This window comes from Patella vulgata, chromosome 4 (genome assembly GCF_932274485.2).
Source record: "Patella vulgata chromosome 4, xgPatVulg1.2, whole genome shotgun sequence".
NCBI classification, from domain to species: domain Eukaryota; kingdom Metazoa; phylum Mollusca; class Gastropoda; family Patellidae; genus Patella; species Patella vulgata.
The window spans coordinates 63,346,862-63,616,172 of record NC_065882.2 but is presented as its reverse complement, the minus strand read 5'-3'; the positions used below and the strand labels follow the sequence as shown (position 1 = coordinate 63,616,172).

At 35.6% G+C, this 269,311-nt stretch overlaps 2 protein-coding genes and 2 long non-coding RNA genes across 5 annotated transcripts; 2 read left to right on the top strand and 2 right to left on the bottom strand.

Moving 5' to 3' along the window:
- The first annotated feature begins 32,612 nt into the window (after positions 1-32,612).
- Positions 32,613-168,034, top strand: LOC126817578 (uncharacterized). Its single transcript, XR_007679055.2, has 5 exons — positions 32,613-32,967; positions 112,188-113,505; positions 164,930-165,060; positions 166,767-166,986; positions 168,013-168,034. It is a non-coding gene; the product is annotated as an uncharacterized LOC126817578 (long non-coding RNA).
- A 3,067-nt stretch (positions 168,035-171,101) lies between these two features.
- LOC126817577 (transmembrane protein 45B) lies at positions 171,102-195,044 on the bottom strand. Its single transcript, XM_050544640.1, has 4 exons — positions 194,835-195,044; positions 176,328-176,448; positions 175,659-176,093; positions 171,102-175,419 (listed from the first exon to the last, which is right to left on the bottom strand). The coding sequence occupies exons 1-4, from the start codon at positions 194,925-194,927 to the stop codon at positions 175,139-175,141; spliced, it is 930 nt and encodes a 309-aa protein (XP_050400597.1). The 5' UTR covers positions 194,928-195,044; the 3' UTR covers positions 171,102-175,138.
- A 4,452-nt stretch (positions 195,045-199,496) lies between these two features.
- LOC126818499 (transmembrane protein 45B) lies at positions 199,497-214,964 on the bottom strand. Of its 2 annotated transcripts, none has more exons than XM_050545961.1 (5): positions 214,853-214,964; positions 201,515-201,637; positions 201,115-201,235; positions 200,081-200,515; positions 199,497-199,872 (listed from the first exon to the last, which is right to left on the bottom strand). In XM_050545961.1, the coding sequence occupies exons 2-5, from the start codon at positions 201,605-201,607 to the stop codon at positions 199,595-199,597; spliced, it is 927 nt and encodes a 308-aa protein (XP_050401918.1). In that variant the 5' UTR covers positions 201,608-201,637; positions 214,853-214,964; the 3' UTR covers positions 199,497-199,594. The 2 variants fall into 2 exon arrangements, with proteins under 2 accessions (XP_050401918.1, XP_050401919.1); XM_050545962.2 differs by lacking the exon at positions 214,853-214,964 and adding an exon at positions 214,435-214,599.
- A 16,287-nt stretch (positions 214,965-231,251) lies between these two features.
- On the top strand, positions 231,252-260,539 carry LOC130012543 (uncharacterized). The gene is made up of 8 exons (XR_008787998.1): positions 231,252-231,556; positions 238,957-239,270; positions 253,383-253,513; positions 256,004-256,223; positions 257,965-258,249; positions 259,026-259,049; positions 259,697-259,753; positions 259,968-260,539. It is a non-coding gene; the product is annotated as an uncharacterized LOC130012543 (long non-coding RNA).
- Positions 260,540-269,311: the final 8,772 nt, after the last annotated feature.

The following is a 269,311-nucleotide window of genomic DNA, read 5'->3' as shown; positions in this document are numbered from 1 at the left end:
AAACTAGTTGTCGGAAAACAATTGAATAGTTTCGAAAACGCCCCAACGGCGGACTGATTACCACTCGGCATCATATTCTACGCAAAACTTTACTCTAGAAAAGTTGGGTCTGATTTTGTGCCCATTTGATCGACCCCCCCCCCCCCCCGCACTGAGTCCCGGTCTAACACTGTACGTCAGTCAGATCAAGGGAGGTAACTAAGAAAATCTGTTTTAAATTTGAGCCCCAGAAGAAAGTGTGCCGCCTCGAAAAATTAAAATTTAATATCGAAAATGTATGTGTCAGATCTTGTTTTGCGTACAACTGCATTTATTTTTTCAAAGTTAGCATTGTCTCATATTAGATAGTACACCCTTCACTACCACTTGCGCCTGTAACCTGTAAAATCGCTTTCAAATATAACATTAAGCTGGGACTAAGCATAGCCTCAAGCCCGTTAAAGCTCGATGCCGACATTTGCAATTTTGCTTAAATACCAAATTTCTCACTGCTTAAAACACGCTAAATCTGTACTCGGATTAATTACTTAACTTTAATGAATAAAACAAAATCAAAAATACCAACTCTAGATAATCTGCCGGCTTTAATCGGATTTAAACTAGGCCTATCAGGTTTATGTGCTACAAATAAAAGATGGCGTCGTCTTGTTATGCGCTCGAGCAGCATAGATCCATGGAATTTCTATTTATCATAACTTTGTTAATACTGAACGGAGTTGAACCATTTTTAAACTGATTTTCCTGGCAATGGACAACGTATATTCGTGTACACATAGGCGTGCGCGTAAAATATCCCTTGACAGTTGGAATTCGATATAAGAGTAGGACGTATTGCCGCTGTCCGGGCAAAATGTCCCTCATAGTACACTGTATGTCCGTCTTCATTAGCCTAGTCGAAGCAGACCGGTAGGACGTTAGGTCCCATTTCATTTCGTTTCCTATCAGAGATTAAACTTTCACAATATGGTAGTTTGCAAGGGTTTTATATAGCGCTAAATAACGCACCGAACCTTTCAGTTCATATAAGTGAGATAATCAAATTCCATTCAAAGGACTGGGCACGACAATGATTCAGAAGCCGAAATTTGCAGGTAGAAATTCCACATCACCAGTTTTAAGTACAACTAAGTGAACTTCTTGTGTGTTTTACTAAGAGTAAACGCACATGAACCTTAGGCCTACACAGCACCTGTTGTTATTTGAAGCGATTGTTCAAACCTGGAATTTTAGAACCTGAAGCCACAGCGGTTTGGAAAGTAGCGCTCTGCGTATGATATCGCTGACAAAACAGTGCACTTGGCATCTATAAAGCAAAGAACAGAATCATGACCGAAAGACTAGGCGTCACACACTCGAATGTCAAGACAATTGTTGGAGAACTGATCTTTAATGCCATTGGGGAATGTGCATCATTCTTTTCTAATAATTATACTTGGCTAATTGTCGACGTCGAACATCTTGAAATACAATAGTAATTACGTAAATAATTGCATCATCCTTTGAGCTCCAATTCTGCAATATTGTTATGTTGAATCTCCCTCAAAACAGTTCAATTCGGTTCACTATTTACACAAATAAAAATTATGACGAATTAAAAATGTTAACACAAAAACATTTTGACCCTTATATAATAATTGTACTTAAAATACAACCGTGTTCACGTGACAAGGAGTAGGGTCGCCTGTCCAACCTCGTGGGTTTTCTCTGGGTCCTCTGGTTTCCTCCCACTGCTAAAGACCCCAACGCGCAAGCGAATTATTGAAATAAAATTAAACCATATTTTAGTCCCACAATGACCTAATTTGTGTCGAGTGGACGTTTAACCCCATCTCTCTCCCTCTCTCTCTCTCCAACCGTGTTTGCTATAGATACCAATATTGAACACTCCAACTTCGATAACGCCTATGTTAAATAGTCCAAAGCTCAAAGCAATATTTTTTTTTATTAAAAAGCAATATTTTATCCATAAATGAATGGGATTGGAGAACATTCATGGCCAATTGAACCCCTCACCTAGAATTTTTGTTTTTGTAACAACTAAATAACACTATGTTGGAGTTGTATCATTTATGTAAGTAAATATGGCAATGCATAGTTTATTTCCACAAATATTAGACGCAATGAACCAGAATTGTGATTTTTCTCTTATAAAATCGGCCAAACAGTTTGTTCGACCCCAACCTCTCCAATTGGCAAGAATAGGCAGGCCTCTGCATGCGTCTCGCTAGGAATAATTTGTTACTTACTGTTCATTTAAGGGAGGAAACCGTAGCCATCGTAAATGCATGTATTGTTTCAGAAGCGTATATTTTTGTACTCTTGCCGTCATATTTTTTTTATTATTTTCCGTTATGTTTATTGAATCAGGCACATTTTTGTTATTTATTGATTAGATAATCGACGAAAATTTCTTAAAAGTGTTTGACTCGCAATGTTTATACGCTGCTGTGCTAGAGCCTGTAAATACGGTTCATACCTCCTTCTTTCACCGGTATAAAGAATCTAAGAATAATCACTAGCTCACTAGAATCTAGTTCAATCTAACATCAAATTACGGCACTGATTCCATACATATTTATGACATTCTTGTATCACAAGGCGTCTAATCTGATTTTATATGTGGACTAATTCAACTTGATGAATGTATCTCTTTCCAATTTACTACCAGAATAATCACAGAGTTCCAATACAATTAAGTTACATACGTCTATAGAGATTGGAGCGACCGTTGTTAGATTTTATAATCAGGATTATAGTTTAAGAATTGAACGAAATGTTGTTTTACACATCAACATTAATAATTACAACATTAATAATTATTTGTATGATTTATTTGCTTTAGCTCCAAACGCAAGTCAGGTGGGAAAATTAGCCAGATGCCATCATCATTTACAACCTAGCCGTGCATCGTGGGTTCAACTGTAATTCTGTCAAGTCAGTATCATCAATACTTGGTAGATGCATGTGTATTTTGAGAGTGGCCCAACTTGGAGCTGGTGATTAGTCAGGAAGCTAATTGTAAAGTTTCTTGTCCGTGGTATCCTACTCATTTGCAGCGCACTGGCGGTCCTACTAATCTCTGACAAGAACCGATTACATCCGACAAGAGTCTTTTAACATTGTCGCACAAAGTATTGGAATAGTGAAATGAGATGGGGTTTAACGTCCCATCCGAACAACCAGACACTGTCTTTTAAAGTGCTTAAACGGATGAAATATTTGTGTAACTAGTTTCTTAAATAATCATCAGAGGAAAAGACGGTGTGGGGCGTTAACGCCCACTCGACACAATCCGGGTTATTTCGAAACTAACATTTATAGTTCAATTTTATTTCAATAACTCGCTTGCGTGTAGGAGTCTTTAAGCAGTGGGGAAAACCGGAGGACCGAGAGAAAAACCATGAGATTGGACAGGCAACCTTACACCTTGTCACGCACAAGCGGGGAATCGAAATCACGCTACTTGTCTCAATGACAAACCTTATGATTAAACGCGCATGCGTTAACCGCCCACACACTAATTATCATAGAATATTATTTGATATTAATTACGGTTGACCAGCAGTTAAGTTTAAGTTATATTTATAGCACGGCTTTTATGAGTTAACAGGTTTAACCAGAGGCCGAGGGGTTAAACCTGTTAACGAATGAAGCGCGCTATAAATGACTTGTAACATTGACAACTGCTCAACATGCTTATTGTTATTGCACAGAAAACCCACCCCACTTCTCTATATGATTTCTACTAAAACTAGTGTAAACCAGCAAAAGTTGCAATAATATTGAACATGTCTAGTTATTGCACGGTTAAGCTCCACCCAATCTACTAGAGGGAAAACAATCTGCTTATTCAACGAAAAGAACGAAGGAAGATTTCCCATCCATGTTACAAAATTATGATAATGTATTAATTAATTTACTTAATTGTATGGTAACCGGTTTTCTAACAAATAGCCAACTGCCTGTTTACCATTATGCTGATTTTAATTAATATGATTTCAATTAAATCTAACTGTAGCGTAAAATTATGTATGTCACATTTTACATAAAATTTAAGCTTATCCGGTTATCGAACCATAAAATCAATATTTGGAAACATGACGATATAGTTGGTTGTATTTTTTGTTGGTTTTATTCGGACCGATTGAACAACCGAAGACCATTTGTGTACTTGTTGGCGTACACGTATATAAAAGAACGCTTGACAGTTGGGATTCGATGAAAAGCTACCAGCATGATGCTGTCCGCGCAAAATTTCTTCCATAGCATAACGCATGAACTTGCAAGTTTGACGCTTACGCGTATAGAAATAGACCAGCAAGGGAAGGAGTACAGTGGATACCGACAGGACGAACTATTGGAAAATAAATCTCCTGTTGGGATATTGAAGATAAAAATGTAAAACACTACTACTAGCAGACACCGAGGTTTACGTCTTCACCACATGGAGCAACAACAATAATTTAGCCGATTTTAAAGTATTATTTTTAATACACATTTTTGTGTCTTAACCTTGTTATGGATACAGCATTTGCAATATAATTATTCTAACATGTTGAATTTTAAAGTAAACATAAATGCTGTGTTTGAAAAATAATACACACTTTTGTGTCTTAATCGTTTTATGGATACACCATTTGCAATATATTTATTTTAATATGTTGAATTTTAAAGTAAACATAATATGCTGTGTTTAAAAAATAATACACATTTTTGCGTCTTAATCTTTTTATAGATACACCATTTGCAACAACAATAATTTAGCCGATTTTAAAGTATTATTTTTAATACACATTTTTGTGTCTTAACTTTGTTATGGATACAGCATTTGCAATATAATTATTTTAACATGTTGAATTTTAAAGTAAACATAAATGCTGTGTTTGAAAAATAATACACATTTTTGTGTCTTAATCTTTTTATGGATACAGCATTTGCAATATAATTATTTTAATATGTTGAATTTTAAAGTAAACATAATATGCTGTGTTTGAAAAATAAGTCATCAGTTTTATTGATTTTTTTAGAATACCATACCATCGACGTTGCGGCTTTACAATCATTTGGGGAGACAGAGCCACCATTACAGGTATGTTGAGTTTATGTATATCAGCTGTCGATGAGGATGTGGTAGTCTATATCAAGAATTAGCGTTAGGTATTTAATACATCACAAACCTTCCACATGCTATAGTCTAGCTGTTTGATCTATACACCGGCCATAATGTGCTTAATATGAAGTCAACACAAGGCGGGGAAGTTACCTCTTAAAGTCACATCATAATTCTAGCAATGGCGACTGAGAATGGCGGGCGTGACCTTTGATAAATGAGGAATAAATGTTTTAGAAAGAATTACTATCGGCTTGTTTATATTTACTGGCTTTTAAAGATGTTTTCCGTTAGTTGGTGATATAAACCAACTTTACTAGGTTCATACTTAACCTAACTCTACACATACCTGTCTCTAAATTTATGTCCTCTACAGGTATATAGATAGATAGAATAATTGGAGAGAAACTAATAGCCCGTTCAGACGCTTAAGTTGAACTGGTTTAAAAACCCCGGGGATCGTTAAACCAGTTTAACTTAAGCGTCTGAACGCACATGTGGGGCAAATAAACCAGTTTAAAAACCCCAGCTCGCGACCTGTCTTCGAGAAGGCTTTTTATTTTAAACCGGTTCATCTTAGCCGTCTGAACGGGTTGGCTTAAAAAATATCGGAGTCAGACTGTGCCAATGTTATCTAAATCGTGCGAGAACCGAATAAAGAATATGAAGCTACCCATGCGCAATTAACTCTAATCTCCGACTGAAGAGGTCAGAATAGTTAAACTAGTTTGGCTTATAGTACGTGTGAACGCAACACGATGCTGTCTTAAAAACCCCAGCGATTATGAACTGGTTTAAAAATAAGCGTCTGAACGGGCTAATAGTTTGTATGGTTAAGACGTGTTTCGGTTCTGGGTTTAAAATTGTTAATGTTTGATTTTGTTTCAACTAATAAAAACACAAGGTTGGTTGTTCACTTAAAATGAATGATAATATTTATGTTATTTTGAGGTATTTGATTGAAGGTTGGTACTACGTTTGTGCCACATTGGCTTTTAACGCCCCCCCCCCCCCCATACCTCAAACCAGATAGCTCCTATCAGCACCTGTGACCAAAAAGTCCGTGGACGAAACGCCGATCTACCGGCAGTGATACAAATCCTGCTTCGTGGAATTCCGTAAAATTTTCTTTCCGAATTTGTTTAGTATTTCTGCTGTAGATTTGTTTCAGATCACCATTTAGTGAATTATGGTCCTTACGGAATTATTATATTAGGTTAAACTTTGAGGTATTTGATTTAAGGTCGGTACACTACCGTATATAGCCGAGACACAGATAGAGTTCACGTTTCGTTGAATCCTATCTATTATTGATGGAATTAATTTTCAACAAGACTTTCAACTATTTACATACACGTTTCGCCCTATTGAGAACTAGGTTGGTTTAAAGAAAAGATCACATTTCTGGATTCCAGAACTAGTGAAAATATTTGAGAGCAAGAAACGTTAACGGAAACAAGAAAACTTCCATTTCCTGTATTTTGAAAGTAATCACCGATATCATTTAAATTAAAATATTTAAAGTGGCAGTTCTGTGTAGATATCTGACCAACATTTATTTACCAACGCTATTAATAAATCTAATATCAAAATATATTTTACAGTATATATTTTTGTTCGTGTACATCAATGTTTTTTTTTTAAATATTCTTAAACATGTCTATATAGGTTACAGGCGTGATACGCGGTGTAGATCTAGAAAGAATTTAACAACAGGGGGCCGTTGGCAACGTTCCCTTTAACATGAAGTTGGAAAGAAGAAAACTGAGAAATTGTTTTGAAGATAAATAAGAATAAAGCCTAAAACTAATAGTAACAGCTAGGAAGAAGAGGAAGAATTGTGCACATACCCGAAATAACGACTGTAAGTGATAGCTGATGTAGGGCTATTGTGGAGACAATGCTAAGATGGTAGTTTCTTTCTGGCTAGAACAAACCTCAATCCTCAATGCCCGCGGGCGTTAGCTCATTCGTTCACTCACTCATTTGATCATTTTATGTTTCAAACGACTTTGTGATAGTGAGAGTAAATCGGCGAAGTTTATCCACTGGTGCCCAATTGCCTAGATTTCAGCAAATATAAATGATCCTTCATCGACGTAAAGGTATTCGGAGAAAACAAACATACCCATGAATATTCCCCTCCCCCCTTCCGCATGACTTTTTGTGATGACTTGCTTCGAGAGAGATGGTTTGGTACTACATGTTAGTGTAGTGTGGTGGGGTGACAACTAAGTTGGGAGGTCTGTTACTGTGATTTGTATGATGGATATGCTACTTCCAGTTTGTATACTTCGAGATTTCTATGGTAAGTCTTATGAAACGTTGGAGTAAAACATTACCACACGTCGCTCTATCGTTATAGACAGCTTCAGACCAACACAAACATTTAATTTAGAACTACCCCCACCCTCCGTCAAACAAACCTCGTGAATTAAGTCTGCAATAATTATTGGGTTTTGTTCAAGATTTGGGGGAATAACAGGGTCCCCCGTGAACTTCCGTACCGGATATACTCCACATCTCCCTTTTCCGAATACGATACGACAGGGATCCGGGCACTAAGACAGGCAACTCGACAAGTAAGTGTGTGTGTGTGGGGGGGGGGGGACTGGAACTACTCGAACTATTTTGATAGATACCAGGTCTCTAGTGTCATTTTGGCGTATATCTGGGTAACTGGAGGTCACTTTGCTAAAACACAGAAACTTAACATAACAACAAAATATGACATACCAAATACGTCATGTAGTACGTTTAAGTTTTACTGATTTAATAATAGTCAGATGTACACGATTTTGACAGGAAATTTTAAGCAGACAAACAAATGGAAAAACAAAAAAACGTGACCACCAGACGTCGATTTATATAAAAAAAAGGGAATTTTTATTACATAAACTAATGTTTTTTATTTTTTTTTATTTTGCAATACCCGAACCATGTTGAGGCTCATCAAAATTAACGGTACGTGACAAGTTATTAAGCCTTGCTTAAAATTGCCGGACCGAACGGATAATAAGCTTCCCCCGGACATATTAGTGATGAATTACATTGTCATTGGTCGGCAATGGGTCCGCAATCAATCTGATTAAAACAAAGATCCTATTTCGTTTTTTATAGTTCAAAATTTCGTTTTATTTGTATTTGTATGTACTACACTAGGATCTGAAGAGTTGTTATATAACTTGCGTTCTCGATGGATTAGCCAATGAAACCATCTGTTACGGCGACTTCTTGGCGTGTGATGCATGGAACTGTGGGTAAACCACTAGAAACGTCAACGCTGATTGATTAATCAATGTCTGACGTCATAGCCTCAAAAGCCACTTGTACGGCGTGAGCTTCCATTACAACTGGTCAGATCTTCATGTAGTGTAGGTCATGGAAAGTATAAACAAACGAAACGAAATATAGATCTGTATTTTAATCAGATTGGTCCGCAATTGGCAAAAATATTGGAAATCGTCGATATTTTTAACACCTAACGAAACGAAGACGAAAGTAAACGTTTATCTTTCTGTTTCGGTTTTATTGATCGATTACCAGTCAGCCCATATAATCGATCGATAATAGCCTACATGATCACTGGCAGCAGAGTGCGACACTGGCGTGCTCACAATCATTGTAACATTCTATAGGCCCGGACTGGGCCCCGATTACCTGCCAGGTCTCGAGACACTGACGGTGATGAAAGCCACAGACGGAACGCGGACGGGCGGGGGCCCCACGGCGTGAAGGCCCAGGCAGGTAGTTCATAGTTTTAAATTCAACAAGTTTTCCAAAAAAAGTGGACGGACAGAATTCGGTTTTAAACCTACCACGCCACTAGGTACACACATTCAAAAAAGTCACCGGTTGTCTTCTACCAAACGATTAAGTAATTTTGTTATTAATTTATACCAACCATTTTTTTTTTAAAACATTACTCGGCATACCTCCGGGTCCCTCTAGGCTTCGTATCCCAGCTGCCCCCGCCCCCTCCAGCCCCCCTAACTGTCCCTGCGTTATGAGTACGACAGCAGAGATAAGAAGCGCGAGTATGTTTGGTTCAAGGGCCCCTAAAGAAGTTAATCCGTATTTCAAAGCAATTCTGACGCCAATATCTGCGTGGAAGGCTATTGGAATTGTTTATGCAAGGTCATTTAATTTAAGGTGAGAAATATTAAACACCAGCAGCCCCGTAGGCAGCTGGAGGCAGTGCCCACGCGAAAAAATTATTCCCCCCCCCCCCCCGAGAATAAATTGCCGACCATAGTTCTAAAAATACCTACTGTTTGCAATAGACAGCAGCCAAGGATCACCATGTGGAGTATTGATTTGGGGACGTAGCACCTTGCATCCAGTCTCATATTAGCCTATTGGTTATGTTCTATCTGCCATATATTTGTACTGACTTGCCCAATGGCCCACTGTCGTGGGGTCCCTGTCTTATCACTATCTTCATTGTTCAGAGTTTGCTAGAGAACGATTGTCTGCCTGGAATAACGCAAGGGCAAGGGCAACAGAGGCAAATACCTTGGCCAGGGCTCCGAAGGGGCCCGGCGATTTGGTGACAAAAAAAAATATTTTCTTTATATTTGTTAGAATAAAAGAATGAAGACCCATTTCTCAAAAATTGTGAAACATAGTGGCCTTTTTTTTGATGAGTTTTGAAATTATTAGTTGATGTCAGAAATGTTTCCATAACTCGAAACCCGAAATCTAATTTCTGGTTGACAGGTAGCAGTCTTGTTAATTGTACAATATTTTTTCGGGCCCCCGTTTCTCACTCAACCAGTTCGCTTGACAAGAATCGCGAACCGATATCATCGGGCCCGGACTGGCCCCCCCTCTCTGTGATAGCTTTTTTCTGCTTAGAACTTCCCGCCCGGGATATACTCCACAGACCACCATTTCAGGAGAGAATCCCCTCCCCTCGCTTTAGTGTGTCATCTTGTCACTGGGGCCCCGCCCCCCTAAAAAGTTCACTGTCCCTCCGCAGTCAGCAGACTGGCTACGGGCCTGTTAAACACTGAAGACAGGAATGGCAGAGAAATACAAAGTGGAATAAAATGTGATTTAGTGGATGGTCAATCACACAAGTCACATCGTTAAAACATTTTAAAAAGTGTAATATTTTCTGTTCCCGATTGATGAGGTTAGAAGTCCATAAATCTTGGATTTTGTTATAGCAGGAGTTTTTTCATTACCGAGCACGACTAAACTATGGACCTTTAGCGTCTTTAAAAGAAAGTCCATGTATTATTAGGACGTCAAAAGATATTACATTTATTACCCGAACATGGTCGTAAAGATTTCTGTCGACGAGATAACTCGTTTTCGCTCACTTATGTTTTGGAAAAAGCAGTTGTAATGAAATGAGGTAAAGAAAGGGTCGCATAATACTTCTTTTTTTTTTTCATTTCATTTTGAGATAAAACATGCGTATGTTTTAGTGCGCTCACTTTTTGTACTATACTTCTTTCTGTATTAAATGTTAGGTTGGTGAAAGTATAAGTATCAGTAGATTTCCAGCCTACCGGAATTCTTCTTCGTTTGCCAAATGTCGTATGATTTTAATTACAGCATAAATCCAAACTTTGAAATGATTTTTAACCAGTTTGTTTTAAAAAGGATAACCACATTTTAGCATTATGGGGTTTGAACGTATAATTTTAATGCCATGGACGCCCAACTTATTATATGCAGTTTCAAAGAGCCAAATGAAAAACAAATAATTTTCTATAATTTGGCAGAGTCTACGGTATGGCTGTCGTGGAAGCAAACGTTAACCCATGCAATCAAGCAAGGCATCGAGTTCAGTTATTGTTTCGCCTTTGATCCAGCCCAAGATTTATTTTTAAAATGTTGAACACAAATATCTCAACTATTTTAAACTTTACAATTTAACCTTATTTTTGTATACATTGGTCTGGTGCTTAACATTTCAGTAATCATATTCATATCCAGATAATTAATATTCTGTTGTTATTGGGGATAAATTATTAATAAAAACACGAATAGAAGCAAACCTACAAATCGGCGGAATGGAACCAACGGCACTCAACGGTATCAACAATATTAGTTATGCATGATAGGTCAAGATAATTAAATTTTCAATTCACGAAACTGCACTAGAATGGGATAGATCAATCTGTGTAATATACGCAAATATGTTGTTTGGTGTTCACTACTAATATCCCTTTAATCGATGATACTCATTCATCAGTGAACTAAAATACAATTTCAGAATCATGATTTATTATTCAGAAAAACCCCCCAAATAAAATAACAGTAAAAACGGTTACGGGAAGTTAGGATGTAAAACGACTGATAAATTGGTAATAAACATCTCTTTGATCTGTCAAATGGGGGATGACAAATGAAATCAATATAAATCGGAGCTGGGCAATCAAATAGGGCATGACACCAAATCTGTATTAATCAGATCTATAAATCTGTTTACGTAAAATCATATGGATGGCATTTGCCAGTAAAATACTGGCTGCTATGTATAAGTCTAAAAAGGGCCTTGAAAACCAAAATGAAGAGAGTCTCAGTGGCTCGGCGAGTAAGATGTGCATACGAAATTTGCGAGTTCACATATCATTATATATTATCGAATTATTTTTTTTAACCTTTATTGTTTTGTATAACTTTTTTTTTCATGTACTATACTATTGTGTTTGAATAGATGCCGTCTTTATATATTCTGACACATTTCGCAAAGGTTGTTCAGTTCGCGAATTTGAATTAATTTACCTTGTGGTTTTTAGCAGTGTTTAGTGATCTTATATCCATGTTTCAAAAAATAGTTTATGTTAAATGCTATTTAGAAGACTTACTATTCTATTGTGACTACCACCGGTAGTAAGTTTATTAATGGAACTCAAACTTGGTTGATGACTGTAAAATTATAGTTTTGAATGGAGTTGACTCAATGTATTGATCGGGTGGGTCATGATCTATTTAAACAATATCCTTTCCAAAAATTAAAGAGGAGTTGACTGTGAAACACACAGCCACACATTGGCTTTATCTAAGAACGAAACATTTGAATGAAGACATACTGTTATCTCACAAAACAAACCCCACACATTTAATGGAATAAAATCAACCCAAGTCCGAGAATGGATGGCATTGATAACCCTATTCTGACTGACCAGAAGTACTTGAGAAACCTTATCTGTTTTTTTTTTAAAATTAGAGAGATATTCATAATAGATTAAACAAACACTGGGTATAACCCACCAAAATATCCATATCCATTGCGACACCAATATCCACAATGATTCCCATAATTTACTTATAATCAGCAAGCATCCGTCAGTTCATTATATACTATTCAAAAAAAGTAGGGGATATTTGATTTTGGGGGCATAATACTAAAATATGCAAATGACTACGAAAAAAGTCACTATAGAACCTAACAGAAGAAACATTTCCAGTTACATGTGACGCCCAAACGCACCAATAGCTAGCGCATGGAATGCAGGTGATGCTTCGGATCATCATGGGGGTCCAACCCAAGATTTGCACGACTCTGACTTTGAATGTTACAGTCATTGTGGCATTGAATTCCAGAGTGGAAACATCAGTTTAATTGTTTTAGTGACCAGAAAACAAATTTTGATATGCGTCGGCTTACCCAAAATGAAAGGTTACGTGCCCTTGGCATGCTACAGATCGGCACAACACAGGCGGTTGTGGCGCGGACGATGAATGTTTCTCAGTCTGTCATAAGCAGGCTATGGTCCAGATACCGTGATACACAATCTGTACAGGACAGACCACGCTCAGGTCGACCAAGGGCGACAACTCAAGCCCAGGATCGATTTATCCGTACCTTGGCCTTGAGAAATCGTGTCATCACAGCAAATCAGATCAGCGCTCGTCTTCAAACAGACACTGGTGTGAGAGTGAGTGGCCAGACGATTCGGAATCGACTGCATAGGGGTCACCTTCGCGCCCGACGTCCTCGCGTGATCCCTTGTTTGAGAGATCATCACATTCAGGCAAGACGTCGTTGGTGTAGGGATCGTCAACACTGGGATAATCGACGCTGGAGCAATGTGATGTTTTCAGATGAGTCAAGGTTCACTGTTGATTTTTTGGACAGACGTAGGAGGGTGTGGCGTCGTCGAAACGAGCGCTTCCAAGACGTTAACGTCATCAGACATCGATTTGGGGGTGGTTCTGTTATGGTGTGGGGAGGCATCACTGTTGCTGGAAGAACGGCTTTACATGTTGTTGCAGGGCGTGTTACAGGCCAGTACTACCGGGACAACATCTTGGCAGTCCATGTTGTGCCGTTCGCACGACGTCATGGCCGCCGTTTCATCTTCCAGGATGACAACGCAAGATGTCACAGGGCCAGGATCGTTACAGGTTACCTCCAACAACAGAACATCACCACATTACCTTGGCCAGCACTGAGTCTGGGACATGCTTGGACAGAGGTTACGTCAACGTCAACAACGTCCTGCCAATGTCCAAGAACTTGCTGCTGCGTTGCAACAGGAATGGGACAATCTGGACCAAAATGACCTTAGACGTCTCATTAGGAGTATGCCACGTCGGATCAATGCTTGTATGGCAAACAGAGGAGGATTTACCCGTTACTGACTTGGTTATCATTTTACCCTTATAATGGTCAGTCTGTGAACTTCATTTCATTTTGTCATTTGTTTCTTCGTCAGTTTCATTAGGTGACTTTAATAACACTTAAAAATCAAATATCCCCTACTTTTTTTGAATAGTATATTAAGAGAACATAATTATGAAACGAGTCCAGCTGTAAACTATATATTTCTAACAAAACAAAGATACCAGCAGTTGTACGACAACAAACGTATCTTAAACCATCTAAACAATCTACGCAAACCAAACAACGTAATTAACAAACTTCAACAGAACTAGCATCTACTCACACCTAGAATCTTGTACTCCTGCCCACAAAAATACATCGACTATTTTCATGTGTAGACGCAGCTGCTAGGCGAAATATTTAAACCGCCATATAAGCAAATAAATTAACTTAATCAAGCTACACAACAAAATAAAACAAATCCCCCATTTTACTTGCTATATTACCTCATTGACTCGTACTTACACAATTTGGCAACATTCATTTTGTTTTGTTTAATCTCTGACTCATTTTTAATTTCTACATCAAACAGCAGAATACAGCACAAGATAATCATTTCTAGATGTTTGTTATTTCTATTTTTTGATTAAAAGTGGATTGCCAATAGTCGATGGTGAAGAAACATTTGCTTACAATCTTGCATCATCTGAGAATAATTATCACAATTGTAAAATAATGAATTTCAACACACTGTTTCAATACCATACACTCAACAAAATCAATGTTCCCAGGTATGCTATCAGTTAAGTACAATTTTAACTGTGCAATGAAAATTTACAATGAATTGCCTATTGTGGAGCCAGGCATCTGTCCGATATCTGTATTATGTTATATCACAAACGCTTCCACATTGATGACACTAATGGTTTTTATTCCACAGTCTACATACGATTTCAGTACTCATAGGTTTGTCAGAGAAAAGAATACGGATCTCGCGGCGAATCCCCTTTTTTCAATCATACCGACAGTTATAATTTAATTTTCTTCTGACATTATTTGTCCTTGCTCATAAAATAATGACATAACGTCTGCAAATTTAATTTGAAGGGGATATAAAAACAATGGATATTAGCACATAATTAATTTGACACCGATGATATAAGGGCAAGTGGTTATAGCAACCGAGTGAAAAACTGTATAGATCCAGTTCGGCATTACTCCACAAGAATAAGTTGAATAGAATATTAAATAAACTGTACAATTACATGGAAGACATAGTAACAGAGAGAATAAAGATGTCAATTAATGTATGTACATGTAAGTCTATAACATGATTGACACCCCCTATCCCGCCCCCCTCTCTCTCTCGTGTCTCTCTGGGTTTCATAATGTCCAGACAGCTATGCTACACCTCACACTGTACATGTTCTTCCTTAAAACATGTAACGCTAGTGCGTTTTCAAGTTGTTTATACCCACCGCGAAGCTGCATGCCTACCAACAATTTTAATCTTCGGGGGCCATTATTTACCTATTTAATCTACTGGAATGCAAATCAAACGCTTTTAAGCATCAGCCCAAATCAATCACCTGATTATTATTCCAAGTTGATTAAAATTCTCCAAATACTTAAAGAGACAATAGATATATATTTTATGCTTGGTACTTTTATTACCCGCATTTAATAACGTTTACTATTAGTCGATGCTCGTTATACTTGACAATTACCGGTTAAATTTTATCTCATTAAGCCAGGCTAGCAAATTCTGTAAGAGTAAAATGAACATAAAAATAACTTTATATTATCTGAAATTAATTCATATTCCATGTAGTGATTGATCGCCTTCAGATCAAATTCTGCCTCCAGTCAACTAAAATAAAATGGCACCATGAATTGATATTATATAATCAACTCGCCTTTATAAAATCAATTAATCGACGAAGTTAAGAACAATCTGATTAGCGAATAGCGTTTTAATAATTGCAGAAAAGCGCGAACTGGTTGGGATTGATTGCGGATCAATATATGAGAAATAATGAATCAATAACTGCTAGATATATAATTGTTGGTGAAGCGAATTGAGAGATTTAAACAGAATGTAATTTTGACGGTGATGAATTACAAGTTGCTCCCCTTTCTATCAATTTCGACATCAATCAAATGAGTTGTCGGTACCAGATTGATTGAATCTTACCAACTACACCAACTGTTTGTGTTTACCCGATATAATTACTTGCCCCCACCCCCTTTAACCTCTTTCCTTACTGAAATACTGAGATAAGACAACAGATCTATCTGATATATGTAATACTAAAAACTTGAAACAAACTAATATGATGGTCTATCATATTCTTCGCCTGAAATCTTAAGATAAGTCACTTCTATCCTAATATTGATAGAGGCGTGAGAACCAATCGAGATGATTTAGTGCTACAGGATGTCTTGTGATCAGTAATCTGCTTTTGTTTGTCGTTACTATTTCTACCCACCACTCTCTTCGGGTTTCTGGTAAATACCAGGGTAAACGTTATCTGAAAAGAATATGATTGCATCGAGAAAATAACGCGTTGTCGATGCATAGTGATATAAGAAATATTGCCTTCTCTGGTCCAATACTAGTGATACGTCTTCTCGTCTATTTGTCTAACAAGATTGTTATACTTACGTATATCAAAATACTCTGAATTTCCAAAACCTTGTGCTCTTTAAATGAGAGAGCAGTATTAACATGTGCACATTCATACCACGCTACACAATATAGAGATGCCATAATAGGCGGTAAACATAAACGTTTTAAAATTAATTTTTGACCAGAGTGGATGCTGGTTTCATGTCAGAGGTAACGAATTGCATCTTGATTAGACCCATATTAAAATATAGTGTTAGTCTAACAAATGAACATCCAGGCTAACGAAGACAATAATATTACTATTAGTTATAGAAAAACTTAGTATCAGAAGTGTATCTAAGGACATTATCAGTATATATATATATATATATATATGACAATACAGAATAGGGAAGTGGTGTCAGGTGACCGACACCCTCCACAACATTAAAATCTTATATAAAGACTCAGCAAATTAAATCAGTGAAAATGAAATGATATGGGGATTCACGTCCTGCTTTTCTGCACTGACTGGACTAATGACGAGTCGCAACAGTCATATTTTAAACATCTGTGGAAGGCAATCATATACTGTGACCGTGGATAATTAACTTTCTGCAAATTAATTAATCAGATAGAAGTATACCTCTTAATAACATACAATTAAAGCGACCTTATATCTGTCTTTGTTAACAGTGGAAGGAATCTCGCTGCGGTAGGAATAATCTAGCGCCAAGGGAATGATGCCTCAAACATGCGACCTACAACCTATTAGTACTTACAAAGATGAAGATATTGGCAATAGATAACGAAGAAAGCATTAACCACAAGCGACCGTAAATTCCCTCGGAAACCCCGTTATTTACATAAACACATAAATATATTGATAAGAGGCACATCGCATTCTTCTTCAATATGGGAGATGTTAGAACATGATGTCAAATTACCAAACTAGTGAAATATAAAGCTAGTGAAACAATGTGGATATCTATGTTTCATCTCAGTATCCTGGATAACAAAAAAAACCAATGTTACCATATCTCAGACATATAAACAAACGACAAGCAATTGGCTAACCCTTGGCGAAAAACTACTATTTAATAAACTTGACATTTGGTGGTATCGAAACATACTAAACGAACGCTTCTTGGGTTACTGTTTGGTATTTTCATAACATAGACAACGTTAATAAGTGGGGTTACAGAGACGATCCTTGTTTCATACCAACAGCGAATGTCAGATATGCTGACAGCCCTCAGAAATTTCGCTTTAAGCCTACGCGATGGTAAACAACGATCAACACTGACTTCCGGAGTTATAAGGTCTTCAGGGACAATCGTTCTACAAAGATCGGGTTGATAGATTACATCTCTTTAGGTATTTGGTGTATGTTCGTTTTGTTTTATATGCGAGTCATCCGAACATCGTCTTTACAGAGAAAGGACATGCAATGGTATGAATAAGCATTAAATATATTCCTTCAGATAATGAATATTTCGTACCTGGTCACAGGAATAAACCACAAGTAAGGGACTTCAGTTGATAGTAAAACAATCATTTAGTTGATAATTAACTTTTTGTTATTACTGTCGATTTGATTGATTGTAAGAATGCATTCGAACTGCTATGGGCTGACCTTTTCGTATCTGTTCACAGGAAGAAACCACAAGTAAGGGACTTCAGTTGGTAGGAAAACAACAATCATTTAGTTGATAAGTAACGAATTGTTATTACTGTCGATTTGATTGTTGATTGTACGAATGCATTCGAACTGCTATGGGCTGACCTTTTTGCAAGTAATTCTGCGATGAAAATATTAACTTGTTAGTCTGAGATAAGATCAAAAGCTACCTCAAACTATCTACACACATACACACAACTGCTCTGCTCAGTATATCTTATTGTAACGAACTGTGTTTAAACTGACAAGATAATGTAAGGGACAAGTAACATACTTGTATATAAATATAGAACCCACGTGGAATGAGTGTATGGGAGTTTTATATTTCACTATCTGAATTGATCTGATGTAGATCTACAACTTTTAACAAGTAGCCTGTCAATACGAACATCTCCAGTCTGTTAACTATCTTAGGCTTCGTCCCTCCTGGACTTACAAACACGCCGGTGTTCTAATCCTACAGATAATATGCCTCCCAGTGGAATATAAAAGGCTAGAAACAAATGCTACTCTTATAAAAGGTTAGTATGTCTTGTACAAGTATATTGTCTTCGAGGTCGTATGTGGGTTTCTGTGTGACTGAAGGGCCACAAAGATAGTTGGGCGCTCATTAAGGTTTATTATGCCAGTACGATACGGATATCATCAATTGTTAAATTTCTCTAATTAATGAAAGATACATAAAATTTATGTTTTATAATACACACATCAACGAAGTTTGTGGGCATTTTCCCCTATCCTTGTTGTAGAGATTTATCGTCAAACATTGTTGGGATTTTTGGCTTTGTTAAACCGTTGACGATAATAAAATGCACACGTGGTTATGTTTATGACATACAATGATTTACTTTATCTTGTACTTATGTATTGGAATGTTATGACTTAACCATAAGATCGTCAAAATGGGCGTATTGGAATATAATGACTTAACCAATAACCATAAGATCGCCGAAATGGGCACATGAAATACATAGAAAGGAAGATGGACTAAAGTTCACTAAAGTCACTTCGTTGCCAGCTGGCTGCAGTGTAGGATCGAAAATGATAACAATGAACATATATTAAATGATCAATTATAAAACATGAATACACCATGGCTCAGCCACACACTTATGTTCACTTCAATGACAGACGATCGACTGTGGGATCCTTGACGATCAAACATGGAATTGCAGGTCGTTTTGTAGAGGCGTATCCAGGAATATAAGCAGCAGGGGGTCCAAGGTGGAGACAACGTCAAGTTTGGCGTTAGGTTGAGGGGAACTATCCGCGAATTTGGTAAAATCCGAAGTTTTGAGACAATATTTCTGCTCATTTAGGCGCATACATGTATAAGATTTGGAGTGAGCCAAAACACTTATTTCCATGAATGTAGGAGAGAAGAAATATTCTCTTAGCCAGCGGGGGTGGGGTCCGGACCTACTGAAACGCGCCGGTTTTGTTCACTCGCACTTGATGTTATGACGTCACTCACTATGAAGTCGATCGTGATATTCTCTATTAGACTATAGGTCAGGTGTTATAATTGGTTTGCCTTTTCAGCCTCCATATGCAGCTATTGTATCATAATTTACAGCCGATAAAATTGCATATCATTAATCATTTGCTTTAGAATATTTGAAATATAGGCTGGTGCCATGTAAATCGTAAATCACTTCGTTAGTGACGTCATTTTGTGTTACTGACGTTATGCTTACGATTATATGACAGGCCACAAATCACTAATGATTTCGCCCTTGACTTTAATGTTAATTCTCGTCTCTTAGACCGGCTCTAACTTTTTTTTTCTAATTTTCGTTGGGTTGAACGCTTTCTACCACAGATAGAGCAACACGTGGCAACCTCTTGCTCAAAAGCACGCATGAACTTCATCATGAAAAATTGGAAGTAGACTAGTGAACACCCAATTTTCCGCCCTACGATTCAACCTAACCATCCTCTTAACTTTCGTATCCTTCCGCCTCAAATTCATGAATATTAACCAAAATCTGGCAGAAAATGTATATTCAATCCCCCTTCTTACATTCTACACCGAAACGTCAACAAAAGTCGGCATGCAAAAAGGGGAAAGGGTGAGTGAGAAAGACTTAAAATAACTTTCGTCCTTGTTTCGTGGGTGAAGTAACCAGCTTAGGAATAATTGCATAAGAATAATTGATGGGTGGCGTCCATATGCAAGCAACTATGTCGGATGCTACTACTGCAAACTGTTCAGAAGCCTATGTCCGCTATTCTATGAAAGGTTGGGGATCACGTGGCTAAGTAGGTAAGACGCTGGCTCGCTAGCCCGGAGGTCGGGTGTTCGATCCCTGCATTGGCCAAGAAAGTTCATCCAGATTTTCCGACATGGTTCCCCCTTGTCAGTGATGCAGGACGGAGGACATGACAAGGGCAGCTGTCTAGTCCTTCGGATGAGACGAAAAACCGAGGTCCCGTGTATATATTGGAATGCGATAGTGCCGCTGCCCGGGCAAAATTTCCCTCATAGCACACTGTATGGCGTATGCCCGTATTCATTAGCCCAGTATAGGAGCAGAACAGTAGGACGTTAAACCCCATTTCATTTGTTTCTATGAAAGGTTAACGATTTACCAAGTTACCAAATACACAAGTCCACTCACCCATTTCTATTATGAAGCCGTCGGATAAAAACTACTCTTCGAAAATATCGTCTTCTAAGGCAAGCAAAATAAGGCCATTGTACGATCCATGAATAATGCAAAGACACTATGGACGTCACTGTAATGGTTCACGTAAGGGAGACAATAACTTAATGATATTGAATTAATTATTCAATTGTCTGAAGCTCGACTATAATATATCTTAACCTATCAGTTACGTTTCTTTGATTCTGTAATGGTATAAATATGGGCATAATTAAATAAATCTGAATACATATTAAACTTGCGTTTTGGTAGTATGTCTCTTTGATGCTTCTCAAATATTTTATATGTTTGTAATAGTTCATCCTTTGTACCTACAGGTATATATAAACAGGTGATCTCACGTGACCACATGCTCCACTCACCTGTTTTATATTAGAGAATAAAACCATTCTTCATGTCTGTTTTGCTGATTTCCTTGCCTATATAAAACACATGTTTGAACAACAGACGCCAGTTGCAGCAAATACACACATTTCTTATCAATCAGCACTTTCTCTGCGGGTTTATAGTTTAATTAAATTACCCATAGTGTATAAAGATGCAAAGTCAAATATCTTCTTTGAATATAACAAAATGTGTTTGTGGGATTGACTAATAAAAGTATAAATCAAATAGCTGCTACTGAAACAGACTTTCTGTACAAATAAATGTTTTCTTTTCCGTTTCGAAAGATTAAAGGAAAGTTAGTTTATTTACTAATTATTGCTTTCGTTTTAAATTCAACTGTCAAAAAAGCCACAGTGGCTCAGTGTGTGTGATGCTAGGTCACTAATCACGAGGTCTCGGGTTCGTTTCCGGTGTTGGTTGAGAAAGTTTGTCAGGGTTTTCCGGTGCTCTGTTTGATTGTTAATTGTGCAGGAGAGTGCCTAGTCAAAATAAAAATAGGTTGTAGTGCCACTGTCCGGGCAAAACTTCCCTCATAGCACACTGTATGGCATAATCCCGTCTTCATTAGCCCAGTCGGTTCAGAAAAGCAGGACGTTAAACTCCATTTCCTTTCAAGTCGTCAGTTTATATACATGTTTACAAGTCAGTTAAAATGTTTAGTAATCAGACAGTAGTCATTAAGTAGGTGTTATGTCACTAAATTGTTAAACCCGTGACAGTTAAGTGTGCTGGGTATTAGAAATGGTCACGCGTGCACACTATAAGTGGAAACATTTAGCAAGTTACACACTTGCCAATACAGACATAAACATAGTTTAGAATAATGATGACTGGTACAATTTAATGGAAAATCTTTTGATTAGTAAACATCTTCCGTTCAGAAGTGCTAGATTGTCATTGGGAGACAATCTTCAGGGTATGAAGGACGGGGAGTTTTTGTAAACAAACAATCAATGGACGTAAAAAAAACTATTTCAGGACTAATGACATATTATATTGCAATACTTCGCTGGCATCCAGGTTTAATTAAAACAGTGGGAGTACCCTGGTAACCGGTCGACTACTTGTCACGCACACACACTCGACCACACGCCCGACACCGCGTAAAAAGCAAGAAAGACACACCAACTGGTAAATGAAAAGTATTTCATATTGTCGACTCGTCGAGGATCTTGACCAGGTTGGTATAGTCTGACTGTTAGCAGAGTCTGTCTGGAATCTGAGCCCCATCCATTCATCCTGTGCAGAATACCAGGCGGAATAAAGGGCCCACACAAACTTGTAGCACAACACTGGATTTGCAAAATATGTTGATCTGAGAAGGGTCGACGGTTAATTTGGATATTATGATTGGAAATTAATATTTATTGAGAAAAGTAAAACATAAGTTGATTTAGATATTGTAGTCCAGGTATCAAAATATAGACACGAAAGCCGGTATAGACTATACGATCATACACTATGAGACGCAATCTTCGGAAAAGGTATATCGGTAAAATTATGGACATTTAAAATTCCATTACCCTTCCCTAATGACTACCAGACATCGGAACAATAATTCTGATCGTATCCAAAACCAAAAGGCATCTACATCTAACCTAAGTTTGTGTTTTAAACATCTAGATTACAAACTAAAGTGCAATTTTAAATTCGTGATATTAAACGACAGTTTGATTTGCATTAAAAATCCCATTAGCATTTAAGATTATTGCTATAATCCACTTACCCACCGACAAGTTTACTTATTACTTAAAATATCTTCACCTTTTCTTATGCTTTAAACACAATTTTAAAAATACATTATTGAAAAGCATGGATCTTCTTTAACACCGTTTCAGAAGAGAACGTTATTCTTTTTTTTTTATTACAATCTGTTTCCCGTGTAAGGGGTTGGTCGGTTCATCAGATGTTTCGCATTGCAAGAATAACGAGTTCTGATGTATTCCACATTTTTCTCCCGTTTTCTTGGAAATGATAGGAAAATATAAACCCCTACTTAATCATCTCTCTCATTAACCAATATTTTAAGAGTAGAACGTTCTTGAAACAGCTGACAGGTGTCGCTACAGATTCAATATCTTGGCTTATGTATTATGAGTTGTGTTTAGTGAATAAACAACATAATAGACGAAATGATGATGATTTTCATATTTTTAATCACTTAAATATTTTTTGTATTATTCAACATGTGAGAATGTTGTTAAACGTTAGGTGAAATGTTAATTTCCAATTTTTTTTTGTCTCCCACGCAATATCTTCTATACATTCTATTTATTTTAAAGCACGCGAACAACTCAAATTTCACGCAAACCATTTATTGTTTATTTTGGCTTTTCTCAGTAGTCCCATTTCTTCTGAATCTTGACTTAAATCCTGTAAATATCCGTGAACCGGAAATTAGCATGCAGAATTTCAGTAAGCATACTGGAATCTGATCCCAGTTGAAGTTAGTAATGTCGTTTTACCTTCATTATATTATTTCATAACTATATTGTAAATGATATCGTGCAGCAGAATGGACATGGCTGTTGATTTAACTATTTCAATTCTGTGGCAGTTCATTTCTTAAATAGGTTAAAAGATGACATGTTAAGATGCATAGGGATATATTTTTATCAAACGCCGAATTAATAACTAAATACATTCATTTTGATCTTGACGGGCCGTAACTAAGTGAAAATCATCTATGGCATGTGTGTAACTGATGCATCGCGTGCGTTAACATAACGGTTTCCTACATAATATATATATATATTTAGAGAGAAAGAGAGTGAGAGAGAGAGGGGGAGAGAGAAAGAGAAATGAGGTTTAACATCCACTCGACAGAAACTAGGTCATTTCGGGACTAACACATGCTTCAATTATACTTCAATAATTCGCCTGCGTGTGGGTCTTTAGCAGTGGGAGGAAATCGGAGGACCCGGAGAAAACCCACAAGGTTGGATGGGTGACCCTAGCCCTTATCACGTACAACCAGGGAATGGAAACCACGCTTGGTAACTCAATGACAGATCTAACCATTCGCCCCCCCCCCTACATAATATAACTGAGTATTATATATGATAAGTTTTCTTCTCGGAAAATATAGAGGAACAAAAAATACTGCATTTTCATTCAAGTATACATCTAGTCTGTTTTTATAAATATTAGTTGATTTCTAAACATATAAACAATATTCTTTGGCAGGAGATTTTATCTATTTGCAATCAACAATCTGATTTCCACATCTGATTATATAGTTGGTTGGTCATTATTTAGACACAAGGTTTACGGTAGGTTTTGAAAAGTTGGCGTTGTTTTCATTTCTATTATATATGGAAGTGATCTACCTATGTCTATTTCATATCTACCGAATAGCAGAATAAGAGAAATTCTATGATATAAATCGGATTAACTTTGTTTTTATTAATTCTGTAATGGGCAAATCATGTTATCTTGTAGACAGTTGTTCGTCTCTGACAAACAGAATAAAGTATTCATACGTTATACTCTCTATGAATTGGTCACGCTTCAGTCAGTAACAATAAGTTTGTTTTATTAAAGTCTAAAGATTGATTTTTTAGTTAAATGCATTCTCTCTCCTGTTCATTTGCTAAGTTTGTCAATATTTGTTCTATAGCAGACATGGAATCCGAATAATATCCCAACTTTAAAAATCTCCTCCAATTAATTACTTCGTCAACGTCACATTTATTATAAATTATATGCAATTCGAGGGTAGATCCTCGAAAGAGCTACAATTTGGCACAGACACACAATTATTGTGGAAAGCACCCGTATTATAACGTTGTAAATTATTTGAAAGCAATGACTCTTTATTAATTTAAACACATTCACACATCACGGCTTAATCACCGGCCCGCGACTAATTATATAGCCCAAAAGACATTCACAAACGGTTCTTGAGCAATGTGAGAGCTATTGACCGTCAATCCATCGCGTATCAATGTATCTTTTCCCAAATGCATAATTTTATCAAATAAATATTACCATATTACCATACTAAGCAGTAGAGAATTCCCCTGCATGTACCATCGCCGACGAAACGTCGCTATAATAACTTGGATTAGAGAGAATTTCATGGTTGGACAGTGAATTACAAAACGAGATTCATTGCCACCATGCGCCGGGTTGACCCCCCCCCCCCAAAAAACATTCATGATTGTCATATTGAATTGGGTTATAATTTGTTACCAGCGATATATTGAAGGGGAGGTAACCTATATTATCTTTGATTTGGAGAAGAGCCACTACTTACTTCATTGGTTCGTAAGCTATATGAAATTAAATGAAATGTGGTTTAACGTCCTACTGTTCTGCTACTACTTGGCTAACGAAGACAGGCATGTGCAATGCAGTGTACAATAAGGGACATTTTCACTGGACAGCGGCGCTACGACCTACTCTTACTTGTACGTGGGACCTCGGTTTTTTTGTCCCATCCGAACGACTATACGTTGTCCCTTGCCAGACAAGGGGAGCCCCTCCAGAAAATCAGGATCAACTTTCTCGGTCAACGCATTGGTCGAACACATACCTCCAGTTTAGCGAGCCAAGGTTTTACTCACTGAGCCACCAAGGTATAGGAAAAATGAAATGAATAAAATGGGAGATATCGTCCTACTGTTCTACTACGACTGGGTTAATAAAGACAGGCATACGCCATACAGGGCGAGGAAAATTTTGCCGGACAGCGGCACTACGGCCTACCCTTATATTGAATTCCATTTGCCTTGGGTTATTTTGTGTACACGCCAATGTACAGGGGACGAAGGTTTGCCGTCCTATCCGAACGACTATGTCTTTTCTTGCTATGTCTTTGCACCACTGAAAAGGGGGAACCACGCCGGAAAATCCAGATGAACTTTCTTGGGATCGAACACGGGATTTCCACTTCATGATTAAACTAGAAAACAGTTCTGCTTTCCGAGTATGTGTCTTGACAGTCATTTCTCTTTTTCTATGTGTTGGTCATCTTAGCTAAAAAAAAAATCTTCTGTTTGTGAAAATTAGCTGATGGTCAAAATTTACAACAAAGATATTAATCCGAAAATACACAAACTTTAAACATATGTTTGAATTTGGACTAATAGTTATAATGGATTTGTCTCCCTTGACACATACTTGTAATTATTGTAAATTGTTAAACGCATGGTTAAACGAAGTGATTTCATCTAGTTTCTGCTATTAGTCAATGTCGAATCTTCCACACGATCAACACCATAAACCATAAAAAAAAACTTACCTGTACTATGAAGTTAAATTCCTTGGCAGAACAATTTTGGAGGTTTGCCACCAGTAGAAGAATTATTGCTCGTTAATAGGACGGAACAAGACAAGCCATCATAGTCATGTTAATAATATATAGATCAAGATTAGACGATTTGTAGTATATTATTCTATATGTGTTTTACAAATCTAAGTCGTACATCACATATCAACAACTAAATGCTGAAACTTTGGGTAGTCGACAATAATCGATACACCATTTCCTTTGTAATTATTCAAAACAAAGACTTGATTGTAACCTTTTACAGTCGAAGGACACAAGTCTTCTCAATTAAGATTTAGCAGTGGTCGGATTTTCTCCATTAAGACTTTGGTATGTATATTCGTTGTGCAATGAGATTTATCTTGCGAAGGCCCAGAAATATGTAGATGCCCTTTCCCATTAATAGTTTCGTATGGATAAGATTAGCGAGGAAAATAATCTTTTTCCATATACGTCTATATTTTACTTAAAGGAAGATGTTTGCTTTGATAAATTCAATCTGAACATTCACAGAATATCAATGTTTCAGTACTGGTATATTCGCTTGTTTTTTTGTCTTTTTCAAAAGAGAGAAGACATCAGTAACTGACTGCAAACTGGATCGTAAAGCTTTGTTTATTTGTTTGCTGTTATTTTGGTTCTATTGCCATCATAGTCCGAATTCTCATCGTTTTATATTCTCTGGTAGAATATCTACCTTAAAGACAAGATAATTGAGTTATGAGAATATTCTTCTTTATGCTTTTAGTAGTTGTAAAACATATCTATCATTTCTGTCATTGGTCAAATCATCAAGGTACCATTGGGTGTTTTGCAAACATTTCTGACATTCTTCATATTTCAAGACATGGAAAAACAATGGTGTTGAAATCTCGACAAGACAGTTTGCGATCCATCTTTCTGTGTATTTGTGTTTGGTTAATAACTGGGTATATCTGTTGAAAGTTGAATGTAAATACATGTATGCCAACAGTAAGTACATTTGAAGGTGTTGAACTATATTATGTTTTATTGTGTAGATTCTACAGATGCAATTGGAAAGATGTTCAAATATGCGCGTGTAATTTAAGGGGTTACAAACATCTGTGTTAAGTAATTTGAAACTACATTCAAATTTGAGCTCATGATTGAATCAAATAGTTTAGAGAATCGAACGCCCATATCAATCACAGATTAGGCAAGAGATATTGGCAAGTCTATGATCAAGCAAGAGGCACTGAGTAGGCATATATATTATGAAGCAAGAGAAACGGACTAGATCTAGATACTATACTAACTAGATACTATCACACAACAGATCCTGACTGGATGCTATCAAGCAAGGAATTGGCGACCATTTCAGAAAAAAAATCACTTGTACATTCTAGGTATGCACCAAAGTGGACCCTACAAGCTTGTTGTCCTGAATGAAACAACGAGCCACACACTCCAGTCATATTTATTCCCAAATATCGCTAATCTGGATTTCCTTAGAGTTAGGTTGACTAACATATGAACTATCAAGATATCAGTAATAATGCTGACTTGTAGTCATAAATTAAACATTGCTCCGGGAAATCATAAAATGCTGTACAAATTGTAGGTATGAGAAATTCACACAGCTAACAATTTCTTTTATTATTAATCAGAGGTACTTAATTCAATCAAGGCGTGTTCACATTAGATTGCTTTTCCATCACATAATAATTATTTTATATGCATGAACTCTTATCAACACAGTACACAATTAATATATTTCGTTTTAACGTTGTGGCATTGTGCGTTCGAAGCATACCAAAGTCCGTTTTTTGTAATTAAACTATCTATGTATTTTGGATTAGTGGTTTATAAATAGCTTGGCTCGTAAAGAAATACGTGGGGCTATTTTTAATGGTTAAAGAATTATGATGTGTTAAAGAGTTAATGTGTTGTGAATTTTAGCTATGCTATTTGGCTTCTATCACATCATATCTGCCAAAATATCTGACAGCAAAACAAATATTTCATGTTAATTGCTTCAAGATATTCATTGATGGAGCATTAGCATGAACTCTTTTACAATATGAAATACTATTAAATAACATAGCTGCAACAATGTCAATAGTCTTGATCCTGTATTATGTTTAATCTATTTTTAAATTTTCTTTCTTTTGAATTATACAATGATTAAAATTCATCAAATCTGTAAATAAAATGCTATAAATACATATTAATTCAAAATAAATATTTGAAATCATTATCACATCATCCCATCTACATATTATTAGGTGTGAACGTAACGCACACATTCAGGTATAAATTTTCACCCTTGAGATATTACTGAAGATCTTATTGGAAATTATCACAATACTTGCAATAGGGAATGTAATATTAGAAATTCAAATCTGGAGTATCAATGCACTTCTATTTCTCTTAAATTATTGAATTTTTGAAAATATTCTTCCTTCGGATTAATTTGTGCTGGCCTTTTTTAACTAAACCGAATAACCCCACTATCTAAAACCGAGAAACGTTACCTTAAGAATAGTGTATCTTAGGTTTATATTGAATGTTGTAATATTTTGTTTATTTATTTTACTGCTAATTTTAGGTACTGGGTTTAAGGGTGGATGGTTTTGTACTTAAACAACCAATGTTACATCACATCGGTTAGGTATTATAAACTCTTACTTTTCCTGAGAATCAAAGTCTACTAATATCTAAAGTAGCCTCGTCTCTCACTTCGTTCCGTTTTGTTTTATTTTTTCAGCTGACTACTGGTTATTTTCTGCATAGCTTACATTTGGATTAACGATATCGGTGCTTCTTGTACACATGTGTTTATTGTATGTCTGGGCGGGTGGTCAAATTGATCAACAAAAATATCCGAGTATTCGAAATATATCCGTAACATTCCTGATTACATTTTATGCAATAAACATGTATAACGAAATGAAATGAAATGAAATGAAATGGGGTTTAACGTCCTACTACAGTGTGCTATGAGGGAAATTTTGCCCGGGCAGCGCCACTATCGCCTACTCTTACATCGAATTCCAACTGCCAAGGGATCTTTTACGTGCATTCCAATGTATACACGGGACCTCGGTTTTTCGTATCATCCGAAGGACTAGACAGCTGTCCTTGCCAGGCCCCCCGTCCTGCATCACTGACAAGGGGGAACCACGCCGGAAAATCTGGATGAACTTTCTCGGCCAATGCAGGGATCGAACACCCGACCTCCAGGATAGCGAGCCAGAGTCTTACCCACTTAGCCACATGTATAACACCACCATCATCCTTTGTGTACTTGAATATTAATTAGTAGAAAAAAACTGATTTAATATAATAAAATAGAGAACTTCAAAGGAAATATATTTTTGATAGGTGAGAGTCGGTGTGCACATTTAACGAAGCAATCAATACTCCTTTAATATTCCATTATATTTAATGGAGAAATATGCCAGAGTTAAAAAGTCTGAAAGGGTCTACTTCACCACAGGCACTACACAATTTATTTAACCAGCCCAGTACCAAGTTAGGCTAACATAGTTTCTATTGTTTTCTCACCCCCATCTTTATAATAATAATACATGTTTTCATTAGCCCAGTTGGAGAACAGTAGTACGTTAAACCCCATATCATTATAATAACAATCCAAATTCTGAAATCGTCTCCATACAAGCACACGTGTTCAATTAATCAATTATTTTATAATATGTTTTACTATGAAGATATAACCTCTTGTGTACGGCTACCTTTAAGAATCAGTAACGAGCTCACTCAAACATGAAAACGACGCAAATAATAGACGGAGATATAATTTTGTCCTCTTAATTTCTAAGTCTAAAGATGAGATGAATGAAATATAATGAAGTTTAACGTCCTACTTTTCTTCTCCGGTTGGGCTAATGAAGACGGGTAAAGTTATATACGCCCGTCCTATTTGACAAGCATATGTTTTAAATTATGATATGCCAGTCGATTACAAAATATGTTAGTGTATAAGAAATTTGAGAAGCTTATGGATGAAATGAACTCTAAACATTTTAATAAACAGGCAAATAAATATATCTAAATTTCCAAGATTGCCATTTTCGATTTATTACAGTATATCGAATATCATTATGGTTAATCTGTTTATCTCGAGGGAAGACTGATGTTAATAGCTTATAAACATGGTAAAATACTTGCTTATTTCCGGTTGCAGAGCTGAGAATGGTTAAAACAGTTGATGAAGTTGGAAGGATTGAAGGGGATTCCCCCACCACGTGGTCGAGCAACTCTTAACTTTAACAGATCTTAATGAGATGTTCCTCTTTGACCCCCATAATTAGATTTGCTCTACAAGTTGAACCTAGATACGATTGCACTTAACATTTTTTTTCATTTGAATGCATTTTGAAAACATCTGTCTCCACAGCTACACAGAAATGAGTTTTAAAACCGGTATTTCAGAACTATATCGGATATAGATTGACAAGTGAATGAAACGACATTAAAGGTGTATGGCTTTATTCTGTGGTACCTTAAAATAGACAAGAACGGTCTAAAAGCACATATCAATGTAATATGAGTGTATATATCGTGAATTATATTCATTTTTATTTCTTTAAAAAAAAATAGGTTATTTCTTATCAATTATGTTGATGAAATACGTGAACTGCAGTCGAAATTGAACGGCAGTCGTTTATGTATGCCTAGTCTATTCTACACGTTGTTTTAAATATGTTGATTGTGAATCGGCCATTACTAATTACTTCTACGTTGTCTGATAGGGTATTTTTTCTTTGTTTATTACATATGGCACCCGAAACATTACATAACACGACTCGTGTATTGCTTTTAAAATGTTTCTTAATATTAGATACTAGGATCCCATATATTCTCGGCATGATAACAACATCAATATTGATTTAAATGGGCCAATGCTGAATTTTAATTTGTGTTTTTAATTCGAACATTATAGACAATATTGAGTTATGTGTTTAGCTCCTTTAATGATATTACATAAACGGGCATGGAATATAGTAGTAACATATAAAGCACTACGAGACCGATAGTACTCTTAGTTCTATAAACTAATAATATTTTTGAAACATGGCGAGTACGTCTTCCCACGACCCATATCAAAACACACGTCATTGATCAATTCTCCAACTTATTTAGTAGGTACACTTCTGTGTCTCTTGAACACTGTCAATTTTCAGTATCTTTATATGAAATTAACCAAGTAAAAAATACATTATATTGGTGTGGCTATTCGCACAGAAATACAATTACACCTATGTTGCGATAAATCATATTTTTTTTTTTAAATCCGTACTAAATAGATATGTGCAACGACAATAATATTTAAACGACTTGAGCGATATACCGAAATAGAAATGTTCCATTGAAAAGAATTTTTTCATGAAGTAATTTAAAATAGAATCATATTGGGTTGTGTTTTTGTTATTTTACAGCCCATTACACAACTGAATTCATTTTTTAAAAAGCATGCTGAACAGAAAAATAATTGGTATTTGAAACATTATGATCTGTATTAAAATATATTGACCTTTTGTAATGATAGCCAAGGAAGACAAACTAATAATTAACAAACAATTTAGATCCAATTAATATCTTGTGGATGACTAGAGGACATATTAACATGGAAATAGTACGCCTGAGCAATGGCACACGAATCTAGTAAGAATGCCGGGCCTACCTATTTAATGAAACATTATCTTTTAGTAATGGCACGCGATGACAGATAAGAATCCTTGTTATTTTCTAAATTAATCATATTTTGGAATCGAGTTTCCTTCCCGTCTCATTGAGAATCAAAGTGTAATCATGCATTAAGTGATAGCTGGTATGAGATTTGACCCAAATACATATAATTATGATATGACAGCGCGTGGATTGCACGCTACATGCGTTTCAATGGTTAATGTGGAATATGTTTTTTCATATGAGAATTGGTTTTAATGTGTATCTTCGTGCTGATAATAGCTTTTGATAATTAATGAAATACGTATTAGAATGTTTATTGAAGACGTGTTGTACGGCATCAACTGTACCTATTCGTGTATGAATATTATTTTTTAGGTAACGATGATGCACTTTTGTGATAGATATTCAGAGATCTTTTAACAGCGATGGCATTGATATTTAGCGAAGGGGAACTGGTTTGGTAGACAGTGTATTACATTAAGCTACCTTTGGCCGATTGAGCCAAAGTTAAGACAATTTGTCCACGCTTAAGTGAGTTTCATGTAGCTTGCCTTTTGCACAATGTCATATTTTGGATAACAATGATATGAATTAGATAGCAACATAATAACTGTACCTAGTCAATATATACACTGTTAGCATCAGTGTCTTGCATACAAAAACCGTGGTTACGAAAGCAAGTGGAACGCATTTACAGTTTGAGTGCAATAAACATGTCGACAATATGTCAGTGCTTTCAAAGAAATTCTAAGAATAGTCTATCTGATATAATGGTTAAAGGACCGAAGCTATAGAGGACAACAGTTTCAGAACCAAATTTTGTCGGTGTTCGCAATTATTCATAAACAATATTTATATAATAATCAGAGTGTTTGTACTGGAATTTAATTTCTAACAATAAACCCTTTGAGGTTGGTGAATAGTTATATCAAAAAGACTTTGGACAATATTGTGCAGGTGGTCATTAAAATCGGACCTACCATAGATCCGCAACCAATAAGGTAGGTGGATTAATACATATATTGGGTCAATATATTTTTTGGTGTAATTAACGATTTTAACGTAGTATAAACCATATTTAACTTGGGTTTACCACAATCGAATAATGAATGGCACCATAAAGCATAATGACAGAAAAAAGTCAATATAATAATAAAGGCCCTTTTGCAATTAACTTTAATTTAATACCATGTGCCTTCGGCATTGGTTAATACGATTCTTTTGAAGATTGTGATAACAATCTGATTTACTTCTTTCGTCCACTCTAGAAATAAACCTGAACGTTATAATTTATTAATATCGTTGATACAAGCACCAGAAATCAAAGACTCCGTTTCATAATAAATCGTTGACTTCAATACTTAATTAACTTTTACTTTATGACAGGGTTCCATGTAACAATGTATTGACTTTATTAATGCTTGTAAGCGAGTGTTTGGCCCTTGCAAAAATGTATGATGTGTATAGCTAGGTTCTGTTATTCAAAGCTGTAATTTTAGCATCGTGCCAAAAGGATCTTGATGGGTAAAATATATAGCTTGATGAAATGAATAGTATAAGTTACAATTTAATAAGAAACAATGCTATACAGATAATAATCAACCATTCAATGTAATGAAGGGGGGTGTGGTGGATGTCCGAATGATTAGCACGTGCGCGCTGTGTCATGAGGTCTGCCATTGAGACAACTAGTGTGGTTTCGATTCCCTGGTTGTACGTGGCAAGCCTCGTGGGTTTTCTCCAGGTCCTCCGGTTTCCTCCGTTAAACCCCATTTCTGTCTCTTCCCGTCTCTCTCTCTCTCTCTCTCTCTCTCTGATGAATCATATCGTATATTTGGTCGTTGTAAATGCACATTAAAAAAAAGTAAATCGGTGAGCAACTACAACAAGATAGGATAAATCAGTAAAACCATGATGACATGTAGTACACATATAAATCTTATGTCTGGTTAGTGTACGCTCGTGCACTAACCTGGTTGTCCCAGGTTCGATCCTAGTTTTGGCTGAGAAAATTCATAGAGATTTTCAAGCCTGGGTTTCCCTTGTCAGCTGGGCATCGGAGAATGCCTGGTAAGGAAACGGGTGCAGTCCATCGGACGTTAAACCCCATTCCGTTTTATTTGTCTTGAATAAATGCACTGATATAGTTTTCTGTATTTTTATTTTATATGCACAATTGTTTTATTATGTCGATAATATTGGACAGCGTATGGGTATGTACAATTGTGTGTTTTTATATAATTACATTGTATACGAGAACGTAGCCTACATGGTATACAAACAATTGTTTTCTGCAACTCTTGTAACTATACATCATAACGTTGGACGTCTAAATATACGCCCAGCATCTTTGTTTCAGTTCAACACACTTCATGAAATGTATTTCTACAAATAAAACAAAGTGTCTAAAAATATGTATAAAGTCGTCAATTTAAATCCATGTTTTGCATTATATTACCAAAACAATGCTTACAATAAGTATCAACAGCTCATTAACGATTGCTACATAAGACAGAATTTATAGTCGATTAATGGCGTTTGTTGTTTTATTTTGGTTCTACTAATAGATCGATTGCCGATCAAAAAATCTTTCGATTAATCTGCAAACAAACTTGGTAAAATAGCCATAACAATTATCAATAATTGCCATCTTGTATAGCAGTGGTTAATGAGCTGTTGATGCTCGTATCCACTGCAGCAATAATATGCCTTGGGACACAAAATATTATGACGCGTGAAGTAATGGTTACGATTTCTAAATTTAAGTTGTACACTAAACGCATGACAAACTCGAGGAACATCAAAATGTTTGAGGAATACCTCGACTTTTTGAAAATAAGCAACTAGTTTGCTGTGCGTGTTATATATCTATTCAACGTTCTCTTGTCGTTTAGGTACATTTATTATTGTCTTGTAGAACATTATGTTTCTGTGGGGTTTCTTTTTTCTCTCTAGGTCGAGCTATTCTTGTAATATGTTATTTACTACTGTATGTCTACATTTATTACTTAACAATAATATGTTATTATCTACGTTGTGTCTGGCTTTGTAAAAAAATAACTATGTTATAGTAACAACTACTACCTGGTATAATGCCCAGAATCAAATGTAGCTAAGGAGAAAGAGAGAAAAATGGCGTTAACCTCCACCCCATAAAGAAATAGGTCATATGGTGCAGTATGATTTCAATAATTCGCTTACGCGTAGGGGTCTTTAGCACTGGGAGAAAACCTCAGGATCCAGAGAAAACTACTAGGTTAGATAAGCAACCCACTCCGTGACACCAACAAGTGTGGGATCGAAACCACGCCACTTGAATCAATGGCAGACCATGTGACCTATACCCCTCTCTCCTCCCTTTAGAAGTGAAGACACTATTGGGTTATTTTATATTATGTATATATACGGAATATAACGTATTTCAGGCTAGTAAATAGTTTTGATGCCACTTTCATGGGCCTAAGGTGATTATTTGGCGAAACAGACCTTATGACCTATAGCTCCCCCCCCCCATATGAAGTAAAGATACCACTGGGTTATATTACTGAGCGCCATGGAAAACGCATCACTTAGTTTTTCGTATAACAAAATGATCCTGTAAACATATCTTATTTATTTTGCTTCTTATTGTAAACAATATTCAAATGGGAACACATCAATAACAACACATTTGTACACTTATGGTTGTTTAATCTGTAATCAACGGTACAAAGTCGGAGGGGTCAAAACCAAAAGTACGACACAGATGTCAGTAGCGCGTGTGTCCTCCACGGGCTCTTACACACGCTGTGCAGCGACGTCGCATGGAATTAACCAATGTTTGAAAGAAGGCCTGGGGCAAATTGTTCCATTCTAAAGCAGCAATGGTGTGCATCTGTGGTCTCCGATACAGACGGCGTCCAATTTCATCCCAGACATGTTCTATCGGTGCCATGTCCGAGGACATGGCTGGCCAGTCCAAGACATTGATGTTGTTAGCAGCCAGGTAGTCCATACTAAAACGGGCGGTATGCGGACGTGCATTATCCTGTTGGAAGTGCTGAAGTTGTGGGTGCGCTCGAAACATCGGAACAACAATTGGTTGCAAGACATAATCACGGTAGGCTACAGCATTAACGCGACCCCTGCAAATGTGTAGGGCGGTCCGGTGATGAAAAGTGAAGCCTCCCCACACCATTACACTTCCCCCACTCAATCGATTCGTTTCGAAGACGCAGCAGTCTACAAGACGTTGCCCAAGACGTCTCCACACACGTTGATGGCCATCAGCGTGATAAAGATGAAAGCGACTCTCATCACTGAAGAGCACACTTTGCCAGTTTACTCTTCTCCATGTCTGGTGTCCTTGAGCCCATATCAAACGCCGCTGACGGTGATGATCCCTGAGGATAGCTCCAACATAAGGTCGTCGTGCACGGAGTCCTACTTCTCTTAGAAGACGTCTTACGGTGTTGGCACTTACTGGTCCTTGTCTTCCGACGACTGCTGAAACTGTTCGAGTCGCTGGGCGGAATCTGTCACGCAGATGAGTGACCCAGATTTAGCGGTCTTGGGCCTGGGTTGTAACGCGTTGTGGACCAGGACGTTGACGGTCACGTGTTGATCCAGTAACTCGAACACGTTCCACCAACCTTACAATAGTGGACTGATGACAAATGAAGTGTCTGGCAATAGCACGTGTAGACATGCCAGCCCGGGACATTTCCATGGCTTCATTCCGTTGATTTTCAGTAAGTCTCGGCATCTCTAGCTCGATTCCTTCACACGTCCAACAACAAATTACGACAGATTGACGTTTCACAGTTCATGTACTGCACATTAAGTTGAAAACATGCTTTTAAAGGGCTCACACACAATGCTGCACGTGAATATTGGGTTTTTCATGTGCATCTCGTGCAATATTTTTTTGTGCACACGGGCCGATATTTTTTGCGTTTGGGAGCATTGTGTGAAACAATAGTTCATAGTATTGCATAATATTATACATACAAAACCACCTAGTAATAAAATATTTGGGAAAAAAAGTGATGCGTTTTCCATGGCGCTCGGTACATATCAAGTATATTTATTAGTATACAACATATGCCAGGCTAGTAAACAGTTCTGGTGCTTCTTTCATGGGCCTAAGATGATTATTTGGCGAAACATTGTTCTACAAAGTTGTCAATTTCAGAAAAATCTATTGCACATTCTCCTAAAATGTTTTGCTTCAGTAGTCTCCATTTCAGTATTGCTTTAATGCCCCTGAAAGTGATTCGCACGATATTGTAAAAGTTGAATTTCTAACATTTAATATCAGTTCAAAAATGGTTCCGTTCCTTTCAATATTTACAAAAGATATGATGAAGCGATATACCATCGCTCTGTGTAAATGGTACACTTTCCTTTTTCTATTTTCTCTCTTCTCGATACTTTTTCATGGCTGACAAAACTTATCGACATTTCTTCGAATTTGAACCTTCCCACAATTTGCAATCTACGGTAGGCTAATCGCCAATTAACAAGTTTGTAAAAGTCACGATATTGTATACCCGTTGACCGCCATCTTAACATTTAAGTGAAATTTAATAGATGGATCTGTTTGAATCCAAGCCGGGAGATTCCTTTCAGTACTTACCAAGATATGTTGAATTGAAATTTCATCGATCTATGCCCTTTCGCTCTATGTAATAAGGGGTCACGGTGGCTAAGTGGGTAAGACGCTGGCATGCTAGCCTGGAGGTCGGGTGTTGGATCCCTGCATGTGCCGAGAAAGTTCCATCCAGATTTTCCGATGTGGTTCCCCTTCCCAGGACGGAAGGCTTGATAACGACAGCTGTCTAGTTGTTCGGATGGTACACATTGGCGTGCACGTAAAAGATCCCTTGACATTTGGAATTCGATATAAGAGTAGGCCGTAGTGCCGCTGTCCGGGCAAAATTTCTTTCATAGCACACTGTATGGCGTATGCCCGTCTTCATTAGCCTAGCTCGGAGCAGAACAGTAGGACGTTAAACCCCATTACATTTCATTTCATTTCAATGTAATAAGTCCGATATTTTTATGGTAGCCCAGGACATTATCTAGCGTCCGTATTTTGATTTTTTGTTTAATTAAACGTTAATTGATCTATCTGAGTACATACTAGCGTGGATTAAACCGTGATATGAAATTTTCTTAAAAATGCAAATCACGCAACGTTTCTTTAAGAAATAAATTTCGCCAGAAAGGATGGATTTTATGAATCAAGTATATTATAGTGATGACAATGCCTTTAATGTAATTTAATGTTTGGAAATATCGTTGCCACTCGCTGATTTGATTTATTCTACAAGTCCACGTGGTTTTACTGACACGGGATTCCTTATTAGCATCGCCTTCGGAATTAAATGATGTATTGCAGGTTTGAACATTTATTCAGACACTAATTCCTTCATCATGTACAGAATGGATTTCGGGATCATTTAATACAAAAAATATAGTAAAGACATCTATCATGCTTCTTACGTGATAAAGGGTCTCTATGAAGTTCTACAAGTGCTCTTCTAGATGTCATTTTAACTGGATATAGAGAATAATTTACAGGACTTCTCTTATGTATCAGCAACAACATATGGCTTCTTGTCTCTACTCGCATTACACCATCTGTTCCCACAAGGGTTAAAGTCTACGACAGCTTTATAAATATTGTATTACAGAATCTCCCTTTTTTATCTTTTAATAACCTCCCACGTGAACAACTGGGGAATACTCATATCATCATCTGAATATCATTAAAAAGACATTTCAACGGGATATTCGAGTCCCAATTAATCTTAAAGGGCGTATGACTCTATTCTTTGAAACCATAAATGGATCTAAAAGCACATATTATATTCAATTTTTAAAACAATTATTGTAATTTCTATAATTATGCTCGGGGAAATACGCGAACAGTCCAAATTGAACGACAATCATTAACGCCCAATTGGTCCATTTTACACGTTTATTATTATTACTTTGTCGTTTCTGAATCAGCCATTACTAATGTTTTTCTTTGTTCATAACATTTGCGCAAGAAACATCAGAGTACACGACTCGTGTACTGATTTTAAAATGTCCATTGTGTCTTAAATATTGGATATTAGGATCCCACATTTTCACAGCAACATATAATCATCAATTTGGATTGAAATAGACCAATATTGAATTCTAATTTGTGTATATAATTTCGAATATTATGGAAAATATTGAAGTTAAAGATCTAGCTACTTTAATACATGTAAATACACACAAGCTGATCCAGGGATTGGAACCTTGGAGTCTGGTTTATAACAAATTTGAGCACCTCCTTACTAACAAGAAGCAAATGACATATTCAATGAGATTGTATGGAGGATTGGGAGAAATTGTCGAAGTATGGAGAATCTAATGAGAAGCTTCCATAAACAGATTTTCGTGATTGTTTGTAAATATTCACATTTTAGAATTTACCCGACATTCAACAGTTACTCATTAGGTTGTAGTTTTCAATTTTCTTCTAAACTTATGGAGCCACGTTGGCTCAATGAGAAAGACGTTGGTTCGCTAACCTGGGGGTCCCCTGTTCCATCCCTGTGTTGACCAATAAAGTTAATGGGCATGTTTCCATCTTGGTCGTGCATGTAAAAGAATCCTTGACAGTTGGAATTCGATATATAGGCCGTGGTCTGAAATTTCTAGCTAGCTTGCTTCTGTTTCTCCGTTCCGACCATTTTCGGGTGGAAAAAAACTACATCATCTAATTCTTCTAGTATTACTTTGTAGTGTCACCCAACTTTTCTTGTATCAATTCTTTGACGTTTGATAGAAAACGTAAATTAAATATGGGCTTACTTGTCAATGTGCAATGGTATTTGAATTTCGCGGTGACTCGGTTTAAACAGATCACGTGACATAATTGGCCAATCAAACATACACGACGAAAAATTCAACAGGTCATGTGGTGAAAGGTCACCTGCTCTTTGTTTACGTTTTGATATTAACGGTACATGGCGGAAAGATAGCTAAAGTAAAACTGCATAGCTCGAGTACATTTTGTTATAACACTGAGCTAAAACCGTTCACTGCGACAAGATGGTAAAAATTGAAGGTATGTGCTAACCAGTGGATCAAATTAGATGGAAATGTGCCGGAGACAAATGCCGATTTGCTGGACAAAGCTGAATCAGAAATCCAGTCAGGAATGTGCAGACAAAACTCTCACTGGACTGGGGTATGGCAGAGGCTACTAGGCCTACTTATCACATTCCACGTTACCAAACTGTGTATGAAACATTATCACGATTCCTAAATTGTTGAAGAAAGTGATGTTTAGAAACACGCAGCCAAAAAAAAAAAAAAAAAAAAAAGAGAAAGATAATAAAATAATAGGTCTGGTTAATTTGTTTAAGGGGATCGGATCATATCTTAACATTTTCCCCATTTTCTTGCAAATGCAAGCTGATGAAGATATTCTCCCAAATGCATGACAACCCAGACCAAGGACTACTCCGCCCAAGACCACTCAGACCAATAGAGAAGTCCACTCAGTCAAAGACAGAAGACCACTATGGTTAAGACTGTGTCATCATTATTGAGGTGAAATACAATGTGCAGTACTCATACCAAACAAGTTGTTATGGAGAGAGAGAAATGGGGTTTAACGTCCACTCGACACGAACTAGGTCATTTTGGGACTAACATATGGTTTAATTTTTTTATTTCAATAATTCGCTTGCGCGTAGGGATCTTTAACAGTGGGAGGAAAGGGGAGGACCCAGAGAAAACCCACGAGGTTGGACAGGCGACCCTACTCCTTGTCACGTACAACCTGGGATTCGAAACCACGCCTTTTGACTCAATGACAGACTTTATGATACAGTGCGCACGTGCTAACAATTCGGCCATCCAACCCCAATGTTATGGAGAAAATTAGAACCGAAATAGATGAGTTGGTACAAGTGCACTTACTTTTTTTGAAAAAAATATGTATGAAGAATTATTTCTGCCTTTGCATCACCAGTCAAAAAGGGGGCATATTCTGGCGCATTCCTCCCAGGTTGCCTGACTGTAGCTGTGGAAATTTAAACCCCTCTTGTTAAACTCTATTGAACAAATGACAGGGTTAGGGTGACTAGAGATCAAGCACCAAACAAAATTTTCAATGTGAATGTAAATCAAGCTGCATTACACTTTTACAGATAGATCAGTAATAGATGTACTTGTTACAAGTGAAAACTTTCTTGTATGGTTTTGTGTATATTGTTCGAATATAAAAGTGACAGCCAAACATATGCTGACAGTGACATTGATTTTAATAGTGATGATGATATTGATGAAATTATGTGAGTAGGCCTACACCTGTATACATGTATTTTTGTAAGCGGTTTTTTAATATTACATATTTTAAATATGTTTTACTTGAATGTACTGTACATGTCAATAAATTTTCATATTATATTTTGTCACTTTATGCTTACTATATGTTTTTATTTTACTTTTTTATTCTAATTCATTTCCGACGGTTTCCCCTTGTCAGTGGTGCAGGCGGAGGGCTGACAAGGCACAAGGACAGCAGTCTAGTCGAGGTCCTGTGTATACATTGGTGTGCACGTAAAAAGATCCCTTGGCAGTTGTAATTTGATATAAACGTAGGCCATAGTGCTGTGCCCAGGCAAAATTTGCTTTATAGCACACTGTATGGCGTATATGCCCATCTTCATTAGACCATTTCATTTCTAATTCATTTTACTAGAACCATTTTACTTAGGTAATTACTGTTTGTTTTTCTCTTATATGTACTTTTATTTACTGGTTGGTATATATCTTTCAATTTTGTACAGTGTATATGGGCACAAGACCTGATCTCTGTGTAAATACATGTATTCTGTGAATATAAGAACCTGAACAGCACATTAGAAACCGTTCTCCAGTATTACTACACTTTAAAAAATGATGATGTTATTATTATTATTATATACATTTTTCATTAATACTAGTGGTGTATGGTATTGTTGTGTACGAGGAAATTTATATAATTGCATTTGTTTATTTTTTTAAATTTCTTTCTTTAAATAAATGTAATCTTAAACTCTCTTATAGGGGGTTGGGTAGCCGAATGGGTAGCATATCATAAGGTCTGTCATTGAGTCCACTGGCGTGGTTTAGATTCCACGGTTGTACTTGACAAGAAGGGTGGCCTGTCCAACCTCATGGGTTTTCTCTGGGTCCTCCGGTTTCCTCCCACTGCTAAAGACCACAACACGCAAGCGAATTATTGGAATAAAATTGAACCAAAATTACCTAGTTTGTGTCGAGTGGAAGTTAAACCCCATTTCTCTCTCTCTATACTCTTATAATAAGTCTATTGTTTTCTCGTTTTAAAAAAATAGTAAAATTGATGAAGGTGAATTATTATTAATTGTATCGATCAGATCACATGGTATTATTATTTTTGTTTTTTCTTAGCATTATATATAATTATAAGACGGAACCAGTATTTCAAGCATGCCAAAATCGTTTTCATCTGTATTAAGTATATATTTCTTTTGGATATTGTTTCACTGAAATAGTTTTGAAGAAATACTTGTTTCCAGAAAATAAAAGATTCATTCAATCATTGGTGCTATTTCCTAATTATTGGCCATATTTATGCCACAGATCAGGGGTAAGTCGTCTTTACCGTGTCAATGCAACATTTAACAGGTGATATTATCCAGTAATCCCGGCATATTTGCAGAGAAATTCTCTCAGACAAATGTAAACAATCCAACGTGTTCCGTCTCATAAAAGGTATTCACTGGTCTATTTATGGCTATTGACCCTTGACCTATGACGATCTTTGCTTTTATGGTTTCTGATTGGCTTAGAATTTGATTTTTTCACCCGATTATGGCTACACTTGACAAATATAGTTCGAGACGTAATTCAAGTGCAAGACGTATTGTGCAATGCATCGGAACAGAAAAGTATGCGACAGTGACGGCCTACTGGTTAAATTATGTAACAAAGCGTCAGATTTTCACCCGGAATTTGCTGGGACGAGATGAAACGATTTTCGGGGCTAAATCACAGCCTAATAAGAGTAGACCGTCGCGCCGCTATCCGGGCAAAATTACCCGCATCGAACACGATATGGCGTATTCAATAGGCAAGTTGGAGCAAAATAGTAGGACCTTAAACCCAATTACATTTCATATTACTTCTCTCCTTATACTATAATTTGACATTTTAATTTCTCAACATAGTACGTCTTAAAGTCAAGTTAATTCACTGCACACGACCCCTACTGTAATTTTACTGGAAAGTTGCTCTTTATGTATCTATATAATGGGTGCCTCAGTCCGCCATAACGGTTTCTACAATTCTATGTTGGCAATATACGTTTAAACGTAGAAGCAGCAAGCTCTTTTAGAAGTTAAAACCGTCTAAACATCGTATTGTGATAAGATATTCTTAATTAAAGCATAATTGTACTAGTACTTATAAAAAAGAACAACCGTTTGCTTAACAAAATACGCCCACTTTTTGCAGGAGATGGGCAGAGAACAAGCTAAAGAAAAAGTCATAATCCAGGAAGTTATGCACAAGTATCGAAAGGAACCCAAATTCGAACTCAACCTTCATTATGGTGTAATGTTTTTTTATAAATCGGATAAAAATGATGACATCTAGAGAAGGATTTGACCGACTGTGTTAAGTGGACTGTACCCAAAAAATATTTTACAAAGAAACTCTCGGGCTATAAATACTTTCAAGTCTTGATGTGTGTGGAGAAATAATCGAAATGTGGACGAAAAGAAAATTCTGAAAGATATCTTTGACATGGATAACCGATCTAAATTTGCCGATAAGTACGCCGTCTATTGCAATGCTGAATGCATCAACGTCATATGAATCAAATGTATCAACCTGGGATGACGTCATACCAGGTTTATAAGAACCGAATATATCAACCTATGATGACGTCATGACAGGTTGATATGAGATATAACATCTATGTATATCAAAGAAAAAATTATCGCCAGTTGCATATATACTTTTACACTATATGCGTACAGGAGGATGTTATTTTGTCGGACAGTTTCTGTCGAATTTTCACGAAATTTGAAGTCAATCGTCATTATGGTGTAACGGTGATATATTTGAAAGGTTTTTAAAATCGGATAAAAATAATGACCTCTAGAAGGCCCACAAGCTAAAAAAAAGAGCGATTTTTCGTACAGTCAGGGCCTATAATCCAGGAAGTTACGGTCCAGTATACGGGAATATCAAAAGAAACCGAGACCTTTGTGTTATAAACATACGTTTTAAGTTTCATCAAAATCGGATAAAAAATTGTGACCTCTAGAGTGTCCACAAGCTAAAAATGTGATTGATTGTTCGTACACTAAGGGGCCATAATCCAGGAAGCTACGATCCGATATGCGAGAATATTGAAAGGAACCGAGATCTATATTTTAAGTTTCGTTAAAACCGGATAAAAATTGTGACCTGTAGAGTGTCCACAAACAAAATGTGAACGGACGGACGGATCAACCCTCGGACAGACGGACATCAGCGACGACAATATGATTCCACGTGGAAATGTGGGCATATAAAGACCCCAATGGGACAATGCCTATATGAACACTAGGCAATTTTAAAATTATATATCTTGTAGTCTAGTCATCAATTGTCTTATAAAGCCCTTGTAATGTTCTTGTAATTAATCGAAGTAGTTACTTTAACGTGTAGTAATTTGGATGACTTGAAATAATTTGAGATATTTAGCTATCGTCTCATTCTCTTGTAACGATATATTGAAAGACCGTTGTAGACCACAAGAAAACTGTTAAATCCTTCCAAGGTATACGGTTACCAATTAACAACTTAATAGATCTATTTTGATAAAACACCTGATACTCTTCAAAACTCTTAATTTTATGTCTACGAAAAGTAACAGTTTACCACAAAAGTAATTTGCAGTTTATCCCGTTGTGTCTGGAAATACGATCTATAGTATATTGCTAGTCATTTAATGTCATGCAACGGAAGAGGTGGCCTATACACCTTGGGGCTCCAAATTTGAACAATATCCGTTACATGTATTTCATTTCTTAAATCAAGCTCTCTTTCTTTGCCATTAAGCTCCATTGTATAAAATATTAACAGAGATAGAAAATCGAAAAATCTCACGGGAACAGGCCCGTAGCTAGCGGGTGAGGGGGGCACGTGGCTTTATGGGTGCCTCGCTAATCATGTCGTTATATATGAGGCGCCCCGAAATGGTGAGGCGCCTCATAATGAATCATGCGATTAACACAACAACTTGATTAATGGGGCGCCCCAAAACGCTGTGATATGTGATCTGTAGGGTGCCTTATCCCGGAAATTCAGTCAAGCCGCACTCTAACCCGATTCGGAACTTTTCGTTTGTCCCACACAAATTTTATAATGTTCATATCAAAATATCATAATACACCATTATCGCAAATTCAGCCTCAAAATTTAAACTTTCCGTCATTTTCATATTTCCTCCCCTCATGTGCAAACTCTATTTTCCAAAATTCTCTTGGGGGAGAGCACATTAGACCCTTCTACACGGTGCCGTTCGCCGTGGCCTATCACGTGTAGGTACACTGGCGCCCATAGAAGCCCCATCGGCGCCCTTGCCCTCCCAACACTTTTGGACTAGCTACGAGCCTGCGTAAATAGAATAGTCCCATGCTCTCTACTTACCCGTTATATGAATAGCCATATTGTATAACATATTAGCAGAGATGAAAAATCGAAATATTTCTGACAAAATTCACGTAAAGGGAAAAGTCCCATGCTCTCTCCTTCCCTTCTGTATGAATAGCCATATTTCTAATTGGGAGTCTTAAGATACTTATTTCAACGGTCTTCAACCCCCTCAAATCGATAATTATAAAAACGAAAATACTTTCCATCGAAAAAAGGGTCACGAAATACAATCGTTGAATTATGATCGAAAATTATATGCAAAAGCACCTGGTCAGACAACTGTGCTATTTTGCTTGTACACTTTCTACTGAGTTTAATAAAGCAGAACAACATGGCAGGGGTTTAATTATACATTAACCCTTGTGGGTGCACGTTGAGAGAATCACATAGCGGGTATCATATGGACCCCAGTTATAATTCAAACTTTTAACGTACAGATATATTCGAATTAAAAGGCATCAGTGAGGTTTTTATTTCCACTCATATTTGACATCTGAAAAACAACTAAATTATTATCCAAAGACATTTTAGTGACATATGGAAAAGATATAACAATTCTCAAAAAATTGCTATTATGTGTACTATGTGATAAAGTGGTTAAATGGTAATTCACGCTTGATGAAAAAAACCCCATTGAATATTTGGGATTCATCATTTCATTTTTGGTATATGTAACATGCGGATGATAAAAAAGCGTATAGTCTCACATACGCAATATGGTATCAGGCAGCAAACGCATTAGCAAAATCCCTACTGTGAGTTATCATAACACTAACACAGTTATATGGGACAACAATCACTGGTTTATCTTATACACAAAGAGAGAGAGAGAGAGAGAGAAATGGGGTTTAACGTCCACTCGACACAAACTAGGTCATTTCGGGACTAACATATGGTTTAATTTTATTTCAATAATTCGCTTGCGCGTAGGGGTCTTATACACAAGCACGACGTTTTGGTTTGTAAATTATCAATTAGGGGTCCGACTGGACCCCACGTTCATGTCAAGCGTTCGTATTGATTTGCATGTAACATAACTCTGCATGTGGGAAGCAGATGAATACTGACATGTTCGCTACGTATAAAAATGTATACGATACAAAGTCATTATATTTTAGAGAGCAGTGTCCAGTCGAAAGGTGAGGACGAAGAGTTTGTTTTTAATTACTATCCGTGGCGTTTTAATGAACTTTTTATACGATATGAATAACAGTCCAAAACAGCCATTTTCATAGACAAATGTCGGGATAACGAGTTTCAAGAATACGCGTAGTCTTAAGTCAGGATGCAAGATTTAATGCACAGCATTTCTGTTCTCAAACAAAAGGTTAGAACAAACGAGAGAACACTACTAGCGTAACGCTGTTCCGGTGATAATGAAGAAACTTCTATAACAAGATGGCGTTGTTGAAACATAAAATCTGTAATTCAAAGCAGGAAGCGATTTTACTTCAACGATAAGTGATTTATTTAGATTTCTTGAAATATTAGCCAAACATCTCAACAAACGTGAATATATCTTTTTTAATTAAATACTAGATTGGTCGGAGTTAACGACCTGCCTCTATTCTATGTTTGATTGTATATTGGAAACTGTTATTACGTATGTGGGGTTTTCTTCAGAAGCAGGGATATAAATCTAATTTCTTATCAAAGATTTATTTATTTCTCCCATATGATGCTTTGTTTCAGTGTTCAAAGGCGATCGGGGCCATTGACAGATGCGAAGGGGTGGGGGGAGGTGGTAAAGCTACTTGACCTAAAATGTTCTTTGTCACCCTAATTTTTAGAATGAACCAATCATTAACTAAAATGAGCTTTCCACGCACCTCCACTTAAGCATTATAGCATTCAAAACGTAAACCGCGAGCGATTAAATTTTACAATTATATTAACATGTTATATGGTCTCATTCTCTGATGTGTGTGCCCGAAAAAACCTTTCATTATTCATTCCTTCATTCATCATACATTTAATTCGCTTCTCTAATAAATGAAAATGGTTTATTTAATGCCAGCTGTCCCAAGATACCACATGGTACAAAAGACAAAACACTTAGCTGCTTTAAAACATTGTATATACCAATAGAGATCAAACGGTATTAGTGTAGGCCATGGTATGTACATATACATGTATGTAGTTATTTAACAAAAACTTGTATAATCCCTATCTGACATATATTGAGACATATGATCGTATAGATTTTCTACTAGACACACTGTTACAGTATAAATATGGTGAGTTTATTCGCTATTGATTCTAGTGACATCTGGTGTCAAAATAAGTTGCAGCAGTTAATAGAAAACTAGTTACTTTATATGGAAAACCAAACAGCTCTTTATTCAGTGTTCTTAATTCTTTGTTCTTGATTCATAGTCCTTAATTCTTTTTTTTTCATTTCTTAACGTATTTCGACATTTGTAGACTAAAATTAACATTTGTTTCTTAAAATCAATATTTGTTTTACAAACCAGACATTTGTCATATCAGATTTGTAAATTGTATTTTGATTTAATTTAATTGCAGTTTAATGTAAAGATAGCATTTATTTTAGGAAATCAAAAATTTAGCCTACATTTACATTTCGTCATAGACATACGACGAACACAAATCTCCAACAACAAATTTTTCAAATACAAATCTCCAATTACAAATCTTGCAAAACATTTCTCCAAAACCATTTCTCGAAATTCATTGAACCGGAACATTATGACGACATAGGCGAAAATTGCAAGATTTGTATTTGGGGATTTGTATTTGGAAATTTGTTGTTCGAGATTTGTTTTTCATTGTATGTCTATGATGAAATGTAAATGTAGGCTATTTTTTGATTTTCTAAAATAAATTTTATATTCATATTAAAAATACAATTAAATTAAACAAAAATACAATTTACAAATCTGATATGAAAAATGTGTGATTTGTGAAACAACTATTGATTTAAGATAAAAAAATTTAATTTTAGTGTACAAATGTCGAAATACGATAACAAATGGCGACATAAAAATTTAGGACTATGAATAAGAACTAAGAATTAAGAACTAAGAATTAAGAATACTGAATAAAGAGCTGTTTGGTCTTCCATAACTTTATAATGTATTGGATGTCTTAACCTAACAAAGGATTATCAGATAACCCCTGTTAAAAGATGTCATTGCTGATTAGGTAACGTTGATATTTTATATATTGGCTCCATTTCTCGAACAAATATAGTTATTAGTCTCTCTCGAATACCGGACTGCGAATGAAATCACCAAAATAAATAACCTTATACACAAGGTGACAACCTTTTTAACCATGTCGACATTTTTCATCTTACGGTTCCTTACATTAGGGCATGGCGAGCTGCTGTAGCTTAGTGAGAAATCACTGGCACGCTAACCAGTAGATCCCACTCCTCTATATTATCCAGCGCTGAGTACACTTGTCAATGGTATAGAACGGAAAGCCTGGCATAGAACAGTGCGTCTATTCGTTCCGGTGGGACGAAAACCGAGGTCCCGTGTACACATTGGCGGGCACGTAAAATAACCCTTTCAAGTTAGAATTCGATATAAGATAAGGCGTTACCGCCGCTGTCCGGCCAACATTTCCATAACAGCAGACAATACATGACAAATGGTTCAGAATAATAGGACGTTAATCCCGATTTCACTGCATCTGTATTCGGGGCTATTATAAGAAAAATCTGAATGGATAAACATACAGATTGAAATAACAGATAATGCTTGGCGAACTAATATCTAGATCAAAATGATAATTATCAACAATGTTTATTTCATCAATTAAAATACACAGATAATGTGATAGCATCAGATTGCTTAAACCTGTGATTCGTTACACTCTTACCGTTAAAATTATCCACATATTTATTAAATTATTTAAATTACATTATTGCGAATACAAGTTAAATTACTTAACTAGATAACAGCTACAGAAAAAAAAAATCAGTTATCTGAAACATTCAATTACGGTAAGGCAGAAAATCGACATGGACTTTGAGAGTTTTGAAGACCGATATGTACTGTTGATGTTATTTGTTGTAAGGTAAATTGAATAAAAAAAAAGGCAAACATTTCAATTAATCATTACAAAAACGATGGAAAAATTAACGAATACAAAAATGGTGGTGTATAATTGAATTATGAGAATGAATTAATCTGATAGCAAACGCTACTGAAACCTAAAAAGCGTAAATATCACTTTTCTTGCCGGCGCTAATATTTGTATTTAATACCAACGACAAATAATCTTTATATGATATTGTATCAGTGATTATTCTATTGTCTTTGTATTTTACGTAAACGAAACAATCATCTATTTTTTTGTAATCTCCTTGTTTACCAATATGCAAAGGTAAAATCCAGGATTTCAAATTTGTTGTCATTAGCGGATTTACCCAGTCGATTTCAGCATTCAGTGATTTTAAGTGCCGAAATATCAAATTTGGTCAACATCCAAGTTTTCCTTTCAGATAGGCTGCTGTGTGGGCGTATTTTCACGCTTTGCGTGGCTATCTTATACATTGTTGAAAACCCGAACTAATAAAATTCACCATAAATTATGTCTATTAGGAGCATGGTTGACTTAACTGAAATACCTGCTAAAACGAAGCAATTGGACTGCAACTGAATCTATTTACGATTTCAGGTGGTGGTCTTTGAGACTGAAACATTAGTAAATTATTGAGAAATTGAGTTAGAATGGTACAGATTACAAATGAATAACACATTCAACAATTTAGAAGACGGGGTTAATAGTTAATATTAGTGCGTATGTTACAGACAATAAATGATGCTCTAGTCTCCTGTTGAGAGGAAGATAATGTATATTTAATAAAAAAAGAACATAGCAAAGGTGATATAAAAAATCTACGAAAACGAGAAGTAGAGGTTAGAAGATAATAAATGCGTTGTAATACATGTACCTAGCAATAAATGATAGCCTTGGCTCATACCGAGATGGTTTTGGCGTTAAGGTATTATTTAAAATCGTTTCAACTGTCACGGAAGGCAATAAAAAAACTATGTTTATGGCGTTGGGACATCTTTAAATATCCATTTCATTTAAAGGGATATAGGCGTGTATTACTGCTGTGTTTAATGGGTCAATTCATGGCAACACAAAGACTGACGTTGAATAATATCCAAATATGAGCAAGTCCCTAGCGTAGAACTCGATTTAACTCAGCAGTTAATGATCTATATCTGTAACCACAGGGTACCGAGTTGATCCTTACTCTAGCTGGGTGGCACAGCCCTCTACTTTCAAATACTTGTGTCACTTTGGGACAGCCGAATAATGTAATGTAAGTTATAAATTCCAAGAACCAGACGAAATTTGTTGCAAATTACATTAGTTCAACGCAGGTAAAATGGGCGACTTTGATTACCCATATACTGTAAATTCCAACTATTCTCAGAACTTATTTAACACCAAGCTCTCTTGTTTTAAATCTTTGGCCAATAAACTTTGTAAGAGTAATATTTGGAAATGGCAAGGAGAACATACGTTGTTAATGTTATTGTACCACACAGCCCTAAATCAAAAGTGTAATACCCTAACCCAGTATTTCTGTTAATGCCCCCTTTAATTTGTAATAGTATACGGTAACATGGTCACACACTCTGTAATTTCCCTTCATTAAAACACATCAAACGACAGTGTTCTTTATTTATTTCAGCATAACAACGAACATATTTATAATATTATCGCCAGAATACGCAAGTTAAAATTTATTTTAAGGGATATAAAATGCATTTTTGTCGCAATAATCATATTGGAATCTGATATTGAATCTGCTATTTCCTCGCGTAGAACAAATTTTAAAGGTTGTTATTACATTACATGTAAAGCTTGCCACATAACTGTTTTATAATCTGTCATTTTCAAGAATTTATTTATAATATTAGGCGATGTTTTCGATTTTATTTAGGTACTCATATATTTCAAACGTAAAACAAAACTACACAACAAACATTCTTAGATCTCCGAAAATAAATATTCTTTAAGTGGCATTTAGCGATCAGGGAACAAATTAACAGAACACAGTTTTTATGGGATACAATCACTAGTTTGTTCTAAAAGCACGACGTTTCGACAAGTATCCTCTTATCGTTATCAAGCTCGATAACGATAAGAGGATACTTGTCGAAACGTCGTGCTGATAACGATAAGAGGATACTTGTCGAAACGTCGTGCTTTTAGAACAAACTAGTGATTGTATCCCATAAAAACTGTGTTCTGTTAATCCGAAAATAAAATATCCAAATAACACTTTTCATAATTAGATTTGGGACATACATCACTACAGAAGAACTTTCATTCTATTTTTTGCATTACGCCAAATTATTTTTCATAAAATATTACCCCTTTGGGTTTTGGAATTGATTCTAAATAAATCGAATTTTTGCCCGTCAAAAATTATTCTCTAGTGCATGTGCGTTGTTTTATAAAATATGGCTTGCTGTTCATTAGATTTGTTCAAAGATTTTATTGTTTGTGGCAATAAAGTCATACTATAAATTTTACAAACCAATAGCTGCTTTAGTTTTTAAAATAACCCACTAAAACAGTATTGGTTGATACTATAAGTTTGCACAGTGTTATAGTGGATTTAATCAATTCCGTAACAAAGTAAATGCGGGATAAACTGCACATTGTTTTTTAAATTTCCATTATTTCATGGGTTCTTAAAATGTGTAGCCCTAATTAAATCAAAACTAAAAGCAATATGAACTGGTTTTTTTCTTGATAACATGAATATCTGACATGATTTAAACCCCTTTCTTTACAAAATTCCAAATTTTATTGGATTCTGAAATATACTTCAGTATATATTTTTTAAAAGCCCAGTACAAACACCAACAGGTTAAAATCCGTAATCAAAAGTTCAGCTGGTTAATTTCATTATTTTGAATGATATATTGTTAAAATTAGATCTGTACTACCATTACTCTCTATGATGAAGCATACTAGGTGACAGTATCTAGGCGACCACTATTTTGGAGGGGATTTAGGATAGGTAATGCAACCCCGTTTTACTTCTGTATGTGAATTAGACTACTGGCCACTTCCGATCGAACTGATATAATCAATGTAAAACATACCTGTGAATCCCGAATTGATCTCGAGTGCAGAAATTCCACAGATATCATTTAGCTAAAGTTGATGCCTAAGCAATTTTCATGTTCAGAAACTGCAGCTAAAATATTTTGAAACGATGTAAAACATAATGAACCGTTTAGTTTCGAACCTACACATATCATTTTTTTTCTAGCAAATTTTGATGGACTTATTTATACAATACTGATAGTGTGACACAATACAGTACGATGACTGTTGGACGATATCAATATCGAACCGTTAAGTACATTAATTCAATTGAGTCTGTCTATAATAATCTAAGAGCTGTTTGTTGAGGTTTCTTTAGAACTATTCCAGTTCTTTCAGTCAATAAGTCAACCTTATTATGACTCCCGTAAGACAAATATAGACGTTTTGTTTAAGTCGTTATTCCAAACCCCATTAAGTCTTTGACAAGCCAAAACACGCAATAGACTTTCTTCTAATGAGTTAATTCCCAAGTTGCTTATATCATTGCTCAGATACACCACATTTTTGGATTACTGTTTTTTCTTATGGATATGAAAAGTGTCGATTGTAACGGAACTGAAATATCTTTAACAATCTATTTCTAAACGACTTGATTAACAGAGTGATGCGAATAAAACAAGTCATTCATATGTATTGTTTCCCCGTTTATAATGTTGTGCACGAGTGTTTGTTAGCTGAGTTTAACGTCCACTCAACACAAACTAAGCTATTTCGACACTAATATGGTATATTTTAATAATTTGCTTGCGCGTTTGGGATTTAACAGTGGGAAGAAAATGTGGGATCCGGAGAAAACCCTCCGGTTTAGGCAAGCGATCCCACCCCTTGTCACATACACAATTCTAAATGGCAGACCTTGGTATCTAAAGTGCACGCGTTAGACCATTCGACCACCCAATCCCACTCTTTTATAGATATCTAGATAATATATAATATGACAAAAGCGATCAAGGGCAACAATACGTGGATTTGTTACAATTTGAAAAAGCGGTTTTCGGGCAATAATATGGATAACAAGATGTGAAATGGTAACTTTAGATGCTGTTCGTGCAAAATTCCCCAACCCTCAATATGGCCAAACTATAGCGCTGATGAGAGGTTAAACGTCCGTTTTGCTTACAAAGGGAAAAGGTTGTCTTACTGATTATTTTCATTCTGTATTACTTTGTTACATGTTAAATACACAAGTTTAGTAATTTCATTTCCAATCCGTCTTCGTGTTTAACATTACAACAATAATTGATTCCTTTAGTTTCTTCAGTTCCTTTTAACACATCCAGAATTGGTCTTAAAAGGTTTGTCTCTTAAAACAGTATTTGGTAAAGTGAGAGAGCGTGTTTGGATACAGTTTAAAAGTGTGATTTTTTTTTAAAACAGATAACAAAACTATGTGTGTTGGTTAAAGACGTTAGCAAGCTTTGATGGAAAATCGAAAGATGTACAAATGAGCCCTGAAATTAGATTTGACACGTACATGTACCCATTTTAATTTCTACATCTTAATGTCCACTGATGCTTGTTGAACAAAATTGTTAATGCTTTAAAAACATATTGTTCTATCACGCTTCATTTGGGCACGTAATAATTACAACTTACATAGTTAAAAGAATGAGATGAGTGACCTTTGGCGTCTCGTAAACATAGTATTAAAGTTATTTTGAAACGCTTATTTTTCTTCTAATATCACGTGTGCAATTCTGGCTTAATCATTTCAGCAGCCTTAGCCCCTGAAATGTAACTCTATGATTTAGTAGCTACGCGAACCCAACAAATAACTGGAAAGTGGTATTTTATTCCAGGTAGAAATAGGTCTGATAATATTAGTGTGGGAAATAAGATTATTCCAGAAAAGTTTGCAAACACTGTTATACAATGGGTTTCCATTGTCTAGAGACGAAAGTGTAACAATCCGTTTCCTTTACATGAATAGGTATCCCATTACTTGAAGTTCCACATCCACTTAGATAACGCCAACAACTGTTTTTAAATGGTCGTAATATGATGGTTTGCTCATGGTCGCCGAGTGTTCCTGTGTGATGTGTTCGCATTTTTAGACAGAGAACAGACATCACGTATATTGCGTACGCCCCCCACCCCCCTCCCTGTCATGTCTTATTGTTTTGTTGCATTAATAATGTAGTCAATCCCTGATGAAAAAGATGATCACTTTCGATGTCAAGCTCAGAAATTCTAGACCAATTTATTTTTCAACTATTTGCTTTTAGTTCTTTTGATGATTGTTAAGACAATATAGTTAAATGGAGTATAATTTGTCGTGTAGACGTTTTGTTTGATAAGTTTTTTAATAAGTTAATTGTAAAGATTATGTCATGCGTTGGATATATTTATTATGAGTTAAATACCAAAGTCCTACAAATTTGGTCAAGTGCAAGAGTTAATTGTAAAGATTATGTCATGCGTTGGATATATTTATTATGAGTTAAATACCAAAGTCCTACAAATTTGGTCAAGTGCAAGAGTTAAATGCAAATTTCAAAATTCATGTTCATTATTTTCACCTTTGAATTGCCCGCTTTAATGCAACACAGTTAAATGTTATGAAGATTCAACTGTGAATCTATACTGCACAGTCCACAAATTACTGAAGTGGATGTATTCTTCTAATCGCATACAAGTCGGATAAAGTTCAACACTGTGTTACAACTATGGACATGTATTTTATGAATCACAATAATAGATTGTAATCAAACACTTACACAATTATTTGCATTTGCTTGTTTGACATTTACAAAACCATCTACTTCATTAGATCAGTTATGGTGGTGCTCGGTTGTAACAAACTAAATGTGTTCTCAGCTTGACATATGTTTTAGACAATTTGTTGTCTAATGGCTACACGTTTTAAATCCAATCTTTTGTCTAATCCATTTGGCTAATGTATACATTTGGCTTCGACCTGTTCAAGGTTATATTTTTTTTAAAGACAAATGAATTTAAATTGGGTTTAACTTCCTACAGCAGCCACATGATGACAGGCATGCGTCGTACAATTTCAATTGTCAATGGTTCTTCCAACGTGCACATGAAACCTCGGTTTTTCGTTCCATCCGAATGACTATACACCGTTCTTGCTACATACTCCGTTATGTACCACTGTCAAGGGGAAATAACGCTGGAAAATTCTCGTCCAACACCGGGTTTGCGAGCCAGCGCCTTTCTCACTGAGCCATTCGCGGATCCCAGTTGTCAGACAAGGGTAATGCTGCAAGAATGACGCATGTGAAATAGTTTGCCTTTAAAATAATTTATATCAGAGACAATGCCCCACCAAGAAAAAATTAAATACCATTTGAAAATGAAAGGAAATCCGGCAATATGTGTGATGTAAAATAATAATTTGTTGTGCACTTAAAATCTTGTAATGGAATGTTTTTACAAAAGGTTTTGCTGAAGTTTAAATCTTCGTTTTATGTTTTTAAAAGTTGATAACGCCCAATAATACCACGGTACATAAATACCAGTTAAAAGCAAAACATACTTTCAAAATCATGTCTGGAATTAAAGGTTGTTTTTTGATGATCTGTAAGCTGTTAGTATTTTCATCAAAGGAGGCACCTCGTGATTTTCAAGAAATTAATTTGTGATGTTTTCTACTTAACTCTGTGTGTTCTACTAATTGTTTTGAGGGGGTTTATCTACAGCAATCTCAACCGTTAATGTTTAGCTTAAAACGATTTGTATATATATATTTTTCTTAAAATTTCTATAAATATTATGTTATTTAAAAAACGGTATAATAAGATATGTTTATATAGGGTCATCTATAATTTAATTGTTTATAGTCAAAAGCTTGTTTTGTAAAAATTACGGTTGTTCATATCCATACGTTCGACATTAAATTTTTACAAGATGGACTTCGCGCCCGAAACAACATTAAATACAAAATAACTTCCAAGAATTATTACAAATTCATCCCTTTTGTCAACCTGGAAAGAAGATCATATTACATTCGAATCTGTAACTGTTACACATGGAACCTCGGTTTTGTCCCATCCGAGCGAGTAGACGTTTTACCTTTTGCTTGCTGCACCACTAACCAGTAGAAGCTAGGCTGGCAAATGGCGAGGAACTTTAACGGTCAAGTCTGGGATCCCGTAACCTATGTGAACCAGCGCCATACTTACCTAGCCACCGTGGCTTCCCATAATCAATCAATCGTCCTAATCAATACTGTAGTAGGGTTTATTATTGATTCATTGATGTCTTATCAAAATATAAGAAAACGTCGTGACATTTGCAAACAGACTGCCCCTCACCCCACTCTTTCTGACATATCTTTTACTGACCTTATTCATTAACGTTTAGTTTAAATTGAAATGCCACCTTGGTTCAAATTTTATTTCTTGATTTAAAACCAATCTTCCTGATAATTTGATTAAACTATTAAAAACAATAACCCCTAGCGTGCATTACTGAACAGGTCAACTGTTTATACTCTCTCAATATCCATTATTTACTTCTTAATGTAAAATCAATTTAATACTCCCCTGTACAATCTGTTAGATGTGTTTCTTTAGATACAGTTGACCTGAAGCGACGAGTTTCAATGATTGGTAAAACGATGACCCTTTTGAAGAAAACAGATTTAGCCATACCCTTGAGATGAGAATCAAACAACTATGCCAGATTATTTTAGATCTTGGTTTTAACATGAAATGCAGACTTACGGTCTTTACTCTTAGTTCTGCCCTCTCTTTCACAAACACCACGTTACTTTCATGATGGTTCGAAAATCTTTACTGCAAACTGAAGCATTTCAAACAGTAAGTCATTAATAACCGTCGTCATCTGTCCACAACTTACCCATTGACGACTCATCATGTATAATTTTGTGACATCGCCATAGGTTCTTTCAATCAGTGCTTCAAAGTTTCCGTTCTGATTTTCTCTCACATAGCCACGTTTCTGATTTGGAGAGATGAGGCTGAAATATCGCTGAATCTATAATCGTATTATTATATAACGAAAAGGGACGCCGTCTGTTATATATGACACACCTCGTCCGCAGTTTTAATGTACATTGGTATAATTGTCGACGTCATTTTAGCTGTGAAATATAAGTTTTGATTTAAAATTACAAGAATTTATTTTATCTATAAATGATTTGTTAACTGTGCGAACACACTAAATGCAAAGATTTTATTATAATTTCCATTCCAAGTAAGAGGTAACAACAAGTGTTCTGGGTTTGATAATAATCGTTTTTTTTCTGTTCATGAGTTATTATGTGTTAAATTCCTACTTGCAATTGTAGACCAGTATGTTCTAAATAATGCAATTACATGGATTAAAATTTAAACCGAATAGAAGACCGTCATATATTTTGCTTCTCCCAGGCTTTTGAAGTCGAGCATATGCTATGCACTGTTCTATGAGGTACATTTTGTACGACTTACTCTTCTATCGAATTCCAAGTACCGAACATCCGTTTACGTGAACACCAACATGTACAGGACCCGATCGAACGACTAGATGTTATTCCCTGCCATGACCTCCGTCTGTCACCACTTTCTCAGCCCACTTCGGAATCGAACCGGGATCTCCATGTTAGCGTCATTGTTGTAGTTTTATCCGCCCCGCACTTTACCATCTAAATTATTCACAAATTACCATATTCACACCGGGAACAATTTTTCTTATTTTACGACAAAAGTTTGAATATGTTGTCCCTTTAATTTGGATGTATTTTAGAATAATATTCAGACACCGACCACATACTGTATAATGTATAACATTTATGAAATCATATAGTGAAATTATATAATAAGAACAATTACATGAAAACATCTCTACACGGGGAAAAACTTTTCTTATAACACGATGACAGTTTAAATATGTTGTCCCTTTAATTTGGGTGTATTTCAGAATAATATTCAAACACCGACCACATACTGTATAATTTATAACATTTATGAAATCATATAGTGAAATTATATAATAAGAACAATTACATTATTCGACTATGAAAACATCTCTACATGTAAACGAAGCACTGTTTATCCTGCCTTAAACATGAAACGATTCGGTATAACCTGCTTTTTGATATGTTGAAAGATAATTCTGGCTCATCCGGTGATGAAATGTCAGTATACAGATGAGGATTATGATAAATTTTAAATCTCGACGAAAGTTTAATTTTACAACTAGTGTTAGTTTGTTGTTGCTATAAACAAAATAATACATACCACCCACCACTGTAATTCTTTTAAGAAATGTTATTTATTGATGTTGGGATTAGAAATAGCAAAAAAAGATGTTTCCTAGCAAAAGTATAACGAAAGTATTTAGAAGAAAAACTGGTGCAGAAGGTTTTGCAGAGAAGGTTTTGCAGCGTATTCAGTTTGAATAACATGTATTATGCATGAACAAAAGAGCACGCCATGGTACACGACACCCATTACCAGAAAGTTTCACAAATTTTTTCGTTGCATGGACGTCGAGAAGTCATTAAATCGTTTATTCTGGCAATAGAATAAGCACAATTTAAAAACATTTCAGCTTTGACAGCAATAGGAGGTATATTACCTTTTATGCTTAATGTAACGAATGCCTTTCAGGTGGTAATTTTGTACGGATATCGGAAGGTGATTTGTCAATGAAACATTTTCCCATTGTGTCTTAACAAGAAAACATTATACCTCTTTTACGTATGTTATTAACAGGCATCAATGTGAAACGTAGCTAAATAAGGGAACCAATAGATCAGTTTTGTAATACATACTTTGTTAAAGCTGGAAACGAGACAGGTCACTTTATTCTTAGCAGTGGTTAAGTAACTGGAAGTCTGGTACTGTAAATCATAATAAAGAATCCCTAAAATATCAGAATAAAGGTTATATAATGACTTTCATCACAATTACTTTAAAAAACATACATTTTGTCCAATTTTGCCTAGACAATATCTAGATTTTTGGGGCATAATCCACGCTAAAATGTACTTGATTATTCAACATTAAGAAAACAAAACCAAAATTTCAACAGCAAAAGATTTTGATTTCACCGAAGATCATAGGTGTCACCGGCTTATTTTGGCCATGCCTCGTTATATGGTCTGCTGTGGATGCCGAATGTTGACATTTAATCATATACTGAATGGAATTGAACCATTTTTTGAGAGAGGGGTTCACTAGTCCGCCGCTATAAAAATATTATAAATATGGGTATAAAAAAATAGCAGGTGTGGTGGCTGACTGGTATCATGTCGTGATGTCCTTCATAAGGCGACAACCCGATATCACGAGATTTTAAACGGACACCACGACAACACATTTTTACCCGACACCACGACATTAAAAATGTCCTGTTAAAATATGATGTCGGGTTGTCGGCCATCTTCCTCTCACTATGCAGTTTGATTAAGTATACACTGATCCTGGTGTTGGTCAAGTAAGTTCCCCGGGATTTTGCAGCGTGGTTTCTCCCTTTCGGTAGTGCAGGTTGAAGGGCCTGGCAAAGAAGAGCGCCTAGTTGTGTAGATGGGACAAAAACACAAGTCCCCGTGTACACATTGGCGTGCACACAAAAGAACCCCGCATAGGTGGAATTCGACGGAGAAATGCCACTGTCTCTAGAACATTTCCTTTATAGCACTTTGCATAGCGTATGGCCATCTTCAATAATCCAATTGATCATTAATCGTAAAAATAACAATAATAGATATCGGCGGACTAGTGCACCCGCGGACTATAGTGAGCATTCCCCTTTTTTGACGTTCACAATATTGTAGTTTTCAAAGCATCGACAATCCGTCAGATGACGACCAAAGACTTTAAAGCTGATATTGAATTTTAATGGTTTTCTATTGACCAACACAGCCGTCTTTTTATATCTTGAATTAGATAATATTTATTTTGTCATCTTCCTATAACAGCACAGTCTTTATTCTTTTATACTCGGGTGTGCTTATTTGATAAAACTTAGATTCATTGTCCGTGTATGTGAATCAAAATCTAACTCCTTACCAGTGCGAAAGTAACCGCCATTCCACTGACAAAACAGTATATTAAGAGTTTCAAAAGCGTATGTATGTCCTACCTGAAATGTAATGAAATGGGGTTTAACGTCCTACTGTTCTGCACCGACTGGGCTAATGAAGACGGTTATGTGCTGGCTGGCGCCCAGCACTCGCCACATCTATATATAGTAACACATAACTACATGAAGTATACCTTTATAAAAGATACAGGCATAATATAATGAGAAATTAAAGAAATCTGTTCAGAAATTATTTTCAAACTCTTATTAATAACCGCTATTTACACATCATCACGAGCGCATGGTTATTATAGAATATATTTAGTTATAGGGGGAATAGCCTGGAGTATTTTACGATTCTTGGTGCCCTAATGAAGTTAATAAGACAGGCAGAGATTATGAAGAATGCTAATAAAGATGGTGAAATCGCGTCAGATAGAGTTTATGTGGAATTTTGATAGAATAATGATCATTTGTTCACCTGGTGGTAAAGATCAAACAGTCATCAAACAGTCATGACTTGAGGTAATATTTCACAGGAAATATTGACACTTTCAAGTAAGATTGTTTTATAATGTTGTTCGTAAAGCCATTTCACTTGATGTTTGCTACAACAAAAACCACTAGAGGCCAAGTCAATGGGGCTACTAAGTTTATTGTACTTAAAATAAGTTTGTGGACCCCTCTGAATTAATGGGAATGGTAGAGAACGATGTGTCTGGAAATGGTGTTGGTAGCAGGGCTGGGGCCATTACATTGCCAATGTAATTAATTACATTACCATTACTTTTTAAATGTAATCATTACAATTACTTTCTCATTTTTAGCAATGTAATTAATTACCATTATCCATTACATTGAAAGTAATTAATTACCATTACCCATTACTTTATGACTATATAAATAAAAAAACATTTTCATAGAAATAAAAAAGACAACATTATTTTTCTGCCATGAGGTACCTACAAAATCAAACTCAAACTAATCCTTGATTCACTTAATAGATATTTGTTTATGAATTATTATTTCTAGCAATTATAACATCAAGGCAAATTTTATAGTGACGGGCAGTGGTGACAAAAACTGACATTTTCACTGTATGACTTGAAAAATGAATCAAAACTATAGTTAATTAACTGTATTTTCTTTTAAGTAATTTTTAAAAAAATTTAATCAGTCCAAATAGTTTTTCTGTAATATATTGTATAATAAATGGTAAATTATTCAGCATGACTCTAAAACAATATATATATATTAGTTTTAAGTAACCATAAAATGATGAGATACTTGAAGGTCATTGTTTGGTTTGTCACCTTGAGATTAAGATTAAAGTGCAGTAAGACTATTTATTGTCTTTTGATCTAACTGACTGATTGATTGATTGATTGATTGACTGAGTGATTGGCTGCAAATTAGTACTAATCTTTGATTATAATATACATCTTATCAGAAATCCACTTCTTAGGTTACATGTCTAAAAAAGGTTCCTACATAAAAAGTAATAAAGAAAATGTTTAATGCCTTCTTATTTTTCTTATAATTTTTTAAAACCGATTTAAATCTTTTTTTAGAATTATAATGAATTGGATTTGTGTCAGGTACACTTAATTACTTCTTTGGTGCTATAAAATGTCAGGCTTGTCATATTGGAAATATTTATATATGTCATAAAATGTAATTGAAAAGTAATTGAAATGTAATTGACCATCACATGATTTTTGGAATGTAATTAATTACATTTCCATTACTCATTACTTTTGAAATCTTCCATTACTCATTACATGGCCATTACTTAAAAAATGTAATGATTACATTCCATTACCATTACCCATTACCATTACCCCAGCCCTGGTTGATAGACCTATTTAAAGTACAATTTAAACATTAAGTGTCGTATTTTTTTTATGGTAATTCAGTTGTAACGGAATCTTTGGTATACAAGTTATAGCAGAAACTATTAAGAATGGCCATACCTTGTGCAACAGAAACCATTCGTTAATACCCATTGCAGAATGCAGTTGTGTCGTAAGAAAGAAAACATATGCACGTACAGTGCGCAATGAGTAATGCGTATAGACCAAAATTAACCGAAAAACAGGTAATCACTCAAATGATTTTAGGTGGATACGCATTTCGCACACAATAGTCCTGGGCCCTTATTCACGAAAACTTAAACTAAGATACAATCGAAATTTTAAGAAATAATGCAATTCGATTGGCTGACCAGTAAAATCAATTTGCATATATCCAATTTGCATATTGGTCAGCCAATCGAATTGCAGTATTTCTTAAAATTTCGATTGTATCTTAGTTTAAGTTTTCGTGAATAAAAAGGGCCCCAAAATTACAGCATTAAAACTGGGCATCTTTCATGTACGCTAAGCCTATTGCAACCAGTTTGGACTGCACATAACTGGGGAAAGTGGGGGGGGGGGGGTTGTTAACGCATGCCATTTGAGTCAAGTGGTGTGGTTTCGATTCTCCGCGTGGACGTGACAAAGAATAGGGTTGCTTGTCCAACCTCTCGGGTTTTTTCTGGGCCCCAACTGTTAAAGACCTCTACGCGCAAGCGAATTGCTGAAATAAAATTCAACCATGTTTGTCCCGAAATGACCTGGTTTGTGTCAGTGGACCCCAGCCCCCCCCCACTCTCTCTCTCTGCATATAATTGGGCCAGTAATAGTTGAATCACAAAACCTGCAGTTTATGAGGGGTTTACTTGATTAATTTCTGTCATATATACATGGGCGCCAAAAAAAATGGCGACAGCCATGGAGGCCATTGGCAACTGGCCGCGATTTCAAGGCAAGGACACTATCCATCTATGGAATTAAATAGATTAAAAGGGTTCGCGGCAGTCATAGAAAGATGGTCAAACGACTAAATGGTACAGTAGACGAATTGCTTGAATCCGGTTAACCAAGTCAAGAGAAAGTGACCAAGCCATTTCCAACATTTGTGGAAGAACGTATTCCAGAAGGGGTAGAGGTCTCCGATAAACACACGGAAATATTTCAATTATCTCTGATTCGAATATCTCAAATAAGGCCATGTCAACAATATCGTCAAAGATGGTTAATGCGTCCAGTCAAGCTGCTACCATTGATGCACGGGTAGTCCACCTTTATCTTCCAAAATTGGACCTTGTTCAATTCAGCGGAAATTTAAGTCAATGGAACACCTTTTGGGATGCATTTGACGCGTCAATCAACGGAAATGGAGATTTGGTCGCTGTAGAGAAATAGGGATAAACGTTGTTACGTTTGCCTCAGAAAGGATCGTATGAGTTTCAATTGCGACCCAAATAAAAGATGTCCACATCATCATATTAGTATTTGTGAAGCCAGAGGTCCACCTGTGCCAATCAACAATAAGCATTCTTTGCTCCAAATATATTCCAAACCTTCGCCATCATATTATCAGCCATCACGCTAAATACCTAGTGTCGCAACAGACACCACAACATCGATATCCATTATCTCAGAGATTCCAGAATAATCAGCCAGCTCAACCATCACAAAGATTCCATTCAAATATAAATTATGAAGGTTCAACATGGTTTCAGGGAAATCAAGGAAATTGTCATGGTCAGGTGGAAACAACACAGAATTCATTGTCTATGTTTGTTAATTCGTCAACAAAAATATTGTTACCTACAGCAAGAGCTATTGTATTAAATCCCACAATTTACAGTGCCAGATTAGAAGTTAGGGTGATATTTGACCGTAATAGTCAGCGCACATTTATAACCAGGGCCATTTAAGAGTGTATTTGCTTGCCAGTTGTTGAACAGGGAACATTTATGGTCAAGACATTTGGATCAGCATTTACGCCCCCCTCCCCCACTTTAGATGTTGTACGCCTACACCTTAGCACCGACAACTGTGATATCCGGATATTAGCAATAGTTGTTTTTATCATTTAAATAAAATAAAACCAAGTACAAACAATCCAAGTACAAACCATTGGACAAAATTCGAAGTCCTTACAAAACGGTATAAGCAAAATAGTGTAATCGGCAAATGGACTGTTAACCGTGTACAAAATACACGACAAACAATGGTAACAGATGTCCGGAAGAATAAGCTTACCCTGACTGGCCCAGAATATAGTTCCAGCAAAGAGATTGGTGGTCAGCATTTCGTCCAAATTCTATGATCCTATGGGTTTCCTGTCACCTTTTATAGTCCAGTTTAAACTGCATTTTCAAGTTTTATGTAAACGTGGAGTTACATGTAGATGGAAAGATGCATTTGGAAGAATACCTTTCTAAATAAAGAAGATAACTAGAATCAGCAAGAAATACGAAGCCAATTTTAGTCAGCAGATGTTATTTCCAGAATATTCAAGAACCGACTATTTCATGTCATCTCCACGGATATTAGGATACATCTTCTAAAGCATACGTTTTACCTTAAAAAGTCACTACTACGTGTATACGCCAATCTATACCCGCTTCCTGTCATCGAAAACCAGAATTATTCCAGTCAACTCACAGACCAGTCCAAGATTGGAACATATCTCAGTCTTAATGTTAACCAGATTGTTCAACACCATTCAGAAGGCTTTCTTTCGAGTGTGAACTACAAATAAATGGTATACACTGTTGGACAGATTCAAAGGTTGCCTATTAAAGGATTCGCCAAGAAGAGAGAGAGAGAGAATAAGATATGTACATAAAAAACTAAGTCAAATTAGTTTTCATGGAAACACAAAAAATATTAAATCCCAGAAATTCTAAATTAATAAAAGGCACAACTGCTGTAATGCGTTGATGTGTGTACTAAGTTTCAAAAAGATATCTTGATGAACGGTTTATGAGATATTCTCCGGAAAACAAAATCATACGCCCAAAACTAAGTCAACTTTGATTCCATGGAAACACAAAAGATAAAAATCCCAGAAATTCCTAAATAACATATGGCAGAACTAATAGGTTGATGAGTGTACAGAGATATCTAGAACGGTTCATAAGACAGCTCCGGAAACGAAATCGGGACGGACCCCATTTCAATATCCCTCCCTAACTTCGTTCGGCGCGGGATAACTAGTCAATCATTCGAATTTTGAGACGTGGAAACTACAACTAGATGGGGAGGTATATTTGAAAGAATGATATAATCGGTGAAGAGATGCATAGAGAAAACTATCAGTGGGGCAAAATTCAGTTACGATGGGTTAGTTACAGTGGTTATCGAGATAGAAGCAGTACTGAATCCCAGACCAATTGTAACTGTATCAACTGAAGATGTCGAGGAACCATTAACACCCAGACACCTAAATCATGGTCGTAGAATATAGAATGTTCCATATTATCTGAATGGCAAACCAGAAACTCAATCAAGAAGATATGCAAAGAAGAGTTTGTTACGCGAATGAAACACGATTCAATAGATAATTTAGCAAGGTTAATGTTAGGAATCTGGTAATGTGTGTAAATTCTATTTTGTAGAGTTTCGTGTGTTTGTTTTGTGATCATTTCGCGGATCTTTCATTCTCATAGTGTTTGCATTTTAATACCCCAAGGACATTCATTCACGGATTATTTTCAAAGATATAAATTCAAGGGACTTTATATTTCAAGTGTTTGAACTTTTAGTGATGGTATTCCATGGATTTAAATTCTAAGATATCAGATTTGGAGGTGTTATTCAAGATGCTCAATATTCCAAATATAATTTTTTTAGAGGACTTATAACAAAGGCGATGACCTGTCTCATTCAGTTCATTTCTGAATTCAAGTCATCGGGGAGGGGGAGGGAAGTCGGTGGTCTGAGTATGTCCATTCTAAATTAAGAATAATAATTGGTGGTCTTGTTCCACATTATATTATCTGCAGTTGCTTTTGTACTCAAAATTATTCATTGTTTTTTTATTCTTAACGATATGGTACTTTTGAAGATTACAAGCTCTTAATTAGAAATACATATTCACGGTAATAACTTTCATAAATTATGTTTTATACGCTCACGGGGATAACTCAATCACAGAAAACATTATAAGTTGGTTATATAAAGTACTAAAAAAAACATTTGCCGTTGTTAGTCTTCTCTGGTTTTGTTAATTTGAAATCAAATACAACAGAAATATGCTCGAGGCAAAACACAACCAAAAACATCAAAGCGATGAACAGCATAAATGACAAGATGATCATCATTGAAATTTATTTGTTTTGGTGGCAGTTGCTTTGAGAACAGTCTGTAATAAATCTGCCAGTCCTCAGGCAACATTAATTTAATTCCTACTCTACAACACATAATACATGAAAACATTGGTTAAAGTAGCTAAGTCCATAACTCAATATCATCCAAAATCTTCGACATTGAAAACACGATTTTTTTTCCAATTTAAATCAGCATTGGTGTTGTCATCTTACCTGGAAAAGATGGGCTTCTGATATCCAATATATCAATATTTAAGACAAAATAAAAATTTTACCATTGGTACACGAAACGTGTACCATAATGCGTTTCGGTGCCATTTGTAACAAGGTGCTCATATTCTTTTTTGGAGAGCATGCGCAATAAATAATATCGGTGTTGACTGGAATAACCAGACGCTTGAAACTGACTTGCGGTTGAGACTTCTGGCGTATTTGCCGAACATAACTGATGCCAATTCACAGTAAAACGGACACGATTGAATGTAAAACAGTTTATATAAATTCATATTACATTATTATATGTGTTGCGACCCATTTGTGCCAATTTCTAGGGCCAAAAAAAATGTTGGCGATTTAGCTACTTTAAGTTGTGTTCATATTCCGCTGTAAATCGCATCTCACTTGCTGTGATTGTTTTTGGTCTTATTTTTTTGGTTTATTCGCATAATTAAAGGTGAAAGTATGTAAACTGAAATACACTGATGACTTATATACAATTGATTCTTCGGTTTCTAAATGCTCTTGATTAAGAATGGACTATATGGAACGGTTTACTAATACTCATTCAGGAGTACCGGTTGATATCGGAATTACTTTGTGTTACCAAGAATTCTATAAATCATGTATTGACAATCATTTTATTTAGTACAAACTGCATACTATATATACGTTAAAACGAATTGTGGAATGTTGAACTAAATCGCATGGATATAGATATTTCACAAAAAATCTACTAAAAATCCGATTTTCTGGAAATCTGTGATGTTCCAATATCAATATCAACCATAATTAATTTTTAAAACCGAAAGTTGATGCTAAACGTTAATAGCCGGTCATGCTAACGGCTTAACAAATAGTATACATTAACAACTTAAGTACCATTTCCAATCTGCATTCAACGCTTGAATGAACGTTGCTTTTAGTCTTGATGTGTAGATGGAAATTTCTTCCGGTGTGAATACAGGGTATTCTATATTGCAGCCAGTCAATATAAACACATGGTCAACTAGGGAACCCCTGCTCGCCAGAACATCATTCCAGCAATTAGATAATTTGCTATCATCAGTATTAAGTGCTTCTTTGTGTTATAGATCAAGTCTCTGGTGATCTTTAATTCGACAATGAGCACGCGAGAAGTTTGGCTTTGAATTTCTTATAGAAACAGAAATTAGAAAACTGTGTTCTGTCTTGTGGAGTTTCTGTGGTTAATTTACTAGAAGACATTTTATGGAATTTGTTGACTTGATCCCGATTATCTGACTGTTGTCACGTCCACATATTATAGGTATAACTACATAGAATTGCTAAAACGTATGTTCTTTTTAAAACATATCGATTAATTAATTGGGTTCTACTAATCATTGACCAAATTTCAACTATCCATATTTTTCATGAAATCTTTTAAATTTCTGATCTGATGAGTAGAATATGCATATCTATAAAATATATTTCCCTGTCGGTCACTTTTTGTAATACGCTGGACGCTATTGGCAAAAACCGCACTTTTCGGTGTTTAGTGTGACTGGACTATTTTAATGTCATACACGTGCACTAGTTATCTATCAAGTTTTCCAAATCTGTGTTGCTTTGTTATTTAGAAACCGCAACATTTTCGTTATTAAAAATTGTACGTCAGTAAAAATATGTTGTACACGAGAAACGATATGCTCACTCTGTCGAGAACACATGCTGGCATCTCGTACTGCACCTTTCTATATAAACTGACAGTCGCCCTAAATCAAAGAGGCCTCTCCTCGACACATTAATTAGAATTAATATATCGACCAGTAAATTTATGAAAAAAAGGTGTCAACCCAGAAATTATTGCAAGATAAGGGTTTTGATGGTTTCTGGTGGTGTTGAGTGTACTTACTGACATCCTAAAAGAGAGAGTTTTGAGGGTGAATGCCATATTTGTTTAATAGATCAGTCAATTTATGAAAAGGAAGATCACCTCCAAAACAAGAAACGGTTTTTTGTTGGTTTCTGGTACAGTTGTTTGTACTAAATGCCATCTTAAAAGTTTACCAAAATGGAAGTACATGAAATTTGTAAAAATAAACGGAGTAAGACAAGCAATTAGATGCGTAAGGAATCCTTTACCAAATTGCTCTACATAGAATAAAGCGCGGTCATCTAATTGATTTCTAAGAGACACATGAAGTTGCTTTTCATTAACTGAGCAACCTTTGCTAAAAATAAGCGCCAATATAAATTTGCTGGATAATACAGCGTTATAGTTTACATCTGTAGAACCTATAGGAATGGGTTAAAAGGGGATGCATTGCTGTACAAGCATCTGAGTTGTATTCCACGGCAATGATTAAGTAGGGTACAGATCTTCTGATAAACAGAGCTCAAAATTTATGTACGGTATAGTTAGTCTCAAGAAATTTCTAGCACCTAGTGTATATTCCCAAATCCTGTTTCTTCAAGCGTTCAGCGTCTGTAATATCACAACAGGATCAATGGCATTGGTAAAAAATGTGTTGTTCCAAAATCTTATTAAAGGAGATCATGTAATAATAACAGTACGTGCAAAAAAGACCGTTTATGACATTCTATTACGCCATGTCTTTCTTTGGTCGCCATCTTGAAGTTGGGAATGATCATGGTGCAGTAGAAGAAGCATCTTTCTCTTGTTCCCAAAGAAATTGTGTTCATCATTTATATCATGAAAACATTTTCGGGGCATTTTTCAATAGTTTTTAGAAGACAACCACAGAAAGGCAAGTCATAAGAGTACATCATAACCATTCTATGTTGCGTCATTGTAATGTCAGGCGTAATTTTCTTGTTCTAAATGCCCTTCAATGTCATGTTCCGATATCCTCAATATACATTTTTAGGGAATAAAGGCGAAAGTATGTCATTATATGGCTACATGACGTTACAGTACTTTAATGGGCGCATGTGACATTTTGATATCATATTCCTATATGTTCGTAATACATATAAGTTCTTAAACAAACTGTTTAGGATTTTCTTGTACATAGATTAGGCATTTTGGACTTGACCAACTTTTACCGCTTTCCGGTGATCAAAATTAGACAAACTTTTGGGATGTTGTAAGGTACACCTAAAGAAACGCAAAATTGCATAATTACGTTTTCCTGCATTTTTTCAGGCGTAAAATCATAAATTGACTGGTCTAGTGCACTTAAAAGAAATATACACCCGATCATCATCCTCTACCAGGGGGGTTGGATGGCCGAATGGTTAGCACGCGCGCGCTGTATCATACGGTCTGTCATTGAGTCAACTGGCGGGGTTTCGATTCCCCGGTTGTACGTTTCCTCTCACTGCTAAAGACCCCTACGCGCATGCGAATTATTGAAATAAAATTGAACCATTTGTTAGTCCCGAAATGACCTAGTTTGTGTCGAATGGGCGTTGAACCCCATTTCTCTCTCTATCATCCTGTACCATCTGTAGAGTGGCTGTGACTGTAAGGTGCCCTTAGCTCAAATACGTGACGGGATGTTGTACAGGATGTTGTTGGACATGACGTCTTTATTTCGGAAATACACACAATATAGTCACTTGTCAATTTTTCAGTTGTGTTTATATACATGTAGCTCATGGCCCTATTCTCGCCACAATTAATTAAGACTATCAAGCATGACATTAAATCTTAATGTGGGGTTATGGATTACGCATTCAATGTTAACAACTATTAGCGGTTTATTAGTAAATTTGCAGCACAGTTGGCAAACGTAATAAAGATTGCTGCAGTTTGATTTGCTTAAATTTGTTTTGATGTGTTTTTTTGGGATGTGCATTCGCGGCCAAGGTAATTGGTTGTAATGGGCAAACAATGTATTCCTCACATGCGATATTTCGTCTTTTATAAATCATGCACGATTCTACGCTTCTAAAATGAATATAATTCGATTACAATTACCGTAATTTCCGACACAATGACCACCAAATCATAACCAACTTTGAAAAGCAGGAAATTAAATTATCTTTATTTCTAATTCCGCGAAAATTTGTAATCGTAAAAGTGAATCACATTTATTGTATTATTTTTTTAGCAGTTGAATGACAGTATTAAAGCTAGACTTAAATTGAAAGAGGTTCCCTGCATACATCATGTAGCTAAAATGGCTGAATGGTCTATTTTTCCAAAACTTCCATTACTAACACATGACAAAACACCATATAAGAATTACTTCTACAACTTTCAAAATTGTTTTTCGGGGGAAGATCTAGTTATTTGTGAGTTTTAGCTACATGAATGCCGGGTCAAAAGAAAGACCCGATCCTATAAGAAATAGTCAATGCTCAAAAAAAGACTTTATACGTCCGTAGATAACGTAACAAAGATCATATCGATATTGCGTTGAACAGTCGACCTAAATGAATGAGTCCCTTTAACTTTAATGTGGATTATGTCATATATTTTAAAGTAGGATTTTGCACTCCGGAGTATATTTTTGACCGATGTCGGAATTTGTTTGATGGAATATAACGACACTAATGAAAGGACAGATGGTCGAACACTAAATAAGGTCAATTACGATGTGTGTATTGTTTTTATTGAATAATCATGTTATTCCGTAACAATAAGCGAAAAAAGGTTACACGCTTTTTTTTCGTGTGACATATTTTGTAACACGCAGTCTACAATATCAACACGCATTTTGCGTGTTTGCGTCCGTCAAATTCGACCCCTGGCACTACTATAATGATAAACATTATGCAATGTATTACAAATGCACTATAGTCAAATACTGATCGATCGGCACTTTTTATTTATACGCTGGAGAGAGGGGGATGAACTCTTTATATGCATTCTTAAACCATATGTCTTGGTAGAACTTTTGAATAGGTTAATTAGTGAATCGGCATGTGACTACTCATGTTTAATATATAGATATATCATTGCTTTACATCACTGGTTATTAATTGATAATACCGTTATCGACATCTTGGAGGTCATAGATAAGGCATCATCAGATTCTAATCCATAAACATCAAAAATACATCTCAGTAGCTTCATATGATTTGTATCACATTTCATGTCATGAACTTTTAATTTCTTGTTTCAAATCTACTGGATATTGATATCAAACTGAAATATAATCAGTAAACTTTGGTATCCTCATTTTATTAATTAACGATACTGGGAGGCGACTACATCAAAACCGCAACCACTAGAGATGTCTTTAATTGAACCAGACATATTTCGTTTCTCGTATTAATAAACACTTACGGTATTTGGCATTATACATCAATTGGGAGATTGGTGAGTCGGTTCTACACTCCAAATCTAGTGGGCAACTGGGCTAGTCAGGCAAATTTCAATATTATAGATCTGATAAATAAAATGTTCACACTGTTTTAATCTTTCCCTCCTTTCCACTGTCAGTAGGACAACAGACCCAAGCACTGTTTTCATTGACGCACTCTTTCATGAAGAGATAGAAACCAAAACTTCATAAACCAAAACAGAACGTACAAAGTATGCTGATATAGTCTGTACATAGAGAGGTATATGACAGAATCTGTCCATTACAGTTGATGGTGTAACTATAAAAAGACGTATTTATGTTTCATCAATAGTTCCTGCCTCACTCTTTCATCTCCAACCTCTGTGTTTATTTAGTGGAGATCTAGAACGACTGCCCTTGGGTTTTCTCCTATAATCAGATCACAATAAAGACCCCGTGTTCGATCCATTGCCTTTTATATAATTATGATTTTCCAGTGACATAGCATGAAAAATGTTAGCAATTCAGAGTTTGCATGTAATATTTACCTTAGAATGAAATGTATTGACTTTGGGATTAATTTCTAACAACAATTTTTAGTTGTTGCCCGTTTACAATTTTTCTTGTAGAGTCTGTTAGTTGGTATTCTTATAATTTTCTTTTTGGCATGTTTTGGCTACTCTTTCTGAAACATCTGTCTGTTTGACCGGTCGATCACCCGATACACGACCCTGTTAACTGGAGGGCAAGCAGACAAATACAACCAGTGTCCATTATTGAACCAAAAAAGGTATATATTGAAAGCTTTAAACAATTTAAATTTTGCTACGTACTGCACTTATGAACAGGAGTTTTCTAATTTTATGCGTGTTTAGCAACCATACTGCTTACTTACGACCACCTGCTGTTTATTAAATTGGTGCTAAAGATGCGTTCTAAATGTTATATCTTTCCTGTTACATCTTGTGGGATGTCATATTTCCCGGAACTCCTGCGGTAAAGAAAACAAAATACGAAATTCATTTCCTTATTTCTTACGCATTGTATAAAATATTCCGGTCTTTCAGTCAATGCCTGGACATAGATGTCGATACTATGCAGGTTAATTCGTGATTTCTGTAAATACAAGGTTGGAAAGATTGCTGAAACGTGATACTAATTCCACTTTATGTAAGCTATTTATTCTAATATATTTATGTTTGTCATTAAATACAATTCAATGCTGTTCGTGATGTGTTGATATGTAATGCACTTATTTCTACTTTTCTCTACCTTAAAAGCCACGTTAGTCTTTGAAAATCATATTCCAATGCTTCCGTATACCGTAATATTATACCCTGCCTGCCTTTTACCAAATTGTACTCGTAGTCTAGCTGAATTACTATATTAATCACGGTCTGTATGCCTCATCACATATTTGAGTTGTGGATGCGATTTTGTTGCAATCAGTCTACTGATGGTGTTAATAGACTACATCCATTCTATTGTCGTCTCCACACAAGCTGGACAAATATACGAAATAAAATTAATTCCTGTCTGTAGCTTTAATACTTTGGCTTTTACAGAAATTGTTGTATCATATTCCGAAGGTATATTATGACCCATCTACACGAGAATAGCCCATCTACACGATGTACTGAACGCGATTTAAAACCGATAAATGCTTCATGTTATCATGTGAACCAAGCAGATGCTTCAAGTTTTTCAACGTGGGTCTCTGAATGGTGCTCGAGTACCACACCCAAATTCACTCCGATTATGCTGAACATAATTTAGTAAAGTGTTAACGTGCCTTTAGTAGCTTCTGATAAGCTTTTAAGAGAACTGCGGTATCCTATTCTAATTGTTTTAAATTGGTAATCGTTGGTGAATAAATTCGCACGTTTTTCTGATATATTCCAGAGGGTTTGGTATATTGTACATCGTCAACTAACCCAGCGATATTAATCCGTCTAGGTATAAATAGTTTACTCTCTCATGATATTGCTAATAGACATAAGGAAGAAGTCATGACGAGAAACTCCAGACTTTATTTGTCAATTATGATTTATATATTGGACTTCAGCACTGGTAATAATATATATACCATGCAAACAACATGTATATGAAGTACGAGCCTTCAATAACATACCTGACAAAACATATGACAATTTTTATGCAAACTTGTATTGATATCAAAGATGCATTGGTGCTCTGTGTGGACTGTGCATTGTTGCTAACAAATATGATTTTGGATTTAACGCTAATACATCTAACAGTTTAACATTAGATTGCATGCAAAGCTAAAAAGTGTTTTCTGGGGTTCTAAAATATATAACCCTATCTAACAAAAGATAAACAAATGTAAACCAACATTTACGTAAGTGATTGTACAGTATACTCTCTAGACTTAGTATGTGTTGATCTTCAACAGAATTTATATGAACTAACTTTCTGGGTTAGAAATTTCAACTTATGCATAACTTAACCATTGTTAGTATGGTTAGCCAGATTACCATTTCTGACATAATCAAACGAATATTTATTTTACCTTTGAATCTGAGATAGGATGTGGCTGAAATGAATTACAATTTCTTGGCTTTGTTAAATACAACAGTGATAGGAAATAGTGCTCCCAGAAAATTCGGTCTATCTAAAGTATGAAAGTTTTTTTTTATTTTCGACATAGCGTAATCCTTTAACCGAACAGTTAATCCGTAAATAAAAGAGGTTTATTAAAGAGAGAAAGAAAATAATATTTGTAAGAACCAATTGTAATTGTTTTGTCTGGATATTGTGTAAGATGGCGTTAGATAACTTTATAGATTAGTTCCTTAATATACCACATGTTCTTCTCCCACGAGATTCTTTTCGATCGAGATAATCGGAAACAACAGTACGTAGACAGACGATCTGTGACACTAAATAACCACAAGGGAATATTGCCCCACGATACCAAAGTGTTAAGTCGGATTTATGAGTATAGTTTAAGTTTCCTTTCAAAAGTAGGTAACGATAATTCTGTGATTCATTTAGTTACCGGTATATAGTCGATAGGTAACGATAATTCTGTGATTGCTATCGTTAGCTGTATATTGTATAATTGTATTTCAAAAGTTCCATTGTCGATAGGTATACGATAATTCTGGGATTACCAGTGCGTAGTTTATTTTCAAAAGTTCTATTGTCGATAGGTAACGATACTTATGTTATCGTTACCTATCTATTGCATATTTTATTTTTAAAAGCTGTATTGTCGATAGAGTTAAGTTAGCTCCATGATTGCTAGCATTACCGGTATATTGTCTATCATATAGTGTGATTATTGTATCCTAATACGTCTTAGACCTAATAGTCATTACAGCGCGCGAGATTGGGTAAAGGTTTCCTGATTGACATTGTTAATTTAGCAGCGTGTATGTGTATGCTTCGGTGGATTGGAATTCTTTCTGTGGATCTCGCAAACTTGTGGGGATCACCTTTTCTTATCTTTGACACACGAGCCAAGAAGTCCACTAACGCTTAACCTCATAAAGACAATGTATTATTAAAAGCAGCATGCTATTCAGAAGTGTCATTTTCCCTGAACTAAACTCTTGTAGTAGTAAATGGTGGTTTATCGTCTGCGTCCAGAGTAGCGTTATCGCAGATAACTAAATCCTGGGTTTGGCATTGTTATGTGAAGAAAACCAACAGATTAACATTTTTGGGTATTTGTCAATATATTTGGATTCGTAATTAAATTCAGAAAGAAATGGTTCTGTCTCACGTTATTTATTTGACTAATAGATGGAGACAATTTATTCGTAAGTCGTAGAAGATAAATGGCATGTGTCGAGCATGCCCGCACATCATAATGAGGCAATGTATATTTATTTGTGTTAAGACAATATCCTCCCCAGTTGATTATATGCCATTTGCTGATTGAGACGAATGGTACATAACAATAAATAGGACAGGAATTGGAGATTTACTAAGGGACTGTCATACAGACTGACAGTGTCATGAAGTTCTCAGTGCTTTAATAACTTACAGTTGAGCACCTAGAGATCCATATTCATATGACAGCTCTCAGGTTTGGATCATACCCCATAATGTTACATTGTGCTTTTTGTTAATACATACGACTAAAAATTATTTTGCGAAATAATAATACTGAAGTCGTTGTTAGTAGTGTACGGTTTTAACTTTATCTCAACTGTAGAGTCGACATTAAAGTAGTTAAGTCTCTAACACAAGATCATCCAAAGTTTTCGACATTGAAAACACGAATTATTTGTCAATTTAATTCAACATTGATGTGCGCAATAAATACTATCGGTGTAGACTGGCGTATTTCGCCGGACATAACTGATTAGAAATTGCAGTAAAAACAGAAACGATTGAATGTAAATTAGTTTATAAACATTCATATTACATCAGTATTGCGTTGCGACCCACTTGTTTCAATTCCTAGGTCCCAAACATTAGCGATTTAACTCCTTTAAGCATTTATACCAAGTTATTAGTTGTTGTGCAAATCAAGTATGAGCAAGATGAAACTTGCCATGCTTGTTTCCTGGATAATATATTCAATTTTTGACATTACGTCACAATTTCAAAATGTCGGCGATATCGCCATGTTCTGTTACTGATCCATAAATAATCTTTCTTCAGATGACTTGTATAACAAATCTTTCTCTTCACACTAAAATTCAATAAAAACCCGTGGCTAATTAATTTGTGGTAATAATCAATCCATATGTTGATATTGTCTATGTTCTGTCGAGTTTCTCTCTTTAACTTACTCTTATACTATTGTAATTTTTATTAAACATATTGATATGCTAACACTTACACATGTGTATATCATCTTCTATCAATAATCTTTGATTTCACTTTGACATCTATTGTACCAAAATTTACTGCAAGAACCTAAACTCTATATAAGGCGAAATCTGGCAATGTTTGATAACTGGGATGTTCAAGAAATACGAGTTAAATTGATGCGCATGAGAATCGGCAGATTGAATAAACTGTTAAAACAATAAAAGCAAGGTACGCCAGTTAATCCGAAGAATGTCGGATCCCAAACTGGTACGGTTTTATTTTGGGATTGATATAATAGAGCAAGATTTATGTCTACAAATGTACTCCAAACGTCTTGGGTTTTGGGAGTTGTTGTTTGTATCTTGTACGTATTTAAACCGATATAAGTATGTACAGGCAACAAGCATGGGAACATAATCTTTATTATGCGGAAGTCATACGGTAACACGATCAAGATGAACCTTTAATCACGACACCAACTATCGACTGTAACTGTTGTTGCCATTTGTTGGAATTGTTTGGTATTTGTTCTTTATACTAATGAGTTAATATCTATGGCTTTAAAGAGTAGCAGAAGTCGTGAGTAAAAAGTATAGAATTCTTACAATTCTTACAAGATAGCCTCGGGATAAACTAAAGAAATATCAACTATTCCACTCAATAGTTTGATCATACGGTCCAAAACGCTATTAGTGATTATATACACAGTCGCATTGAAAACGCACTCGTTTCATTAATGGATAAATATAAATACCGTTTGGGACACACTTTGATTTTGCAATTCTTAACCCTTGTGGGTGCACGTTGTGGGAATCACATAGCGGGTATCAGGGGTCCATATGGACCCCAGTTATAATTCATAGTTTTTACGTACAGATATATTTGAATTAAAAGGCAGCGGTTTGGTTTTTATTTGCATTCAAATTTGGCATCTGAAAAACAACTAAATTATTATCCAAAAACGTTTTAGTGACACATGGAAAATATTTAACAATTCTTACCAAATTGTTACTTTGTGTACTATGTAATAAAGAGGTTAAATGGCAATTTACGCTTGATACAAAAACCATTGAATCTTTGGATTTCATCATTTAGTTTTTGGTAAACACATTAGCAAAATCCCAAATGTGATTTATTAGTTAGGAGTCCGATTGGACCCCAAATTCCCTTCAAGCGTTGGGCCTGATTTGCATGTAACATAACTCTGCGTGTGGGAAGCAGATGAATACCGATCACTTCGCTACATGTAAAAATGTATAGGAGACAAAGTCACTAAATCTCAGAGAAAAGTGCCCAGTAGTTATTATAAAACATGTGCATGGGGTCCACGGAGACCCCACGTGCGCCGACAAGGGTTAATGTACCAATATCGCATCGAGCACGTCTCATACTAATCGTCATTGAATTCCAACCGCCAAGGATTCTTTTACTTACACACCGATGTACACACGGGTGAGCATCGGATCTTCATCCCATTCCAACGACTAGCGCACTTTCTATGTCAGCTCAGCATTACGCGGCGTAATCAAATATCACATCTAACAGAAATAGTTCATAATTGGGATCCAGTAATTATGGGAGTTAATGCTAATTACATGATTAGATAAGCTAACATAATGATGGAAATTTGGGTGTTATGTTGCGTATTTGTATAATATTATCCAGCATTAATAATGTGACCACTATTGTCAGTGTGGAGTAAGGTTATGTGTACAATAATTTGAAGAGTATACTTTGATCTTGCATTTACTTGAGAGTGGGAAAAGCCAGGTCGGTGCACATTTTATATGTTTAGAATAATTTGATGTAACTCAACCTTAAATGGGTGTCGAGTTGGGACGGTAAATGCACGATCAGTTGCATATAAATGTGAATCACAGTGCACATTCGTACACCATTATTGGGGAGTCACGGTGACTCAGTGAGTAACACGATGGCTTACTAACAAGGGGGTCCGGAGTTCGATCCCGGTGTTGGTCGAGAAAGTTCCCCGGGATTTTCCACTGTGGTCTGTCAGTGGTACGGAAGAAATGCGAAATCGATACCCCGTTTACACATTAAAACCCGATTTCATTTGATTTCCTTTGATGTTGAGACATCCGGTCTTCCTGTATGATTATGTTTGCAATCATCGGGTTGCAGTTTCTAAATGTTAGGAGATTATTGGCTTAATTATATTTGTATGGAATCACATAATTAAACACGAATACCCCCCCCCCCCCCCCCTGGACATCCTGTTAACCAAACCATGAAGCATATTGACTCAAAAGATCTGGCACCTAAATGGCGACCATCTTATAACATACAGTTTGCTCCGTATTGCACAAACAGTGAAGCATAAATCAAGTTATAATAGTAAGGTAGCTTGGCTGATTTTATTTAAAACAATAAATTTTACTTCACTGCGCAATTTTCTATCCCGTTTCCACAAACTGGCCAGTGTAAATGTATTGTGGTTTATTAGATTAGCCATAAGATGCACGTTTACATGACGGAAATATAGATTGATTTTCAATTGCCTACATTTATAAACAAAAATGAGTGTTATTGTAAATCCTCCTAAAAACATCACATCTAGAGAAATGTTTTTTTAGCTGTATTGAGAATAAATACCAATTTAAACTACCAGTGCAATGTTTTGACTTCGTTAGTCATACAAACCTTTTTTATAGTAGCAAAAGATATTACTCTCCACAATTGAAAACCAAATAACATCAGGAATCGGGTTTGCTGTGACAGTTTTAACATAGCTTTTAACCAGTTACAAATGGTAGATTCAATATTCACGAGGGGTATTTGAGATAATCCTGGCCTTTAAGCATGTTTTTGAACTTAGAAAGCGATGTGTTTTAAACAGGATCAGAAAGATCAAACATCTAGCAGTTTCCTCATCTGTGGCAGTATAATAGTTCAGGATTTCACTGTTTTTGTATGAGTGTGTAGAAGGACTCTGTATTGTTCTATTTCATTGTTCATCGGTGTTTGTTCGGCCTCGTTTCCTCTGGCAAGGATAAACGAGTCTAGTTATTCTAATGGTACAAAAAAATTAGGTCCACCCGTGTTAAAGAGAACTTGACTTTTGAAATTCGACGAGGAGTAGGCGGAAACGCCCTGTTTGGTCAACATTCACTCGTACTCGGCATGGCGTATTCCCGGTTGGTGCAGAACAGTCGGACGTTAAACCCCATTCCATTTATATTATTTTATATGGACGTATATCATTTTCATGTGGACGTATATTGTCGTCGCCCCCATTCGTCCGTCCACAATTTGTTTGTGGACACTCTACAGGTCACGATTTATGTCCGATTTTGACGAAACTTGACATATAGGTTTACCTCCCAAAGATCTCGGTTCTTTTCGATATTGGCATGTATCAGACCGTGGATTATAGCTCCTGGTTGTACGAGAAATCATGTTTTGGGCTTGTGGTCAGAGGTCACAATATTTTTATCCGATTAAGATGAAACTTGAAGTGTATATTTATAACCCAAAGATCTCCGTCCCTTTCGATATTCGCGCATATAGAACTGTAACTTTCTGGATTATGGCCACTGATTGTACGAAAAAAATCGCGATTTTAGCTTGTGGAACCTCTTTAAGGTCACATTTTTTTTTATCCTAATGAGGGCTGAGTTCGTTTTTCGTAAAAATAGGACAGAAATGGCTGCTCCTTGTACGAAAATAGTGTAAAAGTGTAAAAGAAAGTAATACAATGGTTGTGCAAGCTCTAGAGGTTCCAATTTTTGTTCGATTTAATGAAACTTAAAATATATGTTTATATCCCAAAGATCTCAGTTCCTTTTGATATTCGCGCATTTCAGACCACAATCTCCACGATTATGGCCCCTGATTATATGAAACATCAAGTTTATTATTTTATAGCTTGTTCATTATCCATCTCTTGCAATATGTGGGCGTTTTTTGCATGGCAATCGCTGATAATCTCTTGCACAACTTTATTTGATACTACTTTACATTTGAGTTCACATAACTAACAATTGTGTTCAATATTTATTGATGACATTTGGTGCTGTGGTTACCCAATTTTATCTAAAGCTCTTGTTGATACCCTTTCTCATTTAAAGAGTTCGAATAGATATATTTTTGCTCGTTTAAATCTGATCTTGTGGTAACCTTTTACCCAAACGCTATCAATGCGGTATTGTTACTATTTCTAGGAAACCTGATACCACTTCACTTTCTTTTTATAAACACAATACTAAAAAGGTTGAAAAATAATGAAATGATAAAAACACATTTTAATAACAGAATTATTCACATTTCATTTGCATACAGATTTAATAGGAAATATCTGTCTTTTTTTTACTGCAGAAATTTGAAACTGAGGATTAAATGACAGCACATAATGCTACGTTCGTCAATATTAAGTTAATTGCATTTGTTTTCCCGCATGCTGTTTATTTATTTTAGATCAAAATCAAATTAATTTTGACACAATAATTTAACAAGAAAATAGATTCATATATAATGTACAAATATTTGCATAAGTTTATTTCAATTAGAGAGAAGAAACCGATAAATTTGTATTTGATTAGTACAAGGTTTGGATTGCTGGATTTGTTAATGGGTTGTTAAAAACATTGATTTGTAGATTTATTTCAAGTGTGATCATGTTATTGTGACAAATGATACAAGCGATGTGTTTTTTTATCGGGAATTATCGGGTCGATCAATACTCAAAACTAGTTGTACAATTGAAAGTAAAAATAGGATGAATGATTGTTAATGCCTCACTACACGTTGGGTATTTGAAACGAACTTGATAGTTTAATGATGAGAGGGGCCACAGCGAAATTGGACGTCAATCAATCACGATTCGGAACGACGTTATCGCTTTCACCGCTATTACATAGCTTGTAAAATAAATAGGAAAATGGATATTGTGAATTCCCCTTATCAAAGGTGAAATAAAATGAAATTGGGTTTAACGTCCGACTTTTCTGCACCAACCGGCTTTTCTGTTCATTAAAACTCAAGGGTTCCTTTACGTGCAGGCCAAAGTGTACACGGGACCTCGGTTGACGTCTTACCCGAATGACAACACACCCTTTCATTGACGGGCGTCGTCCTGCAACACTGACAAGCAGAAATCATGTAACATTGGAATCAAACCCGTTACATTTTGGTTAGTAAGTGTCATAGCCAACCTGTCTCCCCCTAATGAAAGGTACCATGACATCATCTGTTGCAGAACCACGCCAGAAATAAATTAAATTATTTAAAAACGCAATTTGTTCTCTGTACTTATGTAATGGAATGTTTTGGGATTTTTTAAAAATTATAAACATGGCGTATAATAAATGAAGTAATTGGCATGCGTTTTACGAATGCGTTCTTGACATATCTAATTATCAGCTACTCGTGAAATACTTAGTTCACTTACATTTAAATTAATGTAAAGTAACTAGCTAATGGCTTCTAGTTTTCATGGGACTGGTGGTATTTTGAAGATGGATGTATACAATTCTTTTTATGAAAAATTCCAACTTAAATGTGAGTTTTCTAAGTATGTGCAAAGTAGTATCTTCTGTTCGAAGACAGATGATAATTATGCCTCGCGCATGGGTCGCATCAGTACATATAATAAGCACATGCGCATATATAACATGAATTATTTCATCACTACGTCGAATTATGTGTTAAGTATGCACAGCGATCTTAGAGAACAAGCCAACAAATTTTTGATCGTGGTATGGAGTTGCTATTGGAGAAAATTAACGATATTTGTCTGTGAATTTGATTATTTCACTTATATCCATATGGACGAATATAATTTCGGCGCAACACTTATGTTGTTTTTGACATAAATTTTCTAATGTTGTTTTTGACATAAATTTTCTATGTTACAAGCGCCTTTGGATTAGACTAGGATTTCGACATTAAATCTGCTAACGAGCTTGATATGCAATACTAAATATTGGTGAAACATTGGCCATCACGTCATTTTGTACCTTTGGCATGGCTACCAGTTTTATTAATTTTCAAATGGCTATTTTTTATCACCCCCTCACCAACTTTATAATCAATTGTGGTCCGACCGGGTGTTGTTCCTTGTTCAAAATCACTATGTCCCTGAACTGTACCGTTGAGGTGTCTGTGTGTTTTGGTGCGTGGCGTCACGTCAAGTGATAACGAATTGCTTGTCATATTTGTCTACTTCTATATTTCTGGTAAAATCTTTACAGCTCTATTTTATATACAAACCGTTTCCTATAGTGGGGTTTTAATATATTTGACTGTTTTGTTCAACCGATCTGAGAACGTTAAACAACTCCCATATTTAACAGTATTTAATGATTCAACTAACTGTTGATTTCGTTGTTCATAGCTTTTTCTCCTGCAAAATTGGCATATTATTTACCTCTGTTTGCATGTTGAGAAGTTTAGTTCTTAATACCTATTATCTTTTTTACCATGTAAATTGAAATATTGTTTTACTTTGTGTTGTACTGTCTTCAGTAAGATAAATGGAACTAGGTGTGAGGGGAGAATCTAAAACTAATCTCTAACTCACATACCCCTGTGATATATGATTTACTAAATAAGACATGAACTACTGGAATTTCTTAATTAACTTTCGGTTGTTAACGCGTACAGTAAACATGTTCTGTCTATAACCCGGATGGTTACAAACCAGGTTTTTATGAGCACTATATGTTGATAGGTAAATCTCAACTGAATACCTCATACCGTAAGATCACAGTTTTAGATATGGCTTTGCGGCTTCCGACTAGACGATCCCCGAAAAAATATATGATTTTGAAGTAAGATATGTTTTCAACAGAATTGTTGGTGTCGTAAAGCCACATTGAAGATAAACTTTTGTGGCTAGATTCGTCCTGCAAAGGAAAATGTCGAGGGTTAGTCGCAAAGTTGTCGACTTTTTGAATAACATCTTTTCCGGAAGTGGCTTTGGAAAGAAATGTCGGGCATTATATGTGAGCCCTCCACAGTTTGGTACTGTATTATATTATGGATAACACAATATTAAATAAATACATAGAAACACAATAAAGCACTTTTGGGTGTCGAAAATCTATAATATTTGTCGTCCAAATGTACATTTACATCGGTATAATGTGTTGTACCGGAAGCTTTCAACACATTTCCGGCAGTGTCAATAAACATTCTAGTGTTGTAAAATATCGTCAGGTATTTCTGACAATATAAATATTTACATAACACTTATTTATATGTGTCGATAGATATACAACAAATAAGCTATTATTTATTTCGCTTCAAAACGCACAACAAATTCCACATATTTTCTAGAACATACATTAACTTGCAACGTTGAACTACAAACCGGGCACATATCAATTGTCTGGAATAATTTACGATTTTACGTATGGTGTGTCTTTGGGAACCTTGATATTTTGTTGTTATTATTTGGAAACATTTGTATACTAGTATTTTGACCTTGTTTTTATTTCGCTTCTTATAAAAAATGCAGAACAACTTGCACAGATTTTCTGGAATATACATTAACTTAGAATGTTGAACTACAAACGGGCAAATATCAATTATATGGAATTATCAATGATTTTACGTACGGGGTGTCTTTTGGGAACATTTATATTTTGGCAAGAAATAGACTTTTGCCAAAATGTATAAAATTAGTATTGTAGACGTAAATTATAAAACTTGAAAAAACCTTAGCAGTGTTGCTTGCGTTTCATGTCGGTTTTGTACACATACTGTTCACCAACTATAAGCGTTCGTTTCTTTTCTCCATAATAGTTTTAAATGTTCTGTTTCTATTTAAGTGAGATTGACATTAATACGATATACTGTGATGTATGGGATGTTTAAATGTTGAATTAACTGCAGGCTGTACGGTATAGATTGCTATAAATGATCAGACTTTCTTTTAATGATTAATAGATTGGCTCAAAATACGGTTAATGCTAATATATGATTTTACTAATTGTATTATATCCAAATAATTGGACATAAAATAGAAAACTTAACATGGATATGTGAGCAGTTATTTTTGTATTCGCAAATTAACAAAAAAGTTCTTTTTGAAAAGATGAGTAGTGAGATCCAAGCCAGCGCAAATGTTCGACTTCAGGATTTACAGCTTTCGATGAATTAAGATTGGACTCCGCTTTCTAGACCCCACTTCTCAATATTTGAATGATTCGGTTAGTGGCAGCGGCTGTTGAACAATAACCAGTACCAGATGTATACATTTAAATCTGTATTTAGATTTAGTTAATTGTTCCTGATTAGTGTTGTTTAAATAGACCTTAAATATTTAAGTTTTAAAATAAACGTACACTCCAACATGTTAAGGATACCGTTATCCACAAGTTATCTTGCTCAGATACCACCCAGTGATTTAGGTGTCAAATATATTCTAAATTTTACATGAGTTTTTCTTTTAAAATTGGTTTCAAAGTGCATAGATCAATTAGTCAATTATACTAAAGAGTCACTTTCCTGTTTGTGGGAGACCAATCTGATTTATTTTAAAAAGCGGTGGACATTAAATGTTATGTTATAAATAAGCAATAGGAATGCAGAATCTCGCTGACTTTTATTATCTTAACGATGGAACCAATGTTTTACCTTTCCCTCTTTAAGACATTATTTTCCAAGTTTTTATCTCTTTTTGTAAATACCACAAGATAACCAAGCTATAATAAACCCATAATAAATACATCGTACAGGAAGCATAAGTCAACTAGTGTGCTTTACCTATTTATTACAAGGAGCAAAAAGTGAATTAAAAATGTTCGTAAATTTTACGACGCAAAACATGGTATTTAGTGAGACGTTCCTACTGGTTTTTTAATATTGTCTTTTTGACATTTACGGGCTGCCCATTAGGATGGCTAAATCTATTTGTTAAGGCCAGCTCAATTTTTGTCAAGGTCGCTGAAACGTAAACGATTGTTGGCGAGATTGTAGGTTGGGTACAGGGTTAGTGTTGGGATAAGCGCTAGCCCTGTTTACATCTCGTGACCTATGACGAAAAATGGAGCTGGCCATATCATTTAGCATTAACCCTTTAGGATAGCTAGAACTATATTCATTACATTGTTCGTGCACAATCCCACTTTCTCGCATTGTTTCTAAACTATGAACCGCAAAGGATATATCAATTTTGTAATGGAGAAATCATTATTTTTACGCTCACACCTTATGTAGTAGTGTATAAAATCGTCGCTCCTGTTCGTCCGTCCTCAATTCTTGTATACGATATGCGTTTCCCCAGTTAAGCACCAAGAAGTAATCCTATTGAAATTCAGGGTCTTTTTAACAAACCATATTATACATTTACAGAATTATAGCCCCTGTACCAAAAATTAAAAGACTTGTTTTGAACTTGCTGGAATAGTATAACAAGTAAGAAAGATGTATTCTACTTGAATTAGAAGTCGCAAAGTAACTTTTAGCTGAGATTATTTTGTTTTCAAACGTGTCAGAATTATATCGAACTGTAAAGATGTCCCACTATTTTATACGCCGGTATCTACAAACTGAGCGATAGTTTGGATTTGCAATTATAGCAATGTTGTCTGTTAATAAATTCTGATTTAGAGCAGTATTCAAATAATTTTACATGTAACAGATCAATTATCTTTGTATTTACAGCTTACGGCTGGGTATCTTGTACAGGCAATAGTGATAAGTAAGACTAATTGCTAGGATGTGTTTTTACAGAGAGATCATTGTGGTCTTGAGTTTCTGAACAGATGTAACACGTTACACCCCATTACATTTACAGGCATGTTATCTGCGAATCTGTTATTGTTTCGCATTTAACTCATAAACCCAGATACATTTGAATAGTGATTGGAATCTTTCCTAACGATGGTGTAATGTACACCACTTTTGGGGCCAAGTATATTTATATATGTGAACTTTATTGGTGGTGGTCGTTTGTGTCTGAATGGATAAAAAAGATTGACTACATACTAGTTGCGACCAATGTCAAACTGTGTAGGTTCTACGGCGGAAGTCTTTTTATCTCCTAAGAGTATGTTGAAAACTACGATCTGTTATTAACTATGATCTAGTCGGACTTCTAGTGGACAACCAGTGACTTTAACATGAACATTCTTATAAAGCACGCACACCCATGTATATAATCGTGTTAGGCATGTGTTTCTTTATTTCTCTAGCCGGTTATTTTTTTTTTTGAACAAATTAATGTCTATGTTACTAATATGAGTGGATACAAATTCAAAATATGGTTGGCATTCTCTATCGCGGCTCAAACAGCCGACCATGTTAGATATAAGACACACATTAGATTTTAAAACAGTTCGCTATTCGACTAAAACGTGCATTATATAGCGTCAAACAACTCGAGGTTAGCGTTATTTGAATTAACTATATCCTACTTGTCGACGAATAAACAGATATGGGGATATTGTAGGATCCACAGATGATGTTTTCTTTTTTAAATCGGAGCGCAGCTAACATTTAAATTAGGTTTTCTTTCCTTTACTATTGGACTTACACGTGCATTATATAGCGTCAAACAACTCGGGGTTGGCGTTATTGGGAATAACTAGGCTACTTGGCGACGAATAAACAGATATGGGGATATTGTAGGAGCCACAGATGATGTTTGTATAAAAATCAGGACGCAGCTAACATTTAAATTAGTTTTTTTCCATTAATACAGCTAATCCACAAAGAATAATGTTTTTTGGTGTAAACTGTTAATCGTGGTTTGGGTTGATATATTTTGTACAAAAAAAGATTTCTATGACGAAGGTATCTGATAAAATCTGAATACGTATTCCTTAATATTGATTCGTCTATTCATTTCAATTATTTTCTACGGTCATTGGTGATCATGTACACCAAAATGATTTTAAGAGATCAAAAAAGAAAACCGGCGACTTGGAATAATCTAGGCAATCAGCCATACCCAAGAAAAGGACTGAATTCTAATATAATTCGGTTCCAGAATTTGTAGTTCTTGATAACTTTAAATACCTCGGGTTTCGAATGACATGTACATAGGATCAGGATGGGATTCGTGAAATTCTAATATAAAGGGTCATACAAATAGATCCCAAAATAGGGAGACGTTGGTCTTCCGACATATACACATTTATCAAACGTATTCTTACAAGGAATCTCTTGTATGGTTAAGAATATGAAGACGACAGGCGATCAACACAACTAGTTTGAATGAGGTCGGTTTTGACAGTTAAGTACTGATTGCCGTCATCGCATCAACTGTTCAGGATTTTTCTGTCATTTTGAATGTGATGGGGTTAAATTAAGATTTAGAATCAGGAATAAGATTATGGTTGCTCATTAATGCAATCGCTTAGCGTTTCAGGAAGTTTGCACTGCGGGACTTTTAATGCCATGACGTGCAAGTACATCTTGAAGAAAAATAATATCTACAAAGGATGAATGACACGACAGGGAACTTGAACTGTATGACACTCAATCGATTTCTAAGAAGATAAATTTAACTAAAAACATCTGTGCTTCCAATTTTTACTACTAACATTGTATTGCAACTCTATACTGCGGCTAGTTCCCTTAGGAACGGTCTGTGATCGGATGCTGTCTTCTGGCCGTTCCTGATCGTCCCTACTTAGCTGCAATATGAAAATACCGCCCTATCCCCACCTCTGGTCCAAGGCTATTTTGAAATCCTTACCTTCTAATTTTCACCGCGAATCTTTTTATACGCCCACATGAAAATGGGTCCGTTTATTGTCGTCGCCCCGGTCTGTTCGTTGGTCCGTCGTCCACAATTTCTTGTGAACACTGAAGACTACATTTATCATTTGATTGTTTTGAAATTGATATGTGTTGTCTACATTACTGAGATGAAGAATCCTTTTTACGTTAATTTTTCTGGAGATATGTCCCTCGTTTTACTTTATTGCACCTTGTCTTGTGAACGCGAAAACGAAATAAAATATCAACTGATCTGTATGAAATTTATGTGTTTCCTTTAACTTAGTAAAACGAAGAAAGCTGTTGAATTTCAGCAATTTCCGATAATTAGGAGTTATTGCCCTTGTTTCAATTTATTGAACCTTTAAATTTATCATCTTGCCTGTATGAAATTTATAATTTTTTTATATGCAACATTTAGATTAGTGATATAAAGAATCCTACTGAATTTCAGTACTTTCTTCTGGAGTTACGACCCTTGTTTTACTTTGTTGCACTTTGTGAACGCTCCAACGACAAAATTTATCATCCAGTCTGTATGAAATTTATATGCATCATGTAAATTAGTGCAACGAAGAAACCTATTGAATTTCAGCAATTTACAATAATTACTTCTAGAGTTATCGCCCTTGTTTAACTTTGTTGAACCTTGTGAACACTCGAATGGTGAAAGGTGTAGTCAGTTCTGTATGAGATTTATATGCATCATTTAGTTTAGTGAGGTAAATAATCCCATTGAATTTCAGGCATGTCCAATATTTACTTCTCGACTTATGGGCCTTGTTTTACTTTGTTGAACATTGTGAACGCTCCAACCACAAGTCATTTGATCTGTATGAAGTTTATATGCATTATTTAAATCCCCCCCAACACCATTACCTACAAAAGCTTAAATATGCGACAACCCGTGTTGACCGCTCGGACGATCTAGATGCTGTGGGTGTATGTTTCGTTGCCCGGCATCCTATCTTTTATTTCACCAAAAAGGAATCATTTCTTGTCGCACCCAACACAAATTTATAATAATTCAACACTATTTTCAAAGGAACTATAATGCGGGTAGAGTACATATTCAATCTTGTACAATACAGATCTTTCTCGTCTTTAAACATGCTTTAGTCTTTCGTCGTATTTGTGAGGTTTACAAAGTAGGCCATAATTTCGAAAATGAAATGGGGTTTAACCTCCTACTATACTGCACCAACCGGGCTAATGAATACGAGCATACACACTGGCCTATACTATAATGAGTGAAATTTTCCCAGGGCAATGGCGCTTCGTCTTACTGTTAATTCAAATTCCAGCCGTCAAGGGTTCTTTAACGTGCAAGCCAGTTTGTAAACAGGACTTCGGTTTTCGCCTTATTCCACAATTTTTCTGAATAGTCTTTTGATGACAAATGGTGGTATTGACCCTATAGTTTAATTCGACGTATCAGTGGTTTACATTAAGCAGGATATGCTTGTTCGTTAGAAACACCAGGTGTCACATGGCTAGCAATATTTATATTGTACTTCTGTATTACCCGTGATCTAGCTCATAATAGTCTACTAAATTGGGTTACTCTAATACTTTATTTTGACTTTTGTTTTGAGAATATTAGAATAAGATCCATAACCACATGACCGATGTAAGTTGACCAGATGTTAAATTTGATTTCGCTCCAGTTATGATAGATATGTACAAGTAATTTACATGCAGATTTAAATTGAAATAGCTATTTTGAGAATGTAGCCTATCTTGTTGAAATAGACGTGGGAATTGGAAACAAGCAGTTAATCAGCATCTTGTTTCCCTAGTTCGGTTTTATTATATAATTATACAAACAATGTGTCAATATATCTGGTATTTGAGAAAACTATTACCGTATAAAAAGAATAGATAGCTAAACGTCAAATTAAAAAAAATCAATATATGACCCATCAGGATTTGATTCAGACTAAGAACTGTGTGTAGAGTAATGTTACAGAATAAAGGCACACATCTTGCTGTTTTGATTTGGAAATGTTTTCTGGCACATCACGTCTGAAAAGGTGACAGAAACTATATTATCATGTACTATAAATAAAACATAGACATAACAGGGTAAAACATAATCTCTGAATTATTGAATTTTAGAATTTTAGCTCTTAGAGTAGACAAATGACGTCAATCATTTCCACCCCCCACCAACCAAACACACATATTTCCCACCCCACGGGGTATATGTAGTTATTTTAATGTTTGACGTAGTTCTTAATATATAGCATTTTCCATTATTTTAATCAATGATAGAATATAAGTATTTTAAGTGCCCTGACCTCTTCAAGAGGTAGAATTGATGTGATAAAGTTTGATCGTGACATATGAGAACAGATGTAGTCTCATGTTAACGTCATGTTAAGTAGTTGTTTTTTTATTAACGTGTAGGTGGTTATCTTAAACATCATCACATTTTACCAAAATGTAACAAGTCGAGTACTAACTAATACTAATAGCTTTCAATCAACATCAACTCCCAACAGTTTTTGCCTTATCTTATCTAAATGTACCTCTATTATTGGCAAACAGTAGGTAAATGTTATATTGAAGATTCCGATTTCCCCAAATACTAATGGTCAGTGTACTTTCTTTTTTGAACGTTTTATCTTATTGGAACTCAGAAATTATCGAAGATTGCTCTGTAATTGGTAGGTGGCTGTCATATTTGATAAGAGATGTGGTCAACGGCTAATTGGAGTTAATCATTGGGTATTTAATTCAACTAATATCGACCACGGTGTTCTTATTTCTTATCTAAGAATGTAGGCCATGGCAATGTTGTGTACGTTTTTGACTTGATACAAAACCGGAGTTGTCAAGCTGCCATCAATTTTTAAATTCACGCCACTAAGTCCAAATAGGATGAGACTCTATAAAAAGCTACTTTAGACTACTCGGTGTTATACATTTTAATTGTCCTTTACTTCCTTGGCTAAGTGGGTAAGACGCTGACTCTCTAGCCTGGAGGTCGGGTGTTCGATCCCTGCATTGGCCGAGAAAGTTCATCCATATTTCCGGTGTGGTTCCCCCGTGTCAGTGATGCAGGACGGGGGGGCTGACAAGGGCAGCTGTCTAGTCATTCAGATGAGACGAAAAGCCGACGTCCCGTGTACACATTGGCGTGCACGTAAAAGATCCCTTGACAGTTGGAATTCGATATGCCGCTGTCCGGGCAAAATTTCCCTCACCGCACACTGTATGCCCGTCTTCATTAGCCCAGTTTGGAGGAAAACAGTAGGACGTTAAACCCCATTTCATTTCATTTCCTTTACTTGCTACATTGTACAACTTTCCACTGTGCTATGGGTTTTCTTACTATTGCTACATTTGCCAAATTAATGTTTTATGTTGTATGTCCATTTAGGGTGGATTTGCACTGTGCGTTTAGAAAAGAAAAGCGGAAAAACAGTGGCGAAAATAAAATCCAAAAATACACAGGCAAATAGATATACAATGTAAAAATGAGACTAACACTACAACAAGGAATGCAATACGTCGCCATGTTATGAACAGTACTCTTGGGGATCGTGGTAATATCCGTGAAATTCACAAGATTATCAATAAAATCCTAAATAAAGACGGGCCAGAACAGACGCTCTCAGTAATTCGGGCGTCTGAAGTTTTGGCAAATGTTGTTGTTAATTTTTTTCACATCCGAAGTTGAAGTTGATACTACAGGATCAGGTCTTCGCACAATTCCACTCGCTGACTCCAAGGAAGGATAATACTTACTCTGCTGTGCAACTCTCAACATTTAGAACCGTATCTAATCTGGATATAACTAAGATCATCAAAGCATCATCAGCATCGTGCACTCTAGATCCCATTCCTACTTGGCTACTAAAACAGTGTCTTAACGTGATGGTCTCAGCTATCACGGATATTGTAAACTCCTCTTTGGCTTCTGGCTGTATGCAGGAGGTTCAGAAAGAGGTGTTAGTTTCCGCTTCTAAAAAAGGCCAACATTGATAAAGAATTACAGATCGGTTTCTAATCTTTCTTTTTTTTCAAAAATTATTGAAAAAGCTCTTGCATCCGAATTTAAAAGACATTTGCATAATATTAACCTCAACGAAGTACTCCAATCTGCATATAGAAAAACATCACAGCACAGAAACCGCCTTATTACGTGTTCAAACTCACTAAACTAAATGGATAAGAAATTCTTTTTAAAAAGTTGGTGATAACTTTGGTGTAAGTGGACTAACCCTTACATGGTTCCAGTCATACCTTGAAAACCGTACACAGACAGTTGTTATCAAAGGTTCCCCATCCACAGGGTTCCGTTCCCGGTCCTTTATTATTTACTTCATACACAACATCTCATTGGCTTCCTGTCCGTCGACGTATCAATTGTAAAATACTGTCCATTACGTATTCTGCTTTAAATGACTACTCTTCACCTCAATACCTTAGAGACCTTCTCAACACCGATGAACCTTGCAAAACCCTTCGATCACAATCAGAAAACCGGTGATCGGTCTTTCCCAGTCGATGCTCTGAAGTTATGGAATTCAATATTAAACGAAACCAAAAGCGCAAATTCTATTATTAAAGGTTTTAACAAGTATCTCAGACCCGAACTTTTCAATCAAATATACAACTGACTGAATACGGTTCTAGCTGGGTTTGTGTCAGACTTTTGCCATGTGTACTAAATAAAGTTCTCTGTTTTTATTTATGTCTTTTTTATGGATTAATGTGTTGTGATTCTTGTAATTTTATATTAGTGTACTTATCTAAAGCTGCCGGGAGCAGCTCGCTGAGTTGAATTGTCGGAGTTATATAAATTAATTATTACTATTGTATGTTAGTAATGTGTCAATTTCAAAATGACCAAAGTAATGTGCTCACACGTTTAATCACATCATTTTATATATGCTACTTGACATTAAATTATCACATTCCTGTTATGGAAATATATATCACAACAATGGTCACAATGGTAATAATTTCGATAAAGGTACGATGGAAAATCTACTAAATATTAAGTTAAATCCCTAATTCTGGTAGACTCTCGATATATTTCACCAAAATCTAATTACCACTTAGTTGCGGCCAATGATTTTCATTTTCCAACACTAATTATTTGTTTCTAGTAATCAGTTCAACTGAGAGAAGGATAAAAAGGAGTTTGTCTGCTGAATAATGTTTTGATCTCCTCAAAATGATCTTTTATGATAAATAACAAAGAAAGCTGTTCATGATAAGTAATAAACTCTAATAAAAGCACTTAGCATTCCTCTCTATTCTCCTAATCTCTCTATTCAAACCCAGCTGTGTGTAGCAGGGCCTCCCTTCTTAACTTCATAATAACGTTGGTTTTTACTTTAGTGAGCTAAGCAGTTAGATGATGTCTCGTAAAGTGTCGTTTTACCTACTTAAAAAGCTGTTTTAAAGACCTAGCAAGTAAAATAAATTATGAAAGAATCGGGTTACATGTAGAGGGGCACAAAATGAGTTTGACCTCCATACCCTTTTTCATACATCACGTCTCTGCTTGGTATGTCATATTTTTAAACAAAAAAAAATCTGATCTAATTATTATAACCCACTTCAATTCAGCTTTTCATATATTCATAGGGCTAATTTGTTTATTTAACTTTTAATTACTAAGAGAAAATGAGAATACCCCGTTTTGTCAGCAAGCAACTGCCAGCCACGCGAAGGCGACAGGCTAATATTAAATATATACCGAGAGGGAGAGAGAGAGTTTAACCTCCACTCAACACAAAATAGGTTATTTGGGGACTAACGCATGTTACAATCTTAAATCAATCACGCGGTTCTGGAGGCGACCCTACTTCTTTCCACGTACACGCCTGGAATAAAAATCACACAACGTGACTCCATGGCAGACCTTATGATATAAAGTGCACGGGTTAGACTATTCGGCCAGCAAGTCTTCCATTAAATTGTGGAAGGCAATATTAGGCAATGCTTTTATCTGAACATTATTACAGTAGGTATATCGACAAATAAGATTAATTTTCTTCGTACATGTATCTTAGATATATTCGTCAACTACCTGTAGTAAAAATACTGGGTCGTGAATAAAGAGATGTACCTTTAACTGTTTAGTCAGCCAAAGGATTAATAAGTGACCTTTCTGTTTCTACTTTTTGTTGCATCAGTGTAAAGGAATTTAATTGTATATTTTATAACAATATTTAGAAGAATGTTAAGAGTTAGGTAAGGTCTGGGCTTGGGTAAATAATAACAAGGTTTCAGACATACCTTTATTTCGTCTTATTGTTGCCAAACTATTGAAGGCCGTCATCGCTGGGCGGTGAATGATTGGAGTGTTTCTTTATAAAGTGTCACTAGGTTTTATTTACTTATCTCTGGTTTGTGTAAAGATTTACAGACATCACTAAAATTATAGAATTAAGACTACCGGTAGGTGTCGCCATTGTACAGGAAGAAATAGATCTTGTAAGTTGTAAATGATCGTGTTTAGATTAAATACATGAAGTACATTTGATGTAGTTCAGTTTTCAGCAATGCCGTGATGACCAAAGCTATTGATATAGTGAGACGTTAATCTGCTTTAACAGTGAATTACTGGATGGACACACGTTTCTGTATTGTGTTTGTGAGTTCAGGAAATCATTCAGATTTAAAAGGCATTGGGATGATTTAAGTATTTACCAGACTAATATCACTATCTATATCTAGAATTAATATTATAAACTATCACGGTATGTATACTTTAATATTGCCATATTGCTATACGCAGAATGCATACATGGGATATCAAACCAATCATATACATTTGAGAAATATTTACCCTTTCTGGAACATCTGATCATACTTTTATTTTTCGTGAACTTCGGACGGCTAATAGTAATCTGTGTCCTTTTGTCGGATTTCTACCCCAAATATTGTTTTTTCTTTTACGAGAATAACTTTTAGCACTTCTCAATTTGAGGAGTTCAGTAAGCTAACATATATTTTTGTTGTACTTTTGTAATAATTTACCTGGGTCGCTTCGCATCACCCCTGTAAACTAAAAGTCATCTTTTGGGTCATTCCTATTGACATGTTAAATACACAATACTAACATGAATTATCACACTTAATGACATTTATTGCGACCATCTATATTTAACCTTTGTACGAAAATCGTGATATGGTGAAATTACAGGTGGACAGTCGAAAGTTTGTCCGTCATTTTGCATCCTCCCATTACTTTTATGTTTACATCCAGATTGCATGCGATGAAATAACATCATTGTAAAACACAGTTAAATGTCGATTAACTTTCCACGATAACAACACACGAGGTTAGCGATTATTGTTTCCAAAAGAATAATAAGTATTATCAGAACAGTTATTATTCAATAAGAACTGTCAATCCAAATGTGATATTTTTAAGTAGCATAACCCATAAATTATCTCCCTTCTTAATTTGTATTTGGTATTCGGATATTTCTCTAATTAAAATTTTATTTTTATTTTCTTTATTTTGTTGTTGTTCTGTACCTAGATAACTTATAACTGCTTTATCCATAATCTGTTCTGTTTAAATTCTAGCTAATCTGTGATGGATAAAATCATACTTGCCCAAAATAAGACAAATCTTTACTTATTTGATAAAAGATTTTGTCAAATATGTTTAACATAACTGCCCTTTTAAAAAAGTCATTAGACTGTGAGTAGCGTAAAAAGGTTAATAAAAAATGTAAAGGAAACGAAAGTGCAATTTTAATTAGTTTAGGTGTTATATGCATGCACATATAATATAAAAGTGTTAAGTTGCATTTGAAAATGACAAGATCCAACAAAACAGCCTGTAACAATTACCATCACCTTACTTGGTGGAGGCGTACAGCAAATAATCCCTGCTCGTAAATCACATTGTATCGAAAAATAAAAGGTGTGTCTTTATCATAGGATTTATAGCGGGCGTGATAAAAGTAGCTCGTTTACAAATCAAATCAGAAGTTTATTTATGAGTAAAGACTGTCGAGACCCAAGGTGATTATATTTTATATTAAATTAGATTAAGGTTCATAATTCTTTTTCTGTGTAAATATTGTCTGGCAAAATCTTGAAAACCGTTTAAGTCACGTATTATGATACATGTTATTCTTATATAGACACACAGTCCAGAATCAACAATAGTCTGTCTCGACTTCTCTGGTGGGTCAAAAACCCAAAGTGAGGACGGTCTTACTTGTAAAATTAAAATCGCCGTGGGCCAAAGACCCAAAGAATTTTAATGAACTACTGGTAGAGCCGATTATGTTGGACAATTTATATGTGTCGACTTAAGATCATCTACGTCGGGGGAGGGAGAGCGTGACGGGGGATTTTGCTTTTTTAGATATATTTTTTTCTTATTTAGACACGAATGAGAGTAAACAAATTTCGTAAAGAAATAATTAACTTGTACGTTAGGTATTCGTAATACAGTTATATTAACGAATTAGTATTCCAACTTTGTACACGTCAAGAATTCCAACACATATTTCACGGCAATAATTAGATATTTCAATCCACGTCAACAGTATTTTAATTTGTGACATGCTTCACGATAAGGTGAAAAGAACAATATTAACCCACGCGAAACGTTTTTTCAATCTTCAATTACTTTGAAAATTCTGGGTGGTTTTTAATTAAAGGAAAACTTCAGGATATTATACGTATTTCTTTTAATGTATCTTTTTTAAGGTGTAGGAGTGTTTCCTGTCATTTCATATTAATGTTCCTGCCTTAATATTTTTTGCATTTTTTAAGCATTCGAGAGGAAGATATTTACTTTGGGGCGGGAAGAGTGAGGGGGTGATGTGTGTTACGGCTGAAACATAACAACTAATTTGACGATCTTCTAGGTAACTGTCTTTTTGTGTGGTGGGTCTATTGTGTTTTGTGTGATGCGTGGGGTCTATCATGCTTTATATTTTGAAAGGACACTATTTGCAGCGAAGAGTCATATAGCACAGTCACGAGCCGAACAAATGGATTTTCCACTATTAGTTTACACTCATGTAGTAAATCGTTACCCAAATCTCCTTCACTGCATTCCATTTGTTTCATTAATATGTATTGTAATTATGCTTCGAAAAAACGACCAGTATCGTGTTCTTTACGCGAAATTCCACAGGCTAGCGGGAATTTATAATTCACCTATCGTAAATAAACGTATGTATAATAATCAAACAATATATACATGATTATCACTATTGTGACTATTTGCAGAGAATTTTAAATACAGTTTATGTATCGCCCATGTAACTTCCATCTGGTACCTATACACTTTCACAATATCGAATTAGTTCGTCAACCTGAACTATTTCACTGTTTAGACTGAAGTAAATATTGTAATTATTTTTGAACAAAACATAGGCTTTTAACATTAGTTTAATCCATGGGGCAAAATATCCAAAAGGCTTGGACAATTTACATTTTCGACTTATTCTTTTAAATCGTAGGTATGATATTAACCACATTTCAAATTTAAGTATCAGATAGGTTAGGAACTTGCTCTTTAAATCAACACAATTGCATAAGTAGGTACATGTATGTGAGTAACTTCCTCTTTACGATATTAAATGAAGTCTAAATGCACAAAGCTGGTACTAAAGTACTAATGACTATGACAGTATCAAAATGCACCATCTATGACCCGTTATTTAGTTATGATATAGGTTTGTTTTGCATTAATTTTGAGCATCCGAAAAACGCACATATCATTATTTCAAATTAAAGTATAATACTTTGTTTATCATGAGTCGGGGGGGGGGCGAATGGTTAACGCGAGCGCGTTGGATCAAAAGGTCTGTCGTGGGTTTTATCCGTATAGTCCGGTTTCCTCCCACTGCTAAAGACCCCTATGCGCAAGCGAATTATTGAAATAATAAATGAAATATGTTAGTCCGTAAATGACCTAGTTTGTGTCGAGTGGACATTAAGCTCAATTTCGCCTGACCATGAGTCAGTTATCTTGAACTACTGAAGGAGAGTGAAATAATTAAAAGATGTCATCATTCCTATGTTAACAAAGTTGTTTCTCTATACCTTCAATGCAATCTTTTGTTGATTGGCGATTAAGACCTTTTGGTCCCGCGATTTATCGTTAACATATTGCATTTATTAAATTATTTCATTGAATGTTTTCCGCCCAAATATAAAAATGATGCATAAAAAGCACACGCCTACTCCTAAAGCCGTGTCCCCACTCCTTGTAAAACAATGTTAAGTACTAACGGGTGTTAAAAACAAGTGAAGTCAATATCCAGAAGTTATTTTTGACATTTTGATGTTGTTTTGAGTAATCAGATTATCTAAGTACACCACGTGGATGTTGTTGTTTTATCAGTAACCATAGCCACAAAATAATAAATACCATTCCTGGGTTCTATTAAAGAAATATACAGCAAACTCTTAGTACAAGTAGTATAACCATTTCACTAAGGTGTACAGTTTCTTAATCTTATAGTCTTTTTTTGTATTTCTTTTACTCCTGATATATATTTCAGATCTATAGAATTAGTTAATATCTTTGTTGAAGAGTATCTGCGGAAATGTTTGTTTATTTTTCAATTCCAAACCAAATAACCACCGTCTTACTTGTATTTATATTAACATGTACCTTGAAAAGATTTTCTATTTAAATATTCTTGTTTAATTTCCCATGTCGACAGTACATGATTTGTTTAGTTAAAACAGCATACTTTGGTCTATCTTTTAAAAATGTTAATTTAATAGGTTGCTTCAAATCAATTGAAATAAAGAAACTGAAAGTAAAATACATTCATGATCAGAAGATAGATACACTTATGTAACCAATTGCAATATAGAAACTGAAAGTAAATACATTTTATGAACCAAAATAGATTTGATACGCTACTAAAGTAAACATTTGCAACATAAAAATTTAAAATAAAATATATCTTATGCTCCCAAATCCTCAAAAAAGAACGAAAAAACGTGTCCATAGATATATATTTTTGTCATTAATCATGACATTGCTAATGAGATATATTCTGGTTAAAATATATTTGACATGTAGATAAACACTAACCATTTGAGTAGACTGGGGTGTTTGTGAAGAACATAAACCTATCTAATTATAGACAGTGGCTGACAAGACTATGTCATTTAATCATAGTTCATTAATAACACTCGACCGGGTTGTCTTCCGTTCTCTGTAAAGATCAGTGATATACAAAGATTGATTATAATCTTTAATAAAACCATTCTTGTTATCTTGTTCGTTTATGTCACAGTAAATTAGTATTATTATAACATGCTTCTTTAAGCAATGACAATCTGTATAATATTAAATTATTTATTACATGTTGATTATGAACATGGTGTCTACTGCGTGTTTATATTAATATTAAAATAGTTTTATGGCTAAGATATCATAACTACATACGATTTATCAAAACTATCATTCCCGGCTGTTGCCGTTCAAGCAATTTGTTAGCAAAGAGCTAGAAAAACAGTTAAAAATAATACGTCAAGATATACAGCTTTCAGTTTGACGGACAGTGTTGGATGGCCGAATGGTTAGCGTGTGCGCATTGTATGATAAGGTCTGTCATTGAGTCAACTGGCGTGGTTTCGATTCCCCGGTTGTACGTGACAAGGAGTAGAACCGTCTGTCCAACCTCTTGGATTTTGTCCATGTCCTTCATTTTCCTGCCACCGCGAAAGACCACTGCCAATTATTTAAATAAAATTGAACCATATTTTAGTACCGAAATGACCTAGTTTGTGTCGATTGGACGTTAAACCCCATATCTCTCTCTCTCTCTCGTTAAGGTACACTCTACCACCAGAGATTGTCCTAAGCGTGGCTTCGTTTACCGTTGTGAGTGAACTGAAACTTTGCCATTAGGCGCTTGTTGTTGCGCTCCAAAGATGTCCGGGCATGTATAGTTGCCCGCCCACCCATGGCAGCATCAAAATAATACAGAGAAAGGGTTTTGTTGAATCGCATCTACTAATCTACAAAAGTATAACTGAATTAATGCACCCGTTTGCATCAATACATTATTTTCAGCGATCCAACTCAAAGGTTTCATCAATTGTTTTGTCAAGACAGGGGATGAAACCTCCTTTCTCTCGTTCAATGATATTCCTTCCTTCAGACTGGATTGTTTCAGCCATAAGCCTTAAGCTTTATCTTGGTTTTGATTCCACGAGTTTCTCGAATGGCAGCAGTATATTCTAAGGCACGGTCCTTGTTTCTATTACGCCCTAACCAGACAATCGGGATTTTAAGTAACATTACAATGATTGATGTTCCCATTCCTTTCTGAATTCACCACCATTCATCTTTTCTTACAGGAATCATTGAAAACTTACGAATGCTTTATTCTGTCCATTACATCGTTATCAATATTGTATCGTAGCTTGTACAGTTCTCTTAATCTGAACATTGACCCAACAAAACGGGTAGGTCAACAATAAAATTCTACAATGATTACCAGAGGATTCCAGTTAATCTCCTCAACGCTGATGTGCAGCCAAACAGTCTGGTGTGAGTCTTGTGGGGAAATCAGACTTATTTACCGCTAACGCTAATCTAACTTGGTGATCTGAAAACTTTCTATGAATTACCAATAATTTAATAATAGAAGTTGAACTTAGATCCAAAGAGAACAGTCTGATTGAATTAATCATTCGATTCTCTGCTAGTTTAACTTTGAAGTCCATCAGTCAATTATACCATTTCTAATTTAACAATTAAACCCCAATCATTCCAAAGTCTGCTAAATTTAAATACAAAATCGTGGAGATTCCATGCATCTTAAACGAATACAAATTCAATGAAATCGTTTTAATGCGAATAAAAGAGCTATATATGGTGTTGTACAATACCTTCATTACCTACCAATCAAAACTAAATCACATCAGACCTACATCATAATCCAATTTTATTTGTTAAATTAACATGGACATGTTGGGTCTCGACAGACTTACACAGTGATTTGCTCGGATCAAACGGAGCAATTTTGGTGTCATCTTTTAAATTAGTCTAATTGGCAGAGACAGGGAAATGGGTGTCTAGCGTAATTTACGTAAATCGTGTTTAGGCTTGGTTTATTTAATAGGCTGTCTGGTTTCTGATTTATAAGAATTATGTGATGTCATCTTTCTGAAATAAGGAATTAAAAGTTTATTTGGAGGAATAGAATGAATGAATGTCTGATTCATTTCAGGTGTCTTAAAAGTCAGTATTGTCTTAATTTAATCCCACTTATGAACAATTGGTTCTGGTTACGAGCAATTGTTTATGTCACCACACATTGGTTTGAGTTGGCAAAATATTCAAGCTTAGTATTCATTTTTTGTCAGTCTGTAGAAAAAACTAGATAATTTAAAACCACTATGTTCACGTAATATAGCCGGATTGTTGTCACTTACGGATGGGTGGTAATATATCCGAAAACGGGATATAAGAAGGAAAAAAATAGCAAATCAATTAAAAGGCTCGGTGCATGCAAATATTCCTTTTGTCTGTATATATCATGAAGGATATGGTGATTGTGCCTTACGAATTTTTATACCATTTTATATAATATATTAACAACCGAAATTTGCATATTCCACTTTCCGACAGGCAATAATAAATTAGGAAAGCGTAGTATTACAGCACCCCTAAAATAGGGGTAAATAAATGAAGCATTATGATTATGAAAATTTATAAAGAATTGACAAACAATCCTACGAGGACAGCATTATAATACATGTATTGTAAACACTGCTAATCTGGAGGGACGTTCCTATTGGACTGAATTAAGGTATATCCAAAAGAACAATTGCCCCTAGATAAAGGTAGGTGTACACTTGCCCCCATCCCCTGTATCCGCGCCTGATACGTCTAGAGTCACAGCTAATGCTTAGTGTCAGTCCGCTAAAAGAAACAGATCCTCATTATGTTTTAAAACTTGTAATGGAAATTTGTTTATATTTAGTCTGGGTGAGTTAAAGCGTAGCAAAAACGCTTGCTAATGCCAATCATATTGATCTTATATTGGACAAATTGTCTGGTGGAGTTATTTTGCTGAATCCCAGGAGATGCCATCAACTTTGACTTATTCTAATCTTAAAAACATATCGTGTTTAAATAGACTCGATTTGATCTTTATTACGTTTATCATCAATTTGGCCTATTTATACAATATTTTTTATCTTTAATGGGGAGAAAATTGAACGAAATGGAGTTTAAAACCCCAAATCACTAGTCTGAGACGTAGCGATGCGATTGTGTAGAGGTGTTGTGTATATAAATGTGTTGGGCTTTTTGTCTTCTCGTTTTAATTCCATCTGTCCTGGGTGTGTTCAGTCCGAACGACTGACAACCTGAGACTGCTTCTCGAATTTGGTACCCAGGACATGTGCATAGTTCGGTATTAATTTAAAGTGGGACACTGGAGTACATCGATTGTGACTTACATATTTGCAAATTAGATGCATATCTTAACGTACATAAAGAATCCCACTTGTGTATTGAGTTGATGGTACTCTATTTACAGTTCGGTTAAGAGAAGCACGATTGCCAATTTATCCTTTGATGAAACCATTTGTTACACAATGCGTTTATATTATAGTCAGAACCATATCAATATATAAGGATCATTCTTGGCAAGGTTATTGTAGACAATTGTAAAGTTGTCTACAATTGTGAATGAATATGTTAGTTGATTCAGTATTATTTATGCCTTTCACACTGGAAATCCTGGATTTAAATCCGAGTTCCTTGATAATTTCGAATTCGTCCTTTGAATTTGTCTGTGCCATTTACGACTGACTGTGCTTCTCTTTTGTTTGCATTGGAAGATGCTGACGTTTTGAATAGAAAGTGATTACACCCTAGTTTGTATTCCCGATTTTCTTGTCTTGCAATCAGCGAGTCAGTAATTGAAAGGTAATCAGGATTCCCAGTAAGGTTATGATGTCCATATTATGTAAAATGTCAAAATTGTTGATTCTTCTTCACTATTGACTCGTCGTCTTATTCCAGACCCTAATTCATCAGTAAATACAATATTTGATGTTTGACAAGTTTAATTTGTCTGGCTCGCTAGTTGTTATAGATGTTCTTTGAATCGTAAATTATATGACATATGAAATATTGTGTAAATATACTACATTTAGTTTTAAATGATAAGTCTGAGAGCACAGACCTGGGAGAAGGCACACGCGGTAAATCAACGCTGACAAGAAAATTATATATGGTTAAATGTAGATTAAATAAAATAGAATGCTTCTGTCTTCCTTTGAATCGATATGTAATTTATCTTTGACAACCCTCCTCGAGTGTTCCTTCTTACATCATTAATTACCAATTTAGTACAACAATGTGAAAGCCAAAAGACTCATCGGAAATGGTCACCTTGGATATCGGATTTTCTTATGGCCACTTTCCAAAGTGTATGACAGACACCTTTATGTTACTCGTATATTCCATCTAGGAAACTTAGTATTGTAGCATTATTTCCTAAGGTACAGCTCTGCATATCCTAAAGGGAGACCGAAATAGATACATATAGGCACATAGACAAATATATTATTTATGAATTAAAAAATATAATGTTCACTTTAATTTTAGATCATTGAAATATAAATAGGAACTAATTATGGTCAGAAAATCTAGCCATTTGGGCACTATACTAGGTTTTCCTTTGCCCAGGGACTCTATCCGTGTCACCCACCTGCTTGAAATATGATGACTTAAAAACCATTTACTATTATAAGGTGTGTCACTCGATGAGATTCTGCCTGTTCAAATCCCGGCTTAGGACGGATCCCTACTAGTTACCACCCCATTCCTTCTTTCTCCATAATAAATAACAATGGAAAGTTATATTTCCTTTTGAAATAAGGAAATAGGACTAGCTGCCACGGTACTCAAATACTGGGCTGTTTAAACGAAAAAGGTTGGTCGGACAACTGGTCATATAACCACGACTGTTTGATATCTGATACCTATATCTGACATCCCGCCATTACGCCATAGAAACACGAACATATAAATTGGGTAAAATCCATTATCGTGATTCTACATAATCGCATAGCCTAGGTCTGTCAGCATGGTGATTACTTATGTCTGTCGTCTAGAGATGGCATCGGATGCTCTGTAAAATGTTATTAGTTTTATTGCACAATTGTCTATCGAACAATTTGATACTTATGTATACTAAATAACAAAAGTATATTTCTTGTGGTACTTGTGTTTGTAGAAGCAATATGGACGTTTTTTCATGAATAAGAAAAATAAGTCCATTCGGAATTGACGATTCCTTCAAACGCCAACCACCAATTGTTCAGATAAAAGAGCCACTCGGGTACTAGATCTATTTCAGCCAAATTAGGAATAATTGTAAGTGTTTGTAGAAGCGATGTAGACGTTAGCTATAGTTTGTTCGGGTATAATATGAAAGATAATTGATTCTGTGGCTAATAGCCCAGACAATGATAGAAGAGTTTACACTGTGAAATGAGATGTTTGTTTAAAGGATGACGAGGAAGATGATAAAAAAAAAGCTCCAGGAATTTAAGTCCGTCTCGGGAATCAGCTCTTTACCAAATAGCACTTACTTTCTCTCGCCTGAATGTTTCTTAATTCAGTTTGTGGAAGGGTTTTTAAACTAGAGAATGGAGACTTGGTAATCTATTCATGTATGTTTATCACGGCACCAACTCTTTCTTTGCAAATTTAATATGTGTCTTTTTTTTCAAATGAATGGAAATGTCACGCCGATTATTTGTAAGTCTATGTGCCGTCTTCTTTTGCCTATGGCTTCCAATTCCAGTTCTTTTGAAGATACAGTTTCAGATCCTTCTAGATGGTTAGAGACTTTTAGACAATAAGATGGCATCCTGTGACTTCACAAGAATTAGATATACGTATAGCTCCTTCTTGTAAGATAGTCAGATGTTTATGACATTTGGTATTCATAAAATACTGAATGAGTCGGGGTTGGTCAAAAGGTTGTGAATGTTTTGATCCAATTAAACAGCTAGGCCTGGTTTCTCTGTTGTCATTCTAAAATCACAAATTGGGCGTATCTGGTGTAATATTGTTTATGACTTATTCAAAAATTCTACAATTAGTGCTAACGGTTCTTGACTCCCTACAGCGCATGTCCCGTTCCACATTTGTTTACTTGTATTTGTTGCAATTAGAGATATAATTCATATCGATGGACCATATATATAGTGATAATGGTATCGAGCACCAAGGAAAATACATTACGATTTGTATATAATTGTATACACTTTTGTGATGTAACATGCAATTGTTGACTTTATTTCTCCTTTGACTCTTAGACTTGGATTAACCGAATCCATGGCGCCTGCCAGACTTATTAAAGAAGATAAAGTCTTACTTGGTTCACATATCTAAATGAAATCAAAGACATGCTACACTTAATTGATACATAAACTAGGATCTGTGAAAGAAGGGGGCATCGATACTCCATTCTTTCAATAACTTTATTTGATTTTTAAGTACCAACCAAAGAAGGAAAGGCAGACACTACAGCTTTGGTTTCTTGATAACGTTAAACCAACATATTTTTCATCTTATTTTCAACAGGTCACTAAGCGACCACCTTCAGTAAATCGCTAACTCATTATACCATTTTAGACACTTTATAGCCGTGTGTTTGGCGTCGTGGAATATAATTGTCTGGATTCCGCGATTTACAAGCGAAATTCAAAGCCGTGAAGAATTTGACAATAAACTAACTAGCCAGAAAGCCAATCGAAAGCGATTTCATGTGTAGCAATGACTTTGTGAGAAATCGAATCTTATTCGTGTTCTTTCAGTGTAATAATTAAATCAATATCAGTATAAATTAAGAAGTAATTCGCTTGTTTTTTCCTGTCGAGTAATTCATGTTGACATATATAACCTCGTTTACTTGGCATTTTAAAGCCTCATATATTGTCCCCTTTCTTCTCAAATATTTGCCATAACGGATAAACGGGTTTTAAATTATTAGAATGTGCAGCATTATGAAGGAAGAGTGGTACAAACGGAAATGTTATGATTTTATGATTTATAATTAAATCATTCATGGGATAATAGTAAGAAAGGCGTCATGATATAAGCTTTTGATTGATGGTACTAGTAAACATTATAATTGTAAGAAATTCTAATGGTCATGAAATGATGTGAGCACGAAATGGCATTCTTATTAAATAAGGAAACTGCAAAGAATATTCACCTCTGACGGGGCATGGGATACAAACACAAGGACAGAGCTCAACGTGACCTGTGTCTGATTATAAAGTTTGCCTTTTTGAGAAGCTTACCATGAGTTCGGTAAGTACGGTGAACTTTAAAGAAAACAGTTTACATGAAATTTTGCTGAATATTACAGTATAGATGACAACTGCCTAAAGTTGCTCTTGGCTAAATTAAACTTTCTTTAAAATATCCATTCAAAGACAAACGTTTCCTTTGGTTTAGAATGATACAGACTGACCCTTTAATCTCCGAGCCTGCTTTTCACAGCTAAGACTGAGTGGAAATGTGTGTCTTCATAATATCTCTTCTTTAAAGCTAACCCTAGAACGTCCTCAATAAACCCTTTCTATCTTTATTCGCTTTTAATTGGAAAATTGCCAGCCTAGTTACAGAATGAGACACATAACATATTAATCCCTATCATGAATATTATTTCTTTGACATTGACTGTACGTCTTTTATTCTCAAATTCAATGTTTCATCTGAGGTTTGACACTTGGCTTTTAACAGAGAAGCCACAGAAAATTGCTTTCTCGACAATAAAAAGAACAAAAACAAATACAATGTAAGAGAATCGATCAATTATAGAATTGATATTGATTAATATTGATCTGTCGGTTGCATTGTTCGCTCGGCCAATCTAATAATAAAATAAGTTTACTTTAGACACGGTGATAAAACGACTAGATGATCGATAAGTTATTGTCGGGCACGGTACAGGGTGTCGTCGTGGTGGCCGTCAAACTACTCTTTGATTTCTTACACTACGTAAATCAACAATTAATACGGTAGGCTAGATTGTCCAGTAATCTACAAAGCCATAGTAAAAGTTACAATATTGCATAGAGTTTCTGTAGATAATTTATCGATCCATACACACTATAGCATCTTGTAAGCCTAATTTATATTACTTATTTTTGGTTTACCGTTATTGCAGAGATGTTATCTTTTTTCTATATTTTATCACTATTACATGACCTAAAACTAGTGCAGTGGGTCATAAATTCTCACAAGTAATACAGTATTGCAGATTACTTACAATTATGTTTGCCCAAGAATGCACCTGGTGTCGTATCGTTGACTATATCGCACAGTATATAATAATCGAATTAGTGTTGTTTGTTTTATCCAGTACAAATTAAATATTAATACCGAGATATAATTTACAAATTTATTACCAGTATCCAGTGCGTAGCATTTTAATTGCTAAAGTTATCAATTGCATGTATATGCCATTAAAGTTGATCATGTAAATGCGACCTTTTTACATATAAAACAGAGATTTTGTTTCATAATGTGAAAATCAAGCTGGGACAATGTATAAATGCATATTGTCATCTGGATAGGATGTGAACGTATGCATTTTTGATTGGTCATTCAGGGGATTGGCCAGGCCCAGTCCTGGGGGTTCAAATTTTCTGAATTCACTCAGTTAGTCTAGGTATCAACCATATAAAATGTATGCCATAATATGTATATAGTAGTTCAATATTTACGACCTTATTCCTTGGTCCAAAATACGTTCATCGCTGCGACGCTGTTCTCATCCTGTCAGTACCTTTTAAAACCCTTCTGCCCGGATGAGCGAAACTCATTTGGTAGTTTTTACAATTCAGTGCCTGCCCACGAACTAAGTACTAATTAACCTACTACAGAATTGACTGTATTTATACAACATTTGAATAGCTGTAGATGAATTGTTGCAATATATAGAGGAGACATATCGTCTACCTAATGCAGTTAGACATGTATAAAATTATATTTATTGGCAATTTATCTTGTATAATACAGGCATACTACTAAACGGTGGAGTCAGTCACATTTTAATGTCATGTTATTAAGCAATTCTCGAAATTGTTTTCCTATCGTACATATTACTAGATTACTGCAAGATTGTTTCATATTTCCTAAATTGTTTCAACACTTCAAACTTGTTTATATGAGCATCGCTAACCAGGAGGTTTCGGGTTCTAGAAGATTTTCCGGCGCGATTTCCCCTTGTCGGTGGTGCAGAACGGAGTCTAGTCGAGGACGAAAAACCATGATCCCATGTACACGTTCACTTGTACGTTAAAGACCCCTTGGCAATTAGAATTCGATCTAAGAGTAGGCTGTTGTAACTGTATGCCCATCTTCATTTTCCAGTCGGAACAGAAAAGTATCACGTTAAACACCATTTGAACAGTTAATTAATTATTATACTGCAACCTTGAAAGCAATCCACGTAGTTTACTACGTTAACCTCACTTCTGATTTGCAATTTTGAATCTTTTCTCATTTTCCATTATTTTCTGCACTGATTGAGATAACGGTTAACTTTTTAAAAAATGGATTGTCCATCACTTCGGTAACTTTGTGTTTCCAAAGAAGACATTTTCTGTTTGTTTCAACTACAAATGGGGCGTTAGATATGTTATATCACTTCATTCACAATACTGATACACAGCACGGTTACATACGCCTGTATAAACTGTATACATAATACTATAGTTCACCAGACCATTAAACTAGATACAGACTGAACCTCCAATGTGTGACATTTACCCTGCTATTATTCTATAGAAATTAGATTTAACCAAATAAGATAATCTGTGAATACATTATTCAACTATGTACATTTATTACATGCATAAATACACTACTTAGAAAACAACAAAAGAGTGATGTATTCGACAGCTGTGATAACAAAACAGAATTTTTTGCCTTTTCCTTTTAGAAGTCGCCAAGTCCTTTTTCAGTCCCTGCAACTGTATTCAATATCGTTTAGGAGTATTCAAATATTTAATGAAATATTCATTGTATTGCATAGTGTTAAATAAGCTTAAGGCTATAATATTTGGTATATTCACACGGGTTGCAAAGCTTCTTGTATTTTAAAATTTGATAATTAAGGTTCAATGCAGAAAATGACATTTTTAATTAAAAGTTACGAAACACATGATATGCTAATACACAACTAGATGAGAGGGGTGGGGATATCCTACAGACCGAATGACTTTAAAAATGGCATAGGATCTAGAAAGGTAAATTATTTATGACATTTATCATTCAAATCATCTACAGCCGAGAAGCTGCAACTGTTTATAAAAAGCTAGCAGGACCATTTCTTGATATTTATGCAAGTTGATATTATCAACCAATGAACAGGTGCCTTAATTCCTTATTCCTAAGTTGTTTCTTTCATTGGTTGATATTCGTGATTCATTTTACGAAATCTCTGTGTAAATGAAAATGTCATCAATGTACTGACCTACTATAATAGTACACGGGTCTATTCATATTCAGGGCTATATTTATCCCACAAGAAAGATACACCAGAAACTACTTTGTCTACACGTCACAGAACTGAGACAATTTATTACCTACAATATTTCTTACCAGGACGCCATTCTTTAATCATTCTGCCACCAAGAATACGGCACTTTAAAAGACAACCAAAAGATCTTACATGTACTGGAAAATGACGACCGGAAACGGGTTGGGCAAACTGATTTTCAGTGTTTATTGTAATGAATATTCTACGTGTAAATTGAATTTGTAGTTTACATCTACGAGCTACACTGCACATTGTTATCCCCCTGGTAGATGTTGAGTCACTTTAAGATCTAGAACAGCCAATAAACACAATATGTCATAAGAAGGAAACATATAATCTATAGACTTCATATCGATTCTATTTGACTTTCGGCGTTACAACTTATTTAATATCATTTCATAAACTTCACCTGAATAATAGTTTACTATAAATCTATAAATGGGGTATTTATTAAAAGGTGGGAAAGGCAATGAATCATATACATTAAAGGGATATTTGGTTTTATTTCATAAGTTATTTATGAAGAGAGAGAAATAAATGGGGTTTAACGTCCACTCGACACAAACTAGGTCATTTCGGAACTAACATATGGTTTAATTTTATTTCAATAATTCGCTTGCGCATAGGGGTCTTTAGCAGTGGGAGGAAACTGTAGGACCCGGAGAAAACCCACGAGGTTGGACAGGCGACCCTACTCCTTGTCACGTACAACCGGGGATTCGAAACCACGCCAGTCGACTCAATGACAGACTTTATAATACAGCGCGCGCACGCTAACCATTCAGCCATCCAACCCCCCAAATTATTTCTGAAAAGATAAACTCAATTTAAACATGAATGGTATAGATTACTTTGTAATACCTAAAATAATGCGAGCGTTTGCATTTTAGTTAAGCGAAATATCCTTTTATGTTGTATTATGTTATTTAAGTGTCGCTTTCAGTGTAAGTTACTAGATATTACTATATATGTGCTGTTGTTCTATAAAGGACCAATATCGTGTTTTATTGAACACGTTTATTACTATGTGTGTGTGATACAATGTAATGTGATTGAGTTTAAGTATCTTATCTTATTATATATTTAATACAAGTACGTCTGAGATCCGGTATATTTACGGGTGTTTATTGTAATTGAGATTTGTTATTGAACATGAGACTGTACATTGAAAAACTCGTGTGTCTAGATACTGTATGAGCTACAGTTGCTAGTGTGGAGTGGTGACTTGGGAAGCGTTTTACGATTGGGGTCATAAAAATCTATATCTTTACATTAAAGAGGTCGGCAAGATTAGAGTTTGAGATTTCAGCAAATAAAATACTTTATTTATATACTTGCATTAAAGCCCGATCATGGTAAAGTGATCCACTAGGTTAATAACTATATCGTTTTGTGTAAACTGCATACCTCCAGACAAAGGGACTTTATCTCAAAGCCTATAAAAGATTTACAAGTAACAGTTATTGAGTGTTAAAATGCTAAACATTTCATTGCAACAATATATTATTACACATGATCGATTGTATCTATGTTTAAACTCAAGTGATTTATTAACATTGCATTTTATGCCCAATGCAGTTAACAATGTGCGGTACGTCATGGATTATTAAAACTGCATCCATTTCGCACCTTCATCGTTGTCATTATCCGCACAACAGTCCCTAGTACCTTCACATTTTCAGTAATATTGTTTTTCATTTTTGGTGCTTCATCACGCAATCAATTTATCCAAACCATTTATTATTCTTAATTTAATTATTTTCTAATTTTTATTCCAGGAAACGGTTACTGCCAAGTTAGAGTTTAGCGGAATGTAATTAACTTTGGAATACTAAAACAGAAGACCGGTGTTTAACCACAAGATTGCTTTAAGAACTAGTGAATGAAATATCAGTAGTGTGAAACCGACACGCGTATAACCGGCCCATATGTGAATTAACGTTATATTGATATCGAAGCGTAACTGTAGTGTTTGTCGCTGTTCGTGTTGAACTACTACCGTTGGTGTCTAGTTCAGCTATGCCGTGTTACACAGCGAGAGAGTAACGTGGTATAAGTCTACATTGTAGGTTATTTTATAAGGGTGATACATAACTAACAGGACATGTGCATAGAATTTATAACGTGACGCTTTATGCACCCATTATGTTCGTGTCCAACATAATTACACCTGTACAGTTACTCAAACTATAAAAAAAGTTGTTATAGACATTGGATTACGGATTAGTGTACATCTTATATCATGGACTAGTTTATTTTTTGCTTGTTAAAAATGTGCATAGGTTATCTTAGAACTTAACGCTTTATGCATGCATTACTTTGTTAAAAAGGGGTCGTATGAAAGAAGTGGTATTTTTGAATGCTAGACGCGAGCCGTGTTTTATAGACTACCGATACTCCTCCGATGTTTAATAGTGCAGAACATACTTTTAGAAGCGGAGTGCCACAAGCAGCAACCTTAGCAATTATTAGATTGTAATTCTCAATAACAGAATTATCGGAAGTTTAAAAGCAGTGTGATTTGTGATTCAGTGATTATACATCAATATTTAAAAGTGAGCGGAAATTTGTCGTCATAACTGGGATATTTCTCCATGAAGCAGTGTACAATAATGACGTTAATGTTTAGCAGGCTTGGTTAAATACTCCTATTATTAACCAACTAATAATCACATCATTTCAGATAAGATTTTAACCAAACAATGAAGAAAAGGAAATAGACTCAGAGCAAGCCTTTTAACGAACGCGAATATGAAAAGTTGACGGAAAAAATGAATCGATAATCATGCACGGATATAAATGTTGTTAAAGAAGTTAAATTCTATAGAATGTAATATGTTTTATTAACGGGAAGTTTTTATGTGCCGGTGATAAAATCTGATAAATCACGGTGATAAATAGAAATTGTGTGATTTTATTTTAAGTGAAACGAATAGTGTGTGCTGTTTTATTGTGTGTAATTATATGAAATGGATGAACAACACAATAAGAACACTATGTGATGGATTATTGGATTAGTACGGATTAAGAGGATCAACATGATTAGGATAATTTTTCTGATTTTACACGTACTTCTCATGTTTAAAACGTGGCCAGGTCAGTTTATTTTTCTTTCGTTTTTTAATGAATCTTATTAACCCAACTTTGTTAATTTGTGAAATTTCGTGTTATGCATTTTCCTGCAATGTATAGCCCCCTGTGTAATCAATATCTGCATCTTCACCAATATCATCGTCATAACCATCATCATTATTTAGGCAAACAGTATACAGTAATGTTGATGACACATCAATGTTTATTATAGACAATTTATAAATATTTTTCTCCAACAGAATAGTTCCAATTTCGTATCTTTGTTAGTAATATATACTTTCGTCCAATTTGTTATTATAATATACTTTTCGTTCAATTTGCTATTACAATATACTCTCGACCAATCTGCTATTACAAAAACTGTCCTAAAACTAAGGTATATAAAGTGAGAAAGTATTGGTATATTGCAATTCAAAGGACGTAATATCGCCCAGCCTAGTTTAAAATGTCAAAGTCCTGTACACTGTAAATCTAGTAAATAATATTCATATACAAGTCTAATACAACGCTAAAAGATGGAATAACCATTGACTATTTTTTTAAACTTAGTTTTTATGTTATTTTCATTAACATTTGAACGAACTCGTTCAAATATGAATGTTCCCAAAGCGAGTTAGCATGTCTTAATTAACTGGGAGAAAATATCATAGCTCTAGGGAGATTGTATTTCATCTTCAAATAATGATAAGATAGATTTAGATTATTCATTAAAGTAGCTTTCACTATTTTATTAATTATCATGAGATTAACGCCAGGTCGGTATATCGGAATTAAAATCCCACGAGTGGTTATAGAAATATGTTTTCAATTTTTGAGGGATGTAGACGCCACTGTTTTGGTGTTACGAAAATGAAGTGAAAGAGAGCTTAACGTTCTTACTTTTCTGCACCAACAGGGAAAATGAAAACGGACATACGCCATGCTGTGTGATATGCGGGACATTTTGCGGCGGTATGGTCTACATATATTGCAATTTTCAACTGCCAGGGGTCCATTAACATGCTGCCAATGGTACACGGGATCTCTGTTTCTTTACACACCCGAAGGACTATATTCCAGTCTATGTCAGCCATAACAGCCATTTTAGTCGAAACTCAAATCGGTCCGCAATGAAACCCATGAAACCTCGGGTTCTGCACAACATTATCAGTGGTCTTGCTTTAATATGTAATAAGTCAGCCAATATAATCATAATTAGTATTAATAATTTATTTTGACCGTTATCTATTTGTTAGTCGGGGGATTTTAGTTTTAATTAAACTGTATATAATATCGATACCGTTTGTTACCCGACATACAAAAGTGTGGCACTCTTATGTGCTAACTCTTTCTGGGACATCTAATAACACCTCCAAATGTTTGAAGATTTCACAAAGCCAATAAACGGTCTTCATTGCATGTTTGTATTTATATAACTAGACTCTTGACATTTTGCTGGTGCGCATTGTGCACCTATTTTGATAAATGTTCTTGGAACAAGAAACAAGTAAAAAATTCGATTGGTGTAATATATATGTTATTCCGATTAGTGATTGGGCAAGCTCTATAAGATTATATATTTGTGTCGAGATTTTAAACCCGTTTGTTTACTAATATTATTTTCATTTTTCTCATATATGTTGACAGGTTAACACAAAATCGGCCCTGACTTAACGCATACTTTATCGGCGATGTAAATTTTTCAAGGAAGCCAGCTTAAAATCCAATAAAATAAGACGGTAGTGCAGCAGGGTGGGCGACGGTAGGATGGTTTTGTGAAGGGGGGAAATTCCACATGTTATTTGAAATGTGTACAATGCCAATTCCTTGTTTTCAGACCTATATTTCTGGTCAAATAAGACATTACAAATATGCCCCCGGCCTCCGAGAATCTTTGCTTCTCCAAAGTGAAGGGGTCTGTTGGTTTTAAATGTGGTAATAATGGGTAAGGTATCTTGTGTATCGTCCCATCCAATTATTAAACATATATTCTTGCTAGTATTCTAGAAATCTCTTGCAGGTTAATGCTTTAACAATTAACATTACGAGTAAGGTCAGACAAAACCTCGACTTGACTTATAAGAGAGAGAGGAAGTAGGCATGTTTATTCTCTAATATTAGATGGGTTTTTAGTCTGGAATTCAGTTCATTATGCCAACAGTTCTTCGCGTCTACCAAGAACCAGGTCCCCAATTCCATTACGCAACAGAAAAACAAATCTGCGTTAATGATTAAATAAATCAATGTACTAAAACCCAATGAATCATTAGCCAAATTTCAGCTATGGCCAGTACAGACTAGTCAATGAAAAGAAATGGGTATTAACGTCTTGCTGTTTAGCGCCAATCGGGCTATTGAAGTGGGCTTTGGGGGAATGTTGTACGGACAGCAGCTCTGTGACCTACTATTAATGCGATATCCAGCTGTTGTCAGTAAATCTTTAATATGCTGTCACGAGACCTCTTTTTCAAAGCATAGGTTACCCGTAGTATATCATCTTTCAGGGGGAAGACACACTGGAAAATCGACGGACATCGCGATTGGGCCAGAGACCTCGAATCCCGACTCACCGATCTCAATGACTCCGAAGTACAATCATGTTGAGTTACAAGTATCAAAGTATACGTCTGAACTAGCAAATACAAACCAGAATGTCTTTTGTGCCAATGCAGTCATAGACCTAATGTTTGTCAACACATAAACTAACAACCCTAATAGATCGAAACATTTAGCAAACCATTAAAGAGTGAGAAAATTTAACTTCAAAATATAAAGTGAATAAAGCTTTATCTTAAGAAAATACGCCCCCCCCCCTCTCTCTCTCTCCATTCCCTGTAAATTGTATGAGATGACTCGGAAAGAACCAATATAATGTATGGTGGACTTGCTGATAGCAAAGCATGCATTTCAAGAACAAAGTCAGGCGAAAGTCATCAACGATATAACTATACAAAAGGATGACTCATGACTCAAGCACAATAATGCCATCCACTGAGCAATGCGCAACCCATTATACCAAATATTGCTTCATATATAATTTAAAACAAATTATTAAAAGTGCCCCAAAAAGTAGTTTGTTTAACAAAGTTGAAGGTAAACATTAAAATGTAATGTATCACGACATTCCATTCTATTAATCTTAACTAATTTACTGTTTATTTTTATTATGGATACATTCAAGTGAGACACTTATCAGGAACTATTGATGTTTCATCGCTTTTTGTCTATTTGTATGACGTTTGGAATATGGATAATTGGGCCTAACTGTGGCTTTCAATAACAAAGTTAGTCGCTGTGATCCCATGTTTCGCACATAAGGTTTATAAAACTTGGCCATGTTCATGTAGCTTTAAATATATTTACCAGATCGGCATGTTAGCAAGTTCCACACAAGTCTGTATGCTGCCAAACCAAACTTAATTAAATTATTCCCGCTAAGAGAAGAAAAACTACCACTATTTGTTATTTCATGCAGTTAAGTTTCTTGTAATTGTCTTAATCTAGATAGACGATAATAGGTGCATCCATTGAAGTAATATACACGAAGCTAATATGAATTTAAAAGTGTTCTGTTGTGGGGTCTCTAAAACTTGGTGTCGCGGTGTGTATGACGCGGGCTCATTAATCAGAATATCCCCTTTTCGACCCCAATGTTTACCGAATACGTTCCTCACTTGAGATTGTCCAGGATGGTTTCACCTTCTTAGCGGCGTAGGAAAAGCTGTATTCCTTCGGATAGTAAAACAAAACATATACCACTGACCGCACATTAAGTGGAAGATATGTAGCGCCGCTATCGGGACAAATTTCTCTTATAGCACATTGTCCATCTTTGTTAGCTCGGTTGGTGCAGCAAAGTAAGACGCTAAACTCCATTTCATTCCTCACTTTAAACCTGGATGATAGCAGGCCACCTTACGCTGGTAAATAAATGGGATGGTTATAATTAATCTGATGATTTATACGACATTATTTTCAGTGGGGTTACTGGAGGGTTGAATGGCCGAATGGTTATCATAAGGTCTGTCATTGAGTCAACTGGCGCGGTTTCGATTCCCAGGTTGTACGTGACAAGGATTAGGGCCGCCTGTCCAACCTCGTGGGTCCTCCGGTTTCCTCCCACTACTAAATACCCCTACTCGCAAGCGAATTATTGAAATAAAATTGAACCGTATGTTCGTCCCGAAATGGCCTAGTTTACGTCGTGTGGACGTTAAACCCCATTTCTCTCCCCCTCCCCTTCTTTACTAGTTTAAAAGCCTGACTGCCGAAAACTAATTTTTTCACCTATATGATAACTACAGTCATTAGTTGATAAGGCGGTAAGAACATGTGAACTTTGTTTTCTGTATTTTTGATCAGAACACTAAAAATCTTTTATTTCAAAGACTCTGACTGACGTAGTAACCGAAAACCAGCAATACAAACGTGTATCAATTTCATTGTTTTAAAAATTATAAACAGGTATAATATTAACAATTATTATTATAACAAGATATTATTTTATAAACATTGCTTGTTATTACATATGTACAATTTTACACATTTCAAATAAGTTAATACTATAGATAGGTACAATTTTACAAGATTGAAGCAATCTAATATTGGTTTTAAGGTAGACCTACAACACTAAGCAGTTCCAGCAAATCAGTCTACGTGGTCAGTCAGTTAGGTCCTCACAATGTAGTCATAACTAGCATCTACATTCAATGTAATAAAATTCTTTTCAATTATGAACCACATTCACTTCAAAATAGTGGCAAGTCCAGATTAGGGAAATCTAGTATTTTTCAATACTCTAAGGCGTGGGAATATTTATAATCCCGATAATTTGTGGGATTTAAATGATATTTTCTACTAATTGTCTGTTAGCGTGGGTGATTTGGAGATTTGTAGATGAACTTTTATCAGATATAGGGCCACGTCAACTTGTCATTTAGTAAACGACTTTTAAATGCCTCAAGTCAAGCAGTTGGCCGTGCGCTTTTAACAGGAAATGTAAGCTTTTAGGTTTCTTATTTTGCCGCCGATTTTACTTAAATATTATTTAAAGTCTGGCGTTAATAGCTACAAATGTTAAGTGTCAACTGCGATGGGTTTTTGTATTCAAATAAACAACCTAGAGGGATTCCAGACAATTTTGAAATCGATCTAAAAAAGTTGACAAGTATCCATTTAAAGATATATTAATATAAGCATGCAATGTCGGGACGAAAAGATCATGGCAATTCATGCAATATCATTATCGTAAAGGCGGAACGTAAGTGGGTGGTTAGGTTGAGTGCAGTCCACTGAAATACATAATGAATAATTAAAAACCCGCACAAATCAGGAATTCAAAAAGTCCGAAATTATAAAAGGTTTATGTTGAAACTTGTTTTTCGGCCAGAGAAAAAAATATTATTGCGCCGAAGGCATAATGTGAAGCATATTCCATATTATTGTAAGAATAAAACACTTCATCATAAAAAATATTCAATACAATAGGCCTAATTCAGGACAAATCTTGGTTTTTGAAGACTTACTTAGTTCAGTGAGACAAAGTCACTAACAGGAAAATATGGGTTAAGATGTGAAGACAAATACAGTTATAACTTCAAACAAAATGTATTGGATTGCACGTCAATGAGGCGCATTTGCATGCCAATTGTATTGGTAAGGCTAGAAGAGTGTCCGCACAGACGGTGTCCATTTATAGCTTCCGTAGAAGTTCAAGCGCAAAAACACAGTGATCCCAGAATTCTTCGGCATCACCAGAATGGCTCTTTACTTATTCGTGCAGGAGCAAGACATCACTAGAATGGCCTTTTCCTTCTTCGTGCAGGAGCAAGTCAGCCTTGTTGTCGACTTTTACAGTATTGAAGTCAAAGTTTCTAATAATATTTTTATGGATTTGTCGTTATGGTTCCTCTGGATTTTCTAGCATAGCGCATGTCTGTCTAAAGTAGGACATTGCACCCCATTTTATTTCATTTACGCACAACCCTACAGTCACCTCTCCATGTGTATCATTCATTAACAATGTATACATATTATAACTTATTTACCACTGGAACTACAACTTCCATTCATGATATAAATATTTTAAGGCTCTCAGCTTTAGTAATTACGACACATGTCCTTAAACATAAAGACACTTCTAGATGAGATACATGTAGTATAACATAATTTGTTTCTTATGATGCAGAGAATATGGTATTTACCAGAGCTCTGTTCAACTAGAGCATAATATAAATTGACTCTCCGCATGTAAACTAGCAGTTCAAAACAGATTAGCAGCCTCAAATGATTTTTAACACAACCCTTAATTGGTTAGTTTCTTCTTTATGTAGCCATTACAACAATACCTGCCAGGAACTTGTCAGATAAAACTGCATAGTATAGCATAGCATTTGTTTTGTACTTTTATTTGACGCACAATATTCAATAAATTACCAAAATAGATACCAATGTTTGAAACTCGAAACATTGTCTCTTTCGGTTGTTTATGGCTTAAACATATCTACCAAATCCTTAATCGAATATAGCTCAAATTTTACTAAAACATTATTTAAAAATAACTAGGGTATATATGTAAATGTACCGCACCCTCTCTGAAATAATTATCAGTATTAAAATTAAATCGTTATAATTTAATCGAATATTATAGCACATATTTTACTTTTAAACAAATAATAATTAGGGCATCTGTAGGCCGCAGTTAAAATAAAAAGGTTACATATGTCCAAATTAAGTACACTTAGCACATATAAACATCTCTAAAGGGATTTTGGTTTTATTTGTTATCTGGAGTGCTTTATTAGCAAGCATTACTCATTGATGCAAAACATGAACTACTGTAGAACTTCTTTGAAATTGGAAACTTCAGCAAAATCAGAATATATAGAACAATATAAGAGCGAATATAGGTTGTCATTGTTTACTTTTTATGTCATTAAAATGAGTGTAAAGTTCATAAAGATTTCTGGAACATTTGGCTGAAAGTGGGGTAATGTAGAACTGGTATTTAGAAATGTTAATTGGAGCGTCCGTGTTAAACATTATAAAATCAAAGCTCGTCATTTTACAACACACCCTTTGAAGTAAACTGAGTTATAGTTTATGGGAACCCACAAGAAAACAGAAACATAATTTAGATATTAAAATGTCCTTTGATATTTTCAGAGCATATGAAATACCGTGCTTTGAAACAACAGTTAATGTTCCATTGTAATAATGACCTTTAATAGGTGATTCGTAATTGTTGTCTATTTAATTGCACAAAAAGCGATTTTATTGTGATCAAACAAAAGTTGAGAACAATTTCAAGGAATTTAAATTACTAATAAAAGTATCAACATATTTTTAGTTTTAAAAAGGAGACTATCAAGTAGTCGTTTACATATATGCATAAATGTTATTGGTTCCCCTTTGAATGAGGGGGGTTGGATGGCTGAATGGTTAGCGTGCGCGCTGTATCTTAAAGTCTGTCATTGAGTCGACTGGCGTGGTTTCGAATCCTCGTGGGTTTTCTCCGGGTCCTCCGGTTTCCTCCCACTGCTAAAGACCCCTACGCGCAAGCGAATTATTGAAATAGAATTGAACCATATGTTAGTTCCGAAATGACCTAGTTTGTGTAGAGTGGACGTTAACCCCCATTTCTGTCTCTCTCTCTCTCCCCTTTGGGTGAAATATAGACAATTACATTATGGCGGAGGGCATATAACATATCTGAGACAAGCGATATGCACGTCATTGAAATCATAACTAAGTTACGTAGCGCCTGGGATTTCGGTCAACCATACTTCCCGATTGGATCGACCCAAAAAAGGACCCAAAGGACGATGTTTCGCTTATGCACTACATTGATATTTCAATATAAATGGTTAAATTAAATATTTATGTAATATTTAGATACAGTGCTGACTGTTCTTGCTATACCAGTTCAGGATTAGACGATGCCAAATGAATATATTGATATTACTTTATTCTGAACGAAGTTATGGATGTTTTGAGTTTTGACAAGACCTTATAGCCTATGAAATCAAGCTCATATTCTCGATTGTTAAGTACCATGCAACGATAATAAAGGAAGTCTCGATTTTCTCACCGATAGTTCCGCTATATTATAGTTTATCTCAGATATGGCGGCCGTTGTCTAATGTTTAAGCCATCCGAGATTCGATTATGGGTTTGTCATGTCAATTTAATGTCTAAATAATAATTCATAACATTTGAAGCCAGAATATTATAGACCTACATCATACATAATGTATCTTTAAGGGCAATAGTGTATACACTCTAAGATTGTTTTCTTTATATTGTCACTTGTGAATAACTGGCATGACGATGAACACAGTAACCGGTTAAAAGAAAACACACTGTTTGCCAAAGTGTAAAAAAACTGGCACATAGTTCAACGACAAAAGAGGACTAAAGATTAAAGCAGAAACTGTACTACCAAAGTGAACGGATGCCTAAGTTTACGAAATGCATGAGCCACTGTCAATTTGTATTCCTTGATTACTTTATATTACAAACGAATTCAATGTGATATTTGATGCCCCACTATCTTGTATGGTTTTACGATTCCTCCTTATCCTGTTTATTACAAAAACTTGAAATAGCACGCATCATTTGGTATTATTATATAATTTATTATGTGTGGAATGTTAATTGTTTGGGTAAAATACATGCACATTTGTAATTAAGTGATTGTAAATTGTAGTCATGGAGAAATGCATCCCACTCAACACCATTCCTTAAAGGTCAACTAAAATCTCTGTTAATGCAGTGTCACGGCGAATAGGGCAATATACAAATTGGACAAGGTTGTACTTCTGAATATGAGTTTTTCTAAGTTGACATAATTAGTACCGCTGGAAAGAAGCGTTTAAATTAGGTGAAATTGAGATGCATTCTTCTTCTAAACTGATATATTGACGATAAGTAGTCGAGACCCCACCGTTTAAGTTCCAAATAACCCTGCAACATATAAACACCTTTGGCAACGCCAGCATGATAACTATATATTAATACAACACATGGTAATACTAATATCCAAATATAACCTTAACTGTTGGAGTGAGTCAATGAGAAGAAACGAATGTGTGATGACAGTTATTAGAAATGAAATGAAAATGAAATCGAGTTTAAAGTCCAACTGTTCTGCTCCGACTTGACTAATAAAGACGGGAATACGTCATATATTGTGCTATGAGGGACATTTTGCCCAGACATTGGCGCTAAGGTCTATATCAAATTCCAACTGTCAGGGGATCTTTTACGCGCACATCAATTTGTACACGGGGTCTCGGTTTTTGTCCATCCGAACGAGTAGAGAACTGTCCTTGTCAGGCCCTCCGTCCTGCACTACTGAGAAGGGGGAACCACGCCGGGAAACCCCTATGATCTTTCTCAGCCAACACCGGGAGCGAACCCGCGACCTCCTGGCTAGCGAGCCAGCATCGTACTCACTTAGCCATCGTGGCTCCGACAATTATAATAAGACATCTAGGACGGCTACATGTACGTATAATAACTGATGAACCAGATTGTTTGTTTTTGCACCACTTCCGTAGAGTAGATACTTGTGATAGGTATCGTGCACAAGGTTATGTGCCTTATTCTGATAAATACGACTTGATTGTAATGAAACATGCTGTATTAACTGTAGAATCGTATAGTTTAAGAATATTGGCGCCGCGATGGTCGAGCGGTAGCGACTTGGCCTCTGGACTAGAATGTCCCGATATCCTCCTTAATGTCGTCGAACTTAATTTCGGAAACTGTAAAGCGTCTTTAAGGTTTCGATGACAGGGCTGGTCAAAATATCACAATACAAAATAATTCACGTTTACTATAATTGTGGACGGACCGACGGGCGGATAAGGGTGATGTTGAAGAACCATTGGCGAAAATTCCCCTTATGGCACACTGCATAGCATATACCTGCCTTCATTAGCCGAGTTGAGCAGAACAGTGCTATGTTATTTTTTTCAAAAATGTAAATGTTACTTAAAAGCTCATCGATTTATTGTGGTATTCCTTTTAGCTCTGGGGACACAATTAGGTGCACTATATCTAAAAGTCCGATTATTAACTTTCCTGTATTTTTAATCTTTCAGATATTCAAAACATTCACTAACTCTCCTGACGCCGATTTCTATCTCTTTCAATCCCCAGCAAAGATCATGGGATTCTTACCTTAAGCCCCGTACTACCATTGAAGACATAACAATGCCTAGAGGAATTTATGAGTTAATAAGCACGATGATTTGAATGCTTATTTCCAGCAAAAAATATAAGCCTCTTAAACGAAAACGGTTTTTCTAATAGAAAATTGGAAAAATACCCTTCCATCATTTAGCTATTTACCACGTCGCAACTTGCGCTAGCTATTACGTATATTAATGCATTTTTCTCTTGAAGATTAAAGGATTTCCAGCTAGTTATTAGGAAATAATTTAAGGTTTCTACTAATCCCCTAAGCGAATAAGTAAATGGGTCATTGTTATATTTGATGAACAAACACCAATGAATTGTGACACTGATAATTTTTAAAACAATTCCGGTTTAGATTTACGAATGAACTTACAAAATATTCGTAATTCTGTCTGGATTAACGCGTGTGGCTAAAAGGTGTATGCCAAGGTGTGCCTATGCGAGAATGTGTTGCCCTGGAAAGAAAAAAATATATGTATTAAAAAGAAGTCAATTAAGTTACAACAGTGCTATCTGACAATGATACTATTGACTTGCAGTGGTGGTTATGGTGGTTATATAATGCCAGGCTAAAGTTGTTTCTAAATGGCCGCAAAGATCAGTCAAAAGACTATTTGATATATAACATCAGATGTTTGGGAGGTAAAAGGGTGGAATGGTATTCACAGCCCAATGTGTATCCTATGAACAGCTTTATTGGTTCTGTAATAGTTCGTGGCTTTCAATAAACGTAGTAGTGACACACTACAAATACAAATTACCATAATATACGCGGATATTTTCGCGCAAAAATAACCCCGTTTAGAAATTGATGAGGCAGAAAATTCCAATTCATTTCCAATGAGTCTAACTATACAACAAGACATCAGATATCAGTTAGCCAATGAATAATGTCTGTGGCACGGTCATATATTACTAGTCTTAACCAGGCGGCGGTAGAACAGGTTTCCAATCACCACTACGAGTAATAGAGAGAGTTGGCCGATGTTATCAGCAGCCACAACGATCTATTGACGAAAATATCGCTTGATCTGGACCAAAAGTTTAATTTGGTATGTCAGAGAGAATGGAGAAACTAGCCGAATCAATTACCATGATTCTAATAACTAATATACTACATTAATCATACAGATTTGACGCTTTATTTTGTAGTAGCTTTCATGTTGTACATTCTTATATCTTCATAGAGCCTTTTAGATGTTTAGTTTGTTCTCTTAAACTGTTTTATTGCATTTTGAAAACTTATTAATTGACGTATATATATATGAAAAAGTTACTGAATATCAATCATTGTCAGATCGGGTTTCAGCATTTGACTTACTTGGTGTATCTGGTTTAAAAACAACTTAATATTGTATATTTGTCTGTGTCTGATTCCTCTACGGTATTCTTTAACTACCACACTTGATATTGGTCCATCTTGTAGACAGGGGAATGAACATGAATATCTTGTGTTCAAGATTACTTGAGTGCAAAGAATAGTTCTTTGCCCTGAATGGCCGCCATATCCACAAAATTGGTATACTATTTTGTAATCGATTCTACCCCGTTTCACATCTATCATCCACACAAAGATTGAAAAAAAAACCTTTTCAATTTTATTAACTGGAAACGGAATAAATATTTGTCAAATTCTGGAATTAAAATGCCGGTCAATTGCCAGCTAATTGTAGACAGGCAGCATATATTTTGGTATGGTAAGCAATTGTCAAAACAATTATAAGATTCAAAAACAAGTGTTTTAGGTCGTCTTGGTTGTAAATAAATTAACTTGTGTGAGTCTCACAATGATGTACTAAGTGTGATGTAGGATCCGGAAAACCCCAATTTTCTTCATAATGGTATAGTTTTCTAGCAACAAGTCTGTAGGTGATGTCATTGCTGGTCTTATTTTCTGGAAGCCTATTGCTGTAAAGTATTTGAATTCAAATTCATGTTTGATCTCGCTAGTACAGACTGTCACTATATTAAACCTTATAAGGTCCATGATTAAACTTAACCGTTTTTAAAATTCAGAACCCGTGCGTAGGCTTTGTAGATATAAATGGCCGATCTCTATAAAAACAGTTGTCGTTTACTAATCACACGGCATGAAAAGATAACCTTAGTGAGAAGGTGCTAGAATTTGTTTACGTACCTTGTGTTATGTGCCACAGTCGTGTCAATCCTAGAAAGACTAAATATTTGTGTACAATCTTTAGTGTCATTTCTGATGAGCATTAATAAACACTTTGGGTATACAAGTACGTATTATATACTTTGTTGGGGTACATGTACTGTTATTGGTACATATTTCTGAATGAATTTGCCAACGCATTTTCTTGATTGTGTGTTTTTTGTGTATTGTATGTTACTTTCGAGCTGGTCAGGGTTGTGTATGATCCTTTTTTAATCTCAAAAAGGTCCCAAATGTTCTTCTTCGCACCCAATGAATCTTGAAATCAAGTCGAGTCCATTCCCCTGTCCACAAAATTGACGTGGCCGGATGGATCAAAACTGGTAGTCGAAGAATAACGGAGGAGACACAAAGGTACATTATTGGGATGTTTTTCAAACCAGATACACAAATTGGGAAACGTAAGTCCCATATTGATAACTGAGCTGACAATAAATGATATTCTGCAGCGTTTTTTATATTTACATCAATTAATAAGTGTGTTCACGTCCGCGTCCACCTAGGTTGATACCACAAACATGTAGTTCGAACTGACTACGCAGTGTACTAATTACACAGTATATGACTACTAACTATTTGTATGTTAAGTTAAATGTACACGTTGATTGACAGTAATCATCGCCATTAGTTGAGAGCTCTGTTTAGTATCTCTTTATAAGAGAATCTACAGTCTGTATAGCCTGGAGAAAGAATGACGATCTATAGACGTTCTTTAAGCCACATTTGAAATTGTTGAGTCTAGTCAATATACATTTTTATAAGATTTAAGTCATAAATATTGATGATAAAATCTATGTAACAAAATGATCAAAATATAATCTAATATAAAACTTCACTTCGTGATTTTATTATATTAACCGAGTTTTTATGATATTCTGGAGTATAAATTAAGTACGTTTTTGAGATCAATTGATATTATTATAACAAGAGTCTTATATAAGAGTTAGTGCTACAATGCTAGATCTGGTATTTTGAGATATTTATAATTCTTATTTTATATGTTGCATTTCACTAGTTATGATTAAATTAATAACAGATGAACCCCGGCTCATCGAACATGTAATCCAGATGTATTTATTCCAAACAATACACGACAAATGATGGTTAGTCTTGGACTCTGTCAAATTATGTTTTCGGGTACCTCTGAATATTTTATAAGTTTAGAATTCACCCGTTTGACATGTAGAGGTGTTATCACTGCTTCTAGTATTTATAATTATATTAATCTAGTTGTTAGTGGTCAGCTTCTCGCCTTGTCATAACATCAATCCCATTACTTGGCCATCGGTCTACCAAGCACCATATGGCTAAGCTTATCATTTTAGGTCTAAATGGTTTTTACTCGCGAAAGTCTCTGTACTTAACAAGGGCATGTTACAGGGTCGGATTTGATTTCACACAGTCCCTTCACTATTAAAGAGACAATAAGTTAGTACATGACTCTTAAATATGCATATTAAATTAGAAATTCTAATAGTTTAAGCTATGGTACTAGCAAAATTATCGAATAACGTTCTTTGTTTATCTCTATATAATGTCGCTTACTGTAAACAAACGTTATTTTGGTAGCCAATCAATATAAAAATTAAAGAAGTTTGAAGATGACCATAACAAAGGATAATTTAACTTTGCGCAGGGACTGGACGTAATTATTACCATGCTGCTAGTTTCAAGACCACCACGCAAAATATGTCTGCAGTGTTTATAACTCTCTAATGGCGTCTAACCGTTAATCTGTTTACATTATCAGTAAGCGAATGGTGTCATGATCCATATCATTGCCCACCAGGTAGTTTTATTTCCACCTGGTGAAATATTTGTCTTATGGTCGACGGACAGGAATACAATGAATATGAAGATCTAATAATGAATATTCACATGGTCGGGCCATTAGTGCTAATCATAGATTTAATCTCCGATTTTCTGACCATGTTCTGGAAAGCTGACTAAATTTTAAAATAAGATTTTTTATAAACTTTGATTAGTCTAATATTGAGTTAATCATTGTTCGAGAATTCCATAAAATATGATATTCTGGAACGTTGACATTTACTTAACCTTTGACTCAAGTCTCCCCCAATATTTGTCATCTCAGGGGGGTAGTTGAAGGAAGGATTAAGCGCAGGGATATGCCATTATGATGCATTCAGTTATGCAGTTATGAACCAAATAAGCATAAAACGACATTTATTTGAAATGAAATGAATTGGGATTTAACGCCCTGTTTATGTGCTTCTGCTGGGCTAATACTGTTTGCCATCAGAGTATTTTATCAAGGACAGCAGCACTACGGACTACTCTTATTTCGAATTCTGTCTGTAAGGGGTTCGTTTAGGTCCACGGTACCTCGGGTTTTCGGTCCTCCCGTTCTGTACCACTGACAAAGGGTAACCAACCAGACAGGAAAATCCAGATGAACCTCCTCGGCCAACAACGCGAGCTAACACGAGAGCTCCTGGTTAGCGAGCCAGCGTTTTACCCACCATGCATTCCCTTTTCTCCATAATTCACACACACTCTTCGGATATTCAACTTAAGCTGTCTGTCTATAATTAAATTATATTTTCGATTTACGCCCCCCACCCCCTCCACCACCCCACACACAACAAAGTGCAAGAAATTTTCGAGCCGTAAAGGATGCATGTTCCTGAAGCAACGACCGGGAGTTTACAACCATGATATTATGTACGGAAAAATTCCCACTGGCTTCCTTGTTTTGACTGACGCTTCCACCACCAACTCTGGCTACAGGCCTGTTCACAAATGTGGATACATTATTTTTCAGAAGGGTTGGGGTGGGGTTCAACCAAACCAAAGTCTCGTCGAGCGTATCGAGGACAGCATATTTGGTGACACTTTCAGGCGATTATGTAGAAAAAATAACACAAGGCAAAGTCGACTAGAAATGACATTCGTTGCATTAAAAGAATTTGTTACATTCTTTGTTGCAGTTTCATATGTTCACACAATATTTCCAACAAAGAGTGTAAGAAATGAAAAAAACAGCCAAGTTCAAAGCGGAGCGAACTCAATAATTGTATTTTAGGTCTTTGAAGCTTGATAATTACAAATATACTATTCATGTTTTTATATAATAACGATATATATTTAATATATTTCATGAAATTTTATGTAATATGCACTGATCAGTTGTATGTATAAAAATTGAAACGCCAATTAAATTCAATCGAAACATAAAATAGACACAATTTATGTTTATATAATGACATACCAAGCGGGGCGATGCGAACAGCTTTATTAAAAATGATAATTACATTTTCATCTTCCAGGTGACCGGCCTACATCTGGAGTCTTATTTAAATGACCAATCTCGATTATATTTTGGAGAATAAAACTGCTTAATTTTGTGTTAAAGCCCTTAAAATTCATTACCTTTGGGCCAAGCAACGACCTCAATATACGTGATACGTTTTCAAACAACTTAAACTGACCAATCTCGATTATATTTTGGAGAATAAAACTGCTTAATTTTGTGTTAAAGCCCTTAAAATTCATTACCTTTGGACCAAGCAACGAGATCAATATACGTGATACGTTTTCAAACAACTTAAACCCGTCAGTCTTCATCTGGGAACGGAGACCGGTGTTCTAAGCAGTATTATACCGTGTCTGGATAAAACCAGACTTTTATTTTATAAAAATAACGTATAGGTGAAATGAACCTTTCGGTATCAAGTACAGTACGCGGGTCATGCACTGTATAGATCTCTAAAAGAACGGCAATAGATTATCAGGTCACCCAACGAAAAAAATTGAATCGAGCCCTTAAAGGGTTACTTATCCGAATAAGCGGTTTTGACCTTGACGTCAAAACGACTCAATATTTTGAACTAAAATTTTGAGACAGGACAAATACAAGATTCATCTATATTTTGGCGCTTAAATTGCATACATGCACTTTTGTTCCTGGGACTGTTAAATGCGGGATGTTCCCTTTAAATAGAAATATTGCAAGTTTATACAAAAGTGACAAATAATGACCAATTCAGATGTTAATCACAATTTACTTTGTGAATTCAACTACTCGTAGGTCACTTCTGGGAAATGACGGATAACAACTACTGAAATTCACTGTCCCAATACTAAAAATATCTACAATACCAAAAATTGCATACTCTAATTTACTTTGTGAACTTAACTAGGTCACTTCCGGGAAATGTGCGACGAATAACAATTACTGAAATTCATTGTCCTAATACTAAAAATTACTACAATGTTTATTTAAACGTTTGATTTACTATCAAATTTTAAAACTCAATTTTAATCGTTAACGAAGAGAAATTCTAATCTAATATTAGCTAATTTTGGGAATGCAAGACTTAGTCAACTACTAATCTCTAATTAACTAGTTACTGATTAGACCTAATCGCAGATTATTTTAGACACTGTTCGAAAATTTGGGCCTCTGTAACTGCATCCCATCTAATTGCATCATCAAGGAAACGTATTGGTTATTAATCATTCACTAAGGCCAGATCTAAATCACCAAGACATTTATCTATAAGCATTAACAAGTGTCGTGCACGATGCAGACTAACCCTACCCCTTCTGTGATCTTATTTGATGAATTTGTATACCTAACAAAGTTCTGCTGTGTGGTGCCCCACCTGTTATGGCCAAAGCCACGGTGGTCGAGAGGCGGGGAATTAGTTTCTTGATTTGAATGTCCAGGGTGCGAATCCCGCGAATCTTTAAATCCTGGTAGTTGTTGGGATGGTATGAAAAACCGAGGTTCATCCGTGTACACATGTATATGTATAGAAGACCCTTGGCAGTTGGAACTGGAAAAAGATTAGGTGTAAACTTGTGCAATAAAATGAAATTTAGTTTCAAAATAACAGAAATTTGTTAAACGTCAGTTGTACATAGAGGAAACGGTTTATTGAATTTGAAGTTAAATATCTGTATAATAGCTATATTACACCCAACTAGTATTACATCGTAAATCATTATAATGAAACTACAGACACGTTTATTGAAACAAATCATAATATACTCAATCATCAAGATAAAGTGGTATTGTATAAGATATTCAGTTTGATGTAATAATAGATAAGTTTACCTAGACAATTCGTGTCTACAGTACAGACTATTATACATTTATAAAATAATGACATATCCCAGATACTAAAGACATGAATATTTCTAGTATTTTGTACGTCCGGGGTAAGACAGTTTATCTAAACGCATTTGAAATAAAATGGGTTTAACGTCTACTTTTCTGGGCCAAAGAAGACGGGCATTAACCATAGAGTTTGCCATGAGGAAATTCTTGCCAGGACAGTGGCTTCTCATTTAGAATTCCGACTGCCAAAGGCGATTGTATATGCAGGCCAATGTCTACATGGGACGTTGACTTTCGTCCCATCCGAAAGACTAGACGATGTTCCTTGCCAGGCCCTCTTTTTCTGCTACACTGGCAAAGGGAAACCAAACTCCACAACCATCTTTCGGGTAATTTAAAGAACAAATCTGGACTTGCTCAAGGGGATTTTACTCTGGTTTAAACCCCGATAACGCTAGTTGCGTAGTCCATATAGTATTCCTCCGTATTGCACTCATGTAATATTACTAATAAACGATGTGGTTCGTAATAAGTCTCTGATTAAATATTAGGATGTGCATAGAATTCTCACAAATTGATTCCAAACTATCTCAATGGAATGTGGTATAATCACATTCCGTTAATATTTTAAGTTACGTGAAATGACTGTTACGTAGCCAGTTAAAAATATAATACCAAGACAGTTTCCTGTAAAGAACCGCATGTTGTAATGCAAAATACAAGGGAGTGCTCAATAAAAATATGATAGCAATTCGAAAAGTTGGCAAGACTATAAAACATAACCCACTATTCTTTATCCTACTGATTAGCTAAAGACAAAATATAGGTTAGACATAATAAGTAATTCTAATATCTCCTTTCTGACACACTGACATTAACTATTATAGAAACATTGAACTGAAGTAGATCTTATCTGCTCTTATAAAATGGTAGTATCAAACACACGAATGGAATTTAAACTTTAGTATAGTGATATTTTAGAGGCCAACGCTTATCAATAATTATGGTTAGTGCAGTATGCGCAAGATCGGAAAGAGTACAAAAAAGTGTAGGCCCGGTTTCCGTCATGCAAGGGTCATGTTATGTTTGACCAATTTATTTAAGTTCTCATTTATTTCTGATTTTCAATGACTAACAATTTATGTTGTATACTTCGATAATTTAGAAACTAATTTTTCGAACTTAAAGAGTACCTGGTGCAAATAAATGAAGTAATTTGCAGGTTGGTAATAAAACGCACTGAACGCTCTAACAACTGAAAACAAAATTGAATCAGGTCTGACATTGAAAAAAAATGCCTTAGGTGTACACAGAAATTCCAGCTCAAAATTGACTGAATATCACAATATAATTGATCTGAAGCAATTATAACCAGATATGAAATATGCCTGTTATAAACCATCTTTTTTTTTGACACGTGAATGAAAAAAAAAGTATGTGAAGAAAACGAGTTAATTTCATTGAGCAATAAGCGTGAAATGCGTTAAACGACATTGACAGATGTGGGGATAATTTCATGTCGATATAATCAAATACCGGCACCGGGAGATAAATGAAAAGTCGAGAGTCTCGGCGGCAACATTTCTTTTTTAATTCCACACGAAGAAGAAAGAGTGCTATAAACTTTATAATTTAACATTTTCATCCGTCTTTTATCAGGAGTCACGTCAGTTCTAGAGAAATAAATAATTTATACAACACGACTTAGGGAAAACTGGCACACAGATGCAAACATTTGAAAGGCCATCACTAGAGGGATTAGATGGGCTATGTCGAGAGATTTTTCTAGTTATTGGCTTTTTGTAGTAGAAACCGCGGTTAACAAAACCGTCCAAATATTATTCATGAAAGCCAATCAGTGTTTTCCTACGAGGAAATAGTATTGGTAATAAGTAGAACTCTTGATACTAATAGTCCGGCAAGACAACACAAACCAATATCCACCGAAGGGAATTTGTTGTGAAACAGTTTGCTTATAAATCTCATGTAACTGCATGCATCTTTGTGTAAATTATACCTTTGAAACCGATAGTTTTTCTGCCTGATTACGTGTATCGAATGATGAAGGATTATGTGATCAGACTAATGTGATTCATCGTTTTGTTAAAACATTCACAAGTTTCATAGATTTTATATATATTGCAGTTTTCTTTCTGTCTCGCTATTTGACTCTCCACGTGTTAAATTAGTTTTGATGATCGTTTATCTTGACCCGATTATTCAAAAAGTATTCTCGGGACGGAACGTTTTAAATCAGCTATAAATCAGTGTTTGCAAAATGAAAGTCAGTTGCTTAATATCCAAATTAAATTTATTAATCGATGTCAGTACATGGGCGATTATTTAGCTTGGTTGCGCCTACTCTCCTTTTGAATAAAGAGTAGCTTCGGTGGCTCAGTGAGTAAGACGCTGGCTCGCTAACCTGGAGGTCCCGTATTCGATCCAGATGTTGGCCAAAAAGTTCATTGGAATTTCCGGGGTGGTTCCCCCATGTCGGTGGTGCATAGAAATGGACAACCTAAAAAGCGAGATCCCGCGTACCCTTGAAAGTTGGAATTCAAAGAATTCCAAATAAGAACAGGACGTAGTGTCTCATAGTATATTATATTAGCCTAATCTGTTTTCCAAATGTAAGCTCAGTGAGTAGGTCCATGGTTCTTTCCCGAGAAAGTGATTCAGAATTTTCCAGCCTGGTTTCCGACTTGTCATTGGAGTGGTGTGTGGGCGGTGGTGGTGGTTGGGGGGGGGGGGCAATGAAAGGCGTCTATTTGTTCGGTTGAGTAGAAAAACCGAGATACATTCATATATTCGTTGATGTGCATGTAAAAGAACTGATGACAGTTTAGGTTCGATGAAGAGTAGGTGGGTAACGCCGCACTCCGCGTACAACTGTTCCTTCGTAGCACAATACACCGTGTACCCAAGTCTTCATTTGCCCAGTTGATGAAGATAATTAAGGCCTTAAACTCAATTTCATTTCATGTAATTGTCATTTCATATTGGTCAAATCCGTTAGTTTGTCCTTTAACTAACGTCCTGCTCCAACTGGACTAATGAAGACGGGCATACGCCATACAGTGTGCTATGAGATAAATTTTGCCCGGAGAGCGGCACTACGGCTTACTCTTATATCGAATTCCAACTACCAAGGAATCTTTCATGTGCACGATACAGTGTACACGGGACCTTGGTTGTTCGTTCCATCCGAACGAATATACGTTGTCCCTTGCCAGGCCCACGGTACTACCCCACTGACAAAGAGGACGCACACCATAAAATCAAATGAACTTGCTCACTGTTCAGAGAAACAAAGATGTTTATAATACCTACGACACAGTCTATTACGTTGAAATGACATGTTCTAATGATCCTACATAATTAAATTGTCTATACTGGTACCGTAAGAAAATTGTATAAAAGACGACCTTAATAGGCTTAAGACAAAAATCAATACGCTGATCATCAAAATTATGTTAGACTTAATATCATAGTTTGGCATTTATTTTTACTGATGTTCTGATATTCAACAAGCATTTTAACCTTTTGGTAATATTAGCGTAAATTGAGTTAATAATTGAATAGGGATTGTTAGTTAACAATGGTTCGTTAATTTGCTTTTAGTGTCAAGATTCAATATTCTGGAAATAAAAATGCCAAGTCAAGCTGTTAAAGTTTGATAGGATATCGATCTGACTGATTGAACAGCCATCAATGATGAAGAATCAGGAGTAGCCATGTTAACGTCAGCTTAAGTGACACTCGATCTACTTTAAGCAGAAATCAATTCACTCTTTCGGTCGCTTCAGGTTTAATTTTCACCCCCTTCACGCCACGAACGGGGATTTTAATCTTCATCAATATTGTCACAACAAGATTCCAAGTCGTGGGTAAATTTACTTACACTGTCAAGAATATAAATGAAGTTATAATGAACTGATGAAAGCCCTTTGTCAATATAAACTTCTGTTATATTAAGCGGGTGCGTAATCAAGGTGTTAAATATAGGAAATTAGTAACGGTCACCCAATAATATTAGATGTTTACAAATAACACCCTTAGCGTGTGTGTATATATGTAGGAACGCATTACTTATACATCTATAATTATGCTTTCCTTCTATACAGTCCATACTGGGTGCGTAATCAAGGTGTCGAAAGTAGCAAATTATTTTAGATATAATGACCATCTGTTAAAATAACAAATTTTGCAAATAAAGTCCTTAGCATGTTCTTGTGTGCATTTGCTGCTGACTCTGTTAGTGGTCAATGCTCCAAGATCATATCCTGCTAAGTATAGCTCCGATTTAAAGTACACTGCCTTATCACCATTTTTTGTGGATTTCAAATTTAATACTATATTTTCTATTGAACTCGAAACTATCGATCCACGTAGCGGTACTTACGTAGTGCAAAATGTCATACACAAGATGGTATGATTCTTCTTTAAACTCCTAACTTTTGGATTACAGTATTGGGTTATGACATATCACACAACCTCCTCGGTATCTCCAGTGGTCTTATTCCATTCTACTCCACTATATCCTGGGTTCATCCATGGGTATTCACATATTCCAATTAGCTGCCCTTGGTCGTAATTTGATTCTACGAAGAGTGTACGTTTTGTGTTTACCTTCACAACAATATGGCTTGATTATGAGAAAGTTTGCACGAAATTTGATATAAAAGAAGTGTCAGTTCTTAAGTATATAACGATTTTTTTGATTGGTTGATAAAAATAGCACAATCAGGAAGGGCAGATAATTTGAATACATGTATCCGACATGGATGAACACAGGGGTTAGTTGAGTGGAACGGAATGAGACCACTTGGGATACTGAGGATGTGAAGACATTGGATTGTATCGATGCTGTTAAGTTTTGTTTATAACACCATTTATTTGGTAATATTTATTCTGTAATCATATTTGACACTAACAGCCCATGATGCCATTAAAGCGAAGGCTTTCCATTATATAAAATATAAATACGCTTAATTAAATCAACACATCCACGAACCAAATATAGAAGTCGTAGCGCTAAACAATCGAATGCCGTCTATATTATATGAAATGGATACATCAAATATAGATATAAAAATATTATGAAAATACTGACATTTCTTTTTGTGTTGAATTTTGACGCCTAATCCAAACATAATATATAAACACAGAATATAGTAGTCATGGCGCCAAACTTCAGAATGTCACTGATACTAAATAAAGTGAATAAACCAAATAAGAAAAATATATAAACATTAACGCCCCTTTTTGTGCTGAATTTTGACTCCAAAACCAAATACAGGATGATATACAAAAGTATTAATACAGGTCGCGTTAAACGTTAGAATATCATCGACCTTAAATAAAATGAATAAGGCAAATATAGCAAAAAAATACCGGCGCCCAAAATATAAAGAAACCAAAGCCCAATATACAAATATCAAATATAGTAGTCATAGCGTTACACGTCAGAATGTCATGGATACTAAACAAAATGAATACGGCAATTAAAGCAAAAATACAAACACCAACGCCCGTTTTTGTGACGAATTTTAAGGATTAACCTAAATACAGGAAAATATACAAACAACAAATACATTAAGCCAGATGGAAATTCTTTGACTAACATCTTTGATATCGTTTGAAGAATTTGATTTATCTCTCAATTAGAAATAGTTAGGGATTTTCTTCTTGACCTCTAGGCTTGGTAGTCTTTGTGTCTCACCACCACCCCGTTCCGTATGTTGATTCTAAGTCACGGGTTTAAATGCAGTGTTATTTGTGAAGGTGTTTGACCCTAGAATAATGAATACTTACTGCAGACTTAAACATGTGTAAGAAAAGGTCACCTGGGTTTGAATGAGTAAAAACAAATAAACGTCGAGAAGAAATTCGCTACTCTTGTGTTTGGTGAGGAAATAAACCCAGCCATCTTTCACTACTGGCCTCATTTTCAGCCGACGCATGGAATATATTTATAATGACAAAACCAAACCAGAACTTTAAAAACAAGACTATTTTCTTTTTACAAAATGCTAGGTTTGCTATTATCGTCAAGACTTCCGCTGTAAGGCATTTATTTTAAATCTAGCAAGGCACCCACACACTGCCACCGTAACACATGCTGGACCATAAAGAAAATGCCACTTTACTGTAGTCCATGTGCGAATACAGATCAGATGGAATATACTGAATCATTTACGCTTGTTTGTACCTAATTCTGGGGGATTGAGAATTCATGGCGGACGTGTGTCATGCATATGCCAGTGTATTATTGCTCTTTCGCTCATATTTATGTTGTACTGTTATGTTAGATTTAATGGATTTCACAGTCAACAGTGAATTAAAATGGACTTAAATATGATGACGATATAGTCTAACTACTTTGAGTAAAAATTTCAAATCACAATATTTATTTGATTACCGATGGTTATGCAAATAAATTACGAAACTTGCATTAAATAATGTGGATGACCGGATAATAATGATCACGTGCCACTACAACCACGGCATGTATATAGACATGGTTATACAGACACTTAGAGAGAAATCTGGTGACATGGTCCACCCCACATGGAAACGGAGTTTTGTTATAGACTAGTATTAAGGTTTGCAATGGTATTTTAATTCCGAACTGTTTTTTTTAAAAACAGATTACCTGATATAACGCACTCTTTAGACATTACTTAAAGTTCCAAATTCAACATTACATCCTAAGGAAAACACTTCATTTTTTATTTGGAATTTAAATTTCATAAGATATGATTGTATATGTTTGTAAATTATTCTATAATAACATCTTTTCTGTCTACACTTAAGACATCTATCAGTTATCAGTTATTTTACAGCTCATGAAAACCTCGTGTTCTTTAGAATGAAAATAGAGCCAGTAAACGGTAAATCTATACAGTCCTGTTGATAATTACTATTAAACTGACAAAGCGAGAAAAAACAAGAACGATACAGTTGAACAAGACAGCATGATAGAGTAAGAATGGTATTAATGAGGAAATGGGGTGGGGGATAATGGATTTTACACATCTCGGACTTCATTAGGTGTAACTTAATTTCTACTCAACCAAAATGAAACACACGTCTACGCGGTAAAATGAGTTATGTTGCAGAAACCTATCGACAAATCTTGTTAACGGCTTCATCATAAAGTGACTTTCTTGTTTAAAAACACTCCAGGAATAAACGTGTATCATAGAGTCATACTCTAGGTTACAAAGGTTCATTATTGTTTCAACAAAGGTGTTCATCTTCTATTAAGACGCTATGTGCTCATCATCACGGATGGCGGTCGTAAAACTGGAAAAACGAGACTGGTTGCCCATCTATTGAAATTGCTCTGTAGTCACCATCTATGACAGAAAGGTGCGTCTGGTTGTTCTTATATTTAAGGATCTATATACTGAGCTGCACGGATGACTGCTTTGAAACTAGAAAGACAGTACTGGTTGCCCACCTTATACCGAAAGAGCTCTGTACTCACTATCACGGTGACGACCTGAAACCGATAGGGATTGTAGTGTTATTCATTTCTTTATGAAGCCATGTACTCACCATCACGGACGACGGTCCTGAAGCTGGAAAGATGCGTCCGCTTGCTAATCCATTGAAAGAGCTTTGTACACACAGTCACGGATAACGACCCCGATACCGAAAATGTGTCCGGTTATGTTTCGATTGTGCGAAATGCCGATGTCGCTTTACGTAAAATACTATTTCTAATTTCAGATGCCTACGATTTGTTGTATTTCGTATGATTCCCTCTATGATATAAGTAGATACAAATTCGACATGTTAGTATCAAAATAACCGAGATAATGTAGTTAGATTCTAAACCAGGTCTCTGAGTTTAAAACTTTATTCATTTATATTGCGGTATTATTGTACTGTGTACAGTCGTCCCTATAATCAGTGTATACTTAATGAGCGACTGTCCTTTAACCAAAATGCTACATTGGCTTCTGATACTTGAGCTTTTGCGTCAGTGTGTCTATTCTTCCCGTTCAGTCAAATCTATTCCAAGTACAGCAACATAACAGCCTTTCGTTTAATCTGGGGTCTCTTCCCTAAAACTTTGGACAGTGATTTAAGGTATTAAAAACGGTGAAAGTATTGTTTGTTCGTCTCCAAACAGTATTTGTGTTGATAACCTCGTTTGTCACGCAATTAGTTTTTCTGCAATATTCTGCTATGCACTGATTAAATTAGCATAATAAAATCGTGAGTCATGACGTAACGTATTTGGTCCAATTTGGAGCTCAGTTTAAAGCCTAATGATATTGTTACGCAGTTAACTATTGGTTGTTAATCGGACTATTGACCAGTCATAATTTGGAACAGAAAGTTGCTTCCATTACACTGCGAGGAGTATACAAACACCCCTGCATCGTCCTGTAGATGGATTCGGTTTCAGAAATCTTTGACGGTCACTGAACGAGCCAATATTTACAAAATAATACACGTGGTGTATCAATTCCAAAAGTGCATGTCGCGTGATAGATTCATAGCGCTTCACCATCAATAGAAACATTATGATGTTCTTAGTTAGAACATCCGGTTTCACTTCCAAGTCCAAACGTTTAAAATAATTATATAATAAATATCTCTAATTCTAAAGTGATTCTATTGTTTATGCATATACTATTATAATCGTTTATAAAGATTAAAGATCTTAAAATAGGTTACGGTGCCAGTTGTCCTGTATATAAAGGTTACTGTCCTGTTTACTTGCGATTAAACGCCGGATAAACGGTTTCTTTAATAATAAGCACAATGAGAGACAATGGACATGCACAGTTTGTGAAGTAAACTAGCGTCTCATGTGTTCCACCCACCATACGACGTTAATTACCCAACCCACGCAACCAACCCAGCACTAACTTTAACCTGTATACTTTAGACCTGGATATAGTTTTATGTAAATCAAATGAAATAGGGTTTAACGTCCTACGCGACTAACTAAGTGTACTATATGGAGGTACCGCATTTCAAATGCCAAGGGCTATCTTACAATATATAATAATCAGTTTTATCTACTCTACTGAAATATATCTTGGATGTTAAGTGATAGTTAACACCAAATATAGTAGTTATGCTTGATGCAGTTACAAAATTCAAAATATTCAATATTGACATAAGAAAATATAATTTTGCTTATTTCTTATTTTAAAACGGTATCAGAGTCTAACGCGCGCGCTTTAGATATGTCATTGAGTCAAATGGCGTGGCTTCGATCCCAAATTGGACGTGACTAGCAGATGACTCGTATGTGCAAGCGAATTATTGAAATAAAAATTGACACATATGCTAATCCCGAAATAGTCTAGTTTGTGTCGAGTGCACGTTGTACCTCATATCTCCTTTTCTCGCCCTCTCTCTTTCTCTCTATCTGCCACTCCCCGACTGGAGCTACCCTTTTAGAGCATCGGGGCAACCCTTGTGTATCCGTCATGCCCGAATATAAAGACAAACGCCCCCGTACCGTTTATTTATTTTCGGCTAAAAATCTGAAATTTGTAGCGATTTCTGAAGTGGAAAATCAACATTTATGTCGCTTAGAAACAAAACAAGACACTGGAACACTATTCATACCTTTTAGCAAAAATAACTTTTGCTCTTTGAAAGATAAAAGAAGATTGTTTATATACATTTGTATTTAAACGTGTTTAATATTGTAAAACAATGTACGCAATCTTTTTGTGGGAGTAAAAAAAAAAGACTTCAATAAAAGATGCGTTGTCAGAAATTCTACTGTAGCTGATTTGTTTCATCACGTTTCTCTCTTTGTATACATGTAGTTAGCTATATTATACATGTAGTTAGCTATATTTTGCATGTAGTTAGCTATATTATGCATGTACAATATTTTAACATGTATTTTCAATTCACACACAAGTAACAGGGTAATTTGAGGAACAGCAACAACAACAAAATGAAAAATTAAAGACAAAATGTATTCAAGTTCTGTCAAGTTTTATAATATTGTAATTCTGTTTCATTTTGTTTTATAGATAATTATAATTTATATTTTTTTTATTGGGCTTTTTATTACTTTTTTTCTCGTTTTGCTAAACATGTTCAACTTTAAAAAAGTCATTTGACAGGTGATAATGGTTTATAGTATCGTATTAAAACAACAGCTTGATCAGTTGAGAAATATATATGAAAGGAAAAACAAATTTAGAGAAATATAAATGAAATGAAATGGGGTTTAACAGCCTACTGTTCTGCTCCTATGGTGGGCTAATGAAGACGGGCATACGCCATACAGTGTGCTATGAGGGAAATTTTGCCCGGGCAGCGGCACTATCGCCTACTCTTATATCGAATTCCAACTGCCAAGGGATCTTTTACGTGCATTCCAATGTATACACGGGACCTTGGCTTTTCGTATCATCCGAAGGACTAGACAGCTGTCCTTGTCAGGCCCCCCGTCCTGCATCACTGAGGTAAACAAGATATACATCATAGATACAAGTATCTGTGTTATTATTAATGCTCTCTTAGAATCCCTTACATGTTTTGATCCACATTCGCCTCTCTTATTAGAAACACTTTTACACAAAAGTATTTATTTCCAATAAAAGTATGCCAATTTTGGTATATATGGAAAGTAGTGACACCTAATCTTACTAGAAAAATACTGGATTTCTTGAAAAACGACCAATGAAGAGCGCACGGGACAAAAATGAGAGGGTGTTGCTAATTGACAGCCTGGCGATTAAGGACTGTCGGTTCGAGTGACGTCAAAGGTTGCACGCGTTGATTGTCTGAGCTCTTGGCGTGAGGGAACGCTTGATGTATTATGTTGATAAACTTGATGATGAGCGGGCGTGGAAAAAAGTGAGAGACGTAAACGTACAACAGTTTCCAAGAAAGAAAAAACGTGGGCAGGAGATAATCCGAAACTTTACTTAGGCTTTGATATTTATGATAAATTGACAGCGATTGAAGACAACATCGTCTTTATATGCTTCGCACCCGTTGCTAGGTCACGTGACGCAAAAATGACTTCTTTTAATAGGTTTGTTATAGCTTGGAGTATTTCCTCACGAATACAATCTTTTGAGTGGGAAATGAAATAGGGTTTAACGTCCTACTGTTCTGCTCCGACTGGGCTAATAATGAAGACGAGCATACGCCATACATTGTGCTATGAGGGAAATTTTGCCCGGGCAACGGCACTATTGCCCACTCTTATATAGAATTCCAACTGCCAAGCGATTCTTTATGTGCACGGCAATTTATACACGGGACCTCGTATTTCGTCCCACCCGAACGACTAGACAGCTGTCTTTATCAAGCCCTCCGTCCCGCACCACTGACAAGGCGAAGCCACGTCGGAAAGTCTCGATAAACTTTCTCGGCTAATGCAAGGATCTCCAGGCTAGGGAACCAGCGTCTTGCCCACTTAGCCACCGTGGCTCCCGTTTTGAGAGAGATTTGCAGCAAACTTTTTACAGATTTATTAGTTTGAATATGTTAATTTTAGTCCAAATATATCATAAACCACCCAGTTTGTACGCGGGAAGGTATATTTAACCATTTATAATAATTGTTAATCTAATACAGTGTCATTGTCATTTTGTTTTTAAAAAATGTTTAATATGGTTTGTGTTTATATGTCGAACAAGGTTAGGTTGGGTTTTTTTCTTCTATGCCCCATCCCCAATTTAGGGTAAGATAAGTCATTCTGCGTTTTACTAGAGATTCGATCAAGAGAAAAATAACCACAAGAGGGCCCTCCTTATAAACCGATACAATCTTACTATAAGATTGACTACATATTGTTAACATGACATAAAGCATGGATGTGTACACTGGGGGATATTATCTCTGTAATAAACCACGTGTTTATACTTAGGAGCCTTAAAGATGTTTGGTACAATATATAGCATTCCATTTTAAAGTAAGGGTGTTTTAATATGATTATAATAATCTAGTCCGAGATATGAAAGAGTGGTCTAGTCAATATAATTGAATAGGGAATATACAAGGAACACACAACATTTCATTAACTAAATATGAGAATATTGAGTTATTTTGAAACGAAATTGTCAAAATTGAATTAAATACATTTGTAGTTCAACCCTATATAACCGTATTTGGAAATAGAATGAAATAGGATGGGGTTTAATGTCTAACTTATTGGCACGAAACGGAGTAATGAAAACTTGCATAAGCTATGCAGTTTTCTAATGATGGAAATGGTGCCCTACTGCTACGGCCTGCATTAATTTGATTTCGAACTGTAATGTACACAGGACCTTAAGACGTTTTACAGACCTATGTATGCCGTACATTACCCCAGTAGAATTATGAGAATATTAGTAAATATTTAGTTTTGTTCATATTCAATTTTATTTTTTTTTAAAAATTACTCAACTTTAACGATTCATGTTCTTTGTGAGAGGCATTTATTATATCTCCTGATATTTGATGATGATACAGGAGAATTCTGGTAAGCCATTGCTCCAGGCAATGTTTTAGGTTTCTTTCAGTTAGCATAAAGAAATATGTCGAAAATGTCGACACCCATTTTCTGTGTTGTAGCGAAAATTCTAAGTACGTAAGGTATTATTTCTTCTGGCAAACAACGACGTGGGTTTACAATTACCTACAATACTTCTCTATAAATATAAAACATGGCAGAAAAAGCAGAAAAATAAATCATGGAATTTCAGATTGTATGAGGAAGCTATAGACGGTTGCTGTATTCTTGTTTCAAGAACTACCCTACAACTGTCATCAAGTAGAGAAAACGAGTTAGACAAAGATATCCTGATCAGTTTAAAGCAGATGAGTTCCACATTATGGCAAATATTTAATTTCAGGATAGTTCGCTACCTGGTTATAACATTATTTTTTCTTTAAAGTTGCAATATTACATAGTATAAAAATTGAAACCGATAACAAAAACGGGCCATTTGGCTTAAATACAATTTCTTCTAGATACATGTATGTATATTTATGCAACATGCCGGTTCACCGCCAAATGTAATAACAGTAATAGTATAAAAAATGATAGAAAACAAGATCATTATTTATATCTGTAAAATGGGCATCAGCATATACATGTAGTTTGTCATTTGCTAGTAAACGAAAGTAAAAGCTCCTATTTGATCTAAGTGCAGGGAATAGATTACGAATAATTTCATTTAAATGGATGTTAAAAAATGTATTGATATGGTCGTAATTAACAGACGACAAGTTTGGTATATCAAATATTATCTAAATCTTACAGCTAACCATTTTTTAGTATTCTCGTCGAGATAAACTGTTTCCGTTATAAAAACGCCGAATATAATCACTGTTGGACATCTCATTTTGATCCACACTTATTGCTATTTTATCTTTTAAAAATATAATTCAGAAATAAACCCTCGTGTATTCAATAATATAGCTAAAAAAAAAGCTTCTTTAATTCGAAATGTCGTGAAAGGGATATCATCATAGACAGTGATGCATTACGTCCCATGAACCTCTCTTGCTATTTTTAACATATTTTCCTCGGGTTTATCAGACACGCAATCCTCCCTCATGCAATAAAAAGACAATTTAAAAATATTGGTTTTGTTCCAGTGGAACCTCGACTCCATCTATTTACTTGGTTTCATGGAATTGGTATCGTAGGTTTTAAAGTAAATGTTCTATAAATTTTACTTAGTGTCTGTTTTATCATTGCGTTTTTAGCCTACTGAACCAACGGCCTCAGGGGCTTATATCGTTCCTACTGTCCTCCATAGGTCCTGCGTAAGTGATTTATTTATTTACTTCTTTTTCAGATCCAAATGTGATATATGTTGTGTCTAATAGTTTATCGTCGTAGATATCTGAATTATTCTTTAAGCTTGCTCAAAATTAACGTAGCATTTGACCGATGTTCAAATTGATATCCCACTAACTTTTGAGTCTTAACTGTTTGAGTATATATTTAGTGTAACGATATATATATATATTACGTAATTATCCAAATCATCTTCTGTATATATGAACATCTTATGTCCTGTGTAAAATATATATATTTAACATTTCTTTTGAAATACTATAATACAATTACTTTAAATGGCGTTAAGGTCTAACTCAATATTATTCTCGATATTACTAACACGAACTATTGGTCCATTACAATCGCTAGTGATGTTGTTATCTTACCGTGTAAATATGGACTCCTGATATAAATATTTATAATACTTTGAAAAATGTAAAACCAGTACACGCCGACATGTACTTTATGCTCTCGAGCACGATTTGTAATGAGGCGCCCCGATGAACAAGGCTAAACGAAAATGCGTAGTGTGAAACCGAACTTCAGATGCAGACTGGACTATAACCATTTGAACTGCTCGCATATTTCGACGAACAAAACTGATTGGAAATTAAAAAATGTATGTAAATTGTTTATATGTACTCATATTACATATGCTTTTTAAAACATTTTCGTCCATTAAGGTGGCATTTAATCGTTATTGAGACCGTCGCCAGTTTTGAACACTCGTTTTTTTATCTGAACTTTCGTCATTCGTGTTGGAATAAGCTATATCTGTATGATGACTGTAACAATAACAATATTGTGGCCTTTCATTTCATTTCATTTTAACCAATTATTGATTCTAAAATTCATAATCAAAAAATTAAGCAAGTAATGCGGATTATTTTGATACGATAACTGATCTATATTAATACCCATGTTGGTCATTTAAATTTTTCATGATCATAAACATGTATCATATTTGTTGACCAAATTGGGTAATAATCCTTGCCGGTATGAAGTGTATGGTGCATATATATTCCATATTTGGAATGTAGCTGTTATCAGTCTATGGCGTGAGCAATTTGGGATGTTGGCACCAATAAAAGAGCAAACCCAGGAATCGAATGATCAGACAACAGAGACAGTTTAGGTTCTTTGGACGACCATATAATTCTGAGAGAGCCATGATGTAGAGGGGTCCATCAGTGGGTTTGAGAGAAAGACATGTTAGTTTTAAATATTGTAATGTAGACTATTGTTTAACTGTTGTGGCATAAAAACGTATAGAAAATCTTTTGTTGTTGCTGTTACATATTTGATTTCGGTATCGAGAGAAAACACAACGTTGAAGTCCTAAAGGAGAGAGATACAACAGTAGCCAGCCCAAAGTCAAAGATATGTGGCGTGTTAGTGTTACACAAACCACAGAGAAAAGCATACGACATGCATGGTCTAGTACGTGGGTAAAGGTTCACATAAAAAATGTTGATTTGTTCATATTAAGAATAATTATATTTCCCAGATTCAGGGCCAATATAGTGTTGATTTGTTCATATGAATTATAGTTTCTGTAGCCCAGACACAGAGCGGGGGTAACCACTTAAAGACAAATGTCTTCTTCTACCGAACATCTGATAAGCATCTTATAAAAATCATGTTGTCCCACCTTCTCTCTTTTGTTAAATTTAACAGAAAGAATGGTTAATTAGAAATGAATTGTTCAGGTTAAAATTGTCTTTTCATGGTAAATTTGTATAAGAAAGGCAATATATTGAAAAGAACAATATAAATAAAAAGGTATCAACATACTTAAACTTGGTAATTACCAACACATTATTGTGAACAAGTATTCTTGAAGGTCCAACGCTCCATTTATGGCTGTTATCCCAGGGAATAAAAAGGCAATAACGTGACATTAAATTTGAAAATGGGCGATATTAAATCTGAGAATATATCGGGCTTATTAAAAGTTATGGTAATTTAAAAAGCAACATATTATTGAATGTTTAAGGTCAATCATATAACAAAACTTTTAAAAAATATATCTGAAAACTTGTAAACACTGTCAATACGCAGTTGTCAACACGATACAGCACTTTATTATGGAAATCTGACAATACACGGTGTTTGGGTATCCGGAAATAGACCGGCAAATCTCTCTAGAATATCGATAACAATTCCTATTTAACTGTAAGAGAGATGTTGTCATTTAGTAATTTATACACATTGGCATTGAGGTACTAAATGTGGATAAATTGTGCATGAATAAATGGAATGGGGTTCAGCGTTCTATGTTTCTGCACCTAATTGTCGAAGTAAACGAATTTATCTTCAGGATTTGGTCCAACCTTCCGCACAATTACCACCCTGTGCAAGCCTCCGTTTGTGATACATCATCATTATATGTTTCTAGACATATACATTTTAAAAACTATTACGCAGCATTCTATTTCTCAATAAATAGTAAACGCTTCAAAAAGGGTAAACTTGTTCAACACCATACATGGTCGGATACCATTTGTTCATACACTTAGACCCCCAACTTTGTTAAATATTCCCAATAAAGTTGATTTATCACTCAAGAATGTTTACCGCTTTCTATTGCTATATTAAGTTTCTGTGTATGATATCTGAAGAGTCCTGTGGCTATATAGTAGGACAAATAGACATTTATTTTGTAAATAACTACCCTTTTTTGGGATAAAATCATGACAATCATCGGGTGTTACCTGCTAACCTTAAAGCTTAATAATCAATCTGATTAAAGCCAGATGTCAATTTCGTTTGGTTTATTTTTGATGTATCCATTAGTGTAAAAATCATAACAAAATAAGCGAAACGAATCTGTAATCAAATTTTGATTAGAAAGAGAAATGTTGTAATGGTTTGGATAAAAAGTAAAATTAAAGCTCTGTAGTTATGAGATGAAATGCAAAATCTTGTTCGTGGTGGTATTTGTGATAATGTAGTTGTAGTATTTAAATGAAAAGCCATGTGTTTTAGTGTGCTGTTGTTCTGTTGTGTGACGTTTTTATAGCGAGTGCATGTGAAGATATTATTTAAACAATAAGTCAGGCGAATTCCAGGTTTGACGACATTCCTCAACGCTTCTGCAACAATGGGCGCAAACCTATATGGCTGGAGCACTCATTGTTGAACAACATATCTGGGAGTGATTTTATGTTCTGTTCGCCAAATTGTATTAACAGCTACGCCTAACCCTAACCCATGTTCCCTGTGATGTAGCTTATAACACAGATAAAAATCCTGGAAGCTATATTCCAAAGCTGTAACACACGCGCGCATGTACATGCACAACCATATACACAACAGATCTGTGTTATAAGATATGACATTAGAAGCTCAAGGGTTTATTTCTACAGACTTCTTCATTTAAATACAATATGACTGGTGTATTTCATGCATCGCTTTGTTCTAAACAATTCTGACATACACGTGTAATATGTAACATGCACGTGCAGGTGGTTGTTAATAACGGTAAAGAGTTACCGAGCAGATTTACATAACATACTTATAACCATCAGATGTATATACGATAAAAAAAAACACCCTTCACATTGTATTTAAAAGTAGATCAAAAACTTTTGGCTATCGAATGTTGGCGAAATATGTAATCCTATTGATGATGTTGTTTCTACGCGTATTTGTTTTATACTTCATTTCGTATTGGAAATCTTTTTCTGGAAATGTTTAATATACTGAAATTAATGAAAGTTTGTTAAATGTTGGAATAGTTTCCGTGGAAAAAAAGATAGTTCGATTTATAGGTACTGAAATATGTTTACTGTTCACTTCACTTCTATATATCCAAAAGATATGTGTAATAAGAACAACTGTCTAGTTGTTCGGATAAAATGGAAAGGCGAGGTCCCGTGTACACATTATCTTGCACGTAAGAGAACCCTGACTGTTGAAATTCGATATAATGTACGCTACACAGCCGCTGTCCTGGCAAAATGTCCCTAATAGCAAACTGCATGGCGTATGCCCGTCTTCATTAGCATATTTTATATTTTATCATTGCTTGATAATGACTAGAGAAGCATAGTCGAAATGCCGCTCAGTAATAAACAATAATTGTATTCCGTAAAATTGTGACCTGTATATTAAAGTTCAATTACTTAAACATACATTATGCAAGAGCTAAATCTAACTATTGCTAGTCTTTATTTAGGCTTCAGATGTTATAGAAATTATTAATAAGACCTTTATTTACACGACAAGCCCAAGATCAACTCTGTAGACCCACGGATGGCTTGGATACAGTTTGGATTTAAACAGTCGTCCATTTAAAATTAAATCAAAAAATGGCGGACTAAGCTAACGTTTACCGTTAGTCGCTGATGCCACTACCGGAAACTGGTGATGAAAGACCTGCCAAACGAGGCTACCACAGTCATTGAGCATGTTACTTTATAATTGAGAATATGTGGGTGGACTTATCGTCTGTCAATCAAACGATCGCCAATTCTCATAGACGGTGCAGACACAGTTGATGCCTAATTCTAGTTCAAACTTCCAACAGTGACAATTCCTTTCAGAACAAGTAATTTGACTGAAATTTTCAACATTTTCTTTTTTTATCATCTATTTTTGAATTATTATAGCAAGAATGTCCAACTCTTTATAAAACTCTTAATTAATGTATCTTTAATGCCATTGAAACAATCCATTAGCCGTTCATAACTTTATGGCAAGACATAGTTTTCAAGTTTGTAGCTAGATTTCTTCTTATTGCATACAAACGAAGACTGTCTATAATTTTCAAAAAGAATGAATATCGAGTGGGAGTGGGTGCAAAATGAGAGCGTAACACGGGAAATCATTTGGGAAATAACACATTGATTTCTGAAAATCACCAAATCAGATTGAAATCTACCCATCATGGAATTATTTTTGGGATAAAGCCCAAGGAAATATTATTTGAGACTGACAAATTAGGAGTACAGTGAGCTAATGTGATAATTTACTTATTCTGGACAGAAAACGGCAAGAAGTTGAACTGCTACATCCTTAGACATAATACTCTCTACATTTGGAGTTTTCATCTGTCCTAGGTCGAGCAACTGATCCTTCACAGGTGTAAATATCTAGGGAGGTTGAAGTCGTACCGTTCAAAGTACTGTTTTTGCGATTAAGGTGTGGCAACATTAGGCAGAGTTTAAGTGAATAAATAGTTTAAACAGCAACAACTTAAAGGGTGGGTCTAAGTTTTTCCACATGTGTAAGCTAAATACCAGCATACCTACTATTCCAGAGATGTTTGTAGTATATACAAGCCTTACTAGATTCATTTATAAGAAAAACTTACTAACTTTTATATAAATCTACATCTGAACTTATCACTTTGATTAGGTAAAACTGGATCTCATTTTATTTGCATTAATGATATCAAAATAACTTATGTCATGTTAAAATGAAGGATTAAATTTTGTTAATCAATTTAAATCTCTTATCTTACAATATGAAAGTAGAATCAACGGCATTAATGCAAATATGAAGTAAAATCAACGGTATCAATCAAAATATAAAGTAAAATCAACGGTATCATTCAAAATATGAAGTAGAATCAACGGTATCAATCAATTTGTGATCTAGAATCAACGGTAAAATATGATGTAGAATCAACTGTATCAATCAACATTTCGAAAAATATTTCTTACATCATATACCCAATCTGTATCCAGGTTTCATTTTCTATCTCGAAGTTCTAATAGCAAAGGTATTCGCGGTGTTTCTTGAAAACCCAAACGAAGCAACACATTGCGACGTTTGTCATACGCATAACAAATGAAATGAAATGGGAACTTAACGTCCCACTGCTTTGGTCTGAATGGGTCCGCGACGCACACGTATAAGAATACATTTTCGGATACATAATGGAATGTAGAAGGAAGAGTTTTTTCTGCCACAATCATTATATATACGAGAAATATATTCTGAACATTATCAATTTAATCGCGAACTCCTGCTATGTAACATATAAATTAATAATCAGCATATCGAGATAGGAACCGTTATATATACACATGGGGTATAAAAGTCATTATATGTCTTAATAGTAAATTAATTACCTACATGAATTATACCGTGTCTGCCATGCGTTGTAAATTAAAGAAATTCTGGTATTGCGACGATCCCATTTTTTGAAATATATATGAGATTTTAAAAATTATTTGAAGTCGAGGATCTTGTTTTCACAAAATGCTTGATCTTGTGTTTGAACTTAATTTATATTAAATAAAGGAATTCGATTAATATATACTATCAATTAGTAACTTATTCTGTCGTACAATCATTAAAAACAGAAGATGGCTAATTACGATGTTACATCTCTGTGCGTCGTGAAGTACATGTCGTGCTAGTGCAAAACACTTAAGCCAGGCTGACACTTGCACGACTTTTGGCCACGATTTTGTCGTGGCAAATCGTGCCATTTTGGGGCACGAACTGGGAGGCTCCTGCACTGTTCACGACTAGTTCACGCAGAGTTCCACGACGAGTTCACGACGAGTTCACGAATGCCTGCCCATCAGTGTCCACATTGACACGAACTGTCACGACGAGTTCGCGCATAGTTTGCGCACTTCCCGCATTGGCACGACGAGTTTGCGCAATTCGGACTGTGTCGTGCCGGGAAGAGACGATGCTTATACCTGGCAGCTGCCACACACTGGCACGCATCCTCCCGCATCGTCCCGACGAGTTCACGAACAGTTTGCGCATAGTTCACGACCCGGTCGCTAAATTTTGTCGTGACCAAAATTTTGAACATTTCAAAATTCTCGTCCCGACATGGCACGCAGTCACGACGGGTTTACGCACACTTCACTCCAGTTTACGACTCGAGTCGTGCCAATGCGTGCCACGGAATCGTGCAAGTGTCAGCCTTGCTTAACATCTAAATGTAGATTAAATTTTGGACGGGGAACTGGACCCCACCCACTACTCATCTTGTTCTTCTTCTTCTTCTTCTTGGGAGCGACGCTCTTCGAAAAAGGTTTAGGGCCCTGTCAATTCAAATACGATCGACATGATATTTTACATGCGTGTTCCTTGGACAGTTGTGCATTGACGTCATAATTCCAAGATTGTTCATGGTCCATGGTATGTTCGTACTTGTTAAACATTTATTACGCAAGAGCTAAATCTGCCTACTGTAAGTCTTTCTTTAGGCCTGAAATAGTATATAATAAACTATTAGTTAGACAACTATTAACATGACAAAACCATAATCAACTCTCGATGCCATCTGATAGCTCGGATTTTCATTAGATCTGAATCCGATCTGCTGTTCAACGGTCGTTGATGATTAAACAACGGTAGTAATGACGATCGAGTATAGCCTAAAATTGAATCGCTAATATCTAGGTTTAGAGTGAAACAATTTGATTGAAATTTTCGGCATATTATCTTTTCATTATCTATTTCTTTACTATTATATCGACAATTTCAGGTTTTTATTTAATACTACCCAATGCCCTTTTAAGTCTAGTGAACCAGGAAAGAGTAGTAATCAGTTGGTTATACCTCCCTTTCACGTAGGCTACGAATACCATGAATCGCCCCGAAGCCAAACTTTTTCCCGATACGTAGGTAAATCGTAGACGGTTCTTGAAGTTCGTAAGTGTTCTTTGACGTAAAACCATTCGTGGCCATCTTTCACATGGGCTACGGATACCACGAATCGCCCCGAATCCAAACTTTGTCCGATTCATAGATAAATCGTAGACGGTTCTTGAAGTTTGTGAGTGATTCTTCGTTTTTATTTAATGTACACAATAATTTGTTAGACATTATGTGCACTAGAATTAATCAAGATTTTATTTCGATCGGGAAATGCATTATACAATAATAAACAAGTATAACCCTTGACTTTAGGTTAAGTTTATGTGACATTGTATGTGAAGTAGATATTATACTGATTGTATATTTCGGATCAAAGGCATTTAAACATGTTAAGCCCGTACTCGAACATTAATAACAGAGGCATAATACTACTTAGTGATTCAATAACATCGTAAATAAACAACCCCCTATCTATTCTTCATTGTATTCAAGAATTATTGACACCCCTATACACGAAATAATGTGGGCGACACCTTTTATTTTTGGTATGACTCTAAAATGAATTCTTTAAGAGCATTCCTTGGGTTATTATTAACTAGAATTAATTTACTCGACATGGGCTATATATAGTCTTAGGTTGGGTGGATGGCCGAATGCCCTATGGTGTGTGCTTTAGATCATATGATCTATCATTGAGTCACGTGTCAAGAAGTAATCCGGTTTCCTCAACTGCTAAAGACCCACACGCGCAAGTGCATTATTGACATATTGTCGTCTAAAGCATCATAATAAACAAGTTAAATGTTAGTATGCATGGGCGTATTCTGTGGTTTGATAAAGCAATGTGCGTGATGGATATGTGTTTTTTTTTCTGTTATGATTTTTCATTCACAGGGTCGTAACTAGCTCAGAGCAACGAGGGGGGGGGGGTGTTCTCAGGGTTGCTGTAAAATTGACGGACAACGTACATCTATTTTTTATATTGTCGACAATTTTGTCAAAGGGAGGGGGGTGAATATTTTTGCAGGGGAGTGCCCCCCCCCCCCACGCGACCCCACCCTAGATGCGGGCCTGTCCATTCATGTCCTTAATCAATCCGTCAAACATCAGATTAGCTAATTTTTTTAATGCTGTCACATATTAGATTAACTTTAGTCAAATTTAAACTGAATAGATTTAAATATTTTTAGAATGATATATGTTTGAAATAAGTTTGTTAGCGGCTTATATGTTTAATGCAATAAATGACATTGGTTAATTACGGTCTAAATTTGCTTTGTAGTGTGTGAATCCGAAATAAGATAATACGAACATATTTGAATAGTTACGTGTATTAATTCTATAATGTTAATTTATGCAAATGTTAATCGTAGCTTAATGTAAAGTTTAATGTCAGTTAGTGAGGGGATGGAGAATGATCATGTATTTTGTTATGGCAAATTTGAAATGTTAGCCGGTAATATTGACCGTTTAATGTTACGTAAATTAACATTTAAGTGTCGGGGTCAAACCTAAGTGTGTGAAACGGCAGCATTACTGTTTAATATAAATGTGTCACATAGTGAAATGTTTCGGGATGTTGTATTCTATATACCCCATTATATGCATTATCAAAGACAAAATAATCAAAATCAACTTTTATTTTTACGTTTCCTATGGACTCGTTTGTTTCGTTCTATATCATAAAACCTAATTATATTACAATTTCGTTTCGTATTTTTTTCTGTTTTTTTTTTCAACTTTGTAGTCTAGCTTTATACCTGCCAGTATTCTGTCATTAAGGCTCATATTTACAAATACTAATCGATCAGTTTCTCAAAACGCTTGGAGCCTTGTATACAAATAAGGACAATTTGATTGGACAATAAGTTCGTGTAATCAGAAACTGTAAGATGGCAATGGAAACATCGCCACCAAATCTAATTCTAATCAGATTATATTTCATAATACTAGTAGTCTTAATTAAAATTATTGTCATAAGGAATGCCATTAATATCAATATTTCGAAAATTATGTTTTGCAATCTCCAACAGTTCAACGCTATTTAACGTTTTTAAAAATACACACGTTTATTAACCGAAAAGGTATTCAACAAAGTTTGTAGATCATTAAAGGAGCTAAATCGCTAATACTTGGAACCTAGAAATTGACCCAAATGGGTCGCAACGCATATAATAATGTAGTCTGATTGTATATAAAATGATTTACATTCAATTGTTTCCGTTTTGACTCTTAATTTAAATCAGTTATGTCCAGCGAAATAAGGCATGTGTCTCAACCCTAAAGCAATTTCTAGCGTCTGGTTATTCAAGTCTATTAAGCAGGCTCTCCAGTTGAATATGTCTAGCCTTGTTCTTTCTGGTCACTTGTTGCAAATGACGCTAAAACGCACTATGGTACACGATTCGTGTACCAATGGTAAAAATATTTATTTTGTCTTAAATATTTGATATCAGAAGCCTGCCTTTTCCTGGTAAGATCACAACATCAATGTTGATATGAATTGACAAATAATTCGCATTTTCAACGTGTAAGACTTTGGATGATGATTTTCAACATGTAAGACTTTGGATGATATTGAGTTAGAGACTTAGCTACTTTAAAAGCAGTATGGATAAATTGAGGTTATGCTCATTAGATGAAGTCTTTCTTTTTTCGATAATGTCCCACTAAGTATTATTATCCAAATGCCTCATTTCACACACACTAAATATTATACTAGTTTTCCGGGCTTTTTTGTTGTTTTATTTTTTAATATTACTAAGAAAGAGTTGTTCATGGAAACAGATGGGGCGATAATAAAAACGTTCTCACAGCTGTTTTATTCTTGGGTCGAATCAATGAATATATAATTATTTGTGCTATATGCTTCATTATGTTTTTATGATATCGATTCACTCACGTGTGAATAATATTTTTGTAATTTATGATTGATAGAAGCGTAGTAATAAAACGAAATAGGAAAAGTCTTTATGCATTGTGTATAGTTAGTGTAATACTACATAATCTAGTATGCAATTGATTGTAATATGAGAACATCGGTAATAGTGTGAATTTGATATTTCGCACACCATGTGTACAGTACTTTGTTTTTATTAAACTTGAGTTAAATAAAACGATTATATACGCGTTGAAGAGTTAATTAAATGCTAATATTCCATAACTACTGTTATAAATAATATTATTTACGTGTAAGAAATATTTCATAATATAGAAATAAAATGAAATGAGGTTTAACGTCCTATTTTTCTGAACAGACTGGGCTAGTGAGCTTCTGGTTAGCGAGTCATCATTTTACCCAATATAGATTAATAGGCACACAATGTATTGAGGAAAATACACTCCTACTAATATTTGCCTTTTATACATCCATTGGTGAAAATTAGGCTGTATAGCCGACGCTCGTCCATCGCACACACTTTTTCTACAGGTATGGTCATTGTAAATTTGCGCAAAGGCTTTAACTGCAAATTTCATCATCAGATGTTCTGTTGGTTATTGTGATAAATAATTAATTAGTTTTCTATCAGATTACAAATATTTATAATAATTACTTTAGTTATTGCCCTTGGTTATGTTGTCGAATCTCGTCAACGCTCAAATATAAGTATACACATGGTACCTTTTTTACTACCAAAGTTGAATGGTGTGATATATGCACACTTTTAAAACAATGACCTATTAACCCAACTTCGGTGGTAAAATATCAAAATAACAAAGCCCCCAAAAACGGCAGCTGGGAGGGGAAGCGGGGCAATTAATCTCAAATAGATATTGGTGATTAATCTTAAAATTTATCACATGAAACAGGTTGGGCTATCTTCTGTTAGAAGTAACATTTTAGAATATTATAAAATCCTTAGGGTACAGTCTACATCACGTATATGTAATCTACATCACGTATATGGCAATTGGGTAAAATTACTGTTCAAGCATTTTATTGCACAGCTTTACCTAAACAAAATAAGCTATTTAATACCCCTCATACTCTCGTCTCATTAATAAAATAGTGTCACTTACCTAACTCTACCTAAATTCAACATTGGCTGGATTGCGTATATAGAGCAACAGATATGCATGATAAATGCAAATATTTTATTACCTTTATAAGTACTCATTAACTGATAGCTTCAACTTTTGAATTGTCTTTGTACTCATTTTCCCCTTACGAGTGGTGGTGGTTGGGCGTGTGTGTGGGTGGATATATTATAAATGTCAAAATAAACTTAAAACAATAATCCACAATAAAAATGCTTATTCGAGCCATAGCATCTAAAAGGTCTCTGTCTGTCCCGTTCGTATCGTAAATGAAGCTAAAGATTCTGATTATGGCGTTTGTCATTTCGTGTCCGTCAGGAACGCGAACCAATTAAAGTAGATGTTGTATGCTTCGCCGAATCTTACGTTTCTCAACAAGTAATATTTGACAGTTATGACAGGTTTGTCTGTTCAAAGTCGAAAAAACGAACATCTTTTTCGATTAGTGCTTTTAAGATGGAATTGGTTTACAGGAAGCAATTCTATTTCCGGTAATCATGTCAGACAAAGGGTCGAGCCAGAGTGTAATTTGTTAAAAGCATGGACTTTATATTGATTAAGACAGTTTATATTTAAGAGTAGAGGATAGCTAGCAACCGGGAGATACATGTAGAAGTACACATGCTTCGCTACCGTTCAAATATTGTCTCTGTTAATGGGATGAAAACCGCCGTGAAGATTTGTATAATTTTTCCAGTGTAGCCAGAAGACAATAATGTAATCTATTATGATTGTTAACCTTTGAAACGATTAATGGAGGAGTAAATTCTTTTTTAGGGCAGCTAAACGGAACTAAACAATTTCACTCTGTACAACTACAGCCAAAAGCCTGACATGTCGTATCTATAGACACATTTTGGGACGACGAAACCGTCTTCATCCCACGCCAAATATAAAAATAAAGAATGCACCTTAAAACAACCATGCATGATGTAACAATCTAAGATTTTCCAAGCATAAGATGTTCCTCCCTGCGCAATACCTGGCCCTACCCAATCTGATTGAAATACAGATCTGTGTTTCGTTTCGTTTTTATGTATACTTTTGATGACCTCCACTACATGAAGATTTCATTGGTTGTAGTGAGAGGTCGTGTCAGTGCTCATACGTGCGACTTTTGATCAGACGTTTGATTAACCAATCAACGTTGATGTTTCAAATGAGTACTTGGAAATACAACTTTTGCTTTGTCTTCGCTACGTATGTATACCTACAGTTCCGTTCACCGCACGCCAAGAACTCGCCACAACAGACAATTGCATTGGATAGTTCCTAACATCAATCAGAACACGGGTTATATAAGAACTCTTCCAGAACCTAGTGTAGTAAAGGCGATTAAAGCGAAAGTTTGAACTGTAAAGAAAATAAACGAAACAGGATCTGTGTTTTAATCAGTTTGGACCCTATCCTCCAATAAACGGTCTGTTGTTGAAACAAGCATCTAGTGTTGTGCTGCCGAACTGACTTATTTCTGCAAAAACTGAAGGTAGAGTGTTTAAATGCCAGTTTTCATTTTTCGAAAAAGTAAATCACAAGTCACCAAATGTTATTTAGGACTGGGAAACCTTCTTAACAATTTCAGGATTCCCTAATTTTATGCGACGCCCCATTTTCTCCTTGGACTCTACTTCTTGTGTCGTCTTTTATATCGTGTACCCTCATATTCAGTTTTCTCCCGCTCACACACACACACACACACACACACATACCAAAACAATGGAAAGGGTACTCATACAAATACTGTAAGCAATAAAAGCGAAAGTTAATCTATAGAATTAAGTATATATGATATTAACTCGAAAACATTGGGAAAGCCGTCCCGTCTGGCCATACACACATACTCACAGGTTCTGGTTCGTCAAAATCTCAACCCAACAAGGAACTAACGTAATAATGAAATTATTGATATTGAACAATTGTGTGCAAAATTGAGCAGTCGACGGTATTAGACTTTGATACATGGATCCCAATCTGCTCGTCCAGAATCAACCTCATTTATGTGTTATAAGAGTCAAAGAGACGTTTCCTGGGGCTACCTGTATTCATTGAATCTCGAAAGCAAATTTTGGTATCGATAAATGTCAGTGAAAGCGAAATCAAAGATTATGATACAAGATGATTTAAGTGCTGGCATATCAATATGTATAATTGAAAATACAATAGTATAAGAGTAAGTTAAACAGTGAATAGAACCTCAGCAGAACATAGACAATAACATATGGATTGATTATTACCACAAATTAATTAGCCACGGGTTTTTATTGAATTTTAGTTGAGTATGAAGAGAAAGAAGATTTACTTAAACAATCGGTTTATTTGCTATGCTAATGCTGTAAAGATGCGTATTTCCTTTTACAGAAACTGAAAGTGTTTTGGTGGTATCAATGGCCTGAAAGGACTTTTGTCTGATAGCGTTGTTGCAAGTGTAAACGCGCTGTACACAGTTATTTGATACCTATATATTAAGATAGGCATGTGTATCAAACTGTTCTGAATTGATCAGAAAATACAGCATTATAAAGTAAATCCGTGCTGTACTTAAAGGACAATATTGATGTCAGTCATGTCGTATGTGATAGAAGTGGTTAAACACGTTCCAGATATAATTTTAACACATGGATCATTGCTACGATAGATGTGTAATAAAGATTTCAAGAAACGGAAATGACGAAAGGAAAACACGAGTTATAATTCTATGTAACTGACTGAAGTGACGAGTGATAACAGATGCACGGGCGAATTTCTGCTTACTAATAATTTCTTCGAAGACCAAAAGTTGCTATATTTATACGAGACTGTGGGAGAGTATCTGAATTCAATAAAATAATTGACTGTCACTAGATAAGAGAAAACGAAAAAAAAATATAAAAAAAGTCCGTGCATCACCATGTTTTTATTAAATATAGAATGGATAAAAACACATTTTTATTTTTCTCGTTTTCACTTATCTAGTGACATATCCCTTCGCAGTCTCACATAACAACTTTTGGTCTTCGAAGGAATTATTAGTGAGCAAAAACTCGCCCATGTATCTGTCTCTTCAGTCAGTTATATAGAAAGATAACTCGTGTATTCCTTTTGCATTCGTCATGTCCGTTTCATGAAATCTCCATTACGCACGTATCTTAGCAATGATTGATATGTTAAAATTTTATAGGGAACGAGTTTAACCAGTTCTATCACATATATGATAATGACTGAGACCAATATTGTCTTTTAATCTAAACCGGTTTCTGGAGCATTCCCTTTTGACAAGTGGACTCCGATCAAAATAAAGCCGACCCTCTGGTCTTAGACGATTAAAGAGGTTTATTGTTTAAATCTTGATATTTTGAACGGCATTTGTTGCTTAGGGCAATTTAACAAACAAAACACTCGTAGTTTTCGTAAACACAGAACTTCGTCCAATATAATTATGCCAAACCTCTAAGCTATTTGGAAGTTAGCGAAATGCCTCAAACCAGAACCACTTCAGCGAAATTGATTGTGGATGTACGGTTTTCGTTCTTGGAACCCTTATGTCAGATCACAAGCATTGTGGAACATAACATGCAATTTTCTTTATGGAATAATACATAAAATATTTAGTTTGATATTCGTTGCGCTGTCCATCCTCTATTTCCTTTTATTCAAGTCGTACATCCCTGTAGAAATCATATCACATATTATGTTCGTCTTTTATTCGTGATTCTAATATCTTTTTATTATATCTCTCTTGTGAATAGAGGTCTGGTGGTAGTCAAGTCGATATTTGCCAGTGCTGTAATTATGTTAGAAAGATGAGATAGTGTTCATCTGTCAGGGACATAATACAGACTCACCATATCTCATCCCAACCTTTTAGTTTGATAGAGACACTAATGACATCCAGAGTTATAACTTTCGTTTTAAAAAGTCACTCACTCTTCTCGGTACTTGACATGATTCGTCTGTTCTGAGCAGTCATCACTTCTTTTTAAAATACAATCTTGTCTGACCTAGGGTTATTCGTTTTCTATGGGCATTTAAGGGCGATCGGTGGTTTTAATGAACTATGTGTTTAGGAAATACATCAATATATTAACGTTTTCTTGCAAAAGTGCTCATTAAGTATATCTTTTTATTTAATATTAAAGAAATACATGGACGTATACATTATCTTGTTTTTGACTCCTATCATTTAATTCTGGTTTTACTGCCTTTTGTAATAAATTTTAAATATTAAATTATTTTTAATTATTTAAAATTGTATATTTATATGACATAACAATATATCGCCCCTACAGTTCATGCACATTTTTGTTCATTGTCGTACAGTTAATCAGCCAGATTATGTCTAAAATAAATACCCAAACAACATGAGATAACCTTCTCTAATACCCCCGTCAAACCGGGGTGGCGTCCTTACTGCGCTGCTACGGCGATGGAAATTGGTTATAGAGCGCGTCAAGATCGCCATAAGCGTGGTAGAAACGCCAGCTATCGTGCTGTGGTTTCCACAAACGCCAAGGTTCTGCGATTGGAACTGGAAAGCTATGGGAATGCGACTTTTTTCAAGTTTGTAATTTTGGGGGATATTTTATCGTGTTGTGTTCACGTTTGCCGGCGACCTTGTGCATTTTCCTGGTCGCCGTACGGTCGCATCAGCGCGGTAAAGACGCCACCCCGGTCTGATGGGGGCATTAATCTTTATAATATTGAATCCTTATTAGGTAGGGCAAAAGAATTTGGTTGTATTGAATCATTTATTGTAGCTTCCCTTCTACAACAATAAAGCCAAGCGACTGTAATTTAGATATATATTATTATTAACATTAAATTGGAGATAGTCTTAACTGCTAGATGTTTTGTTTCCACAGAGTTTTAATAAAAGGATATTTCTTGAAACGGGTATTTATAATATGACAGTCTAGACGAGTTGTTACGTTCATTTTCTATTAATATGGTTAATTGTAAGCTAAGATCATTGGTATGGATGCCCTACTGGTAGTCTTTAAGCAGGAAGCAAGCCGGTTTCTCCGAGGAACTGAACACAGTTACATAGTACTCAGTAGAGAGAGAGAGAGAGAGAGAGAGAGAGAGAGATAAATGGGGTTTAACGTCCACTCGACACAAACTAGGTCATTTCGGGACTAACATACGGTTTAATGTTTATTTCAATAATTCGCTTGCGCGTAGGGGTCTTTAGCAGTGGGGGGAAACCGGAGAACCCTAAAGAAACCCTCGAGATTGGACTGGCGACCCTATTCCTTGTCACGTACAACCGGGGGAAACGAAACCCCGCCAGTTGACTCAATGACAGACCGTATGATACAGCGCGCGCGTGCTAACCATTCGGCCATCCAACACCCCCTCCCCCAGTAGAGTTACATATTTATATCAACAAAGAGAGAGAGAGAAATGGGGTTTAACGTCTACTCAACACAAACTAGATCATTTCGGGACTAACACATGGTTTAATTTTATTTCAACAATTCGCTTGCGCGAAGGGGTCTTTAGCAGTGGGGGGCAACCGGAGGACCCGGAGAAAAAACATGATGTTGGACAGATGACCCTACTCTTTGTCACGTACAACCGGGAAATCGAAACCACGCTAGTTGACGCAGTTACAGACCTTATGATACAGCGCGCACGTGCTAGCCATTCGGCCACCCAACCAGCCAGATAACTGATCAGGGGATGTACCAGTTCAAATTTATTATTTTATTATTACTCAAAATATTTGAACGATAAAACTCTTTAAAATAAGATAATGATTTAAAAACAAAATATAAATTGAAACCTTTTGAAAATAAATGGAGTTTTAATTGTTTATTCAAAATAACCAGAGACTGGGTATTGCGTATATTTAAAGGAACTTATGCACAGAAACACATGGTATACAGTGCACGTCTCAAATGAAACTACTGTTCAGTGTTCCAAGAGTATTGTTCAACCGTGTGTTGGGTTGTCTCCCGATCTTCCGGCTGAATACAACATTTTCAATTATTCACCAAGGATAGGGGTGGGAGTGTTTAGTAACTAAAGATATTTATTAGTGTTTAGAAACTGCCTTTCGCAATGCTCAATGTAACTAGGGCAGAATTAATTAGCGTAACCTTGAGGTATCCCATAATTAGATTAGTAAATTAGATTATTTACATTAGGAAATTTATTTTATTGAATTATATTGTGTAAGCCTAATTATTGCTTAATACGTAGACAAATTTTCGACTGTTAAGAAAATAGCATAATTGCACATTTACCAGTACATCACTTCTATGTATATTTTGAATAGGTGAAATGAATGGAAATTTGGATTAACGTCCTACTTTTCCGTACTGACTGGGATACGCCATACTGTGTGCTAAGAGCTGCATTTTGCCCAGAGAGCGGCGCTACGGTCTAAACTCATTTCGACTTCTAACTGCCAGGGGTTGCTGACCAAGCCCTCCACAAGCCCTCCACCATACATGTATTAAATAGAATAATTTCGAGATGATACCATATCGTTTTTTTAAAAAAAACAACATAAGTTATGATGTTACTGCTGGTGTAGTAAAGTTGGAGCACTACTACTATTGTTTCTCATATTTCATTGATGATAGTTTGGCGGTCAGCAGGGACTGAATGACTGGTGGATCTTCACAATAACTGATCTTCAAAACGTAAAGCATTGATTACCGGCAATAGCCCAAGATAGATTGTATACATTATAACTGATGTTTTGCCATCTTTGACACTAACATAAAATAACTCATTCAAAACTAATTACTATGATTGTTACCTCACGACACCATTAAAATATTAATAGTCATCATTACACGCTACTTCAAACTATACACAAACACGAAGGTTCATTGATTGCTTGGTAACCGATATAAATATACTATATACAGTCAAGTTCAATTTTCAAGGAATGAGTTGAAACCTGTAGATGTTTCTGCTATTTTTCGTGGAAATATTCCAAACCACAGACCGGGTCCCAACCAGTTTTATCTTTAAACGCGGTGGCAGGATCAATGTTAAAGTGACAACATGATCGAGGCCCATTTGTCGTTTGGAACTTAGACAAGCCGGAACATCTTATTTTCTCGAACAACTTGTTGTGTAATAATATGAAGCTTAACGTCATACTTTTTTTTTAACAATTGGGCTAATGAAGACGGGCTGGTCTGTGAGGGAAATGTTACCACGCCAGCGCTGTTTCATCCTGATCTTTTTTCGAATTCCAGCTGTTAATTAAGCGTTCTTTTACATGTACGCCAACATGTACGCGGCGCCTCCGGTATTCATAACCATCTGAACAACAAGACACCGTTTCCAGCTAGGCCTTCGTCATACATCAATGACACGGGGAAACCAGACTGAAAATTTTCTCTGCCAACCCGGGATTGGAACCCGGTACCAATTTACCACCATTGCTCCCTGAATAATTTGCTGAATAGGCTATGGTAAAGCGCTGAATTTCTTATTATACACATTAAGTAACATAACTTAAAAAAAAGCTTTAATTAATTTAGAGTCGAATATCGTTTAAAATAACTACTATTGTTTTGTAGTTGATGCAGCTAACAAATCATGAAATCATTTAAATAGATAATAATTATTAATTTCCCAAGGAACCAAATGTTCCGTTATTTTTTATATTTAGACTGTTGATATAGTAGCTATCGTTTTATAGCAATTAACTAATGAATTAAATTACAACGCTTTTATATTGACATAAACTTGTGAACCATTGTATGATGTTTTAATCTAATCGATAGAAAGTAATAATAGAAGCCATAACATCATCTAAAACAAACATTATTTGAACAAATAATTAGAACACAATCGAGGAAAAAAATCTTTTTCTTCCTGTATTCTGAATGATTCGTGTTGATTCTTGTAGAAACTTAACAGTTGTTAAAAGCACCGTATGTACGACACCATGGTCTCTGTCATTTTTCTCCATTTTCATCGTCGTAATCATTATTCATCCACCATTATTATTATAATTCACATCTTCATCATTATTATTATTTTCTTATCATCATACCATAGTGATTTTTATCACTTATCGACATCATTCATATACATCGTTATTACATTCTTTATAATCCCGCAGGGCAATGGAAGACATACTGTCCCTTTGTTTCTTTCGGTTTTGAATTTGTCAATGCATTGTGTGCGTGTATATTCACAAAAATACTGCAGTAGTCTTAATGACCGTGCTAAAGATGTGATGAGACGTCGGGTGTTTTAAGGCACTGCAGCATGGGTTTTCCCAGTACTTTAAGAGGGACTCCGGGGGATTAGCTTAACATCCCAATGGCTGAGTAATGAAATTAGCATTAGAGTTTATTCATGCCATGGCATGACATGTTTAATCAAATCTTAAACAGTCTAGTATGTAGCGATCGGTGTGGTACAAGAGGCAGGTTACTCCCATTCCTTCCGGAACACCTGATACAACTGTGCTATCATTACGTCCGTCTATTTGATCCTTTCCGGTGGTGATATCCATTTACTTTTTACTTTGATTTATCATTTCATATTTATTAATTTTGATTTGTTTTTTGGGGTGGATGAAACAATATTTTTTATTCATTATATGGCTAGTTGTTAATCAATTTGCTGTAATTATTTACAGAAGTTGAAGGTGGCAAATCCAGAAAGCGACAGTTGAAACCTAGTTTTGTGTCTGAAGTAACCAATATCACTGTACACGTTGGTGAGGAGGCTGTTTTACCTTGTACAATACATTACGTGGGAACCAGACAGGTAAGAATATCACTTGTCAATTTGAAATCAAATGGTTTAATGCCCTATTTTTCTGCATATACTGGGCTAAGGAAGACGGACATGTGAGGGAAATTTTGCCCGGATAGCGGCACGGAACCTCAGTCCTACACAACTGACAAGCCGCCGGACGATTTTTCTTGACCAAAACCGGGATCGAACACGGGATCTGCAGGTTAGTGAGCCAACGTCTTCTTAGGAAACTTTGCTCCGACAGCGGCACAACTGCCTACTCATATTTCGATTTCCAATTGTCAGTGGATCTTTAATGCGTCATCAATGGTATATAATATGTATACATGGAATCTGGTATTTTTCGTCCCACTAAACGACAAGAAGCTTTTCCTTGCTAGGTTAATCATCAAGCGCCGTGGGCTAGGTTTTTCGATCTAGAAAATCTCGAGTATCCCATCAGTACCACCGGAATAGCCATAATCAACGAGTCAACGCGGTCCCCGGTAGTGAAGTGATAGCAGCTTCTGGTAGTTAACCATTTAATTTCATTTTGACAGTTTTGACATCTGTTGCGCTATGTGTCTTGTCACTGTAAGAGTTCGAGCACACACACGGACTACTCCTTTACAAATTATAATTTTCAGTTTACCATTCACGTCTACCCAAGTGTTTAGTATGGGTGTTGTATGTCCTTCAATATACGCGATCTCGTGTAATGGTGTATAGAAGTTGCATGGAAATAAAACCATCATCACTCGTTAAATGTAGATTTATTTACAAGTAATCTAGCAGAACTCGTCTACTGCACCAAGAAAATGATTTAACAAAATATTAGAGAGAGGATTTATTGATAAAGAAAACATTTCGGTGGCGTCAAGTCGTTTTCTTTCTAAATATATAGACTGGTGTGATAAATCTTGAAATCGATATATTTGGATAGAACATGCAGAGTTATCTTATCTTGTTGTTGTTGTTACACGTGATTACCTTGATGAGAAACCTTTAAAAAAAACATAATCTGTTAGATCTTACACCCGAAAATAATGTTGGAGCAAATTGTGTTTATATTTAGCAGATGTATAATCAACGCACTTGTTAATACATCGATATACAATACGTTGACTAGTGGTCTTCAAAAATTAAAGCAAATTGCTCTTAAAATACTGTATTTTAATAAAAGATTCATAAACAGATAATCTTCTATGAATGAATTGGTACTTGAATTTGCGTAATTGCATAAAACAACGATATATATGTCTGGCGTATATGAATAATCTGAGAGTATCTGGATTGTTGTGCCTTTAAAAATAAAAAAATAAAATGTACAAACGGCATACTAGTAACATAATCATTTGGATGCAGTGTGTGAAAATGTTGCTTTAACAACGACGCATTGCTAAATTGTTAACACGCACGAATACGCATATGAAAGGCAGAAAGGATAGCTGCTCTCTTAGATATGATCAACAGTTTAACGTATATTTAGTATGTATAACTTCAGATCTTAAACGTTCCTAGAACCAATCAAAACCTGATATGCAAAAGAAATGAAGTGAAAGGGGACTTACCGTCCCTAATTTGCTCTGACAGAGGCGCTACAGTCTATTCTTAGGGGATCTTGAACATGCTGCCAGTGGTAAACGTGGGATTTTGGTTTGTCGATCCATCACTCCCAGTTATAGTGTGCCAAACTAAATTTAATCAATCCCTTAGCTTAATATTCTCCGTTACAGGTATCATGGAAGAAGATGGGAGATGATTTCTTTTTGACAATAGGAGATATCACGTGGACCCGCACTGATGAGATTAGTGTAGAGCATGAACAACATGCTGATGAAGTTAGCGACTGGCATCTCGTGATTAAATCTGTCAGTTTTAAAGATGCTGGTATTTATGAATGTTCTATTATAGCCAAGATGAAACAAACACACCAAATCACTTTAAATGTGTTAGGTATGTATGCAATGAAATGAAATGAAATGTAATTTAACGGTGTCAATCAAGACTTGCATCCGCCATGCAGTCTGCTATGACGGAACTTTTGGCATGACAGTGGCGGCACGATCTACTCATATTTCGTTTTGAAACTGTCTAGGGTTCTTTTACGTGCACGCCATCGTGTACTCTAGACCGGGGTTTCTCGTCTCATCCGAATGACTAGATAATGTTTCTCCCAGGCCTTATGTCCTGCCACACTTATAAGGGAAAGCCACGCTGGAATTGAAGAGGTACTTTGTCGGTCAGCACCGGGGTATAAACAAAAACCTCCTGGTTAGTGAGTCAGTGGCTGACTGTCTGTGCCACAGGTATAATGAAGACGAACGCTTAGTACCTGTCTTAAATATTGGATATCAAAAACCCATATTTTCCCAGTATGATCACAACATCAAAGTTGAGTTAAATTGACAAATAATTCATGTTTTTAATGTCGAAGACTTTGCATGATATTGAGTTAAAGACTTAGTTACTTTAAACATACATTATGCAAAAGCTAAAGCTGCATATTGAAGGTCTTTCTTTAGGCCTGGAATGTCATATAAACTATTAATCTGACATTTATTAACATGAAAAGACCTTAGTCAACTCTCGGTGCCATCTTATGTGTCGGATTTTCACTGGATTTGAATCCGATCTACTGTCCAACACACATTGATGATTGAAACCAAAAATGGATAATCGAGTCTATGTTTTTATGTGGTACTGATGTTCGAGGCTAGGCCTAAAATTCAATTGCTAATATCTTGATTCAGGGTGGAGTAATTTGACTGAAATTTTCAGCATATTCCCTTTACATTATCAAGTTTTTAACAATTATAGTGAGAACTTCCAGCTCCTTGCCTCATCTTCCATATTGTGTCTTTAATTATTGACGAAATTGTTTTCTGCTCGTTGATTTCTTTCGACCCACAAAATGAACCCTTCCCATCGATAGGAATGTCCTTATAAATATACTAATTGTTACATTTGTCATATTTCCAGAAGAAAGAGAGAAAAAAGAAGGCAAGTTTCATTATATTATTTTACTGTCACATACATGTACACCTAAAAACGTAGGGGATATTGAAATGCAAATACCTATGCAAGTTGTGATATGATAAATAGTCATGAACACTTTACATGCTTAGAGAGTATGTTCACAGATGAAGAACTTATCGCCTTAACAGAACCACAGAACTTCGCCTGCGACACGCAATAGCACCATACACGTTTGGGGGGTTTCATTGTCAAATTTGACACTTCAAGGAAGGGTTGATAAAAACTGCCGCGTGCTGCTTTATCCTATCCATGGTTGCTTTCCTGTCGGTTCTTGCATAAGATTTACTGTTTAGCATAGCTTTGCTTTAGTGCGTTACGTTTAATTTGCAATGAGACGTCTTCAACATGACGAACGTCTACATGCTACTGGCATGCTTCAAATGGGTTCTACATAGCGAGCAGTAACCAGCATGCTTAATGTGTCACCGTCTGTGATCAGCAAACTGGGGAACTGGTACCAACAAACACACACTGCTGATGATAGACCTCGTTCAGGTCGTCCTAGAGCTACTACACAAGCCCATAGGATCGATACATTCGTACACAGGTCATGCGAAATCGAGGACAAACGGCCAATCAGCTTTCTGTAAACTTGTACCAAGTTATGGTGTGGAGACGAATCACAATGAGTGGCCGAACGGACTTGCATATTGTTCAAGGAAGGGTCACTGTGTGTTCTACCGCTAGTTCTGCCCTTTGCTCAACGTGCAGATCGACGTTTCGTCTTTCAAGAAGATAATGCCCGTGCCCATCGCGCTCGTGTCGTGAATGACTACCTCCAGCGTCACCATATTGTCCATATGCCTTGGCCAGCCATGAGTCCTGACCTTTTCCCTATAGGTCATGTCTGGGACATGATCGGGAAACATGTTCGTCGACGTCAACGTCAACCGACAACACTGCAAGAATTGGCCGTGGCACTGCAAGAAGAGTTGGTCAGATTGCCCCAAATCGTGATTGGACGGTTGATTAGGAGCATGCCACGACGAATTGCTGAATGTCTGAGGATTGGTGGGGCAATTACTCATTATTAAGACAAAAATCAAAAACGCCCATTTTCACTTTTGACAGTGTATCTCTACGAGTGAAATGGGGCCGTCAGATAAGCCACCCATATGAACTGTTTATGTTCATGTGTAGGCAATTGGCCTGTTATAAACATACACTGGTTACCTCTAGTAAAAACAGTAGTGCATTTCCGCAGTTTTGTATTGTTTCTGAATATCCCCTACTTTTTTTTAAGAAACTATTATTTTATAAATAATATATCATATTAGTCAGTCAGTGGAAGGGAGACAACTACGTTTAGCTTTGAGAAAATGTACATTGAACAGCATAATTTCACATCCTTGCAGTATCCATTCCAAGGCGGTTTCATTTATTCTGTGTTTAAAGTCCTGATGGGTCATTTACATTTTCGCTAAAATATATAATTCTCACGACTTAATGGACGCTAAATATGTACATATTTTTATTTAACATTTCATTATGAAAACGAAATTTAAATACCAACGCTACAAGGGATTACTATTGCTTAAAATGGCGCATCGGGACTTTAAGATTTAAAACGTGTATATTTATATGCCCTAGTCCTGCGTCTGAATGTTGAAATTTCAAATAGTCATCTCGATAAAATACAAAAATTAAGTACTGAAATTTATGTTATGTTATTTAACATCCCCTACAATTTTCTGAAAACTGTGCTGTTTCAATAGTACATTACCCCACTCCATGAAAAACGGAACTAAATATCGAGTCAAGTTTTAGTTTCTGGACAGTTTTTAATGACCCTGGGCGGTTGGGGGACCGAATGGTTTAACGTGTGCGCGTTCGATTACAAGATCTGTCATTGAACCAAAACGCGTGGTTTCGACTCCCCGCTTGAACATGACAAGGAACTAAAACTAAATCATATTTTAGTACCGAAATAACCCGTTAGAACAAAATTAAATTCAATTAAATTTTTGTTTTAATTTTTCAAAATGTTATTTATTCATTTCATTTCATTTTCAGGTATGAAGTTAACGGGTAATCGTTTTATAAACCTAGGAGAACATGTTGTGTTGACGTGTAATGCTACAGGTGGACATCTTATTCCCGAAGAAATAGACTGGTTTAAAGATGGAAATATCATTCATACTGAATACGATCAAAGTGTCCGAATAAATAAAAAAGTGGATTTAAAAGCAAGATCGTTGATAAGTGAACTTATTGTTGAGCGAAGTAAAGTTAGTGATTCGGGAACGTATATATGCCGAAGTTCTAATGAAGATATCCAAAGTCTAGATGTCACGGTTTTAGTAGGTAAGAATTATAAAAAAATGACATTATTTAATAAATATATAATGAAATCACAAGACTGAAAGTTATTCTACATAAAGCACATAACGAGCGGGTCCTTATTATATAATTATTGTTTTAGTAATCTAAGATGCTACTGTTGCTATCGTCAGTGGTATGATCATTAGTTCAACGTTACAATATATATAGATAATAGGTTGGTAAAACCAAACGAATAAGAATCCCAGTTTCACCTGAAAAAAAAATCCACAAATAAGACTAGTAATCAGTTAGGCTGGTGTCACTGGGTAACGCACTAATATCTGATATCAGAAACGCAATGGTAGCATTAATGAATTGTACTTCACTGTTACGGTCCTTTTTGACAAGACAGTCACAGTAGCTAAGTGATTAAGCCACTGATTCACAAACAAGGTTTGGGTTTTGATCGCTGTGTTTGCCGGGAAAGTTCCTCGGGGACTTTCCAGTCTGGTGTCTCCTTGTAAGTGATGCAGGAAATTCGTCTAGTCGTTCGGATGGGGCGAAAGACCGGTGTCCCGAGTACATGTTGGTGTAAACGTTAAAGAACCAGAGACAGTTGGAATTCAATTAAAGGCTGTCCGGGCAAAATATCCCACATAGCATATATGTCCGTTGTCATTAGCCCGGTTGGTTCAGAAAAGTAGGACGTTAAACCCCATTTCGTTTCATTCATTCATTTCTTGTTGACAATAACTAATTGCAAACCAGCGTTTAATGTATATATATTTAATATTTTCAGCTGATTCATCAAACGTTAAAAGGGGCACAGATCCATTCGGAGGAGCTCAGACCGGAAATGGATCTAGGAGTTGTGGATCGCGGAACTTTCCAGACATTTTCGTGTTGAGTATCTATATTTTCGTTTTGATATACACTTTAAGAAGTGACTTGGTAAAATTGTGAAAGATGTGAAAGTCGGGTGATTAAATTGTGCAATATAACTAAACCAAATGTTGGGAGATTCGAGTCTGATATTATGAGAGAAGCTGGTCAAGGGAGATAACCCACTTTCTCAAGATGGTTTGAAATATATACTATCAGGCGAATTCGAGTGTTGATTTCGAAACGAAAATTGTAAATAGGCCTGTGTAATATAATAAGTGTATTTATTTCATACAACGTATTGACCAAGTACCAACAGATACACCAGACGTTATTAAGGAATTAGTAGAGTCTGCATTGATAGCGTCATAAGAATTCAAATTGGAATTTTATATTTGGTACGATGGCAGACGTTCGGATATACGTTGTGTTATCTAATTGATAATCTGATCAAAAGATCGTTTTGTATATTTGTTGTAAGTTTAGCACAAGATTGATATTTATTTTTCAACAAAATTACATCAATAAACCCTGGTGTGTGCTGTTCAGATCCACTCGATCTAACATTTTATCCGGAATTCAACTAAACATAGTTAGGGCATTTTATTTTTCATGCATTGTTAACTAAATTCAATACCGTTTTGGATAACTTATTTATTGTGTGTGAAAAATGAACTCTGGTCAGTCCATATTCATGACTGCTTATATATTGTTTCTATTACTGAAATAATGCAAGAAGCAAGATATGCTGCACTGTGAAATGTAAAGTTTTAAAATTAACATCTTGTAATAAAAATATGTTCTATTTCCGTCAGTAATATGATAAACACAACATACCTCGGTTCTGGACCATATTTTGTTAAACTGTTAAAACATATTGGTATTCAACCTTCAGATATGGATGTGTTAGGCACACATACAGTAATGGCTTCTAGTAAATTAATAATGTCAGAAATATAATCTGTATATACGTCGCCATAATTATTAACAAGACTGACTAAATTTCGTTTATCTGGCAATTTAGCATCCACTGGTTGTTGTATTTAACACTTTCTGTTTGCAGTGCATCTTAATCAATGATATTACATCGGGTAAACTTGTGTGCTTTGTATAATTTAGAGACATTTGTGTATATGGTAATAGTTAACGTACTATTTGTGTAAGTTTAATTTGTATTTAATGTAGATAATTTAAAGGGAATGGTTACTGATTGCCATTTTTGGGGGTTTTAAGATATATTATCAACTTTCAATTTATTTTTCAGTGTACGAATCCAACAAAATGACAACGAGTAACCTTCCCCTTTAAGAAATAAATTTATTATTTGGTCTTTGTTATATTTTTCTTATTTATGAATCATTTATATAATTTATATCATTTATTGGTAATTTCTAGGAACACAACATCACTTTATGACTGACATAAAAGTCATTTGTTTCAAGCGTCTTGTGTTTTGTGTGTGTTTTCATATATATATTAGGGAGACCGCGGTAACAAAATTATTTTTCAGATTTCCCACTTATATAAAGTTATAGGTATAATAATAAATAAAGTAATGTAAACCATTTATTATATCTGAAGTTATAGGTAAGTTGTCAGAATAGTTTCCGTTGCTTTGAAGAAGTAGACACAAAAGATGCTATAATATAGTCCAATGGCTAAGCAAGGTCGGATAAAAAAAAATACTTGTGTTTACAGCTACTTGGGTTAAGATTGGATAGCAATCAGTGAACTAATAGATTAATCTTTACATATACTATATCCATACTAGCAGCCTATAGCCTTTGTGGTGTCATTTTAAGTAGGCAAAGTGTGTATTATTTATTTCTTAGCATTTCTAGCTATATTACTGAGTAATTTACTGATTCCTGCTGTAATCATACCGTAAGTTCAGTGTATGCACAAAACCACGTCAGGACCGATGTATGTGTCCTAGTAATTGAGAAAAAAAAGGTTTTGGGTCGACGACTAGGGCTAAACAAAATAGGGTCGATCAGGTAACCGTAAACACAGGTTATATTTTTAGCCTAAGGTACTATAATCCTAAGTTTTGACATTCAATAAGGTGTCCAGCAAAGCGTGAGATAATTACTGCTTCAACTTGTTTTTCAACTGTTGACATTACGGGATAGGGGCTTCAGACAACAACTAGTATTACAAGAAACAAGTTAACATCACAGACTTTGCGTTTCCTTATTATAAATTATGATATTCAGGGAAAAAGATATAGCAACGTTTTTTGAAACTTGGCTAACAAATTACATTTTACCTTTGTCCTCGATAACGTTTTAACCCCTTGTAGATAGTGTCACTGTCCTATTAAGGCACATTTTAAAACACGGGAAACTTGCACGAGCTAAGGGCAGGGGCACACTAGCATGCCACAAGCTACTTTGGATTCACCCCATTTGTGTAATTAAATCATAGGAGAATGTTATAGCTTTAGTTGAGGTCGGTACGCGAGTCAGCGCTGCCTTCCGAGGTTAACAGTTTAATCAAAAAATATGTTTTACGTGCGGGTCATTTATTTATCCATTGTTTATAATTATATATAAATAGAACAAAACTAATTGATGAAATTGACCTCTGGTTTCAGTTTTAAAATACATGGTTTGTCATTACCGAACAATGTGTCCCCCGGTCCCCAACCACCCGCGCAATCTACTTTATCTGTATACGGCCCACCAAAATTCTAAATTCAATATTTTATTCGGACCTCAACCATTGCAATTAAGTAATAAGTAAAATAGAAAACGTTCTAATAATGTAAATATACTGTAATATGTGTAATGATATAATAGGTCAATATGTTATAATACCGCCCGATGTAGTGCTGTAATAGGTCAAGGTTCACAATATAGTCTAATGCAACCCAGTGCGATGCTGTAATAGGTCAAGATGTCATAATACAGCCCAATGCGATGCTGTAATAGGTCAAGATGTCATAATACAGCCCAATGCGATGCTGCAGTAGGTCAAGATGTCATAATACAGCCCAATGCGATGCTGCAATAGGTCACGATCTCATAAGAGTTCATTGTACTTTTATAGAATGCACAGAGAGAAATAAATAAACAGTTTAATAGTGATACCCCTATGATCTCCCTCGTCCCTATTGTCAGATACCCCTCCCCCAACCAGCAATGTAATCTCTCTCTCTAAAAAAAACCTAAATAGCCAGTATACAAAATGTGAATGATCGGAAGTTCATATTTGTCACGCTGTTACGTAAATGAAAGCATAGCTCCCGAAAAAAGAACAGTTGATACAGCGTCTCCCTCATTGACTGACATTTAGTATTTTTAAGTAAGTTTTATTGGGCGCAAATAAATAGACAATATCCAGTACTGCCTTTGTAACGTACAAATAAATTGCTTAGATGTACTTATTTATGTTTAAATATTGAAATAAAGAAATTATTATAATGATAATAGTGTTGTGAATAAGAGTGTTTCGATGGTGTTATATATCTGTTTCGAACAAAAAATACACACAAATAAAATAGGTTCTAATTTGCAAAATATTTAACAGGTATCCGGTGGTTTAAGTGGGTGTAGGTGTGTAAACCAAATGCCAATGTATGAATAAATAAATATCCGATGTACCATGTGTCCATAAATATCACTGGTCACTGTTACTGGACAATATTTCTACAAAGCATCAATCTGTTTTATATAGATCAATATACTTCCGCTACGACTCCTTTGGGGACAGTAGGTTAGCGCATTATCTAGTTAAACACCTCGGAAACAAGATAAAAACCTATACATGTATGTATAACGGAAAACTCATATTCCTGCCACCAGCATCATACATAATTATCATAAATAAGCTAATTTATAATAGGAAAATAAACGTCCAATCATCATCATAATGGAAAATGTACAAAATTTATAAAAAAATGTACAAAATTTCTAATAAGCGTCTAATCTGTGTCCTCCTCATAATCCTCACACAGTAAGGATAAATTGATGTTCTCGTCATATACAGCTTTCTTACCTCCCTTTATGTCTTTGTATCGTGTATTACCATTATCCTCGGCAAGCATAAAATCTAACCCGTGTAAACGCCTGTATACAAACGCTAGGAAGAGATAGAACGTTAACAGTATAACGATATTCATGGCTATGTGAGCGCCGTAAGCTGCCATGGCAAAATGAACATTCCGCATATCCCCTTGATTCCATTGTGGAGCTGGTTCACTTCCTGGAATGATAAATGGAACCTATACTGAAATTGGGCGTTGCTGACTGAGCGAATCATTATTTCTGCATATCGCCGATTTTGTAAAAAAGAAAATAATTAAATGCACAAATGACCGTAAACTCTACAACAGTAATATGTAAAGAGCCAAACCAGTTAGATATCTGAATGAAGAGTTAAAAATGTAAGTTTTTAAATGCATAGCTATAGTATCTCAAAACAAATTGGAAGATTGGTATTACCTGGAAAACGACCATCATGTATGAAGAGTATGAATGCCATTTGAACAAACCAGGTCCCAATTGTCATCACTCCTAACATACGTATAAAAACAGTCGTGAATCCCTTTCTATGAACCATTTCAAACAAAAAGGCAACACCAGTCGGCACAAACGATATGATTTGTAGCTGATGACATATTCGCTCTAAAGGCATTTTATTTTCTGCATGAAGTTCATGGAGATAAAAAGCTACTGCAAACCAGAGGAAGGAAATGGCGAATAATAAATAATTGAGGTCCTTGGGTACCGGAAATCGCATCCACGATATCAAATCTACAACTCCCTGTATAAGGAATAATCCATACACAGTGCAATGTGTCATATTTAAGGTTTTCCGAAAATCTCCATTTTCATCCTCAAATCCGAATCCCTCATCAAAAAATTCTCCTAGAAATCCTGAAAATAGTAGTTAGCATGAATACATTACTTATATGTCATCTACATTTAGTAGGATCTTACCTGTTTGAAGTAAAACAATTTTATTAATGGACTTCACTAACAATTTGTACGAATCCACCAGGGATGCATTCACGAATAAACTGACTCTGTTTAAGGTTCATGATCTTTAATTTGCTGGATATTACTTTATGATAAACCCACACAACTTACACAAAGTACATTATAATATACCTATTAAAGCCATTAAAATACGACCGCAAATTTCTAATGGTGGTAGTCGTCTGTTCCTCATACAGCATCTTGATGACCTGAAGTAGATTTGAGGTATAAATTCCTTTCCTTGACACACACACTGCAAAATAAGAAAACATCATTTTCTATAGCAATCGGATATTTCTCAACTTTTACGACCCATTTACTGTGTGCTACACTTTCTTTTTATAAGCCCACATTTTCATGTGGGCGTATATTGGCGTCGGCCCTGTTCGCATTTAGTTTGTGGACACTCTATAGGTAACAATTGTTATCCGATTTTGACGAAACTTGAAATATAGGATGATATCCCAAAGATCTCCGTTCCTTTCGATACTGGCGCAAGTTTTACGTCTACTGTCACCAGGGGTGATATCGTAGACAATTAAGTTTGTATACGCCTACATTTTCATGTGAACTTATATTGTCGTCGCCCCTGTCCGCCCGTCCACAAATTGTTTGTGGAGACTCTACTGGTCACAATATATATCAGAATTCGACGAAAGTTGGAATATAGGTTAATCTCCAAAGGTTTTCGGTTCCTTTCGATATTGGCATGTATCAGGTTGTAATTTCATGGATTATGACCCCGATTTTACGAAAAATCACGTGTGTAGCTTGTGGGCCCCCTAGAGGTCACACTTTTGACGAAACTTAAAATATATGTTTATATCCAAAAGATCTCGGTTCCCTTCGATATTCGCACATATCGGAGTGTAACTTCCTGGATTATGGCTCACTAGTGTACGTTAAAATCGCGATCTTAGCTTGTAGACCCTCTAGAGGTCACAATTTTTATCCGATTTTAGAAATCGTTTGTAAGTATATCACCGTTACACCCTGGTGATGGTTGAGTCCGATTTTGTGAAAATCAGACCGAAAATGCGCGACAAAATGGCCACTCCCTGTACGCAAATAGTGTAAAAGTATGTAGAACTTAAGTATGAAGAGGGCACAATTTCTATCCGATTTTGATGAAACTTAAATTATATGTTTATATTCTTTGTATAAAAGATACACGTAGTATTTTTTTTAGTTATTTGCAATTTTGAAGGGAGTATTAGGATTAACAGTAATCCACTAATAGGCCCTGCTGAGCTCTAGGGTTAAAGTATGTAATATCAAGGTTGTTGACCCCCTAAAGATTACAATTTTGATCTGATTTTGATGAAACTTAAAATATAGGTTTATATCTCAAAGATCTCAGTTCATTTTGCTGTTCAAGCATGTCAACCCGTTACATCCTGGATTATAGATCCTGATTGTACGAAAAATTACTTTTTTTTAGCTTGTTCTCTGCCCATCTCTTGCAGAATGTCAACCACTTGTTGTTTTAATTTTGTCATACATAGTCGCATTGGACAAGATTACACCCCAGTGGTATCATGGATCCAAGAAACTGCTGACGGGGCTCGCACTGGCTTTCAATGTTTTATATACAAAAATATTCATATTTTTTCCCGACAACTGGAATATTTTATCTGCCAAAGATGTGTGATAAAAAAAGACAGCACATAACAATTTTATTTCCCAGGTAGGCCTATTAAAAAAACAATTACCGATAAAAAATACAATATATATAACAACTGAAAAAATCCGTCATTACATAATACGTTAGCCCAGTTTTGTGATGATCTAATGGAGCGGAATTTTCCCCATAATTACTAACCTAGTAATGGGTATGCTAATATGCTTACTTCTATGCATTTAACTTCTTACTAACACATGTTAAATCGGCTATTTACACATGTAAAATGATAATTTATATGACTTATCTTTTTAAATATTGCATTTAGAATTTGTATTTTGTTGTTCTATTTCCATTATTACTTTCAATTTATTGTAGTATTTCGTTAATATTTTTACATTTCACAAATGTTACGTGATAAAGGTGTCATGATTCTAAGCTCATTTTCGTAACCGATAGCGCTGTTTACAATTGTATGAAGGCTATTTAGGGACATGTAAAATCTCGCCTTTCTCCTAAGCCGACGCACAAAAATCATAAAATATTTTACGTACAAAAGCAAATTATTCTAGATATTTTTAGTAAGTAAATAGGATTCTTTGTCTTGTATTTCCCCCTATACTGTGGTGCAAGACAGTGTTCCTGACAAGGAACACTGCCTAGTCCTTCCAATGAAATGCACGTAAAAGAACCCTTGGCAGTTGTAATTTGAAATAAGATTATGCCGTAGCGCCGCTGTCCGTGTAAAAAACCCTCATATTGCATACTTCATGGCGTATTCCCGTCTTCATTAGCACAGTTTGTGCTGAACGACGGGACGTTAAACACCATTTCATTTAATTTAATCACCGGTTTTGTGTTATGCGGTAGGGGTCTCTTTGGGGATTGGCCGAACAATTCACCACTTGTAGTGATCTTATTAATTCCATACTATAGTTTGATGTCATAACTAATTGGATAAAGGCCAAACGAATTTAAAAATGGCATATTATGTAATACATATACCAATGTTTATTCGATTTAGATGACACTTAAAATATGCGTTAAAGGTCGAAAGATCTTGGATGCGCATATATCTGACATCGTACCACAGCATCTTGGGTTATGACCCCTGTCTTTTACGCAAAAAGTAAAAAATAATATGTATGAATAAAGTTTGTTCACCCAATTTGAGATGAAACTTAAAATATGGGTTAAGGATCGAAAAATCTTGAATGGTTTGATTTCGGTGTACATAGGACTTTCCGTTCAGGAGTTATCCCCCTTTGCCGAAAACATTGTGGGCAATACAGGCTATAGTTTTTAACAGATTATCTTTTTTTGTAATTTGCTTATGCTCCCTTCGCCAAACACCATATCGATATTCAGCATTCTGCAACCGCCCTTTGCAGAAAACTTTGTAAACTCTATGGAGGCTGCAGTTTTTAACAGATATTTTTCATCTTCGATGTTAAGCATTTGGGACATGAGGGGAAGAGCAATATCGATTTTCACTATCATGCGTCCATTTCTTGCACAAATATGGGCGTAGCTTGCTTAAGGAATTCATAGTGGGTGGCGGGGACGCTTTGTTGTAATTTTACATCTGAATTATTATCATTTCCTTTTTCTCAATCAAATATCAAATAAAATAAAATGTTGTTTATAAACCAAAACAAACACAAAAAACGGTGTTCTACTGGTGTATTTCTATATTACTTAAATAATATCAGAATAATTTACTTTTGTACGTAAAATATTTTATAATTCTTCAGAAAAAATAATAGCCTTTTACTTCCCTCAAAAATATCGAGAACGAATATTGGAGAAAAAAAACAGGCTAAATCAATCGATGTGGCACGACAAAGTAGCCTATTTATTCATCTGAAAATATCTAGAATAGTTTGCTTTGGAAGGTAAAATATTTTATTATTTTTGACAGAAAAATGTCATGTCTGACGGTTATGAAAAAGGCCAGGTTTTACATGTCCCCAATGAGCCACCATATAGTAATCAGCGCCATCTGTTAGCATAATGAGCCTTAAAATTGTGATAAGTCATAATTCTAACTCTCATTATGGTAACAGGTGGCACTGTTTACTATATTGTGGCTTATTGATGGCATGTGAAATTGTGCCCTTTTTTTATATAACACGACATATTTCCTTTCAAACATAGGTACAAAAGTAAATCATTCTCCACAATTTTGAAAGAAAAAATAGGCTATTTTTTCTCTTAAGAAAAATAAAGTATTTTCCCTGCAAAGGTAAATTATTCTGATATTATTTAAAGCGAGAATTTCAAATTTTCTAAGAAAGTCAAAACATAATTATTTCTATGTATTTTGCTCAATATGTTATCAAATCACTATTATACGATCATGGGCATTATTTCCCACCCTTAAAAATCTATGACACAGGAAATAACAACACAATTACCTCCCCTGTTTTGCTATTGACAACATGGGGCAGCCATTTTCCAACGTTGGAATTTGAAGTTAAAAATGATATTTTTGCCAATTTCTCAGCTGGCAATAGCGAATAATAGGATTAATAGGATTATTCTTTAACAAGGTAGGGCTGTTTATGGATACCATCTATTTTAAGGCTTTATTTTAATACATTTTAAAAATATAACTTGAAAATTTGCAATTGCAACTTTAAGTATTCTAGAAATACACCAGTAGAACAAAACCAGCGGCTGCCAGACAAGATACGCCCACATTTTGCAAGAGATGGATAGAGAACAAGCGAAAAACAAAAACAAATGTTTGTACAATCAGGGGTCAATAATCCAGAAAGTTATGGTTCGAAATTCGCAAATATCAAAAGGGACTACGATTGTTGGAATATAAAGATATGTTTTAAGTTCCATCAAAATTGGATAAAAATTGTGACCTCTAGAGGGTCCATAACCTTTGAATTAATACTTATATACAATTTGCACACAAAGAGCGGCCATTTTGTCGGCAGTTTCATTTCGATTTTTCCAAAATTCCAATTCAACCTTCATTATGGTGGAGGAATAATGATCTAAACGGTTTTTAAAATCGAAAAAATAAAAATTGTGACCTCTAGAGAATCCACAAGCTAAAAATGTGAGTTTTCGATCAATCAGGGGCCATAATTCAGGAAGTTAGAACCCGATATGCGCGAATATCGACAGGAGCCAAGATCTTTGGATTATAAACATGCATTTCAAGTTTCATCAATATCGGATCAAAATTGTGAGCTCTAGAGTGATATAATCAAACGTTGTTTGAAATCGGATAATAATTGTGACCTTCAGAGGGACCACAAGCGAAAAAAGGCGATTTTTCGTACAATCAGGGGCCATAATTCAGGAAGTTACGATCCGATATGCGCAAATATTGAAAGGAACCAAGATCTTTGGGTTAGAAACATGCATTTCAAGTGTCATCAAAATCGGATTAAAATTGTTACCTCTAGAGGGTCCACATCCTTGATACACCATATTTTTACTATTCACGTACAAGCGGCGGCCATTTTGTCCGGCAGTTTTCGTCCAATTTTCATGACATTCGAACTCAACCTTCATTACGATGTAATATAAACAAACGTTTTTTGTTTAAATCGGATAATAATTGTAACCTCCAGAGGGACCACAAGCTAAAAAAGGTGATTTTTCGTACAATCAGCGGCCATAATTCAGGAAGTTACGATTCGATATGCGCAAATATCAAAAGGAACCAAGATCTTTGGGTTATAAACATGCATTTCAAGTTTCATCAATATCGGATCAAAATTGTGAGCTCTAGAGTGTCCACAAGCTAAAAACGCGATTTTTCGTACAATCAGGGGCCATAATCCATGACATTATGGTCCGATACATGCCAATATCGACAGGAATCGAGATCTCAGGGAGATAAAGCTATATTTCAAGTTTCGTTGAAATCTGATACAAATTGTGACCTGTAGAGTGTCCACAAACAAATTGTGGACGGACGCCCGGACGAAAAAACAGGGGCCACGACAATATACGTCCACGTAAAAATGTGGGCGTATAAAAAATTGTGTTTGTTTTGGTTTATAAATAGTATTTTATTTCAGTTGAAATTAGATTGAGAAAAAGGAAATGATACTTCAGGTGTAAAAGTACAGCGCCTGGAGCCACAGGATTTTCGAAAAAGGGAGGTTACAGAAGGCTGAATATTAATAGTGTTTTCGGCTAAGGGGACATAACCTAATACGATAAAAAAAAATCTGTTAAAAACTATAGCTTGTATCCCGTTCACAATGTTTTCGGAAAAGGGGGATAACTCTTGAACGGAAGGCCCGATGCTCACCAAATTCAAACAAATCCAGGATATTTCGATCCCTAACGCATTTTAAGTTTCATATAAAATTGGGCCCAGACACTTCGTGCATACTTCTCTTTTAGCGTAAAAGACAGGGGCCATAACCAAAGATGCTGCGATCCGATATAGATGCGCGAACCAGTTCCGTCGACCTTCGACGCATATTTTAAGTGTCATCTAAAAATTGGTATATGTATTACATGCTTTGCCACTACAGGTATTTACGTAATTTTAACCGTAAGTTACGGTCCGATTTCCTCCAAATCGAATTCATCAGGGATTGTTGTGTATTAAAACATATAGATAAATATATAGTTACGCGATTTTCGTTCAACCAAGGGCAAAAATCCAGGAAATTACGGTCCGATAGTACCGTGATAATACTCAGCGCTAGAGTCTATGAGATGTATGTGTTTTCACGATTATAAAGGGAAATTAACTATGGCTGCAAAGAATATATTGGAGATTGTGGATAACGCTACGCAGGTTATTAATGAGGGTAATGCTGTTATTACACACTTGGCGGATATAGTTACAAGCATAGAAAAAAGATTATCCAATAATGGACGAGAAATAAAAAGAATGGACTCCATAGAAAAAATAAAGTCCTAAGATTAGAGTCAGATATTGATAGTGTGAATAATAAACGTGTGAAAACGGATACAAATGTAAAAAGGATAGAATCCAAATGTGCCGAAATCGGGGAAAAGGCAGAATTAAATTTAGTGAGTATAGCTAACTTCACAAGTAGGTTTCAACAGGTGAACGATCATATAAACCAGTTACGCGATCATGTTGATTCGGTAATGGCAGAAAATGATAACCTCGCTGAAACCATTACTGATCTCCAAATAATCTAATATTCAATAGATTACGAGAAATAGCTAACGAAAACACGGAATACAAATTGAGGAAATTTATATTCTACGAGTTAGAAATTGACTATAAAATAAAATTTGGAAATTTTCACTGTTTCGAAAGAGTAGCCGAGGGTAAATCCAGCCAAATTGTAGCCCGTTTTATTTACCACAAGGATCTGGAACTTGTTATTACTAGGGCCTATGAGCTAAAGGCTAAGCTATTGACACCGCGCAATAACGTGGACGATACAGTAAACCAGTTTGGCAGGCAGTTAATTAACCTATGTAAAGCAACAGACTTAAAGGACAATATTGGTGCCAGTCATTATCACATATGCGTTAGAGCTGGTTAAACACATTCCAAATATACTTTTAACACAGAGATCATTGCAACGATAGCTGAGTAATACAGGTTTCCCGTATCGGAAGTGACGAACGCCAAAGGAAAACACGAGTCACGGCTCTATATAACTGACTAAAGCGACGAGTGATAACAGATACACGGCCGAATTTCTGCTCACTAATAATTCCTTTGAAGACCAACAGTTGTTGTGTGAGACTGTGAGAGGATATCTGACAATTCATAAAAAGAATTGACTGCCACTAGATAAGAGAACACGAAAGAAAAACAGAAAAAGTCCATGCATTACCGTGTTTTTATAAGGTATAGAATGAATATAAACAAGGGAATGTACGGACTATTTCTATTTTTCTCGTGTTCTTTTATCTAATGACATTCAATTACTTTATTGAATTGTCAGATATCCCCTTACCGTCCCATATAACAACTTTTGGTCATCGAAGGAATTATTGGTGAGTAGAAATTCGGCCGTGTATCTGTTATCACTCGTCGCTTCAGTCAGTTATAGAGAGCCGTGACTCGTGTTTTCCTTTGGCGTTCGTCACTTCCGATACGGGAAACCTGTATTACTCAGCTATCGTAGCAATGATCTCTGTGTTAAAAATATATTTGGAACGTGTTTAACCAGTTCTATCACATATGTGATAATGACTGGCACCAATATTGTCCTTTAAAGGGCACACGACTCTTATTTTTCGAACCATAAATGGGTCTAAAAGCACATACTGTATTAATAAAGTGTTTTATATTCAATTTTTAATCAGTTATGTTCGATGAAAAACGCGTAGGCCCTAGTGACCCTACAGTCCAAACTGAACGACAATCGTTTACGCCTAATTTTAGCCCATTCTTCGGGGTTTTTTTATTATTGTTTTATCATTTGTGAATCAGCCATTACTTTTTACTACCACATTGTAATTTAGGATATGTTTTCTTTGTTCATTCATTTTGCGCCCGAAACGATAGGGTAAACGACTCGTCTACGGATTTTAAAATGTTAATTGTGTCTCAAATTTAGGATCCTACATTTTCACGGTTACATAACAACAACAATATGGATTGAAATGTACCTCTATTGAATTCTAATTTGTGTTTTTAATTTCGAATATTATGGAAAATATTGAGTTAGAGACGTTAAAATCGAAGCGGAAGCCTCTGGAAAATTATGTAAGTACATACACCTGATAACGTCGAGTCGGCACAAACCAGAAACTAGGTCATTTTGGGACTAATATAGGGTCTTTAGCCGTGCGAGGAAAACGCAGGACTCGCATAAAATCACAAGGTTAGACAGGCGACAAAACTCTTTGTCACGAACAATCTGGAAATCTAAACCACGTCAGTTAAAGGACAATATTGGTGCCAGTCATTATCACATATGTGATAGAGTTGGTTAAACACATTCCAAATATAATTTTAACACAGAGATCATTGCTACGATAGCTGAGTAATACAGGTTTCCTGAATCGGAAGTGACGAACGCCAAAGGAAAACACGAGTCATACCTCTATATAACTGACTGATCTGACGAGTGATAACAGATACACGGCCGAATTTCAGCTCACTAATAATTCCTTCCAAGACCAAAAGTTGTTATATGGGACTGTAAGAGGATACCCGACAATTCAATAAAGTAATTGAATGTCATTAGATAAGAGAACACGAGAAAAATAGAAATAGTCCGTACATTCCCATGTTTATATTCATTCTATACCTTATAAAACATGGTAATGCACGGACTTTTTCTGTTTTTCTTTCGTGTTCTCTTATCTAGTGACAGTCAATTCTTTTTATGAATTGGTGATAATGACTGACACCAATATTGTCCTTTAAGAATTGTAAATGGTAGGCACAAAGATGATCGCAATGGAAATCTTACTTTTTGTAGCAGTAAAGGTCCAAGTTTAATAGATTATAATAGTTGATTGAAAAGCTATTGATATTATTGATCATTTTGAATCGGGCAATTTTAATGAATTCTCAGATCATTCCCAACTTGTTTTTCATATTTTCAAAGAAATACAATTCGATCTATTAGTGGAAGAGCCAACTTGTATCAAAACCATAACAAAAATAAATGTTTCAGTGGATTGAAGTAATGCCGATAAGGTCGAACACATTCGCGTTATATTAAGAATTAATCAAGACTTATTGTTGCAGCCATGCGAAACAAACGCTTTTAACCACATCACTATTGATAGGGTACCCCATGTGTCGAGAATTTTCCCTACTAAAAGTGATACTCAACACGGTGAATGTGCACGCTTCAGTGGCTTGTCTCGAAGTGATTTCTGGCTAGTCACTCACTCTATTTGAGTCTATAAATAGCCACCGCACGTGAAATTCTCAACACATACAATGTATATCAACTATTACAGACGTTAAACATCTATTGGTTCTGAATTGTAGTAATATTTAGCTTTTTGGTTATTACAGCAGCTTTAGAAATTACGTTCGTTTTATTGTTTAAATTACTTTATTATTAACTATAACGTTAGGGCTGCATCTTTTGGTTTAGTACAAATAACATCTCTGGAAAACTCGGGTTACACAGGAACATGATACTAGCAGTAGTTTCATTGAACTTTTATAAGGTTCTTAAAACATTGTTGAGTTGCCTACCGTGCGTGTTTCTAAATTCAATTTCCTTTTCCAGTTTTCTGTCATGTCTCGTAAAAAAGGGAAGTGTGACACTACTAGTAAGTGCAGGGGGACTGCACCACACAAAATTTACACAAAAACAAATACACGGACAGGACATCATACTCAGGAAAACACAAACATACAGATTAAATAGATCAATTATGAATTACTTCCCCTTTGTAAAACGGTCCGTGATACTAGGGTGTCACTATCGTCTAGGCCTTTCTTCGATTTCACGTTGTGATAACTATTTCCAATGTTAAATTAAGACTGCAATACTGTTTACGTTAACTATGTTTTTATATCTTTACAACATCCATAATACAGGAAACTAGACACACATCTATGACATTAAATATAAGCTACATATAAGTTCTCTTTCCCCAGCTTGTGTTTACTAGATTACGATTAACATTCATTCTCTTTACCCCACCATTTCGTAGGACAAGTTTACTGATGTACCCCCTAACATCATATGGCTCTCCTACGACTTAACGGGGTGCTCTCATCCGAACGATGTTTATTTCCCAGCCTCTCAGCCCAGGAGGCTGTGGCGTTCCCAGCTTCCTAATGATATCTAAAGGAAATTCAACCGCGCACGTTCGTTATAGAGGTTACGTGCATGAGTCATGTATCGAGCCCCGGGAAATTGACCAGGCACCTCCTTTATCGGATTGGTCAGCTGCACAGACGCTACCCTGGATTTCAACATAGTATACTTATATGGGCACCTCGGATATGGCGGCTAACCACGTTTCTAACACATTATGGGACTATTTGGATTATCAGACTATGATGTCATTGCCCGACTTTAGACCACCAGTGTTGTTCGCCCATTTCTTGTCGTCAGTGGTACTAGCTAACGACGACGAAACATTAACCAGAACCTCTCTACAGAACTTAGGTAACCTCCACAGTATATAGACCCCATAGTGTTATAGTATTCTTGATTATCCCGGTCTGTCAATCAGACGGAGAATGGTCATTAGACTGGTTAAGCGAGACTAATTTCAAAACAAGGGCACGTAACCTATTTTTTGCTCAAAAGTGCCTGGCTGTTATGGACGACACTCGGAACCATTTTGCAGTCTATTATTTATCGATGGTTAAATGGTCATAACTTATTAAGTACAACATGGTCGTTTATTTAGTGACTATAAATGTGCCAAACAGATTTAAGGATTGGTATATATATAAATATTGTGTTGTAATTGTCGAGCTATTTGAAGATATTTATTTATGGTGGGGCATCCTACTTTTGAATATAGTGTCAATAAGTTATCACTAGCTTTACAAGATTTGATGTTTATTACACTGTGACAACTGTACGCCCCAGTCGTATTAACAAGTGAACCAGAATAGAAAAGTCATGGTTCACAGAGGCGTGTCGTGCTTAATACAAAGAAAATAAATCAATACTTAGCCGTTGCAGCAAGAATAAAACAAAAGAAAATAGCTTAGATTTAGTACACGCGAATCTTATAAGAAAATAGAAATTAAATTAAAATATGAACATAAGAATAATACAGGAAACCATTTTGAGTTTATTAGAAAATGTTTTATAAACGCCTATCCAGAATTAATTCAAATTTAGATATAGACGCATTTTATACCCATTTCAAGAACGTATCATCGTCTAATCCTGTCCAAAATGTCGTCGTTGATAACTTCCTAGATACCTGTGTGAATAGTGACGTAACGGACCTAGATCAACCGATTACTGTGACTGAAATAAGAGAAAATATTAAACGGTTACATTTAAATAAAGCATCAGCTAGTGACAACATTAAAAACAAGATACTAAAATATTTTTAGACGGAACTTACATGTATACCATGTCTACTTGAAATATTTAATAACATCTTTGAATATCGTACCGGTTTTCAAAAAAGGGGACCCGAATAACCCCGCTAATTTTAGAGGTATTACAATTGTATCTTGTTTGGATAATCTCTTTACTTCGATTTTAAATAACAGATAGTTACAATTTGATAAAAACAATAATAAAATAAGCACGTGCCAGTTTGAATTTCCTAAAAATCAATCAACAGTTGATGCTATATTTATTTTACAGGCTCTTGTCAATAGAAGTTTAAAAAATAAAAGGAGATTGTATTGTTGTTTTATAGATTATTAATGGGCATTCGACTATGTTAACAGATCTAACTTATGGTATAAATTAATTCATGATGGTGTTAAAGGGAAGATACTTACAATTATCAGATCATTATATGATAAAGTTAAATGTAGTGTGAAATATAATGGAGATCTATCTGAATATTTTGAAAGTAAGAATGGATTATTTCAGGGCGAGGTCATCTCTCCGCTTTTATTTTCATTCTTTGTTAACGATTGTGAGTCTCAATTTATATCTGATAATTGTCCTTCAGGTAATATCCAAACACTTAATTTATTCCTTTTGATGTATGCAGATTATAATGTCATATTTTCAGAAACTATTGAAGGCCTTCAAAAACTTTTAGTTTCTATTTACAATTATACACAGATATGGAATATGACCGTTATGCTGATAAGTGGGGGAAAGACCAAAACCACGGAGTCCTGGACCTTTAATAACGTTGATGTAGATATTGTAGATAATTTTAATTACCTCGGAATATTATTAAATTTCAATGGTAAATTCAACTCCACACAACGGAAATTAGCAGACAAGGGTAGAAAAGCTCTATTTTCAGTTCAAAACGTGTGTAATGATTAATATTTTAACCAAGCTTTCTGTATTTGATACATACATAGGTACTATTTTTTCGTACGGTTTGGAGATAGGGAAATTCACAAAGCAGGGGAGGTCGAAAAAATTCATACTAATTATCTCAAAAGACTTCGGTGGACACGTAATTCTACGAATACCTGTATGTTATATTTCGAACTGGGCAGGTACCCATTAGAAATTACTCGTAAAATTAAAATATTTAAATATTGGATTCGATTATGTAATATGTAAAACAATTTACTTCGCCAATGTTTTAGAGATATGCTTATAAATGAATTATTTAAATTAGGGCCTGGTTATATGTGGGAAAACTCATTTCATATGATTCGAAAATCCGATATTTTAATCATTAAAGGGAGACTACTCGACATATTTAAACACGAATGCTACGCTCAATTAAGACAATCATCTAAGGGGGTTATGTATAAACAAATCATTGATATCTTTTCCTTGCAATATTAGCTAACAAAACAAATTAATAGTAAATACCGTAAAGAAATAACGAAAATAAGAATCTCAAGCCACAATCTTAACATCGAAAAGGGAAGATATAATAAAATTAAAAGATGCGATTTAGAAGATATTGAAGATGAATATCATTTTATTTAAATCTGCGCACTATATACGGATTTTAGGACTAAATATATAAAGAAATACTTTTTTTTTTACCAACTCCAGTTTCCATAAGTTAATTCAATTATTAAATACCGATAAAACTAATGAATTAATTAATCTAGGAAAATTTCTATATTTGGCAAACAAGCAACGTGCATAGAAAAACGGTTGCTCTCCTATATTTCTAACATATATTAAAATATCTAACCTAGTTTGATATGTGTTGTATATATGTGTTTGATATGGTTTTTATACATATTGTATTTATTTATTTGTTTGTACTGTATGTTATACCTGATGAGTCTTTGACTTAAAGGAATAAAGAACTTGCGACTATAAATAGTCATCGCACAGGCAATTCTCTACACATCTATCAACTATGGAATAATGTACCATCTAGTTTAAGATGTTGTACATCTCCCTCTATATTCTTTTAAAAAACAACTTAAAACACATTTATTTAAACATACATTATGCAAGAGCAAATCTGATTATTGCAAGTCTTAATTTAGGCTTCAGATGTTATAGAAATTATAAATTATAAATAAAGATGAAATTTGATAAAATGTTATCAACGACCACTAAAGCGGTGGACACACTAGCCGAATGATTCGGCCGAATCGTTCGGCCGAATCAATCGGCGTCGAAATTCGCCTAGTGTGACCACTGTCATTCGGCCGAATAAAACAGGTTTGATATATTCGGCCGAATTATATTCGCCTGGTGTGTCCGCTTCGCCGAAGCATTCGGCCGAATATAGAATTCATTAGCCAATCACCACTCATATCGAGAAGTCATGGGATAGATTAAAGACATAGACGCCGCCATGTTTAATCATGTGACGTGAAAGGTGATGCAATCGACAGATTAAATCGGGCGAAGCATTCGGCTAGTGTGTCTACTCATTCGGCCGAATAAAATTAGGCACCGATTGATTCGGCCGATCGATTCTGCCGAACGATTCGGCTAATGTGTCCACTGCTTTATCTGAAATAAACACAATTGATTAATGAATAGCTTGTTGTGGAGTATTTACAATGATTTGATCGGGTTTTAATAATCACAGCACCCTAAAAATATGTATTTTAGGAGAAACTGGGCGTTACCCATTATATACTATATACTTTGTTAAGTGTATCAAATACTTGCTGAAATTATTGACTATGGAAGACACCAGATTACCTAAGCAAATTAACAAACTGTTCTATAATCTTGATCATAATGTTAGACCAAATTGGGCATCATCATTAAAGATCTATTATTTCGCTACGGATTTGGGTATATTTGGTTGTCTCAATCAGTTAGTAATTCAAAAGCCTTTTTATATATGTTCAAACAAAGACTGCGGGATACTGGACAACAAGAATGGCATTATAATATGTCAAATAATAACAGATTGCAATACTATTCAAGTTATAAATTAACCATAGAGGTGGACAGATACTAAATTAATTTGAAAATGGACCAAAATATGTAAAATCTACATGTAGACTTAGAATAGGTAGCCACAATCTTATGGTTCTGCAGGGTAAATGGAAAATGATTCCATACGAACAAAGACTTTGTAAGTTATGTAATACTAATACCATCGAAGACGAATGTCACTTTGTAATTATTTGTACTGCTTATAATGATTTTCGCAATTCATATATAAACCAGTATATTGTTTATACCACATCCTAAGGCCAAAACTTTGTAAATCTTATGTCCTCTAAAAATCCCGAAACAATTATCAATCTATCAAAATTCGCCTACCATTCCTTTTGTCACAGGAGTATTTTAATGAAAGAAAAGCAATACCTATCACTGAAAGAAGCTTCAATGTATATCCTTGTACATTTGTATTCATTGTATTATTTAAACTTATTAAGTTATTAATTAACTAAGCATTATAATTGAATAATTTATTTATGCGCTTTTTGTATATTGTAAATACGTTTACATTATAATGATCAATGTAAAAATAGATTTATATCAATCAGTTTAATTTAATTTATGTCTAAAAAATTAATGCCATGTATTATTTCTATAAATGTTTAATTTGTTTTAATTGCCTTGTTCTGTGTTGCTGCTGGCTCTTCTTTCTCTTTTCAGGTAACGTTTATCTGGGGAGAGTCATACGCAAGAAAAACCCTAATGGAATGCATTTAACTTTTAATCGCTGTAGCTGTGAACCATATTGGACGAACAGTTTTTAATATGTAAATAATCCACGGGTCCAGCAATGTGGTTTTTACTGCGAGCACTAAGCTTTTCCACTTAACGCAAGCGGATTCTTTTTCCGCACTGATGACACCAAAAATCAGTCAGCTGGACCTCCTGTTTTAACCTGTTTTTATTATGACAAAGGGAGAAGATGACCCGCCCTCTCTTCTCGCGACAGTGATTTTATATGTGTGCTTTAAATTGACTTTGTGATATACAATGACTTTTTATTTTGTGTTTTTACCAATTTTAAGGTGACTTGATTTACACAGACGTTTTTATTTTATGTTTCTACCAATTCTCAACCCATTAAGTGTAAATAATTTAATCAAATCAACCTGTCCATAATATCATATTTCATGTATTGGACATTAAATCTTTAATAATCAACAACAACAATTTCATTTTTTATCATTGCTTGATAATGCCTAGAGAAGCCTAGTCGAAACGTCGCTGTAAGCAGTAATTGTATTCCATAGAATTGTGACCAGTATACTCCAGTTCAATTACTAAACTCCATTGAAACAATTTTAAAAAATCTATTGTTGACGGTTCTGAACAGCAGTAATAATTAGCTTTTTGGTTATTACAGCAGCTTTAGAAATTGCGTTCATTTTATTTTTTAAATTGCGTTATCATTAACTGTACCGTTTGGAGTGGCATCTTTTGGTTTAGTACAAATAATATCTCTGAAACACTTGCGTTAGGCAGGAAAGAACATTACACTAGCAGTAGTTTCATTTTACTTTTACAAGTTTCTGAAAACAATTATTGGGTTGCCTAACGTGCGTGTTTCTAAATTCAATTTTTTGATCCAGCTTTCTCTTATGTTACGTAAAAAAGTAGTCTTGATTATCCTGACCGGTCTGTAGACTGGTTAAGCGAGACTAATTTCAAAACAGGGGCACGTAAACTATTTTTTACCCACAAGTGCCCGGATGTTATGGCCGACACTCGTAACCATCTTTCAGTGTATTATTTATGGACGGTTAAATGGTCATAGCTTATTAAGTACAACATGACCGTTTATTTAGTGACTATAAATGTGCGAAAATGATTTAAGGCTTGGCGTATTTTTAAATATTGTGGTGTAATTGTCGAGATATTTGAAGATATTTATTTATGGTAGGTCACCCTACTTTTTGCATACTGCATTGCACACGGTATTTTCAGTATTTGCACGTCAAATCAAACTAAGGATAGTTATTTTTCACTTCAGAGCATTTTGGCGCGGTAATATGAAGACAGTGGCGAACCGTTTTCTCACTCAAGAATCGTAGTTCTTCGACTGTACTTACGTTTCTAACCAATGGTGATAATATTATTTCAAATAAAAAATATCCGATCAGATATGCTGGTATATTTTACATGCCGTATAAAGCCACAGTAAACGTAAATTCAACTGTCAAAATATTTTAATTCTCTTCGAAAAGAACTGTCAGCCATTTTGACTATTTCCATTTATTTTTTTATGAGACAAAAGGAAACATCAAATAATCACAGTTTGAGTTAATCATTAGGAGTTAATAATGACTTGAGGTAGACTTTTCATATATCGTTGGCAGTATACGTAATCATTAATCCGACACAATTGATAAGTATTAGTCGATGGCATGATCCGGATTATCAGCGAGTTGATTAATTTATAGTATACCGCCACCCGATTGACACTCATTGCAAATAAAAGATTCATCTAGGATATATACGATTATAATTTTCAGATTTTTTTCCACTGTTATCGCCCAAATCAAATTTTAATCGTCACTTTAAAGGACAGTATTGGTGTCAGTCATTATCACATATGTGATAGAACTGGTTAAACACGTTCCAAATATACTTTTAACACAGAGATCATTGCTACCATAGATGCGTAATGAAGCGTTCAAAGAACGGAAGTGACGAAAGCAAAAGGAAACACGAGTTATCCTCCTATATAAATGACTGAAGTGACGAGTGACAACAGTTGTTATATGAGACTGTGGGTGGATATCTGATAATTCTTGGCGCATGAGGCACGGAACTGTGGGTATTCTACTAGAAATGTGTTAATCAAATGTCTGGCTTATGACCCCTGACGCATCCCCACTACAACTGGTCAGATCTTCATGTATTAGAGGTCATCGAAAGTATAAAAAACGAAACGAAATATATATCACCCCTGTAAACGGGTCGTGAGTCGCTTTTAATAAATTATATATTCTTTGTAGATTAACGCCCCTTTTGGAGACTTCTTTATTTGATACATTTTTACAGAATTTAGACAATTTATACTATTTATGATACGTAAATCCCAATATACATACACCACTGTATTAGTAAGTGCAGGTGATCCGCACTACACGCAATACAAACCCGATAAGACAAACCGACGGACAAGACAAACTACACATTGCAAGAGAATAAAAAATTCAAATCAAATGAATGGATTCGGGGGCCAGTAGTAAGCGTCCACTGTGCTGTACAGTTCCGTCAAAAGGAAAAAAAATATGCAAAAGAAAGACAATGGGATAGTCAGCCAGTTGACGTCATGAGTGAGAACGCCAACAAAGGGCGATAATCTGGATAGAATTTTGGATAACGATAAAAATTAAAAAAGTGTAGTGAAATGAAATAGGGTTTAACGTCCTACTGTTCTGTTCCTGACCGGGATAATGAAGACGAGCATACGCCATACAGTGTGAGGTGAATTTTGCCCGGACAGCGGCACTAAGGCCCACTCTTATATCGAATTCCAACTGCCAAGGAATCTTTCACGTTCACGCAAATGTTTACACGAGACCTCGGGTTTTGGACCCATCCAAACGACTATACGTTGTCCCTTGCCAGGCCGCCCTCTGTTCTGTACCACTGACAAGGAAGGGGGAATCACGCCGGAAAATCTGGATGAACTTTCTCGGTCCAATGCAGGGATCGAACACCCAACCTCCAGGTTAGCGAGCCAACGTCTTACCAGCCTAGCCACCGTGAGCTAAGCACAAGCAAGAGAACATTCTGCAGTATGGTGGGTTAAAATTTTACTCTAATAGTAATTGCAGGAGAACCGCACTACACAAAACCGATAAACTAAACCTGTGTACAAGACAAAACTGTACATGAATGAAAGAAATAAACAGCACATATCAAATTAAGTGAACGGATTCGGTAGCCAATCATAAGCGCCCACCTTCGTTCTCTAACCAAATTCGTTAGAACTGAACATCGGTGTGTATATAATCAAACGCACACAGTTTGATTTTCTTAAAATGTAGTTTCCTTATACATGTGTACACCATTAATGAAAAAAATCGAAATGTGTTGTTTTACCCGAATATGTTCTCTGAATCCGTGATAGGTCCACCATAGAGAAAGAATGATAAACATTGATCCTGCTTGAAGATGAGCCCAAAAAGCCCCCATGGTGAAAAACTTGAGATGCGTTACTGACGACGTACAAAGAGGAGCTGATATCTAAATTGATGAAGCAATGCCTAAATCAGAATTTGTAGTGTCTCCTATATATTCGTCACGCGTCTTTGCTTTTATATATGAGTAATAAATGAGCACAGTCGTTTAGCTGTGTATATCAAACAGCTGTGACCGGGGAAAATGAATAGAATTTATCAAATGTAATTGAAATGGACATCAATGTTAAACGATCTACCTGAATGGCTTACATACGTTCTGCCCTACAGCCGCCTATAACGTGGAAAATTTCATTCAAAAATAACAAAAATTTTCCGTGTTTACGTAAAATTACCATAGACAGTACGTATCCATTAACTGTTGTTCAGACAAAATTTCCCCTACAGTATAGTGTATGGTGCATTTCCATCTTCATTAGCTCGTTGGTACAGAAAAGTAGGACGTTTGATCCCATTTCATTTCATGTAAGCGAGATTATCAAATTAATGAAATGAAATAAAATGAAATGGGGCTTAATGCCATTATCAAATACAAGGACAAATAACTCGTCTGAAACCGATTCTCCATCAGTAGATATGGATTAAGACTTATTATTAGAAATGAAACGAAATTGGGTTTAACGTCCCTCTGTTCTGGCTGGACCAATGAAGATGGGCATATGCCATACAGTGTGCTACGAGGGAAAATTTTAACGGGCAGCGACGCTACGACCTACACTTTTACCGAATTCCAACTGCCATGGCACCTTTTACGTGAACGCCAATGTGTACACGGGGCCTCTATCGGCGTTTCCACTAGGCTGATTTATAGTCTTTATCCAAGCAATAATAAAGGTTAGTGTATCCGGTGAGGATGACGCTGGCTCGCTCAGCAGGATTGCTCGGGTTCGCTCCCGCCGTTGGCGAATTACCAAAGGCGATTGAAACGAGTTATGTATAGAAAAAAAATCGCCGTTTTGAGCTCACTCGACTCTTAATTCTGTACATGTATGCACCTATATGAACAGAAATGTTGTCTCAGATCTTCTGATTTTATCAAATTCGCATGAAATCCCACAGACCTCATGCCAAACGTGACTGTATGTCCACATCGGCCCCCTCTGCTGAAATTCCTGGACACGCCCCTGGGCTCGAACATTTTCCCAGATTTTCGTGGGATTGAACGCTTTGTGCCACAGATGGGGCAACATGTAATCGATAACTTTGAGAGAACCCTCGACGAAACGTCGCTTTAATTAAGATAGTAGAATTTTGTTCCATATTACATTTTTGTGTTTAATTACGGATGTGAATTGCCAAATGCTGCTCAAAGAAAATGTGACAACCTTTGCTCAAAAGCAAGTATGATGTTCGCCATACACAAACTCGAAATCATGAATATTCACCAAAACCTGGCAGAGGATGTATTTTCAAACCCTTTTCTTCGAAATGCCCCTTGAACCTTACTTCGTGGGTAGCCTAGACATTGTCCTGCTCCATACTGTCGATATCATTGGTTGGAAGTGCTTCAGTTTCTGTCCACCGGTCGTAATACAAACACATGTGGTTTGGCAATTAAATCACACATATTGTTAATGTCCTCGGTGCCCATAATCAGAATATATTATATAGGATAGAGTAACATATGGCACCATATGAGGAATATTTCTTTAATTGTAAAGAGATCATGGGTCAATAATACATTTCATTCAAGTTTCATACTATAACAGCATGGACAGAATCATATATACATGATATAACACTTAGTATTATACAGTCAATTTCAAAACTGGAATATTTGGTTTTCTCCGGAAAGCAGTTTTGTAGCTTTTGAAGGCTAAGAAAGTATATTTCGATTCGCTATTTGTTTCATAATGGCAATACTTGTTGAATTCAATAATCCGATTAACGTCTCTGTGCTGGGGTTTTCATAGAAATAAATAGGTATTAATTAGTGCCGTAAATCGAGGGCACGTTCTAAGAAGAAATGATACCCGGATTCAATGTTGGGTACAGTACACAATGGACATAATCTCTAAAGTCTTGTTAATGAAAATTTTCGACCATTTTCTATGATAAAGTTATGTTAGAGCTTTGCTCATTAGTGAATTATATAATAGTCATCAAACATTATTTGAGTGACTGCTAATCCTTTGAAAACTGCACTAATGTGAAAGCTGAACCTCTACAAGAATATCAGTCTAACATTATTCAGTTAGGTTCAGTATTTACTAAGATATGATGAAATAAAAACTAAGCAAAATTCGACATCCTTTGCAGAGTGTAAGGTCAAAACGAACGCAAATAAAATTTGATCAAAATTATTAATGGGAGCATGAAATTAACCATTGATATTAATGGTAGCACTGCAACCTATTTAGTGTTCTGTAACATAAAATAAAGTATGGCGATGGCCTAGCTATCCGGTAAATCTGTATATGGCGACCTTAAAATTATCTCTTAATTAATTTGTAATTTGTGTTTTTGTATGATTAATCTTTGAGATAATCAGATTATTATTTTTCATTTGATTGGTCCTTAAAATGGTCTTCCGTGTGTTAGGCATTGTGACGATGTGTGTGAGCTCTTTATTATTGAAAATTGATGTTCATAATTATTAATACTTTATTAAAGGTACATTATAGAAGATTGACAACAATCACCTGCCCTAGCATAAGGAAGGAATCTGCGACCTTGGTGGTAACTTAATTGGCCTTAAAGCTGAACTGCGGTTACAAAAATACCGAAATAATTAAATAAAAAAAAGTTAACGCCCCCAAGCCACCATACTTGTTTCCAATTTGTGAAATAAATATGGCGGACATGGAGGCTTGTGACCTGGAAAGGTTAGCCGATCTCACTTCCAGTTTGTTTCTTGTCAGCCAGCTGTACACATCTGGTGTTATTATTTACACACGCTTCAACAGTATACCAAATTATTGAAGATTGCAAAATGTCTGATCAGGTAAGCCTGTAAATAATTATATGTACTGCGTCTACTACAATATAGCCTAAGCTTTACTCTAAAACAAAAGATGCAAAAAGATGGCTTACCCCAACAATGAAATTTTCAACCAAAACAAATCACCTACACAAACGATCAAGGGACATAACTACATTTTTTGGGGTGGCTCTCATATAGGAGGCAGACCACCATTAATTTCCCCATTGACTTCAATGTTAATTCTGGCCTCTTTGCCCACCTCCAACTTTTCCCCGAATTTCCGTTGGGCTGAATGCTTTTCACTACAGACAGAGGAACAAATGGTCATGTCTTTGCACTAAAATTTGTATGAGGGTGACCACCAAAATTTTGAGATACACAAACTTGAAGAAGCATACTAAAAACATGTAACTAGTTGCCGTACATATCGCCGTAGCTAACCCTCTTATCCTTCCGCCTCAAAATCATGAATATTTACCAAAACCTGGCAGAAAATGTTAATTCAAACCCTCTTCGTCCATTCTAGACCAAAAAATCAACACAAATGGGCATGCAAAAGGGGAGAAAAGAGAGAGAGAGAGAATTGCTATAAATAGACGAACTACAATTCGTGATGATGAAATTTAATGGTGGTCTGCCTCCATAACGTCCCTTGATCGTTTTCGTATACAACATCGAACATGGCGACATGTGAAAATCTGATCTAAACTATCTGTTAATTGCATAGTATTAGTTATAATTACACTGGACATTATGCTGCGATAACTTTTTTGGTGTTCTACATATGTGTAAGATATTCACAAGAAGACGTGACAATAATAATATGAAGAAGACAATAGTTTGTGTAGGGGATTTGTTTTGGTCCATGTCCGCCATATATATTTCACAAATTGGAAACAAGTATGGCGGCTTGGGGGCGTTAACTTTTTTTATTTAATTATTTCGGTATTTTTGTAACCGGAGTTCTGCTTTAACAAACAGATCTAGCCAATCTCGATTTACTATATATAAGGGACATAACTCTAGATGATAAACTAAAAATAGATTAGATTCAGACTACTAATTGTTTTGTCTTAGAGATACTACAGGCATTTTTTATTTTTTTTAAAAAAAACGCCTGTTTCCTGGGGACATTCCGGGCCCCATCCACCATTTACAACTACAACAACATGAACGGCATTTAAGAATAATAGAATTGTTTCACCGAGCTCCGAAACGCCATTATTTCAGAAGGTGAATCGGGGAAACATCGATTAAAAAGCAATTTGGGTGTGGGGAGGTAACATAATGATCACTGAACCCCCAAGATCAGTGCAGTATCAGGGCTGGCAAGAGCACCTGCATCAAGCATTTTGTTTTGATGAGATGACCCCCTTACTCTTTCTTTGACTGGGATAATGTACATACCAATGTATTGCAGTAATGTGTAAAATTCTACGATAATTAATCTGTTTTAAACATCAAAATATTTCCGAGACGAATCGTTTGAAGACAGGGCGTAACACATTATCTGCTCGGAAACAGATCAAAGCCTATTGGACAAATAACTTTCTATTCGCAGGCATCATTATTATCACCAGCTTTTTGTGTGATATAACTTTTTTGATAGGCATATATTATTTCTATTTAACAACATAATGCAACATTTTCTATACCATTTATTATAAAAAAAAATAATTAAATGAGATGCGAGTTTAACGTCTAAGCTAAAAAAGACGGAATAATATCTTGATACGTATTTAATCTGTGCCCTCATAATCCTCACACAGCAGGGATAAATTGATGTTCTCATCATATACAGCTTTCTTCCCTCGCGTTATGTCTTTGTATTGAATTTTATCACCATCTGCTGTCAGCACAAACTCTAATCCATGCGACCGCCTGTATACAAACGCTAGGAAGAGATAAAACGTTAACAGTATAACGATATTCATGGCTATGTGAGCACCATAAGCTGCCATGGCAAAATGAACATTCCGCATATCCCTTTGATTCCATTGTGGAGCAGGTTCAGTTCCTGAAATGAAAAAGGGGCATACTGAAGATTTTTTTTCGTACGTCACCGATTTTGTAAACATAATTAAATAGATACATAAATAAAAGTATCAGTTTAGACCAGTAATGTTTTATTATGCGATCGGGGTTAGATATCTAAATGAAAACTTAAGAATTTAAGTTTTTAAATGCCTATAGGAACCAAATGCATCTGTTATGATTGATATTACCTGGAAACCGACCATCATGTATGAAGAGCATGAACGACATTTGAATAAACCAGGAACCCACTGTCATCCCTCCTAATATACGTACAAAAACCGTTGTAAATCCCTTTCTATAAACCATTTCAAACAACAGGGCAACACCAGTAGGCACCAACGATATGATTTGTAGCTGATGGCATATTCGCTCTAAAGGCATTTTGTTCTCTGCGTGAAGTTCATGAAGATAAAACCCCACAGCAAACCAAAGGAAGGAAATGGCTAATAATAAGTAGTTGAGATTCTTGGGTACCGGAAATCGCATCCACGATATCAACTCCACAAATCCCTGTATAACAAACAATCCATACAGACTGCAATGTGCCATATTGATGGTTTTCCGAAAATCTCCATTCTCATCCTTAAATCCGAATCCTGCAGCGAAAAATTCGCTTAGAAATCCTGAAAATAGTTAGCATATATGATGCATTACCCCCCAAAAAACCAAGGTGGAGTATAATTTAACCAACAATAGGCCAGAATAAAAATGTGAAGAAATTTAGATCGTACACAATCTAAACATATGCCAAAACCCAGAACTGACCACAACGGTTATCTTGAGTTCTAACCATTTCCAGTTTACATTAGCGTTTGTCTGCTCGAATAACTGTTTCCGATATGTTTGATTTGTATCCGCTAACATTAATTGTGTATCATCCACTTTTATTTTCTTAACAATCTAGTATCAATAGTTATAGGTCCATACTTATTTTAATAATAATAATAAAAAATCATCGGCCTAATTAACATGTAAGAATCCGATGTGTTCCTTTCCTTTCACCAATAGCCAAACACGTGGGCATATATACATCAGAATTGTACCTACGGTTTTACTGAAACGAAATGTATTTTATATTCTGGAATATAATTTGAAATGCGTTGACAAAATATTACATGTATATGACTTTGAGTAGAATCCCTACCACCCATACACATTAGGATTATATCCATAAATAGATGTGCAGCAGGTCTGAATTCATGATTAACTTATTATAATATACCTATTACGGGCAGTAAAATACGGGCACAAATTTCAACTGGGGGTAGTCGTCTATTCTTCACACAACATTTGGATGACCCGAAGTAGGTTTGCGGAATAAATTCCTTTCCTTGACTCACACACTAGAACAAAGAAACGAGTAAATCAAGTGATAAAAGAGAGATAAATACAAACAAATGTACATATAACAAATAATGATAAAATACCAAGGTATGGTATTTTGGTTCGATCAAAAGCCAAGGTGGTGCAACACTTCATTAAGACATTTTTGGTGAGGCTAGGGCCTGGCCCATTGTGTATTCCGTTTGCGAGTGTTGTGTTGACTAATTGTCCATTCCCTTGTTATATACCAATTCGTGGAGTGGCCTAATATTATTTAAAAATTGAAATTTGTATATTACCCGAATATGCTGTCTAAATGCGTGATATGTCCACCATAAGGACATCTTGATAAACACTGTTCCTATGAAGATATGACCCCAAAAACATCCCATTATCAAAGATGACCTGATCTTCAGCTGACACTAAAAATGAATCAAACAAGAATTAAGTCACAATTTGAAGATTAATCTATTAAATTTACCTTTGACACGCGACGTTTATTTCATAAATGAACTGAAATGTTATTAAAGATACATTGTGGGAGATTAGATAAAGAGCTGGTAGTTCTCACCATAATAGTTCAAAATAGATAATGTAATGGCGATTCGCTGAAAATTTAGTCCAATTGATCCACTCTGAACCGAGAATTTATCGATTGATACATAAACATAGTCTCGATTATCCATTTCATGATTTAATTATGAATGCAAGTTGAGCGGCAAATCGGATCCTAATCAAGTAAAATATCACAGGCTAGCGATTATGGTCTGGATAAGTTAATTATTTTTAATGTCTAATTAATAATTTAGATAACATTTCAGGCCTAAAGAAAGACCTGCAATAGGCAGATTTAGCTCTTGTGTAATGTATGTTTAACTGTGCACATTAACACGCTGTGACTGTGGCAAGCTGAATATCGTTCAAATGTAATTGAATAGTCAATGCTTTTAAACATGTGCCTAAATCTGCCTAAGAGCATAACGTGTCCGCCTTTCGTAATCGCAAGTAAATAAGGGGCTATCCACAAAAAGCGTTGACATACGCCCGCTTAGCAGCTAGTACGTCTCAAATTAAAATATAGCCATACACAGAAGATTATCCATAAGCAAAACTTGGGTGTTGACAAAATTTGACCAAGATGCCTTCATGAAATCTGATCTCTACCGCGTTCACAAGCTTTTCCGGACACAGAAAATCCTAGAATGTTGAAAATCAACAGGCTTCATCATCTACAATCCCATAGTTCCACTTCAATTTTGAAATTCAATAGGGTTCAGCCCCTAACAGTCCTAATGCTTAATGCGTTCACAGGGATTTTTGAAAAGGGGGAGGTGGATATGTGTGTGTTGTGGAAAGCTGGATATCATTAGGGTTCGTTATCTCATGAAAACCGTGCTTCACATCAAACTAGATCGAGTTCACAAGGGGGGTGGGGGACTCTGAATATCGATACTGTTCACACCAAATTTGAAAAGACCGCTGCTAAAAATTGTAGTCGCTATTAAGAACCCAATGCTTGGCCTCACAATTTAAAATATATCAACGACCGTGTGTCTATCGCGTTTACAGTGTTTTCAGCAAGGGGTACTTCAGTAGGTTGGGGGTTTTTTTTGTTACATTTACTAGGTTTTCGGAAAATAGGGAATAACTTCAGATCGGAATGACGCGAAACGCTGAATATCGATAGAGGGCGTACTATTACGACCCCAATACATACAACAAATTTAAATTGATTGATGATGAGTTAGTTGTATTTTACGTCCGCTTCCACCGAGGTGATATCGCAGACAAGCACAACAACAAATTTAAAAAAACAAAATCCCTTAAAACCGTACCGAGTTCACAAGCCAATTGCTGACGAACCTACGGGGGGCGGCATAATATTTCCACTCTAAAATCTGGGCGTTTAAAAATAAAATGGCAAATTTAGTGATATGGTAGTGAAGTTAAAGCTTATACGTGTATCGACCAAACAAATGTTCCGGACAATAAAATATTGCTAAAATTTATTCACTATGTGCAAATATAGTGCGTTTCAAACAATCAACTACAGTTGCAGTGCACCAACTAAATGTGCGTTGATGTTCGAACAAAAAAAGAATTTTAAAATTTCACCTTTAGATTTAGCTTGTATCATTAGCAGTTTTATTTGAATTTTCCGGATTGTGTTGTGTAATGAATATATTATTCGACATTACAGACATGCATATATACCAACATACCTGAATTTGGCTTATCCGACTACTGAAATGCTGTTACTCGTAACTACTGGTTGTGAATCAGGATAAAACCCTGACCGATGAATTCATGTGATGAAATTATGGTTCATTTCAAGTTTATAGTTAATTGTTTTCTGATTTTGGAGATTGACATTGAATTAATGCGAAAGTAGTTGGCGGTCTTTAGCAATTTACAAAACATGGTTATCTCCCCGTCAACGTTAAATGAAAATATCACTCGGAAACATGATAGTGGCATATTCGTGGGTCGGTGAGAGCTCTGTGAAAAAAAATAACTGACTTAACCAATCAAAATATGTGCCATAGTACTTTCTTGTAATACATAAGAAAAGGAAAAAAAAGGCTGACTTTGAGTTTTAAAAATCTATAAAAATATTAAAATGGTGTATCAACTTAATTATTCAAGCGCAAACAAATTAATGCTTGTATATATCTTAATCTACTGTCAGGTTCAAGAGGTGTGCCCTAATTCTAAATATCCGCTAAAATTCCAAACTTCCCCAACAAAAGTAAGTGCAGGGAGGACAAAATACTCTTTACATTATAATTAATGCTAAAGATCAGTGCCCCAATCAATTCCTCTCATCAGTGACTATAATAATATCCTGCATGTCCCGACTAGCCTCTGACGTGAAATCCATCAAATTATGTCTAGTATTTAATAAGACACTAGTTGCGTTATTGTAAATCATTCGTGGATGATATCTATCTCAAACATTTAAAATTGTTATTTTGATTCTTTATTCATTTTGCCGAGTGTATCGAGCGAACCATTGACTTCGTTGATCGATTTCATAGATCTGTAGTAGATCATGAAATTTGTTTTTACCCTATGCTATGTCCATGGCTCTTTTTAATATATTTTAACCAACAATACACTGCGCAACCAACAGTCCGTAAGTCGATAATACACTGCTCCCCATTAAAATGGATCGCGTTAATGTACTGGCGACGGGTGTACGGTTCGAACTATTTTTAGGCGACGGTGCAGGGATGGCCATAATTCAGCTCTGAACGCAAGTCTCGTTTCACTCACCCTGTACCTTCATGAACAAGCCTTTTGTCTCTTTGTTGAAACTTTTTCACCCCTCAGTAAATTTTACTGGGCATCCTTTTACTGCTAAACGGTCGTGTGTCAGTCCCTGTGAACGCCTGTACAATGTAGAGGAACATTTTAGTGAGAAAGTAAGACCTTACTTATCTCGCTGTTAAAAATACTTCCTTCTCCTGTTAATTTTTTTGTTTGGCAGCCGAAATTATTATCTAAATATAGTACACCGCACAAATTTAAGAACGTTGGCGATACGGAGACGAAACGAAATTTAGGTAAACAAGGGAAAAAATTGGAATCTTTAAAAAAAAATTGAATCATCGGGCATTTATTGCTTTGCCTACCCCAGGTAGATTCCAAGATTCCAATTGTTTTCCACCGATTACCTAAATTTCGTTTTAAGGATGTACAATTCAGCCTTAACTGAAAATACAATTTTAATGCTGTGATTAATTAAGCCTGATCAATTATTTTATACACAACCTTGTTAATATACTTTACAATAGATATAATATCATTATAAAACTTTGACTGCACACTTTCGATATCACGTTACCTCAAAAACCTAAATTTGGGAGCCATACAGGAGTATGTCGCTTTTATAATAAGTCACAAATGTTGAAGCAGATATTTAAACATAAATTATTAAAAAGCTAAATCTGCCTATTGCAGGTTCTTTCTTTGGGCCTAAAATGTTATCTAAATTATTAATTAGACATTAATTAACTTATCCAGGCCATAATAAACTCTCGATGTCATCGCTAGTCTGTGACATTTACTGTATTAGAATCCGATCTGCTGCTCAACTCTCATTCATGATTAAATCAAGAAATGGATCATCGAGACTATGTATTTTATCGTAACGACTTTAGTAATGATGATCGAGGCTAGGCCCAAAATTCAATCGCTAAATTCTCGGTTCAGAGTGGATCAATTTGACTGAAATTTTCAGCAATTTCCCTTTACATTATCTAGTGTTTAACTATTATTGTGAGAACTACCAGCTCGTTATCTAATCACCCATAATGTGTCTTTAATGAGTGTAGGGAAGTTACATTTTCTCGAAATGACATATCCTAGTCCAGCTTTTATTTTTTACTGTGACCAGGCTATTTTTTTTTAATATTTAGAAAATGCCACGTATAAAGTATCAGGTATGTGTCATGAGCTAGAACTATATTGATCGAGGGTGACTGGTGGAAACCGGAACATTCTATTCGGGTATCCAATACCGATATACTAAATCTTAGCACTAGACTACTAAAATCATGACATGTTATTTACAAATTTAAAAACCATAAATCATACATGCTGTCAAGTCCATGGAAATTAAAATAATGGTCTGTCTAACTTGAATGAATGTCCTTAGCAATACAGATAACAGAGATGAAATTTTATTTCACCAAAATAAAAGTGTTAAGTAGTTGTCGTGTTCATTAAAAATAGACATCAGTCGTTGTGTCAATTTCACAGAGTTACCTGTACATACATCAGATCAAAGTGGAGATAATCCATTCACAGTACATCTTTATTTTTGGAACAACATATTGTCGATATGGCATGTTTGGTAATTACGAGTTTACATCTAGAAAAAGTGTCCTATTGTGATACTCGAGATTGCATGAAGCGAAAATCACCAGTAACGTGACACAGGGCGTTCGAATTGTTTTTATACGCCCACATTTTCATGTGGACGTATATTGTCGTCGCCACTGTCCGCCCAGAATTTGTTTGTGGACAGTCTACAGGTCGCAATTTTAATCCAATTTTGACGAAACTTGAAATATAGGGTTATCTCCCAAAGATCTCTTTTCATCTCGATATTGGCATGTATCGTACCGCCACTTCATGTATTATGACCCGTGATTGTACAAAAAATCGCCTTTTTGCTTGTGGCCGCTCTATATGTAACAAGTTTTATCCGATTTTGATGAAACTTTACATGTATATTTATAACCCAAACATCTAGGTTCCTGTCGATATTCGCGCTTATCGGAACGTAACTTCTGGATTATAGCGTATTTACCGTGTGGACCATCTAGAAGTCACAGTTTTTATCCGATACTAGCAGGATACCCGGCTTTGCTCGGGAGTCATAACTCCGAAACCGGAAGTGGTAGACTAACGCCACCTGGCCTGTGTTACTCCCGGGTCCGAGCTACCCCTATACCCCAAATTTCAGACTCGGGGCAGACCTAGTGTAGCCGCTAACTCCGAACAGACCGGCTTCGCTCGGGGGTCATAACTCCGGAACCGGAAGTGGTAGACTAACGCCACCTGGCCTATGTTACTCCCCGGTCCGAGCTACCCCTATACCCCAAATTTCAGACTCGGGGCAGACCTAGTGTAGCCGCCAACCCCGAACAGACAGACAGACAGATACCCGTCTTCGCTCGGGGTCATAACTCCTAAACCGGAAATGGTAGACTAACGCCACCTGGCCTGTGTTACTCCCCGGTCCGAGCTACCCCTATTCCCCAAATTTCAGACTTCAGGCAGACCTAGTGTAGCCGCCAACTCCGAACAGACAGACAAACGACAGTCACATATATATATATATATATATATATATATATATACTAGCAGGATACCCGGCTTCGCTCGGGGGGTCATAACTCCAAAACCGGAAGTGGTAGACTAACGCCACATGGCCTATGTTACTCCCCGGTCCGAGCTACACCTATACCCCAAATTTCAGACTCGGGGCAGACCTAGTGTAGCTCCCAACCCAGAACAGACCGGCTTCGCTCGGGGGTCATAACTCCGAAACCGGAAGTTGTAGACTAACGCCACCTGGCCTATGTTACTCCCCGGTCCGAGCTACCCCTATACCCAAAATTTCAGACTCGGGGCAGACCTAGTGTAGCCGCCAACCCCGAACAGACAGACTTCGCTCGGGGGTCATAACTCTGAAACCGGAAGTGGTAGACTAACGCCACCTGGCCTATGTTACTCCCCGGTCCGAGCTACCCCTATACCCCAAATTTCAGACTCGGGGCAGACCTAGTGTAGCCGCCAACCCCGAACAGACCGGCTTCGCTCGGGGGTCATAACTCCGAAAACGGAAGTGGTAGACTAACGCCACCTGGCCTATGTTACTCCCCGGTCCGAGCTACCCCTATACCCCAAATTTCAGACTCGGGGCAGATGTAGCCGCCAACCCCGAACAGACAGACTTCGCTCGGGGGTCATAACTCCGAAACCGGAAGTGGTAGACTAACGCCACCTAGCCTATGTTACTCCCCGGTCCGAGCTACCCCGACACCCTAAATTTCAGACTCGGGGCAGACCTAGTGTAGCCGCCAACCCCGAACAGACCGGCTTCGCTCGGGGGTCATAACTCCGAAACCGGAAATGGTAGACTAACGCCACCTGGCCTATGTTACTCCCCGGTCCGAGCTACCCCTAGACCCCAAATTTCAGACTCGGGGCAGACCTAGTGTAGCCGCCAACCCCGAACAGACAGACAGACAGACAAACGACAGTTACAAATATATATATAGATTAAAAACTATTTATATATATATATCGCTATTACATCGTAATGATGGGTGAGTTCGAATTTTGTGAAATTATCACCCAAACTGCCCGACAAAATTGCCGCTCCACGTGTAAAAAAGTATGTAATACCAAGATTGTGGAGCCTCTAGAGGTCACAGTTCTTATTCGATTTTGATGAAACGTAAAACATATGTTTATATCCCACAAATCTCAGCTCTGTTCGATATTAACGCATATCGGACTCTAGCTTCCTGGATTATGGCCCATGATTGTTCGAAAAATCGCTTTTTTAGTTTGTTCTCTGTCGCAAAATATGGGCATATCTTGCATGGCAACCGCTTGTTTTTTTACGATTCCGTGCTCTTAGCTCTGGTCCATAAATTGCGATGCGTTTTATCATGAAATAAATATTTATGCTGTATTCCTTGATTAAATGAAACGAAATCAAATGGAACTTTACAGCCGGGTTAACAAATACGGACATACGCCATGTAGTGTCCTTAGCGGGAGATTATTCCCGGACACCGGCGTTTCCGCCTACGCTTTGTCATTTTTCATATGATTACAAGCCAAAGTGTCACTACATCACTAATTTATATCTATCCTTTAAGAAGTGACATCCTGACAAAACTTTAATAATAGGAAATTTCTAACTACTGAATTTATCTCCAGGAATTAATACCAAGTTGTATAGTGCACAGCATTGGGCTAAACATATCAGTTTGTATATTTGTTGAAGCTCAAATATATTTAATCTGTTATGTGACTATGGATTTCTGACAGATCCGGGTATAAATCATTCGACTGTCACCGATAAAACTAAAAATAAACCAATAATCAATGTTTATTATCATCATAAATCAAATCTACCGATGTTTGCAGTTAATAACGATGGTAGTTAAACCAAATTAGCCATTTGATGCAATTGGTGGTGCAAATACTGGTAGCATTTGTTACCAATAAACCTTCACAAAGACAATTTACCAAATTTCAAAACGTAAACGTAGATGATATTGAAATGAACTGAAATGGGGCTTAACGTCCTAATGTTCTGCTCCGACTTTGCTAATGAAGACGGGCATACACCATACAGTGTACAATGAGGGAAATTTTGTCCAGGCAGCGGCACTATGACATACTCTTATATCGAATTCCAACTGCAAAGGGATCTTTTACGTGTACGCCAATATATACACGGGGCCTCGGTTTTTCTTCCCAGACTTCTATTCTTGTCAGGCCCTCCGTCAAGGGCAGTGGTGGTGCCAGCCGTCGGTGATTGTAGGGGCAAAGGCAGATCTTCAACTCGGGGTAGTTGGCCTCCGGAAATGCAGCCTGGCAGTATTTCAGACACTGGTCGATGAGGTAAAGTGTCAAATACATTTAATGTTTTCCTAACAGATTTATTCTTTTATCAATAATTGAAATGGCGATATATAAAGTCCAAAATGTAAGTGCTCACCGCCGTGGAACTAAACCAGAAGCAAGATTAACGGTATTGGTGACTTAGGATAGAAAACTAACAGATTATCTAACCATAATATTGTGTTCCACTCTCCAATTGGATTGGGCAATGTATGTCCTTAAAATATGACCGCCAGGAGATCAATGCATATCTGGAATTGCGCAGTCATGATATATTTTAGTCTGTTGTCTGTTTATTGTTTTGAGAAATAAAACTGACATATTATCATGTATGTAATTAAATTAAATCACCAGTTTGTGTCGCGATTGCTCGATACGAATCGTTAAGAATCGCCACTCAGGGGATGAATAAATGGATTTTTGGATGAGTTTATTCCCTTGATTATGACCCATCTGTTTGATTTTATATTGAAATAAAAATTTATATACACTTGGCACTTAAGAAAAATTTTATGGGAATATTCCGATTTGAACAGAGTCTCTAAAATAAAAGTCTTGAGTACGTATGAAATTTAAGCGCCAAAATATAGAGGAATGGTGTATTTTACCTTGTATCAAGGTAACATCTGTTACATGGGCACTGCTTAGTTTTTGAACACAAGAGAGAGATAGAGAGAGAGAGATGATAGCTCTATAGATCTAATAACTTAGCCCTTTAAATATCAATAAAGTACTTCGGTATGATGTTCCTATATAAAATAAATAACAATTAAAAAAGCTTTGATGTGCGAGCTAGTAGATATTCAATATCGATTTCTCTTCGGTGAGATTAAAGAAACGATGGTTATTTGAAGTTGGTGTGGTGGGATAAATACAAAACAAAGGATTCATATGCCGATTACGATCTGTTGCCTATACGTTCAAATTATCAAGTGTTTGTGTAATAAGGTTTTAGGGCTAGCAAAAACCCAACTTCTAAACTCGCGCAGTCGGCAACTAACCACAAGGTTTTGCGATTAAATAAAAGTATATTAACAGTCTTGCAGTATCTCTGTAAGTTGTCGCGAGTTGAAATAATATAAAAAGGACGAAACTACCAGAGTTGACTCAATCTGTTTCATAGAGAATTACGAGTAGTAATATCTGTCAAAGATGACTGCCTTAACACGTGAAGTCACAGCACGCGCGGTCAATCATTGGCTGAATGGCGCGTGCATTGTTTACATAAGACGTTACTTCTTCGGGCGGAATGCTGCCTTTTAGTCATTTTAATATCCATCTACACTAAATAGGAAATAATTTTTGCCTACAAATACGTCAAACGCCTTTATTTATTTTTCCAATTGCCCAGGGGTCGATATAATATGATATATAATCAGACAAGGAATCTTAAAAATTCATTTTGAAAGGCCCATGTAATTCTATTTCCACATTTGTAGACAATATGGTTTTAGAATGACACGTAAAATTCTCCTCCTCAAAGCACAAGACTCATTTTATCTTGTATTATAGATATAACGCGGTAAATCCCTTTGGGGTATAATCTATGCCAGGAATAACTTGCTGTCAAAAACCGGGGCGACTTTGAATATATACAGGGTAATCGAGGTTATTATTCCAATATCACCAGCTTATGGAGTGTTTGTGTCTCAACTAATTCGTTACGCGAGAGCTTCTTCATTTTATTCTGATTTTTTAAGTAGATCGAGGCATTTGTCATCTAAGCTTCAACTACAGGGATACTTGCGAACTAAACTTATTAAAACCTTTAAAAAGTTTAATGGGCGTCATATTGACTTGATTGGTAAATATAACATGTCTCTCTCGGCTATTATTCTAGATATATTTAATTGACGCGTATACAATCTCCCTGATTATGTCCGTCTACTACATCGTTAACACTGATCATCACGTGCATTTTGCATACCGATAGTATATTGGCCAATCACGCTATTTTACCGAGATTTCGCCTAATAGTTTGGATGCAGCTATGGCGGGTGTGGCGCCAGGCAGGGTAAGCTTACTCTTCCGGACACCTGTTACCACTGTTTGTCGTGTATTTTGTACACGGTGAACAGTCCATATGCTGATTACACTATTTTGCTTTATTACACTATTTTGCCTATACCGTTTTTTTAGGACTTCGAATTTTGTCTAATGGTTTGGATTGTTCGTACTTGGTTTTTTTTTATTCCAGTGTACGGGGTGGGTTTGGGGTAAAAGAAAACATGATATAATGTTTTTCTTACTGGAATTCTGGGATATTCATATTTTACGTACGGTTTATAAGTAAGATACAAGCCCTTGACTTCGGTTATGCTCGGGAAGAAAGACTTCAGAAAAAGCACTCGGGCTATTTTCTTCAGTCTTTCGTTCCCCAGCATAACCCCAGTTTCATGCTTTATCCAACACTTAATCTAATCTATCATCAGAATGACAACCAACTTCCTTAAATATTTCTTTGATCTACTCAAATATTAACTTCATTGTAGAAAGTAAACAGAACATTGTCAGATATTGAATTAAATGATGGTTAACTATGTGAATATAAAGATGGCACTATTATACTTGATTCGATTTCCACATAAAATATTCACAGATTATTACAACTAAAAAATCAGAAGGATGTATTTGATACTGGGAAGGTAATGGAGTATCGTATGTTTTATGCTACTGCGGTTACAGAAATACAACAAAACTAAAGGTTAACCGTGTGGACTCCTCTAATGCACAAGAACTCTACGTGATACGTCCACATTACTGCTTTGATTTATAAAATATGAAATGACTTTAATGTGGCAATCGTGGAGGGTCGGGTATGCACTAAAGTCAATTGGTCCCATCCTCTATTTATAATGAATAACCAATTCACGAAACCTGCACGAAAATCAATATCCGGACAAAATCTCAAAAGAATCATCGAAAACATGGAGGTGACAACGCCACTATGGGTCGAGCACGCATTTAAATCAGTAGGTGCCATACTATCTGTGAAAGTAATGGTCAGTAAATATACATAACATCTGTAACGCGCTAGATCCACAAAGTGTGCGTAAAGAACCTGACTCATCCTCACATACAATGGTTCATACACCACAGTTTATGCTAATATTTAGTCCAAACAGGTTGTCTTTGGATGAGATTTGAATTGACTCCAAGCCGAAGTTCATCTGGTTGAGAATGCCACAGTTTCCGGGATAGGTTTCGTCCTATCATAACCACAATGCTTCATACCTAATTTGAAAAGAATCCGTCAAAACCTGTAGCCTCTATCGCGTTCCAAAGCCAAATTGTGACGAACAGGGTGGCGACATAATACCCCCACACCGAAATATGGGCAATAAAAATATCGGTATTAAAAGAAAACAAAATGCATTGAATGTTTATTCTACTGAATAAAATAGGTTATAAGCGTATAGCTTCAACTTTTTCACGCCTACTCTTTTAAGGGACACACGTTAAAGGAGCTAATTCACTATTATTTGGCACCTAGAAATGGATACAAATTTGTCGCAATGCATATAATAATGTAATATGAATGTATGCTCTTCAAAAAAAGTAGGGGATATTCAGAAACCATACAAAACTTCGGAAAGGCACTGCTATTTTTATTAGAGGTAACCAGTGTATGCTAATAACAGGCCAATTGCCTACACATGAACATAAACAGTTCATATGGGCGGCTTATCTGACGACCCCATTTCACTCGCAAAGAGATAACACTGTCAAAAGTGAAAATGGACGTTTTTGATTTTGTCCTAATAATGAGTAATTCCTCCACCAATCCTTAGACATTCAGCAATTCGTCATGGCATGCGCCTAATCAACCGTCCAATCACGATTTGGGGCAATCTGAAACACTCCTCTTGCAGTGCCACGGCCAATTCTTGCAGTGTTGTCGACTGACGTTGACGAACACGTCTCCCGATCATATCCCAGACATGCTCTATAGGGGAAAGGTCAGGACGCATGGCTGGCCAAGGCATATGGACAATATGGTGACACTGGAGGTAGTCATTCACGACACAAACGCGGTGGGCACGGGCATTATCATATTGAAAGATGAAACTATCGGCGCCAGGATGTTGTCACGGTAGTACACACCAGTGACCCTTCCTTGAACAATATGCAAGTCCGTTCTGCCAGTCATGGTGATTCCTCCCCACACCATAACATACCCACGCCCGAATCTGTCATACTGTCTGCCGTTAACGTTAGCATAACGCTCATTTACACGCCTACAAACGCGAGCACGCCTATCGATGAAATCCAGAGTAAATCTGGACTCATCTGAGAACATTACACGCGCCCATCGACGATTACCCCAATTGCTACGCTGCCTACACCATTGACGCATGTTTGTCATGTGCTGGCGAGTTAATGGAGGCACAACACGCGGTCGTCCCGCATGCAAATGGGCTTTATGTAGCCGATTTCTAATCGTTTGGGGTTTAACTCGAACTCCTGTAACTTGGTACAAGTTTACAGAAAGCTGATCGGTCGTTTTTCCTCGATTCCCATGAATGTGTACGAATGTATCGACCCTGGGCTTGTGTAGTGGCCCTAGGACGACCTGAACGAGATCTATCATCAGCATTGTGTGTTTGTTGGTACCAGTTCCACAGTCTCCTGATCACAGACTGTGACACATTAAGCATGTTGGGTACTGCTCGCTGTGTAGAACCCATTTGAAGCATGCCAATAGCACGTAGACGTTCGTCATGTTGAAGACGTCTCATTGCAAATTAAACGTAACACACTAAAGCAAAGATACGCTAAACAGTAAATCTTATGCAAACATGGATAGGATAAACCAGCACGCGGTAGTTTTCATCAACCCTTCCTTGAAGTGTCAAATTTGACAAAGAACCCCTCCCACGTGTATGGCGCGATTGCGTGTCGCATATGCAGCTCAGTAGTTCTGTTGGGGCGATAAGTTCTTCATCTGTGAACATACTCTCAAAGCATGTCAAGTGTCCATGACTATTTATCAATCACAACCTGCATAGGTATTTGCATTTCAATATCCCTACCTTTTTTGAAGAGTATATATAAACTGATTTACCTTAAATCGTTTCTGTTTTTACTGTAATTTCTAATCAATTATGTTCGGCAATATACCCGAAGGCTTCAAATTAAATGGGAGTGTTTGGTGTCTGGTTATTCTAGTCTACACCGAGTATTCTTCAGTGGGGTATGTTTAGACGGTAGTGTTCCCCTACATCATGGGATATGTTTAGATATTAGAAGCCCAACTTTTTACGGTAAGATAATAGCACCAATCTTCGTTTAAACTGACCAAATAAGTCTTGTTTGCAATGTCGATGACTTAGCTCATTTTACACTAATTATTTATTCTAAAACAGCACATGCTTTTTTGCTAAAAAAAAATCCTTGTTACTATTTTGTTCTTCTAGAATACCAATGAACAACTTGTGTGGTGGCACAGCCGAGAAAATGTCTATCTATATTTTTCTACTTACCTGCTCCTTCACATATTATTTATCTGGCGTTTTAGTACTATGAATGCATGTCATTCTATCGAATCAATAATAGTTATACATTACATATGGTTAAGCAGTGCATATATTAGTCTATCGCGATATAAAGTAACAGATGTTTATAATTGATTTACTATATTATATATAGCTATTATCTACACATTTATACATATATGCACCCTATTTGAGAGGGAGAAATGGGGTTTAACGTTCACTCGCCACAAACCAGGTCATTTCGAGATTAACATGGTTTAATTTTATTTCAATAATTCGTTTGCGCGTAGGGGTCTTTAGCAGCGAGAGGGACCCGGAAAAAACCGCAAGGGGTTTGACGGGCATCCCTACTTCTTGTCATGTACAACCGGGGAATCGACACCACGCCAGTTGACTCAGTGATAGACCTTATGATGCAGTGCGCACGCACTAACTATTCGACTATCCAACCCACTAGTTGAAAGATACCTTTAAAGGTATTTACATTGGTGGTAAATGAAACCCTGCACCTTTTTTCATCTAAATCCAGCACTGATCCTGTCCTGATACATGTGCTTTTACTGTGAAGTTTCCGACTGCATTCAAACCGATCCATGACAGACCAATACTAAAGAAGTTAAACCTTGACCCATATTGGTCTATTGGACTATTGTAATTCTTTACTTTACGGACTTCTAGCTTCTTCTCTTCGCTCATTACAAAATATACAAAACACTGCTGCACTTGTAATCACCAGAACAAAACCCCACGACCATATTACACCTGTATGGCAAGCCAAAGCGGAATTAATTGCAAGACCGTTTTTCTGCATGAAAAGAGAAAAAATCGAGTATATAACAATTTTTTCATCACCCCCCGAGCATTTTTTCTGTACAAAACGACATAAAAAGATTCAATAAAGATTATTTTTTTCCATTGCTGCTCTTGTATTTTGTTATAGTCAAGTCAAATTATACTGTTCACGGAAATATTTTACCACTATATTCGGTTTTTATAAACAATTCAACAAAATTATTTTTCACATGTCAAGACAACACAATACACATGTCAAGACGAAAACATTCATATGTCAACACTAAAAAATTAACAGTCAAGACGGAAAAATTCACATGTAATGAAGCTATACAACAAATTTCATCACTCTCAATTAGAACTAAAGTTCAACTAAAGCATCAACCAATCAAATTGAATATATCTGCTTACCCTAAGCAGAAATGTTCATCTTTGATCTCCATCAAGGCAATGACCTAATAAACACCTACACCAAATGTAAACATTCTAGCTCAATTAGAAGGAAAGTTATTGTGTCCCAAAAAGTGTGACGGACGGATGGACAGACAGACGGAATGTGAAAACCTGAAAAATGTGATTCGAATTGTGTTGCAAATGTGTTGTGTTTTGATTATATTCCTATATTATGTACACCGATTTTTGTTTGACTTGACCTATGAATGAAAACTGAATTGTGTGTCAGGGATTGTGTATTATAATTCGGTTATGCTGGGGAAGAAAGTCTTCAGAAAAAGCCCTCGGGTTATTTTCTTCAGTCTTTCTTTCTCCAGCATAACCTCAGTCGCATGCTCTATCCTACACTTAATCAAACCTATCATCAGAATGGCATTCAACTTCATTAAATATTAAAATCATTTCTTTGATCTACAGAAAGACAAACTCAAATATTAACTTCATTGTACAAAGTAAACAGAACATTGTCAGATATTGAATTAAATGATGGTTAACTATGTGAATATAAAGTTGGCAGTATTATACTTGATTCGATTTCCACATATTAATCCACAGATTATTATTGATATAATCGACGGAGGAAATATGGCCCTCAAAACAACTAAAAAAGTCAGGACGATGCATTTGATACTGGGAAGGTAATGAAGTATCGCATGTTTCATGCTACTGCGGTTACAGAAATAAAACAAAACAGCGCTCATATGGGTCGGAGACGCATTTACATCAGTGGGTGCCATCCTATCTGTGAAAGTAATGGCCAGTAAATATATATGTCCATCTGTAACGCACTAGATCCACAAAGTGTGCCCAGAGCACCTGACTCATCCTCACATACAATGGTTCATACACCACAGTTTATGCTAATATTAAGTCCAAACAGGTTGTCTTTAGATGAGATTTGAATTGACTCCCAAGTCGAAGTTTATCTGGTTGAGAATGCCACAAAGTTTTCGGAATAGGTTTCGTCCTATCATAAGCACAATGCTTCATGCCTAATTTGAAAAGAATCCGTCAAAACGTGTAGCCTCTATCGCGTTCCAAAGCCAACTTGTGACGGACAGGGTGACGACATAATACGTCCACACCAAAATATGGGCGTATAAAAATGCATTAGTCGCGGCTGTTATAACCAACAGTATCACCATTAAAGTGCACATAAAATGGTCCCGGAAGATTTGAGACACGTGTAGCCAATGGTTACTATTTCCACTTTACGGCAAGTTCACGCCAATCTGGTTGAAATTAATTCAGTTATCTTCATTGAAAGTCGTAAAAATAGACCTTCCGTAAAAACGGCTTTGCCAATTATCGAAAACACTCTTAATCCCCTCAGACGCCAGTGACGTCACAGTGACCGAATGCATATTCGGAATGTTTATTCCTTACAACCGGCGTGTGTATTCTTTAACGCCTGAAGGATTCCTTAATCCCCCTAATTAAATAGAACAATTGACTACGGAATAGTTTGTTTTGTAATTCATAATAATTTAAGATCCAATTTAGAGTGCCTACAACTTTTAAACTTTGAAGTCCTGAACTCTTAATTAATTTTTTACAATATGGAACTTATTGGACGAACACTTTTAATATGTAAAAAATATAAGGGTCCAGTTATGTGGTATTTACTGCGAGCACTTCGCTTTTCCACATAAAGTGTAGTGTCGTTAATATCTGTCATTAATTAATCAATCTGACTATAAAAGTTCTACAGGCATGGGTCATAAATTAATTTCAAGTTGGTGTTAGCAGTGAGTGTTAGTGGGATTAAGAATGTTGATTAGGCAATTATCGTTTTTTACGCCGGCCAGATCAAAGACATCACTCTCAGTGGAACGTGTGCGTAATACCTCACGAACGAACTAATGGTAGAATCATACACACACACATTAATTGTATAAAATAAATTAAGTTCTACTAATAAGTTGTTTAAAATTACTATATACCCAATAATTATTGCTCACCGGTGTTTTTGTAATCAAGTAGACTCGTATTGTATGTTGATTGGCGTTTAAACAACATTTAATTGATGTAGTCCATGTGACAGGCAGATATTCATTACCAATTTGATGAATTGGTTTAACTATGATTTTCAGTTAGCCTTAGGTCTAAAGTGTCCAAAATTGGTTGATGGACTTCCGGGTCACTTTGCCAAATGTCAGTTTGGCGGCCATCTTTAAAAAAAATGGCCGCCGTTTTTTTTCTTATTTGAAATAGTGCGAGTCGGGGAAGCCTTCATAACTCCTCAACAGTTTCACCTATATGGATATGTAATATATCTCAAAATGTTCATAATATAATTCTGCATCTGCTGGTATCTGATATATTTTGTTTAATCAATACTATCAGTTTTAAAATAAAAGATTAATCTGAAGAGCAACATTTCCGATTTTTTTTTTCATGTCTGTTCGTATGTTTACTAACAAATCGTGTTCAGACCCATATAAGCCAAATTATCTGTTTGGTCAACTTAAGTGATTGAATAGATATCAGAAACATTGATCATAAAAAATAATCTCAAATATGAGTGTCCCAGATCCAAGATGGCGGAAATTCAAAATTGAGACAAAATTTCCTAAAATGGCCAATATGTCAGATAATAGTCATTTCATTGTTTGATATGACATGTACTATCCAATGAGCTTACAATTAAAGATTCATTACGTAAGATTTAGATAAAGAGCTAGCCATTCTTGCTACAATAGTTCGAAAATAGATAATGTAAAATGAATAATTTGACAATTTCATTCAAATTACTCTATTGCAAGCGAAGATATTAGCCTTGACAAGACACGTGCAATAATTTCAACAACTGTACTGGTTGCTCGAAGCTAAGTCTCGCTCCTCCATTTTTAGATTAAATCAAAATATGACTGATACGTTCTAATTTATTTAATATCGGAGAAATCCGATGCCATCGAGAGTTGATTATGCCCTGAGTCAGTTAATTAATGTCTAAATAATAATTTAGAAAACATTTCAGGCCTACAGAAAGACCTACAATAGGCAGATTTAGCTCTTGCACAATGTTTGTTCAATCTAAACAAAGAGTTTTAAAAATCCAAGATGGGGAAAATTCAAAATGGCGGTCAGAATTTCCATAACATGAATGACTGTTTTATATAGCTTATAATGTCTCTTTTATAAGGTTTTCAGAGTCACTGAACATGAATAAAAACTCAAAAATAATGCTGAAAATGATGTTAATGATACTGCTAAGAATGACACATCCTATGCGACCCCCCCCCCCCCACACCCCCCCCCCATAAACAATACAATGGGGCATAATATGGAATTGATTATTTTGGATCTCACAGATCACAAGACATTTCACCAAAATAGTGAGTCATTTTAATTTCATCTACTATGCCTTTGCACCATTTTAAGCCGTATTGAGAATTATTTATGATATATCCAGTTGTTAAGAATTTAAGATCTCTTATTCGTTCAGAAATGGTAATGTGGTCCGTTTTTACATTAACGCCTCTATGCCCGGCAACTTTTGTCGTATAGTCTAGTAGGCCTGCAACCAAAATTTTTAGCTTGCTTAGAAACACAGTTCCGCTACAAGGTCCTCCCTATTAAACAAACTATACATATTTGGAAAGCTTATAACACCAGGAACACAAATCCAATTAAAATGTTTTAAGGCCAGATGAAAATTGTGATAATTGTCAAGTAAATGTTATATTTATACTAACAATTGTTAAGTTGACAAAAAATTACACATATGATACCTAGGATAGGACAGGCTTATCTTTGCTCCGTGAGGTGAACGACAGGGTTCTCTACAACCAGACTCGAAATTTAAATGGTACTTTCTAGAGTATATCCTGGTGTTTTAGCTTATGCATATATCTTAATAATTCATCAAAAACGACATAAATTCATAACTACGCGAGAACATTGACTAGTTTAGGGACCCCCGAAACTACCATACTCCTTTTGAGTGTCCATCCCTGAAAAGGGAGGCAAAAGATATGATGTTAAAACGATAATTCATATATTATTTTACAGTTATATATATATAAAAAAATGTCTCCTTTTTATCCAATGGACAATTTATTGTTAGTTCATGTAGAAAGATATGGTGCTTATAAACGTGTTGCAAATTTCCGTATTACATGGTAGACTTCAACGTATCATATACACAATAGGTATTTATTTTACAAGTATAAAAAATGTTTCCGTTTTATCGAATGAACAATTTATTGTTAATTCGCGTGGAAAGATATGATGTTAAACATGTTACAACTGGTATATTAGTCGAGTATTTTACATTTTACAGAAAGTTTACGTTTAATCGAAAATTCCAATAAACAATTTATTTTAAAGTTGAAGGGAGTGTCCTACAGGTGGTAGACCATATTAAATGCTGCTTGAATGTGTATTTTCATAAACTTTGTATGCATATAGATTATTATACTGAAGGTTCGTCTGGATAGAAAATAAGATTTTGTGTGAAACAGGTCTCCTAGAAAAAATGGGTTCACTAACATCAAATATCTGGTTCTACAAATTGTATTAGTCCCTTCTAAGCTAATACCTGTGCGGAACAAACCTTTCCGTTTCATCGAAAATTCCAATAAATAATTCAATTTTAAATTCAGTGGCTACGAAAACCCTATTCATGATATATCACAAGCCCTACCTTGCATGATACTATAATAATAATAATAATAATAATAATAAAAACTTTATTTAATGAGGCAACGTATTTAGTTTGCAAAAAAACTAATCTTCCATAGGTCCCTCCTAAGCTACAAAGACATAATACATGTAATATCAGGATAAATTTAAAATCATTAGAAATGCAATAGCATTTTAAAGTGGGAAGTTTGATAAGTCACTCCCAAACTTCAAAACATATACATTATACAAGTAGAAAATAGGAAGAACACTATAATTACACACAAAATAAAATAGAATGCAGTTGCAAGTTAAAAATAATAAGTATGTCATCAGTTGAATATTATGGTTCCTTCAGTGTGCAAAATAAATGACTTTTCGGTTTAATCTTAAAATTTTCAACATTTTTACACATGTTTATATCAAAAGGCAGATTGTTCCAAAAAAGACATGCAGAATAATGAAAAGTACGTTTCATGGATTCCGTTTTGCAATTTTGAAGAAAAAGAGATTTACTGGTCTGTGAACGGAGGAAGATATCCGTTTTGGAAACAAGAGATTTTTCAATAAAATAGAAATTTAGATAAAGTGGAGTATTAAATGTAATGATTTTGAATGCTAAGACAATTTTATTGTAAAGAATCCTCTGTGTAAGGGTAAGCCAACCGAGTTTAGTAAATAAAGAGGTGGACGGAGTTTCAATCGGTGCATCAACAATAGTTCTTGCTGTCCTCTTTTGTAATTTTAAAAGAATGTCTAATCTACTTTTGGTAGCATTTCCCCAAATAATAGAGCAATAATCAAATATTGGTAGTATGTAACTGTTTTAAAACAAAATTCCTGTCTCGTAAGGTAAATGATCTTTTATCTTATTTAGGAGAAATATTTTTGATGCAAGTTTTTTAGACATATCTGCTATCTGTGCTTCCCAATTAAGGTCTTGGTCAATTTGAATTCCAAGTAATTTTGCGGTAGTAACCGTCTCAATTTTCTCACCATGGAGTGATAAAGTTAGGTTTTTCTGATTTGTTTTGTGTTTTGATGAAATCAGCATTGATTTTGTTTTCGGAGGATTGACTACCATCCCATTGTTTTCACACCATTTAGCAACCAAATAGAGATAATTTTGGAGATTATTGGCGATGGATTAAATATCTTTGTGTGAACAATGCAGGGTACTGTCATCAGCAAACAAATCTATCTGACTTGATTCAATATTGAGTGGGAACCCCGCATTTGACTGTAGTAATTGAGGAGGTAATTGATCCTAAACATACCTTTTGCTTCCGTGAGTCAAGATATGATTCAATCGAAATTTGTGAATTATTATCAAATCGATAAAGATTAGTTTTTCAATAATAAGCTTATGATCAATGAGATCAAATGCTTTGCTAAAATCAAGATACACTATACCACTCATCGCACCATTATCGATAGCATCAAGCCAATTATCTGTCATTCGGATCGGTGCAGTAGCACATGAATGATTTGATCTAAATCCAGATTGGTAAGCATAAAGAACATTGAAGGTTTCCAAATCGGTTTGAATTTGAGTGCTCAAGTGCCTTTCGAATATCTTTGAAATTGTGGGGAGAATTGAGATTGGCCTATAATTGTTCGGATCATCTTTAGCTCCCTTGCGGTCATTTTGGACATCGGACAGAACCCCAACCGAAAATGACGTCACAGAAGTGACATAATCTCAAAATTGTCTTTAGGGACAAATTTTGACACAGAAACAACCCGTCCCCAAATATCATTTCGATTGTGACACACTAGCTAAAAGTTCACTAAGTTTGTGCCCTGCCTCGCCGACGTTCAACATTTTAAATTTGACAGTCTACTTACGACTTTTGTTGAGTTTGCGGCCACCGCAGCTGTATAGGGAGGACCACTGGGCGTATTTATTTATGCTAATTGAATAACTTAAGAAGACCACATACATAATTTGGCTAAAATTACTCTGAACAGGATTTGGTAGTAAACTTATAAAATAAATCATGAAAACCTGGGAAAATAAAAATGCCAAAAGGTTGCTTTTTCCAGAATAATCTGTTGATTTGGAAAATATATGATTCATTCAACAACAAGTATCATATAGCACCAGAAGAAGCATTTTCTTGTGAACATTGTGAGCCACATTCCATATCCATAGGTCGATCTTTTCAGGAGTTATGAAGGTTTCCCCGATGCGCTCAATTTCAATGAAATAACGGCGGCCATCTTTAAAGATGGCCACCAAAATGCAATTTAGCAAAGTAACCCGGAAGTCCATCAACCAAATTTCAACACTTCAGCCACCAGGCTAACTGAAAATCATGGTTGAATTTATTCATCAAATTGGTAATGATGTTCCAAAATCCCAGGTCTGTCACATGGATTAATGGATGGATTAACGTTTTTGATACGATTAGGTTATAATGTCTAACATCGGTTATCTTCTTTATAATAAAAGTATTTTGCAATTGCATCTCCTATTTTAACTTTCATTATGACAAAGTGAGAAGATGACCCGCCCTCTCTTCCCACGACAACGATTTTCAAGCCATTTTTAAAACCGTGTTTTAAAGTGATTTTTAGATATACAAGAACTTTTAATTATTTTAAATCTGTTTTAAAGTGACGTTTAGATATACAAGAACTTTTTATTATTTAGTGTTTTTACCTAACTTCTATTTTTTATTTAAGTAAATAACTTAATCAAATCAACCTGTCCATAATACCATGCATTATGTATTGGACGTTTTAAAAATTTGTAATAAACAACAACAACATCATTGACACAACAAAACAAAACTATACAGTTATATGGGACAACAATCACTGGTTTATTATACACAAGCACGACGTTTCGATAAGTATTCTCTTATCGTGCTTGATAACGATAAGAGAATACTTATCGAAACGTCGTGCTTGTGTATAATAAACCAGTGATTGTTGTCCCATATAACTGTATAGTTTTGTTATGTTTCCAATTGCTAAATGCCACTAAAGGATTATAACAGCATTGACAGTTTAATCACTCACCAAACGGCACCAGGAACTCCAGGAATGATACCGTGCAATTTTCGCGGCGAAGTTTAACCTCATTTACTACACCCGTAGTACATGGAACGGTACATGATAATAAGATACCAAGCGTTGATTGGCAGAGAAATGAGTGCGATCTATTGTACATGTTGTGCATAGTCATCGGAAAATTCCATATTCACTGTAGTTGTTCTTTATGTATAGAAATGGTTATTATTATTATATATAGCTAATAATGAATATATCGATAAATGACTGGCACCATTTGTATTTCTGTACTTAAGTTTGGGATATCAAGCATTACGGGGTTATCCAAATTACCGGTAAATGCGCTAATTTCTTGAGTCATCTTCATTTGACACGTGGCCTATTTAAACAAAGGCAGCTTAAAGTTGTCTGCGATATCACCTCGGTGGAAGCGGACGTAAAATACAACTAACCCATCATCATCATCAAATTGATCTACGGCATGATACGGCATTTTTTCATTTACTCTAAAATATTCCAATCACAAATGTCTAATCTATACCAATGAAAGACGATAATTCGGTGATTATGATTAGGCCAGTCACGTGGTAATTGGACTGTCAATAGACGCTTGCCCAGTTGCCGTGTGTATTGATAGTGCTATATTGTACCCGTAGTGAGATATTGTATAGATAATGTATATCCTATGTGTAGTGCCTGTGACGTCACCAGCCAATTAACCGGATTAAGGTCGTAATTGAAAAATCGAAAAGCGTTTTGGCGTGTCGGATACTTAAACGTTAACAGTGGACTTAATTTTAATCAGATTGGTGTGAACTTGCCGTAAAGTTGATATAGTAACCATGGGCTATACATATATGAAATTTAGATTTTTGATCTTAAGTGGTCTTTAAGTAACAGTTTTCTGTAAATTTAAGCTAAACATTGCAGTTGACATACTTATTGAGATAACAGTTCACTTTTCAATTTACAATCATAACAATACTTTATTCACACTGTCTTAGCTGTCACTCGTGTCCATTTATCTTTTGAATAAAATAAGTTATTAGCGTATAGCTCCAACTATTTCATGCTCACTCTTTTCGGGGACACATATTAGAGGAGCTAAATCGCTGTAATATGAATGACAGTGTTTGGCGTCTGGTTATTCCAGTCTACACCGAGTATTATTCAGTGTGCCAATTTCAAAGATTCTCATTTTGTCTTAAATATTGGATATTAGAATCCCGACATTTTACGGTAGGATAACAGCATCAATGTTGGGTTAAATTGACCAATAAGTCGTGTTTGCAGTGTCGAAGACTTGACTTCTTTACCACTAATTATTTATCCTAAAATAGCACATATATTTTAGCTAAAAATCCTAGTTACTTTAGTTCTTCTACAATGCCAATGAACTATTTATGTGGTGGCACAGCCGAGAAAATGTCTATCTATATTTATCTACTAAGCTGCTCCTTCACATATTATTTACCTGAATTTAAATACTATGAAGTTATGTAGGAATAATATAACGTCATTCTATATAATCAATAATAGTTGCATAGCAATTGAAACCTAAAAACAAAATCGGTTAGCAATTGAGAATGACAGCTATTGCGTTTTTTAAAAATTCTATTTGAATCAACTGCTAGACACAAAAGGCATGCCAATCTCAAACTCAATGAATCAAACATTATAAACAGTTGGCCCAGAGGCTATACCACACCAATATATGACACGGTTAAGGGTTTACGAGTCTGGTTTGGTGGGCCTAGTCTAGATCACATGATTTCACTCAATCAAAGACACATTTTTCTTGAAGAAAATGTGAATATCAACATGTTCACAGAACAAAGAATGTATCCGAGCAGTAACAGTATCACAAGCAGTACTGAATACCCGTTGTCTAGGAACAGATGTCGCTGGGACACAGGTGTATCTTTGCTAATCGTGCTATATGTGGATATCTACATGAATTAAGTTAACACCATTGTAAACGATCAGAATCCATTGGAGCTTAAGAAAGGTTTATGTAGGTTTTAATTTCTTCTAGCTGCTTTTAACTTTTTCACAATCATTTTCCACAATATCACCTAGCAAGCTTTTGGTTCCTTATTAACTTGTTGTTATCATCGAACATCATCATCATTTTCACCGTTCTGCAAAATATTAATGGATATATGATTATTATATTATTGATTGAATGATAAATAGATACGGTACTGAGATTTGATTTGACTAATGAATGACGATATTCTTCAGATTTAGTGACCCGATTTAATGCTGACTTAACTGCTCAACACGGGTGAAACAGCCTTTTTCAATTCTTTAACAGTTTATGAGTGAGTCTGCATCTTTAATGTTGATAGAGTTCATAATTGTCGTCTTCAGTGGAAAAATTAATTGATATAGTTGGCAATTTTCCTGAGCACAATATTGTTGTAACAGTTTTTAATGGTGTCATGTCTTCTATGATATAATCAACTGGAGTCATCTATCGCCGTTGGGCACATCAAGGTCCCTTTATGAAGCCAGAGCTTCACACCAAATTTGAAGAAAAATTCCTATATCGTATTTACAATACAATCGTTTACGGACGGACACGGTGACCACATTCAAAATAGTAGTAGTGTGATAAAGCCCGATTAATCTACGCAATTTAAAAATGTATGTAAGATTTGCATGAAGTTCTTGCTATACTAGTTTTAAAATAGTTAATAACATATAGATATATTGAACATTTCAGTCAAATTTTTTCTGAGGAAAGTTGTGAATGTTAAAAATGAAATGGTGTTTAACGTTCTACTGTTCTGCTCCTAAACTGGGCTAATGTAGACGGGTGAATGTTAAAAGTTGTCAAAAGATATATCCTAAAAAATAATATTTATATCGCGCTGGTTCCATCCACAAATGCATGCACAATGCGCCATCTTTGTACATTATACAGACCAGTTACTTGATTAAATATTTTTAAATTAAATGAGTTTCCAAATTTCCTCTAAGCGATTCAAGTAAGCTTGAAGTTTTACACTGTGTGGTAAGCTGCTCCATAAAATTGCTGGGTTATATTGTAATTTTAATATTGGCACATATAACACGCACTAATCTTGGAGGAGCGAAGGTTTCGTGATGGTGCGTGGTTCTTAAGTTCAGATCTGTAGACAGACAGGACTGGGTCCATATAAGCATCTGAACACGTGGCACACGATTGTATGTGATTCTGGAACTCACTGGCAACCAGTGAGGTTCTTTCATAACAGATCTCATATGTGAACATCTGGAAATCTTATCATAGCGATAGTGTTCTCAACCATTTTTAACTATGAACGTAGGGTTTGGGACAGCAACATTTGTAAAATTGGTCTTCTTGTCATAGTTTAATTTAAGCATAATAAATGTTATCCAGGACTTGATTTGTTTGGGGTATTTTCAAAAAATCTGTATATTGTAAAAAAAAAAAAGGTCGATCGATCGTAAAGTCTTGATTTTAAGTACCATTACTACGATAATAGTCTACTTTCCATTTTAACGGTTAACGACGATATAGCAATTATCGTCTAATACACTTAACATCCCAGTCATCAGATGTGTTCTAGAGAATTGATTATATGGGCTTGCCATGTGAATAAATAACAATTTATATAATACTTGAAGTCATAAAATAGCCTGCAATGCATATTTAAAGGGGCATTATCCAAGAGCTAAATCTGCCTATTGCAGGTCTTTTGTTACGGTTTTAGCTATAATATAATTTAGATATGGATAACCGATACTTTATTTATTACCGTAACAACAGTAGCAATGCCATTCGAGACTATACACCTTTTCTAACCCAGATAACTTTGTTCAGAATGAAGTAATTTGACTGAAGTTTTAGCATATTCCCTTTTCATTACCTATTTTTAAAACTAGTATAGCAAGAATTGTCAGCCCTGTATCTAAATCTTACATTATGCCCCTTTAACAATCAAGGTCTTTTTCGTGGTATTGCTTGCAAGAACATTGATACTGATCACAAACGGGACTGCGAACACGAACGCATTTGATTGATTAACTAATATTTGAATGCAGTCGTTTATACTGTCTTGTAAGCAGGTGGTACAACTTGCAGTGTCTTCCGTTCCTTAAAACTAAATGCGTGATGTGAAAAGTCCCCAGTCGGTTGCAAGAATTCGCTATGTCCTGTTTTGTCGCGCCGGTCGTCTTTTATTACATCATTGTGACTAATCACACTTTCATTTACTGACGAACGTAATTAATATCCCCTGGGGCACTGACGACCGCTTTTATTTGCCCAGCAGTATGTTAAATTGTGGATGACAGACGAGTCGACCGAAAGAGTTTTAGAAGAAACTAATCTATTATTCCCGAAAATCAGGAAACGGGTGAACTCATAAAAGTCTTTAAGAGCAACGAATAATTTTATTTTATTATGAAAATTTAAAAAAATACAACCGTTATCGTGTTTCCTTCAATTAAATTCTCTTCTCGTCTGTCCAAAGTCATTTCTCTACAATTTAATCATAGATTTTCATTTTTAGCTACTTCTTGGCGTTTATGTTGTTTTAAAAGATATATCGAGTTATATGTTGGTAAAATTCGATGTGATGCACATATTAAAGGGAATGAAATAAAATAGGGTTTAACGCCCTACTCTTCTGCTCCGACTGCGCTAATGATGACGGGCATGCGCCATACAGGGTGCTATGAGGGAAATTTTGCCCGGACATCGGCACTAAGGCCTACTCTTATATCGAATTTCAACTGCCAGGGGATCTTTTACGTGCACGCTAATGTGTAAACAGGAACTCGGTTTTTCATCCCTTCTTTGTAGCATTGTGAATACATCTCTATCTACTGGAAAATCTCCTGACGTGTTGAAAGAGGCATTGGTTTTTCCACTTCTCAAGAAGAGTACATTAGATTTCAATGTCTTGAAAAGCTATACAGACCTGTCTCAAACCCGTCTTTCATCCCCAAACTTATTGAAAAGGTTGTAACAGCACGTTTGAAAGCCCATCTGAAGTTACACAATCTTAACGAACCCTTCCAATCAGCTTACAGAAGCAAACATAGTACAGAAACAGTCTCAACTCGTGTGAATAACGATATCCTTACTAGTCTTGACAATAAAAATGTGGTGTTACTGGTTCTTCTTGATTTAAGTGCCGCCTTCGACACAATCGACCAGTCTCTACTGTTAAAACGGCTTCATGACGTTTTCGGACTTGAGGATAATGTGCTGAATTGGTTCCGGTCATATCTCACATTCCGCCACCAATCTATTGTCCTCAATAATGTTAAGTCTTCACCTGTAGAGCTTAAATTCGGCGTCCCCCAGGGGTCGGTGCTCAGGCCGTTGCCCTTTACCGCTTATACCACTCCTCTATGGCGTATTTTGAAGTCATTCAATCTGAATTATCACATCTATACTGATGATACTCAACTTTACATTTCAATTAAACCCGAAAATGAATCTCTTCGAGTGTCTTAACTTGAATCGTGCATTGATGCTATTAAGATCTGGATGAAAACCAACTTCTTAAAGCCCAATGATGAAAATCGGATCTAATCATCTTTTATCCAAAATATCCGTTAGTATTATCCCAATCGGTAATTCTGTGGTTAACCCAGTTAATAGCGTTCGAAATCTTGGTGTTATTTTGGATAAGAATATGAACATGAATGCTAACATCTTCTCAATCTGTAACGCTTCAAACTTCCAACTTCTCAAAATTGGACTGATCCGTAATTTCCTTGACATTAACTCTCCAAAACTGTTAATTAACTCTTTGGTCACCTCACGTCTCGACTACTACAACTCGTTACTCTACAACTTACCAGCATATCAAATTAATAGACTGCAGATAAGTTTGAAAACAAAGCTGCAAGAATTGTTACAAGAATTACATGTCAATACATAAGATGACACACCTGTACGATCTACGTTTGTCCACAAATGTAAGAGTTAACCATGATCCATGTAGCATTCGCGTGATAAAAAGTTGTTATTCAATATATATTTGGCCTCAATACAACCGACAATATCTACACTACCCGTGAACTTGGCATCCCAATGAGAACTCGAATTACGCGTTGTGTACCACACCTTATACAAAAACGTCTGAGCATAAACGATACGCCCTTCAGTCAGAAATAGTATTAGTTTCTTTAGCTAAAGAAGAAACCTCGTCGCTGTGACCCAGAGTATTGATGTTTTAATTGCATTTCCTTCCCCATAGTTGAACTGAATGATTAATAATTGTCAAAGGATTATCAATGATTAACTTTAGTTTGATATCGATTCAGGTGGTGCATTTTAAATAAGAAGATACCGTCTAATAACTCATGAAAAACACATAACTTGTGGATTATAACGTTGGACTACACAATCGGAATGAAATGAGTCATGTTCATAAAATAGTATTTGAATTTCGTGCATTATATTAAACACGTTATATTAATCCTATTTTCTGAAAATAATTAAATTGAAACAGCACTTTTAAGGCCGCAAAAAGACATATTCCACACATAATTAGACTGGTGCATGATGCTAGTATTCTTCTGAAAACAGAATCAGTATTGGCTTTCAATGCCTTTCTTCTAGTTCCTGGTTTAAACCCAATGTGTATCTATTAATCATTTTCTTATTATATCAATTCCACCAATGAGAACCTTGTTATAAATTTATTGAAACATTTCACTCAACAGTTTTTACATATATATGTTACAGAGTGGGTCAAACATATTCTAAATTATATGTTTTAACCGAAGTTACAGTTTGAAGTGGAGCTAATTGGTATAATTGTATTCCTTGGCCCTGAAAATGTAGGTGTAGAAACACAGATTGCAATCCCAAGTGGTTTAGTAGCTGGGATAGTGGTAGATATAGGATTTTACATGCGAAAATCTTGACGATCCATGATGGCTGTCATAGCATATTCTGAGGAGTTAGTGAGTGTCAAAAATATAAGCCTAAGGCAATGAGTAGTTTCCGGAGAAAAGTTGCGCTTTTGTTCGGAACGTCCAAATCAACTTGCTACTGCTAGGGTGCCTATTGGTAGATATAGGTTTTACATGTGGAAATCTTGACGATCCATGGTAGCTGTAATAATATATTTTGAGGAAGTGTCGAATATCAAAAATGGAAAGCTAAGGCAATGAGTAGTATCTGGAGAAAAGTTACGCTTTTGTTCGGAACTTCCAAATCAACTTGCTAGGGTGCCTAACAATTCTCTCTACTTTACCCCATTCCCCTCCAGAATCACTGAAGCACATGCGTATTTCAACGAACAACCATAGTTAATTGCATCTCTATAGTTCCTTACAGTTCGAAGATAGCACAACGCACTTCTCTGTAGAAGTTCATTGATTAAACGCGAGCTCCGCCCACTGTACAGTTATTCGCTATCGATATTTGAACTTTGGTTTTGATTAGATGCATATTATATTTGACAGGTGGAATCTCGCAGCACGTGTTTGTTTTCTGGTAAAGAATAGTGTACGATGCCGCCAATGTTAGGATATCTTTCACCACACCAAGTGTAGTGGATTATAGCTATTATGATATAAAAGATATGGATTGTTTAATAGTATTCAAAGATTGTTTCCGTTTATTCTCTGAAAGTGGATTAAACTAAACTTAGTTGTTATCTAAACCGGATATCGGATTTAATGAATTTGTGGAGCATATACTATTTCGAATGATTTTAAGCATACAATTCAGTTGTATTAGATGAGTAAATGCAGTCTAAAAATGTATATAATAAAACGGAAGACTGGTCAACACCATAGAGATGGTTCGTTTTACATCAGCTGATGGTAAGTTTCATTTTCAAATGCTAGTCAAGCGAAAGCTCCTAATTCAGCTCTAATATCATCTAGTTTTTAATGTCAACAGCCATGAATGCAACATGCATTCATTGACAAACTTGACACATCTGTAAATTTGTAATGCGGTCTTAATGCTTCTTTTTGGAATACACAAATGATAATCAATATATTTTTGACTTAATCCCCCCCCCCCCACGAAAGAGACACATTCAGAAACCGTTGGTGATCTTGGAAGTCATAGCGGGAGGGGGGGGGGTGAAGCAAAACGTTCTGTGGTATCTTTAATTATGCAAATACAATACTGTCAAATAATTTGACCAGTTACATAAAGAGTTGGCTGGTAAAAAAAATGCTCATCCATACAGGAATAGATTTATTAGTTCCCTACGTGCATCAGTTTAACATCACAACCTATCTACCCCAGTGCTGATTGTTTGCAGTATTGGGAAGCCACTGGGTAAACGATAATCTCGGTATCAACGTCCACCACATCCAGACGCCAAGTGATGTGTACGCAGGGAACCAAGCCGGGGAACTCATGTAATCATATAGGAGATCAAACTTCTTTTAGACACCTAGCATATGATAACGTCAATAGACATTACATGATTAGTCTATTATACAATCCGTGAAATATGGAAATTCCGCGTATACCTTGTCTGGGATTAAATATAGTATCAATAAGGTCCCTCATAGATTCTCATTGATGAAATAAAAACAAGACATTTTTTCTATTGGAGGTGTACGTATGAACAATAATTATTTCCATCGAAAAATAATATAGTTGCATATCAATGTTACGAGTTTGTCGCGCTATCCGTTCAGCAGAGGGGGGGGGGGGCGAATGGTTAGCACGTGCGCGGTGTATCATAAGGTCTGTCATTAAGTCGACTGGCGTGGTTTCGATTCACAGTTGTACGTGACAAGAAGTGAGTTCTCCCACTGCAAAAGACGCCTACGCGCAAACGAATTATTGAATTAAAATTGAACAATGTGTTAGTCCCAAAATTACCCAGTTTGTGTCGCGTGGACGTTAAACCCCACTCTCTTTCGCTCAACGGAGGGCATCATGAAGTCTTAAAATTACCTATTGCCTCTACTTGATTATGATAATAAAGTAAAACGGATGTATACTAATTATAACTGAATACGAGGTGGTAGTATTCGGTTGTGAATTAAAATTGAACAATGTGTTTGTCCCAAAATTACCCAGTTTGTGTCGCGTGGACGTTAAACCCCACTCTCTCTCGCTCAACGGAGGGCATCATGAAGTCTTAAAATTACCTATTGCCTCTACTTGATTATGATAATAAAGTAAAACGGATGTATACTAATTATAACTGAATACGAGGTGGTAGTATTCGGTTGTGTAGTCGTATTTGTGAATTAGTCTGTAGTTATGGGAATACACGAAGTCTTGGTTTAACATAATATATCAAACCTGGCCCTGAATTTTACACTCAAACACTGGCATTGTGAATTAACTGATATGACATGTCATGACATTCTTATCTAGCATGTCAACCAGTTCAGCCGTTGTATATGTACGTGCAATGCAACCAACAGGCAACTATTATACAGAATATGTAAGATCTTTAGAATTCATTAACTCGCGAATCTTGTGATATGTACTGCACGAATCATGTTGTCAGTTCTATTGTTGGTGGAGTTTCTGGCCTTATAAACATCTGGTTAACAGTTAGTAGTTGTGTGTCTATTAGAAGACTTGGATGTTATAATGTTACGTATCTAAACTGTACAGAGCGTACCTTTGACAGTGGGTCTCGACAGAACATTCATAATACGACTGTTTGAAACATGGGGAATCACCGCCCACGAATTGAAATACCCTCGGGACGGTTTAAAGGAACATTTCAAGATTTAGCATAGGATGAATGAAGATGATGAATTTGAGGTTTAAAAATGAACATATATATATATTCATTCTCTATAATAATATATCTTTATTGTTATTTCATACAACTAATTGTCAACTCTTTTCCAAACGTATACATAATGACCCTCGATTTCACGTCCTATGGGGGGGGGGGGGGGGGGTTGATGGCTGAATGGTTAGCGTGCGCGCGCTGTATTATAAAGTTTGTCATTGAGTCGACTGGCGTGGTTTCGAATCCCCGGTTGTACGTGACAAGGAGTAGGGTCGCCTGTCCAACCTCGTGGGTTTTCTCCGGGTCCTCCGGTTTCCTCCCACTGCTAAAGACCCCTACGCGCAAGCGAATTATTGAAATAAATTAAACCATATGTTAGTCCCGAAATGACCTAGTTTGTGTCTAGTGGACGTTAAACCCCATTTCTCTCTCTCTCCTTTTCACGTCCTATGGTGATTTCCAATTACTTGATTTATTAGAATTCTGCAAAGATAGGAAAATAATATGTTTATTACTGTGACGATACCCAGGTAAGCGAATCATGGCGTCAAAAACGCGGGTTTGGGTTCAACAATTTCAATAGCGATCCAAAGTCGGCACATGCGAGCTACTAGCTTCCATCCAGATGAAGCAATTAAATGTAATTTGGATTTGGCGGGTTTAAGCCATGCAGTGTACTACGAGGACAATTGCGCCTTGACAGCTACTTTACAACCTGTTCTTCGGCGAATCTCAACTGTTAAGGGTTCGGTTACGTGTACACATTGACAAGGAAAACCACCCTGAAAACCCCGATTCGAACGCGCAACCTTTTGATTCGTGAACCAAAGCCACCATGGCTGCATGAAGCAAGGAATCCGTCCGTATGAAGTGTCTATAAGATGACAGCGTGAAGTGTTCACTTCTACTACAGTTCAATAATATCATTTCAACAAAACTTTGGTTATGTATACTATAATACGGCAGAGGAAGTGTTGACCTTACGCTTGGTGCATTTTTACTATATTCTTTGGATTTTACCAACTTTGCCCATCTGAAGAATTTGGCAATTTATGCTACAACAAATAACACTTGAATATGTGTTTTGTATTACTGTTTTCATAGTACAATGCAGTTGATACAGTTACATAATACATATTCTTAGACTAGACCGTGCCTGTAATTTGGATGGCACATAAAATTAAGTTCCACCAGAGTTAAGTCTACCGCAATTCCATTACCGTTTACACCCTTTTACACATTCCCATATTCAAACGACAGGGCTCAAATGCGTTGACATGTTCACAATATTTTTAGTTTGTAACTAATAGATTCATATGCCAGTGTTAAATATTTACAGCGTTATTATTTTAAACAAAAAAAAAATAGATGTTTTTTTTTCCCTTGTATTTTTATTGAGATACGTTTGGGTGATTTTGCTCATTTTCATGGTCAAACTCACTGAACATACGTTTTTTGCTATGTTCGAATGTCATTGGCCAGCAGATAACAGAAGAATTTGGAAAGCATATATATTAATAGTCTTACTTTTATACATTAACTGTGAGACAATTAAGCCAGAATGATAAAAGCAAGGCTCTCTGGTTTAACTCACCCCACTTTTTGTATAGAATCTATTTATTTTACAATTACTGTAGACCAGATCTACATTTGGTAGGACATACTGTCGACTCGTTATACATCTTGACTTCATGGCAGGTTGCCTATATGTACATAATTGTTAGGTACTGCGGACATGCGTTGGTAAATGTCAAACTGCCAGCATCTACTTGTAAGTGTGGTCGCCACATTTATGCTTCGCTTGTCATACCTCAAAAGATGGACCGACGAAATAATTATCAGTCGTTGCATCGTGTACTCGTGTTTCTGGTAGAAAGCATCAGAATTGAAAAAAGCTGAACCATGACCGACAATGAGAAATCTATGTGGTTAAGTCAATTAGATTATTAGATTATTGTACTCATAACCGAAGAGCAAAATCACCCAGCCCCAGTTGCTAAATTTGCCTATTACAGGTTTTTCTTTAGACCTTAAATTTTATATAAATTTTTAAAGGGGCATTAGGTAAAATTAATTATATAAATAGCTGACAGTTCTCGTTAAGATAGTTAACAAATAGATAATGAAATATGCTGAAAATTTCAGTAGAATTGTTTCACTCTGAACCGAGATATTGGCGATTAAAGTTTAAGCTAGCCTTGATTGTTATTACTATCGTTGTCAAGATAATAAACAAAGTCTCGTTTATCCATTTTTACGTTAAATTATCCATCACAAACTAAATATCACAGACTAACAATGACATCGAGAGATGGTTATTGTCTTGATAAGTTAATTAATGTCTAATTTATAATTTAGATAACATTTCAGACCTAAATATAGACCTGTAATAGGCAGATTAAGATCTTGCATAATGCATGTTTAATTAGACATTTATTAACATGATAAGATCATAAACAACTTTCGATACCACCGGATGCTCGAGATTTTAACTATATTAAAACGATTCGACCAGTACCATAGTTACGATAATAAACAATCAATGCACACATCTAGTTAAAACTACAAACGTGCAGTGGCAACTTGGTTCGGAATAATGTAATTTGAATGAAATTTTCGATATATTCATTTTGCATTGTCTATTTTTGAATTAATATAGCAAGAACGGCCAGCTCTTTATCTAAATCTTACATAATGTATCTTTAATGGACCGTTATACTTTCCCCAACTAAATGCTGTAATATGACGTTCATTGGACGGATTAGTTGCAATCTGATTAAAATACACATCTATATTTCGTTTCGTTTTTTATACTTACGATGGCCTACACTACATGAAGATCTGACCGGTTGTAATGGAAGGTCACGCCAGGGGTCTACAAACGGCTTTTGACCCTATGACGTCAAACATTTGATTAATCAATCAGCGTTGGTGTTTCTAGTAGAATACCCACAGTTCCGTGCACCGTACGCCAAGAACTCGCCGTAACAGATCGTTTCATTGGCTAACCCCTTACATCAACCAAAACACGAGTTATAAAACAACTCTTCCAGATCCTAGTGTAGTGCCCTGTGGGGACCGTGTTTGTTTTTCCAGAAAACTTTGCTTGCATCTCTGAACCCACGTCGGACAGGCGGCGAGCCCTGCTGCCACTCAAACCTATATTTTTCTACCACATCCCTGAACCTAGGTCGGACAGGCGGCGGGCCCAGGGCCCGACTGGCAAACCTAAATTAACCTACCACACCTTTAATCGGAGCATTATGGCAAAGTGGGAATTACGCACGCTCGTCATTCTTTTTTTTTTCTTACACCGGGGGTCTCTCATGTGTCGTATCTAAATAAGCGGGACCAAGCCTATGTTATGGCTTCTTCTGGCAAGTTTCTTAGGAAACACTTGTCCATGGTGGCAGTAAAGACAAAAAAATGAAATTTTGAACTATAAAAAACGAAACGAAATAGGATCAGTTTAAATCAGCATTGCTGTTGTTATCTTGTCGTAAAAAGATAGACTTTTGATATCCAATATTTAAGACAAAATGAACATTTTAAAATTGGCACACGATTCGCGTGTCAGAATGATTTTGAGAGCCATTGTAATGAAGTGACTCGATGAACGAGGCTAAACATGCAAATGGAATCTTCGCCGAACATAACTGATTAGAAATGATTGAATGTAAATCAGTATATATATACGTTCATATTATATTATTATATGCGTTGCGACCCATTTGTGTCCATTTCTAGTTGCCCAAGAATACAGATTTAGCTCCTTTAATAATAAAAATAAAATAAGAAATGCAACATTAGAATCTCCATATTCTCGAAACAATAATGAAATTATATTATGCATTATGTCTTAAACATACATTATGCAAGTGCTAAATCTACCTATTGCAGGTCTTTGTTTAAGCCTGAAATGTTATACAAACTATTAATTAGACATTAATTAACTTATCCAGGCCAAAATCAACTTTCGATGCCATCGGATTTCTCCGATATTAAATAGATTGGAACAGTTCAGCCATATATTGATTTAAAGGACAATATTGGTGCCAGTCATTATCATATATGTGATGGAACTGGTTAAACACGTTACAAATATTTTTTTTATGAATTGTCAGATATTCTTTCACAGTCTCACAACAACTTTTGGTCTTCGAAGGAATTATTAGTGAGCAGAAATTCGCCCATGTGTCTGTTATTATCCGTCACTTCAATCAGTTATATACGGGGATAACTCGTGTTTTCCTTTTGCGTTCGTCACTTCCGATTGTTGAAACATTGATTCCACATCTATCGTAGCAGTGATCTCTGTGACAAAATAATATTTGTAACGTGTTTAACATGTTCTGTCATATATATGATAATGACTGGCACCAATATTGTCCTTTAAGCTACAAATGGAGGAGCGAGACTTAGCTTCGAACAACCAGTACGGTGGTTGAAATTATTGCACACGTCTTGCCAAACTTTCAAAGGCTAATATCTTCGCTCGCTATAGAGTAATTTGAATGAAATTTTCAAATTATTTATTTCACATTATCTATTTTCGAACTATTATAGTAAGCAGGGCTAGCTCTTTATCTAAATCTTACATAATGTATCTTTAATTTAGAAATTACGTAACTTGAAGTTGGACTCTCTAACGTGATACTTAGATATTCAGAATTTTTAAACTTAATATAATGCCATACAAGATAAATCTGTTGGTGATTGGCAGTGGGACTAGTAATCATCTCCCCATTGAAAATGTTAAGTCCAGGACACATCTTAACAATTGGCGTATTAAAAATTTATACGTCCACATTCATAATGTAGCCGTATTATACCGTCGTCTCTCTCTGTCTGTGTGTGTTTGTGTATCGCCTACAGGTATAGCAATTCTTAACGGATTGCCTTGAAACATATAAATCAAAGTAGGAATGTGGACGTATATTGCAACGGTAGCGATGCTCTTGTTTAACATTCTGATCATCTTAATCTTTATAACAGTTATGAGCCCAACGGGGTGGACCGTTTTGAATTTGTTTACGCCTGATCAAAGGAATCCATAAGATGTTCAGCAAAACCTGAAATATTTAAATTTAATCACAAATTGCCAAGCAAAATGGATGTGATGGATGAATTGCTATAAATAGAAGCATGACATATAGAAACCGCGAGAAGCGGGATTTTTGTACCCATGTGCATGCAGTTCAAAAGGGAAGATACTAATCCCATTTTAGTCTATGCAATTATTGCCACAAAATCGCTCAAAGGACCGCTTAGTGTACAATAGTCATGATAGAGTATATCGCATATTGTTTATATCGCAAGGAGAAATATCTTATAACCCAATAATATGCTTGTTTCGTCTTAATAACACTTCTCTGTTGATGGGTTCGCGTGGGTGATATTTAATTTACTGTAATAGTTTGAGTATTTGGACTGACTTTACTATCTTCTATTACATGTGTATCGTAACACACTTTAACCTCAGTTTACTTTTACTTTCAGATTCGACAGTTAAAGTACTTTTTGAATTACGCTGCCCAGAAATTATGACCCTTACTGTTACGTGTTCACTGCTGTTGGATAATTGAGAATTACACATAAGAAATTAAAAAAAACTTGTTGCTTACAAGAAAAAAAGCGCCTAATTGTTTTTGAAATAATCAATTAAAACGAAGACAATAAATGTCAATAAAAGGGTTCATTATTTGTACAAATGATGAACAGATAGAGAAAAGACAAAATGGATATATTGGTATACCCGACAACACCTGTATTTATATTAGGAATAATGTTTTTGTTAACACAAGTTATAACAGGTAAGACACTTTATTAATTGCACGCCTTCCTCTTCCCACCACAATACTGAAAGATGGCATCGGTATTCTAGTGGGACAACACGTCCCTACTTTCTGACTGTGGGGCTTGCAATAGGGGTGTCACAATCGGAAAAAAATTTGGGGTCGGGTTGTTTCTGAGGCAAAATTTGTCACTGAAGACGATTATGAGATTATTTCACTTCTGTGACGTCATTTTCGGTTGGGGTTTGTCTGATTTCCGAAAAATTAATTTCCAGATAGTATGGGTGATTATCACGCAAGGTATGGCTTGTAATATATCATATATAAGGTATTTTAGTAATTGAACTGAAACAATAATCTCTAAAACTAGTTTCCCCAAATCCAAGATGGCGGAAATTCAAAATGGCGGCCAAAATTTACCTAAAATGGCTGATTTGTCAGATAAAAGTCATTTCACTCTTTGATATGATTTATAATATGTAATTTAAAGGATTTTCAGTGTCACTAAACTTAAAATTAATCTAAATATAACGGGGTTCCAAAATCCAAGATGGTGGAAATTCAAAATGGCGGCCAGAATTTCCCTAAAATGGTCGATTTTTCGGATAATCGTCATTTTTAAGTTTGATATGGCGAGTGATATGCGATTTAAAGGGTTTTCTGTGTCACTGAACTTAAATACAACCTCAAAAGAAGAGTTTCCAAAATCCAAGATGGTTGAAAATCCGAAATGGCGACCAGAATTTCCCTAAAATGAATGATTTTTCAGATAATCGTCATTTTTTCGGTTTTGTATGGCTTGTAATAATGTCCTTTATTAGGTTTTCAAAGTCCACGAACTTGAAAATAACCTCAAAAATGAATTTTGAAAATGAATATTACCTCAAAAATGAATTTTGAAAATGAATATTACATCAAAAATGAATTTTGAAGATGGTAGATGATTGCTTAAAAATACAACAGGACAATCGTGAATTTTCCTCTTGGATTGGCTTGTAATAGCAAAGAGTAGTAGTTATTTTGATGGTAACTGGAACTGTTATACTGGATCTCACATAAACAAGATTTAATATTATTCCAGCAAAACAGTGAGGTATATATATCCAGTTGTTAAGAATTTATCTATTGTTTATTCAGAAATGGTTCGAAACAGTGGTTCAGTGAGTAAGACTCGCTAAGAACGAGATCTGGGGTTCGATCCCTATGTTTGCTGAAAAAGTACCTTAGGATTTTCCAGTGTGGTTTCTCCTTGTCAGGATGCAGCACCGGGGGCTTCTCGAGAAACCAGGTTTATATGTACACGTTGACGTGCGCATACAAGAACCCTATACAGTTGGAATTCGAAATAAGAGTACACAATAGTACCACTGTCTGGGCCAATTTTCCTCATAGCACACTGCTTGACGAATATCAATATTTATTAACTTTTGTTCAGAAGACTTATGTCCGGAAACCGTTTGTGGTATCATCTAGACAGATGAATTCATATTTGTCAGTCATGTATTTCATAAAGTGAAAAGTGTAAAATGAATCATCGAAGTCTCTGTGTCCGGCAACTTGTGTGGTATAGTCTAAATATGGTATCCACAGATCATTTTCGTCTGTAATGTAATGCACACCAAGTTCTAAGTTTAAAAATAATCATCACGAAAATAATTGGAAATGCATTTACGACTAGGTATCCCAAAAGTCATCCCCCACGATTTCCTCTTTTCTTATGTATTGTTCTTACATGTAGAACTTGTTGTGAAATACGTCACTGACGAAAATGACCTGTGGATACAACATCTAGACTATACCACAAAAGTTACTGGACACGGAGTCTTCGATGCAAAAACGGACCACATTACCATTTCTGAACGAATAGGAGAACTTAAATTCTTAATGACTGGATATACTACAAATGATTTTCACTCTGGTAAAATGGTGCAAAGACAAAGGAAATGAAATTAAAAATGCGTCAGTTGGCCCCGTTGTATTGTTATGGGGTGGGGGTGGGGGTGGGGGTGGAGAGTCGGATTAACCAGATATTTTCTCCAAAGAATGTGTCAATTCTTAACATTATCATTAGCATCATATGTTTTTATGCATAAAAACAATTAAGCTACATTTAGTGTGTCTTAAGGTTAAATTCTTTGAAATTCTAATTAGCTGACGGGTAAGTTCTGCACATGGTTTATTTATTGACAGGTAGATTCCTGGGTCAGGTCAAATTAAGTTGCCCTAAAAAAACTATTACAATTTGCTATTATAAACCAATCCAATAGAAAGATTGATGATTGTCCCTTTTTTTTCTGAAACAATCATCTACAATAAACAAATTCAGTGACTCTGAAAACTTAATAGAGGACATATTGCAAGCCATATCAAACAGAAAATTGACGATTATCTTAAAAATTGATCAATTTAGAGAAAATCTGGCCGCCATTTTTTAATTTCCGCCATCTTGGATTTTGGAAACTCTATTTTAGATTGATTTTAAGTTCAATGACATTGAAAACCCTTTAAATTACGTATTACAAACCATATCAAAGAGTGAAATGACCTTTATCTGACAAATCGGCCATTTTAGATAAATTTTGGTCGACATTTTGAATTTCCGCCATCTTGGATTTTGAAAACTCTTTTTTTCTTTTGATTAATTTTAAGTTCAGTGACAGTGAAACCCCTTTAGATTACATATTACAAACCAAATCAAACTGTGAAATGACTTTAATCTGACAAATCGGCCATTTTAGGTAAATTTTAGCCGCCATTTTGAATTTCCGCCATCTTGGATTTGGGGAAACTAGTTTTAGAGATTATTTTTCAGTTCAATTACAACAAAAACCTTATATATGATATATTACAAGCCATATTTTGCATGAAAATCACCCATCCTATCTGGAAATTCATTTTACGTCAACTTTTGGCGGCCATTTTGGAAATCAGACAAACCCCAACCGAAAATGACGTCATAGATAAAAAAAAATTTAAAAATCGTGTTCAGCTAGCAATTTCGCCTCTGGAAATTGCTGGCCTGAAATGATTTGTAAAAAAAATGTCTTATCATGACACCCCTACTTGCAAAGGAGAAGGGGAAAATGATGAGTGCCAAGTTTTCGATACGCTATGAAAAAGAACCATCGTGTTACATATCGTGTTCGGAAATCATTTCGTATTCACTAGTAACAACATCCACGAGCAGTACATTTTACATCGAAGGGTTATATAATTCCTAAAATACGTATAAACCCAGGGTTGCACTCCAGGTGTTCAGTTCAGTTATTTGTTGCTAGTGCCTATAATGCCTATAAAGTTAAGTAATTTCTGAAAAACGTATAGATAGGCTTGGGGTACCGTTGCACTCCAAATGTCCCAGAATTCAGTATGATGCTTGTACACTACAGAAAAGTACTTCCTGACCTGGGGATTGCACGTCAGGTTTCCAATTATTTGTTACTAGTGTCCTAGAAATCAGTATGTAAGTAAATGATTAAGTTACTTTAAGACCACCCCCTTTACTCGCCGCAATTACCAAATATATGCTGTGAATCGTCTCTTTAGGACGAAAAGAAAACTGACAGGTGGCTTTCTATTGCCAGGTTTCATCTTAAACATAATCAGAAGTTCAGAATCAAAAACACCAAACAAGACAAAATTAATGGAGATCAGCGGTCTTTGGTAAAGCGCCATAGCAACCTAGTTCAAAGCAATGTTTCGGGTTTCCTTATAAAGGCAATTAACGGACGATCCGATAGTCTGGCTGGAAATCATAGACACTGCGTTTTAAAAGATTGGTCGAGAAGACTAATTTCAATTTTCATTTCATGATTCTACATGGGAGGCACCCATTTCTAGACATGTATCACAAAAACTGCCGGGAACACCTAAAGATCATTAAGTGACGGATAAATCCAATAATAACTCTTGAACCTCTCAGGGTATTGATCTGGTTAACGTATCTATGAACATGCGAGAAACCAACCCGTGATGTAATCATCTTAAATTCACCTTTCACTAGTATCGTCATGGCTCCCGTCATCTTGTCGAAATTTGGTGAGCTAAATTGTATGAGTATTGATATGGTGGCCAATTTATCTGTAAACATCTATCAGATGTCAAGCGAGAAAGTTCAGAAGACGATTTCTGGCATTATTAGTTAATAACAGTGCCCCACATAAAAAATTAAAGTCTGATCCGACAATACATTTGTATTTGTTATTAGCCAGCATATATGTACCTAAAATAGGATGATCGTACGAAGTGTCAATCTATTTGAATTGGTTTTATTCTGATCAGCAATCGGAGCATTTCTGTGGAGTAGGGCAACTTTACCACAACAATAAAGTTGTTTCGGCAAATATGCTTTACATTTTGTTTGCAAATGGAAATGTATATGTCATTATCTATACAATTTGGTCTTGATTTTAGTAGCATTAATCTTTACTAATATCAAATAAGAACTAGTCCAACTTCGCGATCTAATTAGTGGACAAACTATGTATTTGAATAAAGGGGAATTACAATCACACGAGAAACGTTAACACCAGAATTGAAATCCTATTTAAATGGACATTCACGGCGAAAGCAAATAGCGAATCTGTTCACCATGTCGGTAGCAGGTAATGAGTTGGGTGTCTGGTTTAAATTGTTACAAGCAATAGGTTAATCGTTTGGTCACAAAATCAAATAGTCGATAGGCAATTCGTCTTTCTTGAAGTTTATGGGTCCATAGATGAAGTCTTAAGATATAAACGATTGTCCACACAGTAAAATGAGTAAGCTGGCCACCTTCATCATGGCTTACAGGGAAGAAGTATACGAGATATTTTGGAGTCGATTGTAGGCGATAATTCCTTGATTAACTTGGGAGCTGTATTGATGTTATCGTACATCTACACTGGAAACATTGGACAGAACAAACGATAAAGACTGACAGTTTGGTTCCCACTTTGGCATCGAATAGAATAAAAACCTAAATCCGTTAGCTAACATTTTATTTAAATGCATGCTTGGTTATACAAAATGTGTATATCTAGCAGTAGATCTTTTAAACATTTATATAGCAAACGTTTCATATTTACAAATATTTATATTAATAGATGCATATGGTAGATATAAAGTTATATGTCTGCTCTGTAACTTGTAGATTTAATACAATCTATGTCGTTTCGCTGTATTTACGTGACTATAATATGCAAGACATAAGACTGTATCGAAACCTATATTCTTAATCTCTGAATTTCGGCAATCGTCTATCATTGCCAAAAGGTAGTACCGAAAGGCAAAATGGGTGGGCGGGGGGGCTTCGTTATTTTTATTCAGTTTGGTGAATTTTATATTGTAATTTATATTAGTTTCATCAAAAATACAGGATCTTCTCATTTATCAAGCTATAATATTTCAGAACTTTTAGGTAAAGAAAAGAAAATTTGGAGGCACCCCACCCCCCTTTATTGGAAAAGCCTGGCATCGCCACGGATTTGCTAAGCTGGGCCTTATATGTAGAGCAATCAAATAAATGAAAGTAAAACATTAAGATAGTATTCAATTTTAAAGTTAAATCATATCTTAAATATACATTTGTTATTAATTCAATAATTCAGCGATACAGACGCTTTCTGAGAATATAATTAGGACGAAAATCAAAATATTGACAAAACAAGATCAGTGTTGACATTTATCAGAAATGAAAGATTAGATAATGATTTCGGTCTATTGGTCATGGATACAAATAATGGGAATAATAAAATCGGTTAATCCGGAAAGAGTATCTATGAATCTATGTTATAATGCAGTCTGAATAAGTATTTGTTGCAAGGAAGGCCAGCTCTTTATCCAAGTCCTGCATAATATATCTGTAATGAAGGAAGTACAACATTGGTCCTAAAGCAAGTTAGTCGTGATTCAAAAACTTTCGGCTCGATAATTTGAATACAGTAGTTCTGGTAAAAATAAGTCCACTGTGTTTTATCAAATCTGGGAACACAAAGTAGCTACCAATACCTTTAATAACCCCGTACATATGTTTGCATGTTCACCCGATTCAACTTCATTATTGAATGCTTTTGTTTGGATAAGTTTTCAAGTACACTTACTATTTACTCGATTTTGCTTTTCGTTTTATGGACCCTATGCCTTTGGTCAATCTGATTAAAACACAGATCCTATTTGTTTCGTTTTACTTGTCTTTACTACACGATGATCTGGAAGAGTTGTTATATTACCGGCGTTCTGGTTGAGGCGAGTTATTGGCGTCGGATGCACGGAACTGTGGGTAAACCACTAGACGCCAATGCTGATTGATTGATCAATTTCTGACGTCATAGGCTAAAAAGCCGGTCGTGCAACCCCTGACGCGACCTTCCAGTACAACTGGTCAGATCTTCATGTAGTATAAAAAACGAAACGAAATATAGATCTGTATTTTAATCAGATTGGCGTTTGGTTATCTATTATAATTTATAACGTATGTATATCCGAATCCGTAAATTTATTTTCGTCTACAAATAAATCATTATAGTTGTTTACTGATTGATTAGATTATTAACTATAATAGGTAGTCCAGCTTTGGTCATTTTATCGTGTTCCTGGTTGGCCACTCTTGGTCATATCATCATGTTTCTGGTAGGTCAGCTTTGGTCATTTCAATGTGTTTCTTATACGGACTAGAAGATTAGTAAGTATGTAGGCGATTGTGTTTATTAAAACACGAATTAGTACATACTGATAATTCAAATAGATTAACTACACAGTCGGTTTCATTGAATAGGAAATGACGCGTGGACCTTAAAGAGACAGATCGTTGATTTTCACGCATTATATCTCGAAAAGTCCTGGTCTACTGGTACAGCCCTTCTTAAACATTGGATATGCACATAACACCGAAATGTCGTAATGTGTTTTAAGGCGCATATGAACAAGCTAGAGAACAACTACAATTCTATACGTGTGCCTTTGTGTATGTAGGGCATGTAGGTTCGTTTGGATAGATACAACACGCGATGAAATGGATTTAAGTTAAGTTCCCCTGTCCAGTTTGTGACTTAATGAATAGTAATGGAATAGTGAATTACTCCACTGAACACCAACCCCGTAAAAGAGCCAGTATTTGCCGTTGTATATGAAAAGGAATTACCATATAAATAGTTAATTTAATGTCATTCGAATGAGAAATAATGTTTACATTGGTTAGAATCAATTGGTCATAGGCTGTGAGATCTAAATCAAGTAATCTGTAATCAATCAGCTACAATCTTGATGTATATCAGATTTAATCTTGATCTTGCTCAAAATTTCCTGTGTTAATCGAAGGTTCCATAAAATTGACCTTTGCCTTAAAATACGAGTATCAGATTCTTAATCAAGTTGAAATCAACCCAGCTCTGATAATAAGTCGATTGTTTTGTTGTTTCAGATACTTACCTCGGAGGATATAGTTTTGTAGATTATTGTGGATTCAATTTGTTGATCTGTTATATATAGAAATTGTATTTTACTGTTATCTCTGTTCATTAACCGTGTAGATTATTCAAATGACGTTCAAATAACTTGAATTCCATCGACCAAAAATCTGATTAAAATACAGATCTATATTTCGTTTCGTGTTTTATCCCGCGCCGAAAGAAGTTAGGGAAGGATATTGAAATGGGGTTGGTGTGTCCGTCCGTCCTTCCAGATTTCGTTTCCGGAGCATATCTCATAAACCGTGCAAGATATCTTTCTGAAACTCTGTACACATCAAGCTATTACAGTAGGTGTGTCTTTTGCTATTTAGGAATTTCCGGAATTTATATTTTCTGTGTTTCGATGCAAACAAATTTGACTTTGATTTTGGTTTATAATTTTGTACAAACATTAATTAAATTACTATAGTAGTTATGGCTTTTGCTATATAATTTTGTACAAACATTAACCTATTATAGTAATTTCTGGGATTTAATAATTTTTGTGTTTCCATGGAAACAAATGGAGGGTCTAGAGCACAAGTGATCTAACAACCAACTAAAATGGTTGGTAGTTAGATTACTGGTGCTCTAGACCCTCCAAATTTGACTTCATTTTTGGTGCACAATTTTGTTTCCGGAGCATATCACGAAACTGTGTACACACATCAACCTATTAAAGTAGGTGTGTGCCTTTTGCTAATTTGGAATTTCTGGGATTAATATTTTTTTGTGTTTTCATGGGAATAAATTTGACCTAGATTTCGGTGTATAATGTTTCCGGGGCATTTCTCATAAACCGTTCAAAACATCATTTTGAAACTTTGCACACACATTATCCTAACAGAAGTTCGCATTTAATAATTTTTGCGTTTCCATGGAAACACAATTCTCTATTAATAATTTTTGAATTTTTAGTACACATTTGAATTAGATTTTGGTATATAATTATTATTCTACAGCATATCTCTATAACATTTTTACATTCATCAACTTATTATTTTATTTTCTGATGACCGTCCTCCCGTCCCGATTTCCTTTCATTCCCCGTTCAAGAAATCTTTTTGAAATTGTGTACAAACATCAAACTATTATAGTATTTTCTGATGTATATGCTTAATGTTTAACATACAGCAGCGATTCAATCTGATTAAAACACAAATCCTATTTGGTTTCGTTTTTGATAGTTTTAAATTTCGTTTTACTAGTCTAGTCTTTACTACACTATGTCATATTCTTATCAGGAGAGCATGCGTAATAAATACTATTGGTGTATACTGGAGACTTCTGGTGTATTTCATCGAACATAATTGATTTGAAATAAGAGTAAAAACGGAAACGATTAAATGTCAATCAGTTTATATACATTCATAGTGAATTATTATATGCGTTGCGACCCATTTGTGTCAATTTCTGGGTCCCAAATATTAGCGATTTAGCTCCTATAAATAGAACGAATATCAACACTCTCAATCAATATATCCAGTAGACATGTGGAATGCTTAATACAAACACCTAGTTAGTAACTGATTTAAACTGCTTTATTTCCTAAAAAAATCGCAGTTACATCTGGTAGAAAAAATCGAACGTAATCGATCTTTTAATATTACAGAAACAGAATCACTTTGTTAAAAATACATTTTCATTTCTAGCACCAAATGTGTTTTTCATATCCGACATGCAATGCGTGTACGTTACTACAAATGAATTAGATTATATATTTTTTGTACATCACATGGATTCTATTATTGTTATACAATAATTGAATAAATCGCTAGAAACGTTGAAACGTAAAACAAAACAATCATGAACCGAGAATCCCAATTACCTTTCTGACACTTTTCGAGATTGTATACATTTGAGTCTTGTAAGAAAATTATATTACCTTGCACGTGTCTAAAGCAAGAAACACACTGGCCGAATAATTCGGCCAAATCAGTCGCCGCCGTATTGCAGCCAAATTCATTCGGTCGAATGAGTGGACACAATTGGACCAAGATAAAGAAAAAAAAGCAATTGCCCACATTTTGCAAGAAATGTACAAAAACAAGCTACAGAAAGCAATTTTTCGTACCATTAGGGATCATAATCCAGGTTGTTACGGTCTGACAAGCGACAACATCAAAAGGAACCAAATCGGATTCACATTCTACGTGAAAATGAGGGCGTATAAAAATAGCTGCAGCGGTGGGATTTGTTTAAGTTTTAGATTGTATTCGTCTCCTCCCTTAAAATAATACGCTCCCATTTTTTCTCGGAATTCCACGTTGTAGTGATCGTCGACATTTTGTCTTCAAAACGCATGTGACTTTTTCGACATCAGAGTTTAATTTGCAGTAACTCTAAGGCAAAAATATACGTCCACATGAAAATGTGGGCGTATAATAACAAGTCAAAGCTCCAGGCGTAATAAATACCAAATTAATCCTCAATGTATATAAATTTTGGTCTCACGGAAAATTAGATGTGAATATTTGTTTAGAAATCCTTCATAATCCGGAACCACAGTAGCTGACAGAGGTGCCGGGTTCGATACCGTGGTGCCTCAGGATTTTCACCCATTGCATTCGCACCCATCGGTTATACACGTACACTGGTCAATGAGCTAATGACCTTTGGTCAATGTAACCGATAACCACGTGGGATTATCAGTTCAGTTCATTAAAAGCTATTAATTAATTCAAATTGAAAGTATTAGCAGGAACACGGAATCAATTTACAACATTTAAAAGCTTGGTTTAATCCCGTCTTAGATCCTGTATCCACCAGAGATTCGACATGCTAGACGATTGTATTCACGGTATATTTCAAGTCGCTGCAGGCATCGCTAATACTGTAAATAGAATGGTCTCGCCGCCAACATATAGGCTGTATTATATGGATTTTGTTTGGCATTGTGGCTTTGCCGCACCCGGAACAAATTTGCCTATACCGTAGTTTGTCATATTTATTAAAAGTCGATAAACATGTTCAATACTAAGTCGTTGATCCCCAAGATGTCAGAACACGTATTAATTTTACACAAAGCATAGCCTCTTTCCACATCGGAGGTGTTCCCCTTAAATCACAACCTTAATAGAATGACTTTCTAACGGTGAGCCTAAAACTTCGTGTTACTTTGAAACTAACTTGTATGACATCTAAATCAAGATGGCTGATTACATTCTTCATTTAATAACCGAAAGAAAGTAATGAAGACACAATATTATTAATGTCAGGCCGTTTTACAAGGCGCAAAACTACCTGATACCTAGTTTGTTAATACATGTATGGGTTCAAACTTAAAAAAAAACATTACTGGTTAACAGAAACTCAAGTTGAAAAGGTTGATTAATCACCCAGTAGAAGGATATTTTATGTCAATTGTATGTATACAAAAATCTTTGAATCATGTCTCCTTATTCTATTATGCATTCCTTTTGATAAACTCGCATATATGTTGTTTTAATTGGGATAATGATTATTAGTTTCTAAAATATGCCTATTGGAACATATTGTAATTATACTGCAACATTCTTTTAGGTATTAGACCGTTTCTGTTCGTTATTTTGCGAATTGGCTGTTCAAGGTAGCCTCCATTAGTATGGTGCTATGAAAAGAAATATGCAAGTTTGGGTGTAAATATCTTAAGCTAATTTACTAGTTTCGGTGTAAATTGCATCAGCTAACACTACATACTTTATGTGATTTAAATTATTTCATACTTCTTGTTGAATTTAGAATATATTATAACTATTCGCCTAGGTTATTCATTACTTGGTATAAAGACGGGTTAGAAAAAACTGAATTGAAAATAACAAGAATTTGATGTGTTAGAAAATATAATGTCAATAATTGTGCGATGAAAACATGTTTCCAATTATTGTTGTTTTGTTTGATGCATTCACTCGCTGTTGTTTTTTTGTCTGTCGGATTCTTTAAGTCTTATATGGAAGGGTATTAGAACAATTTAATCTCTTCTGATTCAATAAGAAAACTTATTATTTTCAGATAAATTGGCAATTTATTACCTGTTTGCTGTTTGATTTCGATACTTAAAGGGGTTTATTTTATGGAGACCCAATCAAAGCTGGGAGTTCCCCTGTAAGATACAGGGACAGTGGTCAACACGTTTATACAGTAAAGTACACACTAATATTATTTTGTTAGAAAAGCAAAATAAATTTACATAAATGGGAGACTTGTATTAGATCATCCTGTATGACCGATTAGATGAGTTCTACAAATCACCTTACGCCATATTAGACTGTAAGTCTAAGTATGTAAAAGGAAATACCAACAGTTCTCTTAACGAATTTCCCTAGAGAACACCATTATTTGACCTCTTTCACAAATGTGTGATATATAGATACGTATAATATAAAATGATTACATGAATTATTGCGAACTTGGTTAGCTTCCCTTTACCACAATCTATATCTATATGTTTCTTTTGATAGACAATATAATTCGTGTTAAAACCCAACGGCCATTTATATGGAATACAATCACTGGATTATTATTCATTATACCGCGACGTTCTACAAAAGTTCCTTGTTCATTTTGAAAAACTTTTACTGTACACAATCGCTTACGGGTTTGTTTTGAAGAAGTTTTTTCCGCCATGAACACTATGGCACACACGGTCCGGTAAAAATGAAATCGGATTTGACATCCTTCTTGTTTGCACCATTCGGGCTAATGAAAACGGGCTTCCGCCATGCAATGTGTTATGATGGGAATTTTTTTCCTGGCTGTGGCCTATACTGTTATTTCCAATACCAACTGTCAAGGGTCCTTTTACACATATGTAAACGTGAACACGGGATCTCGGGTTTTCATACCATCCTGGCAACTAGACGTTTTGCGAACTTAATAAATGACGAAAACTCTTACATTAAAGATGAAAGTATGCCTGATCTAAAATTTAAATGGCCAAACATCGTTTATATTACATAGCATATACAGACGATGATCATAAAGTGATTTTTCAGCTTGAATAGGTTAGAGGAAAGAAAACGATGTTTTAGTCCCCGGGTCAGTGGTTATTGAAGGCAATAAATTGACTTCCAGTATGTTGAAGTAGTCTAATATCATCGTTGCATCATGAGTAATCATACCTTTGTCGAGTCAAGAAGATCACTGCCCCCTCCGGCATATCTTTGGACTGTCAATGAAACTACATTATACAGCGATTCATCTCTACTCATTTTGTTTTTTTAACTCCAGTAAATGCATGTTGGTCCACAAAAGATCAAAGTTCGTCCTTTGTCGTAGAAGCAAGGATGTTTATCTGGAGTATCGGTAATCGATTTTGCAAAATGAATAAAACGAAATTAAAATAATAGCAGGTGTAAAACCTGGGTAACGTTGTTTAGCGATTTCTTATTAAACGGATCGGATGATTCATGGTAACTTGGGATATTAAACTTTTTATTTCTTTAAGACGAGAAATTTAATATAAAACCCTTCCCTGTGAGATATTAAAATCCCAAATTAATGTGAAAGAGATTAAAGTGTAATAATGCAGCAGTTTAAAGACTTTCGAATTCACAAACTAAAATAATCTGTGATGAAACAAAAAACATTTTATTAATACTTTCTTATTAAGGCCTGTCTGTAAGTAATGTTCATACAATATTAATATCCAACTATATATATATTGAATACTTCATGTTCAGATTATATGATGAAGCTCTATATTGCGAAAGAAGATTATTATATATGTATGGGGTGGGATTGTAACGCCCACTCAACACAAACATATCGCTTGCAGTGTGTGTTGTGTGTGTGTGTGTGCGGCGGGGGGGGGGGGGGCATTGACAAAACACAATAAATAGAAAGAGTGTAATCCATGTAAAGGAAACAAAGCTTGTCATTCCCATTCCACTCTATGTTTACCTGAAGTGGTAGGTTTTACGTTTTGTTACCACACTAAATGGGATTTATTTAAATAAACATGGTAATCTTTAACCAACTAACAAGTTGATTATTAGCAGTAACACAAATTAGATATATATGATACTATAACTATATGTTGTCAAAATTACACCACAGGGTCATAGTTGTATCCCGTATATGACCGAATAGACATATCTACATAGAGGGATTCGTCATCCTCTCTCAGACTGCTAACAAATTCAGTTATACTTCTTCATGTAGGAAATGATTGCACAAAAAATAAGGCCAATCCAACCAACGTAATCTTACCCCCTATCAGGGTAGCATCCACCGGATCTCACCGACCTTAGAAATATTGACGTGAGCAATGATACTAAATTGGTGCCCAAGACGCCAATTTCCTATTGGTGGCAAACATTTTTAAAATATAGTAAAGCCAGCTGGTAAAGATTAATAGACAATCCATACGGATATATTTAATCATTCGTGTGGTTTCCGGCGTTGTCTGGTTCCGAGGAGGTCAATAAATAAGAAATTTACCTAGATTAGTCTCCATTATCCTGGCTGTTATATATTTTATCTAAATCAGATTAAATTTGATGTTCGACGTCATATATTTTACCTTGATTTCTAGCATCAAGCAGATATGGCGATTAGGTAAATGTTGAGTTCGGCCCTGCATCGTTATAAGGTCTTAATTGTGGACGCTATAACGTTCAATATTTCTACCCATTGCCTAATTCTGTGTATCTGTACTGTAATTAAAAACTAAAGAAACATCAAGAACATGCACATGTTATGAAGATGATTCTTTCTATTTCAGAAAGTGTTGAAAGGTTTACAAATAAATCGTTTATCAACCCAGTCTTCCTACCATCAGTAACTAATATCACTGCTAAAAGAGGGTCGTTGGCTGTTTTACCCTGTTCTATACAATACCTACAAGATAAACAAGTAAGTTTTACCCTATTATATACAATACCTACAAGATAAACAAGTAAGTTTTATCGTGTTATATAACAAGTCTACCCTGTTCTATACCGTGAGTACAAAATAAACAAGTTTTACTCTGTTCCATTTAATCCGTACATTATAAACCTGCAGGTGTGATCATGTATACAATGCGTAAAAGATAAAGAAGCATAACATCTTTACATCGGCTGTTCTATATAATTTAGGGGGCGTGGCCGAATGGTTAGAACGTGTGCGCTGTATCATAACGTCTGTCATTGAGTCAACTGGCGTGGTTTCGATTCCCCGGTTGTACGTGAAAAGGAGTAGTGTCGCCTGTCCAACCTCGTGGGTTACATATGACATATGTTTGCACACTGGGTCACAAATAACTTCACGAAATGGTTCCTGAAAGGTTTCCCCTTTTTCACTCGATACCAGACTGGTGGCTGTAGTCGTCTTCTGACACCACGGGTCGGGGTGGCATTCAGCAATACCAAGATCATTTTAAAATTTGCCAAAGCTTAATGAATATTTTCATTATGGGTATACTATATTCTTACAATGTGTCACGTTTTATGTGAGTTCATGTCATTTGAAGTCATGTCAGGGAAGTCATTTGAAGTGGTAGTATAATTATTAAAATGCGTAAATATGGTTATTGATATGATACTCAAGACATTTTCCTTATATTGCATTTATCATATTTAACCAGTTATCCTTTGCATATTATTGATGTACACCGTTTATAGAGAATATCCTACAAGTCTTGTTTGATAATCAAAAAATATCAACATAAGTCGATAAAGTCAAAAACAAAAGTAGGTCCTTTTTAACTGACCAATCAAATTCATGTAAAGCGATAACTCCTAAGGAAATATCGCAGTATAGATTATGAAATTTATCACACAAGCGATACCTACTCTAGAATGTATTATTGGGTGATAAAGTACTTTATTGTATACTTTAAACAGCGGGTTTAAGCAATGTTTTGATTATATAATTTGGGGCTGTGGGAAGATCTGAAATTTGGTATTTGCCTATACACATACCGTCAGGCAAATGTCTATATTATACCCTCAAGAACTTTGTTTCTTTAATTTATTATGCACTTGACATAATAAATCGACTTTGTCAGTTGTGAAATCTAACAGATTAGTTATAATAGGTGTAAATTAAAGATGGTGGCATCATGTAATGTAAACACTCTTCACATTAAGTAGTCAATATTATTACACTGACAACTTATAAAGGATGTGTTTTTTGATGTGTTATTGTTGATGTGTACCTCAAATACAAAGTTGTCCTTCTGATACCCCCCGAAAGTTTTTATTTGGCATTTTTTAAAATATTACTGTGAATATCCGCATTAATCAATCCCCATGATTCATGATTCTGACCATGGTTTGTATTGACATAAGTGATATTATGTAACAGTTTTGTATAATAAGAAAGCTAATTTCAGCTGTATGAAGTAATTTCTTGGTATAGCAGCAGGGGATTCTCAACACTCAAATGTCAATTTAATGTCACGACCATTACCTTGTTCAGACGTTTAACTATATTCACACCAATAAAATAAATCCTATTAATCCGTGTGTGTCGAAATGTCACCAAAACTTGTGAAAACTGTAACCTAACAAGTCTTAAAAGGTATAATTCAGACGGGTCGGGGGGGGGGGGAGGGTGCATGTCCGAATGTTAAACCCGTGCGCGTTGCATCATAAGATATGTCATTGAGTCAAGTGGTGTGGTTTCGATTCCCCGCTTTTACGTTACAAGGAGTAGGTTCGCTTGTCCAACCTCGTGGGTTCTCTCTGGGTCGTCTGGTTTCCTCCCACTGGTAAAGAGACCCCAACGCACAAGCGATTGATTGAAATAACATTGAACCATATTTTGGTCCCGAAATGACCTACTTTGTCTCGAGTGGACGTTAAAACCCACCCTCTCTCTCTCTCTCTCTCTCTCTCTCTCCGTCAATAACCTTAACATTAAGCAGAAAGATGAACGTTTCCAGGATGTGTTTTATCTATATCAATGTAACAGTAATTCCTCTGTTTGCAGTGATACCTTTTATTGTAAGCGTCAGTGATGGTGGTACATAGATTATAATCATGTTGTTAATCTTTGGTTTAGTTATAGCCGAAACATTGTTCCGTTATCTTGAATATATTCAGCTTCAAGAGTGTTGCAAGTATAGAATGGCGTGTATGGAATGGAGAATATGGAACTGTCAGACTGGTCAATACAAAAGCAGGAAAGCATTATGACAATAAATTATATTTTATGGTTTCTATATTGGAAAGTCTCCTCTTTCATCACTTTTGAAACCTCCAATACGAAACAAAATCTTCAGGGGCAAGAGTGCCATGTGATCAATGCATGGTAGCTTGACTACATTAGCGTGCTCTGGTAGAGGTCATTCGACCATGCCTCGCTCAGCTTTACAGACAGTACAGGGTCTTGCCTATAACTATTAAATTAAATTTTCAGGTTGCTTGGAGATCTGTTGACGAAGACAAATTTCTAACGATTGGTAAAAAGACTTGGTTTAAAAGCGATCAAATTATATTAGAACATATATCACTATCTGATAATATTACAAATTGGGATTTATTAATTAAAAATACAGAATTTATAAATGGTGGCATGTATGAGTGTCAGATAACATCAACTGTTGATTTAACTAGAAGAGTTCAACTTAACATATTAGGTAAGTTTGGGTCGTATTTGTGTGTTCTACTTCAATTGTCAAGGTTCCCCCTTGTCAGTGATGCAGGACGGAGGGCCTAACAAGGACAGATGTCTAGTCGTTCGGAAGGGACGAAAAACCGAGGTCCCGTGTTCACATTTGCATGCACGTAAAAGATCCCTTGACAGTTGGAATTCGATATAAGAGTAGGCCGTAGTGCCGCTGTCCGGGCAAAATTTTCCTCATAGCACACTGTATGGCGTATGCCCGTCTTAATTAGCCCAGTTCGGAGCAGAAGAGCAGGACGTTAAACCCCATTTCATTTCTGACCGTTTCAATTGACAACTGTTACGCTATTCGTATCTATTGAATACACCTTCATAATATTAGTCCCCTACCGTATGCGTGCATTTCATGTTTTGTTTTTGTTTGGGTTTTTTTTTTGGGGGGGGGGGGGGGCGGGGGGGGGGGGGATTTTTTTTTTTAAACTTCGGGATGTTTGAAATTTAGTACATTCCCGGACCTGTGTTTAGCAATGTTGCGGTTCGGTTTCGCGTGTATTCGTTAAATATTTGTACTGAATTATGGCCCTATATTGCCTGAAAATCATTGCAGCGTGTTTGATTGTAAGTTGGTACATTGCTGTTTATAACCTAGTAATAGACCACGTTCACGTTTCGTGAAGTCTTGACTGTATTATGACCCTTTGTAAATGACGTAAAAAGATAATGAAAGTTGTGTTATCCGGATTATCTTTAGCTTTAGAGGTATTTAATTGGATGTGTTTACACTACTTTAAAGAATTTATTTATTGATCATATATTCACAGACATGTATGCACAATATTATGCTCTTATAATTGAATGCATTTGCAAGGGCCGGTCAATGTGGGGTTATTGTTATAAATAAATTATTTTGTAAAATCATTTGACATTCGGCTCCATGTTAGGTAAATTTACATATTGTCATGAACATTGCCCAGATTAGGGGTCAGGTCACAAGCTTCCCTTTTAATTCCCATACCTTCCGTTACCACCATATGATCAATAATTGTCAGTTTATTAAGAGCTGCACTATCTAAAATGTATCACATTTTCAAAGTAGAGATTACATATATATTGTAATAACGAAAACCTAAACGACCCCCCCCCCCCCCGACCCCTGATAAATGTATTATTGTCATTGAAGTAGATTTCTATTAAATGGTCAATATTTGACAACTTACCATCGTCTATAACTTGGCCAGACAAATTAATATGCCTGGATATTGTTTAAAAAGATTTATGACATATATGGTGGATATTTTCGGAAGACGATATTAATCCGTCTCGACTTTTACATCATTAAATAACTTAATATATTTATTTTTGAAGGGATGGCGGCTGATTAGTATATCCCCAACAGATACATTAGTGTGTATCAAATAGTAAACGTGTATACACATATTATGAATAAGATTGTGGTTATTAGCAAATGGTTATTATCAATTGGTCGTTATTAGGTGATGTAGACATGAGATATTCGGATCCAATTAATCAAATAACACGCCATGAAATTTTAGAAGCCCAGGTGATAAATGGAGCGAAGTCATCTGCGATATTTCTTAGCAACATACTTGTAATATTCGGAAATTGAGGAGGGCATATGCCCGGGGAGACTCATTTTGGGGGCCGGTAAATTATTTAAGTATATTTCTAATATCTTAATCCAAATTGTTTGTCTATAGTGTACTCTATATAAATGCTGTCAATTTTTATTTCAGAAATTACTATAAAAGGACATAGATCTATAGATCGTGGTGATAGAATATACTTAGTTTGTAAAGTGACAGGGGGTCCCCACATACCTACAGATATCACGTGGTATAAAGATGGACATCCAATAACAAGTAGGGGATTCCCCCATGCTATAATAACTAAATATAAAGTTAACAATTCTAGTATAACAGAATTCATAGTAGATAGAAGTGTTTTCTCAGATACTGGTGTTTATACATGTAAAAGCAAAACAGTGAAAACTGTTAAAGCTAAAATATCACTTCAAATAGGTAAGTTACCATGGTTTGCAAACTATTGACCACTATAATGAATTCAAACGCACGTGGCCTCTTTGATATAGAGTGTTGTTACTTTTGTTTTATTTAAATTGGTGAGCTGAACACTGGGGACTTTATAATTAAGCCGAATGATTAAAGTCCCATTTGGAGATAATTTTATACTTTCTTATAGCATACCTCAACCAATTTTATAATTTGACACAAACTTCGCGGTCTGCATAAACTGTTGTTAGTTAAAGATACATTATGGGAGATAAGATAAAGAGCTGGCAGTTCTCATAATAATAGTTAAAAACTAGATGATGTAAAGGGAATTTGCTGAAAATTTCAGTCAAATTGATCCACTCTGAACCGAGATTTTAGCGATTGAATTTTCGGCGTAGCCTCGATCATCATTACTAAAGTTGGTACGATAAAAAACAGTCTCGATTATCCATTTCATGATTAAATCATGAATGGAAGTCGAACAGCAAATCGGAACCATATCCAATAAACATCGCAGGCTAGCGATGACATCTAGAGTTGATTATGGTCTGGATAAGTTAATTATTGTCTAATTAATAATTTAGATAACATTTCAGGCCTAAAGAAAGACCTGCAATAGGCAGATTTGGTTCTTGCATAATGTATGTTTAACAAAATTACTTTATATTTTGCAGTTTCAAATGCCCATTAAAAACTCATTTGTTCAAACAGTCTTTACAATTTGGCGCTCAAGAAAGGACATTATTATTTATTACTATATAATTATGTCTAATATTTTGTAGGTGATACAGTCAATGTTAATAGAGGTAAGTATTTATTTTTTAAAAAAATAAAATGTGCAATTCAAGTCTCCGTTCATTTTCCATGTAGGAATATACTTTGTGTGTACCATTATAAAGCCGTGCCCGATTCTTCCGTGTGTAATACAATCTTAAGGCTCGGTTTTGTCGCCACATCCGAACGAATACGCGCCACCCCACGCCACTGACACAGGGATACCGGGGGAGGGGGGGCCCGAGAAATTTTATCTGCCAACACCGGGATCGAGATGACCAAGGAGAATGCATGACCATGCCTCCATAGCTTCATTTCACATTCAGTTCCGATGTGTACACTCGTTCCGAATTTAAGTACCGTAACGTTGTGTTCTCTAGTATTTCTACTATTTTCTAGTTAAATATACAGTATTTCACAATGCCTATTTGGGACCTTTGACTAGCACCAAGTCATGCTATGTCACATGTATTTTTGTTAACCTTATCCAAACTCGGAGGTGCGGGGTTATTTTAACAAACTTGCTGCAATTGTTTAATTAGTCATAAGGAAGAATCCCAACGAAATTAAATGTCGCGCCCAAGTTTATGCAGATTTTATAGGTTTAAAACTGTCGTGTGTGCAGTATCTTTAAATGTCATCGAACCATTCACTTTGTTTTATATCTAAATTTTCTAAGTTCCAGTTTCTGAAGATTTAAAAGAAGAAAAAAGGGAACAATTTTCTCCCGTATACAGTAAGTCGTGTATTATATATTGTCCCTATTCTATAACTGAACCCAATCTTCCATTCAATTAGATGCTAAGTCAGTTCTGCAATATTTTAAAGCAGTTTTATTATATTTTTAAGTTATAAATATAAGTTTAGATAGCTAGTGTCATCCATTTCAAGTTATACAAATGTATTGTTTTAAATCGTTGTCAATTTGCCTTTTCTTATCAATATTGCAGCTTCTGGTTCACTGCAAACATCAAATTCGTGCCATAAACTTCCGCTTTCTTTATTCATCAAATCTGTGTTCATAATATTTACCTTAACGGTTTAAGGCCACCATCGTCTGTAGTGCATACAAATCCAAACATGTATCAGTTTAATATTTAGCGGGCTATTTTCACCGGACACAGTGCTGGGATACGAACGGTTGTGTTATGTCCAGGTGGTGGAGTAAATATTTGGATGCCTAGGAGTAGCCTAAGTGTGTGGATCGTTATTGTTTTCATACAAATGCAATTCTGTAGGATATCAGAAGTGAACATTTCAGTTAGCATATAGACGTGGATGTGTTAATGGACAAATGAATATAATATTGACTAAGACATAGGCCACCAATCTATTTAAAGATTTAGTTTTGTGAAATATGATTGAACTGAATTTTGAACACCAATAGACTAACCCATGGAATATTAGGTAATGGTTTACATCATCAAATCTGTGATATCCGATTCGGTAGTAATAACATACATTTTTGGTCACTTGTTTTCATCTTGATTTTTATGTGTTTGCTTTAAAGGGTTTTTTTATCTTCCAATGCAAATAAAGTGATTGGAAATAATCTGAACAGCCTATGCTATCATAATTTTAATCAACACTGCAACATGGCTGAAGCATCCCAAAGAGATTAATTACACTTAAAATCGTTAATATTGATAATCTGACATGCTGAAACGAAGACGGAAGCAACGGAAGATGACAATATGGAATGTCTGATGAACATCTTAGATGGGCTTCTATAGATTATATTTAAGGAAAGCTAATTTCCTCATGACACATGTAAGAACAACTTGACTAAATATATCTCTAGGGTGTAGCACTCTTTACACAAGGGGTCAATCCATTCAGTGGCCAGTTAACGTTGTTATTGGAAATCAATGAATGACAAAGTCAAAATAGTCTAACTTGACCCTATTCAGATCAATTTATCGTCGGTTTACTTCAAACATCGTTGTATAATCAAAGTGTTCCCGAATCATTCAGATTTTTTTTATCTCTTTTCTCTTGAGATAAATATGCGGAATCAGTAGAATTTTTGGTTTCATCAATTGGTTAAAAGTTTGCAGAGAATGGGGCAGATGTAAAATCCACATTTCTCAAGCAAGCATAATATAGGAACCAATTTATTTATTGTTTATAGGTATATGTCTGCTAGTTACAAATCACGTGCGAGTTTTTTTATATTCAATTCAAATCAAATGCACGTTGCATCATATCGTTTAGAAAGAGTAAATAAACCCACCCCGCGCGTGACACTATCTTCATCACACATATTCCAAGAGATGTTCAGATTAATTGAGTAATGGCTCTAGACCATCGGGTGCTACTGTCCACGCGGTGACTAAGGCTCGATCACTATTATTATTGCCATACTTTGGGTCATTTTATGTTTGGTTTCAGTTAATCATATATGTGTTACACTCAAACGAAAGAGTGTTGTTTTCCGCTAAATATCACTACGGGCATTAAGTTCGTTACAAGACATGTTGGATCATCTTCAATAGAAGGCTTATCTCGCTTTAACTCCGTACATCTAATCAAGCCCTTCACGTACCGCATATTTCGACACTAATTTCTGTTGGGAACTGACCCAGCTTGAGAGCCTATCGGATTCCTCGATCATCGCGAATACCAAGTCTCGCGCTTTCCAGCTAAATGACTACATGTGATAATCGAGTTGCAAAGTTCAAGGTTCGTTCAATGTTTGATTTGAGTGTGTTTGTGTCATAACCTGTGATTGGGCACTACTGTTCACGTATCTGCAGTAAAGGGGGATCACGTAGCTATACGTTCGGAAATTGCAAAGTTTTGTAGCAACGTCTAGATGTTGTAAAACTCGCTGTCGTTGCTTCAGGAATATGGTGTTGGATATAATAAGAATGAGGCAATTAAATGCGTTTGCGCAACTTATAAGCTATCTTGTTTTATCGTCGAATATATTTAAAATCAAAATAGACCAGAAGTAGATATTAATAGTTGATAACTTTGTGAAAGTAAGCATTATCTTCACAAGAAATAAATAAAAATAGAAAATGATTTCTGAACGAGAAAACCCTGGGGTTTGTTCCGTTTCACATTTTTGGGGGATATTTAGACGAATGGGGAAAAATGAAAATAAAACAGATGTCTTGGTGACCAAAACAACAGAAATCCTGGGCCTGTGTGTTCGTCTGTATGTGCAGTTGAGTGGTTATATCTGAATGAAGTGTTACAGATCTGTGTATATGTACAATACTAACTCTACACTAATTGAACAACTGATCATATCGTCATTAACTCAATCTTGAAATGGCCGATTTTATTCAATTTTTGGTTCACATTATACAACCCCCAAATCTACAGGTTAAGTCAACTTCTTAAACACTACGGAAATATGGTATGAAACAGGACGATACACGAAGTCGCCACCCAATCGCAGACAGATTTGAAGGAAGGTATGATATTTCTTGTATCCTGAATAAAAACGAAACCAGTAGTGAGTTATTCCATATCTAGAATTATTCATTCGATTCCCGTCTTCATAATAAAGATATCATTTAATGGTTTGGGGAAATAAAACTGACATATCATGTATGTAATTAAATTAAGCCGTCAGTAGTTATAATATCGGAATATATATACGAATCGTTAAGTAGGTTCACCAAGGGAGATAAATTAATGCGTTTTGGTATGTGTTAATTCCCTTGACTGTAAACTTTTCCCTATTATTTTTTATCATAAAATAACTTTATAGACATTTTGCTCAGATGGGAATTCATCAACTTTGGCGTTGTCGTTATACATCAGTTATGATATACGAGAGTTAGACTAGAATGGCTTCCTGGAATTGGGGGTTGTGTCGCATTTGGCTTATTTTATGGATTTGTAATTCAATAACTGATGAGCTTCAATTATTCCATTCGGTTGGGGTGCCACTTTGTAAATTACATGATTAACCATATCTACCCCGGGGTTTTCAGAAAGCCCTATATGATAACCCGTGTAATTCCACCACCACCCGAATGAATCAGGAAACAGACACGTATATTAGATACAATGCTGATGTTATAAGAACATGAACATTTCGTAATATATGTTATATGAAAGAGATCTTACAACAAATATCTCAAAATGGAAGCTTAAGATACTAACGTCTTAGACGAAAACCTATCGCTTATTCCCAGTAGAGATATTTAAAGCTTGAATGAGTTTTCTATTAGTTATAATGACTCCCGTGGTATTACTAGAATCAATATAAAACATAAAAAACTGAGACTAATTTTATTACATATACATCAAACATTCATAGATGTAGTCGTTTTGTAGAAGAAAGGAAATGTGGGCCATTGTGTTAAGTTGGGGCGCGGCGATATTGATATAATTATGTTCAGTAAATAATTATACGGTAGTTGGTATATAACATGAATATTTACATATATTAGATATTTTACATTACGGTGTATCTTTATACGTAAATCTCTCATCTGATTTAAGTAACGCTGTCACTCAGAAAAGCGTTTCTGGGGATAATTAGGGTAAGACGACCTACAAAGGCATACGGCTGGGAGCGGTGGGGAAACCCTCAAAAGCACAGTGATTTTTGGTTAAACTATCTATGAAATATTGATAGATTTTCATTTATATCATGTAAATTAGGACTGTTCCATTTTTGTTATAGGTGTTGTGTTAATTAATCGCATACATCACTGTCTGAGATACGGGTGTTCTGAGCCGACTGGGATAATGACTATAACTGGAATGGGGTTTAACGTCGTACATTTCTGCATGCTCCGATAGGGCTAATGAAGACGGATATATAGTCCTATGGGAAAACATTTGCTCTGACAACGGCACAACGGCCTACTCCGATTTAGAATTCCAACTGTCAAGGGTTCTTTTACGTGCACGCCAATGTACCATCCAAACGTGCACCACTGACAAGGGAAAAACCACGCTCGAAAATGTAAAGAAATGAATTCAACCAATACATGAATCATACAATATACAAAATACACAATGTGAAACTGAAAGCCAACTCTTTATTATCTAAAACGAACTGCCAACCTAGTGGGGTTTCTCCGGGTCATCCGTTTTCCTCTCACAGCTAAAGACCCCTACGCGAAAGCAAATTACTGAAATAAAATTGAACCATATAATACTATATCAGGTAAATAGTAAAGGCCTTGAAATTTACACCAAGCTTTATTGATCTAGTTGTTTATATAATTATTATACAGTGGCATGTTAATATGGCGGTATATTAGATTTTGAAAATTGTAACGTGCTATCGTCAAATTTCTAACTTCTGTTGACTTCGATTCATGTAATTTCTAACTTCTATTCATGTAATTTTTAAATTAAGACAATGTATTATCCAACTTTTTTATTTATTCAGTGTAAATTTTAATTCTATTTCATCGTATTTCTATTATTGAGAGAGAGGGAGAGAGGGAGAGAGAGGGGGTTTAACGTCCACTCGACACAAACTAAGTTATTTCGGGACTAACACATATTTCAATTTTATTTCTATAATTCGCTTGCGCGTAGGGGTCTTTAGCAGTAGGAGGAAACCACTCGACACAAACTAGGTCTTTTTTATTTTAATAATTCGCTTGTCGCGTAGGGGTCTAGCAGTGGGAGGAAACCGGAGGACCCGGAGAAACCCCACGAGGTTGGACAAGCGACCCGACTCCTTGTCACGTGCAACCGGGGAATCGATGCTGAAATTGAAAAAAACATCAAACGTGATATGGTTGGCAAATACTATTACAAATAAAAGCTAAACAACATTCATTCATTTTTTTTTTGAAGACAAATGAAGGATTTGGAGAAGCCAATATTAATATGTTGTTAATCTGCTCTAACAAAAATGTCATGTTGTAATGATAAAAAATATTTCGAAATGGTACAAAGATATAAATTTAGAAATCCCATAGCCTATTGTGGGGATGAAACGGCCTTTAAAGAAGACCGGAATAATCTATTCATGTGGATAGCAATGAAGTTTCTAATTCTGATGCCTTCATTATACCGACCTAGTAGTTTGTTTCCAACAATATTTTATTCAAGTTGCATAAAGTGATACAGAATTCAATAGATAGCGGTGTTTTTGACGAAAATAAACCAAAATAAAAATAAATGGGATTTATCGTCCTACTTTTCTACACCAACTGGCGGCTAATAAAGACGAACTTACGCCATACAGTGTTCTAGATTGAAATTTAGCCCGGGCAGCGACGCCACAATCTACTTTTATACGAATTTCAGCTACCAAGGGTTTTCTTCCGATCCGGACGACTAGACACTGCCCCTGCCTAAACTAACGGCATCCTCTGCAACTCACAGGGGATGGGACTAATGTCAGAAATATTATAAAGCTTAGTTTTGCCAGTGTGTATACTAGCTGACTATGTTAAATAACCCATATATATATTTCGATGATATAACCTATATCTTCTGGCGTGGTTCTCCCTCCCTTGTTATTGATACAGGACGGGGCCTGGCATGGACACTGGCTAGTCGTTCGGATGGTATGAAAACACATTTGTTTAGAGCAGTAAAATAATATAGACTAAAAGTATATAAAATATAAATATTAATTGGCTTAAACATACATTATGCCAGAGCTAAATCTGCCTATTGCAGGTCTTTCTTTAGGCCTGAAATGTTATCTAAATTATTAATTAGACATTAATTAACTTATCCAGACCATAATCAACTCTCTATGGCTTCGCTAGGCTGCGATGTTTATTGGATTATGTTCCGATTTGCTGTTTGGCTTCCATTCATAATTAAGCCAAAAAATGAATAATCGAGACTATGTTGTTTATCCTACCGACTTTAGTAATGATTATCGAGGCTAGGCTGAAAATTCAACCGCTAAAATCTCAGTTCATAGTGGATCCATGAACACACGGCGTCATAATGATGGTTGATAGGTAGAGGTATCAAAATTCTAAATTTGTTTGACGTTCATGCTTAACATGTAAAGTAGACATTTTTCGTCTTAATAATAGAGAGAGAGAGAGAGAGAGAAATGGGGTTTAACGTCCACTCGACACAAACTAGGTCATTTCGGGACTAACATATGGTTTAATTTTATTTACATAATTCGCTTGCGCGTAGGGGTCTCTTAATAATAGAAATAAGATGAAACAGAATAAAGAAATGGATTATACATTGTCATATTTTAGAAATTAAATGAATATAAGTTAGAAATTACATGAACAGAAGTTAGAAATTAGACGATAGCATGTTAGAATTTTGAATCTAATATATGTTAATGGTTATGTTGGAATTTGGAGTTGTAACCTGAAGTTAAACATCGGATTTAATTTGAGGACATAACCATTATCAGATGAATAACCATTACGAGCATATCGGTGAACCCGAACAGATGCATTACAATTGTCTAAGAAAATCCGAAGAACTTAAGTAAATCTAAGAACGACTAAAACATCGTAAAATCAGGGGCCATAATCCATGAAGGTACGGTCCTATACATGTCAATTTCGAAAGGAATCGAGATCTTTGGGAGATAAACGTATATGATTATTTTACAATTCGTCAAAATCGGACAAACATGGATGGCGTTGACAATATATGTCCATATAAAAATGTGAGCCTATAAAAATTGGTCGGGAATGTTACATACACACATTCCCAAAGAAGATACACAGCTTTGAAGAGATAACAGAAAATGGGTACTTGTCTAAGCAAATTTTAAGCCAACCGTATGCTCGTCGGCTATAATTAACCACGACCGGTACTGAACTATTCTTGCCAATCCTTTGCGTTCAGATTACAAAGTCATAACTGTCTCCGGCGTTTTTAAACCAGCTTATAAGGAACATAAACATATTTTAACACATTGCATTCCTAAAACCATGTAGCGAATCCAGGGATTTGTCCATGTTGATAATGACAAGCCGATCTTACAGGCCGATCCTAATTCGCTTCAAATGCTAATTCAGATTACGTTAATGACTTTTTAACCGTAACCACGTGAGACCGGAAATAAAGACGTGTGCATTACTTCCCCTTGATGGATTCTTGTTAAAGTCTCGATTAAAAATGTGTTCACAGCAGTTGAAAGGGAATAAAAACTGTAATGCCCTAAGACACTTTCATCATGCATAATGCCATAGATTGATCTTTGAAAGGAACAAAGACCCGGGTGTGAAGTGGTCTTAATTGAAATAAATGTGGAATTTAACGGTTTAAGGGCCATCACAATTTTGCTCGACATTTAACAAAGTCCTTTTAAAGATAAAACATGGCGCAATTATCTCAATTGTTCAGAGCGTGTAATATGAATCAAATACCCAAAAGAAAAAAGAATTGCAATGCCCGATTATCAAGACTAAAATTTTATTTCATGTGTTTCATCAAATAAAATCTCATTTAACTATACATATTTTGTGTTGAAGCATTAGCATAATTCTTGTTTTGTATTCTGTAAACTGTGTCAGTTTATATTATTCCAATCTAATGTCATTTGATAACGGTACACGTTCAATTATGGTAGAATAAATCCTTTGTCCAAAGTATGATAAGAATAACTGGTGTTTAATAGCTCGTCGCAATGCGACCAGGAGGACAATAATCAATTTGCGTTTCTTAACTTAATAAAAACAATTTTAGCAAAAATGGTATTGAGATTTTAATTAGATCATTAGGCGATTTATGTAAGACTGCGATAAAGAGTTTGTCGTTCTTGATATAATATTTCAAAAATAGATAGTGAAAAATAAATATACCTAAAATTGCCTTCAAGAGACTTTAATCTGAACAAAGTTATCAGTGTTTGAAAATATAGCGTAGATTGTTTTCATCGTAGGAACGATACTTGACAACCAGACTAAGTCTCGGTTATCCATTTTATCGATAAAATTTTTAAATCTCTCGGGTGTTCTAATCCATTTAAACATCGGTATCGGTCGTCCGATGGACTTGCAATTGGATTAAATGTCTAAATAATAGTTTATATAACACGACAGAGAATGCAAATTCTAGACCAAAAGGTCCAAAGAAATTGTCATATGAAGGTGAGGGGCAGGATCTGGACTCTCCGATGTTCGCGCTGAGAATATGTTTAATCTCGTTAATTCATCGAAATAACGCCGAAAAAACTAACGTTCGAAGTATTGCCGCCGATTTCATCCCATTCCAACCTAATACTATACGTGTATGCACCCAAATGGACACATCTGATTTGATCAAATTCGCGGGTAATCCAACAAACCTCATGGCAAACTCGACGCTGTGTCCACCTTATACCCCCACTCCCCACCGACTCCTCTGCCCAAATCCTTGGACATGCCCTGGTTACCAGTCGTTGTCCATATGGATAGAATTGAACTACCATCACTTCGTTGACTGAAGTGTGTAAGTGAATAAAAATGGCGGTGTAAAATCAGTAGAGTAAATTTGACCTCAGATATCCATATTTTCTAAACCAATATGCTATTTGGAAAGACTATATCTTATTGTATATTCTGAATTCAAAAGTTATGTGTCATCTGAAATGTTTCAGGTTTTATTTAAATTAGAACAAAATTAGTACGATAAACCAGAGCGGTTCTAGCATTAAAATCAGTAATGTCATGTTAACATTCAAACGTTTTGCTCTTCATCAGATAATATCGACATAGGGAAGAGGCAACATCACCCCCTACCCCTACAGAAATGAATTAAATCGGCTGGACAATTTTAATGCTTGATAAACTCTCTTTAAAATCCATGTTTAGAGAGAAATGTCTACGAGTGCCGATGTTGAGGTCCAGAGGTATCATCATAAAACGTAGTAATTGTTGTTTAATGTTCTTATTTTATTGACCCAGCAGCTGATGCATAAAACTACTGGATATAAAACCTGAATTACAACTCCGTGTTGTCGTAAGTTTATTGCTAAATGTGGACTTGAGGTGATCAATGAAGTTTATTCCTTTGATTTATGTATGTGTGCGCGAGCCTTAAAATTCTTACGTTCGTACTTGTAGGCTATATTCGTTCCACTGGAAGAACAGGATGCCCCTAGTTCTTCTACGCGAACAGTCGCATAATATTGTAATATATATCTACTGGCTTCATTCTCTTTGAATTGGTGCAACAATATTATGACCTCAACCGAATATTAGTTCCTAATTCATAAACAAGTTAGACGTCACGCAATGCAACGGAAATGAAAAACCCATAGGGGGAAATAGAGATACTGTCCGGTTAATTTACCATTTTTTTAGTAGGTTTAAACACATCCTATTTGTTTATATTGTAAAATGTTATTGCGATGGAAATTTACCAAATACTCCCATATTTGGGTAAT

Bases quoted from the DNA above. Each gene is read 5' to 3' on its own strand.
- LOC126817577 (XM_050544640.1), bottom strand. From the start codon at position 194,927: ATGGGGGCTTTTTGGGCTCATCTTCAAGCAGGATCAATGTTTATCATT. The intron at 176,449-194,834 runs GTAAAACAACAC...CTTATTTTGCAG, and splicing joins GATTCAGAGAACATATTCGG to TGTGTGTGTCAAGGAAAGGA. The intron at 176,094-176,327 runs GTATATTATAAT...TACTATTTTCAG, and splicing joins TATTTTAATGGCTTTAATAG to GATTTCTAGGAGAATTTTTT.
- LOC126818499 (XM_050545961.1), bottom strand. From the start codon at position 201,607: ATGGGATGTTTTTGGGGTCATATCTTCATAGGAACAGTGTTTATCAAG. The intron at 201,236-201,514 runs GTAATATACAAA...TCTTTGTTCTAG, and splicing joins CATTTAGACAGCATATTCGG to TGTGTGAGTCAAGGAAAGGA. The intron at 199,873-200,080 runs GTAATATCAATC...TTTTCATTTCAG, and splicing joins ACATGATGGTCGGTTTCCAG to GAACTGAACCTGCTCCACAA.